The 245,945-nt window shown below is 37.8% G+C and overlaps 20 protein-coding genes and 1 long non-coding RNA gene across 44 annotated transcripts; 11 read left to right on the plus strand and 10 right to left on the minus strand.

Annotated features, from left to right (window-relative positions):
• The first annotated feature begins 364 nt into the window (after window positions 1–364).
• LOC124412363 (torso-like protein) lies at window positions 365–16,529 on the plus strand. Of its 3 annotated transcripts, none has more exons than XM_046892173.1 (3): window positions 365–424; window positions 14,971–15,615; window positions 16,043–16,529. In XM_046892173.1, the coding sequence occupies exons 2-3, from the start codon at window positions 14,989–14,991 to the stop codon at window positions 16,439–16,441; spliced, it is 1,026 nt and encodes a 341-aa protein (XP_046748129.1). In that variant the 5' UTR covers window positions 365–424; window positions 14,971–14,988; the 3' UTR covers window positions 16,442–16,529. The 3 variants fall into 3 exon arrangements, with proteins under 3 accessions (XP_046748129.1, XP_046748127.1, XP_046748128.1); XM_046892171.1 differs by lacking the exon at window positions 365–424 and adding an exon at window positions 605–805; XM_046892172.1 differs by lacking the exon at window positions 365–424 and adding an exon at window positions 1,166–1,793.
• A 2,356-nt stretch (window positions 16,530–18,885) lies between these two features.
• Window positions 18,886–21,826, minus strand: LOC124412364 (tetratricopeptide repeat protein 5-like). The gene is made up of 8 exons (XM_046892174.1): window positions 21,545–21,826; window positions 21,040–21,390; window positions 20,727–20,969; window positions 20,531–20,584; window positions 20,274–20,459; window positions 19,954–20,126; window positions 19,729–19,873; window positions 18,886–19,635 (listed from the first exon to the last, which is right to left on the minus strand). Exons 1-8 carry the CDS (start codon window positions 21,626–21,628, stop codon window positions 19,516–19,518), a joined length of 1,356 nt encoding a protein of 451 aa, XP_046748130.1. The 5' UTR covers window positions 21,629–21,826; the 3' UTR covers window positions 18,886–19,515.
• Window positions 21,827–23,259: 1,433 nt separating this feature from the next.
• On the plus strand, window positions 23,260–55,636 carry LOC124412598 (ubiquitin-like protein 3). 2 transcript variants are annotated; one of them, XM_046892610.1, is made up of 4 exons: window positions 23,260–23,664; window positions 47,316–47,424; window positions 47,759–47,923; window positions 49,321–49,464. In XM_046892610.1, the coding sequence occupies exons 1-4, from the start codon at window positions 23,635–23,637 to the stop codon at window positions 49,371–49,373; spliced, it is 357 nt and encodes a 118-aa protein (XP_046748566.1). In that variant the 5' UTR covers window positions 23,260–23,634; the 3' UTR covers window positions 49,374–49,464. The 2 variants fall into 2 exon arrangements, with proteins under 2 accessions (XP_046748566.1, XP_046748565.1); XM_046892609.1 differs by lacking the exon at window positions 49,321–49,464 and adding an exon at window positions 49,677–55,636 and having other exon boundaries at window positions 23,262–23,664.
• Window positions 55,637–59,502: 3,866 nt separating this feature from the next.
• Window positions 59,503–68,507, plus strand: LOC124412597 (cleavage and polyadenylation specificity factor subunit 6). Of its 5 annotated transcripts, none has more exons than XM_046892604.1 (11): window positions 59,503–59,644; window positions 59,883–60,107; window positions 62,225–62,452; window positions 62,694–63,185; window positions 63,303–63,429; window positions 63,504–63,617; window positions 64,057–64,358; window positions 65,232–65,529; window positions 65,642–65,906; window positions 67,063–67,143; window positions 67,554–68,507. In XM_046892604.1, the coding sequence occupies exons 1-11, from the start codon at window positions 59,588–59,590 to the stop codon at window positions 67,723–67,725; spliced, it is 2,361 nt and encodes a 786-aa protein (XP_046748560.1). In that variant the 5' UTR covers window positions 59,503–59,587; the 3' UTR covers window positions 67,726–68,507. The 5 variants fall into 5 exon arrangements, with proteins under 5 accessions (XP_046748560.1, XP_046748563.1, XP_046748562.1 ...); XM_046892607.1 differs by having other exon boundaries at window positions 67,575–68,507; XM_046892606.1 differs by having other exon boundaries at window positions 64,069–64,358.
• Window positions 68,508–74,362: 5,855 nt separating this feature from the next.
• On the minus strand, window positions 74,363–78,035 carry LOC124412306 (Hermansky-Pudlak syndrome 5 protein homolog). Of its 2 annotated transcripts, XM_046892064.1 has the most exons (6): window positions 77,870–78,035; window positions 77,651–77,761; window positions 77,295–77,534; window positions 75,342–77,212; window positions 75,141–75,264; window positions 74,363–74,958 (listed from the first exon to the last, which is right to left on the minus strand). In XM_046892064.1, exons 1-6 carry the CDS (start codon window positions 77,981–77,983, stop codon window positions 74,701–74,703), a joined length of 2,718 nt encoding a protein of 905 aa, XP_046748020.1. In that variant the 5' UTR covers window positions 77,984–78,035; the 3' UTR covers window positions 74,363–74,700. The 2 variants fall into 2 exon arrangements, with proteins under 2 accessions (XP_046748020.1, XP_046748021.1); XM_046892065.1 differs by lacking the exon at window positions 77,870–78,035 and having other exon boundaries at window positions 77,295–77,449; window positions 77,651–77,754.
• A 1,142-nt stretch (window positions 78,036–79,177) lies between these two features.
• Window positions 79,178–82,767, plus strand: LOC124412298 (probable cytochrome P450 301a1, mitochondrial). Of its 3 annotated transcripts, none has more exons than XM_046892053.1 (10): window positions 79,178–79,200; window positions 79,972–80,416; window positions 80,594–80,710; window positions 80,801–80,877; window positions 80,952–81,153; window positions 81,273–81,435; window positions 81,511–81,680; window positions 81,773–81,851; window positions 81,928–82,131; window positions 82,479–82,767. In XM_046892053.1, the coding sequence occupies exons 2-10, from the start codon at window positions 79,983–79,985 to the stop codon at window positions 82,584–82,586; spliced, it is 1,554 nt and encodes a 517-aa protein (XP_046748009.1). In that variant the 5' UTR covers window positions 79,178–79,200; window positions 79,972–79,982; the 3' UTR covers window positions 82,587–82,767. The 3 variants fall into 3 exon arrangements, with proteins under 3 accessions (XP_046748009.1, XP_046748008.1, XP_046748006.1); XM_046892052.1 differs by having other exon boundaries at window positions 79,188–79,286; XM_046892050.1 differs by lacking the exon at window positions 79,178–79,200 and adding an exon at window positions 79,213–79,356.
• Window positions 82,768–82,912: 145 nt separating this feature from the next.
• Window positions 82,913–88,788, minus strand: LOC124412297 (probable cytochrome P450 49a1). 3 transcript variants are annotated; one of them, XM_046892047.1, is made up of 11 exons: window positions 88,498–88,788; window positions 87,478–87,702; window positions 86,063–86,309; window positions 84,936–85,052; window positions 84,786–84,862; window positions 84,469–84,664; window positions 84,164–84,332; window positions 83,835–84,004; window positions 83,588–83,666; window positions 83,180–83,389; window positions 82,913–83,071 (listed from the first exon to the last, which is right to left on the minus strand). In XM_046892047.1, exons 1-11 carry the CDS (start codon window positions 88,523–88,525, stop codon window positions 82,964–82,966), a joined length of 1,626 nt encoding a protein of 541 aa, XP_046748003.1. In that variant the 5' UTR covers window positions 88,526–88,788; the 3' UTR covers window positions 82,913–82,963. The 3 variants fall into 3 exon arrangements, with proteins under 3 accessions (XP_046748003.1, XP_046748004.1, XP_046748005.1); XM_046892048.1 differs by lacking the exon at window positions 86,063–86,309 and having other exon boundaries at window positions 88,498–88,786; XM_046892049.1 differs by lacking the exons at window positions 87,478–87,702; window positions 88,498–88,788 and having other exon boundaries at window positions 86,063–86,164; window positions 86,253–86,309.
• A 2,419-nt stretch (window positions 88,789–91,207) lies between these two features.
• Window positions 91,208–94,739, minus strand: LOC124412373 (RNA-binding protein 28). The gene is made up of 11 exons (XM_046892194.1): window positions 94,576–94,739; window positions 94,320–94,471; window positions 94,064–94,232; window positions 93,683–93,936; window positions 93,225–93,592; window positions 92,806–93,163; window positions 92,559–92,727; window positions 92,232–92,449; window positions 92,003–92,152; window positions 91,483–91,941; window positions 91,208–91,371 (listed from the first exon to the last, which is right to left on the minus strand). The coding sequence occupies exons 1-11, from the start codon at window positions 94,592–94,594 to the stop codon at window positions 91,249–91,251; spliced, it is 2,439 nt and encodes an 812-aa protein (XP_046748150.1). The 5' UTR covers window positions 94,595–94,739; the 3' UTR covers window positions 91,208–91,248.
• A 135-nt stretch (window positions 94,740–94,874) lies between these two features.
• On the plus strand, window positions 94,875–105,464 carry LOC124412372. 2 transcript variants are annotated; one of them, XM_046892192.1, is made up of 7 exons: window positions 94,878–95,388; window positions 95,826–95,932; window positions 96,199–96,350; window positions 96,522–98,130; window positions 98,249–98,458; window positions 98,549–98,619; window positions 98,759–99,688. In XM_046892192.1, exons 1-7 carry the CDS (start codon window positions 95,261–95,263, stop codon window positions 98,954–98,956), a joined length of 2,475 nt encoding a protein of 824 aa, XP_046748148.1. In that variant the 5' UTR covers window positions 94,878–95,260; the 3' UTR covers window positions 98,957–99,688. The 2 variants fall into 2 exon arrangements, with proteins under 2 accessions (XP_046748149.1, XP_046748148.1); XM_046892193.1 differs by lacking the exons at window positions 98,549–98,619; window positions 98,759–99,688 and adding an exon at window positions 105,345–105,464 and having other exon boundaries at window positions 94,875–95,388.
• Window positions 103,502–106,634, minus strand: LOC124412376 (protein king tubby 1). 3 transcript variants are annotated; one of them, XM_046892201.1, is made up of 8 exons: window positions 106,438–106,634; window positions 105,925–106,060; window positions 105,611–105,703; window positions 105,349–105,524; window positions 105,062–105,229; window positions 104,636–104,981; window positions 104,371–104,523; window positions 103,502–104,202 (listed from the first exon to the last, which is right to left on the minus strand). In XM_046892201.1, the coding sequence occupies exons 1-8, from the start codon at window positions 106,477–106,479 to the stop codon at window positions 104,069–104,071; spliced, it is 1,248 nt and encodes a 415-aa protein (XP_046748157.1). In that variant the 5' UTR covers window positions 106,480–106,634; the 3' UTR covers window positions 103,502–104,068. The 3 variants fall into 3 exon arrangements, with proteins under 3 accessions (XP_046748157.1, XP_046748158.1, XP_046748159.1); XM_046892202.1 differs by lacking the exon at window positions 106,438–106,634 and adding an exon at window positions 106,232–106,310; XM_046892203.1 differs by lacking the exon at window positions 106,438–106,634 and having other exon boundaries at window positions 105,611–105,707; window positions 105,925–106,026.
• Window positions 106,635–107,023: 389 nt separating this feature from the next.
• LOC124412374 (FK506-binding protein 59) lies at window positions 107,024–110,551 on the plus strand. Of its 4 annotated transcripts, XM_046892197.1 has the most exons (7): window positions 107,024–107,127; window positions 107,213–107,220; window positions 107,592–107,928; window positions 108,020–108,140; window positions 108,285–108,532; window positions 108,647–109,159; window positions 109,310–110,551. In XM_046892197.1, the coding sequence occupies exons 3-7, from the start codon at window positions 107,593–107,595 to the stop codon at window positions 109,475–109,477; spliced, it is 1,386 nt and encodes a 461-aa protein (XP_046748153.1). In that variant the 5' UTR covers window positions 107,024–107,127; window positions 107,213–107,220; window position 107,592; the 3' UTR covers window positions 109,478–110,551. The 4 variants fall into 4 exon arrangements, with proteins under 4 accessions (XP_046748153.1, XP_046748154.1, XP_046748151.1 ...); XM_046892198.1 differs by lacking the exon at window positions 107,213–107,220; XM_046892195.1 differs by lacking the exon at window positions 107,213–107,220 and having other exon boundaries at window positions 107,030–107,171.
• Window positions 110,552–110,779: 228 nt separating this feature from the next.
• LOC124412375 (WD repeat-containing protein 55 homolog) lies at window positions 110,780–113,251 on the plus strand. The gene is made up of 8 exons (XM_046892200.1): window positions 110,780–110,982; window positions 111,131–111,289; window positions 111,369–111,561; window positions 111,674–111,856; window positions 111,956–112,029; window positions 112,119–112,285; window positions 112,398–112,615; window positions 112,742–113,251. Exons 1-8 carry the CDS (start codon window positions 110,955–110,957, stop codon window positions 113,001–113,003), a joined length of 1,284 nt encoding a protein of 427 aa, XP_046748156.1. The 5' UTR covers window positions 110,780–110,954; the 3' UTR covers window positions 113,004–113,251.
• Window positions 113,252–114,154: 903 nt separating this feature from the next.
• On the minus strand, window positions 114,155–120,972 carry LOC124412370 (cytoplasmic FMR1-interacting protein). Of its 2 annotated transcripts, XM_046892185.1 has the most exons (18): window positions 120,785–120,972; window positions 120,176–120,404; window positions 119,913–120,092; window positions 119,626–119,807; window positions 118,991–119,515; window positions 118,682–118,886; window positions 118,213–118,558; window positions 117,941–118,111; window positions 117,751–117,833; window positions 117,441–117,509; window positions 116,771–116,844; window positions 116,275–116,680; window positions 115,994–116,193; window positions 115,393–115,922; window positions 115,204–115,298; window positions 114,827–115,065; window positions 114,533–114,680; window positions 114,155–114,388 (listed from the first exon to the last, which is right to left on the minus strand). In XM_046892185.1, the coding sequence occupies exons 2-18, from the start codon at window positions 120,383–120,385 to the stop codon at window positions 114,176–114,178; spliced, it is 3,876 nt and encodes a 1,291-aa protein (XP_046748141.1). In that variant the 5' UTR covers window positions 120,386–120,404; window positions 120,785–120,972; the 3' UTR covers window positions 114,155–114,175. The 2 variants fall into 2 exon arrangements, with proteins under 2 accessions (XP_046748141.1, XP_046748142.1); XM_046892186.1 differs by lacking the exon at window positions 117,441–117,509.
• LOC124412378 lies at window positions 114,298–114,996 on the plus strand. The gene is made up of 3 exons (XR_006929789.1): window positions 114,298–114,418; window positions 114,514–114,717; window positions 114,808–114,996. It is a non-coding gene; the product is annotated as an uncharacterized LOC124412378 (long non-coding RNA).
• A 1,200-nt stretch (window positions 120,973–122,172) lies between the features above and the next one.
• On the minus strand, window positions 122,173–130,371 carry LOC124412371 (FHIP family protein AAEL005291-like). 4 transcript variants are annotated; one of them, XM_046892189.1, is made up of 12 exons: window positions 130,232–130,371; window positions 129,818–130,034; window positions 129,504–129,715; window positions 129,173–129,424; window positions 128,908–129,058; window positions 128,191–128,436; window positions 127,140–127,187; window positions 125,908–126,075; window positions 124,483–125,787; window positions 124,211–124,409; window positions 123,800–123,956; window positions 122,173–123,584 (listed from the first exon to the last, which is right to left on the minus strand). In XM_046892189.1, the coding sequence occupies exons 2-12, from the start codon at window positions 129,965–129,967 to the stop codon at window positions 123,422–123,424; spliced, it is 3,051 nt and encodes a 1,016-aa protein (XP_046748145.1). In that variant the 5' UTR covers window positions 129,968–130,034; window positions 130,232–130,371; the 3' UTR covers window positions 122,173–123,421. The 4 variants fall into 4 exon arrangements, with proteins under 4 accessions (XP_046748145.1, XP_046748144.1, XP_046748147.1 ...); XM_046892188.1 differs by having other exon boundaries at window positions 129,504–129,742; XM_046892191.1 differs by lacking the exon at window positions 127,140–127,187.
• A 157-nt stretch (window positions 130,372–130,528) lies between these two features.
• Window positions 130,529–132,740, plus strand: LOC124412377 (adenosine kinase). Of its 2 annotated transcripts, none has more exons than XM_046892205.1 (5): window positions 130,529–130,686; window positions 131,331–131,504; window positions 131,621–131,891; window positions 132,098–132,367; window positions 132,480–132,740. In XM_046892205.1, exons 1-5 carry the CDS (start codon window positions 130,529–130,531, stop codon window positions 132,678–132,680), a joined length of 1,074 nt encoding a protein of 357 aa, XP_046748161.1. In that variant the 3' UTR covers window positions 132,681–132,740. The 2 variants fall into 2 exon arrangements, with proteins under 2 accessions (XP_046748161.1, XP_046748160.1); XM_046892204.1 differs by lacking the exon at window positions 130,529–130,686 and adding an exon at window positions 130,730–131,065 and having other exon boundaries at window positions 132,480–132,735.
• A 208-nt stretch (window positions 132,741–132,948) lies between these two features.
• Window positions 132,949–134,190, plus strand: LOC124412102 (zinc finger matrin-type protein 2). The gene is made up of 5 exons (XM_046891713.1): window positions 132,949–133,052; window positions 133,272–133,492; window positions 133,579–133,652; window positions 133,788–133,933; window positions 133,993–134,190. Exons 1-5 carry the CDS (start codon window positions 133,041–133,043, stop codon window positions 134,134–134,136), a joined length of 597 nt encoding a protein of 198 aa, XP_046747669.1. The 5' UTR covers window positions 132,949–133,040; the 3' UTR covers window positions 134,137–134,190.
• An 11,113-nt stretch (window positions 134,191–145,303) lies between these two features.
• On the minus strand, window positions 145,304–146,027 carry LOC124412103. Its single transcript, XM_046891715.1, has 2 exons — window positions 145,838–146,027; window positions 145,304–145,767 (listed from the first exon to the last, which is right to left on the minus strand). Exons 1-2 carry the CDS (start codon window positions 145,918–145,920, stop codon window positions 145,338–145,340), a joined length of 513 nt encoding a protein of 170 aa, XP_046747671.1. The 5' UTR covers window positions 145,921–146,027; the 3' UTR covers window positions 145,304–145,337.
• Window positions 146,028–156,438: 10,411 nt separating this feature from the next.
• On the plus strand, window positions 156,439–179,238 carry LOC124412101 (proton channel OtopLc-like). The gene is made up of 8 exons (XM_046891712.1): window positions 156,439–157,661; window positions 167,919–168,141; window positions 170,429–170,543; window positions 175,762–175,984; window positions 176,055–176,432; window positions 176,849–177,011; window positions 177,118–177,987; window positions 178,077–179,238. Exons 1-7 carry the CDS (start codon window positions 156,635–156,637, stop codon window positions 177,950–177,952), a joined length of 2,964 nt encoding a protein of 987 aa, XP_046747668.1. The 5' UTR covers window positions 156,439–156,634; the 3' UTR covers window positions 177,953–177,987; window positions 178,077–179,238.
• LOC124412104 (protein quiver) lies at window positions 170,790–172,781 on the minus strand. Its single transcript, XM_046891716.1, has 3 exons — window positions 172,576–172,781; window positions 171,768–171,953; window positions 170,790–171,494 (listed from the first exon to the last, which is right to left on the minus strand). Exons 1-3 carry the CDS (start codon window positions 172,631–172,633, stop codon window positions 171,283–171,285), a joined length of 456 nt encoding a protein of 151 aa, XP_046747672.1. The 5' UTR covers window positions 172,634–172,781; the 3' UTR covers window positions 170,790–171,282.
• A 771-nt stretch (window positions 179,239–180,009) lies between the features above and the next one.
• Window positions 180,010–182,981, minus strand: LOC124412342 (arginine--tRNA ligase, cytoplasmic). Its single transcript, XM_046892129.1, has 8 exons — window positions 182,862–182,981; window positions 182,618–182,755; window positions 182,286–182,514; window positions 181,763–182,187; window positions 181,494–181,635; window positions 181,114–181,376; window positions 180,817–181,009; window positions 180,010–180,685 (listed from the first exon to the last, which is right to left on the minus strand). Exons 1-8 carry the CDS (start codon window positions 182,907–182,909, stop codon window positions 180,111–180,113), a joined length of 2,013 nt encoding a protein of 670 aa, XP_046748085.1. The 5' UTR covers window positions 182,910–182,981; the 3' UTR covers window positions 180,010–180,110.
• Between the last annotated feature and the right edge of the window lie 62,964 nt (window positions 182,982–245,945).

The following is a 245,945-nucleotide window of genomic DNA, read 5'->3' on the forward strand; positions in this document are numbered from 1 at the left end:
TAAAACCTAAACACCTAAAGTCGGCATGAGCCATGTGTGAGCAACGTTATACACGAAGGTACGACGGGATGTAGCCGGCATGCAACAACAATTCTTATCTCAAGTTCGAAAAAAGAACTCCCACGCGTTCGAAAAGCCGACAGACAGACACCCACCCACCCACCCACCCACCCCCACCACCACTACTACTCACCTACGGAAAACGATTCGACTGTGAGCTCACTCGCACGTATGCGTGTGCCGAGCAACACAAACGATCGCGACGTGTACGGATCGAGGTCCTCTCGTCGATTACATACAGCGTATAGGTACTTACACAAGCGTAGAGACACAGCACATTCACGTCAATGGCGAGTGGCGCGGGAGACTTCTTGTAGTTTCGAGTCGCTCGTGCTATGCAGTCGTAGCCGGTCTCGCCTGCTCGGTAAGTCGAAGTCGCGAACCCGCGGATACACCACACTGGATGGTTATATATCTACTATTGCCATTAGTCACCTCACGTGCAGTGTCAGTCGCTGATGTATGTTTGATTGCAAGTCTCTAGTCTCACTCTCGCTCTCTCTCTTTCTTTCTCTCTTTCTCTCGCCCTTGCTTCGACTAAGATTTATTTAAATTGAAAATTTTACTTTCATTTTATTCATTCTTACGATTACCGATCGTGATTAATCAATTTAATACAGTGAACAAAATAATTATGAGTGAGGTAATCGTGTGACACCGAAGAGAAGGAAAAGTAACCAACAACACAATTGGGAATTTGAAATCATCATGGCAAGAGGATAGCGTACGTCGAGTTTATTTTTCGGTAATGAAACAAAAACAGAATAAATAAATAAGCTCATCGCTATTAACGTTATGTCATTTCGCCGGCGGTGGATTACTTGTATTTAACAATATTTTTCGAACCTGGAACGAAGCGACGGTATGGATTGTATACCCTCGTGGCGACGATGCAGGTATACCACCATGTGCACGAACAGATGGATTTTCTTTCACAACTCGCGCCAGTAACTCGATCTCTGAATTTACGTAATATGCATGTATATGTATATATGTAAGAGGTAAATCGACGTAATACCGTGTGATCGTAATATTAGCTTATGAGAAAACAGAACTCGATCTTATTAGCGACAAAATTCGATAATTGGAATATACGCGAAAGGGTATAATACCGCTAATACCAAATCAATTAAATTGTACGAATAACGAATATTGGAAAGTCGAAATTTTCGCCATCCAAAAGATTACATCAGTTCACAGTGAAACCGCGAGATATTTTTTCGCAATTTGAAAAACTTTAAATGAGCGACTGATCGCGCAATATTATAATTCGTCCCATATGATCTGATCGATCAGCTGCGAGGGAACATTTCTATGATATACATATATATCTTATAAATTAAACTATGCCGTATCGTATTTTGTAACGCGTTTTAATATGCATATATACCTCATGTACGACGATAACCGCTACAGCAGCCAGACTGATATTTTGTGAAAGGAAACAGTAGTGCAGATTGCACAGAGAAACAAAAGTTTGTGTCGGTACACCGGTTGACTAACGGCAAATTCAATCTCACGCGTGATATTCTCTCTCTATCTCTCTCTCTTTCTCTCTTCCTTTCGCATTATCATCAAGGCGTCAGAGAATTCATATTTCGCATGATCAACACGCATATTATACAGCGTTATTATCTTGTAGACAAGAAATATGTAAATTCTGGGTCAGTAAGATAATAAATGCCCATTCAAAATACATTAGGATAGTTTATCGGTATGAGTAAACGTCTGCGGTAGAAATAAAAATCTTTTCGCCCTAAAGAAGTTCTATAATTTAGATTTGATTCTGTGAACCAAAGCAAATGGATAACTAACTAGAACTATAGAATTATAAATGTGTCAAGACGTTTGTGACGGTTGACGGAATGAAACCGCGATAGTGTAATCAAACTAGGAAAAGGGCAGTCGTGCTGCGTGAAGTGTAATATACGGTCGTAACATTGGCTCGAATAACGTTGCAGGCCACATTTCTCGAATCATTCAAAAGAAGCACAAGCTATAGTAAATTACTGTCCCATTATACCCAAGTAGGGAATAAAGTTGCAAGATTTTTCCTACAATTCGTAATCATTATACGTTTTTTCGTTTCGACGAAAAGAGTCGTTCAAAGTATCGAAACTGACAGCGACAAAACAACGTGCCAATAATATTGAATATTATTAATATCAACAGTAAAAACTGTCGCGAATAATAATTCTATTTTATCTTTTCAATTTTATATATACAATCGTAAGTTACAACTTTGTAATTCGCACCGGAGGCTATCAGATGAGAAACAACAAACGTCGAGAATAATTATGGATCCGCGATCTGAACGTACGAAGAGGATAAATAACCAAATTAGCAGGGATCAGAGTGCCAAACTACCCAAGAGATGAACTACGGCCGGCTGAAAGTTGGGTTGCGCACTACTCCGCAGCCTTGAGCTCATTGCGTTATTCCTAAGCCTGCAGAGGAGCCTCCGCGACCTGCAAATGGATAGTCGTTGCCAGTCCTGCGGACGACGGTATCACCTGCCGTCCATGCAGTGTGCCAGAGAAACCTTGGCGAATTATGCAAGTCCCTGCAGGATATCTCACGAGATGTCGGTGCTTTCGCGACTCTAACACCAACGAACAAGATACCTCTTATCTCGTTGGCAAATCTCACCGCGAACAGAAGTGTAATGTACCTATTCTAAACGAGTGCGAAGGACAGACAGGTTGAATAGCGATATTCAAACGCGTGAACAGATGATCGGAGTGTATAATCTTTTTCTTCCAATATTTAACATTATATTATGTCGTATTTTTCAATGCACGAAGGTACATGTCTCGAGTCCAATTACACGTGTGTCGTGAACACAGTACCGTCGTTTCACAATTCCAACGACTCAAGGGAAACGCGTATATTCGATGCGAAACGAATAAATGAAGTTGAAAAGATGATACATAGAAGAAAGACATAATGATAATACATGGATTGAAATTTGAATATCCGAATATTGCGGCAAATGACGTTCACTTTCAAAACTATTAACGATCGGTATACAGCAAGAATTAAGGCAAAGATTAACGAGCGTGGCACGTTAACTACCTGTACTGTGTAGCAACAGGTGGCCTTAAGTACCTGCAGCGTATTTATCGAACAGTAGGTACTTACAATTAGATATTTTCGACGGTAAAAATTCTAATTTACACAACGGTCACGCGCGTACGTAGTAAAACTTTCGCCCTGCATATACTGCAAGACTTGATGTACAGGCGTATATGGGTTCAGACATACCTACTCGTCGGTCTGTATATAAACGAAGCACCGATGTAATCGAAGGCGAAGATTTGGTCGCGCCTCGCGTTCTTCGACTTCGATCAGATTCAAATTTACCGTTAACCATTGCTCACGGAAACATTCGTTTGACCAATAAGCTTACCACAAGGTAAATTTTGAATTTGAGTTCTATATGTGACGGTTTATTCCCTTCTCTTCTCGTTGTTCTACCTACCCAAATTGTAGCTTAAGGGGCAACGTGAAGAATGAATGAAAAGAGGTAATAACGTACGCATGGAGCGAAGTGTAAATTCGATGCGTCTATCCTTACAAACGCTTAGCTGACGGATACGATACGGAAAGAAAACGGCTCTTTGACTAATTTACCTGCACCGACGTAACGTGTAGGATGTACGTGATGTGCGTAGAGCAGCACACCGGTTACGGCAATCGATACACGTGTTTGGTCCTCGTGCACCGCTGCAACAGGAGCAAAACGCACAGCACAGAAGCAGCAGCAGCAGCAGCAGCACCAGCGAGCAGGAAGACACAATGGAATTCCCCGAGTCTCGATGAGAGACGGCTTTAAAGTTAGCCTGGATTTTAACCGCCTGCATGGCTACTTGTAGGTACTGCAGTGTAGGATAGGTACTCCTATGGATTGTGCGCCGTCAGCACTTCAGGTTCAATGCCTCACGGTTCAAAACACATTTTCTTTAGCCTCCCGCGATAGCTGTGTAACGTATAAAGTGGGGCTTGAAAACTCTTCTGCATCGCTTCCGCGAATAACAATTTATCGTTTTATCACCTAAACGACGTCCTACGAAGGCTGTAGATAGATATTATGGTGGGCACTCAAGAGCTGACTAATTTTGACTACACATAGTCAACTATGAGTGAGTTCGAGTACTTTGAGATCCCGAATTCAATTACAATTCAAATCTATGTTTTGTATACTCGCACTATTCTACTTGTGCAATTCAGTGTTTTGTCGATTGCAGTATTGTAAACGAATCACCACGGCGGCATCGTGATGCTCGTGACGCGAAGGCTAGTTTCCCCCGATTAGTCTGATTTTCCGACAACGGTAATTAGCAGGCCTAAAAATTGGCGCAGCGGTACTTCGTAAACCAGGTCTTAGTAGGCGGTACGTAATCGCAGCATGCGGCTGAAGGCACGTTTAAAATGGATGATAGAATCTTCGTCGTGAGGAATAAGGCGATCTTCCTGTTCAAAATAAGGCAAGCATGGGAAAATCGACTGGCCTAAAAACAAAGTGGACATTATAAGACTTCCCGCTAATCTCGTTTTTTCGTCTTTGCGAAAACAAGAATTTTAGAATACAACGTTTTTAGAATTTTCGAAAAAGATTTAGCGATGCAGGTTCGGCCGATATTGCTCAACATCTGACTTATTCTTGTAAGATGAATGAAGCGAAAATAAAGCCTCAAGTTCTGAATCGGTTCATCAATTGTTTAATTATTTTACACGGGAATAACTAATTAATTTATCTCGACGAAAATCTAGTCAATTCTAAGTTCATGAAGAAGCGCGTCAATCGAGATCAGCATAATGAAAATCAGTTGATTGAAAAATTTCTTACATATACTGACAATCGAACATTCGTCTGGAAATGATCAGAAATTATTCTCCAGGTCTCAAAACTAATTAGATGCTTAGTAAAAGCTCTGAACTTTAGACGTTCGGAATGGTGATATTCTGGATGGAGGTCAAAACTTGGTGGAGGATCAATATTTGGAATGACCGATATATCAAAATTTCAAACATGCAAAATTAAAACAACTAATCAGTGAAACTTTAAAAAATCAAGATTTCAAACAATTCGTCTGTCGTTATTTTATTTTCGCATGTTTGAAGTCTCGATATATCGGTTATTCCAAATATTGATCCTCCACCAAGTTTTGACCACCACCCTATATTCTCGATGACTTCCCCTCTTCTCTACTGAATACAAAGATAATAATACTAAGTTGAAAACAACTGAAACGGTACCTTGTTATTACATATTTCTAGTAAATTAATCGTATCGTATCACGTGTACCATCTGCATATATATATATATATATATATATATATATATATATATATATATATATCGGTCATAACGATAGTTGAGTGATTACCCAACCAGCGAAGAAAGGCAAAATATCCAAGTTCGGCGGGCGATTTTCTTACATATTCTATACATTATTATTATATTATACCGTTGCAGGCGTAATGTGCATAAGAGAAAATCACATCTGAAACCGTTCAGGGCGTCATTAGAGACGCAGAGTAAGAAGTTACACGGTGTGCACTTGATGCTTACCTAACAAACGCACAAATGGATTGTACGTGTAGGTACCACCTTTCACAGTTCGCTTATATATCGCCTCCCGTATTTCGTCTATAGCTAGTGTTATTTTCAGGCGGGCCGCATTTATTACGCCGTCATATCCATCGTTGATTTGATATTTTTTTATTCGTTTAATATACTTGATACTTTCTGCCAGCTTACAATACACTGAAGCGCAATTTCATGTACTACATACGACTCGACGAGGAATCCACACGGCAGTTTAGTACCAGATCTATGATGGTTAATGTATAGAGAGAGACGAAGCGGTGAGACGAAATCGAGGAAATGTTACCGGACGAGTTCTTCCTTGATCGTGATCATTTTTCACGACATCTAACGCACTTCAGCGGACCGGCAACGACAGACGATAAACGGTTAGACTCCGACATTGCCAGACATAATATAAATATATAACACTAAATATAGTTTTTCAAATTTTTCAGTTTTTTTCTATCTGTCGTTTAGCATTTATTTCTGAATTGGTCGAAAATATAATTGTTTCAGAATTTTCTGGCAAACGCAAGTCACAGTTTTCGACGAACAACGTGAAAAAATCGAACTTCGTTCGTGAAAAATTTGAAACTCTTTTCTGGAATTTTCTTTGAGTGAAAAAGAAAACTTTTTTACATGTGAGGCAAAATGGGCCCAGCTGTCGTTCGAAAACTACGCTGCTTTTTGTGTATACATCAATGTGCGTCGTGTTATCGGACAAAAAATTGATGGGAGAAAATTAAGCTGTAAACACATGTACAAAAAAGTTTTCTTTTTAGTCATAGACAATTCAGAAGAAGTTTCAAATTTTACTAGAACGCAGTTTTTGGAGAAAGTCGATATTTGTGCGTTGTTCGTTGAAAACTGTGACTTACGATTTCCAGAAAATGTTGAAAAAATTATTTTCAATTAATTCAGAAAGAAACACAACTTTTCCCTCTTCGCAACTTTTTCCCAAACTTTTTCCCAGTTTTCGAGTTACGGAAATTGAGATCTGAAGTACCTACTCCTAAACGACAGGCGGAAAAAATCTAAATAATTTAAAAATGTATATTTAGTGGAGTAGAAGTAGGAAATAATTTGGACTACCCCATACACAGAGGAAAAAATTGTCCGCAGCCTTAACCGCGCGTTGTTATTACGGTTTACTCACGTAATTTCCCTGCATTGTACGACCTTACCACGCGAAAGAGTACAAAATAATCTTACCGTCAGATCACTTATCGCGACAAAAGCTGTCTAAATATTTTCGCATACGAAAATATACTGCAGCCGTGTATCCCACGCGAGGCGTGCAGATAAATAAATAACACCATGCAGTCGCAAAAAGAATACCATATCGTACCATAACTTGTGAGAAACGCTTAAAAACGAAACAAGTATAAGAAAGAGTTCAAGATCAGAGATCATTTATCGCGTCCTTTTAATTTCCTATAGATTTTCCATGTACGTAAGTATACCTTCAAGTTTAAATTTGTTCTTCAGCAGCTAGCTGTCACTTCAAAAAAGTTGGAGATAATGAGTCGTCAGCTCTGCGTATATATGCGGTGTTGAAAAGCCGAGCAATTCTTATCACGACGTGTTACTATCCTCTGTTAGATTTAAACTAACCGGCAATCTTTGAGTCAGTGACCTTTGCTCGACGGCACATACGCACGGCGTAATTATATGGGGGAGAAGATTCGAAGCGTTTTGTTTTGTACGCAGGGGGAACGTGATCGGTACTAAAACGGAAATGCAATGAAGTGGTGATTCCGGTACGGCGGGACTGCAGAGCCGACCGAAACTTTCTTTGAACTGGACGATCAATCGTTGGGGTCATTACTCGTCATTATTGGTCGGCGCGGTTCAAACAATCGTGCCTGATTCTTTCGATCGACGGATTAATTTTGCACAAGGCACTTACAAATTGGCGACACATGGCGGAAGTTTGCGTCACGACGCGAAGAAATATGTATACGGAAGTTGAAATCTGAGAGCGATGGCAGTTTGGACTAGAATTTCGTCCGACCTTTACCCTCGGAAACTCGAAGTCGTGATCCTCGCCATACGTGGACGAAATCCAGCGGCCACATCCTGTTTGTAAAAACGAAGTCAGAGCTAAATAAACTTGTTCCGCAGGGTGATGTGTATGTATATATCTATAATAGAGACGTGTATAATGTACACGAGAGTCGAGACGGCGGTAAAAGCTAACGTACGCGTGACTATAACACTTGTGTATACAAATTGTACGTAAATTCGTGAGCAAAAGACGTCACAGGCAGTAATTTCGTTAATATTATACGTAACGAATTTGCGTTTCTGATATGTATGTATGTACATAACGTGCGCATGTGCGAGCACGCTTAAGCCGAGTGTTTAAATTCGAACGATATCATCCTCGTATATTCAGCGAGAGATTTGCGGTCACGTATTATCCGCATTTTAGCGAACGTCGACGATCCTTATCCTGCGTTTGTAATCCGGGCAAGTAACTTGAAACTTTGGTATACAGATAATAATACGGATGAAAAGTGTAACGATAAAAATATTATTTTCTCTCAAAATTCCCAATTACATTATACAATTCTAAAATCACAATTTTTCACCGAATATCCGTGATTATGATTTCTTGCAAACCGATATAACGTATTAACCGTAAACACGTTATAATAAACTTATTTTGAACAAATAAATCACAAAGATTCTTGCTAAAAGCCTTGACCTTATTGACTAATGATGGAATGGTGTCGTGGAATGATAAGTTCTGAAATTATCTCCGTGGTGGGATGGGAGGAGAAGGAGGGAGAAAAAAAGTGTAGCAATGATTCTAAAATGAATATCGTTATACGAAGACTGCGCGGAGCTTCTGCAGCTGAGATGATCGAATTCAGTTTACTTTTCCGAAACCGCTGATATCTCGATTCGTTTCCATTAAAGTGTGGAACATCAGTGTCTGTCATACGTCTTCCAGCAGTTGTTCCACGGTCTTCCGGTTCTCGAAAGCTGACTGACATTTCCCGGGTGTATAAATTTAGCCCACTTCAACGGGGGATAAAAAAAGAACCCCATTTATGAGGGCAAAGAAGCTGATTGGGGGAATTTGAACGGTTAAAAAAACGGAGAAAACAGTAAAAATAAAAACAAGGAAACAACGGAATTTGTTATCGACTCCATAATGGATCAGCCGAGTTAAACGTCCCTTTTCAATCGGTCACTGGCACTGTGCTGAGCTTCTTGACGGCCGATTATCCCGACGACAATCTGACGGGGAATTGAAATAGGCATAATATAAATACATAATGATAGGTAATATGAAAAGCGGGTTTTGAATCTACGGCGTGGGTGATAAATCTAAGCAACGTACGTGTTACACATTATATTACACTGCACACCACGTGCCCAATCGTTCCGATTATTATAAAAGCTCTGAATCGCAATGGAGGCTGCGACCTTTGCTACTGCATGACACTGTCACAACAGTTCATAGACCGATAATGGAGCACTATGCGCCTTACGAGGGTTACACTTACTAGTACCACTAGGATATTCGTGTATCTACACACATGCGTTTGTACCGTGTAACAGGAATGTTAGGTGAGACAATTTCACGTATCATTATTACGGTATTAAGCGGCGGAACGTCATTCAACACATAAAACGCTGAGCATTTCATTTTTCCTGTATTAACTTATCTCGATTGTAGTTAATATTATTTATTATTATTATCATTAAGTCCAGAACGATGATATATTTAATATTACAAATATGTATACCACCTCTCTCTCACACTTATTGCACACAAGTTTTAAATCTACTTACTGTTAATCACCGGCAAGAAAAACGCTGGCATGGTGTTATTTTTTGGGGAGTATTTTTCCCCTCGAGGTTTTAGCCCTGAAGAAACACGGATGTTTATTGGCTTGGGGTAAAATTATTTTTAAAACTAGTTCTACGTCCCTCTGTACGTACGTTTGTCTTGCTGCCATGATTACGTGGCGTAGGGTGATAAGTTGTGATTATTTATTTTATGGAACTAAAGTTCATGATTCCGACTCTTCGTAATTCTTTGTAATAAAATTCAGCGAATTATTATTATTATCATTATCATAGTCATTATTATTATTGGTTTGCATAGCTTATGTCACTTAGTTATAGTTTGATATAATTGTTAATTTCAAGAACTGAAATCATTTCGGCAAAGCTGAAGCTTTTGATCGTGTTGGAACTTTTCTCGAAATTAATTACTCCGAAAAGCACGAATTCCCAGAAAATAATCACAACGTGACCGAATTTATATTTCCTCATTAGTCAAAGTTGACTCATGTTTCAGTTTGTTTAATAAGTACCGAAATGGCAGCACCGTCACCACCGGCACAAGTGTTAAAACACACTTTACTTACCTATCGATAATCGGTTTAGAGGTCGTTGCGCATTATAAAAAGTGAACGCTAAGGAAATAATCGACTAACGCAACTGTCACGGGATCGATCGTCGTTGAGAATCTACAGGGAAGAGTTTAACGAATCGACAAATAGTTATAGAATTTGCAACGAATGCGAAATAAGAAAAAAGGGAAGAACATAGACGTTAATTAACAAACTATTTAACACGTTTCATTTAGAATACGAAACTGAGTTGCTGACGCGTCGAGTTTAGTTTTTTTGTTTAACGCCTGCACGCGATTTATCCTAGAAAAGAATATTCTCCTTCGTCTCCACGAACCGTTCAACAAATTGTCATCAGGTACGTACGACGCATGCGGTATGGTCAGATCGCAAAACCACAGCTAATTGAGGAAATTGCAGGTTAGTCGAGGAATCGATACTTTTTCCTTAATTTTATTCAGCGTTTTTTGCATTTTGAGCATTTATTTAATTATCATATTCGTAGGATTTGACGTGTGAATTGTAAGCAATAACTTGTATAGTTACCGAATTTGCATTTCAGGTTGCTTAAAAATTAGAATACTCAGTTTCATTCCGCACCGGAGTATTTTATTTAAAAAACTATTTTTCGAAAACCCATCACGTTATTTTATTTTTTATTTTTACGATAATATTTTTAACTTATAATTCTTCACGATCGCATCGACGTTGACTTTGATAAAAAAAAAAATACGCGCAATGTTGAATTATTTATCGAGAAAAAAAAAATACGTTCTAAGCAAATTTTGTGAAAAATAACTTTTACAACCAAAACAATGCATCATCATGCAAAGTAAAATTGAGGGAATCAGCTAGACTTTTAACCATTTCGTGAAAGTGATTCGAAACCGATACGTATAGGCTCTAGTTTATAATTTTAGTTATACTATTCGTCTCGATTTTTTTTTTTTTTTGAAATCATAATACTCAGACTATACATATTCATCAGTTTAATGAACATTCAACGTACGACTTCATCTCGTAATGAAGTTGTCCAAAAGAATTCAGTTGGTATTCGAGCTTAAAAATTCTTCATCCATAACAAAATGTCAAGTAAAAATATAGAGAATTCGAATTCATTCACTGTTCAAATTTACAGCTGGTGAAATAACATCTGTAAACTTGTACAAAATGCGCGCGAATATCAGAGCCTAATTCGAGTATCGGCTTATAAGTAGTTGCAGGTTTATATCGTACAGTATCGAACATTCAACGTTGCGTAGTACGTACGCATTTACGTTACACGCATGCAGTGTACCTACGAAGGCACCCGCAGGCTACAATCCGAACTGAATGAAGCCGTTGCGTACGTCGCATTGCAGAGCTGGGAATAGATACACTTGTAAAAACCAATAGGCGAAAGTGGATTCCCGATCGTGCCGACCGCTTCCTTCATCGACGAACGGATTTAGTCAAATCATCTTTTTATCAAACTCTAGATCATTGCACATTTTCCGCGTCGGAAGAAATACGTGAGGTACCAACTGGTATAAGTTTCTTTTTCCCACCACTTTTGTACAAACATATATATGTATGTATGTACAATAGGGTGTTTCGAAAAAATAAAAAAATGTTTATCAAACAGGTTAAAGAGTTCTATTTAGGTATGAAAATGCGCCTGTAAAATTTGAATTCTTGATATTAATATTAAGAAGCTGGGAATCACATTTTTCTATTTTCCATAAGGATAACATGGGAAGAATGTTTTTTGCTTCTTCTAATTTTTACAACGAGCTAACGATGTGTCGTACAAAATATTCACAGACATATTTTTGAAGATAATTAAACGCTTTTGAAAAAAGGTCAGTTTTTTATTTTCTGATAAATACACTGATCCAAAAGTTATTTAAGGTAAAAAGTTATTCAAGGACTTTAAATAACATTTGAAAGATTAGATTTATCATAAAATGACACGAGACCGTTTTTTGTAGAGCGTTCAACTCTATGCAAAAATACGATTGCAAAACTGCGAGTTATAAAATTCCAAAGTTTGAAAAAAAAAAAAAAAAAAAAAAAAAAAAATTTCCCATGTTATTCAAATGGGAAATAGAACCTGACGATGAGGCACCTGCAACTATTAATATTAAGAACTGAAATTTATACAGAATGATATCGAAAAATATTTTCGACTTGAATCTTGAAAAAACAAATAATCGATTTTTTTTATTCAGTCTAATATACATTCAATTGGTGAATTCGTATAATCTCCAGTGAAGTAATGAAAAATCAGACCGTTCGGCCAGTCTTCTAAACGGCATGAAAATTCGACTTTGCAATATTGCTTGCGATTCAATCGGGGAGGGGATCCCGATTCTATTCTTCTCTAGGACAAAACGAGAACCGGTGTCACCGCAGCATCTTCATCGGCCGCCCGACACGGCGTGAAAGTATTGTGTACAATCAGCATCCCACTTTTGGAACGGTGTCGTAACCGCGTTTAACGTATCGGTGTTCGGTTATGTGTGACACCGATTGCACAACGGTGGCATACTCGGAATGCAAAGTAGTGATTCGGTGCGAAACGATTTAATCTGTTTATAATGTATCGGGGCTGCAGAACGTGCAGCTTAAATTTAGAGCACCGTATATAATATAATAATATATAATATTTCTAATCTCTAATATTTATCCACTCCGTTTCAATTCCCCAAAAACATAATGATTTTCCATTTTTCTTTCGTTGAGAAACTACGGTTATTAACATTCTGTCAATACTCCGCAAAGACGAATCGCAGAGTGAGAGAAAGTGCTGGTGATTGCAAATATCACCGCGATTATATCTATCGTAGATCGTTGAGCATAAATTATCATTTTTATTATTTATTGTATATTTTTCATCGACGATGGCAGTGTGTTTTCGATTTAGCTGGTAACAAAAGATTGTTGAGAAATTTTCTGACTAATGTAAAAGGCCAACATTTATTTTTCATTGATTTATTTATATAACAATCACAATTATATATATGTATGACACGTGTGTATCCCTCCGTTAATTTCGAGAGTGGGTACATATATAATTTTATGCTTACTGCTGTGTAAACACATATAACGAACACTAAAAATTCCACAAACACTTGTGAAAGAATTAAGCATTTCGCGTGTATGTATATATATATATATATTGTATATATATCTTTTATAAAGAACCTGTACACGATTTCAATTTAATTCAGGAAGTAAAACCGCAATTTCTCCACTTCCTACTTCTCAAGTGAAACCTGAAATCCATGTTAATTCACCCAAAGCGAGCTGGCAAGGCGTGATGTGGCGGTCGGCATTATAAATGATGACCGAATTCGAAAACCAATTCCGCGAGGAATTTCACACGCCAGTTAAAAGTTCCCTGTCTTTACGATTGCAGATAATTTTCTATCGCGTGGCAAAAAAGTGTGCAATATTAATTCCAGACTTTATAAGAAAATCATATTTATCGTTTTTGATAAGGCGACGATAACCGCGTCAAGAGTCACGACTCGAAGCCAACATTCTTCTCTATAATGACTGCAGAATTATATGTATGTATGTATATACATACCTCTGTATACATATACACACGACATGAAATCACGATTGCGGTGTAATTTGACTTGCACTTTGAAGACGTGCACTTATCTAGTATGTCACGTGCGCAATTCTTCATCAGCGATCTTGCAACCTGCGCACCAGGTATCATCGCCGAGTAGGCACAAAATGTTAAACAAAGGATGAGATTGCACCGCTGCAGACGATGAGAGGAACCCGAAAAGGTCAAGCGAGGATATACGTCGCGTGAGGGGTGCGTCCAGGAATGCAGGGATCGCCCTCGGGTCACTTAAGCAACCGAATAGCGGGAGTGCCAGAATCCTAGATTCCATTCGTGCCCTATTCCGTAAATTGTATTTTTTCTTTAACTTTAATCTTACGCGTTCAACCTCTCGTCTGCAACAACAGCATCAGCCACAATCATCACGTCTAGGCGTCTCTCTTATTGACAATCAATTATTCTCAACTTAATCATACATCTGCAAAAAGTTTGCAAATGTTTGCAAAAAGACTCCACGATTGTTTTAATTTTTCAGTCTGCGATAAAAAAAAAAATCGTAGAATAGATTCCACGCTGTTAAATATCCCGAGACGATTCTCTCAACTCATATCAAGTATGCCTGTATCTCGACAGTAGCACTGATCGTTTGTTTGTACCTATCGTCCCAAGGTTTTGGAGACGTCTAACGATCCACGATTTATGCTCACGGATTGAGCGATGAATGACGGTTTACGCGTTTCACGTTTGCATTTAGCACCGTGACCAGGATCGGGAATCTCGTATTCTATTACCTTAACGCATGTCTAGCGAATAGCGCATAGCGGGGCGAAGGCCATGCCACCTGCACACTAGGCCGTGATGTAAAGTATGTAAAGCATGTAAAGCATGTAAAGCATGTGGTTAAGTACAGAGACAGATGCGGTATCAAGAGCAGTAGCAGTGGACCGGTACCTAGACCCACATAAAAGGAATTCTCACAAACTATGCAAGCATTGCAGAGTCCGATCGACATATTGTAATACCAAGCAGTCTAAGAATTGCGTCTGAAGGAACAAATGGGTTTCGTCTCAAAGCAATCTCACAGTCAAGAACAATGTGTGAGAGAAGCAGATATATTTGGGATCAAAGTGCTCCTGTTAAAGTCTGAAGACTGACTGTTATTACAACAATATCGGTGAACGCATCAACTTAATTCATTTGCAGACGAGTCGTTAAGGGTATTTCGATACACGTAGATACACAGTAAAAAATAATTCGACGTGGACTTCCATGGAATATATTTTGGTGCCAACTTGACACTATTGTCATGTATTTCCACACCGATTACCGTCGTTCAACTTTAACACCGCTATTTTTTTACAATGTATGGAATATGCTTTCAGGTACCTTCCGCGTCCAGGATGCGAGAACTAGGACAATTGGTGGCGGTACTGGCGTGGGTGGTGTTCAGGACTCACCTGGTCTCGGCGCAGTCGCCGCACCTTGGAGGAGCTGTGAACGTCTTCAGCAGATACGGTTACCTAAGCATAAGCATGAGGGTGGTACCGAGGAACGACACGGAGAGTTGGATATTCCGGGAACCAACGTTGGACGTGTTCCTGAACCCGGTTGCGGCGCCGCCGCGTCCGCAGGACAAAAACGCGGTGCTTAAGGGCGACTTTCACATGGAGTTTTGCGACAACATAAGACAGCTGCTCCAGGCCTACTTCAGGGACTTTACGTTCGAGAGACTCGACAGACCCTGGCGAGCCTTCACCGCGAGTTGGTCGAGGACGGCGATCGCCAGACACCTTGGTATAAACGCGTCATTCGCGACCGGGGATCACTGCTACGTCCTCGTCCGCGTCGCCAGATTCAGGGAAAGCCAGCGGCTAAACGGACCCGTGGATTCGCTGATACTCGACGAGGCGATAGCGCGGGAAGTCGAGAACGTTACGATCGGGGATTACGGAAGCGTCATTAGATTCGTGAGAAACTTTGGATCGCACTACGTGTCGTCGTACGTGACGGGAAATTCGCTCTATCAGGCAAGTTGTGCATATTATATGTATATGGCGTTTCTCTTTTCTTCTGGAGTTTAAAAACACAATACCTAATAATAATGTACCAACCTACCAATAACAAGGAAGGTAAAACCAGTGACCGACCTTCGTGGTCTTCGCTTTTTGTTCTCAATTTTTTCGCGAATCAGTCACATGCTTTCATGATTTCCTAACATACATTTATCGCCGATCTGGGCCAAATCGCTTCACCCATACCAACGTAATCTATAGTCTAAGGTATAAGTACACGTGTATCTTAACGATCATGAAAGTACGTTGAACGCGTAAAATTCCTCAGCAATTATTCCACGACGTGTGTAACAAGACGCAAACATACAGAGACACGAGTGGTACAGACGTTACGAGAAATTATCGTTTCTATTGTCTCTAATTAAGGTCATGTGCATTGCAGGTGTTCGTATACACGCCGCAGGTGTATTTGCGTATAAAAGGAAGACTGAAGTCCCGTGGCGTTGGTGAACTCTCGACGTCCGAGCTGAACAATTTCTTTTCACCATGGTACGCGGAGCACATGGGTGCGATACAATCTGCAAGTGGGAACCGATCGGTGGAAGCGTGGGCGGTGGACAGACTGCGAGTACAATACTACATATTTACCTACGCGAGTTTGCTGAAACTTCACGGTGACGTGCCGCTGCTACGTCAGCTGGATTCGCTCCTCGGTAACGAGGCTCTGCTTCAGCTTCAGCTCCGAACCCTGGAGCCACTCTTCAAGAATCATCCGGCCCGACTCGCGTGGTTTCGCGAAATAATTGACAATTTTTTCAAACTTTGCGAAGTGAACGTGTGAATACCGAGCTTTTCTAGATCAATCAAATTACAACATATATAACAAAGGGAAGACAGTGATGTAACAATGTATGTACGATTGCACGGATCTAGAGTGGGGGGTTCTCCGCAAAAGATGATCCGTTCGAACGTTGGCGATATTGATACGTATAACATGAATATGTACAAAAATCGACATCAAGACCATCGAGTGCCTTTTGCGATGTTTCGTTATACACATATTATATTACACGATGTACTATACAGTTTCCATAAGAAATGATCGTTTTCTTTCTTCTTTTCTCGTTTTTCGAAAATCATTCGTTTTAACGACGCGATTGATCCGCAATTATCCGCATATATGTATATATGTATAATAACTTATATGCATACCATCTATGTCAGATTTACACGTACGTACATACATACGATTGATATGAATATGAGAAAAAGAAACGAGAAGAAAAAACAAACAACAACGTGTGCGTATGAATATATATGTATGTATATGTGTATATAGGTGCTCAAAATTGATCTTGAATTGACTATTTGCGTTAATAACCGCTGCGTAACGTTCCTCGCGATCGTCAGATCGTTCACATTTAAAAACAGACTGATTAATTATTTATACACACGCATTTGTCAGCCTAAGCGATGAGGTATATATGTATGTATATGAATACGTATGCATATGCATATACTGAAACACGAAATATAATCACTGTTATTGTTATAAATAAGTATTTATTATATAATAGTTAATACAAAAACATTTTATACAAACGTTTCTTTTTATTTTTTTAATTATCGTCTTTTTTTGCTCGTCATTTTTATGTATCTATGTCACCAGTATTATTCTCACTACTCTGTTAGCCTAGATTTACGGTGTGTGCTATTCGGTAACATTTGAACAAGATACCGATCGATATTATAGCGATGAAAAATTCAATTCGCGAATTTCTTTATCGTGACAAAAGTAACAGATATTAATAAAAATCAGAATCAGTCTACCGTAATCGTAACAGCTTGTCCTATTACAAAGTTTTTCCGATTTTTTTCAAATGACTTTTCATAATGAAATTCGATCTCGGAATAGAGTATATTGATACAATGTCAATACAAACAATAAAAAACGATTTGATAGTAATATTGACGATGAACAAATGCTGATCATTGGGGAAAATTAGTAATTGGAATATATATTTTTTCGTGGCTCTTGTTAGTCTTGTTTCACCAATAAACTCACCGTCTCCAGCCTGTTACCACTTAACGAGAACTTCAGTGCATTATTTGAATTATGATGCTACTTCATTCAATTACTATTCTGTTCACTGGTTGAGATTTGTTAAATCGTGATATTGCCATTGTCACTATTTATTTCTATTAACATTTTCTTTCTCAGTGTGGAGTTTTGCTCAATTGTGAGACTAACGATTTTACAACAGCAACAATAGAAACTTGACGCAATTACCAATCTTCAAAGTTTACGCCGAGGTTCAAACAGACGTTGGACCAAAGATTTGGCACATACGAAACTCGATTGTATACAATTTTTGAATGATGTTTAGCCAGGAAATTTTATTTAAGTGCCTGGCAAGCTTTATTTGTTTTGAAATTTGTCTTTATAGAAAAACTTGGACTCTCCAAATATCATTTTCATCCGTTTAGGCAAAATTGCTATATATATATTTTTTTTTATCCGTATATTTTCAGGTGCTCCATACAAATAGAATATTCTCACTATGAATTCGAGACAGCCAGAAAAATTGAGATAATTCCTATTTGGTTTGGAATTCTACTAAATATTTACACTTTCCTTGCTTTTCAAATTGATTGATAATAAAATTACAACAGGCAATGGTATAAATTTTCAGTACATTTCTAACAATAATATTGCTATTTTTCGGCGACGTAAGAATTAATCAGTCATGTCTATGCCAAGTATCCATAAATATCGTTATTGTCAAAAATTACCAATGATAGTCCCAGAACGTATTACGTATGTGTGCTATAAATATGAAAGCACAATTGATTTGCGCCTCAAATTCTCTCTACTACAGTATGATTCATTCAATTTAGTTTACGAGCTAAAATGATGAGTACATACATAGGTGACACGATGGAATATATTTCGGTTCGGAACACGGTGAGTATAAAAAAGAACGATGATGTAATGTTACTAGGTGAAAAAAAGTGAAAACAATGTTATACACTAATTGAGTATTAATTAGTAACCAAGCATAACGGTTGAAATAAACATCTCACTTCTATTAACAAATCAATACTTTCATCTATCGTATAATATTATGGCAGTAGGCTACAGCCAACGGTATGTTAGACATTCTGTGATGCAAACAACCGTACATCAAATTTACATACGAATGAAATTTTTATTTCTTTGGTCTGGAAACAATCAAGAGCGAACTAAATTTCTTCTACTTTGTTCCTAACTCCGTTCAACTTTTCTCAAGAATAATTTTATTCTTGGGTATAGTGGAACAGGCTTGATGTTTTAAAAGAAGTCGAGAAATGAGAACCCAATTTAAATAGCACGATCGGATTGTCCGAATTGATAGTAATTGAACTAGAATGCTGTAGGCAGTTCGGTCACAAAAATAACTGTTTCCAAATATCAGTAATGATTGTGTAACAGTAAATCCACGTGCTAAATGTGAGAATAGTAAAAAAACATGATCTACATTTCCACGTGAGCCTATGAAGCGATGTATAATATATATTAGAGGAAAATGGAAGTGAGATTGCAAATACATTTCAAAGATGCAAATAATTCGGTATGCTCATGGCATTTGGGTAAGAAAAAAATCCCGTTGACAATCTGGACAAAATTCATGTCAAGGATTTACATCGAAACAGTGACGAGTTACTGACTTGCAAACGATGTGGTAATATGGTAATTTATGAATAGATGTTTCAACGTATGAACGCATTTCTAACACGAAGAACCTCGACGTGATTGAATATCATGTATAAAGATAAAAGACATTCGCATTAGAAGTGGAGATTGCTTATTCAACGCAAACAAAAAGTGGAATGGAAATCTGCGCGTTTCCCTTTGATAAAAACTGAATGGCATACCTAATCCGTCTTCTTAAACGTTGATAATTTTGCGCTAGCTTGTTGATCACGGCCCAATTTCTTCCCATTGACGACTAATATGATAGGTGTTTCGACTCGTATTGATTTAAAATCGAAATTCTACAAGAACAGAGAAGGAAAGTTACATATTATCTAGTTATAGCCATCAATTCGGAAAAGATAATATTTCAATAAGTAGAGTGGATAACTAACGTTGTCACGAAAAGAGAAATTATGATGCGTCAAAAAGGGTTCCGGAATAACGACCGTATCGGCGACAGTAACTCCCCGTCCTCTTGCCAAATTGTATACGGTGACGGAATAACAGCTTTTGTCAGCATCCATCAAGCAAAACGTACTATTTGGAAAACAACATTTGGTTATGAAGAATGACATTCTTTACAATTACGCTAGTCAACCTGGTTACGCGTAACTCACAAAGGTACGCAGTCAGGATCTTGGATCCAGCAGACAACTTTTCCATAAACGACTTTTTCTACGTTCACACCAGGCGTCAGATCTTTCATCGAAACTAAATCTAGTTTCACTGATTTATCTCCTAAGGTATAGGAGCCACCCTTGTATGGTCCCAAATGTTTCGTATCCAGACCCTGAGCAATAAATACAAAGAGTTGAGTAGAAGCGATATCAGAGATCTTTCGGAAACACTGGTATAAACGACACTTGATCGATGTGATTTAATTGTTTTAGAATTGTTATTGAACACGTAATGTTTCAATTATGTAAGTGCTTTGTACCTGCACAAGCTGATGAAGTTTTTTGACTTTTAATCGGCCCTTGGTAGTAGTCAAGTCTTGTACATCCTTGAGATACTTCAAAAGTTGCTGCTGCTTAATACGAGGAGTTTCCCAAATTGGGTCTAACAGCATTGATTGATCGAACGCTTCCAAAGCTAGTTTATATTCCTCCTCGTACTTCAGAGCCTGATCAAAATGAGAGGGTTTTGAATAATCGGCTAAACTTTTTACAATTTAATTTGTATACTAATACTCACAATTGCTTTGTTGTAAAATAAATCAGGATTGCTTCTCGCAATAATATCTTTTTCCTGGAGAAAAAAAGTAAATCACCCAACAATCTTTTTTTATTCCCTGTCAAGGAGCCAAAATTCTATCAATCATAAAATAATGGAAATCAGAAAACTCAACAATCTCAACTCAAAGGTATCAAACAACAACGAGTTCACTTACGGCTTGCGAATAAGCAGACATACATTGCCGCAAAGTTTTTGGATTTTGATTAATTGCAAAGAAGGAAGAGAGGTGTGCATTCCCAAGAATCGCCCACGACGTTCCGTCCGAAGTATCTAAGCTAACGGCTTCTTTCGCATATTCCAAGCCTAGCTGTACGTTGTTTACTCTCTGATCATAACTGGAGGTCGGTTCTTGTCTTAGAACCATGGACAAATTGCGAAGCGATATTTTATTTCTTCCCTGTGAACGAATCGTTTATACTTCAACTTCATAATCCATTTTTATAATACTAAGTCGAGTTGAAACGCACATGAGGTAGAGCGCCGACGAAACAATTTTTAGCTTGTTGAATGTCATCATTTTTCCAATAGCACTCGCCAAGCTCGTTCCAAGCTTCAACTAACTTTGGCTCCAGTTTTACCGCTTTACTCAACAACTCTTCGGCCTGAGGCATAAAGCGATCTACCACATTCAGACATCGTCCTTTGAGGTAGTAATATTTGGCCCGTGCCCCGTCGATCTCATAACCTTTATAATCGTCAAACTTACTCAGAGTATTTCTCATCTCTTTTTCAACATCGCCACTCTTTTCAATGGCACGATCGATCGAGTTGTTAACGAAATAATGGTCTCTGAATAAGTAAAGCGATTGTACTCGTTCCTGGAGGAGAAGGAAAAACGACTTGTCAGAATTGGTAGTTGACGCGTTTGAATACAGATGATAAGTGCCAAGAGCTATATTGCGTATTCCGTTAACGAAAGCATCCCGGATACATGAGTGGATATTAAAGCGTAAAAATTTATGGGATATTTACTGTCAAAACGACGATGGGATCTTCCTTGACAGCAGCCGGACTTTTCGCCCCCGCAACGACTTTCTCATCGATTATTTCAGACATTATTTATTTTCATTTATTCATTCGTATAAATCAGGCAGCCCATGTCTTTCTGTATACTCAATAGTGGACACCAAACATTGAACTGGTTTCAGATTACTTCCTGCTGCTTAAAATCTACCAAATAATATCAATTCGAGGTTATGAATCGACATCAAAACTGGTACAACAAGAATGGAACTGTCAACGAGATCGATTTGTGAAAGTTAACCATGGATACAACAAATTTCAGAGGAAGGCGAGTCTACAAATATTCGAGAGTTCCGCGTTGTGGTCGTTTATCCTTGGAATAGAGAAGCAGCAAGTCCACGCGGAAAATGCGCGGTCAGGTTTGAAAAACGATATTGGCTGCGACGGTGTGGATGAGAAAAAATAATCACAACACTTATTTTGTAGTATAGCAAGCGCATGAAGGTGATGAGCAAAAGCCGCAATCTTTACCTTGACATCAAATATGTGTAGTAATTGTTTGAGATTCATTTTATTCGGGTCTCAGATTTCTGTGGCCACCTAAAGTACACACACAACTTCCGCTTTGCAACATCAACCGAGTCATTATTTACAAATCCAAATGGCAAATCGTTGGAAAAATGCTTAGCAATGAAGAGACTTACCCATAGCTGAATGCTTGCAGGATGCCAAGATGTTGATCATCGCAGTTTTGTTCTTAATTATGAACTGCGGCTTGCAGCAATGTGAAAATCATTTCATTACACTCTCCCATCTGAAAAATGAAAAAAGTCTGATTTACTGAGTGTTTTATTATGATTGAAGGGTTATTAATGCCAGAGGGTTATAATATTGTTTACTTTATGTCTTGAAAAAGCTGGTAAACATGCATTTAGAAGAAAAGGAGATATACTAATATATAAAATTAGAGACCTATATCACATTTAAATATATCATATCATATTTACGAAAGTAATAACGCGGCAAGCACGCAGCAAATATATTGAAAGCAAAAGAGTTTCCGCTCCTGACATCGAAGGATAACCCTAATAGGTCACCGGAGATGAACTTCACTCGAAATATTTTTTGAACTCTTCGTAGAGTCCCTCAGTTGTGGGAATGAGCCGCTTATAAAAATGCTATTTTCGACATTTTTGGCACTTCCATTAACTTTGGCGAGGTTTTACAATACATAAACAATGCATTCTGTTTGTGAAAACTGAGAGTTCTTTCTGCCAAATAAACTACTGACAAAAATGTTCAGATTTGAAAACTTGAACACGTCTAAACTCGTCTACCTCTGCTTCACTACATTCCGTAGCGATCACACGGTGAATTTGTAAAAGAATCGACATGTTCACAGTGTTCACTGCAGTTCACACAAGATGCAAAACTCGCGTGCAATGAAAATACGTAACGTTGATTGGTCGACCCACGCCCGACGAATGTAGTAAACTCCAGTGATCTTGGGCCATCGCGACAGTCGAACACGGCCCTTAGGCGATAGCGTCGTCTTTGTCAATATGCCTTAATCTCCCCGGTCGACTAAGGAGGGGGAAGGCAAGGAAGGAGGTGGAGGTGGGTTTGCGGGCGTGACGTCAAGGTGGCTGAGGAGTGTCGACGCCAAGCGGAGGTCAGCCAAACTAAACGAGGAGAGAGATCAGGGATCAAGTTTCCCAGAATGCAGTACGGGAATTGACATCGCCATTTTATGTGTTTGGCTCTGACACAGGTAGAGTGGAAGTGGTGCGTGGGGTGGTGAGAAAATCTGGCGAAGTATATAAAGTTATTCGCAAAATGTTGCTCAAATACTTAATCCCCGACATGAGTAAGTAACGTTAATCGAGAACGGGTTGCGCGGGTGGTGTAATCCGGGTATCATTATAATCTGGTCGAAATGGTGTAGTGGAGTTGTGCGTGCGTGTGTTTTCATCGAGTGTTTCCAACACTAGTTTTAACTGCTGTCACACGCTCAGTTATTTTGTGTTATCGAGTTATTGGTGTTGGCTCATATCACGCGCAGCCTCCGGATTTTATTTTCGATTTTCTCATCGGTTACAATGAGTTCGAGAAATATTCCCTCAGACAAGGTGAGTCCGAATTTTATTTCTTCACCCGACTTTCTTTCCGTTCCTCACCTTTCCTTTCCACCGCTTTCTCTCTCTTCCCTCTCTTTCCTCTCCCTCGCCTTCCTTTTTTTTTTTTTTTTTTTTTTTTTCTTTCCTCTACCCGTTCGTATTACATGTCTACCGCACCCTTCTTCGATTCCATCTCGCCTCCTTGTTTCCCCCGACCTAGTTAGCCACCCAGTCATCTTCACTTCTGTCGCTTCCCTTAATATTTTATCACCTTTATATACAATACTGTACGAGATGTCGTGCGAACTTGACATCCAGGTTCGTCGCTGGTATAACTTCGATTAATAATCATACCAAACCGTATTTGCTCCGCGTCATACTGTCGCAATTATCGCAAATAATTCATAACAATTATCAACTACACGCGATTGGTTCACACATACTCACTTAGCGACGAAGCGCCGATCTATACCCTTATAAATGATGTATTATAATAAAAATCTATTAAAAAATTGGACGATATACGTTGATGATTGTTTCATTGTCAAACAAAAATCAACGTGCGAAACGTTGTATCATACTCGATAGGAATCTGATTCATTTAAACCGCAGCAATCGGTCTTTGCTGGAAGTTGGCCTTTTCCATTTAAATCGAAGAGAGAAATCGCTTTAGGGAAAGGAGCGACGCAAAATATAGATCAAGAGAAAAACATCGCAACATTCTTTCGTCAACGAATTCCAGATATGTATTTGATATCCTATTTTATTCACGACCTTCTTCTCAGGGAGGTTTTTTCCGCGTTTTTTCGCGTACATGTGTTCGAAGGTAAATAAGTAGTACAAGCAACGGTTACTCGTGAAACTGTGCTTAGTGAAACAAAAAAAAAAAAGAATAAAAAAAAATGATGAATCCATATATTCGGTGAAAGTTATCGAGGAATTATAATTAAATATTAAGATACGTCGCTGTGAACCGATATAATCGGTCCTTACAAGGAAAAAAAGAAAAATAATGAAATTTTTTCGCTGCGTGATAGGTGGTAGAGAAACCACGAGTAGATATGTTTTTTCTTTTTCTCTGGCATTTTTTTTTTCTTTTTCCTTCTTTTTTGTATATATTATTATTATTTTGCTATATGGTATTACACGAATATAAAATAGAAAGCTGCTGAAATCCCGCAGCTATCTACTGCTATAATTAGTTACAGGTTGAATCTTGTGTATATACTTGCGCTGTTGAAAACAAATTCGATGTGAATATAGACGAGCAGGTAGTTTTAATTCTTAATTAACGTTATTACAACGATGTACGTTTTTGGGAAAATCGTACGAACGTACATCCGGTTTATTTTCATTGTCGTATATTCATCAAGTTACGATCGGAGTTGAATGGTATAAAAACAAATTCGGAAAACCACATCGATAATGAATTATTCATATAGCTTGTTCAAAAGTACGTGCTGTTATTCGATTGAAAAGAATGCTGCCGTATAGAGAATAATTTGTTGACCGGATGAAGTCTGCGAGAAAAAATGTAAATCCTATACCTTCGAAATAAAGAATGCGGATTCCTTCTCTCTTTATTTCCATATCGCCGTTGTACTGAATTGTTTGTCTTCTTACGGATAAGTTTAAATTATGTATACATTGAAGCAGTACCCTTTTCCTTTTTCCCACCATACAGTCAATTATTCTAACACGTAGACAATTTTTATTTCGCGTTTTTATAACGTAATATTGTCGTTGCCAAAAACGAGCAGAAAACATTTCCGCAATGTTGTTAAAAATATGAGAATAGAATAGAATATCTTTTATTATTATACAATGATTTGGAGATGTGCCAAAGGGCAACGAGAGGGAGGGAGGGAGGAAGAGACGGAGAGAGCGGCACGTAAGGAAAGCATTCAAGTATCAGTCCAAGTCTATGAAAGTATCAGACGGATCATAAAAATGTCAAAGCATACCAGCAAAAACAGGAAGGAGAAAGAGTATGATATAACAAAATAAAATAATAAAAAGTAAGTAAAAAGAAATAAACAGAGCACAGTACAATGCAAGTTAGCAGAAACCGGGAAAACAGATCGTACGAAGTGGTGAAGGCTAAGGAATCTGGAAAGCGAAGTTTCCAACCTTGATATTTCCACGGATTTATATTTATCGATGGCATAATAAAGCAGAGAGTCAGCAGGGTTCTGTGAAATATTTTGCAACAAATTTCTTCCAATTGGAATTGAAAGTGGACCGTCGCGTTTATTATCGGAATTTTAATCGTAGATTCATGCTGCAAGGGTCAGAGAGGCCTTGGACTCGCCGTGTAATTTTCTCCTCTCCTCGTCTAATCACGATGCCAATTTCAATTATACATCAAGGCGGAATTTTTATCGGTGTTTCAAAGATCCGTGCAATTTCTCAAATCTCGATCAATCGGCAATCCAACTGGCTTACGTAGTCGGTGGCTGCTGCCCCGCTAAACTATATCTTACGCAATATCCCCGCTCAATTTATACCTCATAGACCGCGATGCCGTCCAGGTACTTTTGTGTGCAGTGGGTATATAAATGTTCGTAATTACGAAAGCATAGTTAATTCAGCAACAAAAGTCTCGCAATTTGAAAAAGCCGTGCACGTTGTATAACAACGACGACGACGAACGAATTGAAGGAACGTTTTGCGGCACAATTTCAATGGTAGACCTTCATTATCATCGTCGTCGTCATCATCAGTGGCGATAAATCGATCGAGTTGCGTCCCGTTTAACATGCCACTCCAAAATCAGAGCTCGTTATTCCGCAGTTTGCGTCATCGGATGATTCATCTGTACGACTATTAATAATTAATCGAGGATAAAAATTATCACGAAAAAAGGCAAAAGAGATTGGAATAAATATTTGATCGCAGTATTTAAATCCTCCCCGATTTTATTACACTTTTATATATTCTTTCCCCACCAAGTATATGTATAGCGTAGGTATATACATATATATATACAAGGTTACACCCAGAGGCGAGCGATCTGCAGGTAACCGAAATTAAGGAAATGAAAGAAGTTAATCTTCATTTCCGCCAGCAGCGACTTCTTCCTTTTTCGTATGTACGCAGGAGAGGCGATAAATTTCCGCGGTGCGGCTCGCAGGGAAAGCGGAGAATTATTTGATCGGTGACACTCGATACTCGATACCTCGCATCGGTTCATCCAACGACGTGTGCTAATCCGCGTAGCCTTTTACAAAGCCGAATAAAATTCAGGGAGCGGTTTCTTTGCAGGTCAGATCGGGCGGTTAATTTCAGGAGCAATCATTCCGCGATTAAAAGTCGACCGTCGAACAGCCTGAGCTAAGCTTCGTTGAAGCGAGTCTCGGGGCTTCAAGGCAATTGAAGAAAAAAGACCGAGTTAAAAAAAAAAAGAAGGTTTTCGCATCGATCGCTTCCGGGTCGGGGAAATGATTTTTAAATTCATACGATGGGAATAACAAATCTTACTTCGCTTACTTTCAACTAAATTCTATTTGAATAAAAATTATTTAGATCTTTACTTGGATTTTGGATTGTATGAAACGAAAAATGATTTCCTAACTGGGTTAAGAATATTTGAATTGGTCTAATGGAGTGAATTATTATATATATATATATATATATATTCATTACGGCCTGTCAATTAAATATTGAGTCCGTTTTACCTTGCTATATTATTGTACGTTAAATTCGCAGAATTATATAATTCACCTAGTTTCAACAAACGTTCATTGTTTCAAGTAAATTACATTTCGTTCCACTAAATTTACGATTCATTTCCTATGAAAAATGTTACGCTAACAAAATGCAATTATAATTCGTTTCTCAATTCTTTCATTCTCAATTGTAATAAATAATTTATTATTCCATAGTTAAGAGTGTGTAGGTATGAAAAACATACTATTTGTAAAATTAAATAAACGTGAAGTATATTTACTATTTCGTTATTGTAGGCTTAGTTCGAAGTCTGCTCTACTAAATTACATGAAATCAAGTAAAATAATAAATTTCAAATACTAACTATTTCTCGAAATCTAACGAACTTGTTTTCTCAGTGAAACAGCAACGATTCCAGCTTCGTTAACGGAGTTTATATTAACATCCGCAGTATCGCAGTGCTGTCTATAAGCCAGCTACAACAACAACGTGGGAGAAAGTCGGCTCTTATTTCCTCGCGGAGGCTAATCGTCGTCAGTTGTTGTTCTCTTCTTATTGTGAAATCTAAATTCACTTTTGGCGCCCGGTTGATTACACGATAAGTTTCAGGGGCCGGCCGGAAGTGACGAGTCTCTCGATTTATTATTCCACACGTGTACAGAGACACGCGTATATATATATATATATCTCTTTCTCTGCATACATCGTTTATACCACGGGCTTCCAGACACGTGAGGTCGAATTTGTGTAAAAATGAGAGCATTCAAGGGGAAAAAACCGTGTAGGTACCTTATTTCTCGACGACGGAGCGGCGTTCCCGTAAACAGAGACTCGTCGCCTTAATTTTCTTAATTGCGTGGCTTTGGGCCGAAACAAGAAACGCCGGCACCGGCTAGCCGAGTTCAAATGGGGAGACCCGAGGACTCCGGAGAAAGATAAAGAGAAAGAGAGAGGAGAAGAGACACTTGACTTATCCGCTAGCCTACAATTAGCTGCGTCTACTCTCGTTGCCTTTTACGTTTTTTGTTACTCGGTTATCTCGATGCTTTCTTTCCACATTTTTTTTTCTCGACTGCCGTGCAGTTTTTCTTCTTCGCATCGTTGCTGTTCTTGTGTTGTTTTTTCATCCTTAAATCCTATGCACGTACAAACGTATATCACTCTGAACAATATTATACGCAACAATTAAATATGTCAAGCTGCACCGCGAGATTAACAATTAAGTCGTATTACGAATTCATAGTCTGCATATGACGAGGACCAGTATAGCGGAATATATAATAAAAAACCAATAACCTTGGCCAGTGGTTTTTATTGAATCTATTATATATGCATCTTTGAAACCACGAATCGATTACGAGTTCCTTGTCTACAGTAAAATATTTCCAAGAGCGCTCGCGACGGTGTCAACTTTTCCACAGTCTGTATTATTATAATCACTTCTCATCCCATTAAAAAACAATTTTGGCCCCATTTTTCTTGTCAGATCTCTCTTAGCATTTACATGTATTTTCGATATATTCATACATATATATCTACGTATAATGATTGAAACTCGCAAACGAATAATAATAACAATAACAACAATAATAATAATAAATGCGTAAGACCAAAAAAACAAAAAGAAAAAAAAAAAAAAAAAAAATTCAACAGATGGGCGAGGCGTTAATTAATATTATTATTGTGTTAACTCGTTTCATTAAAGTTTCAATTATAAACTCTCCCCAGTTCTGCTGCAGGCGGCTATACGTAATTACGTGACACACGTCATAAACAAACTTGTTGAGCAGATCGTGTTAATACATGCGTATTGAATTACGTTCGCTCAATTCGAGGCAGCATATATACATGTACATATACATATATGTACACTATGTATGCCTATGTAGATGCGAATATATGTACGTACAATAAACACAATAACGAAATCCGCATCGACGGGAAAGAGGAGAAGAAGATCATCAATCTCTGTATGAGCTGCGCTACTGCTGCCCTCGTCGTAAAAATACTGTTCACGTATCCCCCGTGACATGTGTATTATACGATTAAGATCTATTGTTTCCCGTTAGAATCGGCAAAACAGCGTGAAATCGTTCGATTGTGATTCACTGAACGAAAAATGGGCGGATGGATAAGGCTTTTGAAACAAGGGCTACGCATATCACTTGGGGTGGGGGTAAATAAAAAAAAAATTGTTGTTTAGTATCATGTATAATGTAATATTTATGTACAATATATAGGTTGACAATACTTTCTTTATTCACCGTCGTTTCAGTCAATATTATATATATATATATTTACTCTATGCATCAGTAATTTTATTTACATCCGTTTTCTTGGTTGTTTCTTGCACACACACCGAAAACCGCGCTTCATTTTTCCCTCTTCCGCAGCTGCGATGATTTCTTTCGATATTTTTCCAATCCACGATAAATTTCATGCACTTCATTTTCCTGGTGATTTTCATGCGTTTTTTAGTACTGTAAAATGTTTTTTTTTTTCCCCGCATATGCGTGTAACGTACAACTTCTACTATGCGTGTTGTACCGACAGTGAGAGAACGAATAAAATTACGGTTACGAAATTTTCACCCGAGTCGACTGCTAATTAGATGTATGTATGTATACAAGAAGCGGGCACGATGGTTTTAATGCCATAAACTGAGAGTAGACTAAAAATGACCCTATATATACGCGGGCGTGATGAAATTTTCAACATCGCCTCGGACTGCGGTCCTTCCACCTCCACCTCCACCTCCACCTCCTCCTCCTCCTCGTGAGGCCTATCTCGGAAATCAGGATTGCGAAAACAGGGATCGTCTTCGCTGTTCGTTACAAATTTACACGCGCAAATGTATGTACATATAGGTATATAACAAAGCAGCAATTCCACGGTATGTCTGTAATAACACAACAACAATAGTAACAACGCCCAACGTAACGCAACGCAACGCGATTGACTCTCTCAGTATGTATGTAGACACATACATACATATATACAATCATACTAATAAACTGCAGGAAAACTTAAGACAATGGAACATTACCCTCCTTGCCTTTTACATCACGTATAACAAAAAGGGGAGAAACGCCTTATCCCGCAGACCGCATAGGATATCGCCAATGTACAAGGTTCACATCGATGATAATATCCATAAAAAAAGAAAAGAAAAAAAAAGACGGCACGATATTCTCAACGATTTCAAGGAGGCAAACCACTGCACGGAAAGTGCGATGAGGAATGCCAAGAAGATATATACGGAATCTTATTATACAGTTTTATTATTTATTATACATATGTGTGTAATAGGTACTTGCGTGGTGGATGTAATTATTTAATGATCGAACAAAGTTACACGTTCAAACTGTCGTAAAATGTCGATTTTTTGCAAGTGAATAGTAATATGTTAGAAGGTCGTACGTGCCCTGCAGCCGGATGGGGCTGACGTTGGTAACGTTAACGTAGCGAAACATTGGTCGAAGTTTACAAAATATGAATACGTTTTACAGCACTCAGTATGATTTACTGAATTTTAAACGTTTCTGAAATTGTGAAATAACGATTTTTCCGAAACGTTAATCATTACAATAACGCTACTAACTTCAGCATCATGCAACTAGTTAAACTTCTTTCAAATATCATGAGGCTGAAGGTGGTAACGTTATTGTGAAGATTAACATTTCTGACAAACCGTTATTTCACAATTGAAGTAATGTCTAAAATTCGGTCAATCGTAACGAGGCAGAAGATGTTTATTATACTTTGAAAACTTACGAGGTTGAAGTTGGTAAAGTTATCGGAACGAAACATTGGGGTGAAAATCACTATTTTTCTTACTTTACAATGATTTCGAAGGAACTAAGTTTTTTAAATACGAGTGTGATTTGTTTTCATTACGGTTTACCGAATTTCAGACAATTCCAAAATCCCAAAATAACGGTTTTTCCTCAGCGTGAATTGTTGCGATAACGTTACTAACTTCAATGTGATAAAAACTACTTCAAAGTCACTGCAAACTTGAAGAATAGTAGATTTTTTTTACGTTCACTTCACTAACTTCAGACTCGTGAAATATCGCTGGTTATATATATATATATATATATATATATATATATATATATATATATATATATATATATATATATATGTATATACCGGTTTAATATTATATAGATATAACACATCAACCTGCACTGCAGCATGCGTGTTTTGCGTTTGCTGACGAAGCTCCGCGACAGTACGGTGAAAGTTTTCAGTTTTAATATCACAGGCACACGATACGCGTCTACATACATATGCATATATACGTGAAACACACCTTGACTAGACTCGTCGTGTATAACTGTATACCTATGCTTACACTAGAGTGTCCCTCACTTAGGGTGTTGACTAATTTTTGCTGTCCCACCCCCAAATCAACTTCGAATAATTAAAAAACAATTACCTAATTTTTTCAGACTTTTACCTCAACTCTAAGATAGTCTGCTTTGTTGTCGAAGTTTCTTATGAAAATATCATGGGAAAAACTTTTTTCCTCGGTATATGTTTTATTGTAGGAGTAATAATGGTAAAAAAAATTTGCAACTGTGAGGTTTTAGTCGACATTAGTGCTACTGTCTGGGAAAAAATTCACATAATCGTATCACGCAATCTCGTCGAATTGCTGGTATCATGATGTAAATTTTTTTACAGATAGTAGCACTAATGCCCAGCAAAACCTCGCAGTTGCAGATTTTTTTTAATATTATTACTCTTGCATCAAAATATTTATCGAAGAAACAAGTTTTTCCCACGTCATTTCCATAAGAAACTTCGATCACAAAACGGACTATCCCAGAGTTGAGGTAGAAATCTGAAAAAATTAAGAAATTGTTGTCGAATTATTTGAAGTCGATTTGGGGGTTGGGGCAGCAAAAATTCGTCAACACCCTAAATAAGGGACACTTTAGCCTACACCTGTTTACGTATGTATATACGAAACGAACGCTAACGGCGTATGTATAACGACTGCATCGTTTAACTGTATAATATTATAAAAATTCTATTGTACGTATTCACATCATACATGCTTGAGGTGTTTCGAAACGGAAAATCGCGTAAGAAACCGCCGTCGCGTACGGCTCATAAACCTCGAAATGAATTTTGAATTGATATGCGTTAGATATGTGTCTACAAAATTCTGCGAGGTAACATTTTTCATAATCGCTTTATCACTTTTTCTCCCATGCCTTGAATTGAACAATCGTCTACATAAAAAAACGACATCAGTCGACAGTGTATCTCTTTCGTTTCGACACTTGCCTCGAGAAAAAATTTGGTTCGTTCATTCGAACAAAATTTATTCAATCGTGAATGAAATTTTCATTGAATTGGTAAGAAACAAAATAAAATAAAATAACTTCTCTCGATTATTCTGTGAGTGTTTTTCGAACGTTTACGCCAAAATCTTTCACGGATTCAAAAAGTAATTTTACAATGAATCCATACGCCTGTTTAGTTTTACTGTGTATTATTATAGATTCAATGACGAATGTGAGAAGAATAACAACCCCTAACCTATAACCTGAAAATTGTGGCTTCCGGTAAACCTCAGTGTGAATTTTACGAGCCGGCCGAGCAAGCGTGTACTACACAGACTTGCAGAGTACGTATAGATACTTTGTGTCCTTAAAAATAAAACGTCCCTGTATCCTGCGTAAGAAGGCAAAAATAAATTCCCCGATCTCTACCCTCAGCGATATTCGATTTCACCCTCCGTACCTATAACAATATTCCAAGATATAAAAACGTCTGTCGCTTCTCCGTGCAAGTCGAAAAGAAAACATCAAATTGTAAACGGGAAATAATAAATCGCCAATTTCTATCCTCCTCAGATCCCCGTCTCGAACGAGGTCCAAAATTCGGTTTCATCTCTCCGTCTCCGTGTATATATATATATAAGTCCTACAATCAAACAGATCCCCAAATCCCATAAAAAGGAAATCCCCGCTCGGAAGACTTGCTCTCATCGACAGGACAAAGGGCCGAGGACGGCTCCGGCGTCGAAAGGTGAGAAGTGAGGTAGAGTCGGATTCGGCATCGTCCTCCCCGTGCTGCCCTCTTCCTTTCTCTCTCCTCCCTTACCTCGTCATCGGCCGGGGACCGAATGGCAAATGACAAGGTAAGCCTCCTCGCCTCAGGACCAGCCCATCTCAGCCTCCGCGATCCGGAGTCTCGCTCTGCCTGCCTCTTCGGCCAGACAACGAACGAACGAACGAACGAACGAAGCGCACCGCATCGAGCACCGCATGCAGCCCAGAGAGAGAGAAAGAGAGTGAGAAAGAGAGAGCGAGTGAGTGGGTTAGAAGAGGGTGGAGAGGGGGGAGCAGCGAGTTGCTCCCCGTAGACCGATCGATCGATCCCTCGCCCTGTAGGACTCGAGAGAGTCCCGACTGTTCCCGGCACCCGCGCACTGAACGACGACACGACGCTCTCTACGTACATATATATAGATCTGCTACCTAACTACGTACATATTTATATTTGTGTGTGTGTGTACACACCCTGTAGCGGTGCTCCTCTCTCGCTGATAGATGCGAAAGCAAGGAAGAAGGACGGGGAGCCTGTGAGGGGCGTACCTACACCCGACCTCGAATCCTCCAACCTCCTACCCCCTCCTCCCGCCTACTGCCACGCCGAAACCCCCGCATATATCGCGTCTGCTGATGCATGTATGTGTACGCACGGGGCGTTAATGCCTGGGTGCACTGGATTAACGCCGGATTAACGGTTGTGTGCGTACGGATTACGTGCTTTGCATCCCCCCTCCCCCCCTACCCTGCTTCCCACTCTCGTGCAGTTTTGTAACGTTTTTTTTCTTTTTTTTTTTTTTTTTTTGTATTGCATATTTTCGTTACATCATCTTTTCAAATTTACACGTAATATCGCGAATCGTTTATATATATGTACATGAGATCAGTTTTGTTTTTTATTTTTAGAGATATACGTTATCGTATCTTTCGACGATATGTCAAGTAAATGATAAATGAGTAGGTTTTTGTGGAATGAGAACAAGTAATACTTTTGTTCTAAATTTCTTTGATTTCTGTTTTGGAATTAGATTTTGTATACCATACGTGTATAATGGACATACATTAGGGTGGTCCTTATTTAGGGTGTTTACGAATTTTTGCTGTCCTACCCCCCAAATTATCTTCAAATAATTCGAAAACAATTGCCTGTTTTTTTTCAAATTTTTACCTCAACTCTAAGATGGTCCGTTTTGTGCTCGAAGTTTCTAATAGAAATACCATGGGAAAAACTTTTTTTCTCAGTATATGTTTTATTGTAAAAGTAATGATGGTAAAAAAAATTTGGAACTGTGAGGTTTTAATCGACATAAGTGCTACTGTCTGGGAAAAAATTCACATAATCGCATCACGCAATCTCGACGAATTGCACACCCTAGAAATCTGATTTTTTTTTTTTTTTTTGTTTAGACGAAGTGCAATTCGTCTAGATTTGTTGGTATCGTGATGTAAATTTTTTTACAGATAGTAGTATTAATGTTCACCAAAACCTCGCAGTTACAGATTTTTTTTCAGTATTATTACTATTGCAACAAAATATTTACCGAGGAAACAAGTTTTTCCCATGTAATTTCCGTAAGAAACTTCGATCATTAAATTCAATTTCAACATTTAATTGTTATTTCTGGAACTGATGTATTCATGTGAGGTTATTAATTGGTAAAAATATTAACATTTCCACCGTATTGGTTGCATGAATACCAGGTAACATTGTTCAAACGCGTGTTTTCATTAAATTTCAGACAATTTTTCTCTCGCGGTTAAATTTTTTTCTTTTTCATCGGACGTATTGCGTTACATCTATTAATATAGTTTAAAATGTCAAAGCATTCCTTCCTTTCTGTCAATGTGATAAAATCACCAAAAAGTTATTTTGGCTTATATATATATTGTATGTTTGTCGTGAATTCTGGGCTGTAAAATCCAGAATTTTTATCGCTAAGTATATTTTATGTATATAGTAGAGCAGTAAATTGAAAAACATTTTCTCGGGGCAAACTTGGATAAAAAGAAGAAGAAGGAGAAGATAAAAAAAACCTTGACATCGTGATGTACATACAGTATAAAAGAACTTTTTCTCAAATTATTATGTTTTTGCTTGTTTTTTTTTTGTTCACCTCGTCTCAACAATTTTCCATACATTTATACGCTCCATTAGTTCGTTTTTAAAATTCGTCGGTGCTCATTTACTCGGAAACATTCTGCGCTCATTAATTTTTTTCTTTCCTTATCGCGTACACTCGAGCTTTTATATCTATGTAGAACATCGTCGTAATGAGGTATATTCTGAGAAAGTGAGCCTAAGTGCTTTGTAAAATGTATGATATATATATATATATACTATACATATATAGGCGGTATACATGTGTTGTAAACAATTTATATAAAAATGACGAATCTTCTTCAAATCTGTATTTATACGTGAATACACACACACGCAGGCACATTACGATGAATAATTTTTCTGGGAATATACAGCGTGCGAAAAGTTGGCTTGAAACGCGAATACGAGAGAGGAATAGAAGAAATGAAGGCGAGCTGCCAAATGAGCTTCTTCGTTAGCAAAGCAAACCACCGACCTTGAGGCGTGACGTAGGTGCACAGAAGTAATCTCTAATATTTGCGAGATCCGAAACTTTCTCTGGTATATTGTAATAATAAAGATAAAAATATAACGATAGATTTTCCCGTGAGATCGAGTGTCCTGTAATAATTTATACGAGAATTTATACCTATTTTCTTAGTGCGTGTGTTTTGGCATAATTACTCAAATACAATTATTTAGGAAAAAAAGGTCACAAAAGTAAAGTTCAACGTAGGTGGGTATAATATATTGGGAGTTGAAAAAATCAGATTTTTTTATATTTACTCGACTAGTTCTGCAACAATTGCTGCATTATAACGACGGAGGAAGTGTTTTATAATTTAAGGTTTGATATAACTTAACTCTGCACTATTTGTCGTTCGTCTACCTGCAGGCAGTGTTTCATGTGTATACATATATTATAACCTATTTCTACGGCATGTAGGTATACGATAAATTCCAACAGCGAACAACTCCTGCACTGCAGATCGTTCCTTGTAAAATATCACGTAACTATATATGCATTCAGATTACACATGCCGTACTCGATATGTGATGCAAATCTCTCGGGAGAATCGCTCGCTTGTTCGTTCATTCGTGCTCTTCTATTCCTCCGAACCGATAATCGAGGATTTAGAACAAAGTAGATATATAGCTACGGGAATTTAGTCGGTTGCTGGCGAAAGAAGAGGAGGGGAAGGGGGGGGGGGGGAGGGGGGATTCCGTTCAACTAGGTCAGCAAAGTGATTTCAGGAGCAGCAGCAAGCAGCAGCAGCAGCTTGCAGAGTTGCGGCTTGCAGTTTTTCCTTATATCACTCGCTTCAGATGCAGCAAGCAGCCTTGACCCTCGCTTCGTTGGACGAGCTTTTCTCTCTCTTCCACCCGACTAATATTGATTCGATATTTCGATGTGTAACGTGTACGTACGCCGATAAAAATCTTTGACGGAAATAATAATTTATCCTATACATCCTTTATTCGAAATCAATCTTCGTAGAATAAATCTGAAGTCAGTTGAAATCAGATATTTTTATATTTTGTTTTACTTTCCCAAAATTTTATATTTTAACTTATTTTCTTCCTCATTTTCTTTTACTTCTTCATTTTCCGATGCTTTTTATTCCTAATTAATTCAATTCAGCAAAGAGCCGAATTCACCGAGTCAGGTGGTTTAAAATGATCTCTTATAGTTTCTACAAATGTTTTTTGTTTTGTTTTACTCTCACGTAAAGAAAATTGTATTAATAATAAAACGTACTATATGTATCATCCCTGTTTTCGCAACGTATATCCAACACAAGTGATGTTACAAGACATTTGTAATCATATATTACTTACTATACATGCAACGGAATTTAATTTTCAAACTTTACTTAGCACGATCGTCGCTTATTACACATTCCTCTGCGTTTAATATAAATTCGATAAGAGATGAATGTACATTATGGTGTTTAGGAAGAAAATAATTTACCGAAAATATAATATTTATAATTATTTAAAAATAATTTTTATCGCTGTCAAAAGACGACGAGCGTTCTTCGTTATGTGGAAGATCGCACTGATTTGATTTCTCATTTTTTTTTCTTTTTTCTGTAATTCATTTAAAGTTATCAAAAAAAGGGTTATACATAGCATTTTGGAATATAGCAACGGAAATTCATATTAAATTATGACTGTTTTACGAGTTTGAATGATTAATGCAAAATTCGTTAAATAAATACACTTCTCAAATATCAATTGAAAACTTGATATTGCACGTGTGAATCTTCTTTGCGTCATAAATCGATATTTTGACAGATGCAAGCAAATGAAAAAAATAAAAAAAAGTCTCGATATTATTCTTCACAAATTCACAAAATGAGTAAAAAAAAAAAAAAAGTAAAATGAAACAAATTAGCACGATCTTCCACATAACGTATAACGCTCATCTTTTGACAGAATTTTTCTTTCAACTTAAACAAACTTGTTTTCAGTCGATGCCACGGTGAAAAATCGCAATTTATTTCTTTTCGAAACACCCCAACGTTGAACATTTAGACTCTGTACGCGTACATCAGAGTCTGTAAATTATATGTGTATCGGCCAATCCAATTAAACTATTAAATACAGGTCATATATTATCGAGTTCCGATGCACTTCCGTGGCTTCGACAGTGTACATATGTATATATGAAGTGCATGCGTACACCTATCTACCGCTGTGTATAATGATATCCATATACACTCGTGTTGCGTAAGCCTTTTCCTTTCTCCTGCATCTAGAGGCAAGTCATTTTTCTTTCAACCAGCAGATCATGTGTCGCCCATTTCCGACCAGCGCGAAAATAATCATCGAAAATATACGCGCTTATAAAGCGATCTTTTTATTCGTTATATATACGAAAGAAGAGGTAGAGGCTATAATCTCGTTCACACCTTTGCATACTCGAACGCGTTGTTTTTGTTTATTATTTTTTCATGTTTCATTAACGGGGTTGTTCTTATTATTATTATTTTCATTAGCATTTTCATTCCTTCCCATATTTTTTCACGCCGCTGTTGCGTGATTTGTTGTATTTCAACTTCTCGCACTTTGCGGTTTCACCACCACCCTAAATCATAATGTTTTATACCTACTTATATATTCGAATTTTAACGCAGCGAACGACAGGATCGAAAGTACATACGTATGCACTTGCATTATATATGCCAATCGAGAAGTACTCGTGCATATAACGTAGACGCGTGACTGTCGTCTTACGTATAATGTATGTACCTACATACATACATACATACATACATACATACATACAATACCTGCTTCTAATGTGTGAAACTTTAATTAATTCGGAATTTAATTATTCGAATCTCGTGCGTATTATACCGCGCCGGTATATAACGTACAAAGGGAAGAAATTCTCCAGTTTAATTTACATCGGAATACGACGACGTGGCTATTACTACCGGATACCCCAGGGCTGTGCCCCCCTCCCTCCTTGGAGCATGCACACTTACCTCCGTGCAAAAGTCTTTCTATTTTTCGAACAGCGACGACCGGTATTGAGCTTCCCCCCCCCCCCCCCCCCCCCCCACCCCCCCTCCTTATTTCTCCCCCGCATCCACACGATCGCTATGCTACACGGTCGAACATCCTGTCTGTAGATAAATCCTCCAGCAAATCTTTGTACTCGGAAGTCACGTTTTGCCGTCCGTCGCGTCGTCTTCTCTCGCCTTCTTCCAGCTTGTACAATGAAAATTCATATCGCGTATAGCGAAGCGCAGGAATCTGCCTACCTTGTGTATATACATATATATATTTATCGCATATGGGTATTTACTAATATCTGCAGGAAGTTGCGTTATACATAAATACATGTAACAAATACTCACGCATCGTGTGCATTTCATGCAGCGCAGTATGCGAACGTATACCTAGACTGAAAAATGTATAATTTTTTTTCATCTCTAGGTAAACGATTAATAGGACTATTGGCTGATTAATATTTTAATGTTTATATATGTATAATGCAGTAAATCAGATGTCAAATTCTTAAGGAATTTATGAAAACCATAATGAGAATTTATTAGATACCAATAAATTATGTTATATATATGTACTTACTGATGTACACAAAAGCGAGGGGGAAAATAACTCTATGAATTTACGTGTTAATTGGTTTGTGAATTAATTGAAATGCACCTGAATTAATGAGGGTTAATTAAATTGTGGAAAATTAAGTAAAGTTGATTTGAATTAGTTTTGGATTCCTGACGGAGTTATGTGTTGACAGAGGAAAAAAAAAATTGAAATAAGAAATTAAGTTGAATTAGTAGAAAATACAAAAGAATGAATTGAAATATTTTCTTCAAACACACTTTGAATTAGAGTGAATTATCGAGAAAAAATTAAAATTCATGAATTAAAATGAATTAAGTTGAATTAAAAAAAAACTGTTTGAAATAAAAAAATGAAGTTAAATTACATGAATTTGTTTAAATTAATTTAAATCAAAAAATTAATGTCTCACTCAAATCTCCAGTTATTTCCCCCTCGTACCAAAGTAACCGTTTACTTGAATCGAATAAATTTTCTTTTCTTTAGTTTATCGACACCCGTCTCATGTGGGCGGTTTAAACAAGCACTATATGTACATGTATATGTATGTATACATATATGTATGTACGTATGCCATAGGTATGCTTAACAGCATCAGGAGGAGGATGATAAAAAGAAGACATCTGCGGTATTTAACCCGCGGGGTCAGTTGATAATTGAACTAATTGTCACCACCGTCATTGCGACGACGTGCGGTCTTCAACTAAGATGAAAATTAATATCGTCAAGATACTCTGTCGAGACACGTCATTGTACCCCAGATGTGAATGCACTGTTGGAAACCTATTTATAGTGTATATATATATATATATGCGATTAGGCTTTTCTTTGTGCAAACTTAGCTGGAAAAATTAGAATACTGGGAAAAGTCAAGAATTTTTCAGGCAAATTTGGTGTATCTAATTTTTCCTCGAATTTTTCTCTATTTTGTCAGTATTACAAAAAGAATATCGGAACTCTAATACTCCACTATTTTCACTAAGCTTTCTCCTATTTCTTCTAAAATAAACTGGCATACGTAATATTGCCGTTAGATTCATTATACATTTTTGTTTTCGAACTTTGCAGGTCAAGTATTGTTTTACCTTCCTATATAGATTTCTATTCGTTATTAATATTTTCCCAGGTTTTATAAATATCTTTTGCAGCAATGATAACGATAGAAGCGTTAAACAAAATTCAACATTTTTACAGCAGGCCTCGACGCGGTAGAGTTACTGTTATTATTATTATTATTATTATTGTTTTTTTATATCGTTTATACGAACCTGCGACATATCAGTTTTACAAGCGATACAACAGGCGGTCATCAAATGTTACTGAACGCGCTGGATGTTCTCCCACCAAACGGAGGTGGAAACAGCTGAAATAACCTCTGGAGACTCGAGACGTAGGTACTCGACAAAAAATCTTGGAATTTCATTCAGCTGTACCTTCTGCGTTTCCCATTCAGGCGTGTGATATTCGAGTCATCGCTATACGGGAAATGAATCTCGTACACCGAGAGAAGGATTTATTTACAGTTGAAAACGTTGATATAAATATGGCAAAATATATAATTTATCAATAATTCGTCTATTATTTATTCAGTGTATATATGCATAACGCTTATCGACGTGTAATCTATAATCATAATAATAATAACAATAGTTTAGCGATGGATCATGGATTCCGCTCGTTTCGGTTCCTGAATTCGTTCCTTACGTTCAATGGACCGATCGAAACATGTCAAAACAAATCTCGAAGTAATGTGTCGTCGTATAGAGTTAATCATCGGAAAGTTCGAATTGAAAATACTGCCATGCGACAGTGTATCCGGTACATTAAAGTACGCTCGGTCAGTAAATTTTCACAGACAAATCTGACTAGAATAAATAAATGAATAAGCAAACTAAAAATAAGGTGTACATATTTCACATTGCATGATGTTCGGGGAAAACCGCGGCAGAATTTTCGTTGGCAAATAACCAACCTGCGTACCGAGTATTATCGAGTTTAAATAGTATAACGTAGGTGTTATATACATGTATACGAGTATATACTAATGTTTTTTCTTCTTTTTCTTCTTCTTCGGATATTTGACAATATTAGTAGTAAAAATGATTGAAATTTTTATTCTGTACATATATGTACATATATTAGGATAAAAGAAAAAAAAAAAAAATTAATAGTCGATTGCGCCCAATCTTCCACTCGACCAAAAATGCCCATCTTTCGCCAAAAAATTTTTGTTTCTATCTAAACTAACTGTTTCAGGTGTGGTCCGTTGGAAAATCGAAATCTTTTTCATTTTGAAACACTTAAGTATGGTATATATATATATATGATATATATGATATATATGTATGTAACAATGTACAAAGTGTAGTTTACGAATATCGCGTGGATTAAAGTTGATACACCTACTCATAGCTCCGTTACGTACATCAATAATAATTTTTTGACGTTTCGAAGAGGCCGGAATAACGTCACCGGTCAACTTGGGTGGTGGGTGGGTGTAATCGATCATACGCGTCATGCCATTTTCTTCCCTAGAGTAATAAGCCTGAATACAGACACGTACACATCCCGACCTGCACCACCACCACCACCACCACCACCCACGTTTCCACCACACACCGGTAATTGAAGTACACCTACATATAGATACAACTTATTGTTAGAGCCGCACTGCACGTAAGTGTAATATAGAACATACATACGTTGGCAGACCCCCCCCCCTTCCTCCCCCTTCCATCCATCCATCCATCCCTCTGGAAGGTATCGTGTAGACCCAATATGCCTGCAGAGTATTACGGAAACGTTGTAGGAAACAGAGGCAAAAACGCGGCGGCTAACAGGACTTGGGAATAGTGGAACGCCGTTCTCCGGTAATCTCTTGGGGTATGGGTATATAGTATGCCTATAAATGTTGGAAATTCTGCGGCTACTCCTGGGCATAAGACTCTGACTTTCCTAACTGCTGCCTATGCCGGCAAGAAGAACCGTATGAGAATTAAGAACCGTAAATAACTGGCGCAGGAATAGAAACGTATACCTACTACTGGCTTCTTCACTCGGCCGTAGCAGCCTGAGATCTATGGATCTTTGACATCATCGCGCGACTAACTATGTACGCATCTACTTCCTGGTAAAACATACACACCCTCCACATTCTCGAATTTTACTATGTTGGTATACAGAAACGCGTGTCTTTTTTCCTTTTGAGTATAGGGAAGAATTGAAATGGGGGGAGAAAGATGAGAAAGATCAGGAAACGGTACACGATATCGATCGATTGTATATCAAAGACACGAAGATTTTTATCTTCTTTATTGTTTTATACAAATTTTTAAAAGGTTCAGGAGGTCGAGGTAGGTGTAATGATAGAAGAGGCAATTTATTGAAGGTCTTCGTACAGGCATGGGTGAAAGTAAAAATGTGACGGCTAAGAAAATAGAAGAAGGGTCGTCGTGTAGTGTAGAGTTCTTAAAATGGAGAAAGTCGAAGTATGAAAAATTCAGACTGTAGAAAGGTCGGAGTATAGAAAGGCGTAGCATGGAAACGTCAGAATGACTTACAAAATGTAGTAGAATCTTGATGATTTTGTTTTCTTTTTCTCATATACTTTATTATGCCTTTTTACATTTTGTATTTTCTATATTTTGACAATCTTTCAATACTTTAGTTATACCTTTAGATATTTTATTCCTTCTATATGTTTCTACATTCTGTATTTCAAATATTCCACGTAAAACGAACTTTCGCGATCTTGTAAATTCGATATTGTGACCCTTCTGTTTCTTAATCTTTCTACTTTTTTATACCAACTGCATCCCTCCTCTCTTTCTCTCTTTATCTTTTTCCCCTCTCGCTTTGCTCGCTTCTGAACGACTTATTTATAAAAACACTCAAAATTCACGTGATTTTTTAATGGTTTCGTTTACTTTGCACTATTTTGTTTTTGTGTAATAAAACCGTTTTAATGAAACAATGGTTTCTTTTTGACGATGTGGACACGTACGATAGAATAAATAGAATTTTCCTTATTTCAAAATTCGACTTTATACGTTCTCTGTAACTCTTTTTTTTCCCCAAATACTATCCTCATCGGCAACTAATGGAGAAATGATTCCAGGGTTAAATATCTATACGTATGCATATACATATATGTATATAATACTGCGAGGTGACTCAAGCACCCCCAAATTACACATCGCTTGTGCTCTGAACACCCGCCAATTATCCGTCTAGGTGTACACTTCTCATAATGTTTAGTTTTTACGACCAAAGTTCTGTTGCCGTGAATAAGTTTTAGGACTACCTAATGAATGTACGCAGCTCACCAAACGAAAGTTAGATGCGAGATGCAGCCAAAGAGACTACTCGAATTATTTTCGACAATATTCTCATACTTACGATTAGTTGTTAAATCTATCAAAAATTCTACCGAGTTTACGAAATGATTCTTCGATTTTTTTAATCCAAGAATTTCATCGTTTTAAAACGATTTAAAACTAGTATCAAGTCGCTATTTTTAATTCTTCGAAAGATATCACCTGAAAAAATGTGGATCATTAATAAATTGTTGTATTTATTCAGCTGTCGATCCTACGATGTTTGGGCTGTATTTTTCGAAATTCTTTGAGTCAAATCAGTCGAGATAGGCGGCTACGAACCGATTCCGAGACAATAAGTTTTTGGATCGAAAAAAGAAGAAAAAAATGCCAGGAAATACTGATGCTAACCCCTTTTGTTTTTCGCCAAAATAATCCGAAGAAAAATTTGGCAAAACACTAGAATGTACTTTTACTTACGATGGATAACGTATTTTTTCGCCAACGAAAGAAAGAAAGAAAAACCTCTTTTCATCAAAAGCTGAAACGCGAGCAGTTAGATTTGTATATATATGATAAATTTTTGCTTTTAAAATCAAGTTTTAAGAGAACGATAAACTATACGTTACGCGTTGAAGAGTAGATACGTATACAAGTTCGAAGTCCATCTCGTTATCGTAACGAAACATTGAGAAAGAAAATGACTATTTTCTTAATTTTACAGTGATTTCAAATGAATAGAAATTTCAAAATATTAGTATCTTTTGTTTTATTACGATTTACTAAATTTCAAACAATTTCAATATCACGAAGTAACGGTTTTTCCTCGAGCGTTAATCTTTGCTGTAACGTTACTAACTTCAACATAGTCTATGGATGGATGAGGTTACAGTATGATATCTGCACTGCAGAACGACGGCGCCGAGCCAAGCTGGCCGTGCCGGTGGTCGAGCAAAAGGCATTATTATACACGTTGCGGCGAAGGAAGGACTGCAAAAAACAAAGTAAAAGAAAGAGAGACGAACAAGGTGAAAGAACGCGGGCGGGGTCCGCGATGAGGTGTTCTCAGTTTCTCGTCCGCCGCTTACCATCCGCTACCACACGAGTATCCAACAATGAAACTTGCAGGACTTCGGCAACGCAACTTGTGTGTTATTAGGTATATATATATATATATATATACCTAAAGCTGTATGGCAAAGAGAAGAAGCGAAGAAGCGAAGAAGCGAAGCGAAGCGTCCTGGAAAGGAAGAACCCCAAAAGTGCGATTTTGAATAGACGCCCTGCTCCCGGCTTCGTCTCCTCTTTTTCTATTCTCTATAATGCTCTCCTCTATACCTTTCGACCTCTCTTTCTTTATTTTTCTTCTCCCTACGTACCTGAGACCCGACTCACCGACGCCTCAGCTTCTATTCTCTCCTTTTTTGCTGCCTCGTTCAAATTACTCAGGAGCAACACTTTATGCACGTATAGCATATGGTCTGACACTATGTATATATGTATATATATATAAATGTGGGGTTATTAACATCACGGAACAATATCAAAGAAAAGAATATCGTTATTCCTATTTGTTTGAAATTATTGCTTGGTTTGAAAAGAGGTTTGAGTCGTCGGAACAGAACGAATTCATTTCGTGAGATCAAAGAATCTGCACGTTTATTAATAGTTGACGATACATATTGAAGAAATATTATTTTCATCGCGTACCCCCCCTCCCATCGCATATTGATAAAACGAAAGTGCTTCTCGGGATCGTTTCATTTCTTTGCGATTCTTCGTTATTTTTCTTTTTTTATACTATGGATCGCAGTTCCATAGCCACCTTGTATTTGCTGTACCGACAGATCTAAATATTCATACTTTGAGTCAAGTTGTGTTATAGCGACGATCAATTACGAGTACATATTACTTTCTGTTGATCGTGAAAGAGACTGTTTTACACGATGCACGCGTATCGACTGTAAATACACACGTCATAAAACTTTCAAACGTACATTATAACTGCATTACGATAGGTTACTATCGTAGCTGCAGACTAATAATTATTATCGCGATATGTGTATACATATAACAGTATAACGCGTCACTGTTCCAACGCAGGATTTATACAGCGTGTGATCATTTATACTGGGTATGGATCATTCTTCGCTCAACGCCATTCAACTTTGTAAGATACAAAGTTTGCCGCACCATTGCGAATTATCATTTTTCTTTAACTCTTATAATATAATGGTACGATTATAATATTATACGACACAAATAAATATCATGAGCTGATTGTTAATTTCTGCCCAAATATCGTAATTAATAATTATTGACGACGATTAAAAGATAATAAGAAAGAACGAGTTTCAGAAATCATCATGATTTTTTGTATCTTTGGAAGAAAATGTAGTAAAATAAAAAAAAAAATAAAAAATTTTGTTTTTTTTCCACTAATGAGCGAGATGAACGAACCCGTGTTTTTTAAATCATTTATCAAAGTTCACCCATTAACAATAAGTAGATTCAAATAATGTTAAGTGCGGCGGATAAACTGAATAATGCATATTAGATTTAATCGCGATTATGTACTACCGATGTCTCGTATTATTAGATTATACTTATACTATTAATAGGCACGCAGGCTCGCTCAACATAAATCGTTGAAACGCCGCGACGACGTTTCAATGTTAATTATAATTCCATCCTATAATAACGGGTTTTTTTCTCACAGCGGTGCAGTGCAAATCAGCGCTCGCTTCGCCAAAGTCGTCAATAAAAGTATAATATCGTTGCTGCCTCATGTTTAGAGAGGAGTGCGACAAGCGTTTAAACTTTCCAACGCACATGAGTACGTATATATATATGTATATTTACAAACTAACACCCAGCGACTGCATACGTTCATCTCTGACACGTGCATCTGTCTGCTGCATGCTCGCCTCGAAAATTCCGATATAGTAACTTTAACGTCATGCAGCGGTAAGACTATTGCTTCTGGCGGTGCAACGGCGCCCGATAATGATGATGATGATGATGATGATGATGATGATGACGACGACGACGATGATTATGCCAGAATATCTAGATGTGCCTTTGCCCGCTGTACGTACATACCTAGTTTGTCCTGGTTTATGCCCCGGTAACCTGGTTAGCTAGCTATACTATAGCAAGGCTATTTAGAGCACGTATTAGCGAAGTCAAGGTAAGAATCACTCGCTCTGGCGTCACAAGGTTCTCCGCGTAATATCTGACCGCTATCGTTGACCCTCTTTCTTGTTTTTTTTTTTTTTTTTTAACAATTTTCGAAATCACGGATCGGTGTAATAACGCAAAAACTCCGCCTACATACATATGCAAATTTCACACGTTTGTTCAACGTGTGCCTTGTATACACACTCACTGCAATCCTTTTTTATAATCTTTTCAATTTTCACTTTGTTACAGATAAATCTACGCCTAATACTTGTCAGCGGTAAAACAAAAGAGTTCCTATTTAGTCCGAGCGATTCTGCTGGAGACATAGCACACCATGTGTTTGAAAACTGGCCTGAAGGTGAGAAATTTTTATACGTTATACATGACACACATTCTAGCCCGCATGCTACAGATCGATGAATTTTTAGTATTTTCTCTCTCTCTCTCTCTCTCTCTCTCTCTCTCTCTCTCTCTCTCTCTCTCTCTCTCTCTCTCTCTCTCTCTCTGTCTGTGTATCTACACGCAAGAGGTTGAAGAAAAGTATCGGATAAAGAAAAAAAACGGTTGTCCGGAACGGTGAAAGCAATTTAAATCTGCAGTATAATTTTAATCAACGGTATACCGTGTCAAAGTGCTAGTTGTAGTAGTAATAAAGGTAAAATGGAAAGAAATTGGCAATTGATTAATTTCAGATTGGGCGGAAGAAGCGGTCGCGAAGGCGGAAATTTTACGACTAATTTACCAGGGTCGTTTTCTACACAGCAACGTTACTTTAGGTGCGCTCGGCCTCCCCTTCGGTAAAACAATAGTAATGCATCTTGTCCCACGCGAGAATCTCCCCGAGCCTAATTCTCAAGGTAAGTCCAATCGATGGATGGATTTAATTATATTATCCATTATCCATATTCAATATTTTTCATTACAATACGTGTGCAGAAGAGAGAATTGTTTATCATATTATGCTTACGTAAGGTGAGTGTACACCAGTTATCGACATTTCTTCGTTTCATACGTTTGATCCTTGGGTTTGAAATGACCGAGAAATGAATTTGTAGAGTCTAACCCTCCAGCAATTCGTTACAGTCAGAGATATTCATCATTTCTCCCGTTATTTTATAGAATTTTGAAAAACAAAAGTTCAATAAGTGGTAGTACACTTGCCTTGTAAGGTATACTTTATAAAATTAATTTCTGAACATATACGTATAAGTTATGAAAGATATAATAATATCATATGAACCTATAATAATCAATTCAACCGAGAATATTTTGTTTCTTTTAAAATTCACGGTCGTTCGCGGTTTGCGATGCTGTCGCTCCTGTTGGTCATGCTCCGATGATCAATGCTCAATGATTGCGTAATTTAGTCCGAATGCCTCCGTAGATCATGTCTAGGACAATGTCTTATTTTATTTAATTGACAATTGTGCAAAATACGTGAATGTCATGATCGTTTCCTACCCCCATTCCCTTCTCCCTCCTTTCAGGCATTCTTCCTAACGGCGAATACATGTTCGTACAACAAGACGATGTTGATATAAGCTATAACGAAGATAGATAACCAAGTTCCTATCGCGCTATAAGCAAAAGTAAGTTCTCTTCAATTCTTTGCTTCTCTCGACTCTTTATTTGTATATTTTCTCCTCTCCTTTTTCCATTTCATTTTTAATCGCGTATTTAAAATCTAGCAAACCTTAGCAGCATGACCAATAGCGGTAACAGGATGCAGGGATTAAAAATTCACTCTTAACTCACGTAATTGCATCAATTTATACCGTCCGATGCAGCGATAAGATGTTACAAATATTAATTATAAATTATACTGGCAACGAAATTGACGAAATATTTCAAAAATTTCAAACTACATGCTGACACAATATATACTCGTTATTTCGGCTTCCTATTACACACTCTGAATATCGCGATATTGTACAATTGCATAGATATCGTTATCCTTGATAATAATTCTTCGCTGTATAATTAATGTGTTAATATGGAAATTTCCAAGTGTTTCCACACTTGTAATTATCATCGTACATATGATAAATATTGTCAGTAATTGATGATTCTAAACTTTCACTCTCCTGTAGTCCAACAACGTCTATTACTTCGCAAACATACGCACATATATATGTATATATGTATATACATACATGTAGATTTTTTTCTTTCCTTCTCATCAAGCGTAATTCTCGGTGCAACTAATCATTTCCACATATCACGTGCTGCTTGACCCTACTCAATGTATTCGTAGGTCTTCAGCCACATCGAACAGCGGACAACCCGCTGTTATATACGCGGCCATGAAATCTCGAGTTATACAAATTAATCTGTTGTAATGCCTGTAACGTACAATAATCTATTTCTAAGCGAGGACAGACTCTCTGTTTTCATTATATTATTATCAATTCACGATTTGTATTCCTTTATCCCTTCGATAATAAAAAAAAGGCCTCCCCCCCCCCCCCCCCCCCCCAAGTTTATATGAATTTTGGTTATTGCTAGATCGTTGAACTGCGTTTAAACGTAAAGTTAAACACAGATTCTTAATACTATTTTATGCATAAATTACATTCCACGCAGTGCTTGAATAAAATGCTTCTGTTACAGACCAGAGACAAAAGAGTAAAGGCGGCGGAAGCAGTTGCTGCTCAGCCTCGTGTTGCATACTTTAAATATTGGCTACCCTGGATATATAAGGGCTGCTTGAAGCGAGCCGACGCTACGTCCAGGCTGGGCCATGGTTTCTAAGGTTTTATGCTGATGTATAATTGTTAGTGGCTGAGTTCGCAAGCAGCGTAGTGTAGTAAGAATGGTTACACTAAACGATTGTTAATGATTTTAATGAAATGTAATCAACCTTTTATTTACCGCTATAAGGAAAGAAAGAGAAAGAAAACAACAACAACACATACGGTATTTGTGTATATTACAATTTGGTATTATTGTTTCATTTCAGTTTCTTAACAGTCTCAATTGTGTAACTGGATCAAGGCGATCTTCGCTATGAATTTTCTCACACTCGCCAGTATCGCTACGTGTAAAATAAAATTTACCAGCCAGAGTTAGAGCCGAACCGTAATCTGTGCCGACTAAATTTTACCATTTATATGTATAAGCCAGAGAGGGTGGGCTTAACAATTGCTTTAACAACCCAACCCCGAGTCAAGATTCTATAAAGTATTTTGAGCCGACACTACCGTGCTTCGAAGCTCAACCACTATCTTACACCACCGCAGCGTTTAAGTTTCATAGATGGAGAACAAGTGTGCGAATGATATAAAATGATTAACTTGAGTGACTGTTTATGTTTGAGCGAATGCGAAAAGGAGTAAAAATTTATGTTGTGATAACGCAGGTAGTGAATATATTATTATATATACATACTATTATTAAAATTATATATTATATATACATATATATTTAATATGTTCTCATGTATTTGTGTATGTATATATATATATTATATACACGCGTGTGAGAGCAAGGTGAAAAAGAGAAATATATATGTACATAAATATATGTATACGTATGAAAAACAGTATGAGAAGAGTTGACCCAAAGTTGAAAACTCTCGTACCATAGACTTTATTATCATAAATTTAAAATAATAATAATAATAATAATAATAATAATAATAATATTAATAATAATAACGATGATGATAATATTATTACGACGCCACTTTGAGAGTTTAGTATCCACAATTTAAGATTACGAGGCAACCTTGGATCTCTAATTAACGGTAGTTTTGGCGAAACGGGATAACGAAGTGAAAAAAGAATGATGAAAAAATAAACCGGAAAACAAGAATGAAAATTGTGAAAACCAAAATCAAATATATTCTCTGTTAGCTCCTGCTCTTATACGAAGATCGCTGGAGAACCCTTAGCTTTACTCATAGATCCGATGACCCAGTGCTACGGGTTTAAACCCACGCATAAATAGAATAATTATTATAGTTAGGTCCAACGAAACCGTAATAATATGTTGTAGCCCTATTCTATACATACTCTACCTATACTAACTGTACTGTACTGTATTACGACTCTTAAACGATGCATAACGATGTGTATATATATATATTGTCTTCTTGTGTAGTGAGAAAAGAAAGAAAGAAGGAAAGAAAGAAAGAAAACAGAAAAAAAGTATATATATTATACGACACAAAAGAAAATTCATAAAAATTTCACGATTATCGACAGCATTGTTTCATATCAAAACTCAGTCCTATCGTCATCCTTTATTTAAATTCATACAGACGCCGTAATCGTATATTACACCCTATAATAATTAGTACCTGTCACTTTTTAAAAACTATCGACACTGCACCATGACCTATCTATTGATTTACATTAAACGCTCAACACTAATCGCTCATAATTTTATGAAATTTAATTATGTAAAGAGAAATTCAAGTAAACTCCAGCTTTACATAAGAAAAATATGTAAATCGAAAATTTGAAATATCGATATTCTTCATCACATGTATACGTTGTGAATGAAAATTAAATTTGTGTATTAAAAAAAAAAGAGGAGAAAAGTAAAAAAAAAAAAAAAAAAAAAACAACAACAACAACATTAAAGAAATGAAATAAAATTAATCAACAAAATTTAACAATCTCATCGCATATGAAATAAGTAACAGAGTTTGTAACCGAAATACTGTATAACCTTGTTAAAGTGTCGTAGTATTTAATTAACGAGTTATCTTAATTACCTGACTAATCAGTTATTGATCAGTTTGTTAGTCAAATATCTTACGGATCGTATCCATTCCCCAAATGTTCAGATCGAAACGCTTTCCTATAATACTGTAATCAACGTTACATGTGTAATTGTTTGAAAAATGGAATCCTTTGAAAGGATTCGATTAGTTTTCGCTTCAATCACGACGGTCCAGTGCAGTTCTTCGTAGAGCACAATCGTGCAGTTATCAATTGTTTTTTTTTTTTTGTTTTTTTGTTTTTTTCATTAAATTTCATGATTGTGACTTATGAACGACTCGGCTACAAACCCTGGCTAAAATTATTACATTGGTTGACAAGACTCGTAGAGTAGTCTGACACAAGCGTGGTCACCACACTGTGTTCATGACAGTTATTTATTATTTAGCCTGATTTTCATTCGTTTTGTTATTATAATGAATTTTTCTTCTACTTTGTTCTCGTTTTTATAGTTTCTTCCTATTAAAATTTTAATAATCACAGCTGCTCAAGAATCAGATCAATTGATGCTCATTGTATTTTATTTATTCCGTATAATTTCTTTGATGCTCAAAGTAATCTTTGCCAATTCTGTAACAGATATTTGATATAAATTAAATATAATTTTTTTTTTTTTTCATTTTTGTCGTGTCGCTTTACTTAAAACACCTGTATAATTCAATTCTCCGATAAATTACCTAAGCACGTGTGCAATTGGTGATTCGGTTCACTTCATTTTCTCACCTGACTTACAAAGTGTTTATATCAGAATCAATATGTGGCAGGGAAAAACGCGAAATATGCTCATAAATTTGCTAGTAAACTCAAATCGTTAACTAATTCGATACGTCATTGTCTTTCATACCTTAGCCCTAATTTTAGCGGAATCAACAAATCTTAAATGTTGCTATTCTGGCTCATTTTGAATGTTAATGAAACTAATGATACTGCAAGAAGAATACCTGAATTACTTAAAATTGTTTTTCGAGTTAATTTCAAATATTTAACTTGTACTGAAAATTATTATACATGCATATTCGAATTTAGTTGTCTGTTCTGGATGCAAGTACGTCGATGATGATTGTTATTATTATTATTTTTTTTGTTAACAGACGTCGATAGACGATCGTTGAGCTTATTATGTCCAGACTGTGCGACGCAGTTGAAATGTTTTATTTTCTTTTGTTCGTTTTTATTTAACTTGACGTAGCATAATAACCATTCAAGAGAGCAACAATATTTGACATAGTACGAGCACAGTTCCGCTACTTACTCTGGTTGTAAAATATGTTTAATTAACTTCGAAGACATTGAATGTTTGATTATATTATTTGAATAATTAAATTAATGTTACGTACGAATAAATAATAGCCTTAATCGATTTCTTGTACAACTTTTCTTTTCCTCTTTGGATTTTTCTTTTTTATATATATATTCTTTAATTTTTTTTTCTTTCGACGTATTATTATAATTTAAGGTCGTTCACGAATTGAACACGCGAAAATAGAAATTCAATGTTTAATCTAATTAAGACCAACAACGATTACAAAGGTTCAAGACGAATCTTGACATTCTGCAGAAGCCATGTGATTTCGTTGACTAGCAACTATCGTATAAAGAATTAGGCAAAAAGTGCCGAGAGACTCTCGATAACTGCAACTACTACACGGAGCATAAATAATCATTCGTTATATTAGCAAGATAAGTGACTCTGAAGTGAAATGATATAAATATATATATCGGGATTGCGAAACACGTCGTAATGGCAAGCTTATTCATTCCACGCTATTTGAACTTATGTCAGTAATGGTGCTAGCGTAGAATGACGTTTGAGCTTTAAGAATTCTGTAATATAAAATATTGTACCCTTTCATGAATCATTCGACGAGTCAGTTACCAATACTTAAATTAATGTCAAATCATTTCTGCGTGTACAGCTAAGTTGTGCTTGATCTTATTGTACAATAAAATAGAAATAAAATATCGGTTCCTTTTTTATTTTTCTTCATTATCTTCTCCATTCTATGTTCTCTTTTTTTCTAAAAACAAAATTTTGTGAACGACCTATATCGATGCCCAGAAACGCCGAACGATCTTGTAAATAGCTCAAAATTTTTGGCAAAAGTAACGCGACTACATATCAATTGGATTGTAGAGCATTTAAATGTTTAAATGCTAACGAATATGAATACCAAAAAATATCTTACGTAGTCTCAGATTTTTTCAGATGGTACCGAATATGGCAAAAGGTGCGTTACTACGCCTTGGCTTGTTCCAAATTTTGCAGTTATTCGAAATGACACGCTTACCTCAGAAATAATATTGAAATCATTTAAACAAGTTGATTCAGTTGGAATGTTGATGTAAATTATTGAATAGCAAAATTTTGTGCATTGATCTTGAGCATTTACCAAGATAATAGATAAAAGTATACATATATATATATATATATATATGTATATGAATTACAGATGAAAGATAAGCATATTTTAGAAAAGCCTAATTATTATTATTATTATTATCATCGTTCGAAAGAAGGTTTTTTTTAAATATGATTTTATAAAAATTTGTAGCATGGCCTACATTCTAGCCATTTTAAGTACAGACTTAGATACCATTATATCGCATGTGTGTAGAAAAAAATAATTAATGTATCATGAAACTATACAATACTATGAACTACTCGAGGCGTAATTAAAAATACACAAGAATAAAAATTGTCCATGGTGAAAATAGTTATTCGATGAAGAGATTATAAAATAATGAATATTGTATCAGATTATATGAATATATATTGTTAGGTGATTGTGCATAGGTATGAATAATTTTTTAAAATTATCTTCTTTGGAAACGCGTTAGTAAAATTTTAAAAATTTTAAAAGTAAAAAAAAATATTAAGAATAATAATAATGATAATAACTAATAAATCCACTACGAAAATTATTCTGCTTTCATATTACATTATTTTGTTTAGAATAATATGAAATCATTAATAATTTCTATGAAAAAAATATATGTTTCTTAATTCCTACAATATACATACATATATTATGTTTATCAATGCTACTAGATTATAGATAATATTCATCTGTAAATAGAACAATTGATATTTCAAGTAATACTAAATGTTTTAGAATATTTTCATCAAAACCATCCATTCGAAAATAACAATAAACCAATTTGTTTGTTATTATTTTCAAGACGGTATGCAAGAAAATGAAATTAGTTTATTGCAAATAGGAACAGAAGAGGTGATAACTAGGTTTTGCTAGTCCATCAATCTGGCTCCGATTGCTAAATACATTTAACAAGTAATTGAGGCCATTGAGGTTTGCTTACCAAACTCGTGCACGGTTTCTTATACTTTACATTTTGTCGTTTATATGGGGTACACGTTTTGTTGAATGACGAAATATGTGAAACTACAGTTTGTTAAGTTATCTTTGAAATGTTCTCTTATTTATAAAGAGACTAGTGGATTGTTACCATTGCCTGAAATTGTATAGTAAATACTCGTTGATAAATTCGAGGTAATCGCAGGGTAACTAATAGTTGCTAGTTCGTTTACTCTTACAATGCCGAATAGATAACAGTCGACATTAACTTTGTCTGCCTATCAGTAATTACAGTGATAATAGATTTCCTTGAACTATTGCTGCATTTCACTGCCACTGGCCTAGTGTTTACTAAATAAAAATGGGTGTACAGCAATACGTATTCTACACTCTTAGCATTGATTTTCGAGCCCCTTTTTGAAACGTCATTCGACCCTGTGGACGAAGGATTTCAACAATAAGGTTCACCTAACATAAGCTATTTTTCGCTAAACCTGAATACCTAATCTATAATGTCACCAGGCTAGCATAAAAAAAATGTAATATTTAAATGACATGCCTCTTCTGTACGTATTTGCAATTAACATCCAGCAACTGATTTTAGCAGATTTACGATTAAGCTTATGTTACACACCTAATTTGTAAATATTAGATCATATTTTTGTCTTTAATGTAAAATCAACGAGGAGCTCTTAGACTAAAGAAAATAAAGTTGAAAACGTAATGGGAAAACTTTTTGTACGTTATTCTACTTCCGTCCCGTGAACAATTTTACACTAATAAAATTGTTAATCATCCAACGTAAACGAGTATCAGCAGTGAAATTTAAATAAAACTAGCTAGACTCTGAATTAGGCTGCGAAACTAATTGAAGAAAATTTCAATCCTCGCTGTACCCTAGATCCGTTTTATAACTATCAAATTGCTTTCGAACTCATGTGAATGTAATTTATCATCATTTTCAGTCAATTGGATTGGCGTGGCCAAATTATATATACATATTCCATTAAAATACTATCTGTTCTTATCAAATGGGTCACCCTACGAGTAGTACATCCAGTAATTCGCAGCACGTGAATACAGGTGGGTAGGCAATACAAATTGGAAGGTTTCGAACATTCGAAACTGTCTCTATAAATTAATCATATTCAGCATGAATCAATATGGAGATTAACTACTTTTTCATTGCTAATGTTTTAGTAGTGTCTCAATTTTGCTGCTCCATCCGTTTCATGAAAATTAAACGTGATTCTACATTTTTAATAAAATTGCATACGACTACGCGAATAAATGATTGGAGAAAAGAGAAAATCACTTAATTCAGCTTGGCGTTGGCTTGAAATTTTTAATAATATTATGTCCTTAATTAATACTTTTAATTAAAATTTTTTCTAACTCATTTTTCATATACAAACAATTCACCAACAAACCCGTTACGATAGAATTGTGAATATAGTTGCCTACACTTAGGCGGATTATACGTACAGTTATAGTGTTGTAATTCGCAATTCTGTGCGTTTTGTAAGTAATTGTATTGAATTTTGCCAATTAGAACATAACAAGTTAGGTACCAAGCTACTTTCCATCAGATCTTACGTTCGTTATGAATATTATGTTGATTAATATCATGTTTATTGACTATATAATAGTCAGGTTCATCTGACAATAAGTTTTCAATATATTACGTTATTATATTGTCATAACTGATCAAATTGAGCAATTCCACTGAATCATCCAAAGAATATTATATTACGACATCTGATATCCTTTGTTTTAAACTATTAGGCTCGTTTGGTCTATCCTTCGGGCGACTTATATTGAACTGAAATCGTTTGGCTATCAATCAATAACAAATACGACATTGAAAGATAATCATCATTCAGAGGGTGCATCAGTGATCTTACATGGCAGTCTTGAAATTTGAATCCACTGGAGCGAATAAATCGACGACGTTACCATGCGTTTTCGTGGATGCGCACCAGCAGACTCTTATTCACAGGCAATTCAGAGTACAAGTCCACTCTGAAAAGCTCCGAATTTCGCATCAGGTGGAAGCACCTCATCATTTCGCAAAATACTGGAACTAGGCAGAAAAATATTGCGGCAGCAGTTTGCTGTCCATAAACATCAAATGAATAGCGGAGTTGCCCTGACTGGACTTCACCATGCGCATCCATGAAAACTCCTGGTCTAAAGAATGGGGAAATGAAATTCTCTATGCCCATGATCGTGATGCCAGGATTACGAATTGAGAGAGTAATGAGGCACGTTGGGTCGTGGATTTCAGTGGGAATTTAAAAAATCGTCATAGGAATATGTTACTTCACAAAATTAAGCAACCATTTCAGGCTAATTTGGAAAGCAGAGTGGGCAAATCACTATATAAAGTAAATTTTTCAATTATCGCGCCTCTCCCAGTTGCATATTTATTTTCGCATACACCTTCAATACTTGGCATAAAATTGTGAGAAAATAATTATTTTCAATCCTTTACACTTCCTGCTTCTATGAATGATTCAAGTTACTCTTAAATTATTGTTGATAATTTAAAATCCTGGAGAATAAGAGTGTTTTTACTATATCTATCACAATCTTTTTTCAACGCATCACGAAGTAGAAAGATGAGAGAGTGTATAGAGTCGGTATGTCAGTGACGGCGTCGTCGGTACTGCCAAATCCATACTAATTGGCTCTTCGTACTAACGTCGGTAACTCGCTATTTAATTTTTCTAACAAGCGTTATGTATGGGCGACCGTTGAAATTATCGAAAATCGCATAGACCATACAATGGCCTGCTAGGGCAAAATGGATAATGGATTTTCGATTGGTGCGTTCCGAAATTAATTGGCAGCGCTAGAAATTCCCTAGGACAGAGACAGAGCTGGTCACGAACTTGGCAGCTCAACAGAGATGAAAGATTGTTGATAGTACTAGGAACCAATTTATATATTTCAAACTTCAGCAAAACTCAAACAAAGTGTGAACGCATGAGGCTGAAATTTGATAGCGAGATATCTATTATCATAACATTTTAATTGCTTTAACGAATCGTCAATTTTACCTGTTTCAATATCTGAAATAAAATCGATTTTTTCCGAATAATCAGCGAATCCTAGCTTAACTTAGCGAAAAAAGCCTAAAAACGCTTTAAGACAAGAAAGAAAAATAATTAACATAAATTTGATATTTTTTCATGTGGTCCATTCTTCCCCGGATTTTTTAGGAAAAAGCAAAAAAATACAAATATTGTAATTCGTAAACTCTAAGAGCATATTACCTTAGGCGGTCCATTTTGCCGCGGGCTCCTGTAATTCAAAATTATGCGACTTCCACCAGTACTGCATCGTGACGATCAGCTCAGCGTCGACATCCGGTAGACCGTAGAAATCCATTTCGAAATCACTGATTAAACTTTACCCGAGTGTCTTACGAGACGAAAATTCAACCGACGAATTTTGTTCGTTCAAACGCCTTCGCGATCTCACTTCACCTTCACTTCGAATTACACATCGCGTCAATCCCGCTATACGTAACGAATTAGAGATATAAAACAAACATCCGCGATTACTTCGCACATTTATCTTACTTGAAAATTGACTAACAGAGTAATGAAACGATGAACAGCACGCAACGATTTGACCGTTACATTAGCAGTCAACTGTTTAGAGGCGTCTCGATTATTTGTTGATTGTCGATTGTTTTTATACTTACGCCGCTACTCACCCATCCCGCCAAAATCAGTTAGCAAAAAGTTCACGATGAATTGCTACCAACTGTTTCAGATAAAAATTCATTTAAAAACTCGTCAAGACAGTTTGCAGACCCGATTCATATATTAAACTAATAAATACACATTTACACATTAATTATTATGCCGCTGGCGGAGAATTGCCATGCGACGCAATTAGAGCATCGTGATTATTACCTCAATTTCATTGAGTTGCATTTGCCAAACGTCCTTAGCCGCCGATTTGACTTCGTGCCTCTGTATGATAGCCAACTTCTGATTGCTGCTAACGTCATGCCGATCACTTATTATTGTCACTTCATTATAGAATTGAATTTGCACTTACACATGAGTAATGATTAAAAGAAACCACTTGAAACTTGCTCTACTAATTGCTAAAACGGTTCTTTAATCGCTAAATCCAGCAAAATCGAACCCTTGAACATTAATAACTTGCGCGGTCGAGTCGAAGTATCGAACATGCGATGCGTAAACCGGAACACGAACTATGGTATATCGAACATGGTAACACCTGAACGCTTCCGGCGTATATGCATTGCGCTTGTATATAGGTATATATCAGTGATTGCGCTGCTCACTAGCGCCATCAAGTCCAGATTCCGCAAAACGGAACTACACTTCACTACAGTCATAGCGTCAATAATGGCGGATAGTCGGCTATCTACGGTATATTAGTCGGAAAGTTGGCGTGGGTCCTGTGTCGGCCGAAGCGAGCGTCGGTGTTCTGTAAAATGGCTGACGGTGACATTGATTTGTACGCCGACGATCTCGAGCAAGATTTCGCACAGGTAAGTCGAATTATTATGAAAATCCCTGGCCGTCGACCCCCGCGTAAGTGTTTTACCTAAATTTCTCGAAAACTCGATATCTGGGCTAGTATTTAGCCAGGAGAATGTTCTGTTCGCTTCCGGCGTCATGGTCCGGATAACGATCGCATATTATTCAATACCGAAGCGCTATCAAATTATCTATAGATTTACGCCAATTCATGTGTAAACTACTATCCATACTCTTTTTACAATTCAGGACGAATTTGCTGGAGAAGGTGTCGACCTGTATGACGACGTGATCGCAGCACCTCCAGGTGGAAATAGTGGAGGGGCTAATTCTGGTGGCGGAGCAGGCGATGGCGATACAACCTCACCTAACGAGGAGACTAACGGCAGCGCTCCTTATCATCAATTGGGCAACAACATTCAGCCCAACCAAATTGGAAGACGCCACCAACTTTACGTTGGAAACTTGACCTGGGTAAAGCACAATTATTACAATTATTTGTCCGAGCCTTTCTTCGTTCATCTATGCTGATTGTAGTACGAGTCCAATTCTTTGAGTTAGCTTTGCATGGTGATTGAATTGATGATGACAAATTGCTTCCTTACCATAAGGCTCAATGTAAGCTTGAATCCATCTCCAGCTTTAGCTTACGATCAAGTTTGAAAGGTAGCATGACAAAGTTTTTAGTGCTTTGGCAATTCGTGTTGCACATTTGTTCTCATCATTCTTTTTAGATTTATATAAGTTCAATGTATTACAAAATTGTCTAAACTATGAAAACTTGAATAGTTCCAACTAATCACTAATGCCTTCCCAAAAGTTATATGTTAGGTGGTTAATTCTAAAAATTGTCGGTCATTTTAAATATTAAATATTACACTAACGATAGAATTCAGCATTCATGGGAAATTTATCAGAGGTTTACTTGACCACTTGCAAGGAGATAGTAGGGTAGTCGGGTCTCAGAATATCTCCATACTTGTCGTAGGAGAAGGTTAGCTCTTGACTATTAAGTGCACAAAGCCAAATTGGGCTAGATAGCGAAGAATACCTGAGAAAAATATCTTCCTAAAATATAAAGTGACTTATAATAAGACTGAGTAGCCTAAACTGTAGAAAAAAATTGACCATTTTTTTTTAATCAAGTCGAAAATATTGTTCCAAATGACGAAAAAAAGATGCCCTCCATGTTTTGGCTCTTAATATTATTATTTAGAGGTGCCTCATCGCGATTTTCCATTTCCCATTTAAATAACGTCTGAAATTTTTCTATTAACTTTGGAATTTCATAACTCGGTAACGCGTTAGTAGACTGATAAGAACAGGAAGTATTTTTGTAGGGAATTCTAGGCTCTACGAAAAAGGCCTGATATCATTTCATGATAAATCTACTCTATCAAAAGTGATTTATGGTCCTTTTTTTGACCTTTTACCTTAAACAACTTTTGAAGTAGCATATTTATCATGAAATGATGATAAAGCCTTTGTAGAGCCTTCAATTCCCTACAAAAAAACCTTTCTGGTCTTATTAGCACATTAATGTATTGACGAATTATAAAATTCCGAAGATGGCAACAAATTTTTCCCATGTTATTTAAAAGGGAAATAGAAAATCGGTACAGGGCACCTCTAAATCTTAATATTAAGAGCTGAAACTTGGACAGCAGCTTTTTTTCGTCGTTTGGAACAATATTTTCAACTTGAATTTAAAAAAAAATAGTTGATTTTTTTATACAGTCTAGGCTACTCAGTCTTATTGTAAGTCACTTTATATTTTAGGAAGAGCTTTTGCTCGGGTATTCTTTGCTATCTAGCCCAATGGCTTTGTGCACTTAATAGTCAAGAAGTAACTTTCCCCCACGACAAGTATGGAGATATTCTGAGACCCAACTACCCTACGTCTCCTTGTTAGCTCACTTACGGAAGTCAACTGTCATTTTTCACAAACTATTTATTTACAACTTCTGTTCTTAGTGTTTCATTACAGATAACATATGAATCAATTCTTCGCTGTTAGTACATTTCTTTCTCAGTCCCCCCACAATAAATGTCATAGACTGCGTTATGCTTTGCTGTAACGTCGCAAACATCCATTTACTTGATGTGCTCAGAATATCCTTGTCATGTGGGAAAAAAGTGGTGACTAGTTATTTTGAATAAGTTTTTAGTATCTCTGAAATAAATTAGTAAGGGTTCAAAAAGAAAAACGAGTTAGCAATTTCTATACTTCCACTCATATGGTTTTCATATTTCCAGGGAATGATTTCTTTTTCCGTGCTTCAGTAGCATACACAATTGAAACACTGAATGTGTAATCATACGGAGCATATTGACTTGTCGTTATAAATTTAAAATTACACTTCACATAATACATAAACCAATATAATTAATTCATATATGAGTAATAATATGCATAACAAAGAAATACTCAAGTTTTGGGAATTTTCTGTTGCTTGGTACTAATTAACATGATTGGATTTTGTTTGGATAATGTTACAACGAAGCCATTCAAGGAGATTTTTCAACTGTCTTTTACAGAATTAATGAGGAACTGCATAAATATTAATTTATCGACTCATGTTATTTTCTAGTGGACGAGTGATCAGGATATAACTGATGCAGTTCAAAGTATCGGCGTTCCTGATTTTGTCGAAGTGAAATTTTTTGAAAATCGTGCTAACGGACAGTCAAAAGGTTTCTGTGTCATATCCCTCGGTTCTGAACAAAGTATGAGAATATGCATGGAACGGCTTCCTAAGAAAGAACTGCATGGACAGAGCCCAGTTGTGACATTTCCAACCAAGCAGGCACTTAATCAGGTAACACATTATTATGATGATAATAAAATTAATGGTAATTATTTCGGCCTTGAGACTTCTAAAATTTCAGTTCACCGAGGCAACAACCGTTATCAACCTATCCGTACTGATATTTACATACATCTTTGAATTTTGTTGGCATAGAAATTTCTTGAAATATGTATGATTGGAATGTTTTTGATTTTCTGACTGCGACACATGTTGAAATTTTCATCAGTTAAGTAACGGTATTTGTTCTTAGTTTGAGTCTCAATGTAAGACTCGACCAGCTCCAGCTCCTCAACAAAGTCAAAATCAACGCCCACACAATCCACATCAACATCAAACATCCTTACCTCCTCATCAACAACATCCCCAGCATTCTCCACATCCCCAACACCCTCAACACCCGCAACAAAACCACGGCCCCAGAATGATGATGGGACCGCCGCAAGGCGTGCGAAATCAACGCATGCCCTTGCCTGGTATGGGACCTCCTGGGCCTGGAGGACCTGGACAACAGGGCCCTCCAAGAATGCACGGGCCACCCATGGGCCCTGGTGGACCTCACCATCCTTTACCTGGTCATCCTAATCAGGGTCCACCACCACCAGGCTATCAGCAAGGTCCTTGGAACGGACCTAGACCCAATGGTCCGCCTGGACCACCACGAGGGCCTGGTGGACCTGGTGGCCCTCCACAACAAGGACCACCAGGACCAGGACCTGGACCACAACATAGACCACCCGGAATGGTAAGTGCATGTACTTGGACAAATTCTCATATAAATTTTTATTCTACGCTGTCTCAATTTTACGTAAATTTTTATCTTATAAACCATGTATATAACTTCCTCACTTGTGTGATTCAGCAATTTCACGGCGGACCACCTGGACCTCCGGGACAAGGGCCACCTCGTGGGCCACCTGGACATCCTGGAGGACCGCCCGGCGATCCTAGAGGAGCCCCACCTCGTCCGGACTGGAATAGACCTCCGGGTAAGTGTTGATTTGCATTGTTCTTCTCCCTTTCTGTCAATATGCCTACTAAGAAGAGTATTCATGGTACATAGGGATGCATCATGGACCTCAGGGACCACCAGGTTTCCCTCAACATCAACACATGCAAGGCCCGCAACCTGGTCAAGGCCCCCCGCAAAGAGGACCTCCTCCAGGTTCTATGGGTGGTGAGAGTTTTAATACATTGATAAGCATCGCATTTTTGCAAACATAAAAATGTGTGTGTGTGTTTTTTTTTTTCTATTAGCAATTTAGGTACTTTGATTTATAATTGCTCAATAAAACGTTCACAGCAAGTATTTCTTCACAAATTTGACTATAGGCAAATGTAATTTTTATGGGAATATGAAGCTAAATAAGATTTATTGCAAAGCTAGATTTTTTTCAGTTGATAACTACTCCAGCTGACTGTATAATTCTGACAAAAACTGTGACTAGACTGTTCGACTCAAGACAGATAGGAGAATCCTCAAAACATGGCCAGTAATTGCAAAATCTATTCAATTAGAAAATATGTCTTGATAATAATGCTTCTACTATTGGGATCTACACAAACTACCAGACCCCAAATTTGACTATGCGTATCCTAATGTGAAAAATGATCAGCAATGTTACCAGGTCCAGGTGGACCTCCACCAGGACATGGTGGGCCACCTCAAGGTCCACCACAAGGTCCACCAGGGGGACCCGCTCCTCATGTGAATCCAGCATTCTTCCCACAAGGTCCGCCGCATCAACATCCTGGACAGCATCCTGGTGGGCCACCGGGACCTCCTGGTCCGCCGCATGGGCCACCTCACGGACCCCCGCACGGGCCTCCTCATGGCCCACCTCATGGTCCACCGCATAATCAACCACATGGACCCCCACATGTACCTCCGCATCCTTATGGACCACCTGCTGTCCAGGTACATTATTTAAAAAGTCTTTTATTTCAAAGCTCAATACCATCTCAAGTTTTTTGTTGCGAATTCATTACTTTCATGATTTTTGCTACTTTCTATTGAATATCAAAGCTTCATCGATTATTCTGTGAAGGATGCATCGCAATTTATACCTTACAGTGAAGATTGTTTACGAGTTTCATGTCAGGAATTTCCCATGTAAGCAAACATATAAATTCTCTGTGATGACTAATGATTGAATCTGGATAAATGTCAAATCTCTTAGCTACTAATTTTCTTTTTATTGTAAGTACTCAGTTTCTTTATCCCAACAGGTTGAATTTTATATGAAATGTTTTTTTCGTATATGAGCAACTTATAATACCAACTTCAAAGGATTTTTTATAATTTTGAATAAACATACTACCCCATATACATTATTGCACGCAACGTCAAGCTTAATATTGCACACTCAAATTCTAAATGTTGACAAATCATTCACTGAGAATCGGTGAAAATGTGAGCGTTAGGATAGACAATATTTTATGCTCACAGGGTGAAATGTTCCTTGGCTTTCCTTTCCTGTAAGTCGTAATTTTTCGAAAACTGGTTATTCTTAGGTTCACAAAACAAAGGTATCTCTTTAGTGTGTGCATACTCGTGTTAATACAGTTTTTAACCAAACTATACACTGTGTATTCCTCCCTGCTTATTATAGGGTGTTGTGACAATTCAATAGCTTTTACAAATTAATTACCCACAGCCAGGTAGTTGGATGTTGTTGTAATTATTTTATGGAGCAGCACCGAAATGGGTTTATATAAATTTTTTTCTACTTAACACCAAGGGAAATAGCTACTTGTTCTCATATTGCAATAAATTACAATTTTTTTTCAGCCTCCTTATGGAGCTCCTGGTCCGGATCACAGGCCGGAAGGACCCCCACCACTCACTGAACAGGAATTCGAAGAAATCATGGGTCGAAATCGCACAGTATCATCGTCGGCGATAGCTCGTGCTGTGTCAGATGCAGCTGCAGGGGAATATGCTAGTGCCATTGAAACCTTGGTTACAGCTATATCTCTTATAAAACAATCAAAAGTAGCAGCCGATGATCGTTGCAAGATTTTGATAAGTTCACTGCAAGACACTCTACGTGGGGTGGAGACGAAAAGCTATGGATCCGCACGCAGAGGTGAATAATTAATTTCTACATGAATATCTCGTGATCTGTTTGGTACACCAACATGTATCAACGCATGGCACTTTTCAAAAGCTTTTTCCGAAAAATGATCATTTTCTTCCAGAACGTTCACGCTCGCGTGACCGCGAAAGGAGCCATCGAAGGCGAAGAGATCGTTCAAGGAGTCGTGATAGAGAATATAGAGAGCGCAGCAGGGATAGAGACCGCGACAGAGATAGGGAACGTGACCGCGAAAGGGAACGCGATCGTGATCGTGACAGGGAACGCTACTACAGCGAACCTTATCCTAGAGAGAGATCACGCAGCAGAGAGAGAGAGCGCGAACGTGAACGAGAGCGCGAATACAGGGAACGTAGCAGAGAAGAAAGGTGAGCTGAATATTAATTTCTTGCATGAAGCTGGTTTGCTGTAATTACGCAACTTGAAATCAGAATTTGGGAAAAAAAAAAATATTCATGTTTCACAGTTTTACTTTGAAGTGATAAACAGTTTTTGATTGTCAAATGTTGACCAAATCAAGAAATACAGATAAAGAATTGGGAGATTAAAATGTTCATGAAATTGCCCTCAATGATCGCATCGACTCATTGTAAATTTTAGGCACAAGCATGCACGTGCACTACACATTGGTATTTTTTACTTGTTATATAATTATTCAAAATTGGATCAGCATTTTATTGGTATTTTTTATTCTGTATTTATCGCGATCTATCAACTCAATATTGTGTAATAACACATGTTCAAGATGGTTAGGCTGATTCTAAGATTACGCTGTATTCTTATGTTTAAATTTGGGAAATATTAATACCACATTAATGTGCAACTTTGTCATGTAAATATCCAATGTATCTGTGTACAGACGTATTTCATAGTTAGATGGTATCTTTTCAAATAGGGGATAAGTGATTGGTAGTTTTATTGCGCAATAGCCAACAGTCTCATGTTGAAGAAGAAATGAAAATTTTTTCTGCAATGGTTGATCAACGTTATAGTAAAGTAATTAAATGAAAGTACAGATCAGTTCTAGGAGCTTCAGTTGGTGCATCGGAATTCAATCATGAATCAGTGACAAGTAATTAGGGCACATGTATAATTTGTACTATTAGGCATGCATTAACAGGATTAATGTATAGTTGTTTCATGTATCAACTGAAATTTAGAAACCAAAACATGCGAAATTGGCTGGCACATACCTAACAAAATTGAATGGAAATGAGGGATTAAGAGAAAGTAGGAATATAATTTGTAACAAATTTTAGCACATTTATTTTTGCTGCTGCATTTGTATATTGGCTGCCAATATTTTTCCAGAATCTATATACATTTAAACTTTGTTAATAAACATAATTGAGTCCCGTTGAACTATCTTTTAGATTCTATGTTTTCAATTAGTTTTGCGCGAACTGCTTATAAATTCGGATAAAAGAAAACAGACCTGGTCCTAAAGAAATGATTTGTATATCTAATTAACTTGGAAGTGTTAAAACCCGTCAGTCATGTAACAATCCGTCCATTTTTCATTAGTACAACACGTCAGGCAGCCAGGCCGCGAGTTAAAGAAGAACCTCCAGAGGCGGCGCCTGTACCATCATCCAAGTCGTCTAGGTAATTTACTTTTTTACATTATAAGCAAACGTGAGTAGATGGAACAGGGTTGTGATCAGGACTTTGATTGGTCAGTCTATTCATTTATGTTACATGCGAACGAGTCTAAACCGAATGCATCAATTACTACTTATGTAAGATGTCACTATATTGTTCTTATATATTTATATAATGATGAATTTTTACTAAGATGAAATGAAACTAATTGATTAATAAGTACAATGTGAAATATTTTTGTTGTATACACTAGGTACAACTTAAATCGGTTTCTGAAATTAAGAAACCTTGTAAAATACGCATATCACTGATAATTTGAATTAGTTTGTTCAGAATCTAGCAATCGCGGTTAAATTCATTATGCGTTTAAATTCATATCAAAGTGAGACAATTGGCTGATATCTACTGCGTAGGTATTATGACGATCGCTACAGAGAACGTGGTGAACGTGAAAGGGAGCGAGAACGAGAATCGAGCAGAAGACCGGCGGAGCGTGAACGAGAGCCAGAACGTGAACGCGAGAGAGAACGGGAACGGGATCGCCGCGACGAGAGAGGAGACTCTTCACACCGTTCGAGACATTGAATTACCTCGGGACACTCCAATTCATCAGATTAACATCCGCAACACTACGTAGGCCCTCGTCATCCAGTTTGTCTTCTTCTTCGAGTTGATGCTTATCATTGTCATGGACATACTTCCTTTTACTCTCCATAGGACTTTATGACCGGGTGTTTAACATAAAGAATAATTATAGATGCAATCGAGTGATAAAGTTGTGGCAGATTGATGCATTTTTTTTATTTTTTTTTTATTTTTTTTCCAGCTGTCAATCGATTCTTATAAATGGTAGATAACGGGACAGAAAAAATGTTGATAGAATACACTCTTTCATGCTCGTTGGTTTTATAATGTAAACACATTCTATAGAGTTAACTAACATTTCCACATTTCAATGTTTCCTAACGTATAAATATTGTGTAACGATAGCATAGGTATATTCATACACATATGTAACAGCATAATCGTAATTAAGAAGATTTTACTTCAGTTTGAATATGCTGACACTTAGAGAGTAGGCACAAATGTTAGTTTCTAAAATAATGTTCATGTAAAACGACACACTGTTTTCGACTTGTGCTGTAACTAATAGTAAATAAGACAGAAATATGACGAAGAAACGAATATGGATTAAATACTTGAAGAATATTGAAAACGAACAATCAATAACGGATGTTACAACGTATTCAAGAGGAATGAAGACATCTATACAAAATTCAACAATCATCATACCTCCACAACGATGCCAAGATTGTATCTTAATCTAATACAAATATTCGCTTTCAAAATATACATGTAAAACATGATTTTACTTTATTCATCTGTGCAACACAATATCCTTGAATTGTTAATTTACTTTAGATATGAAATTTTATTTCATTCAGTCAATCGATTAGTATTAATTAATAATTTAGTCCCAATATTTAGTAAAGTGAATTCATCTTCACTTTAATCATTGAATAATTCCAAAAATTATGTCTAGAGCTAAACATTTTTCCTAATGTTACTATCATTGTTCACTGTAATATTGCATTTTAATTGGAATTCACATGGCGATACACGTGCCTGTCCACAAAGTGTTTCTATGTACTCTGAAATGACCTCAAACTGTTGTTTTCATCAAAGTTTTGATCAAAGTTCGAGTTATCACCTATTTGCAAACAGTAAATCGCGCAATCGAAAACAAAATTTTTCCTCTTGGCTAATCTTGTTTTATGTACGTTTGATTGTAGGTATGAAATGTTGTTCACATTGACCAAAAATTTTGATGAAGTAACAGTAAACAAGCACATGATTGAAATAATTTTGAAAACAATTTTTAAACCAGATCTTAGTTCAATTTTGTATGAATGAATTATTCTTTCCAAAAGTTGATGCCTCGGAAAGAATTAACTGGTGGAAAAAAAATAATGTAATGAACTTGAGGTTTAAAAAGTATCCATTTTTTTTTTTTTTTTTTCTCTTCTTTTCTACAAAATGAAATCGCAGTGCACCAACCAAACAATTCTCTAATATGACTTTAAAACTCGCCAGCTGGAAGCTAGCCAGCAATAACCACTTAAAGTCAATTTTGGTGTTCCAGAAGTTGAATCGTGTGTAAAATCATATTGAGAGATGAGCTTTGAGCTGCGTAAAGTACTTTATCCTTTAATTTATTCTCATTATTCTGAAATTCATATCTAATACGTTTCTAATTAAAATCCATATACATGTTTTGATTTGATTTACTCCGAATTGGGAATATTTTTATTTGAATATATTAACGTAGCATTATTATGCATATCCTGAAATGGTATAAGAATACTATCGTAAATCCCAAGCTTTAGTTTTACTCAATAATTCTCCCTTGCAAGATTTAACTACATCTGTACTTTACAGAGTAATCCTTTAGAATCTCCAAAATACCTTGACGCTTATATTTTATGTTTAATTTAAGTGTAAATTATTGATTGCATGATAGTTCTATGTTTACATACAAATTTCGCCATGAAATTACTGATTTATAAGTACTTAAAGAAATATCCCGGTGTTCTCTGAATCGTACTTACTTTCAGTTATGATACTCTGTTACAAGACACGAGTTATCTTCAGAGTAACACAATTCGTGGTTTACGAAATGTAAAAACGTTCAAAGTGTGATTCATTATTCAAAAGACAAAAAAGTGGCAAGTGCATGAAAATATTTTTATCGCGCTTGCGTATTGCAGTTATCGTTCTATTCCAATGTCTCAGTTCACCAGATACTTGCTCAATGTACTTCACAGTTGACTTCCGATAACAATACATATGCATGAATAGCTTCTATTGTTATTGTACACTGTCAAAAGATATTCATCAGCACAATTGTAGGCTACAAGCATATAACTTCAAAATTCCTACTCAGTTTTTATATGAATTATATGACTTTCTGTAAAAACGTATTATCAAACAAATTGGTTACCTTTTTAGCTGTAAGACATATATTACCGTCTAACAGCATATTTCGTACCATATATGTATGAATTATGGATATGCTAATCATTGAAATATGCTACAAATATCTCAGTTTGAGGTGAATGTGGTCCATTTTTTAAATTATTTTGGGAGAGCATCAGAGAAATAATTTCTTTAATGACATAGTGACACGAATAGAAAGCAGTTTATCTCTGATTGTAAATAATTTTACCTTCAATGTGGTATCTGTTTTTTAAACAGTTGTATATTTCAAGTACCTGATAGAATTTTTGTGAATGTCATATTTCATATTTTCATTACCTTATCTTAGCATTCAACGCTCACCAATCTAATTATTAGACTGTCATAATGACAGTGACCCAAATATCACAAGTTGATTGAGAATATTATTATAAGTTTTTTTTGTACATCGACGATAGGGTTTGAATCAACTTAAATTCAACAACGTAAGGTACAGAATTCATGAGTATACCAAAGTTACAGTAAACTTATTTGTTGCAAACTCGTGATTTCTCGACTTTTTCAGTTGATGTGAAACTGAAGATATTATTTAAGCCAAAGTTATCTTAGTGTTTAGATTTCTTCCAAGTGCCACCAATGCGACAAGCCCCTTGTTATTTCAAGAAATTAATTAGCAGTGCAACAAGTTAGCACAAATGAAAACTAATGAATTAGCACATTGATCCAAAAAAAATATAAGTCACGGTTTTTGCTACTGGTTATGAGAGGTGGTATTATTTGTAAATACAAATTATTTGTGCAATCATCGCCTCCTCTAATACACCATTTTAACGGCAAACTAAAAATTAATTATAAGAGAGTTCGCAGAATCATTATACTGGCGTAAATTATTTAGAAAAAAATTATTACTTATTTAACTTAGGATGAAGATTTTACAGAGTATATAAACATTTTACTTTATAGGTGGTGATGTTTTGTATGAGTGAATGAATATTGCTAGTCAGTGATTTCGTCTTTGAAACTATTTTCAAAGATTCGTTGACTTTTATTTTAATTTTACGACTGATAGAAATCGTAATTTTATTCGTATCATAAGGTTTTACAAATAACTAACTTCGGCGGAAGAACACGAGTTAAAATTTTAAGAAATCTTCAACAAAACAGCGTTCTTTTATAGTAGTCGTAACAACTATTATTATTATTATTTTTTTTATTATTATTTAACATTTTTTTTTTATTTTTTTTTTTATCTTATTTGGCGTATGGTTTATTACTTTATAAGTTATCCATAATTTTAAAGGAATCTTAATTTATTTGATTTATCTTGCGCCATACGTATTACCTGATAACTGAAGTATTGCGCAAACTATGTCTTGGACATAATCATGTGATTTTACAGGGTAAGTGTTCATAATACACAGCTATATTTACATGTATAGCAGTAATGTACTTTTATGGTAGTTTGTAAACGATGTGAATAGGTAATCGGCCAAATAATCAATTTACATGTTATTGTAAATTATTATTTGTAATAATTTACGTAAAAAACTAAGCCTACAGTGCCAAAGAATTGAATTGAAATAGTAATAATGCGAATAATTTTGCTCGAATGTTGTTCTTTTTCATGCAGCTGATTTTAAAATTAACATTCGCATGTAAATATCAATAAGAAATTGCAGTTATTCTTTACAGTATCAAAAATACTGAAATATTTTTTTAAAATATGGTATTTGCTACTATAATTTGTGCATTTGACGAGAAAAAATTTGTTGGACATATCAATTACATTGCAAATATTATCAATATTTAACGTTGTGTGAAATGTCAACATTATATGTCGTCTCAGTATGCATGTTTATCGCACGGATTCTCACACCTGTAAACAATTATTTAATTCAATATGCAGAAATCTATATGAAATTCGAACTTATTTATGAAATTATTGATTTTTCTCTTTTTACGATGTGGCTAAAGCATTTAAAACTTAAACGTACAAAAGTGTTCACTTAAATTAAATAGGTAGTCATTAATCTTTTCACTTCAATTTTTGTTTATTATACACTTCCATGAAAAATCATGAACCCCATCAAATGAGATAGAAATTTTTGACTGCGAACAATTAACATATGCAATAATTACGTGTACAAGTTCTTAAAAAACATTTGTTTAACTATACCAAAGTTAAACCACGAATTATGCGTATTTCAAAACAGTAACAACAACAATGGGAACATGTGTTTTGTAATACAATTTATATTGTTGTATGAATTTGAAACATTCCAGCCTTAAGCCTGGGGATACAAAAGTACAAATTTGATTCATATTCCCAGCATATTAATGAAACTGTGACTGTTATTCTACTTATGTAAGCTTGCATGCTGCTCATCTCATGTTTTCTAGTTCCTTCTTTGAGCCGTATTTTTTTTAAAAGTATTTCATTAGATAAGTTTTGTAGTGGCCATACCACACCAAATTTCTATTGCTTATTGTTCGGCTTTCTTTTGTATTACATTTAAAAATGAGGCTATTTACTTGCAGAATTTCTCTTTTTACTATAAATGTTACAATTTATCAGTCTTCTACAACATTAAATCTGAAAATGTACTAAGAGAGGTGCTAAACTATAAAACTAATTTGGCAACAGAATTGAAATTTTCATTTTTAGCTTAAACTGAGCTATACAATATTAGGCTGCAATCTTGCCTGCCAATATAGAATTTCATTATACCGTTAAGTATTGTAAAAATATTTTATGTCATTAAACCTAATGCAAGCTCTGTCTATTCGAAAATATCCTTTAGCTACTATCAAAAGTAAAAAAGTTTTGCCAAACAGCGCTTGATCTGTGATAGTAATTTTAAGACTACTTTGAGGCGTACTATTCAAACGATTTTAATGTTTTGAATATAGAGGGTAAGGGACTAACAACAACCTTTTAGTTTTTCGTCAATTTTTCTTACTTTCATATTTTTACTGTCATAAACTTGATCATTAGGATTTTATCAATCTTAGATCTGAAACTGTTACAATATAATGTGCATGGTGTAAGGTGAGTGTGAGTATGTTAAGCCATTGTAATCAAATTGCAGCTACATTCCTGCATATGTACCAAATCAGCGTATCACACATCTCCGTGTAAGATAATTTAGTAAGAAACTAGCGAGAAATAATTCTTGTAAGATTCCACAAACAAGTTTACTTGCGTTGCACCATACTAGAAAAATGTGATAACTATAAACTCTCATTTACCCTGGGTCTGAAATATGCTTGTTAAATCTAATTTATTTTACATAAAATCGCGGGTAACATCGTCTAATGTACTTGAAGTAACTCAATTGTATTATTTTAAAGATATTCATCTTATTTCGAAATCTCCAAGCTCACTAGTGGATTCACGAGGCTATAAAATGAACACATCAAATACATACATAAATAGCTGCATGTTATAATTGAAAACAAGTTCATATACAAGTAACCTATCGATATAGGTATTCGCAAAAACTAAATCATCCATTGCCAAACCTTAATTGTACACACGTACCACACGCTGCCAGTTTTTTTAAATATTGGAACCGACAGATGATTTTTACTCCACTAGCCCTAATGTGCTACTCTAAGAAGATTGTCTCGTATTGGATTTCATTCTTACAGAGACTTTCAATCCTACTCATAAGAAAGAATTTAAAACATTTTCTGCAATATTGACCATAGTTGCTAATTCATCTATTTTTCGCCAATGTCGTAGCATCATAGAATATTTTATTTTTATGCCGCGAAATATTCATGCTAATTTCGCATGTATAATTTTCTAACACAACTACTAAGATTCATAAAAGGGAATATCGCTCTTCTTTTTCTTTTCCATTTCATTTCAACACTATTCTATGTGATATTCATTAGCCATAAAGTTTTTACATGCACATCATACTTGCAACTTTCGAAATGGAAACTATACTGATGAACTTGCTTGCTCTGTAATTAGGACCTGTAATTTTTTAATTAGTATATAATTTCTTTCAAACTATTATTACGATTCAGTTCTTATTTATGAATTTTAAATAGGGAAGCTTTTTTTGAAAGCAATCAATTTCTAGAAATTTTACAGTCTGGGAGATTAAAACCATATAATATTCCGATTTCCATTACTCTGATAAAATTGAAGAGAAGATAAAAAATGTGAAAGCAGTTAGTGTATTCCCTTTTGTAAATCTTGAGGTAAGGAGAAGAAATGAAAACGAATCATCTCTATATTAAGTAAATTTTTTTTTACTCTTTCAAAATGCTCAAACACTTGAAAACTAGCTGTGATAAAACTATTGTAAAATTCATAATAAATATGTTAATTAAAGATGTTCAATATACATTATTAACAAAGGTATTCGTTTACAGATTAAAGCCTATCTATAAATCTGATCAGCAAATTTTTATCTTACAATTAGTGAATATCCGCGAAGTGGTCGTTCTCATATAATATCAAAACATTTTCCTTATATCTTTCGTTCAACATTGTTCTTTTGAGGATTTTTAGTGTAATTCAATTTAAAAAAAAAAAAAATAATTGACGTTACTTAATCTTCACAGTAATCAATTATTATGCAAATTACATTTCAGGACTCTCTTTTGTATTAAACAGTTGACGTGATACGAATGACCACATGGAAACAGCGATAGGCCGTTATTCTCTAGAAGTATTGACGTTTTTAAAGGCAAGGTACAGCAGGGACATATTGATTTAGCTGGCTCATGTTGCATTCCCCAGTGATGAGCCTGATTTCCGAACACGTGCGCATTCATTGGCCTCTTGAGGTCCTTCTGGAGAGTATGTAGTAATTGCGTTTGGATCTAAACAAAATGAAATTCATCCTAGCATTTAAAATTACGAATCGTACCTGCAAACCAGTTATAATTTAAATAAAGGGTAATCAGTAATGAAAATTACAGCTCTTCTCACAGCACTGAAGATTTTTCATGATGCTCGAAACTTAAATAATGTAAAAATACCAACAGATCAATACTACATTTACCTTCGGACAACATAGTAAACTATATGAGTCATAAGGGGTTCGATTGAGTATCTGATTGAAGTCCACAGGCTGTTCAAATTCATGATGGTGCAAAATTTTCGTAAAGATGAGAGATTGAAATAAACTGCAAACGGAGAAATAAAATTAGTTATCAACTATTTTTATCTTCTCTCTGAATACGTGAGGATTAACTTTTCATACCTTCTATCGAACGAGACAGATGGTAAAATTGTTGCTATTGTTGTCATGAAATTAACAGTGATGTCAGGTCCTTCTCTCTTCATTATTTCATTAGCTATGTTATTCCAATTTATAGATGAATCATTCTGCGTGTCTCTTGCACTAATAGGCCGATTGCAACTGAGGCACTTTTTTAATTTCAGATTACTGATAGCTTTCATTGCAAACTTCCATTGTTCTCCATTTAGTGATAGTAATATAAACGAAAGAATTATATCATCTCGGGTTTGTAAACAATGAACAAATGTTGTTTCTTCGAAAAAACCCTCTTCCTTGGAATATATGTTCACGTAAGGCCGCCACATATACGGCACCTTTTTGCATAAATTAATGCAAGTATCTTTGCTGATCTCTGAGTATTTTTGCAAAATAGCAATTCCTATCTCAAAAAATTTTGGCTCTTCTGGCTTTTTAGTCGGGTATGGAAAGCCACACTCACATTCTACCTGCTCTACTACATTAATTTCTAAGAAGGAACTCATCGCTTCATTTAGTATATTTTCATTTTTAGTCTCAATTAATTGGTCTTTGTTCAGTCTTGATAAAAAAAATTGTCTATAATACTGCTCAGCTGTGTTAATTGCTTTGAATACACTTGGTTTTGGTTCCGTTGACTTCTCGCACGATTCCTTTACACCTTTTATAGTTTCTCGTACTGCGCATAAAATCTTATCAATTTCATCATCAGACATTGTGCTCTCTAAACTGTTTACTAGTGAGTAAATAATTTGCACGTCACCTATCAAATTTCTAATTTCATCTTTGGTAGCTCCTAGATTTTCTTCTATATTCGTTGTTTCTTCGACTCCTACATTATTCTGTGACGGACCCTTTTCGAGGTCCTTATCGGTATCTAAGTACCCTGTACTTAGCCTTAATATGTTGTTAAATTCATTCTTTTCATCTTCTTTCGTAGTGCATGTCATGAGATTCTGACTATTCAAAACTTTTACTTCACATTTGTTCAACTCCTTCCTAAACTCAACTGGCAGTTTATTACTGCTATCACATTTCGTCTCTACTTCAGATATTTCTTCATTTTTTATGTATTTCTGACGCTCAGAGTTTTTATTATTAACAACTACTATACCCGAGTTTAATTTGCTGCACCTTACAATTTGATTTGACTTGGATGAATCAGTTGGCGTAAGTTTTAGGCAGTGAAAATCACCAGAATTTATCATGACATAAATCTGATCATCGAGTACATTTGCTGCAGCGATGTCTGTGTACTCATTGCACCATAAAATAACCACTGAATTTACAGGGTCGAAAATATAGAGAGCATTCGAATTATATGTGAGTAAATATTTACTAGCTACAATATGCAGAGGTGAGAATTTCAGTGATTGAGGTGACCAATCACAGTTGTCCAATTCTACACAAGTTGTCTTTGATCCAAACGATTTGTGTACACTAGATGGCGGGATGGCTAAGGCCTCTTTGAAGTTATGAGTTTTAACAATCTTTCCATTTGGCTCTGCTTCCCACAACCTAGAGCCAGGTCTAGCGCAATAAATTCTTGGATACTGTTGATTGTTTTTGTCAGTTTTCGTGCTTTTGAAATCCTCATCGGTGGAAGGCGAATATTTTTGTTGCGTTGCTGAAGCATCCACTTCTCTTATGGCACGTGGATTATAAAAACAAGCACCGAATTCTCCTTGTCTTGTTCTCAATCCAACTTTCTCATACTGTCCTTCAACTGTGTCGCATAGGTAGCAGTTTGATATCGTCGATATGAGAAGAAGTGGCGAACAAAAGTCCATTTGAACAATTTTATAATCCAATCCCATAATGGGACAAGCAGGATCCTGGAAGATTCCTCTCTTGACCTATTCGTACAGTTTAAAGCAAGTGTTGAAATAAAATTTATATCTTTGTAGAGAGCGTAAACTTTGTTAGTATATTCCTTACAGTAAACATAGATAGACCCATAACATGAATCGTCCCATTTTCATCCCCGATGTACAACTCAGTGCTGTTGTCGTTCCAACATAAAGCCGTAACACATTCACCATTACGCTCACTTTTTGTTGATATCATAGCCTCTTTCACAGTGGGTTTGATAACTATAAGGCAGACGTTTCCATCCACAGTTGATAACGCTACCACCTTTTCATCTGGCGATATTAGGATTCGCTCCACGGCTCCGTTCTGTTTTTATTTGTATAAAGATAAAGTTTAACATTTATTTCTGATGTGAAACTTAGTTTTGGAACTTGTTGATATTATTTTTTCTGTACATATTCAGAGAGTGCAGAAACACGTACCGAGAGTGGTATGAGCTGCTGAAAAACGCAGGTGTCTCTGGCAAACAAGTATATGCTTCCGCTGGTCGAACCAAGCGCAACATAATTTGATGAAACGTCAAAGCATGTGTACTGTAATTAATGACAGCAGGAATTAATAGTGAGATAATTTTCAAAAATTTATCAAATAGTATTGGGCATGCCTACAATTAAAAGTTTAACCTTTTTTTTTTTATATACCTTTATACGTCTCTTATCCTTGATGGGTTTTTGTAAGAGCGTAGTGATTTCTTTATATTCGGAAAGCATCAGATCCTTGGCTTCAGTCATAACCCAAGTTACGTCTTGAGCCATGTTTTAGTTCGAATCGCTTTCACACTTTCTTAGATTTTGTAACTCATTCCCTCTGTCATTTGGGTCTTTAACGTTCAAACAGTGGTTTAAACGTATTCTCTGAAAACAATTTTCCGAATCTTCATTATATGTATACACGATAACAAGCCAACAATAACAATAAATAACTGCGCCGAAGCTGCTGACCGTGATTTGATTACAAGGTTAGGGGGCGGTAGCGTGGACATTGACTCCAATGTATATGTAAATCTTCAGTCAACGGTAAATCGAACTGTATGTTTCAAAAGAATACACATGACTGACATGATCCACGTCTTCAGTGATCTTCATGTCAACGCTTTATCCATCGATAAACTTGAAGTGGACCTCGTGGTGCGCATCCACGAAGACGCGCGTTATATGAATCATGAGTGTGATTATCAAATATTAAGAGAACAGACGTATCTATCAAAGAGGATCTCCCTTTGGGTAGATGGATCCTCCGATTGTTAAGAGCGTTCGTACACGAAATTGAGTACTAATGTATATCATTTTCTATCTTTGCTATCCATAATTTCGCATTCCACGCGGTGTGAATTCCGCCGAGATGACGTTTCGCGGAATCACATCTGCGTGTCGAATTTTTATATAAAATCAACCGTAGCCAGGTTGATTTTTGCAGAGCTGTTTTTGTTATTTTTACGTGACCCTAACGTTTGGGAATAATTCAATAGAAAGAAACTGACACGAATGTAATTGAAACATTGATTCTTCTATTTTGAAAACAATGTATACCACAATAACTAATCATTATGTAACAACACTGGATTAAAATTTTTTTTACATTCAGGGGTCGAAGAGTATAATATATTTGCGCTGAAATCGAAAAATATGTCAACAATTCGAGAATGTCAGGATTTTGGTTTGAGAGAAATTCATTCCGAGGAAAAATTATTCTTTTACTAATGGCAATCTTCAAAGTAGAAGATTCAAAAACCGAAAGATGCAGATCGAGTTCCTCGAGCTACTAGCTGCGTGATCGATCAATTGATCCTGTGTACGCAGAGTTTTGCAGGCCGTGATACGAGTACTAATATTTACATTTGACTATATATACGGTCGGTTTCGCGTAATGTGAAGAGTGTACGTGTTAATGGAGGTGGAAGACATTCCTTGCCGCGAGTAGCTAACCGTGCTACTTCCGTTGAGGCTCGAGTTTGAGACCAACCACGAAACAGGTGAGAGCTTAATCGTGGAGCTTAAACACGTAGTTCGTAGCCTGTTAGTTCGTGGTGCCAGTTTAAAATCCAGTGTGTCTGCTTAGGTCAGTGTATTTCGTTAAAACGTTTCATCCGCGAATTATAGCAGTAAATTATCAACCGAATGAGGATTAGGTAAAGTTGACTTGATTGCTATCCATTCTTCTAAGTTATTATTATCCGCTGATCTTTGAAATAACTGCGTGAAATTACGGGTATAGAATTCTAATGACTTTGGTACAGAAACCACACCTCTCGCTTAGTTTCATGATGTCATAGTACAATTGCGTGAGTTATTTTGTGTGTACCCAGCAGAGCACATCTCATTTGACGGAAATTGTGAGAGGAAAGTCCCGTAACGAGATCGTCACAGTCAAGTGTCTATCTGAAGTGAAAGTAGCTCGACGATCATTCCGCGCAAGCCGACGCAACCGTTGACATAGTTAGGGTTGTTAAGATTAAACCGGCTCATTTTGAGCACTGATCACATGTCTCATTTTCATGTCACTTCACAGTTTATATGGAATTCGTGCTCTTTTGATAATTCTTATAATTTGCAAGTAACATGTTGCTATAGATCACAATAATTCATGACATGAAATTTATCGAATTGTCGAATATTTACTCATCCACAGCGCTGTATGGTGCAATATATACTTTCACTCAGTCCCCAACCTGGTCCATCATATTTCTCTTTAAATCCAATATACAATGAACAGTGCACAGTGATCAGTTTTCATTTTTTGTTAGCCGCATTCGCTATGGGAAGACTCTTCAGATGGAAGTCGGTGGTTCGTCGGACGTTATGCACCGACGCAACCAGCATTAACAAAAATGTTGCAGCATCCCAATCTCCAGATATAAACGGGGCTTTACCCTACGAGACAATCCCGGGACCCAAGCCACTGCCGATACTCGGAAACACATGGAGACTCTTGCCAGTTATCGGTCAGTACAAGATATCCGACGTTGCGAAAATTTCGGAATTATTTCATCAACATTACGGAAAGATCGTGAGGCTCACTGGCCTCATTGGGAGACCAGACCTTCTTTTCGTCTATGATGCTGACGAGATAGAAAAAGTCTATCGCCACGAGGGACCGACTCCCTTCAGACCCTCCATGCCCTGTCTCGTCCACTATAAGGGCACCGTACGCAAGGAATTCTTTGGTGACTTACCAGGAGTCGTCGGGGTGTAAGAAACAGTTTTCTTGAATTACACGCACTTATATTGCCACAATTAAACTTGTATTCCTTCGTCATCGACATTCGTTTACGGACAAATTTTGGTATGAATTAGACTCGAGTGTAAAAAATCGTGGGAAAAATTTCAGATTGTAAAATAAAGAGATTTTTATTCTGGGTATTAAAGGCATGGTGAACCTTGGAGAGAATTTCGCACACGAGTTCAGAAGCCAGTTTTACAACCCGTGACGGTCAGAAAGTACATTCAACCCATTGGAGTGGTGACTGATGACTTCATCCAGAGGTAGAGGGTGATATGTGCTGTACAATACAGTTGACGAAATTGAAGTCTATAGAAAGCAAGAGTGGTAATCTAATCACGCTTATATTTCAGAATGGATGAAATCAAGAGAGAGGATGGAGAATTACCAGCTGATTTCGATAATGAAATTCACAAATGGGCTCTTGAGTGTAGGTATACTTCTCAAAAGAATATCACCAATTTGTTCAGCTCTCTAAATACTGCATTTCTTCGTCTATCTTAGGCATAGGGAGAGTTGCCCTTGACGTAAGGTTGGGCTGCCTTGGAGAAAATTTAGCGCCTGATTCCGAGCCTCAAAAAATAATTGACGCAGCTAAATACGCGCTGAGGAACGTGGCTGTCTTGGAGTTGAAGGCACCCTTCTGGAGGTACATTCCAACTCCGCTCTGGACTCGCTATGTTCGTAACATGGACTATTTTATCAAGTAAGCATTGTCGCAAACTGTCCATAATCTTTAACCGATACCGTATTGGTACGTAAGAATATAAATGAATCACACTATAGTAACCATGAAAGTAACGGAAAGTCTTTTCGACTCATCAGGATATGCATGAAGCACATCGACGAAGCAATGGAAAGGCTGAAAACGAAAAAATCTGTTAGCGAAACCGACTTGTCACTAGTGGAAAGAATCTTGGCCAAAGAAACTGATCCGAAAATGGCGTATATTCTTGCCTTGGATCTTATTCTAGTCGGCATTGATACAGTAAGTTCGTGAACATAACGTATGGAAACAACGCTTGACTGATTTTGAAATACCATGAGATTTTTCATACTTCAGATCTCGATGGCAGTTTGCTCGATTCTCTATCAACTAGCGACGAGACCTGAAGCACAGGAAAAAATGTACCAAGAACTGTTAAAGATCCTTCCGGATCCTAATGTGCCGATCACTACTCAACATCTGGACCAGGCTGTCTACATGAAGGCATTCATCCGTGAAGTGTTTCGGTGAGTTAAAGATCAACAACAAGAATATGAAAATGTACCCATTTTTACGATTTAAGAAATCATATGCAAGCTTGTCGGCTTCCTTGTTACAGAGTTTATTCTACAGTGATTGGTAACGGAAGAACACTCCAAAACGATACTGTGATCTGCGGTTACAAAGTACCCAAAGGGGTGAGTTCTGTCTCCAAAAATTTTTTAACAAAAAAGGTAAACTATTCGGAAATATTTTTCCCTGTTCCTCGTCCAGGTCCAAGTAGTATTTCCCACTCTGGTCACGGGCAACATGGAGGAATATGTGGCTGACGCAAAATCGTTCAAGCCCGAAAGATGGCTGAAGGAATCCGCTAATGAAAAACTCCATCCATTCGCGTCGCTTCCTTACGGTTACGGGGCTCGAATGTGTCTCGGAAGAAGATTTGCCGACTTGGAAATGCAAGTTCTTCTAACGAAGGTATGTTACATCCGCCAATCAAACGTCTCTCGTTTTCTAGGAACTTTCGGCAGATGTTACGTGGAAACGTCTATACATATTAGAATACGTAAATTGGCGAGATCATTGCCACGAGAGGCCACAAAATACTTTTCAGATTTTCAGAGAAACATCAGGATTGTTCGCGGTGATTATCACAACATATTATGTGTCCTGTCATTATTTTTATAATACGAGAAACTTGGTGAAAATTTTTTACGGACATATCCATGTTTATTGTTGTACACGGATAATTGAAACCCAACCGAAAAATGGTTACAGCATAAACATATGTGAACTTAACACTTAGTACTCATTTTATCTTCTAGCTTATTCGCTCTTATAAATTAGAGTATCATCACGAGCCTTTGAAGTACAAAGTGACGTTTATGTACGCACCTGACGGTGAACTGAAGTTCAAGATGCTGAAGAGATGAAACGCTGCGGGAGATTGAAAGGGATGGACCGAATCCCTTTCAAAGTCAAATAAATTCCGAGTACTCATAGGCCAAATTAATATTTTATATTTAATTTGTACATATAAATAACGAGATTATTATCTATCTCGACGATTGTCTAAACGTTGTACCAGTAAAGAATTATTTCTATTTAATCTCACTTTATTTTCCACTGCAGTGAACATCCTTAAACTACAACTTGTAAATTAAATAATTAAATGTATTCGAAATACAATAGCTTTAGTCTTTGTTCAATTGTTAATCAAAAAGAAATTTCAACCTTCTGAATATAGCTGCACTGTTTCCGTTCAAAGTAGGTTGAATGCGAGCTACTTGGTGCAGGTATAATTTTTTGATTACCTGTCGATCATCTTAATTCTAAGCGGTCCCTTCGGTGTGTACATTGGATCAATGTGATAATCTAGTTTATCGTAGTGGTATTCAAGTTTGAATGATTGGATGACCTTGAAGAAAAGAATTGATTTCAATCAATACATGAATGCCAAAGTGTCATTCGAGCATTCTAACTATATTTCCCATTAATTATTGAGAACCGAAACTTTTTTACGCACCTTAGCAAGAACAATAATCATTTCCAACTCGGCAAATCGTCTTCCCAAACACATTCGACGTCCGTAACCAAACGGCAAAGAAGCGAAGGCGTGTTTTACTCCATGATTGAAATCACGTCCGGTCATCCATCTCTCCGGAAGAAATTCTTCACTTCCGGGAAAGTATTTATCTTGATTGCTAATCACGTAATGTTGGAATACTATTTGGACCTGGAAGTATATCAATATGGTAACTATCGAGTCTGGGATGTTGGGAAACAGTTTATTTGATTAATGTTACATACAAACTTCGGATTGGAATAATGACGGACAGATATTAAGGATCGATATCAATCTTACGCATTCATGGAATACCAGATATATATCCGAATTGGATCGAGACCATAAATACAGAACTTGGATACTTACACCTTCTGGTATTTGGTAACCCCCGATGACGGTATCTTTCGTCATGCACCGTCCATTCCCGATAACAACTGGATACATTCTGCAGAAAAAACATCGTGAAAAATAGTATTACGATTATTTAGATCCTTTGCGAGATTATGAGTACAATTCTACATCCATTAGTAAGATCCGTGTAAAACCTATTGGGGATTTCTAATCCTTAAAAAAAAATTACGACACGATTATTTCTTATATCACATGCATATACCTCAGGGTTTCTTTGATGCAGGCTTTCAGGTATTTCATGTCTTCCACGTGTTTAGCCTCAATTGGAGTTCCCGGGGGAGGCATAACCGCTGAAACTTCTTCATAAAGTTTTCTCTGCTTCTCCGGGTGTAATGCGAGCTGGTAAATAACGGATGCGACCGCGTTTGAAGTCTGCGAAGAAACGTCAAGTGATCATTAGCGTTTCTCATTATGGTTACGATGTATGATTAAATTTTTTTTCTAATTAACGGTATAAAAATTACTGGTTAGCCAAAGTAATTTACTACTAGACTCCGACTTCACGACTACTTTATGATTGAAACCACTCACTGTGTCTATTCCCACTAAGAATAGATCGAGAGCTAAAATGGTCGCGATTTTAACCCCTGTATCCATGGCCAGTATCCTTTCCAGCAATGAAGGATCAGTTTTCGCATCCCCCGTAATTTCTTTCGTTTTCGTTCTGGTCAGCGCCGCGTTGGTGTGCTTCGAGGTGATTCTGCAGCATGGAAACATGATAAATTTTAGAAGGATTGAAAAAATGAATTTATATTTGTGTCAAACAAGGGTAGCTCAGTGTAAAATTTTTTTCGAGTGAGGAAGAAAAACCGAATGGGGATGTTAATGATTCGCACTCGACTATCGTATCCAGGGCTTTTACGTATTTCAGCCAGGTTGGAGTGTTGAACAGTCTCCAAAATGGGACCTTCAGCTCGAGGACACCAACGTTTTTGAAAAATACATTCACCGCGTCGATCAGCTCCTGCGTCTCCAGGGGTGCGTCATCGTCGAGGCACCCCAATCTTACGTCCAAAGCCACACGAGCTATAGCTGTAACGAATAAGGTCGTTGTACCGACCTCTTCGAACATTAGAATTTGGAAAAACTCACGCCAATGAATATACATCAGCATACATAACGCATGAAAGTTATAATAATTCAATATACTCACACTCCAAAGACCATTTGTGAATTTCGTTGAGAAAATGGTCGGGTGTTTCATCCTTGTAATTTCGTACTTTTTTCACTCTGAAAGGAGAGACAAAATATGATTGATCATTCCTTGATACCGTTAGAATTATTGCTATGATCGGGGTTGAACCTTTGAACGAAAGCTTCGCTTGCTTCTTGGACTGCACCGATGTAAAGTTTAGCAGTTCGCGGCTGTAGCATCACCTGCTGTACTTTGCTTCGAAAATTATACCAGCTCTCGCCGTGCCTGAAACGTAACGGATACATTAATTCTCGAATTTGTTAATTTAGGTCATAATTTGCAACGTACGTAAATCAGTCATCCTGATTTGGCCGAGCGACTTAGCGGGCGAATCGTGCAGGCCGTTTAAATATATTCGAATGTTTCTAAAATCTTTCCTACGTCTGCAATTAATTTGAATTGATTAAATTCGTAGTCACAGTGTAACAAATCTTACCTAGCTGTATATCATTATGAATACGAATACGTAATGCAGACTTTCGAATGATACGTGTAATCGGAAACATGATAAAATCGTAAATTGAGCTATAAAACTTTCTACTCATTCGAGATGATTGTATGCGCGAAGGAGAATTGAAAATACCGTTGGCAAATTGTTCGGGTCTAAAGTTCGTTGAAACAACCGCTGAAGATTCAACCGCGGATTGTGTCTAATTTCAAAAGACACAGACAAGAGTTTCTACATCGATGGGTTAGCTTCTAGTCGTGCACTCTCTCCGTAAAGAACGTCACAAGAACCCGTTATAATTATATGTATCAGTAACAATCTCGAGCACATATATGACTGCACTAATTTTTAGCTGAGAAAGTACGTGTGGTAACTGCGGTGTCAAAAACCACAGTGAACCGGGTGCTCTAGAATAATTTCAAAGCTTTTATATTACCTCAGATACATAATCGATGAAATACGCAATTTTTCCACATTTCACCCCCAATCTTCTCTAATCTTCTACTGTCTAGAATTGCACGCTTCAAATCGATTCATTGTCAGTAATTTTCCGTTTCTACTGCATGCAGGACACGCGTGATAAAATGACATTGAAAGTAGAACAAAAGATCAGAGAAACCACCGTCCACTTATCTTGAGCGTCGTCGCTGCGAAATCATTAGTTGCGGTTGGGAGGAGTCTAATTAATGTCCGCGAAGCGGAAAGTGCTTCGCGTTATTGCATCGGACCTTAGAGTACAGGTGAAATGACACTCTCGAGTACACTCGGAGGAAAGTTTCATGCTCACACTGCAATGACCCCGGCATCTTCGCCGAAGAAATCCTTGCGCAAGACGTGTTTGTAGTAGTTTAAGGAAGGCATGGATGGCCGATGAGGCATTTTTTCCTCGCTGCGAAAGACCCGCTCAATTTCATCAGCGTCGTACAGAAAAACCATATCCGGACGACCCAGAAGACCCGCAATTTTTACAACACTACCGTATTTTTTGTGCAGCCGTTTCGAAACCTTGTCGACCTCCTCAATTTTGAAATCGCCTGCGGGACCAAAGAAGAAAAAAAAAATTCGTTATTAATGATTTTGCGATTCTACCTAGTCGAAAAATGCACTCTACTGCGGGAGTGAAAGTAGGCAACTATCGAGTTATTCTGAATTTGTATACAAATTTCAGTGCATCATTATTTTACCCTAATCTGGGTAAAGTATTGAGCGAACTTTCTTTTCGATTCCAAGAATCTCGAATAACATTTTCAAAAATTTATTCAAGAGTATAAACTAATTTGTGAATATTCCGTGAACTGTGCATTATAACTCGGTATCAAGAGCGATTTAAAAAACTTTCATTCTGATGTAAAAAATTCGGGAACAAAAACAGTCAAAAGCAGCATTTCTCCCACATCCGGTGATTCCTCGCCGTTTCTTTACCCATTTTTTCGGTTTCCGTGCTTCACAATCGGTGTACGACTGTCCGTAAAAGATGATAAAAGTGCATGGCCGATCATATTGCTCCATTCACATTTAACCCAATCTCTGATTTTATTCTGCAGCTGATTGCATTTCTTTTGTGTTGGGTATAGCGAGGTGCGGAGTAACACACGATACATGCAGATATTAAAAGGACTAGAAGATGAACCGATCATTTCCTCCGACCAATATATTGATATATCATTTACTGTTGAATGAAATTAACAAACGCTATTTACGTAAGAAAGCAACGTCATTTTACCGTAGTCAGCGATTCTCAATAATATAACATAAATATTATTTTATTATTGTCAATCATACGCTGACGGTAGAGACACGACAGGTAATAATTTATTGTTAACATTGATTAAGCTGTGAAACACAGAACGGATATATATCGGATATATATACGTGGTGGTCACTGGTCAAGCAAAAGTCAGAGAATTTTGTGGCGGTAGAGAAAGAAAAAGTACAAATCTTCCCTCGCGAAACGGCAAAGTTTTAAGAAAAATTTATATCCAAGTCCTCGGTTCCATAACCATCAAATAGATGATAAGCGTATTTTTGAATACAGATATCGATTCGGAGTTTTATTTATTAGGTTCTCGAATTAACACTAATAATCTTGATACAGGTGGATCATGCACTCGCTTAATCGTACAGCTCGTCAACTTCCATCGTGATCTAAAACGACTTTCCAAAATTAATTCTCATATTCAACGTAGCTCCACCATGACTCACCTACGTAGGGTAAAAATCGCCATGTATTGCCAAGGAACGGCAAAGGCTTTGGCCCAGGAACTTCCGTATAAGGCTTGGCCTCGTTCCATTCGAAGTCCAGCGCAACATCCGCAGACTTGTCTAACGATCTGGTAACGTTTTGGGTTGTGTCTGTCGAAAATGTACATCGAAGTTTCGACACACCAAATATTCCGCGATGCCTCAAGTGTGCCATCGCAGTTTCACCTTCCACAAAAAATATCGATCAACCTGTAGCATCGGTATACAGATGATGCATAACAGTTTTACGTTGTACTGTACAGAGTATCAATTGATCCAGAAAAATTTCACCTCTGAATTTATTTTGCGGCATTCAATTAGGCAGAGAGAGGATGCTCAGCGTATAATTTCCGTATGTACCCTAATCTCCAGGTGTTCTGTACTCGGTGCTTTATCTTTTTTACATATTGTCCCATGTAACGCACTGTTTAGCGACATAATGTCAACGTAATTTATAGTGGACAGGAAATGAGATTCGTTATTATGAAAAGCAAGTGATGAAATGCCTATTGTACAAACTCACACGGGATGAATTTAGTCCAGAGAGTTATGATCACAATTTTTTATCCGTTCGTTGAACATTTGAGTTTGTATTTCTGAAAAATGATGAAGCTGTATCTAAAGCTCATAATGTCAGGACTTAATGATTTTATCTCCCCGTCCTTAGCGATTTGAATCGAAATAATATCGACGGTTCACTTCATATGAAAAGGCGAAAGTTATAGAGAGTCATAAATTAGTCTATGGGTATACCTACAGGCTGCAGGCGAAACTTGGTGAATCGGAGATTAGGGAACGGCTTCGGATACAATTTAGGACTCGTAACCCACTTATCCCTGCGGGCACGTGTGTGTTTCTATTCTCTCGCATCCCACGCATCTCAAAATTATTACAATACCATCCCATATGATTTATTACTATGATTTTAGAAGTTGCGAAATGATTATAAAGGTGTGAAAAATTGAATGGTGAAATATTTACCCAAAGTTGTGCTGTATAAATCAAGCATTCATCATCAAGCAAGGATTTAACTTTTTTTTCCACAAAAACTGTAGACCGAAAAATAACCTGGTAATAAATAACACCGTTACTGCGGAAAGTAGGATTCAATCACCAGATTTTTTCCGAAAGTACTTCACTTCACTGTTTCAATTTTTCAAATCAAGTTACAAATAAAATACTTGAAAATTGGGTATTTTATCGCGGTAGGAATAATGAAAAGGTTTCTTCTTGTCAGCGCGATTCTGTTTCGTATCCACACAGACAGTACACTGAATGCGATATTAGGCAGGAGTTGTACTCGAGACCCTCGATCGCGACCGAGGAAGCGACATGGGGATAGCGATAGAAGGGGTTTTGGAACTCGGGACCACTTTTATAAAACATACGCCGCCACCGAGCGCAGCTTTAGAATTTTATAGCGACCCTTAGGTTACTTTCGTAGTGTATCGGTTGCGCAGAAATATGTGGTTATAAGATATTTGATTTTTTAGAACATAAAATTTGTGCAAGTAATATATATGCATTTGCTGATAATTTCAACTGAATTTGAAAAATATCGTATTAAATTTTATAATCACAGTCATTTGTTAAAAGACTTTCGTAGTTTTCTGTTGAAGACTGCTGCTCTTTCTCGCTGCACACGTATTTGTATTCAATTCGACATTTTGCATCTGTAATCTATGTAATTAACGGCTATCAGAGATGATTATTAAAATCAAAATCAAATATCAATTGACTATGCTCACTTACTCTTCTAGTCACATATATACTCACACCGACTGGTCAGAATCATGAATAATAAAATAGGTCACGAAGATGTATAATCATATTGTACTAAGCAAATCGAAAAAGCAAAAGATCAAGATTTTACCCCCCTTAATTTTTTTTACAAAGTTTCGAACTAATTTATCAGATACAGTATTACACTATAATTACAAACTTTTAGTTATAATTTTATTCATTTTTCGATTCAAACATTTTCATACGTAGTACCATGTTCATCGTGTAAACACAAAGCCATTCAACTTTTCACGTCGCAAAAGGTCTTATATTAACGCTCGTAATTAGAACGCTCCAATTTCTCAGATACGGGCCCATTTTCCCTATACATATAACTGCGAAAAGTGTGACCCAATACTTAAGTGGATTAGAAAGAAAGAAGAGAAAAAGAAGATAGTGCATAAAATTGTCACTTTTTATTATTTCATTGTTGCACAATAAGTTGGTGAGGCAATTTAGCAACCTCGCAAGCCGCTCAACCTGTGCAGCGCCCACGCTATACAAGCGCAGAAACTAGTTCTGTGATTTTTGCAACCGATCCTCTTGTTATTCGCATCTCCGTCGGTCCTGGTTAGTTTGGTAAATCCATGCCATTTGGCGCATCAGTGTTATCCGAGCGCTCGGCGTCGTCTTATATGCCGATTCCTATAACCGGGCGATCGTTTTAATTGCGGTGTCTCTTGTCGAGTTTTACATTAATACTGACCGAAGTAAGTAAACTATTCGGCGTGGCTCTTTCCACTACCAAATATACTACTATGCAAATATACGTATTCTCACATCCGCTACATTTTATTATTATACCGGTTATTGACGTAACCACCTGTACGTACAATCTCTCGCGTGTTTGACTATTGACCTTTGAAACTGGTGCTCCTTGACGACTAAAACGGCCGCGGCTTCATGGCACAAAACGTGTGAATTTTATTCCGGATTTTGGACGTGACCGCAGAAAGCGGCAACACTATCACAGCCGTCAGATAAACCAACTTTCGGAATTCATCTGGCCAGAGCCGCATTCCGTCTTATCTGACCCCCCTTTCTGCGCTCCCTCTTTCTCAAGACTAGACATTTTTTCACCAATAATTTCCTCACTGCCAATCAAGTTTAAAGTATTCGCATGCATACTTCCAATTAAGATCACCTCTGCCACAGGGCCTGTGGTTATTCGAAACCCCTTTCTCGACTCTCAAACTGGATGTCCTAATTCTCCTAACCAGTTACAACGCAACAGTATTCTGAATCCGGATGGCGAATGAATATTTGACCTTTCACCCAAATTTCTTTATTTCGATTTTACTGGTTCAGTTATAAATACTGTTAATGTAACGTTCGAAAATTTTTTTCGTTCGTTTCTTAATTATGACTTCTTAAACAATGGTGTCACTATAGTATCCGTAATGAAGGGCCTTACGCAGCTGCGAATTCAGATGTCATACAATTAAAAGGCTCACGATAATGTTCGCTTTTCAACATATAAAAATTTGAATAAGTAAATACTGGTACGTGGACATCAAATATTATAATGGTTTGAATTTCTCGCAATGTCTTAGGGAAACTTTTGAACACAGCAAATTCAAACCAGCGCCGTAAACGTGAAAAACGAAATGTAAGTTGCCCATTATAAGGCGTACTGGATCATAAATGATTCGGGAAAGAAATTTTCACAAAAATTTCAAACTGGAACTCTACATGATAAAAAACGAGATGTCGAGACAATTGGATTATTGTACATAAATAGGCGGTATTATAGATCTATATAATTGTTGTTGGCGTAATAATTTCGTAAGCACAATACATTTTCGTGAAACAAAAGCCTTTAATGTTCATTGATTGATAGTTATAATTACCTAATTTACAATTCAGTCTCACAAAAAAAAAAAATGTATATATATTTTATTTATATGGCATTACAACGAAAATATATCCTAATTTTTGAAAAATAAATTATCACGTTTCGTACCACTTGGATTTTTCCTTAGGCGTTGCCATTAATTTATTTTTATAATTGTTTACCAATTTGCTGAAGTTTATATCTTCTTTGTTCGCTTTTCTCTTTGAACCCTGCTTCGGCTGTTGATAAAATAAACAAAATTAAAATTAACCAATGATCAATTTAATAAGGTCATTTAAAAAACAGAGGCACAAATTCCATGTGAATGGGGAGGTATAATTCAGACTTACCCTTATTTCTTTTTGAGAAATCCGTTGTTCTTTTTTCGTCTGCTGAATTTTCGCTTTAGACTTTTTATTTTTTAATTCTCTTTTCAAATTTTGATTATGTAAAATAGCTTGAGACTTGAGATTGAATCTTGATCGCATTTTTCTCTCTCCTGGTTTACTTGCTATGCCAGAATATGGCTGAACATCACCCTCGTTATTACCATTTTCTAATCTAGCGTGCTTCGCAGGCCGACGATCCTTGTTTCTATTATTGACAGTCGGCCTATCAGTAATATTAGTTTTCTTGTTATCCGAAGGTTTTTCATCTTCGTATTTTCTCTTGTTTGTCATGGGCCGGTCATTCTTAGTTTTCAGTTTACTTCCTGTCCACAGAGGATTGCGCTCTCGACTTTTTTCGACTCGTTTTTTAATAGCATTAACCATCACTCTGTTTTCGATTGAAAATGCAACGATAGGCCTCTGAAAATGAGATGTTTGGATAATTATTTATTCGAGATCTTGTTAGATATAAATTAATTACCTTGGTAGGGCCGAAGATTTTTGGATTGTTATTTATACTTCTCAACGCTTTCAGCGCATCTTCGTGGCTTGTAAAGGCAACAAAACCGTATTCTTTAGACCTGCCAATCCCATTGGCCTCAATGTTTCGTAAATCACGCATCACTCGGGCCTGAAAAAAATAAAATCAACATGAATATGAGTCATAAGTAAATCGGGACGTTTAGAATGAGTTCTCGATTGGTTATTACTTCTCTTATAACTGCTTTTGGCCCAGAATGGTTCTGGAAAATTTCTCGCAGCTTTTTGTCATCCACTGAAATCGGTAAATTATGCACAACCAGACGAACCCTTGAAACGAACATATTTAAATTTCGCAGCATTTGCGATTTCCATTGTTCTAACTGTAAACGACGAGCCATGTCCCCTGCAGATACTCCTACTGCAGCTGGACTACTAGCCAGTATCACTATAAACAATTAATCCATAGTTCACATGTTGTTACGCACAAACTAAATAACAAATGAATGGGGTTGCTGCTCAATAATCTAATCCATATAAATTTCATATTATCTTACCTCCTTCTTTGACAAGATACAAGTTTCTAGAATCAGTTACTTTTTGTTTTTTCAGCTCTGATTTATCCTGTACTTCATTTCTGTTCAGTGCCTTGTGAGGATCTAGAGTTTGATCGTGTATACGTAACTCGGTTCCAGCAGATAAACATTTCTCAGCATCCTCCATGTGCTGTAAATGGTATTAAACCGGTTTCTTTATGAACATCAATTTTAATCATTTAATAAAATATTACAGTATAGAACTTACTTGGAATTTAACAAACGCTGTTCCTTTTGAATGCTCCGTAAGGGGGTCCATACAAACAAGAGCGTAGTAGACTGGACCAAACTGCTCCATGCATTTCCTAAGATCATCATTGGTCGCGGAGAAGGGAACATTTTTGAGAAAGACTGTTTTTCCCTCATTAACGTCATTAGAAATTCGGCGTGGTCGAGAAGCTTCGTCCTCTTCAAATTTTTCATCATTCACTTCATCTAGTGAGATCTTAACTTCCACTTTATCCTCATCTTCATCTTCATCTTCATCTTCATCATCGTCTTCATCTTCTTTGACAACTATTTCATCCTCTATACTTGAATTAATAGGTTTTTCATCCTCACTCTCCCTGCAAAAAAAAAGATATGATTAATATAATTTGGCCATAATTAATAAAAGCTAGAACTTACCCGTCGTTAGATTGATCTGCTTCCAGTTTTGAAAATCTATCACTTTGGTCTGGGTCTTTATCCAAACCTGAATCATCCTCGTCGGGTTCTTCCTTTTTTATTTCAACTTCTTCTATTGCCGCTTCATTTGAATCCTTCTGTTCATTAGCCTTACCAAACTTTGTTTTTGGTACAGCCCAATCAACCACTATTGGTCGACCCAACAGCGGTTTTAAATTTAAATGATGTATCGCTTTAGCGGCACTCTGTACATTACTGTATTGAACAAATCCACAACCGACAAGTTTTCCATCTGGTCTAGTCAGGATCTTGACTTCTTCTACGTTGCCAAACGGCGCAAAGTGTTCTTTCAATGAATCATCAGTTATCTAAAATCATCAATTATTATTTGGAGTCAATACGAAAATGTCTTCCCTTAAGAATCATTAGAATCAATAAGAGTATAGTCTAATCCTCACATTAAATGACAAATTTCGAACTATAATCCTTGCTCGTTTCTGAACGTTTTTCAGTTTATCTTTGTCTCTCTTTTTCTTCTTCAGATTTTTCTTCAATTGAGTTTTCGACAGAGAAGTAGACTCTTCATTTTGAGTATTCGCTTCTGTGTTACTTTCTGTTTTATCAGTTACATCCTCAGTTTTGTCAACATCGTCCTTAATACCTTCGGCAAATTTGTATTTTGGTATTGCCCAATCTGAAGCGATGATTCTTCCTAAAATTTTATTAAAAGCAATGTAGATGTACGATTCATATTCATTGATAGTGCACTTGGTTGGAGGGCTAATATTTACTAAACGATAAAATCAGAAAAATATTGTCCTTTTTTCGTTCAGTCTTACCAAGCAATTCTTTTTTATTTGTGTTGAATATCGCCTTTGAAGCTTGCTCGACTTTTTTAAATTGCACAAAACCACAACCCACCAGTTTACCACCTGGATGACGTAGTAGATTTATTTCCTCAATTTCACCATACGGTGCATAATGTTTTTTAATGTCATCCTCGGTAACCTGAAAATATCAAATCAGTGATAAATTATTACGTGTTGATGATTTTTTGATCCTAAATTAAAGAAAGGTTACAAAAGAGAGTTTTACCTTGAACGGAAGATTGCGAAGCACAATTCGAGCCTTTTTATTTTGGACCTGTACGTTTGTAGTATCTTCAGGAGCCTCTTCAACACGTTTGTTTTTCAAAATTCTTTTTTTATTCCGATAAGCCCAGGATAATTTTTTCTCTCGTCCTTTACCTGAAGTTGACAGATCGATTTTTATCAATATTAGCCGAGGCGATTTGGTTGATTTTAATCAACTAACATACGAAATATGAATTTATTTAACAACAATTCCTCACCACCATCTGATTTCTGCATAGTGATTGAAGTAATTGTCCAATTATAATAGAAACAGCTGAATTAAATATATGTCAATAAAATCAAAGACCTTGATCTCAGAAATAATCTCAATTTGCAATATCTCTAAGACGTACACATTCTTTCATACAACTGTTTATATTTTGAGGTTAGACTGCAGCGTGTCCGACACTCACGTAAAAAAAACGTGATTATTGTGGCGGCTGAGAACCACTTTGAGAACTGAATTTCAATACTTCCCCGTATAGCCTGCAGATGTCGTTGCTACGAATGATCCTTGTGTACTTTCTGAATGGATCCGCGAAGTAAATAGATTGGCATCACTGGTTAAGATTTCCAATTTCACGTTGGTCAGTTTTCTTTATTTACTTAACAGGGTGCAAGTTTCTGTTCTGTTGGCGGAAATATTTCTTTACAACCCGCCCGTGGTTATGTTTTTTGTCCTTCCAACTGTTTCCTCGGAATCTCTATTCAAAGGCATCAAAGACTTTATTAATAAACCGATAATAATTGTTAATTGAAAATTTTGTTGATAATTTTGTGCGTGAGTGCCTGTAGACACATTCCATTCGGGGCTTCACACCATCCGACGTATCGCTTATGTATCATTTACAACGGTAGAATGAGGTGCCTTGTATCTACATATTATTAATACGTTACATACACATGTCGGAGCGACGGATAAATACGGCAGAAAATATGTCAAATACTTATTGTTTTGATGAAGTGCAACCCCTTGATGTAAGCGATATCATCGATGTTTCGGCCTTTGACTTCTCGGACGACGAGAGATGGTAAGTTAAATAATTCTTGTTGTTGTTAACAACTTTGTGGTCTTTCAACATCATATCTCGTTTATAAAAACCTAACAAAATACATCAGCATCATTGTCAAACTAAGCGGAGAAACAGGTTATTCCATCTTTCGCCTTTACGAAACACAACGTGTATATGTGTATATACTAGTTGGATCACCTCATCAATGATGGGTATACTCATTTCTGTCAATGACTCACACCCTGTGTATTATTGTATATTTACTGTTTACACAAGTTTGAAAATCAATGACATCGTATGCCTAACTAAAGTACAGTTGTTTAAACAAAAGAGTTTTTTTCATTAGAAACTGATTATAACTGTCTCAGTGTTTTACTATTATAACAAAAAATTTACGAAGTTTTGTAAGTTTTATCCTTTTTGTTACGGATACTATAAATACCACCTTGTTTCAGGCTTCATGTGTGTGCAAATTGTTCACCGGAGGGCAATGTCCAGGATCTAAACAGCTGGTTAAGAGATGGACCAGAATTAGATTTAGAGGAAAATGAAGCTCTTAATGGTTTGTCTTTTTTCATACTCATACCTATACTCGCACACACAGTGCCCGGTTAAATCTGATAGCAGGAAAGATGATCTCATTTTATGAAGTGAAGCAATGTAAATGTCTTTTGATATGTAACCATTTATGGATTTCCTAATATAGTCTGACAAATAAAACACTAGTCTGACTTATACCGGTGTTCTCAATTGTTAAATAATGTAAATTATCATCTTTTACTTTTTTTGGAACCTTTATCATTTAACTTGCTGTTTATGTTCTTTCAGGCACAAGACGCTCTATCGACACGAGAACGTTCACAAGACCTAAAAAGCGTAACAACAGAATGAGTTTTGAATCTATAATAGAAGCATTGTCGCCACCAGCTTCAAATGTATGGAAGAGATCGTCTCCAGCAGTAGCAGGCACTAATCTGGATGTAAGTATTCTTTGAAAACAAACTTAAATAGACTTGACACAAATTTCAACGAGTTTCTCCTTGAACCAGTCACTAGTATTAATGCTACGTTAACACCGAGCTATTGCTATTCTAAAACTGTGAACTAATGAAAGTTATTGACACCTAAAATATCATTAAATTTCGAAATAGCTGGACAAAGAAATCAGTTTGACAAATAGCGCAAAGGAATCCGTACCAGCTATGTTAAATCCAACATCAAGCCAAGTTAGATCTGGTATCCTTGGATCATCTGGACAAGAAAGTATGGAAGCATTCTTGAATTTATCAAAAGCTAAAGGAATTGATTCGTTCATAAATTTGACCGAACCAGAGTTTGCCGATCCATTGATGAATGTGTCGCAGCCTTCTGAATTGGGCTGTTCCCTGATGAACACGTCGAAAGAATCTCTATCACATGAACAAAGTATTGTAGACTCACAGATTCTAACGAATTCAATGATGAAGACAAGCATGTTTGGCGACATATCGGATATAAATGATTTTAATGATGAGACATTTTTAAAGGAATTTGAAAACAATATCACGATAAAAAACCGTAATGCATGTGGGGACAATACTTTTACAACCAACTACCAATCAATGGAAAAAGAAAACGTGAACAGTTTATTCAACACATGTACACCAAGATCTGCAACATCGTTACCTAGGCATTCGTTACCTATAGAAATAAACAAACAGACAACAAATACAATTTTCACATCATCACCCGTTGAGAAGATTGATTTGGATGAAACGTTGACCACCATTCAGAGTAATGATAGTAAATTACCAAATGGATTGAACAGTACTTTTTTGTCGCAAAAACAAACTTTAGAAACTGTTAATATTACCCTTAATTTAAACCATGATTTTACTAATCATACGTCTAATGGAGATCAAGATTTAAGGAGTAATTTTTCGTCGGAAGAAAATGTCTATTGCAACAGAACATTATCTCTGGGAACAATAAATTCAACATTTAATGGACCAACTGATTTAAGAAGAGAACTATTAGAACAAGTTCAACGTAGTACTGAGCAGAATTTAGATTCTACATACAACCACATCACAGAAGTACCTAGCAAAGATATATGTGCTATTAATCATAACAACACTTATAGAAAGAAATCTCCTAAACTCCATGTAAACCAAAACGAATCAGCAAGTCCAGATATACCGACTCGCCAAAATAGTGACAAAAAATATTACACCTTCACTAAAAAGACGAATATGGCTGATTTAAAAGCAAAAATCGAAAATGAACCATCCCTTGAAAGGTTGGACAGTACATTTGCTAAACCTCCAATTTCAAATATCCAAAAAAAATTGCAAGCTCCTCGAGTCTTATCAAAACTACCACAATTGTTTCAAAAATCAAATCCAAACTTGGCTACAAATGGTTTGAGAACTTTTGATATACATAGATATTCTAATGTACCGAATTCAAAGTATGCAAGAACATGTCAACCAGGTATTCCAAGAAATGTCGAGGGTTCTTTGGTAAATAAATTAATGCCTTTGGGTCGATTGAAAAGCGGATCAGAACAGAGATTACTGGAAGTAGGTGGAAATGCAAAGGAATTCCGAAACAAAGGTGCTTCCGGCTCCACTGAAAGCATCGAGAGTACGCAAAGTGCACACAGCGCTCCTGATCTTGATGACCGGCTGAGCATCTGCTCTGATAGCAGTCATACTTCGTATAATTCGCAGCTCATAAATTCTGCGCAATTACATTACATTGCTGGGCTGCAAGAGCAAAGTAAGTAATCTGATATTGAAAGTGCTTATGATTAGCCTTTAGAATGAAATCTCAAATAAATACTGTTCAGTTTCATTCATTCCTGAATTGCTTCAAATAAAGCGCATGATTTTTCTAGGCTTAAAGCAAATTTCAACACCAAAACCGAACAGAAGAGTACTGGAAAATAATTGGATGGATGCGGAAAAGGACTTGCCTTCTCCAATACTAAAAGCTACATCTCAAGAAAATGAGCATAGCTCTTCACAAACCGTAACTTGTGCCGTTAAGACTATTTCCCCATTTTTGGAGCCTGTTGGTCCATCACTCGAAGCAATAGGCGCAAGTGGTGAGTTTAATGCGTGTAAACTGGTAGGGATTTTTAGAGGTGCTTGCTTTCCATGTTTTGCTCACTCGTTTTCTGTCCTGCTTTCCTCAGAAAATCATATCAACGATGTACCATGTGTTACAACATATCAAGGACAAAATAATGTGTCAAAAAAACCAGAGGTGAGCCATAATATTCACTTAGTATAATTTAGGTTTTTATTCCGAGATGTTGACACGGAATATACTTTACATTGAAAATTAGGTCTTCCAGCTTCTAAATGTGTAACTATCGGCAAATCAATTTATAATCCCATTTCAGATGCTGGTTAGGCCAATGAAAAATGCAGCAATAGAAAATAAAACAAGGTTAAGAGCCCCAACTAATTGGGGTGCTCCTAACAGAACATCTGGCGTTGGAAGTGGAATACCACGTCCAGCATCACGTATTCCAGCGCCAAGATTTTCTCGACCGAGTTATGCAAATAATCAGACAGAGTGGAAGAAAGGATGTTCGTAGAGTTATTTGATGCTAAACAATATTACAATGCACTTGTGTTGTGAATACAATATTGTAATAAACTTCCGCTAGACAGAGGTGACTTAATCTCCATGCTTGATAGTTATTTTATGTTATACTACGTAATATGTATATACAATTCTTGCTGCAGTTCTCATCAGTATCAGATTGCTATAACTTGGATTATGAGTCAGTATTGAAAATTTTTCTGAAACACACCTATATGCTCGTTACAGCAACGAAGCACGTTTGCTCATTTATTCATTATTCGCAGTAAATATTATCCGTATTTTTTTTTCTGCTTAATGAACACTGTGTCTCAAGAAAATTAATTAGTCTAATTTCATATAAATTTCTACTTCTGAATATATGTATTCGAAACTAATGAGAACTTATTGGATCTGAAATTATTGTAAATAAATTGGAATTAGGTATTGTCATATCGATAATGCATCGCTAATATATTAGAATTTGACATGTAGTTTTGAGATATTCAATTAAATTATTTAGTGGTCACAACCAACCGATAAAAGAGTATAACCCTAGTGGTCTAGAGACCATCATTTCTTTGCTATTTTAAAAGCATTCGAATACAGGAGAAAAAATCTCTGGCAGATCTTTCTCTATAGTTCAAATATTGTATTTTACCATGAAGTTATTTACAGGTAGACTAGATTCGAATGCTGTACAAAATTGTTGATATGTATCTTTCCTACAAACTAAATTCAATGTGAGTTTCGAAATAGTTCGGCAAACAATAATATCACTGGAAAATAATTATGAATTAAGGTAATTCTTTACAAGTAATTTTCATAGAAAAAAATTACAAGAATAATTTCGAAGCTTTTGCACTAGTACGTGAACAACAATGAAAAGATAGACTGCAATTATCTCTGAAATTTTTAAATCTTAAACAAAGACCTTTTCTAGACTCAAAGCAAATTATATAAAACGAAACTTGTGAATCCGAAACTATACGTGTCAAAATAAAAAGACTGAAACCATAATAACGGTGGTATTTAAAAAATAAAAGCAATGTCTTTGCTTATTTATATATCAATTGTGATGTCATATTTATGTGTCCGTCCGTTTGTGGCGTCATCCCGAAATCACACCAAGCATACGCATCATCAAAACGTTCAGTAAAAAGCTTATTAAATGCCTCATAACTTATAATTCGTGAAGTTTAAATTTAAATGATGATATAAATATCGTGTTGGGTTGTGTAAACTATAAAAAATAATTTTAGATATACCGGTTCTTTGTGTTAATATTGAACAGTAAAAAATTGTTCATCAGAGCTTTAAATACTGGGATTCTGAGAATGAAATAAATAAAATGAGCTAATATTGAAATAATCGCGTGATTTTTTAAATAACGAGGGAAAAGCAACGTTGTTGAATCGGTATTACTATGAAGGATTTTGAGTTTGATTTCAATATGCTTTACTTTTAGTCATAATCGAAATATAAATATTTCAATTAGTACGTGTTATAAAACGTGCTCTTCTAGAGTACCAGTAAAAAGAGATCCAGATTTTACTTTTTCCATTGAATAATTGTCGTCATTTGCAGGAAAATGAACGCATTCTTGTTACTGTATGTTATTTAGAGAATATTTAATATGTTATTCATATAAAACTGCTGTTATTCATAATTTTGTACTCCTTCAAATTATAGGTGGATGGATTTGTACGTACGTTTAGTTCAATAGATGTAACACTCATTTGAGGTGAAACTTTTTATACACCGTTTGCTAATACTATTGTACTACGCTCTTTACCTTGAGTGCCTTCAGCTATATTTCATCAAGAGTTACTCCTAGGTATATAATTATTATCGAGAATGGTGTATTTATATAATTATGTGTACACTACTAACTACTGCCATCTATTGTGCGAAAAATATTGTTTCAATATACACATATTATAATTATATATAAATTATTATCATGATTTCTTCTGACTGATTAATCACCATCACTATTTTCAAGCGTCTTGCAATTCAAATACATATCTGCTTCATATTCCTAATGATGGGATAATGAAAATGCTGAATAAATCGCAAATCACATGACAATGATAAATTACAAATCACTATTGCAAGTATTTTTCTGCCTTCAGCTATAGCGATGGTAAAATAATATATTTGTGATACATCGAAGACTACACACATCTGAGTAGCTCTGTAAGTTTTAAATGAAATCAATTACTGTGCCAAAAATTGAAAAAAAAAGTAAATGAACGATTTTAATTCATTCTTGATGTCAAGACATACGTAACGAAAATATTCTCCAATACAAATTTTTTATTTTTTACTTAGAGTATAAGGTCGATACATTGACATTTCCAGTCACTATAGTGAACATGAAAAGTAACATGACGATAGACTAGATATTATTCTTTATGGAAAGTAAGTATATTTGAAATAATCGCTTTGAAAACTTTATGTTAAGTTGTGGAGTGTAAAATGAAATATACTTATATTCACAAGTGATCAAACAGCCTGTTTTATGTTTCTATACTGTTTATTTATAAATTAAAATATACAGAAAAATCAGCTTCTCAACGGTAGAATTAGTTTGACACATGCAGGGTCATTTATACATTCCTGAATAAGAGTGTGGCTGACGCAACCTTTTGACCCAGCTCCTGCTTACGCGGATCTCCCTTGCTCGAGTCTCGCGCTCAGCAACGGATAAACGACTAGGTCAACTGCTTAGGAAATTTTGGTATACAGTTATTTCTCATAAATGTTTTAGCAATCAAAACACTTTAGCTCAAGCAATAGTATAACAAATATAAGTAATAATAATCACATTGTTTAAATAATTGTTCACTCAGTGAAGAATTTATTGACAAAGAAAGTGATGCATACGATATTACTTTTATTAATTGTTATTTCAACAGGTACAAAGTTATTGATACCTCATTTACGATAAATGTTATTTCAGCATGTAACAATGATTTAGGTTTAGAATCTTGGAATTTAGTTCGGCGGAAATTCACAATCCACGCGAGGTATTTGTAGTCTGTTCGCATTGCATCTCACATTTATTACCATACTCATAATATCCACTTTTCTAATGTTGGCACAAAAAGTAGATAATTTGTTATTATCGTCTATCCCGAAAGAAACATTTTATGAAAAATATTCAGTTAAGGATTACCTGCAACGAATACATATCTCATGTGTAAGGAAATCATGTGCATGACACATTACTTAATACAGACATAGAATCATTGAGATAGTACATATATATTTTTCGATTACCTATAATGATTTAAAAAAAAAGAACAAAAGTATATCTTAGTTTTCAAGTTGAATTATGGTGTAAACGTTATCCTAAAGCACCCTTGATTTGATTATTATGAGGTATACTACAGCATACATGCAGAACTTGAGTGCATACAATAGAAATAGATCTACAATAAATTATACTTAGATAGAAAATCCTATACGCCTGTATAACTTGGTGAAATACAATAAAAACATACACACATATACATATAAATATATATATTGGATTGTCACGGCATAGTAACAAATATATCGTGGAATCTTCAGTTATGAGAAAAATTAGCCTCTTAAAACAGGTTCATCAAGATAATTATACAAGTCACCAATGTTATGAATATTCAAATGTTTAATACAAAGTACATGAAAGTCCTTCACAAAGGCACATGTTGAAACCATCTAGAGACACGGATCATAGTGCAATCTTGGATTCAAAGAATTCATACAATTAATAGAAATTCATCAGGATCCCTTATCAAGATTCCAACTATTCTTCCAGAAAAATTTTAGGTCACTTTATCCCACAGTATATCAGGGCAAGTAAGTTTCACTTGTTTTTTTCTTACCAGTATTAGTGAACATACTGCATAGCCGTAACAAATATGTCGAACCTTATATTTCATACTATAATTACCTACAAAAAATCAGTCCAGAAATTGATGGCTAGATTTTGGTGCAAGTATAAAATGTGAAAACTAAAGTAATTGTTTAAAAATTAAGAAATGTTACATTAACTCTATAAGAATGGTAGTAAAATAATACAACTAAAAATCTATCCTAAACGATCATAATAACTTTATCTTTCGAACACCTTTCTTTCAACTGAAATTCTATACAACTCTGCAAACTATTATACGGGCAGTTTTTCGATAAATCTTTATTCAGACCCTGTTTTAATCTATGCTAACATTATTTTGACTTTTATACAATAAGTTACTCGCTTCCTTATAATATAATATGCGCACCAATAAGTGCAATATAATAATTAATAGTCTCTCGTGAGAATAATTTCAATCATTAAATAGATCGATACACGCTGAAAAATATGTACAATGGGTCCCTATAATTCCAACTGTGATCAAGAATTGGCTGTTCAGATAATGAAAACAGTGTAAAATTTAGGTAACGAAACACTAACAAGTGTTTTCATTATCTTTTTCGTACGGAATTCACAATCTCTTTTCTTTTGTCACATTACATGCGTACGATACTTAACACACTCTGATATGAGTGTTATTCTTTTCTTTCCTATACATATGGTTGTAGCTGCGATTTTATCTCGTACCATATAACATGAAAGTCCAATCCAAAATCTGACGTGCAATTACTAGTTCAAACTTGACAAATTTGATGAATGTTATCAATTTTATAATTGTATCAAAATGCATTCTACAATAATCTAAAAATTATCATTCAACGTGGTACTATGTGTTTGACTGCAGTAACATCCAGCTAGCATTTGTTTTTGAAAACTTTATCAAATTTGGTGGAGCACTCGGATTGAAAGTTAAATAATTGACTTTTACAGAATGTTAGATGAGTCTGAAACTTATTTGTCTCAGCTGCCTACAAGTTTAAACCAAAGATAGGAATTATGTAAATATTATCTATATTGGAATGTGAACACATATTATTATAGTTATTATTGTGGATCTAAGGTTTTACGAGAGTGAATATTCTAAAAATTCTCATCTCATTATTCAGTAAATCGTTTTATACTTAAAATGGAATTGATTGTCCGTTTCCTAGCCTTTTGATTATATGTGAGCAGTGTCATTGCAATATACAGTTTCTATAATTTATACATACAAACAAATCACTCACAGGCTAATTTGTTATCAAAACTGCTTAATGCAATAGCAAAAGCTTGGAGTGCGCATAGTGGAAAACGGTAATCCATTGTGAAAACATCCTCAGCTACACGACCAAATTGCATCACAACGTAATCCACTGCAATAAATAAACAATAAAATGAATTATTAATTCGACAATTTGAGTCCTGTGAAAACGGTAACCTTGTCTAAAATCGTTTCATCGTAAAATCAAAAAAATTGCAAACAAAAAGACTTTGGATTTTTGATATACAATAATGTCATTATATATGTAAATTGTAATTACCATCACTGTCGTGAACAACTTGAAAATTTTTTACTGACGCCTGTGTAACACGTCCATGGAAATTTAGTACATAAGACTGTGTGTCATCGTTCCAAGCTGGTGTTTTGTTATGCAATTCTATCAAATTATCCATATTTTTCATTTTCCAACACTCTGTAATTCAGACCTTACATTAAATTACAGAAAACGCATTATTCATTAAAAAAAATATCACATTTACAAGGGATAACTGGAGAATCAAAAAATCAAATACTAGTTTACAAACCTAACAATGTTTCTGTATCATCTCGAGGACAAATCTGTACTCTTTGCTGATCTGTAGTCATTCCAGGTATGATTACAGTCATTTTTCGTGGCCCCTTGAAACCCAAAACATTGGTATCATAAACAACTGCGGCTAGTTCTTGCCTGGGATTAGTACGCTCCTCTCTCTTTTCACTTTTCATCAAAGAATATCCATTATCATATACGGTAAACTGAGTTCCCAATAAATTAGATCGTAATTTTCCAACATAAGATTCGGCTCCTCTTGAAAGATCAGTCGGGTCAGACGAAATTAAATAATTACTCGTGGTGCTCTTCTTGCGTTTCCGTCCGGCTAGTAAAAAAACCTTTCCAAATAGGAAACTGATTATTATCAACTGAATAGTTAGAAAGAGATCCGAGTTCAACTACGAGAATGTGAGCATACCTTTTTTCCATAGTCGCGTTCTAGATGCAGAAAGTAAGTTGGATATAAACCACGATCCATGCCTTTTCTATCACGGGTTATTCTACACTTATAATGCATTTTTTTATTGGCTGGTTGCAGAACAAATTGTTCTATATTACCCTCAACATTTCCCTCCAATTCCGGGCTCTGCAAATAAATTATGATCAGTAACTTATTTGCAGTATCAAGCGAATGTAGCTAATTCTTGAACTTGAAACAATTGAGTATCATCTATACATTTAAATGTTTACTCAAATTACAGTTACCGAGGAATGATTTTCGCCATTGATCGCATTAATTGACCCATCAACAGGAGCTACTCTAAGAGGTGATTGGCTGTGAAGAGCTTCAGATGGTGATCTCAAATCCACCGGGGATGATTCTTCATCTGCACCATCACAACGTTCCGTCCCATCATAAAATCCACTCTCTGTCCTGATATCTGAAAGAAAAATGACCACATGTATCAACGAGATTCATTCATAATGGAAACACATCGCATTTGAGGTCTGTAGAATTTCTGGTTACCTGTTACTTCTGACTCCATAGTTTTATTTTCCTGTAATACTCCCATGTCAGGATTACTGGGTGACATTGTGAACTGCATAGGTCCGTCGTAGCCTACCTCAGAATTAAAGCAATAGTGAAGAAACTTTATTGAACTAAAAGTTGATTGAACAGAAATAATTAAATCTGAAATCTAAGAACAATATTCTAATATTTGAGAATAATGTGTGAACTTCAATAAAAGAGTTCGAGATATTTTATGGCCGATTGACTATGAAGTTATTAATTATATTATATTAGATGATAAGAATGTAGAGGCAGTTGGGCCATTTTACCATGAAGCTCTCTATTTGGATTTAACCATTTAGTAGAGTGGCTGCTATATTGTGAACTAGAGATATTTGATGCCTGTACCATACCGCCAGCGCCGCTCTGTCGTTTCTGTTTCATTTTCTGCGCTATTATTTGCCTCTGGAATATTAGATGATATACGTATGATGAATTACTGAAGCGTTAGGAGCAAATATTTGATTGGGAAATAATGTTGAACCTACCCATCATGGGTTGAGAAGATATAAGATACAGAAAAAACAGTTTAGTTCATGCAATTAATCTAAATTCTAATTTAAAAAGAGTGAATAACTATAATTACATGTAACATGAACTCGTCGCGCAATGATAGTGTAAGATAAGTATCAACACGTGTATTCAGGGAGCCTACGCTGACATATGAAACGAATTAAGTATTAAAAGATCCGATAATTAAAAAGGTTAGACTCAACTCAACGTTCAACGCCCAAACGTTCATTTTCGATAATATACAATAAATAATTGTTGTACTTGCTAACCTGTTGCTCGAGTTTCTGCTGTCTCAGATCCAAGGATGTCATTTTTAATGTATTTACTTTTATTTATTATGAGAACGACTGACCGTGGCTGTCAAATTATTGCAAAATGGGTTTGTTTACATCACGTACAAATTCCCCGTTGCCTGGGCTGCCTAGGCAACCGTTTTGCGCTTTCGTAATAGGGATGTGGAGGCGACGTCTACTTGCTTTTATCATTGCCAGTACAAATTCCCTAGAAAAAAAAGTTAGAGGGATTCGAGGAACGCGCTTATCGAAAACTTGGTATGTAACGGATACGTTGACTGATATTGCACTTCGGTCAATCCTTGCAAATTGAATTAAATTTTTAAATTTAATGCACAAATTTCGTTAAGACGGTTGAATTGAACTTACAGGAAACGTTCATCAAGTGCTAGAGATTATAGATCGCAAAAGACACGACAGCACTTGTCCATCTAGGTATAAGTTTTTTTATGCCCGAAGTTCTTGGTTAAAATCGTTGAAATCTTCGTGATTTAATGCATATCTATATTAGTGTATAGACTAAGTCCGTGGTATAGACGGTATAGACTGTGCCGCTACTGCCTTGCACACTTTTTTGGACGCTGGCTGCGAAACGTTCTAGCAAATTCCACGGAATCGATTGAAATCAGAGTAGTTATAAAAGGAATACTCGACGTATAAGCGAAAGTTAGTGCATTCAGCTCTCGAAACGGTCTATAACATTTCGACGGGTAATTTTCTTTTTTAATTCAACGTTATAATCCATTTATAGGTACCGATGTAAGTTCCAATAACCTATAATGATCGGCGGATATTTGAATTGTTCATTTAATCTGTCAGGACTAACGTATATTTTTACGGTTATTTTTTCATTACAATTCGAAAATAATTGCATATACGTTTTGTTACTTTTATCACTGGTAAAAACTCCAAATCAAATTCATAAATCGTTATATCATTCCAATTTAATATATTCTCAATATATACGTTTTTTTAATTCGCATACAAACTGCATTTCATTTCGTCTTAGGTACGTTTTCTACACTTGCCAACAGCTAGTCACATTAACGAGATAGATCAGGGCAACGTTAATTGCATTAAAATGCTTAATATTTTCCCTCATTGGTATAACGCTTTATTTTCCTATCAAGAATGGCTGCAGTAGATATTTCCCCAAAGAAGGATGGTGGAGTGTTGAAAGAGATCATCAAAGAAGGTATTGGTGAGGAAACTCCAGCTGCGGGATGCAAAGTCACCGTACATTATACCGGGACTCTTATGGATGGCACAAAGTTCGACTCAAGCAAAGATCGAAATGAGCCATTTGAGTTTGATTTGGGTAAAAAGAGTGTTATCAAGGCTTGGGACATTGGTGTCGCTACCATGAAGCGAGGAGAGGTTGCTATTTTGACTTGTGCACCTGATTATGCCTATCGTGCTGCTGGTAGCCCTCCCACGATCCCTCCTAACGCCACTTTAAAATTTGAGGTAAAGCGCTTAACTACTGTACTTACTTTCCTTATCATACAATATTTGGTTTATAAAATGCAACGATAATCAGAACATTCTTTACTATTAGATTGAAATGATTGACTGGAAAGGGGCAGATTTAAGCCCAGAACAAGACAATAGCATTGAGAAATTCCAAATAGTAACTGGATCGGGGTATATTGTTCCAAATGAAGGAGCTCTGGTTGATGGTAAGTGCTGCATATTCAGATAGTAGTGGAAAATAATTTTTTAGGAATTGTTCCCGTTCCTCTAATCGTTAAAAAATATCTGTTACAATCGAACAAACTCCATTTGTTGTTGTGTATGTAAAATTTGTTTGTGTTTTATTTCAGTACATCTTGTTGGCTCTTATGATGGTAAAGTATTTGAAGAAAAGGATGTTCAGTTCAATTTAGGCGAAGGAGAAGATGTGGGTATTATTGATGGAGTAGAAATAGCTTTGAGAACCTTCAAAATGGGTGAAAAATCAAGATTGAAAATAAAGAGTAAATATGCATACAAAACCATTGGTGAACCGAAATTCGGAATTCCACCAAATGCGGACCTGGAATATACCATCGAGTTGAAGAACTTTGAGAAGGTATATCATTAAATTTTTCTGATCATTGTATTTTTAAATGTTATTTCCACATTGTAATTGCCTGAATTGCATATACAAAGTTGATTATATGTAACTATTGTATTTGGCTTATAGGCTTCTGAAAGCTGGATGATACCTGGTCCGGAACAGATAAAGCAGTTGACACTGTTTAAAGAAAAGGGAACTGCCTACTTTAAAGAAGGGAAATTTGGACTTGCCACAAAATTGTACCAAAAGATTATTACTGCTTTTAAAGACTCTCCCAGCAGTGATGAGGAAGAAGAGCAACCGGAGGCAAAAGATCTCCGTTTGTCAGCGAACTTGAATCTTGCTTTGTGCTATCTAAAATTGAACAAAAGTATAGAAGCCAGAGATGCTTGCACAGAAGCGCTAGTGATTAGTCCAAATAATGAAAAGGCACTGTTTAGAAGAGGTCAAGCAAACATTTTGCTTGCTGCTCCTGAACTTGCACTGAAAGACTTTGAAGAAGTTCTGAAAATCAATCCAAAGAATACAGCTGCTGCCAATCAAATAATCGCATGTAAGAAACTGCACAAAGAACAACTAGCCAAGGAGAAGAAAATTTATGCAAATATGTTTGACAAGTTTGCTCTACAAGACAAGCAGGTTAGTAAGAAATTATGCACAGGCAATGCAGCTGTTACTTCCTAAAGTGTCGCACATAATAAACTTTTTATGGTGAAGTCAGGCAATAACATTCAAAACCTGAAAGAATAACACCTTACTTTTGACCTTAAACTGTTAGTAATGTTGCAGAAGGAAGAAGAGAAGCTGCGTGGGCAACCCGACGTGATGCGCGGCGTTCTAGGAGAGTGGGGTCAAGAAGAGAGACCTGGTGGTAGGGACCCAACAGCGTTTGAGAAAGAAAATCCAAATATTCTAATGCTTAATGCGAATGGCACCGGTGAATTTAAAAATATGTGAAATGTTCTACTTGTCAATGAATCTTTTTTTACGACACCGCTGGTATTGGTGCAATAAATTTTCAGATCACAGTGATACAAAATTCACCTTAATACGACACTCAGGCAAATCTCATAGCCATTTATGATAAAAATGACGGTTCTGAATTCCTCTACGTTGAGTCTGATTATTACGAATGGGTTTGACATGATTAATACTGTTGTTTGAATGAACAATGAAAGTCTTTTACCTTTATAAGGCAGATAAAAGGAAAGTAATTGTTTTTAACATGGCAGTGGTGATCCTAATTTCTAGTTAGAGTTTTATTCTAAGTCTTATGATAGCCTCAGGTTGTACTGTGATACTTTTAACTCTTGAAATCTTATAATAAATTCTTAGTATCGTCTGTACTAAAATCTTACAGATCTATAAGAGAATTGAGCCCAATAGTATATTTGTACAAGAGTTACATCAGCTGTAAATCACCACTGCAATTATAACAATGAATTATTGTTACAATAGCTTCATCGAAATATTAATCCTGTTGAATTCTGCTGAATCAATATATTGACTGCCATAAACATCTCATTAACATATATGCATGTAAATTTAATGACTATATATAGATTTTTAGTAATCATCAGCCACTTATTATATTATATCAACCAACCTGAATGTGTTTAGCCTACTTTTCTTATTCAAATGCTTGAACTTGATTTAAATTCTCCAAAGAACAAGCGAATTCAAATTCAGAATTTTATCTACAATTTTGATACTCTATTCTCCATGTGTCAACTTCAATCATTCATTTACAAGAGACCTAAGCAAAGGATCACGAGATTATCTTCGTCTGGTTGCCCGCTACTTTATTTGACTTATTATTCCAATTCTAGATGTATCATTCTTATGCTGAACATATGAAATAATTGTATTTAGTGATAAATAATTGATTATTTGATTATGTTTCCGTGGCATATGTAATAAACTTAATTGCTTTATTTATAAACATTATAAGTATCATTCACTTTCTTAATCATTCCATATTTTCATTATTGATCGGTGTATTTTTCAAACAATTTTTAAATAAAGTCTAGCCTTCGTTTTAAATTTACCTCACACATTTTACTCGTCTTCCGATTTGTCGCACAGAACTGTCGCATTTGGTTTGTTCGTGCATGCTACACTTTCGACACCTTCACAATATACACTGATAGTATCCTCACACGAAGGTATCAGAAATGTTTAAAGTGTAGCTAGCACGAACCGCGCGAACAAACCCATTGATGTCGCAGGCTAATTCACACTTCAGAACATATTCGAGACTTGCGGGCAAGCCATTCTTGCATTCGCCAATCTTAATCGAATCGAATCGAATCGTCTTTGGTCTTTGGTTATGTTGAGGTCATGTGCGGACTCGTGGATAGCATCAGAATAACCGACAGAACCTGGATTTACAGTAAACTTTTTACGAAAACTCAGAAGTAACTAATTTCGAAGTATGATTTTCAAAATGGGCCGACTTAAGGGTGAGTGAAATGTTGAATTTGTGACACAATAGTGAGAAATTATAGTTTCGAGGTTATGATTTCTAACCTCATGTGAAAAATAATAGTAGAGCGTGCTCAATCCTCTAAAGTGTCTAACCAAGAATCTGACTTCTTGTATTTTACGCAGATGATTTTCTCGGTGATGATGAGAGCAACAGCGACGACAGTGATAGTAGCCTCAGCGAGATGGATGATAGCAGTGACAACAGTGGGTTTGATCTCTACGATTCCGATTCAAACGACGAAGCTAACAATGCGGGGCCAAGTGCATCCGTTAATGTACCTGGTAAAGGAAATACATATAATGAGTGGGATATTTAGTAATACTTATCTAGAACAAAAGAGTACAACACTACTTCTTACAGGTGGGAGCGGAGATGTCCTGGAATTGAACGAGGATGAGGAAGAAGATGAAGTTGTCAAAGCTATATTAAGATCTAGACAACCAAATAAAGATCATCCTCCAGACATTAAGCTGGAGGATTTCATTGCGGACATATCTTTTCACCCTGCAAACAACTTGATTGCATTAGCTTGCATGTCGGGAGATGTACTTCTGTTCGTAATTTACTTGAATATTTACGAATTTTCAGATTTTTAGTAAGGAAAAATTTAGGTTTTACCACTTCATTGTCATATTTAAACTTACAGCTTTCTGTCTGATTTTTAGATACAAATATACCAATGAATCTACTGATCTAGTCTCTACATTGGAATTACATATAAAGGCTTGCCGAGATGTTGAGTTCAGTGAGGACGGTAAAATTCTCCTTTCTACTGCAAAAGACAAATCTATCCTTCTCACAGATGTAGAAACTGAAAAACTTACCAGGCTTTACGAAAATAGCCACGAGTATGTTGATTTGAAACTTTTTACCTTAGTTATTCATTCGTAACTGTAATTTAATTGTATATCACACGATTCTGATAATGGAGCTGACTTTTATTCTAGGGATCCCGTGTCTACATTGACTGTGATTGATGAGAATCTATTTGCCACTGGTGACGATAATGGGACAGTAAAATGTAGATATAACTATTTATTCATTTATATGAAACTTATCATTTTTTTTGTACTTATATAATTTGCTTGTTTACCTAACCCGATTTTCAAGTATGGGATATGAGGCAAAAAGGAGATTCGCCATTATTTTCCTTGAAGGAAATGGAAGATTACGTCAGCTCCATGGTTACAACTAGCGAAAAGAAGTATCTTGCTTGTGCTAGCGGAGATGGTTCCCTGACGACACTGAATATGACTGCTAGGAGAATGCATGTTCAGGTACAGAAAATGTCGAAATTTATTTCAAATTTACCTAAAATTTTGTTTGAATTAATATCTATTGCATAGTTACATAAAGTTAAATTTAACATCACAATGCTTTTGATTTTAGTCCGAAGAGTATGAGCAGGAGCTAACATGTCTTGGTCTGTTTAAATCAGAGACTAAGTTACTGGCTGGCGATAGTAAAGGCAAAATGTATGTCTTCAAGTGGGGTGAGTTTGGACTACATTCAGACGAGTTTCCTAGCGTGACTAAAAAGTCAATGAACTGCATGGTTCCGTTAACTGAAAACATTGTTGTTACTGCTGGTGAAGATGGAATACTCAGGTAAATAAGGTTGAAGAGTAATAAAAATTCCAAAATTGAAAATATAATGATGGATGCTTACAATTATTAGGAATATAATTAATCTACTGATTATGCGATTTACATTATTTATTGTTCAATTGCTAGAGCAACGAATCTGTTTCCTTATCATCATTTGGGAATTGTTGGACAACACAGTATGTCTGTGGAGGGAACAGATATAAGTAACGATGGAACACTTATCGCATCTACCTCGTATGACAACGACGTAAAGTTTTGGAATGTCGAGTACTTCGAAACATTGAATAATGAAATGTCAAAGAAAGGCAGTGGAAAAAAGCAATTAAAGCATAATTTGCCAAGCAGTAAAGTCAATAATGCATCAGACTTTTTTTCCGGCTTGTGTTAAACCAGGTCTACCCTGTTAATATCAACAGATATTCAAAAAAAGGTATTTGATGATTTTTCCTTCACATATCTCTTAAATGAAAAGTAGACAAAATATATTCTTATGACCATTTTATTATATACTTGTGTATACACTTATAATATTGTAAAAATTTTTACCAACATACTATGGTTTTCAATATAATGGGCTACTTTTTTTATTAAAAATTTTTGATATCCTAATTATTTGAAATTACAATTTTATAAAAATATTTAAAACTCAAATACGTAATCAACATGAGTTATTTTCTTTAATTGTCAGTTCAGATAGCATCAAAGTCGTCTGTAATATTTTCAAAAATCTGCATGACTTAATGTACAGAAGCATAAATGCAAATTTGAACGTGTTTAAACTCTAATATAAATAAATATAAATGACAAGATATCGGAAACATACTTTATACGATTATTTCAATGCAATTATCCTAACATAATCGGAACTCGACATTTTACCGGTCTTTTCAAGATATTGAATTAGCGACAATTGACAACTAACCTATCAAACATCCAAGTATTTGCAACATAAAGTAAATCAGCTATAATCAATGTACCAATTTGTTTTTGGACTTATATAATAGTCCAGTATGCTAACTTAACTAGTTTTTCCGTCAGTAATTTTTATTACATTTCGAAAATATTTCTCTAACATTACCATCAAGTCTTGTAACTAATTGTAAGATTTAGGGTACTCGCACGAATGACCTGATTGACCAGATGCATTTGTGCGGAATACATTAGAATAAGCATGAACCTTCGACCTTTCTTGATTCTGCGCTGAGTAAACTAACGCAGACAATTCTATGCCAATCGAATATTCCAGATATCTAAAAAATTATCCATCTGCTATTTATTGATTATTATAACTGAACTGCTTTGTAATGGTCTGTATAGTGGGTTAAATTCATCTTAAATTATAACGTGACATCGTAATAATCTGCTATTTGACGAGTTATGTAATCTTTGTAATTTTTTCTTTGTACATCAACTGTGGTTGATGATAGTTTAGCTAATGGAATTGATTTTCTAAACCAGTAATACTAAATTAAAATATTTTAGAATAGATATATGATATTACCATATCTAGATAAAAGAAGATTTTTGTGGATGATTTTCTTATATCATTCAGACGTTATATTACTGGTGATTCATCTGGCGTAAATATTCTGGGGCATGATAATGTTGCTGGGTATGTGCAAGGGATGGATGTATCGGTGGTGGAAAGCATCGGACATGTTCTACACTGGTTGCATCGCTATCACCACTCTTAAGGTACTTATTTAGCACTGCAAAAATTTGGGAGTTCAATACTTGAAACCGTCTTATTCGATCCACCATTCTCTTCAAGTGCTGCAAGAGACAATCGTTGTTAATACCATGGTAAAATACACGCGTTTTTATAATCTAATTCGATTGTCAATGTAATATTGGATTTAGAGTGTGCAGAAGTTTCACCTTTCACTTCAAAGTTACAGATATAGAAAAAATACTCACAATGCCCTTGACATTTTCATCCTTCCCATCTACACGCTGAACTCGTAAAATATGGTAGCAGAAATCTAAAGCTTCAAATCTTCTTTGTTGACCCAGAAGGACTATCATAGCACATCCAGCCCAGTGTAAACCTTCCCCGAAGAGTTCTCTGCGCAATTAATCATTTATCAATTTGGATAATTGAGGTGGGCCTAGCTATTTAAAATTTGCAAATATCTCTGTCTACTAAAATTCTGTCAAACAAATAGATTTTTGAATTCTTTGCATATTTTTAGCTTTTCAGCTGATACCTACTCCACTGTAAATTCTGTTTCTCCAACTGGAATGCAGTACACAAACTGTAAGGCACTCCAGAGTCTATGGAATTCAGTACATTCGTCTACATTCATCACTCCGTTTGCTGGTGGAGGTCCTACCCAAATAGGATCATCCAGAAAGCTGCGTAGTCGACTAAGTACCACTTCGAAAATTGACAAACCGCAACAGAGTCGCTCCCTTGTTAGTAAATCCCCTTCTTTTGCAATCATTGCTTGCTGTAATATTAAAAGATAGAGTTACTTATCATGCATAGTCTGCAGATGCATGTTGAAGTAAGCCACTTGAAATACTAGTTTTCTATCTGCTATATGTGAACTTATGTTTCTTTACTGAAGATATTAGTATGTTTGAACCTTAGCAGTTCCAAGCTCTTCAACGTTAGGGACAATTTGTAGAGCTGCATACTTTGCTTCCAAACGTTTTTGTTTAGTTTCTGGTTTCTCACCATCTAAAATAATGTGAGAAAAAATCAGACAGTTTTATTAAATCTACAAATTATTCTTAGTCCTTAAAAATCGGATTTTCAAGCGTATATACTCTACCTTTGCAATATGGACGAGGTAATATGTTTTGAAATGGTGCCGCATGGAGCAAGTCGCAAACTTCTTCTTGTGACAAAGCTTGCTCCATTAATAGACAGAATAATATGGTGTTGCCAAATTCGCGGAAGTTGTGAAACAGTTCAGTCTTTGCATCAGGATACTGAACAATATCGTTCAACTGGGCATGGTAGTAGCCTAAAACACCTGGAGATCCGTAATCATATCTTGGGAGTTTACACACTTTTGGCATTGCTTCCATTAATGTCTTTGTAAACTGCAGCAGGTTTCCTTGGATGAGAGATTTCACAATTTTTAATAATTCCTCCATGACTACAGCGATCCCTTGATATCCAAGAAGTTTGCACATCGTACGAAAGTGGTATGAACCAACAAAGCCCGTGTATTGTCCATACTGAGTGCTATACGCAAGATTTAATTGTTTACTTCCCCATAAGTAATGGTAAGACATCATAGGTGGCTTATCTCTGTGCACTGGTTGTGCAAATTGAAGACCTCGACATTTGACAAATCTGTTGCATAAAATACAAAACAATGACAACTTGTTCATAAGGTAATATTCGCAACATTGATATGAACATACCTATTTGTGGCAGCATTGTAACAGTAATTTGGCAAGAAGTCATAATTTAACTCCCAGAATACGTGAAGAGTAATTCTACCATATGGCGCAAGAACGTTGTGATTAGCTTCTCTGAACATTGCATCATATTCATCCAATGCCAACCATTTGCTCAAAAGTTTATGAGTGAGGCGGTTGACTTGTAGCAAACCTTCTAATTCCTATATGATAAAAAGTTTGGTATTCAGAACAGTCAATCACCTAGAAAAATGTGATAATGCACTGGAGAGTCTTCAGCTTACCACAACACCTGTAATATCACCAGATTCGAATTTGCTAACAGCCAAATCTAAAGATTTTTGCATATCAGCATTGATTCGTTGAGTGATCAATTTATTTAGATCGATGCTTCTTCCCAACAGTTGTACATGCCGTTGTTTCAATAATGTTTCATATCTGTTTGCTCGAGGATATGGCAGCAAGTAAGCCCCGAGAGCAACGCATTCAACGCGAAATCTCTTGTCAAGTAAAATGCTGGCCGCCAATTGTTTGTAATGAGCGAAAATCTGTTCACTTAGCTTATAGACGAATTGGTCAAAGCATAAGTTCACTTCTGCCTCAACTTCATCATAAAGGAATTGCTTTCGGAATATTGTTAACGCGTACAATGCACTGTCGTTGTACAGATCTAAAGGGTACAATACGAACCTGGAATTTAAAAATATGAGCAGTTGATGCAGGTTAATGATTAATTTCAAAGATAAAATCTCATGGAAATTTTATAGTTAGCTCACTCACTCCATCATTGAAGGCTCTTTGCTTCTAAGAATATGGTCAGTCAGGATCCATGGCATTGACATTTCAATCGGGAACTGGAACATAAAAATTAATTTAATTTAACTTTAAATGGTGTTTCTAAGCCAATGTTAGTAACATTGTGCACACAAAATAAAAGAAAGATTAATTTGTAGTGGCAAAGACAGCACAGCAACCAACACGAAATGATGCAAGCTAAAAAATCAAGATCTACGCCCAAGAATTATTGTGTAGAGCCTTGGTACAGTACGTATTATCATTTCATTTCAGATCACTGTACATTATAATATTTAACGTATATATACGGAGTTGCAGTTGAGTATTCAAATTAATCAATTTTTAAAATCCTCCACTTCGATATACCTACTATTACATCAAAGAGCAGAACAATAATATTACTTGTTTAGAATATTGTTTTTGCAGTAACCTTTTACTAACAGAAATCGTGAGCGCATGTACGAAGCAGACAATTTGGTCAAGCAATCACCCATTTTCAGTCAGAGGTATACTAATTGGTGTATTCAAAGTAAATTACTATTACTTATGGTATTTCCCAGTGAGGCGTGCAATTCCAACAAAAAACATTACTAAAAAACGAACGTAACAATAGTAACAACGTAGCTACAACAGATGGTGGTTACTTGGTGTGTACCTGAATGCGTTTCTCCATGGTGATCAAGTCGCTGCATTCTTCATTATGCTGATGACGCACTTGGCATTTCTATTCATAAAATCAATTACACACGGTTCTTTTTTTCTGATATTGCGAAGGTAATGAACATCTACTAACATGGAACATATTTTGTAGGTCTAGTGACTCGATGCCAGTATTTTATCAATTATAATTAAACAGCATGGTGACTGACTCGTTAGAAATAGTTAATTATGGTACGTCGGCTTTCGAAACGCGTGATTAATTATTAGCTCTTCTTATATACTAGATTTTTACTATTTAGCTTTACCTGAATCCTCCGGCCCATGGTCATCTCAAGGTAGAATTCACGGTACCAAAGTTGTGATAGATCACAGCAGTTCTGCAACGACTCTGGAATAAATGTTAATAGTTGATAGTCAAAAGGTAAAATGATAATAACATGCGTTTCATAGTTTGAAATATGAAATGAAACAGCATTGTATATGAGAGTGACTTACCGCTAAAACTAAGCAAGTAATTCCAGTAAAAACTAGTTTTATGGAATTGATCAATCTGCACAAGATATTGCCCATCTATATCCTTTCTCAGTGTTCTCTTACCACCGCTCTTATCTGCTATTAGAGATTCTAACATCGTACGTACCATGTACAATTGAGTCGATGATGGACCTTCAAACAATTTGGAATAAATCTCATTAGTTGTACAATGACCACAAATCAATATGCTATTGATATTTATAATTGCAGAAAAGTTTGTAAACCAAACTTACCAACATTTCTCCTTGGAACTTTAATGACAAAACCATTGTCTGGATCTTTTTTGCCTTTCAAAGCTGGGTCTGCTACAGGTTCGACACCTTTTTGCCAATCTGCACAAGTCTCCCGGACCGATACAATTATACTTCGAATCAAATCTTTTTTATTTTTGGTAGCTTTTCTGAGCGGTTCTCTTAAAATCAATTGTACAAAGTCCTGTAGTTCAGCATAAATATTTCTGCGTATAGCATCAATAAAGACAGTTTCCATACGAGCCATCAGAACTTGCAGGCCCTTGATCATGGCTATAACTTCAATCAGAGCAAACTTTTCTTCATCTGTGTAATTGTATCGGGTTGCCTATAATAATCAAACTCATTATTCATTGCTCTTGCTTGGATTGCAGGTAGTCGATTAATTATTAGCAGCACGGTTGGCTAAGTATAAATCATGTTATTAATTTAATTTTAGAACTTTACCAACCCGTTCATACTCTTCAGCTTCTTGTGGACATTCTTTATTCATGTGATGGTCCGTGGGATGAAGTAATTTCCAGCTATACAGTTCTGTGACAACGCTGGTCCACTGTGATAGCAGTTGTAATCCTCGCAATGCCAATTCAGCTGTTTCTCTGTTTTCCCCATCACTTCCACACTCCTTATACGTTGTTGTTACTTCGTTACTGTACCTGAAAAGAAAGTTGGATATATTATTATAAATACTAACGTAATTGGAAAGACTTTCCAAAATTAAATAATCGTATATGTCCAGTGTTCATATTATAAGTATCACCTGGCCAATTCGCTGATATATTTGACGTGATCTTCTCTGATTTGAGGAAGATGTACCATAAGATCTGCTTGCGGGCTCATACTATTAGAAGAAGACGAAAGTGGCCATTTTGAAGAGTCAAAGTGTTTCGACCGTTTGATGTAATTGAAGGGAGCAATTTGCATATCTCCAAAAAGTGGTACAACCTCCAGGTTTTTAAATATTCTATCAATCCTGTCTAGTTTCAATTTCTTTTTTTGATCCAACTTATTAATGTTACACAAGTCACTGTCCATCAGAAATAACCCAAAGCCCATGACCTTAACAAGCATGTGCTTCTCATTTGGTGTTAAATACATCTTCGTTTCGAACATGTGAACACAAATATTGACTACATCTGCTAGAAGCTCTTCATACCCAGCAATTTTCTCTAGATTTTCTTTGACCGTGTCACGAATTTTATTTTGCGTTGCCAGAAACAATGACAAATTCTGAGACTCTTGAAGAGTTTGTGAATCAGTCATTACTTTCAAAAACTGAGCAGCTCTGAAATGAAATAATGCAGTTGATGACAAAAATAAATTATTAATATTGATTTTAAATTGTACACAATTTTTAACGGTTTACTTTCCCTTAAAAAGTATATGTACCCATACCTTCGGTATGTCGAATAATCATTCTTAACACTCGATTTCATATTTTTTAATTCATCAAGAACAGCAAACATATTGATGAATTTTCCAAGAGTTAGTAAGTACGCTTCAGAGACAAAATCCTTTCGTTTCTCATGGTGACACAAGCGCTTAACTTCAGCAGAAAACCTCTCAATAGCTTTTCTCTGATTTAACAAAGAGAAATATTATTGTAACTATTTTCCATTTTCATTTATGATGAATATTAAATTTGTAGTTTCTGCATTTTACTTAGGAAAAAAATCACTCACTTGAAAATACATGAAGTTCAACAACTTGTTAACTTCGGGTGCTAAGACCTCAACTGTTTTCTCATATATTTCAACACGATTTGGCTGCTCATTGGATTTTGGTTGAGGAATTGCTCGAGAACAACATCTCCAGGTATATAACATTACCGCATGTTCTAGACCTTCTTCGAGGAGTTCGTTCTGTAGGGAGAAAACAAATGAAAATAACAGTAATTATCAAACAATTATGATGGTTGATCATAATGTGAGCTGAATAAATTTACCAAACTAGCATGTACAGTTGCCTCTTCAATATACTTGGCAATACCAGTGACGAATCCATTTCTGTCTTCGAAATTTGTATCAAAATTAGCTTGATAAACAACAGAGCAGGGTTGGGCTTCAATGCAAGGCTGCTCATCAGGCAGGGTAAATTCGTCGAGTACATCGACGTTTGATAAAGCATCAGCCAATGTTACCTTGTCGGTAGCCATTGCTGGTTTTTGTTATAGTCTAAAATTTAATTGTAAAATAGCTGTAAAATGTCTAATTAAAGGATTTAATATGTGTGATGGTCGTAGGTAAGGATTGCAAATATACAATTTCGAAAATTAAAGACTATCTAAAATTATACGTAGAAAGTAGTGAGTATTATATTTTTTAATAGCAAGTTTTAAATACACTCGAATTGTTTAATAGACGAGTTCTGTTTAATTCTAGCAGGATCAGTAAATGTCCTCTTTGTTGCCGAGGTTATGTTTATATGATGAGCAATCAAACGAGGAAATAAAAGCTAGGAACAATCATTTGGCTATCGTGATCAAAGACAAGCTAGTGTCAGGTATGTAAAATTTTCAAATAAATATTTCACGAATTTTATTCATAAGACATACCTTCACAATAATTTGTCACAGCTGAAAAAATTGACAACAAACGTCACTCGACAACTCCCAACAACTCCACCCCGACGTAGAAAGGCTTCTGGGAAAAGTCATTGTTCCATGGGAATTTACCATTGTTACCAAACCCCGAGAAAAAAAGACCCACGCGTAGCTGCATGGTGGAATGTAATTTAAACAGATCAACTTGAAGAGTGGACCGTTCGTGAATATAACGTGAGTATTGAGATACGATAACTAATGATAAATAATGTACGAGAAAGAGGAAATGGTTAATTAAGAGCCTGGAGTTGGGTAAATTTTAAAATTTATTCGAAAGTCTTTTAGACGGATAATTAGATCTATATGTATAATAATAAACCTCTATTCTATATTACAAATAATTTACAATATGGATGACAATATAATTTTACAATTTTCAAAAAATTGCACATATTTTTTTCCATTTTATTACCTGGCTCGGTTTCGATAGAGAATTCTATTGACTATTCATTCATTCTCGCGCACCAACATATTAAATAGCAATAACAATCACGTTAAAATATAATATAAAAGAAAAGTTGAAATTAATAGAATCTACAATGTTCGGGGATATCTCTATATTTGTTATCTACAACTCGCTATATAAATATATATAAATATATATATATATATATATGTGTGTGTGTGTTTGTGTGTTACTATAGTTATCAAATTAATATGAAATTGTGTGCGCATATTGAATGATGAGGTAAATGAAAAAGTAAGAATATTTTCTAATAGCGCGGAAATCAAAAGAATCAAAACAAATAAATTACGAGTAGATAAAATTAGACATAAACGTATATTCAAATCAATAATGAATGTATTCATTAATTAATTACTATTAAAATGTGCAACCTTAATAATATCACATTGAGAAACGTTACATGTATGTATTTATAATAATAAAATGCGAGAGATAAAAGCGTTCCAAAAATATGGCTTTGATATTATCAAAGTAAATTTAAAACAAAGAACATGTTTTTCAAGTTTCACACACCATAGGTAATGACGCGCATAGACTCATGAATTGCACAATCAATATTGTAGATATATCATCCCTACAATTTTCAGGTATCTAAAAAAAGCATTGAATCTCTAATTGCTACAAACCTGACGACTAAGTCTCATTTTTAGGATCTATTAGATTATCTTGGCCACTCGTGTTTATTCTTGCTTTAATAAATATAGCTTTCTTGTTTGGTTTTCAACTACTCAACGAACATTGTTACACAATCACCAACCGGTTCACAGATTGAATCAAAATTTCACCCATGTACCATGTGTAGCTCTACTGCTGGTGTCTCCAAATTAATACCTACACGATGAACTTTTTTTTTTTTTTTTTTTTTTTTTTTTACAAAACTAGCATGATCAGTAGTGCAAAAGATGAATTATACAGACGCGCGTTCATGTTTTAAACTTTCGTAATTAATTACAGTCATCGTGGTTGTCATATAGTTCGATCAATTGCACTTTTGGATATTTTTTCTATACTGTCTAGTGCTAATAACTGTTTATAATGCGTACCATCGGCCTCTATTCACACATCACACAATTAATGGCTAAGAAACTATTATTACCAGATACAGGCAAAATCTAGTACACTCAGCAAACTATAAGTACAAATATTTGAATAACAACAGACCGTGTTGGAACAATATATCTCAAGCCTTTACACGTACGTGGAAACAAAATAAACAAAACAAAACGAACCAGCAGCATAATTTCAGAATTCTACATATTATCTTCTATAAGTGTACATAGACAGATCATTGTTAATTAGGTTCTGAATGATTTTCATTGCAATGCACAACAAAAAATTTTCCCGGAAAATTTCTACGGAGTCAAAATAAACAAAAGTATTCTATATTTGAGTTAAATTCTCTAAATATGGTCGAAAAAAATCGCGATAAATGGCAAGAATCGTTAATAGGTACATCAAAGTTGATTTTTTAGTAACGATCACACTGTCACTACTGAGAACTGTAATATTATAAACTTTGTTCTGCTTAGGTGATATGGTTTTCGACTAAAAATATTAGATATAGTGGCTTGAATTTGGCTCTTTAATTTTATGAATTCTCTGTTGTGATCTGTTCATAGGTAAAATATACAAAAAAAAGTTTTACTGTAATTTCCAGAAAATTGTTCCAAGTGAAACAAATTAGTGTTTGTATTTTTCGAGTGAATTTCTTTACTAAATAATTCCATGAGTTTATCTATAAAAAATTCTCCGAAGCTGTGATTCATGCAATGTATCAGTCGCATCCACATTTGGCTGAACAAATCGTAACAGGAAATTCATTTATTCTATTATGTATCTTACGTGCTTACTTTCTACAGGGAAAACTATTAAATATATGATTTGGAGCATTTCCGATACTTAGGAATCGGAGCAATAAGCTGTACACCCACACCTTAAAGTAACGCGATTATGTCCAACTTGAAAATCCGATCATAAATTACTTTTGAATAATCGGTGCGTCACATACATACAAGTATACCGTAACCCTGTTTATGTGAAGAAAAAATATATGTAATGAGCATGTGTCATTATTGCATCGTTATCAGAATATGGAGCTTGTGTTATAGTTCAAGTTATTCATTTCATAGCCTGAACTCTGGACCATTGGTTAAAGAAGCTATTGCATGCTCCTGAGTAATTGCCGCTAACTCTTTTACCCACTCATCCAATACCACTGCACACAGAACGATATTCTGTACTGGACTTATGTCTTTCGGTGACTCCCATGATATCTTTGTATGGTATCTGTAGAGATAAGAATAATAAATTTCACACTTCCAATTGTGTCAGTAAATTTAAAAAATTTCAGATTTACAGCAAGTGGATTTAGCGTGACTTTTTTTATACCTTTGATACATAAATCATAGAGCGGATTTTATTGATTTGAATACTTAGAGTCACCATATATATATATATACATGTATATATATATTAAATATTATGATAATCCAATAAAATACCTGGGCCCACAGTTGTCACCAGCAATTTCCCATTGGTCCTCTGAAATGCTAGACGGCTGACTAATAGAACCAGATAAACTGCTCGGACCAGAATAACCACCCGAACGTTTGAATATTTGTGACAAGGATGAGGTCAGACTCCTTCTTTTTGGTTCACCTTTTGAATATACGTAAGTCAAATATTTATTTCTTATCCTATTATTCAATATAGATATGCGCGGTTACATTTTTATTATCAATCATGACCTGATGCTTCAGTAAAGCTTGCAGGGATATTATGCAAACTATTTTATGTATGTACATTTGAAGACGTCCCAGTGACAATACAAAATGATTTATAGAAAATTAATAACATGCAAAATCGAAACTGATTATTTCCGAAATGCAGATGGAATGTTTGAAAAATCTTACCTCTTGTGAATGGTTCACTTGCAGAGGAGTATCGTCTAGGAGTAGGAGCCTGGGCAGAGGCTTCCAACGCATTCTTTCGAGCATTCACTAATCTGTCTTCTCGCCCAATTAAAAATGTTCGAGCTTGCTCAACCAATTGGTGAATGTCATGGTGGCGAGAAAGAAACTGGTCAATTTTATGTTTCAGTGATGCAAGAACCTGCAATTTGAAATGCTGTTACAGTTTTCTGAGGAATATTAATAGGTACATCAAAATGAAACTCGTCACAAACCTGTAATAATGATCGAATACTAGGCTGGAATACAAGGGAGTGATTCAGTAGGAAAGACCGTAACAATGGCTGTGGATATATTGCGAGCCTGCTCAGAAGCCCAGTTAAATGTAAATTTACGTATACACTGTTATTCGTCATGCATTCTAGTTTTCGTAAAACAACGTCCAAGAATATTCCAACATTCGGTTGTCCGTTAAAAATATCCTGGTGATATGTTGAGCTATCCTTACTTTGTCTGTTTGAAATTGATCCCTCATTAGTTACATTGATTACATTTGTTATGCCGTGCAGCTGTATAGAAGGTTCTATGCTCAATGTGGTTTCTGCTTCTTCGTGTTCACTTATCCTATCTTCACTGGGTTCATTGTCTGGTGTTGATTCTGAGGAACCTTTAAATGCAAAGCTTTCGTATCCACTACTTTCTCCTAACGATAAAAGTGAGTTCATTGCGGTGTTCGACTCATCAATTCCACTATCCGAACCTTTTTTGTCCAACTGTAATGTATCGTCAGTATGTTGTTCGGTCGTTCCAATATCCTCATTCAATAACTCGGCAATATCAGCATCCAGTTTAGCTTGTTCTTCAAAAGAAAGTGTTCCAAGAACATTATCGGTTTTTTCTTCAGTCGTAGGTTTACTAATATCTTCTTTGCATACAGTGACGTCCTCTCCGGTTAGCAGTGATTCAATATTATCCAAAATAATTTGAACTGAAGGATCTTTGCATATGTTGCTTTGTACTCTCGTGTCCTCAACTGACTCCGCTGGAAATTCCTGATTACTTTCAATTCGTTGAACTGTTCGTTCGATGAGAGTGTTTTCTTCGGGTAAAATTGTTGCAATACTGGAATTAGTCTCATTCAAAGTTTCTCCATCATATTGCGACGACCAATTAGAACATGCTCTCTGACAATTGGCTATTTTTTGTCTGGCATCACATAAATAAGCGTGATAGTTTCCATATAAGCTCTCTGACAATCTTGCTCCATAATTAATTGGTATTGGCAAAGATTTAAAACTCTCTGCACCAAAGGTTGAATTATTTAAGTGAGAAATTCCTGGTACATTGGGTAAGGAATTTGGAGACATAGATATAGTGCTACCTGTGGCACAACAATTTGGAGTGAGACTTAGAAATTTTTCTGCTGCTCGACCAAACGGATCAATATCTCGCAATCTTCTTCGTTGTGATATCATTATGTGAGAACATGGCGTTAACGCTCCAAGGCACAATTCTAGCATAACATCTTCGCAATTCAGCTCAACCAAAGTTTCAAATAGAGCCAAAGTTACTATGCACAGCTGTAAAATAGAAATGACATGTATAAAATAGTTTTTTTTTTTGCAATTACAGTATACACAAGTGAACAAAATTCGTTCCAACAGTGGCATTGTTTAAACGTTACTGATTGCAACTCCTACCCGTGATCTTGAAGATATCCTTTGAATCAGACTATCCAGTATTCGACATTCGTCATAATTATCTTCCAGCAAAAACCTGATCAGAGATCGCAGCAAACCTGGTTCTGTGACTGACCGTAAAAATAAATCAAAGTAAGCTGTTGCGGCAACCAGTTCATCCACAGCAGTCTATAAAAATACCATTTTACATTTACATGTAGAGTAATTTTTCTTCGACAATCTTGACAGTAAATTTCGATAATAGTTGAAAGTTTCGGGAACTTTACAATGAACCTCAGTAACAATATGAATGTACTCGACAATCCACTCATAAGTTTGTGCTTTGGAAACTGGTATGAAAAAAGACGATTCTAAGCATTTTTATTTTCAAAAAAACTTTCGAATTTATGTGGTAAAAGAAGGGTTGCGAAGAGCTCACTTACAAAACCTAATAGAAAATTCTGATCGTTGATATGGTTATCACACAATAACTCTTATAGGGTACACGAATTGTAAGGGCGTTAGCACAAACAGCATTATGACAAATAACAGGGAAACATTGTTGTGATGCTAAAGCTCTGAAATTATGATACAAAAGTAGTTTTTTATGAGTGTATGAAATGAATATACTAGAAACGCGTGTGTTATTAACTAGAACTAAAGGAATAAATAAGTGAATGAATGGATTTAAATATGAAGCTAAATTTAGCAGCTGGGATTGGCATTCAAATATGAAAAACTTCTTTGCAATAGGAAGTATAGTTGTATAATGTATACAGTACAGTTTCAATTCTATGATTCAGTAAAAGTATTAGCTTCTCGCAACCGATATTTCACAAAATCTTGATCATTGGGCTCCACGGTTTCAGTTGTATCAACATTAGCACATGAAGCTGCCGAGTCTCGCATCTAACTTCCATTACGCAAATAAAATTAACTAACCTTACTGTAAATATTCTACTTACAAGCCGCTTAGTAAGAAAAATGAAAGTGAGATTTTTTAAAATTTGATTACATTGATTATATATGGTAAATACATCACATAAAAGATCGTGGAAGAATTCATAGTGTAGAAGCAAAGCATGTGATACATCAAGTGTTAATAATTGAGTAAAGTTACGGCTGTAATATCTTTGAACAAATCAATGTGCTGTATCAGGCACATGTGATTGCGGATTGTAAGTTTACTCACACGTACTTAAGGGCAAAAAGCATAAATGTTTTAGTGTTTGAAGTGAGTTGTTGGTACTAACCCAGTGTTGCGGTGCATCTAGCTGTTCTATGGTCAAGCCGAGAGATTCCTACGAGCACCAAGATAAGAGTCACCAGATAGCCACCGACAATCACAAGCCAATACATAAATTAATTCACCATTCTAAGCATTTATTAAAGGTACCGTCCAATATTTACTATTTACAACGCACGTACCGCCACCACCACAATCACTATTATGTTTGGCGACTGATTCAATATCACAAAATTCTCCGCATATTTATTTTCATTTCTGTTGGATGAATATATACATATATATATATATATATATATATATATACATATGAATTTTTCACACACTTGAAAGTCCTCGTAGCTGACATGAACCACAAAGTAGTTTGAAAGCACTACTGTACTGTTGTATGTTGTTATTTATTTATATATATGATATATGATATATATATATATATATATATATATATATTCATATGTATATATATATACATATATATATGAATATATATATATATATATACATATATATATGAATATATATATTCATATGTATATATATATACATATATATATGAATATATATATATATATATACATATATATATGAATATATATATATATATATATATATCATATATCATATATATAAATAAATAACAACATACAACAGTACAGTAGTGCTTTCAAACTACTTTGTGGTTCATGTCAGCTACGAGGACTTTCAAGTGTGTGAAAAAATGCCAGGTTTCATTGCAATGCGATTTTAATATCATACAAGCTTCGATATTCGTAATTGCCTTCTTTTACCACAAACATTGCCCACTGTTCTTCAATGCAAAGAATTTACAGTTACTGTAATAATGTTAGAAAGCATTATCAAAATATATTTATAAAGATTGTAATATCTGAAACCAGTTAGTTCAGCTTTGAAGTCCTCTATGGATCTAATGACTGCAATCCACATAAATTTTACTGATACGATTGCAAATATTTGAGCACAATGATTAATGTTGTGCACGTAGAATTTACAGAACAGATTCCTTTTTTCATCTTGGAAACACACTATTAACCGCATACCTGCAGTAACGCTGGGCCCATTACAGGCAGAAGGAATCCTTGGTAAAGGAATTCAAGTATTTGTTTCTGTACTACGGGGTGCGCTACTTGTGCGACAGCATTGCAAAATTCTAACGAATTCATCAGCTGTGTCAATGCTGGCATATCATTAACATCGTCTGGTGTTAGTCTGTGCCAATCTTCAGTCTCGATATCCAATTTTCTGGGTAACAATGAATATAAGCCACTTAATCCTGTGGCTAGTACCTGTAAAATTGAAAATGTAACAGTATTAGCAGAAATTGATCGTTCATAATGTTACAGCAAAAAAATTTTTTTTATAGTACGTAGATTTATTTAGGTCAAGAAAATATTTCCGTTCAACGTTGCCTTTTATTTTCCCATGGCCTTGGATGATAATTGTCATGAGGTTAGGGCTTGAACACATATTTTATGTAACACCCGTATTATTTTTGCATCTGTATCTCTTAAACCTGGCGACATGGTCTCAGATAACTGCATTACAAAGATAAGTGCAAGCGACCACCTGTTACCTCGACAAATGACAATGAGTTGTATTTGTAATTTATGCCCAGTAATGGTGTCAACTACATGTATCATAGTTACTGTTTGTTAATACCAAGGACAATTATCATATCTAATGGTTGTGCACAATTGTAGTGAAAAATTTTATGCTGTTGTTATTGCAAAGTTATTACAGTTTGTCAAACAACTCACAGGACAGACGTTAGAGTGATCAGCAATGTAGAATCCTACTTCATCATTCTTCTTGGAAAGAGACATACAAAGTAACATTGCATCTCTTGCTTGTTGCCCAACACCACCCTCCTTATGAATGTGTGGGATCAGTAGTGTAAAAATGATGAATCTAAAAATTGAAGTTGATGCATTGAATACATTATATAGCTTAATTTGTTCTAATGATTAACGGAGTCTAAAATCAATAATAATGAAATACAATTTTTTCAAGTTTCTTACTCACTTGCTCTTTCCATTGGAAGTTGGATGAAAGAAAAGATCTAATAAAGCCATATTTTGCATTAGGGCTACGCATAATTGGTTCAATAATACTACTAATTTTTTTTCTACTTCCGGCAGCATTACATCATCTGCACATTGTTCCAACAATCGTAATAATGGTCTTGCCACAGGCTCGTGTGCCAAAAGAGCCCCGCTGTGCGATACCAGTAGCTCGTATAGCTTAAGTTGCTCTAGCCAAACTGCATTGTTGAATCTAACGAAGAAAACCAAAGTAACAAAAAGATAGAGGTAACAAATTTATAGTTCCATCAATCTCCCATAAATATATCTACCTTCCTGTGTGCAAACTCCACTCGTAAAGCTTGTCAAGCAAGTTTTCGTTCAGCAGATGTTCAAGGCATGGCGAATGTGTAGGAGTAGCTGTGCGTCTGTGTTCGTTAGGCGGAGTAGCATTCCGAAGTTCAAGGAGCAAAAGTGTGACCATTTGATCGACATGATTGACAACTCCGCGAACATCATCGTGACTCGGGATTCCAGTAGGTGGCTGCAAAACGAAACATGATCTAACTAACTAAAACAAAGAGAGGGAGTTGTTAAATTTTCACAGATCTATACTACGATTGTTCCAATCTTATTCGTGGATTACCTTTGTTTGTAAAATTATGTCATGTGTCTGTTGCCAGTGTTTGCGAAAACTGTCGTAACAAGCTGTAGGATCAGCATCTTTTGGGGGAGAATCCCTTGATCGTTGCCTGCTGAAGTTAGTCCTTAGCGGACTGTTTCTCAACCAACTCATCACGCCGATTAAATTCCCATTTCAACTCAGGAGCATGACAGCTGGGTTTCAGACCTCTAAGTGCTGCCTGAAGTGGGATATATAAACTTGACGTGAGACTTGCATACTTTGTTGGTTAAATAATTGATGGATTTTTGTACTGACTATGGTTGTCCTACTTACGAAACTACGGAAATATGCATAAATATCTACGTATGCACATGTAGACAGACATACGTAAGTGATACAAAAAAAAAAAAGGTGGGACGATAAAATGATACTCACATATCCGTTTTACACGCAATATCTTCGACTCTGTACACCTATACAGGTTTCGGTACATTTAAACTTTCGAACTCTCGAATCCTTCGTCCGATTATAATTTTATGTGGAAATAATGGATTGTCGTATCGCCTCTGCGTCTGGCAACTATTTTTACGAATCCGCCATGATTGTTTCTTGTATTGAGAATTTTTTAATCCTCGTCATTCATATCATCGTCGATTCTTGTCTATCTCCTACTCGCTTACACCGATCACATTCATTCATTCCTCTGTCTTCTTGCGATTCTTTTCTTTCACGATGGGCGAAAAATACTCTATTTGTTATCCTGAAAGCAACCGCTTGAACAATATACAGGAACTGATGAATGGTCGGTACAAACGTCAAGTATCATCGTACGGTTATCGCAGGAAACCAGGAATATCATTTCTATTTGCACACACAGTCACGTCAGTTAGGTAAAGCTAGGTTAGATACAGCCAATAGTCAGGTTGGGCTGCACTGACTGCTGAATCCACTGAACCGCTCAAGAAGTATCATTGGACCTAACCTCACCCTAGCAATCCTAATCGCATTACGTGTCCTGATTGCAGTGTATCCGTTGATTTACTGTAAATTATTGCAAATGAGTGACGAACTATTATTGGCTGAGGCCATTCGATCTTTGAAAACCCCGGCTATCGCAGGCTTCGGCAATCCGTTGCTCGACATATTTGTAACATTGAACAGCGATCTCGACAGCGATGATATGTTGAATAAATATGGCCTAAAAGTCGACGGAGAGGCAGAACTACCCGCAGACAAAATAGAACAACTTATCAATGAACTTCCTCCAGAGTTAATGACTATCTCAATAAGAAATAAGCGAAAAAGAAACAGACACATTCAGCATCTGCACTCAATTTCTTTCATTTTCATTACTCATATCATATAATTTTTCACCCTATAATAGAACGAATACTCGCGATCTCTTAGTTTTCAAGGTCAAAACAGTGCAATGAGTGCGAATTGAAGTATATTTCAATCGTTCGATGTAATGTCTAACATTCTCAGCACTTAAATGAAATAATCACAGAAGTAACCATTCAAATATTCATTACAGATCAGAGCAAAATGTCAGTCCTGGAGGCTGTGCTCAGAATACAATCAGAGTTATACAATGGTTGTGCGGCGGACAGAGTGGACCACAACTGGGATTGTTCTGTGGAGGACTTGGAAATGATTCTCGGGGAAAAATACTCCAAGACATGGTTCGAGAAATAGGAATTGATGCTCGGTATTTTTTTTAAATTTTTTTGCATATGAACCGAATTAAATTTATGAATTGCAGAATGCATCTAACAGTCTGATTTATACTAAGTTTCTAATGCCTGATTCTTCATTTTCTCCTAGCTATGCAATTCATCCTGATCTATCAACTGGCGTTTGCGTATCAATGATAAAGAGACCATGGCGTAGCCTCGTAGCAAATTTAGGTGCTGCTAGTGTGTATACTTTGGATAATCTGGCACAGCATGATTTGCCATTAAATTCACTGAAAATAATTTATATCGAAGGATTCTTTATAACGCATAGTTTCGACGTTGCTTTGGAGTTGGTGAAATTGGCTCGAGATAAGGGTATTACTGTAGCATTCAATATCAGTGGCGAATATATCTTCCAGGTTACGTTTCTATACTTGACTAATGTGAAAAATTCTATTAATTTCTTTACTAACCTACTAACGATGCGTTTTATTCCGTTGGAAATCTTTTCCATGAAGCCTAAATTAAAGTGGAACTTGCTGTAAAGAGTTTTGTACTGATATAAAATTACAAGAAATATAGTATACACTATTCTTGAGACATTCGAACTTCTATATTCTTTCAGGAGCATCAAGTTGCCATTTGTGACATGGTTGGTTTGTCTGGAATTGTATTTGGTAATGCTAGAGAGATGACAGCTTTGGCTCAAGTATTAAATCTGCAGTACAACAATGTCCAGGAGATCCCATTCCTCCTAAACAATTTGAAACGGGTCACAGTTGGTGCGTCTAGTAAGAATGACGGCAACTGGTTGTCAGATGAGGGTGTCATCGTAATGACTCAAGGTGGAAAATCTCCTGCCATCGTAGTTTGGGGAGAGGGTGAATCTGCTCAGGTATAAATTGAGAGTTTAGATTGTGGATAATAATCAAACGAATTTGGAAATAGCAATGTAACAAATTTGAAGCTTGGAATAGTGAAATTACAGGTAAATGATAACGTTTCAGGTTCTACCCGAAGTTCCTGAAAACCCTGTACTGGATACAACAGGTGCGGGTGACTCATTGGTGGCTGGTTTTCTGCTAGGTGCTTTAGTTGGACGTAGTCCAAAGGCGTGCTTGAAATTGGGTTGTAAAGTAGCAAGCATGATCGTTACTAGAGTCGGCGTAAACTTTCCAGATTCAATACCGGCCCATTTATTACAATAAATATGTACATATATATATATATATATATTGAAAACTGAAATCTCTATCTCAAAGCTCTCCGAACTTTCATCTAACAAAATAAATAAACATAGTTAAATAAAAAATTTGTGACCTCACATTTAAATTGACCGCCCATGTGTCAGTCGGTAATGATTCCGTGGTACATAGCTCGTGCTCCAGGGGTACATACATCACTGGTTCTTTTCCTCTTATCGACGCAGTTGTGAGTTCATCTCTGGTTTTGTAGAGGGCGTTAAACTAAGTTAGCCTTAGCTATGCTAGTGAAAACATCAAACAAGAGTTTGGTTAACAGCTTGGTCTTGCAAATTTATTTACTTACGTTCGGAACTTATTATCACAATGTCCTCTGCGGTAAGTAAAATACAAAAATTTAAATATGAAACGCAAAGAATTATTCGTACTCACATTCTTTATGATATTCTCTTACAATGAAGGATCGTAACCTCAAAATGCAACAAACAACCTAAGGGCGAATTTATATCTGTATGATAGTTTTGTAAAATTGTGAATTTTACTGTATTTTGATGTAATATATCGCTTCATTAAATGCACCATTATTTTTTATCTCAGCGTCCTGATGATCATCGTCGGAAGTGGAATAGGGAGGAATATGAACGCATAGCACTGCAAAGGCTTCAAGATGAGATTGCCGAAGAGGACTTGGGTATTCCTAAACAGCCAGCGGTTAAAAGAGAGCTGCTCAAACAGCGTGATTACAAAGTTGATCTTGAATCAAAACTTGGAAAAAGCGTCGTCATCAATAAAAATACACCATCATCGCAGACTGGAGGGTGAGTTCTTCGATTCTATTTAAAAAATTTTAGTCTTTTATTGCAGTAAATCATTTGGTTTTTAACATACTTTATCCTTTTTATAGATATTATTGTAATGTTTGCGACTGTGTCGTCAAAGACTCGATCAACTTTTTGGATCACATTAATGGCACGAAACGTAAGTTTAGATATTCTCACTTATTATGATAAAAAAAATTTCTCGTTTCTCGATCTGCTTTTTAATCAACTTATGCGCATTTTTGCATCTTTTTTCCTGTACATGTGTTACTAATAATGTTATTCCCACTTCCAGATCAACGTAACTTGGGAATGTCCATGAAAATTGAACGCTCATCATTGGATCAAGTTAAAGCGAGGTTTGCTCACAACAAAAAAAAAATGGAAGAGAAAAAGAAGGATTATGATCTTGAACAGAGAGTAAAGGAATTGAAAGAAGAGGTAAATTATTGTTTTGGAAAAATCGCTTTCGGTCAATAACTGATTGTGTTTGTTCTCAGGAAGAAAAAATCAAGGAATATCGAAAAGAGAAGAGGAAAGATCGCAAGCGAAAGCTGGAGGAGGCCAATGAGGACGACGCAGGACCGTCTGATGAAATGGCTGCTGTTATGGGATTCTCTGGCTTTGGCTCAAAAAAAAAGTGAGATAAAATTAGTGTATTTGATATGTTTCATTCTCTACTTGACGTGCGTGTAATGTACATGTTGAAAAAGTGGACACAGAAGACTAAGATGAGTTTGACATCCTCAAGTGCAATTGTGAGAACTCAATTGTCAAGATTCTGCTGGATATGCATAGGATGATAATCTGAGTTTGTTTGACAAGGTACATTACCTGAATTATAAACTATAATTTCTCATGTCGTGAATTATTCGTATTCTTAATAATTAAGAAATTAAATAACAGATATATGAATAATTGCACATCGTATATTTTCGGAAGTATGGATTGCTAGCAACAAGCACCATTTATTAAATGTACATATTACAATTTTCTTTGCAGTGAACATTGTTGATAACAAAATAATTAATAAAACATGTTTCACTAAAACATATACCGTACAGTTGAGATACAGAAGAATAATTATAAATTAATAATATTTACGAAATGAAAATAATTGGATAATAATTTTACGTGAATAAGTTAACCTGTTATAAAGTAATCAAAGATATAAAAAAGTCTAAGTTTTAAATTTTTATTGAATATCAAACAGCGATATCTACTGCCACATTAGTTTCAATTGGGATGGAAAGCTTTCGTCTTATAGGTTTCATCATATTCACAAGAATAATTGGATAACATTTCTTCTGGGTCTAAAGTCGTGCAATGCTCTATATATTTTGTACTGTTTAAATCGTGACGTCTACGTTTTCGTGGTATCTCATTGGTGCCAAATAGTCGTCCCAAATAATCGTTGCCAGTGGAAGCTTCTATTTTGTCCTGATCATCTAACCATTCTTTCACAAAAGTTTGTACATTTTTCGAAATACTTGAAAAACTGTCGGTGGTGGAACATCTGCTTGTACTGAAGTCTGAAATATTCGAGCTATGGTTGCTTGTTCCAGGAAGTGAGTCTATCGATAAATGCTCGATTTTTGGAAAACTATTTTCAGGTATGTTAATAGTTGTAGATACTTGGCAGTTCTCTTGAAATGTGTTACAAGCCTTGCCCACTTTTGTGTCGATATAATCGTGATTTTGATCAAAAACATTGCGTCGCTTCAGTTGTTCCTTTTTTGAGCTGAATGTAGTCTTTTTTAACGTGTGAATGTCCGAAAAATCAACATCTTCAAGCATCGTAGGTTGCTTCGACAAGTAAAAATTTCCTAGGTGTTTTTCTTCACCGACAAAACTTTCATATTTGTACTCAGGACTGAAGGTAAAGTTCAACTTAACAGGTGACCTGTTTTCTAGTACTGATTTTTGCTCTTCTTTTATAACCGAATTGTATATCCTGGATGACAACTTCCTTTTGTTTCTATCTTTTTTCTTAATTAAGGAAAGCTTTCGGCGTTGCAAATACATGGCCTGTGAGATTTTAAAACTAGAGTCCTTAACTTTCATGTCAGGCTGACTTTCCTGTTCAAAACTCATGGAATATTCAGATGATTGGCGATCAAATTCGATAGGGGAAAGTGAGATAGAACTGATGTTAGACAGCTGGGACCCGATGTGTTCTGAGTCAGTGTTTAACAATTCATTAGGGGGTTTGTACAGGTGAAAACTTGTACAACTGACATTATCCACCTGTGCAGGTTTGATAATAGAATTTTCCTCGATATTCTTGAATAAATCAGAAAGTTTGAGATTCTCATCTTCATTTTGATTTATTTTAGCACTTTTATAAAAGACCGATCTATGATCAGTCAGACTTGGCATTAAACCAGCCGCATTTTCTATCAATTTAGTTTTAGTTTTATTTTTCTCCACACGTGCAGTTTCACGTTTTATCAATGCTGGTACAATGCTGGTTTCTTTCTTTGTTCGATTATCATTAGTGCATTCTGACAGAGCAACCTTCGCAGAAGAAGGTAATGAATAGTTTCCGAGTTTAGGCAACTCAGTAAAATGGCTTAATTCGTGTGTAGAATCTTCTGAGTCACTTAGCCCATCTGAAAACATTCTTGAAATTGCATTACTGTAATCATTCGGCTTGTTGTCCATCTTCTTACTTTTCTCGTTTTTTGAAAACAACCACATCGAATTTTCATTACAAGTAGTTTTTTGTGCCTGCGACTTTTTCAGTGCAATTAAGGACGATGATGTTGACCCTGAATTTGCAGTATTTGATGATAACAAACTACTTTGAGAGGGCAGACTAGAATTTTTCATGGCTTTGCCACAGAACATTTGCGAACTCTTGTTTATGCCTTTATAACTGCTACCCATTTCCAATCTATTGATACTGCCTCCAAACTGTTTACTTAAATTATCTTTTACAGTTGATGATGCAGTCTTCTTTTTCTTACTCTCAAATGTCTTGGGCATTTTTTTAAATATCCTTTCTTTCCATATATTTTGTTGCTGATACCATTCAGTATTGTGGGATGATTTATATCTGTCGACATAAGACGTATGTAAAAAATTAATCATATTCGCTTTTACACTGCAAATTTAGTATGTGGTTAGAATGTTGTTTCGGTTCCTTTCAATCTTACTTCACAATTGATAATAATAAAATTTATTGACGTTTGAATTTATTTTGCATATATATTCTAAATTCTTATACATTTATGAGATATGCGGCGTTAGAAATTCCGAAAACAAAATAAAATTTCCATAATTGTGCACATATAATTAATGTTCATCGTCGTTCCCGGATATTCAATACGGCATGCGAGATTTACGTCACGTGGTATGCATTTGTATCAATAAGTAATGGTATGTATAGAAATAAAAATGTTAATATATATACTATTAAGAGAGTTTAGTCACCGACAACCGATTTTTTAAAGAGAAGTTACATTTCTTGAAATAGCGATCCTTTACCATACCCCGCAGCTCATGTGCCTATCTAGTTGATAGTAATATAATTACTTACTTGCTAAATAGATATCGTTAGTTGAAGTCTTGACCGCAACGTAGATCAATGATTGATCGATTATATCATCAGTTCTTGAAGAGCTTTCAGCTATTAACCTAAGCAACGCGAAGTTGGCTTCGAATTCGATGTGTAAGTTTAACTATGTGAGTAATTCAAAATCTGAGAGTTCTACTTCCCGATATTAATCTATTAAAACGGTGCGGCAGTAAAAACTGCTCATCAGCATCTGAAATTTGATTACCAAAAAAAAAAAGAATACTCTTATTTCGAATTTCGAATTGGCCCTACTTTTACGTATACGTTCGCGAGGGTGCAGGTAGACAGCGTAGGAATACATATTTTCTGGAACGAAAAAACAATTGCAGAATGATACACGCTTCGCGATTGTTACTCCATAGATTTTAACGACATTTTAAATTGATCCGAAACCGGAAGTCAGACTTCTCTATCTCTAGTCGCCCACGAAAGTAATATCCCTCAATTATTACCCACTTTGCACGCGAAGTGGTGAAGTTTTATTAATACGGCAGTTAAAATCGGAATTATCGTGATGAAACGAAAGTGTTTGCGCTTCGGTGTGTCTGCGCGGGAGATAGGAGGGTGAGAGCTGAGGATATATCGCATCTAGTTGCAGGATATACGCTCGCGAAGCGCGACTAAGATCGCCGTCTAGCCGAGCTCAGAGAGCTCAGAGAGCTCAGAGCCGTTTCTCCCGCGTTTGCTGCCTCCTTCGTCCCGACGACGTCGTCGCCCGTGTTCCCCTATTCGACCTGACCTGCGAGGCAGGTTCATCGAGAGCCTGCGATCTTAGATCCCAGCTCATCGTCAGTCGGTTAGGATCCGCCGTGCGCAGGTGTTCTGAATCGTCGACGGACCGTTTGGGCGACAGCATATTCGTTTGAGAAAGTTGCAGGCAGTGAACATCGCAGAAAACATATCTGCAATCATATCGAAACTATACGCGTGCAGGGTGGGAACAAAAGACGATGGCATGCGATAGGAAACACGCAACACGGTTGATCGAACATTTCGCGGACGATAATTGAGCGTGGACAATAACAACTGAGTGGTGTGTGCGGTATTTATCGTCGCCTCAGAGGTTCGGTGAGTGAAAAACATCGCATTGAGTATTTTGACGCGACTTCGGCTGATTCTTCTCCAACTTCGTTGAAACGTTAGCCGAGGGTTAATCCAGTGTGAAGTTGCGCGCGTACCGTGCTTGAGGAGATAGTCTATTCTCCGCGCTCACTTGTTTCCTAGTATTACATTAACACGCTGTCAGTGTATGTGTGTGTTGTGTGTTGTTTGATTGAGGAACAGATGTGTTTACTCGCAACAACAAAGCTGTTGTATTATATATATTACGTGTCTGAAACTGGTGAATGAAATACGTCACGTGAGTTTTCTCTCGTGTTAATCCTACATCAATTAACTGACTTTTCCGACCATAATCTTTTCGACAACCTTGACGATCCGCCGAACGAAAAGAACATGCCAAGGACATCGAACCTCCAGCCCATCGCGGAATCGAATACTTTGAAACCGAGTGAGTATCTATTACAATTTAACATAGCGCATATATTTTACCACGAATCGTATTAGATCGAAATTGAAAATGAAGATGAAGTGAAAACTTCTTCGGCATCGAATTATACGGGAGTTGATTCTGCTCCAGAAAATTACACCCTGTGTCACAGACATTGCACTTTTATTTTCATTAGAAAATTTCGTCCGTTTTCGGTTCCGCCGATGATTTTTCAAGCGTATAATCAGCTGCGTAGATCCGAGCATTCGCGCTTCTTGAATAGAAAATAAAAGAAAAAATCTATAACTAACTATCGATGTAATGATGTAGTGGCATTCATCATTAATCACGAGTAAGCTTGACGTTGACTGACGATTAGTTTTTGTCTACTAACAACAGTAACAACATGGTGGAACAACCGGGAGATGTTGTTTCGGTAATTTGCATTTATTTCTAATTAAAAACTCATCTATAATTGTACAATCTGACGATGCTCATTGTAACTGAATTCGTTTCAAGCGTTAAACGAAGGGTTAATTAGCGTTTGGAGATAAAAAAAAATGAAATATTCATAACGCAATGTGGGATATTAGGAAAAAACCTTTTTTACGACCTATAATTCATCGTCTATAAATCGAATGGCATTCACACGAATATAACCGTATTCCAGTCTAATATCTAACGCCTCTCTCTCTCTCTCTGTCTCCACATAACCGGAGATCACCCGCTGATTTCTCAACTGTACGAGTATACTTAAAAAGAAACAAAGAAAAAAAAATTTTATAGTCGTCAGAAAACCATGTTCAATGTCCATATTATATATTAAGCCTCTCGTTCACTGAATGAATATCATGTGCATCCTAGTACAGGGTACAGCCTGTACCTGCACTTCTCAAGGAAACATTATAATCCTATTAGTTTCTAGTCGGAAGTACGTCTGTTCATAGCATAGTCAATTTTTTCCACACCTTGTCGACGTTTTTTCATTTTATTCGTAACACAGACTCGCTTATTATTCTGATATTACTATACATATTACTATTATTATACTATAGATTCTTTCGAACTTTCGAACAAAGAATTATATATGTGTAATATATGTAAGACCGAAGTGAAATTTAAGTATTAAACTTACGGTATCGCTGAAATATACGATCAATATTATTTAGAAGATACTATACGTGAAAGGATCTTTTTTTAGCAACGATTTTATATTTTCGTAAATCACCGATAGTCCTGGCCAAAGTCGTTTCAAAGATTTATTAGAATGGCCTGCAAATTTCACGTGGGATCAATCTAGGTATATAAACCGTAAGTTTTAAAATTCTTAATCTCATCGCATGTCTCCGCTAATGGCATTCACTCGATTTCAAGTCTTCGCGTTATTAAGCTCAGTCTGCGCATGCATGCATTTCTTTTTTATTCACGGTCGTTCGTCAAACACTTGGCGCCGTTTGTGTATTCAATAATTATAATTCTTACCTGTACCTAATATAAAACAGTATTGCGACTATTTAACGGGGTGTCGAGATTTCCCTTCTTTCTCTTTGGGTCAGTGTGTTAGATTTTTTCGATCCTTTCGACTTGACTGTAATTCAATCACATCAATTCTATAAAATGTAAAAAAAAAAAAAAAACGTACGAAGATTTCTATGATTTCTTGGTATATACCAAAATGCAACTTTCTTTCACAATTAACCTCATCGTTGTAACGTTCTATATATATACACATATATTGGTTGTTAATTTATTTACATCCGGAAGAAGTTGTTTTTGTTCAACCTAACTGACCCCAAGTTTTCTAATGCAGGGTAATAGAAAAAATATGTAGGTAGTTCCAACATTTCGTTATAGTCAGACGACGCGAATATTATAGAAATAAGTGTTATACACTGATTTAGCGACAGAGATATTATATATAAATTAATGTCACCTTCTGTATCTATTTATGTGTATATGTATAGATGTATTTTTTTTTTCAATCACGTTTCTCGACTAACAGGTGACCGACTGATCTTTTGAAAGCCTATTTAAAGCTAAGCTAGTCGACCTGAGCGGTTTTTTTTTGACATTTCTCGCATACTCGCTGCCATTAGATGAAAGTACCTAATTAGGTGTTTATAGTGGTACTCGTCGCCTTTTTTTTTATCTCTATCCATTTGTTAGAAACTGAAGATCGATGCTGATTCCTGTCGATCGTTTGTACCAGAATCCACAGCATTTTGATACGTGGATGTGGATGCGGTCTGAGATCATAATTATTCGGTCGATATATATATCGACTCTTTCGATGACCTGTCGTTATTCAAAAATTGAAAAAGCTTCGTTGCCTGTTCCTGAGTTGGAATGAATTTATCACATCATCATCCATCTCTGACTCCTTTCACTGCTTTTCGTCTTATGGTCTTAACTGCGTGCTAAAGTTTCTTTTCTTTTTCTGCACATATCATAGCGGGATTCGATTCTGACTTTCTACAAAGGTTATTTCATTTTATTATCATTATTCATACCGCCTTTGCATTATTATGCACTACGAATCTGAAAATTTCGCCAACCTTTGTTTTTTCCTATCCTTTCTCACAAAAATAAAATAATATCATTCGTGCGAAAGTCGAAAGTTTATAATAATAGGCATCAATTATACAGCTAATCGGCGCTCCATCATTATCAATTGCGGACGGTTCAACAACTCGCGCTTTCGCTTTTATTTATATACATAGATACATTGTACTTACATATAGATATATATTATAGGAAGATACTACTATAGGTACCTACTATATAATATATTCACTTCCGCACAATTTTATAATCAATTATCATACCGTCGACTGTGCACCATTTATATCCTCGTCTCGGATATCGTAATTACACAGAGAGAGAGAGAGAGAGAGAGAAAAAAAGAGATTCAATTATGTCAGAGTTTATCTCTATGCTCCTGATGTAAAATAAACTTTCGGACTTACGGCAGAAATTCAGCGCCGCGATCTGTAATCGTGATTGCAATATATGTAAGGTCGTTACAGTATTTTTGGAGAGCATTTTTTGCATTTCGGTGTGCATATACAAATATACACACTTCACTTTTTGCAGCTGGAGAAACGGCGTGATTTCTTAATCGTTCGTTATATCGCGGTAAGAAATTACGGATAAGAAATCCACTTACATGGGAATTCCGAAGGAAATTTCAATGCCGATTCTCTTGCTCTGGACTCGAGCTTGCAAGTTGAAAATATACGTGCCTCTTACTATCTTTACGGGGCTAATGCAGCCAAAGATTTACACGATGAACACGAAGATAAGATCAGAGTTTCTCTTTAAAATTCAAAATAATTATCTTAAGACTCGATGATTCTGATATTCCGTTCGATTTGACACGAGATAGTATCAACGCGTTCTTTCTTTTCTTCTCTCTCTCTCTCTCTCTCTCTCTCTCTCTCTCTCTCTCTCTCTCTCTCTCTCTCTCTCTCTCTCCCTCTCTTGTATAACGCGTAGAAAAACCACGTTGCGTTGTAGCGACAATAAATCTTTCCGGAGATAGCTTGTCCATTCATTCATTCATTCACGCGCAGTGTGTGTGTGTGCGTGTGTGCAGCGACGACGAAACCTCGCACGATAAATTATTCGAGCCATGCTTCATGATGCAGCAGGTTTCTCGATCTCTCCGTGTATCCCCATTTGAACTGTGCAAATATATTATGATCCTAAGTGAAAATACAACGTGAGAAATGAAGAAATTCGCGAAGGGGGTGAGATCGAGATGCGGTGGATTGTAAAAACTTGCCGCATCGCGAATTCGACGCGGAATACGTACGCGCGATGACGTTCGTTTTATAGCACCGGTCGGCGTGTATGTACATACGTGCAGTGTTAACCTGGATTGGCGTTCTTATGCCTATACGAGCACGGAGAAACGGATGCAGAACTTCTGCAACGGATTCCCGCGTTGGGGATCTTTTGCTTTTTCTTGCTTTTATGCCGTTTCACGCGAGGATCATGCCAGAGTATTTTTTTCATTTTAACATCGAAAATCGCATCATTGCAATTGCTTAGACATGGCATAAAATAGTTCGGAGCTGTTTTGGATCGCTTAAAACCATTTTCAGTACATTTGGAATTACTTGAAAATGGTTTGAAACCATTCCTGATCATTTTGAAATTATTTAAGAATTGTTTGAAACTTGTTGAAATCGGTTTGAAGGATTTTAGAATAATTTTGAAACCGTTTGAAACCATTTGAAATGCTTTGAAACCGTTTTAAATTGATTGTTATTTTATCTGTGGGCGAACAATCGCTGGAATAAAATTCATCAAACGTTTCGACGACGCAACCAAAAGAGAGAGAGAGAGAGAGAAACTTACCCCAATTATTTTATGTAAAGTTATTCTTCTAGACATACGAGTATACATGTTTCATAAATAAATTATGTTTTTGGGATGTCTGATTACGAATCTAAAATCAGATTTAAAAAATTTAAGATGGCGGATCCAATATCGTGGACGAAAATTTAAAATTCGATCGAATCCGTAGAAAAAACTCTGTCCAGGGATTTTGAGACCGTTGATTACGAATATGAAATCAGATTTTGAAGCCTCTGCATACAGTTTTTTGACCGTATTCGATTAAATTTGAAATTTTAATCCACCACATTGAATCCGCCGCCATGAATTTTTGAAATCTACATTGAGTTTCGTAATCAGCGACGAAAAGTTAACTCAACAAAATAATGTGTGACGCAAGGGGCTAATATCCAGGGTCAATCGTTTCTTGAAAGATCCGCGATACCGTTTTTGCATGTTTGTATAACAACGTCTTAATTTCGCTAGACGAAATAGCGCACAAGTAGCTTTCTTTGCTTTCTTGTTTGTTCATTTGCCTCTTCGTCCTGAAATTCCTCTCCTTTCGCATTTATATATATGTAGAATACAAGTTGGTTGGCACATTATCGTTTTACCGATATATTCCAAGCGTTTCTATATAATGTACGTTAGTTTCCCTGCCACCAATTTATTTGCTTGTGTGTGTTTGTGTTTGTGTTTGTATCTAGACGCGATTCATTTACGCGCGAAAACCGGTGCTTAGTGTATACGCGCCGGTCATGTGAGAGCTTTCTACTTTCGAAGAAACGTGTGATTCGAGCTAAGTTTTTACTCATTTTTACGACTTTCGCATGATTTACGCGGACCTCGATGATTTTTAAAGAAAATGAGTAAATCTCGTCTGCGTCAATATTATACATACAGTGTGTCGGAAGTTTCCAAAATATACACTTATTTACACTTTAATGCGGCGTGTAAAGGCTTCTCGTGATAAATTAATTACGAGAAAAAAATTTATTCAAGCCTACTCTCAATATGCTCTTCAAATAAATCTGTATTATTGCTACGATGTATACCTATAGCTATACGAATTGCTGCTTGCAGACGCGGGACGAATTCTTAACGCGATAAGCTACACGCTTTGATGCTGTGAAATTGATCGATGCAGCTTATAGCTGCTCGACTATCCTTTCCGTAGGTATCCTCATCTTGCGCGATCTCTGCTGCTGTGAAATCCGTATAAAAAAAATGTTATTCAAAAATATCCCATTCATTTTTCTCATCGTCATTGAGTGAGGCGTGATATTTCCGCAAGCTAGCTTAACGGGGTGAAAAGACGGAGTTCCAAGCAGGTTAAACAAGGACGCCTTTCGTCCTTAAGTGTTCGCTGTCCACTTTTAAATATCAGTTTTTATGTCCAACGATTGAAGCTTGTCCGCGGCGTTTTTTCATGTTCTTCATTGTACCTGCACGTCTTTCCGCATCATATATAATAAATACTCACCTTCCTCGCTATGTGCCAGCTATGCAATTATCTAATCTTGGATGCCGCTGCGCTCAAGTGCAGAGGAGAATAAGCCTCATACTCGTGTATGTGAGCGTGATGCAGAATTTTTTTTTTAACATGACATCGCTGCGTTAGTTACAACCGAGCGCAATGCGCTCCGTTCTGCATACGCTTTGTGCGGTGGTTCTTACGTTGGTCATAATCTTTTGGGTTTACAATTTTCACCGAACGTGTTAATCGTAATCGTATAGGATAGTATCAACGGATTTGGATAATTGAGGAAATGGTTAGTGAGTTAGGTTGCTTTCGTATACTGTGATCGTGATTTTCGTAATTAGGGACACTGATGTATATAGGTATGTATAACGGTTTGAGTTATTATTGTAGGCTAGTAACTAGGGCGAAATATTATTCAAACTAGGTCAACTTCTAATTTTTATTCCTTTGATACAGCGTATTATTTTATTTCCCAAATACTTGCATATACGTATAGAAAGTAAAATGAGTAAGCCTCCTTAATATTATGATTCACTTTTTCTCGCCTATGATTGGGAGGAAATTCCGTTTTCTGTATAGAGAAAAGAGGAAAAGACGTAACTGGTCAGATTAGCAGATCCGGTTACGGGATAACTAACGCGATAATTATTGTTCAAATAGTATAATTAGTAGTCGATAAAAACCACTATTGTGAATAATTAGGCTTTTTACTAAATAGAAAGTACAATCCTCCGTCGATAATATGCAAAAACTTTTATTACCGAAGCATAACGTGCTTAATATCACCTCAATTATATAGACCAGGTATAATACAGAAAAATGGGTTTTTTTAAATTAAAGAGTGAAGACACAAAAATATACGTTAACTAAATAAATAATAAATTAATAGATCAATATCGACAAGCACCATGGATCTGATACATCTTACGCTATATAAATGTAATAATAAAAATCACAGGTTTTCATCGATTTTGTTAGAATTTTCTCCATCTTTTTGTAATATTTGTTCGGTCCAATTCCTGATTTCGTTCATGACAATCACGGTTGACAAAGTCTTTGCCGAATTGCCTTTGACGATGAAACTTGGCTCGATCTTGTACGATTCGATCAAGACTTGCAACTGGTCTTGAGTTCCATTTTCGCTCGTGTATTTTATCACCACCCATTTCTGGCCAATTCCGCCTTTCTCCACCCTGACGAATCCCTTCATCGTAGACGCCGTCGCTATGATGTAATTTATCGTCATGCCGTTTTTCGTACTGTAGAAGATTTGAGCCGCAGTCGATACCGGCCAGCTCTTATTGTATCTCTCTACTTTCATATTCATCACCCTCTGTTCACCCTCCGTTATATCATGACCCAGCGCTAGCCACCTTACACCCCTACGTAGATTACGGCATTAGAAATTTCATTATTAAGAAAGAAAAGAAGAAATGAAATGATTGCACGTACCGTTCGTTTGACATGACGGAACACGAGAGGCTAAATATCGCCGCGATGAAAATGGACCAAGTCAATCCGTCGCTGATCGACATATCGACCACCGACTGTTGCGCGACGTAAACCGGTCTGTATGTTATACAGCTGTGACATGTGTAGCTGGTTAGTCCGTCGTTAACCAAGCCGCTTATCTTGCAATTAACTGACGTGAAAATCATGTTCCAAGATGCCAGTCTGTGCCTAGATATTTATATTATTCATGCGTTGTGAACTTTGGATCTTGACCTACGTGTCAATGCCGCAATATCATATATATATACATATATATATATATATGATTATTTCGTTGGAACACGAATTTATCCAACACTTATAAACGGGGTTAGTTTTTTAGTTGTTTTTTTTTTTCTCAAATAATTATTCGATCTGTACATGATTTGCTTGTTTGACCTTTTTTTGTAATGATTTTAATGGTTTTTTTATTTACTTTTTCTCTCTTTCTTTTTAAAACCGAACCAAGCACCTGTAATCTTGAATTATTAATACAGTTTACAGGTGAAATTTAATTATAATAGTAAAGTGTTCGATTAGCTGTTTGTCGATCAATTGACTAACGACACATGGATTTTTAATATCATTCGAATAACGTGGAACCGGTTACAGCTGGTTTGCAACTAATAGTTGATACTGAAGGTAAATTTTGTGCTGTAATTATAAAATAAGCCAATTAACGAATGCTGCGGCAAAATCGTGGTGAAGAAAAAAATTCACAGACTCAATTACCAATCATTTAAGAATTCACCGATTGCTTCTGTCGGCATACGATTTGGGTCAAATGAATATTCAAGATCAAGTGATACTATTATTGTATGATTTTAATCGTTACAACTTGAGTCATGAGTCATTTATTTCTCAACGCATCTTTCTCTCTCTCTCTCTCTCTCTCTCTCTCTCTATAATGTACACGTTATAAATTTTATCTATTTATCTAATGACGAAGGCAAAAATATTGTTTCATTGACGTTGATTTTTTTTTTCAATCACTGTCAGACGGATATAACATATTTACATACGTTTATAACGGTATATTAGAATATTGTAGAAGTAAAGCGGTACAACGCGGATATAAAAATGAAGCTGCTGTGCGTCGGGAGAGGAAGAACGGTAAAGAAAATTGGCTCTTTTGTGCCTTGGTACAATATATATATATATATATATTTACCTAACAAAGATAGCGAAAAAAATGTCGGTCTGTCAACGTCGGCCGATGCGCGTTGTCTCACTTATCGTTCGTAGAAATCTGATAATATATACCTTCAAGAATGAAATATCTTTGTACGTACTTTAGCTCGGTTTCGCACTGCACAATGGGCAAACGTAAGTGCAAAAAATATGGTAATGCATACGCACAGCCGCGAGGGATAATATTTTCATCTGACAAAGGTATAATGTAGTCTTTATCCCGTTCACGGAAGTAATGCATAATACATAATATTTCTTGAATCAGCTAGAATTGTGAGCTTAGATAAGTAGAAACGATGATCCATCGTTCGCCTAAGGAATCTCGTTATGTGTATGCGGAATCTCGTGTGGAATGGCGGGAGAAAAAGTGGTGAAAACTGGAATTTTTAACGAAACAAATGAAAGAAACAAATAAAGAGAACACTTGAACTATAACCGTACCAATTAAGAAAGACTAAGAATTCAGAGATCTCGGTCAAATTTCATGCGTATTTATAAAGGCATTGTTTCAACATGTTAATATCGTATTTTTACGCAAAAATCAGAGCCTCAGTGTCATGAAATTCTACAATGCGGTTGTTATACTTCACGGTTAAGGCGATGTAATAAAAACGAAGTTATACCCAACTATTCGTCAGAACACGTATAATTATCACTTACGTTAAAAACGGGGAAAAAAAGAAAGTAAAGTAGAAAAAAAAAAAAAAACCTAATTGTGCAGCCGTATACTTTATACCTACCTCGGTTTTATCTTTCATAGCTCCGCTACAAATATTATCTACGATAAAAATTTCAAAGCATGTGAAATATGACGAAAATTAAGCGATCTGCTTGAGATAAGTAGGCTAATGATGCATGTCATTAAAAACTATCATACGTATATATATATATATATACGTCTCGGAGATTACTTTTATGTGTGTATATAGATATTGATTTCAGTATATCCGCGTTACACGTAAAACGAGGGCAAGCTTAGGGATTTCCTAAAATTTCCCCTCTTCTACAGATTCAAATAATGATAATAATAATATGTTTTTTAAACTCGACCATTCTGGTGTAATTTCCTTATTTTCGTTGTATTTTCAGCGATCAACATTCCGCTCTGATATCAATCGGTCTCGGTAAATAGATCGGCCTGCATAATACCGTTAATTGGCCTATTAAATATTCAACCTGTTTCATGCGTGTTGCTCTTGAGTAGCTTCATGGTGTGTATTAGACGGATGCTCTGTAAGTATAGATCATTTGCTTCATCTCGTAGGTACAGGCTGAATGCCGATGCACGGTAAATTTGGCACTTTGGAATCATTACCCAGTACCGTTTAAATTGAAAAGACATAAAGTCGACCCGTTAGAGGTATCTCTGTGAGACTCTAACGATAAACGTAGTTTTGCGTGGGTTACAGGGAAGCTTAGTACGATATGATATACAACGTGTGGTAACTATTAACTGTTGAGATCATTATTCACGTTGCGAGGCTTATTTTTATTTCATATTTCAATTTTCAGTTTTATCACGTCAATATAATACTTAAAAATAACAACAACAACAACAACAATAATGATAAATATAATAAGGTATGAATATGTTGAAAAAAATTCATCGTCTGACTGATTGATATAAAGAAATTGTGTCAAATTCACACATTTAACTTTTGGGTATGCCCGAAAGTTATGGCGCGAAAAAATAAAACAATAAAAAAAATAAACTAACGGAGAAGCATTGAATGCGTAGGATTGAAATCACCGGATACCTTGCGAATATCAAATAGAAATCAAGCCGTGTCGATGCGCACGTATGCACCTTATATATCTATATATATCTACATGCCTATATATACCTATGTGTATATTATATGTACCTACCGATGTACCGTGTCATTCGGAAAGCGGATATGTAGTAAAAAAGTCTTGAATCTCATTTCAATCATAGACGAGCAAACTTACAGTTTACATACACCTATAACACATGTATTTAGAATTAATGTCTGCACACAGACTTCTTAACTACTAGAGTTCTCCGTTTGTACATCTGCTGGTTGAATGTGAAAGAACAACAAAAAGACAAAAAAACGAGAAAAAAAACAAGGAAAAAAAAATACAAAAATTAAAATGAGGAAAAAGAAAAAACTTCGATTTATCGAGCACACGATATGTTATACAGCAGAGAAAAATAAACGAGATTCCGACACGATAACCTATATATGAGTCCGTCAATAGTCCAAGTGTAGAGAAATCATACTGTTATTAGCAATGACGCTAATTGTATAATGTAAAAATAGAAATCGTACGTCACGACGATCCCTGCTCAGCACATTTGACATCCATTAAAACGATTCAAACTCGAAAGTGTCAATAGCTGTCCGAGATTCACACTCAATGTGAATTTGTGTTAACAGCTGGTGCGAGTAGGATTGTGTTATACGGTTAGCCCATTATACATGATATACTTTATTATTATAGACGAGTTTGAAAATGTGTAACGTCATTCGTATGCCGGGCACATTCTTCAGTCTTCTCTTGCCAGCCTAAGTGGGGTTACATACGTATTTTTTATTAAGTATTCATTTATCTTTTTTTTTTTATTCTCTGTTCAATCATTAACGCGATTCATTCAATTTCAATACATTTTCATTTATTACATGAGAATCTAGTTTTTGCGTACGAATATTAAGTCACAATGGTTATATCACGTATAGTAGTGAAATAGTTTGCTTTGTTCTGTTTTTCCGTTCTTCAAATCATGCGAAAGTAAATCAGTCTGAAATTGGACTGTGCCAGTTAAATATTTTTTCCTCGATCTCTCCACAATCATAATTACCAATAGTCTCGAGGTATCCTCGTGCAACACAATTGGAGTAATTTTCTGCACTTTGCAGTAGTAGATTCTGAGCGTAGAATATCGAGATCGAGTTACGAACCCCGGTACACAGTTGTATATATGTATATATATATATATATATATATATATATATATATTTTAAGAAATAAATTGTATTTCACGGTGTAACAACCCTTGTAAAATATCGCTGTCATCTTAGCCGTCGTTACATGGATGCTGACGTTTTTTTTGTTCACTAATTTCGTAAATACTTGAGCCCGTATCTCAGGGATTCGAAAAGCACTGCTCGCTGCTCTTCTGCTACAGTATAGGTATAGGTATGCGTAAGGAGATGAAACTGAGATGTATTTGCATCCACTTCGAATCTCTGGAGCTGGTAGTTGTCCGCGCATACCTACCACGGACAACATGTTGGAATTTACGGTATAATTGCAGACTGGGTAGAATATTTCTACGTGTAACTTGTGCAGTGTGTTCCTTATTCTCGTACACTTCATTGCACTTCTTGAGAGGCTTCGGGATTCCACAGCCGATGTAAGTATAGTAGAGGGCCACTATTGCTTCAGTTACGGTCAACTTACAACTCACAATCGGTCGGGTTCCACGTATTATATAAATATGCTGGGTGTAATATGTATGCACAATGATTAAGCCGCAGCAGGGCGCTATTTTTTTTCTAATCGGCCATTCATTCTTCTTACGATTAGTCAAAGAATTGTTTATGTTATTCCAGGGGAGAGTATGTACGAAAAAACTGTAACGTATGTACACCATTGCACAATTTGGCTTTTTTTTGTTTCTTTCAGCATAGATAATCTAATAGCTTCTTACGTTCTTTCTACCTTTCCTTATGTTATTGATTCGCGGTATGTAATGACGAGTGTGATTATGGTGTTTCATAACGTTTAAGATAACGGAAAGACTGAAATAGGAGGATAACTGTATGAAGTTGATTAATAGATTTTTAATGCTGGTATAGTAGCTGTTGTTGATGTAATTATTTCAGGTGAATAAAATTTCATAGATAAATGAGGAAAAAATAGCGATTCCAATCTCCCGAGTGGTAAAATATACGAGATTCCAAGGTAGGCGTTGGATATGTGCATCTTTTACATCTTGGAAAATTATTACGGTCATTCTTACACGTGAACTTAATATCGCGGCCCGACAATTTGTTTGTTATAACATCGAAACTGCAGCAGTAGTTTCAACGATCCTCGTATATATTATTCCTGTTACCCCCTTGCTAGTCACATTGCGTTCGCATATTTAAAAATTTACGTATGTATTTACCTAATTACTGACAGCAACGGCGGGAGTTAGTAAAAAACCGGGAAAGCTTTTAAGTTCGGTATACTTTGTGCTTGAGATTCCGATCTGTATCCGAATATAGTATAATTAAATGTAGTTGAACGTGATATTTGCGGGATACTTTTACTTTTAACAATCGTGGCGTAGTTGCAATTTTCTTTCAACTCAGTACGGCGCAGCGTTGTTATAAGCGTCCGTGATTCAAACCAGATCTCTTATGGGTGGTTTCAAAGAAATAACCGTCTACACGTACACATTTAATTCCATACAAACCCATGCAGCTGCGGCGAATGACGTGCCGTTATAATAGAGGTATGTTACTCCGACAATCTTCCTTCAGGCTTGTTCAGTAGGTATATACGTTTGTTAGATGCTGGTTTAACACGCGGCGATGTTTTGCTACCAATTAGTTGTTTTCCATACAAGTACGTTGCAACGACATCCACGACGCTCACGCAACGCGGTTAATTGCAACCGAGTATATGAAGTAATCTACTAATCGTTTCAATCGACGAAAAAAAATTTCATCGAAAGCACAATCTACTTAGGTTGGTGTAGTATATTGAAGCATAGTCGCATACCTCTCGTACCTAAGATTACTCAGTAGAGTATACATATTATAGCGATAGTACAAACGGTGAATCACATTACCTAAACGCAGATGATCCTGTCTGATGAATAAAACTGAATAATAAATTTCGAAAATTCGTGTAATGTTCGAGATGTACAGTTGTAGCAACGGAATTGGTTAGGGGGGGGGAGGAAAATTCGTAATAAAAAAGTAATTCTCTCGTTTCACCGTTATTCGTTGCACATTTGCAATTTGATATTGCATCGTGTACGATCAGCTTATATATGCAGGTTGAATCGTATACAAATTTTCATACGAATTTTGCTTGTTTGAATTGTTTTTTTTTTGTTTTTCATCATGAACAACAACCGCTTGCAATCGGATGCAGCCCGTGAGTAGGTACTAAAGTAACACTGAAAAAATATAAGCGAAACACATCTGTCGATGATCTTCATTAGTGGTTGTAAAACGATATAATGGGGATAGCTTATCGGTCGTTTATTGCATGATCGTTAGAGCATTGCTCGATGCTATTCTAGGCACTTAACTTGGCAATCATAGGTATTATTGATTATTGAGAAAATTAACCTTTGACCGTGTGAAATTTCATACTACCTCGTGCGCGCGCGTTTTTCGTCTGCTATTGGCTAACGTTCGTTGTCTAGCACGTGGCGTTCGTGTGTGTGTTTTATTAAATTTACCGTAAATGGACGTACGATCAAATGATTAGGTGTAGATGCATTTATCCGCAGTTTTTTCACCACGTCAAGTTGATTGCTCACTCATTCATTATTGCTGCTTCGAGAGTTGTGTAATACAGATGAGATTTGATCCGATCACTTGGATTCATTGACATTGAGTGTCGTTTCTACGGATGATGTACCGAAGAATTTTTGCGTTATTTCTACGATAACGAATTTTTACAGAAATTTTCACATTTCGTAGTTGTTTCGTACAAAATTGTAAATCTGAATAGTTTTTTTTCACATGGAAATGTTCATTTTCGTACAAAATTGTGGTGTATTATGTATTTTTTTTTTAATGAAAAAATATAAACTTTCGTGAAAAACTGAAAGTTTTTATGAGATGTTATGCAGAAAATTTTTTTTTTCTATAAAATGGTGAATATTGACAATTGATCATGAAAATTTATATTTTTGCAGTAAAAAATTAACAAGACACTACAATTTTGCGCGATAGCAATTTGTTGTAAAAAACTTTGCAAAATCTTCAAATTTCTCTAAAAATTCGTAGAAAATCGTAGAAATCGTATTCACCGCAGTAACTTGTAACTACAAAATTTGCCATCTTTTTTCTCCGCAGCCAGCAGAGTCGCAAAGTAATGACAAGGTATATACGTATGTAATGAGTGGTTGCCATGGTAAGGATAAAAGAGGATAGTAACGATACGATATACTTTTTATTGCCAATATAATATCTATATAGTAATCCCTGTAGTGATTCACGTCTATATTGAGAGTATGGCTTTTAAAAGAACGTCAACTTAATATTCCAGCCGTCACATTAGACTCGCGTTTGAATTCAGGACAACGGCAGGTAATATTGTAGGACAGATGTACCGAGTCACCTGCATACTTGGGACCTTGCAATATAACGTACGCAAGGTGTAAACTCGCGTTTATCACCTACCGGGATTTTTACTTTCTAACGGAAAGAAAGAAATTGTCCGTTTAAAAAAAAGTCAAGTATGCTGCAATCGGCAATTGGAATTGTCTGACGTAAATCTTACCTCACGACAACGCTACGTTATTATTGTAACACTATATACGCATAAAAAAAAACTCCGTATTAGTTACGTATCTCAAATGCTGACCAAAATCGTAAAAAAAAATATATATACAAAAGTTCAGGCGTAGTAGCAACGAATTATTATCGGCGTAGCGTTTCGATTGATACACAGCATAAGGTTTATGCGCTATCATAACGACATTTGTTTCGACGTCAAAAGCGACGTAAAAACTAACGGATGATCTTTTGATTTCTTGTTTCTTTCCGTCATCATTTCGTTGAACGACGCGCATCCCCGGGTCGAAGCTTCCACCTGTTACCGACTCCGCTTCACCCACCTGTCGGCGCTTATTCTCGCTCATCCTTTACGGCGGCGCCATATGATGATCCTACGGGGACCATCCCGCGTCAGAGATGAACCTAACTAACCTCGCCTAGCAATTAAGAATGCCGCATATAACCGACACTAAAAATTGACCAGTAAGGATAGGCGTCCGACCTGCAGGTTTGCGGGATGCTTAAGGCTTAAGGCATGCAACACGCATTATATGGGTATGCGACTCTCGTGAATAGCTTGGGAATCTCTTCAATCTTGACTGCAGTAGACAATTTTAGATTCAGCGTAACTATTGTAAACCGTGTAATGCGGAACAGAGGATAAATGATTTGTAAAATTGCACCGGCGTCTCGTGCAGTCTGCAGACTTGAGGCTTTATTATGGGGAGCACTCGTCACGTAGCGACTTCCATTTCTCAAATGGTAGGCCTTCCATTGTCCACTGTTTATCTCCGCGTATCAGTCGCGTGAACGCTGTAACATGCTGAATATACCTTTTACAAGTATACGACGGTTTTTTATCTATTACGGCTGTATTACGTTATGTAGGTATAGGGTTTCTCGACATTCTCAATTAATATGGGAACACGTTTCCCGGTGTCAAAGGTCAGAATAACGGTCAATTGTTGACGTTTCGGCACTTTGAGGAAGCCCCTCTGCAGAAATGTTTATTTACAAGAACATAAATGAGATTATTCATGACGACGCAATAACTAATACAGTAAAAACTATAAAGAAACAATAAAGAAAGGAAAAGGTGAAGTCGAAATTTTACTTACAATTATGTGAATGCATAAGAGAAGCGTGCGAAAAGTCGTCACAATATGAGTAATTCATAATTTAAATTAAGTATCTAAAGAAATAATAATTATATCCAAATAAGCAATTCGTATCCTTCAGCGGTCAAAGTCGTTATCTAGAATGATGGTTAGGCGATTCAATCACAGCGACATTTGTTGATTTAGATAATGAAACCGTTTGAACTTATCACCAAAAGAGCCAGGAGACCCAAGTTCTCATTTGTTTGGCTCTTTGGGGGCCATAATAAAGAAATAGAAACCCTTTTTTAGTCGAAAATTGAAGTGATGCGAGATCAAGCTCATCGCTGATCGCGAGAGGAAGACAGGAAAGAGATGGATCATCGATCGATTGACAAGAGAAAGGCTACACGCAAATGAAATATTTTTGGACGAAATGGCGCCAACTATCGAGACGCCAACATTTCTAACTATTTATCTATTTATCATGTTATACCGTTTGGAGATTTTAGTTGGGTAAATATCCGTCGAATTTACTATGAAACAGGTGACTGAAAAACACTAAGTCTATTGACAAAAATATGTCAGTCAATATCGATTGGTTCGCTGTGATTGGAGTAAGTCAGTTCTTTGCGTGCCTTTTTAATGCTCAACGAAGCACTTTGCCAAAAATGTAATCTCTCGAAATTCCCAGTCCAGAATAAATCTTTCGAAGACAAAATTTCACGACGGTCAAGAGTTTCGGTTATAGCTCAGTCAGCTTGCTCTTGGTAATCAAACTTGACTCGAGACTCTCCTCGAGTACATAATATTTGTATATATATATATATATATGTATATATCTTGATATGCTAATTGAGTATTCAAGCGTGTCCGATGACCCATGAACAGGTAGGGAATGTCACGTTAAATGGTCATAACTCTTCCTCACATAGAGGAACGACGCATGGTTGTGCGTTGGATACAACATCATCATGAATAATTTCGATTCTAATTTACTCTTCTCGGATTCGGGTGATGCAGGATTATAGTCGGCTTGCATTCTGCCATTGTGCGAGATACGATCATCTGCAGAAGTTCATACTGCAGATGTTTGAGGGAAACGCGATTCCCACATGCGACTGCGGGGGGGGGGGGGGGGGGGGGGGTCTTGAAAAACGCATTGAATAATAATTGATGGGAAGGCGGAAGGCTTGGCGTTGTGAAGGAATGTGAAACTCGGTATCTTTGTCAAGCTAGTCACGGGTGAGCTAGATCCATCCCATCGACCTGTGCCCACCTCCAACCGCTAAACCAACCACTCTTGCAGGATATACAACAAAACCGTTTGTGCGCAAAAGGTTTTTCGACGTCATTTACCATTTGTGGATCATCGAGTTTGGTTCGGGAAGACGGTTGAAGTGTGTAGCAATATGCGGCTGATCGTTTCGCGGGTCATTGGAATTGGATCCAGATTCTCACCAGTCGTTTGAATATTTGATCGAAAGATAACGAAAAAACAAGTACAATAATCTGCGAATGTTGGACTTGAATCGGGTTTTTGACTGCTAGAAAAAAGGAAGAAATAAAAACGGGTAACGTTGTTTACTCTGACTGCCGGTACCGTTTCGCGATCACATTAGCTTATATATTACGACTGCCTCTTCTGACTTGGTTCACCGGTTTTTCTGCCGTTCTCCGAACCCCCGGCAATCCCGGTTGTCACATAATATCCGCGATTTTATCCACGTAGGTACTTCACGAATTTTATCGCGGCTCTGCTGCTGGTTCTTCTGGTTCTCGACGCGGTGTAGATTAGAGTGGTGGTGAGCCAAAAGAAGCGCTACTGTAACCCCCACGTGACATCCAGGCAGAGGAATTCGGCGATAACGCGACACTGGTACGTGAAAATATCCGGCGTATCCGGACCTCGACATGTTCGGATTGGCCAAGGCGTGACTTCCGGCCGCCTAACACCGTAAACCAAATAGCCGTTGTGCCTCTGACCGGGAATTAATATGGTGGCCGAACTATCCGGCATTTCTGCCGCGATCACGGAGCAGAAAAGTGCGGGTACCAGCAACGGCAGAAGGCCAAGACCCCGGTGGATACAAACGGCGACCCGTGAACCAGTCTACAGCGTTTTGGACAGCAATACGGACTCCGTCACACCGGCAACATCGCCACCATCAACACTCAACGAAAATGCAGTTCAGGTTGTGATCAGCGCGGTTAACGGAGCCGTTAAGGGTAGGAAGATTTCCGACGCTACCAGCGTTCACCAGAAAGAATCTCCCTACGTCTGGTTACCCAACGAGACCGCGGAGATAGTCGAACCCCTGGAAGAAGTGGAGGAAGCCATCTACAGCGTCGTCAGGAAACCGCCGAAGATACGACAGCAGGAGGAGGACTCCGAGGTCCTGAACCGACAGCAGGAGCTCAATCGGTGGCTTCAGACAGCCTCTAGGCAGACGGGACCAAACCCTGAAATGTACTCGACGGACGGTGAACCCAAGTTCGATTACGACTGGCAGAGGGATGTGGGAACAAGAGCTAATCCTCCGGTGACCGGAATTCCGAGGGGTATCGTGGGCCTCGTTGGGCCCTACAGGGTTTATCCAGACCCCAATGAACGCAGGGAGTACATCCTCAGGGAGGAGGAACTCGTCGAGGACGTCGTTGACTCGGTGAGCGAAATCGCGGCTAAGGAAGACGCGAGATCAGTCAAAAACGAACCCCATCAAAGGGCCAAGTGGAGGATAAGGGACGACGACGAGGAGACCCTTGTTCCCGATCTTCCTGATCCGGACGCTTGGAAGGACTCCGAGGATGTCGTCGATGAGTCCAAACATATCGATGGACATTCTCGAGATGCTGGATGGAAGGAGAGGGAATCCTCGCCGCCTGCTTCTCCTGGCAAGGAGAACTGGAAACTTCGAGAAAGTGATCCCGCAGCCAACAAGATATCCATGATATTGCCGGGGAACCAGGAACGGGCCGTTGACGTACCTGACGGCGCGTCCACTGTTTCTGCACCCGTCAAAGGTCAGATTGGTTAATTATGTACCGTCGTTCTTACCTTTCCGGTAATTATATTTCGACAATCTGAAAGGGCAAATTTTTTTGCTACTGGTTCGTGCCTACTTTGTACAGCTGCGATCCAAAACATTCATTTTATTCAAGATTATTGAGAATTTGTGAGAATTTTTTTGGATTATAGTCACACAGAGAATATCCTGCATGAATTTTTCTACAAAAATTTTATCATACAGAGTACGATTCTATACCGAAAGAAAATTCTACAGAAAGTGATCCTGTAGAGTTCGCTTCTACAAAGAGTGAAGACTTACTTATTCCAGCTATTGAGGTTTTGGATTATAATTCTAACATTCAAGGTGCCACGAATCACTTGAATTCGGTTTCCGGACGAGTAGTTCTCAATTTACTTAGATACTTTCTCTGTAGAAACTAACTCTGTAGGATTCCCGTTCTTTGCTTTATAGGCTCGCATTCTGTAAAATAGATTCTGCAGAACCGGTTCATCCCCTCTTCAATTTGGCAATTTCTATTTGAGGCGATAAAATAAATTGGCACGACAAAATTAAAGATTGAATATAAATCAAGGTCGAAATATCTATCATCACGACTTGATTTATCGTATAAATCTGAATAACGGAGCAACGGACGAGACCAGCTTCCAAAAACCATTATACCAAGGTATACCGACAAAGGTTGATTAATTGGATCTAGTCACGGTGCGAACACGATCAGTATTACAGCTACTGTTTAACCGCCGCGTTGCGTGTCGATTAACAGCAATTAATTAGATACTATCAAAATTCTACGCAAGTCTATTGCACTCGCATTACGCACCTACCTATTATAGCGCATTCTTTGAGGTCAAACGTGCGTTTCAGTCTATTCGTTGGGGGTTTGAAAATAAATTACACGTGAGTACGTTCATGGTTCTCACTCTGTGGGAACGATTTTGACAAGAACTGGGTGCTTCAACGATACTTTAAAACATTAGTATATGTATAGGTATATGTATACTAGAGAAAGTAGATTTTCGCGTTGAAGGTGTTCATTTATAAACCCCCCCCCCCGTACTTTTTTTTTTACAAATTTACTTCCTCCTACTGTCCGCTGATCATTTAACAAGCGAGATGACACAACGACGGGAGCAGTCGTATACTCGTACACGCATCTGTATAAAAGCTACGAGTACACAACGTAGAATGGAAGGAAAATTGAATTGTACTAGAAGGTAGAATCATCACAATACTCCAGAGCCGAAACTGTTGAAGAGAAGAAAGTATTTTGGCAATGGTCGGCAGGTATGTAGGCCGTTCTCCGATCGGACGCGGATAGCTGGGATAGTCTGCTTCATCCGTAATGTTTGTACAAAGATAGTATCTGCAGTCGGCGTGAACAATGATTAAAGTAAACCGTGAACTCTCCTTTTTCGCTCCACAGGCGCAGGTATTTACTTGCTGCATTCGGCACGTTATGAAATGACCGAGAAATTTAGCGGAAGTGTTTTACTCGCGTGATTATCATCCTGACTTTTCTACGCAAACGTGTCTCATGTGTCCCATTTCGTCGTACCTTCCAAAGCATGATTTGTCATTGAACAGAACGAATGCTGGATACCTGACACTCGGTTTGATTGGTTTTTGCTTCGGCTGATTGACTTTTGGTATGATTTTTACTTGTCTCACTTTATCGAATCTCCCGCACGAGATTGGTGAAATAATGTGCAAATACAGGTATATCACACACTCGAAATGTTTGCGGTATATACATATGTGTAAAAAGGTCTGTATGTGACTGGTAGCCATTTCCTCGCTGAGCTGTTCTGCATTCGAAGTAGTCTTCCTCGGCCGTTCGTTTCAGGCATTAGCCGACTTGAACTTGACTCTACTCCGAGTCTCGAGAGTACGTCATGAAGTAGGTATGAACGAGTGTAGGTTACACAGCTCGACGTTCCTATCAGTGATTCGCTGTTACTGTCAGCAGCGAGCGGTTTCCGACTCTCTTACCTTTTACTCACTTATCTTATGTGCCTGCATCACGTTCCTTACTTACTAATCCTTATCTGAAATCCTTTTCTTTGCTTCTTTATCTGACGGACACATGCTGTCATCGTTACCACAAACGCGGTAACATTCCAATGTCTATTGATAATCGGGAATCGTGATTTTTTAGTTACTTTCTAAAAATTTATTGTCATGTTGTTTTCCGAATCAAAAAAATATACAATCATACATTTAAGAAAAATTTACCCGGATTTCTCGACGCAGATTTACTGCTACCTCCGCACTTGAGTAGCAAAGTTCTCTTTTTTTTCCTTTTAATCATATTCAGTGATGAAAAGTGACTAGTCATACGTTTACCATCGTGTAGACCGATGTGAACGTAAAAAATCGATGAATTTACATCGATGTTGTGATTTTTATCTTGGATTATTTTCTAATTCTTCTCTTTACACTCGCTTGATATATATATCTATACAACGCACAGTTACGTGTGAAGAACTACTAAGCTAGGATGGCTCGACAAAGATTAATCGATTTTTGTACTCGAAAAGTAGCCGAGCCGTTGATGGAAGGTAATTGAATGCATAATTCAGATTGCGGTATAATACCTACTGTAGTCAAATATTATATTGAATCTCAGTTTTAATATTAACGAGCATCCGGCGCGCGAGCCGGCGTGTAATTAAGTTGTATACGTAGACCCATTTATGCAGGAGTTCCACTGTATAAACTTTCGTTAGTTGCGGTCTTCCAGTCTTTCCGTTCAGCCGAATGCCCCGCATCGTGCACTTGAATCCTGCCTTGTACTTTAAATAAACGACGCGTATAGGTACTCCATATCCATGAAGTGAAATGTTATTCACTCTGTAGTAAAATTGAAGAATGATCGAGAAGAATAATTCGGAATTTGATGGGAATCCGACTGATCGATCAGCAGCGAGACTGGATCGGCGATATCGATCGCGTCAGAAACTATCACGACTCAATTCCAGCGTCTTCGTCACTGTAATTAATCGAATAGCCCCAAACTTGTATATAACGTGTTGGAGAATTCCGCATCGATCGAAACCCGGATTCTCTGCAAATTTATTTGACACGAGTCTATATAAAAACGATGCCAACGAACGATCAACGGCATTAGAATATATAGATCTTGACCTGCCTTCGCGTGCTGCGAAGATCTGTAATTGGCGGAGACATTGATCCGAAGATGGTGTGGTGAGCCATCTTGAAAATCGTAAGGCCTGAATTCTGGGCCGCTAGTAGAGAAGCTGAAAAATGGAATTGAGGCTAAGCGCGGTGATGCTCCTCCACCACCACCACCACCGCCATTGCCACCACCGTAAAACTCGGTGGTCGTCTTACCTGTTGCGATGATCATCGTGACGAGATGATCAGAGTATCTCCGCGGCAACTCGAGTAGCTCGCATCGCATCGCGGCACGGCACGGCATTCCGTTTCGCAGCATTGTTAATCGCGGATCTCTCCATCTCGGCGCTAGATTAAAATCGCGCGTTTCTGTGTGCCGTGGATACACATCTCAAAGCGGGATCAACAATAATCCTCTTCTCTGGTCAGGAGGAAGACCATCCACTCCACGCGTAATTGGGCGATCCATAGACCTTGCTTTGTCGCTTGACCCCCTTATGAATTTCGTGTTTACATACCGGTGTGCACAAGCTCTAGCTTTTTTTCTTGGTTCTTTTTTTTTCTTCTTTCTTTCTCGACTCTCTTCAAACATATCTACGCGCACTTCTTAAGCCGGTATTAACGAGACAAGCGAGAGAGACGGAGTTCGTTCCGTTTCAAGACCATGGATATACATACGGTAGTCGTGATATACGTGGCGTCATAGAATCACGGTAGTGGTTTCTTTCTCGTGTAAGCAGTACCTGCGGTAGTGAATTTCTGATAGCCTTCATACCAGTTCTACTCATCGTAAACAGTCGCCAAGACTCCTTGCACAAGCGTCGATATCTTCCAGGCGTATTAGTTTTCTCTTATCCATACGCGCGCTGCTTCAACGTACCAGTGAACGTTGGTTATATTCACCATATTCTATACTCGACTGTTTGATATACATATTTACATATTTGCTCAAGAATCCCGTGTACTCAGCTGACAGCAACTGTCAGATTTTTATGAAATCAAAAGAAGCTGAGTAAAATTGTTGGTTCTTGTACACTACGAGTCGAGAGGCACTTGGAGCCTTCGCGTAAAGGCGTAGTATTTGAGAATCGAATTCCTTTCCTTCTAACTCGTATTGTGGATTATATACATATATATATATATATATAAAAAGTATACCACAAGAGAAACACGGTGCGATTTACAGTTTAGTTTGTAATAATTAAACGTGAGGTTGAAAAGCCGAGATCCATACAGAGGGAAAATCACCGTCTTCGACCCCCTCAAGACGCGCTAAGGTGCGCAGATTTTATCACCGCATCACTGCGAATTGTAGATTTACCACGGCGAGACGCCAAGCGATTGCTTATGGATTTACCGTCGACAGTCTCTACGAACCAGGTAAAATTTTCTCAAATAATTTAGGGCTATCGTACGTGTGGTCCGTAAGGTTGTAACACTGTAACCGGTAATTTTCACCAACTTCACGAGAGTACAACGTACGTGTACCTCTTGGTTCTTATACTCTTTTTTTTTGTTGTTGTTGAATAACCGCAAATTACGCGCATACGGGACGAACTGAAATTCGGGAATGATTATCCGTCATCAGTTCGCCTTTTAACTCGGAATTTACAAGCTCAGTTTTTTGCTCTTGGGACTCGTGACATATAGCGATCGAAAGACCATCGCACTTCAGGCTGGATCGGTAACCGCGGTGAAATTAATTTCAGTTTGGTATACTGGACGTAATGCATAATGGATTTTTAACGCTTTTTCCCTCTCAATTGGACCTGCACGTGACACTTTTTGCCGATGACGGGACCTGGTTGCATTCCAGCAACCCGGGGATTGTATGCGATACAGGATGCCAATGGAACGATCATCGACACCGCTGATGTGGTTCGGTACAAAGATGGTATGAGCACAGAGACTCCGGTTTGTTCCGATCGCCGCAAGATAACGGCGCTGTACGGTGCCATGTGGGTTTATTGCTCGTTCGTGATTGGCCTGTTAAAGATTCGATTTACCAAGCTGCACGCGGTTATACGCGCTTCTCTAATTGTATCGCTGACCTTCTCGTTCCGCCGATATTTTGCAACAATTCATATTAAATTGGCACCTTTCACTGGTAAACGTGTTTTGTCTGCTTTTTTCATTTGCATAAATGTTTTTTCATCGTGTGTAAAGTTGTAAAAGGAAGAATTCGGGAGAAGAAGGGGAAGAAGAAGAAGAATTAATTGAATATTATTTATGATGTTCGACTTTGAGATGCATTTTTGAGAAAATTGGTCGTCTGAGAAGCTTCGTTTAGAGACATTTAAAGATGAGTAACGGTTGGAATTGGCTCAATCATTGTCTAAATTTTATACCTCTTGATGTCTCATCTTCTTGGTGACATTTTTGAACAGTTTGCAATTTGCATACAAGTTTCAATGCAGTTTCAAGGTGCTAATTCTTCGTACGAAAGTAGGTGCTCCAATCAATTTTATGTGCACCTGAACTATTGTTCCTTTAAATTCTTTCATGCGCAAAATAGCTCGAAACACATTCGTTCGGGAAATTAGAACGACTAAATGACAGTTCCTTTCTTATTCTCCATATGAATTTTGAACTCTTCATTAATCTAATTAAGTAAAAGTTATCAATCCTTCGATAAAAATCCAGGAAATTGTCTTTATTGCTTTTCTCGAAGCCAATTAGCCATCATATCGTACATAACGACTAATTACGCGCAGTCAGTGTCTACCAAATCAGTTTCAATTCTTCGGCAGAATAATCTGCCTTGCATCATTTTGTACCCGAAATAAAGTTGTGAATGTGAACCGTTCTTTTGTGAATCGTGACTGTCACAATTTTACTCTTTGCGATCGTTATTCATTCTCTCATGACTCGACATTCGCATACAATCTAGCTATCGCTTGGTCGAGATGCTCACGTGGCGTACCTTTTTCACTTATTACATATTACCGGGCAAACGTATTTCAGCGATTTACAATTCGACTCTAGACCTGCTTACCGCACCTTCTTCGAAGTGATAAGCCGAAGCTTTTGCTAATTGTAACGTTTCTTATTTCACGGTTTGATTACCACCGCCATCATCATCATCCTGCAATCTCAATATTTTTATATCGCAAACGTTACTTTCGTTACTATCTGTATTACAAACTCGGTTTTTGGCGCATGCGATAGACGTACATGAAGGTCTACTTCACAATTCACATCCTCACAATGAGAATGAATTATATGAACAAACTTGTGTATCTCGTATCTAAACTTTCCACTGAAAACTGAGCTACGGGAGTTGGTATTGAGAGTTTTTACATTCTTTACATGCAAGTCGATCGGGTCTTCCTTCTTCGCTACTCGTTTTCCCCCTCGTCGTCAAGTGAAAAAATATTTTATGACGATGCAAATTACCTTGCCCACAACTTTATCGCTCTTCGCTTTACAAGGGATCAGTTCAAACCGGCGATGATCTTACCAGGAAATCAGTCGTTAACCGTATAATTTATGAATTTGAAAGTCCGTTCACACTTCCTTGTATACTTGCAGTATATTTCGCGTGACTATACGAAAGAAAAAATGATCCAACCGACCGAATAATTTTCACATCGTCTGCACGATCAAGCGGTTACTGCAATTTGTCACGATTTTGACACTCGGGATAAGCCCCAACATCAGCTGTAGTGATTTATGGGATGCTGCCGATGCTCCAGCCCGATACTTGATTAACATTCTGAGAGCAGTCGAGGCGGTCGCTTCTGAAGAAGCATATACCAAACGTAATACTCCAGACAATATTTGATCTTAGCAAATGATTCGTCGGTTAACTTTTTTCTCTAAGTATACTATACTGGCCGTTATAGGTCAAAAGATCCGCAGATATAATATTTGTACCGGTGTCTATATACAAAGATTTAAACAAATATTAGGATGGATCAAAAAAATGGAATACTTTTTTTTTTTATATCAAGTACAAAATATTGTTTCAAATGACGAAAAAACAATGCTGTCGAATTTTAAAATCTTAATATTAATATTTTGAGGTGCGTCATCGCAATGTTCTATTTTCCATTTCAATAACACGGGAATTTGTTTTTTGTTTTTTAAACTTTGGAATTTTATAACTCGTCAATGCATTAGTGTACTGATAAGACCAGAAGGTATTTTTGTAGGGAATTGAAAGTTGTAGAAAAATTGTCTGTTATCATTTTATGATAAGTATACTTTTTCAAAATTTATTGAAGTCCTTTGTTCACCTTTAATCTTCAATAACTTTTGAAAGCGAAAAAAAATTTACATACATATATATATATATATATGTGTAAAAAATTGTTATATGCAAATATTCTATGCAGTGTGAATAACACCTAACTTGGAATTCTTTATGCAAAATTATACCGCGAAGAAACGTACTTTTGATCCTATTGGAAAGTTGAAGATTCACTTCCTCCTTTCTCAGGCAGCATCGTTATTATATCTATGTTTATAAGTTATAGTGTACAGTGAAACAATAAATTTAATCTCCAAACACTTTTTCTTATGACACTGCGGTTCAATTCAAATGTTATAACGCCCATATCATTGACAAGTCTTTACAACCCGGAAAGTTTCCAATATTATACATATTTCTGACAGCTTGTGTGTTATTTTTGAAATGAAAAGCAAACGATATTTTTACATTTACCGAGGAAGTGTAAGAAAATTTAGTACACCGTTTCATCTTGTAATATACGAAGACTACTAACTCGCATCTTTGTTTTTCATGTGATAAAATTTTTCATTTGTATAAAATTGCCGATCATTTGAAAAATCCGTATCACTTTTTGTTTTATCGTCGTACGAATATCATCAAACCTTTTTAGATCCCATAAACGTCACGCGGTTATTTGACAGATCCGAAAAAATTGAATCGCGTTTAAACGATGAATGATGAACAAGAATTTGCACGCGGTATGGTATTTGAAAAGTTTATAATTATTCGTCGACTCATTCGGCTCCGAATATCATGCACATATAACTGAGCGTTTCGTGTGTCTAGTAACCGTTAGAATTCGTTGAAACAACTTGTGGGGGCCTGCGCGAGCGGAAGAAGCAGCGTAATTTCTAAGCGCCCGTAATGCCTACCAGCCATCAGACGAGAACGAAAAAAATTTTCTGAACTCGTATCGCACGGGAAACTTAAATGTGAGGTGCACGAAGTACTGACATACTTCAATTTCACCTTCGAACAAGTTAAGTTGTGCCATTGCTCTGTGTGCCCGCAATATATGAAAAGAAAAGAGGTTTTTCATTCATTTGATTAAAAAAAATTTATTTTTAATTGTCCCCTTCATTTCTTGCTTCAACTTGTTAACTGAATTAAAAATACTCATCTTTGTTAAATAATTTGCCAAATTGAAATTTAAACAGACAGCAGTATTATCACAGATACTTTTTTATTTTCACCGTGTACATTATATCCGATACTGATAAGCTATTTTTTTTTAGTTAAATAAAATGTGAGCAATTTGACAAACTGGAAATCGGATTATTATGAGTTCTCTGAATAATATACGTGTTATATTTGTACAGATTATATCAACGCTTATTAATCATCTGAAAATTAATTGGTACGCGTATAAATTGTAAATTTTGTTTTCCCATCTCAGTCGGTAGCTCTCGTCGAATTTTATAGAAACGTTTCTGTCTTTAATTGCTTAATACAATCGACAGTATCAACAAAAATACATTGGCGACGATACCGTTCTTTGCCACTCGTCACGTCGAATTATGTCCTCATGACTATGAATGGCCATCAATCCGTATCTTTGTAACTGTCGAGGAACACAGTCGCGCTATTTTACGACATTTTTTTTCACAGTTTTCGCAGAACTTAGTACTTGTATTTTAAATTTTGTCAAAAATGGAAGAAAACGGTTTGGAATTTCACGTGACAAGCGCACGCCGTGTGAAAAGATGTTGAATAAATACATCAGCAATAAGATTAATTAAGTGGTGTAAAATTTAGTGGCTGAAAGTGAACCAGCGCAGGTCGATGAAATATCGTCTCTTTGGCTAAATCTCGTGTTTCTTTCGGACTACACAAATCAATTAGCATCAACCCGCTACAGTGAATCAAGACTTTTTATCTTTAATCTTATACAGAGGTATCTGCTAATTCGACGATACATTCGAAATCGAGAAATTAAATTTATTTTTCTTCGCCGCGCCGTCGTCGTCCCAAATTACAATGTTGTTTTGATAAAACACACTTCGGGGTGACCTGCAAACCGCAACTTGATTTTGATTTGAAGTAGCAATTTGCAATTCTATTGTTGTACTACTGGATCAGCGAAACGTATTTAATTTTACCGATGTAAATTCCCCGCAAATGCGAAAATACGGATTTCCATGCGAACTCGACCAACGTTTGATCCTCACCATTTTTTATTTTAATCAAATTTTTTTCTGCACTCGTCCCAACTCTGGAACAGTACCCTGAACTTTTTCAGATTTTTCATTCAACCGGTCAATTATTTATAAATTTTTTTTAGCTCTTTTAATTACTTTGATTAACCAAAAAATTGTTCAAACGGTCGGGCACAATTCCTAAAAAATTCTCGTAACTTTTATGTTTCGAATCACTCCATGATGGTACTGGACTAGAAATATTCGCAGTGGAAAATAAAAGTTTGGAGAATTTTTTGGGAATTGTGTCAGACCGTTCAAACAATTTTTTAAATTTGCTCATACATTTGCCGTTGAAATGTCGAGAATAGAAAATACAGTTTTTGACAATTTTGTTGAGAATTTAAAAAATGATCGATTTCAAAATCACTTCCAATACTTATAAATAAATAACCGATTGAATAAAAACAAACTCAGCGTAACGTTTCAGAATAGGGACAATTGGATAAAAAATTTGAACAAAATAAAAAGTCCTGAGAGTCAGACATTCGTCCGACTTGCATGGAATTCCCCATACATATAAGTATAGGTATTATACATCAATGTAACGTGAAAAAATATTTTCAGGTACCGATAGAAAAAAAACAAAAGTTAAAGTAACAATTAAATGGTGCAAAAAATGGAAAGCTAATTTCCCCACAAATATGTATGATAATAAAAAATTTCTCTCCGCTTTTTGTTTCAGTGAACAATGAACACCAGGACAAGGATAGCCTGAACGAGGCGGCGAGCAACGCGGGGGGCGCCGTGGAGGGGCATCCGAGTGGCAATCCTTCGGGAGGGGGCGGGAAGCGCGATGGTCTTTCGCAATCCGCCACTTCCGCCTTGCCGCCCCCCAGGTCCTTGGTGTCGCGAATTTTGGCGGGAGCTCGATCGCACCACGACCTTCTGGACCACGCCGAACCCTTGTGAGTCCCAACACATTTGCTTATTAATATCTCGCTACTCTCTTATCCTGCATTGGTTCTAAACTTGTAATTTGAGAGTCGATTTCTTTGCCGCCTGTGAATATATTTTAATTCAGGGTATTTGAAAAAACAAACGAAAAAAAAAAACTAAAAAAACTCCCTACCATTAAACAAATGACGAATATAAAATGTCAATGCGTGACCTCTGAAAAATATTGCACGGCCTTTTCATTTCCGGCGGTTCAATATTACGCTATTAACTATAATATAGTTTCATTGAGTCGTTGATAGAAAAAAAATGTAGCTTTTTTTTACCAACAGATAGGGATAACCTATACTTACATCCATATATGAATATAATCGCGAGAAAATTTTCATTGCGTTGCACACATGCACGTATTTCTTGTTATAATACCTGCGGGATCGGGACGTTGTTATTATTTTATGCTCGGACACGCCGCGTATAATATCGCGTGTGCTAGCAATGGAAGTGAAACTCGCTTTGAGCATCATCTTTTTAGTACGCATACGTATGCTGCATGCAGCTCTATTCTCGATTCAGGAGCATTGACCATTGGAAATGATCACTGTTTATGTCGTTACGGACACTTTGTTTCTTATTGCTGCATGCGCTTCGATGCGGTTATGGTGCACCATGTACATTACACGTCTTCATCTTGGGTTTATCTGCAGTCTGATGAGGCCAGACGATCTATAGTTTATTATTGCTATTATTAAACATTATTTACAGAGGTCTTACTTCCTATATGGAGCCTTGCAAAAAACCGAGAATGATTTATTCAATGCGTGTCATTCTCGGTGTCTGCGAGTTTTGATGACTATAGTGTGAGATGGTGTAGAAAAAATCTACTCTAATTGAGTAAACATCTGTTTGAATAATTCTGTAAGGTATTAATATCTATGCTTATGGCGTGAGTAAATATTATCTCATGGCAAATTAATTATATAATCACTTTAATTAATGTAATTCAGTGAGTATTAAATATTTGACATTTTTTACACGATTGTTGAAATACAAGTTTCTCGTGACGTCATTGTTATCTTTTTGTTATTCTTGGAATAGGAAAAGGCGACTTTGGCATTTTACATTTTTGTTTGTAATGTCAGTATCAACAGCGAATGTATTCGACGCGGAAATTTCACTTGCGATTAGGATTTACAACGTCTCGCGGGCGGCGGTAAACTGTTGTACGAACGACGCAAAGTGCGAAACCCGTTAAGTATCGTCGGAAAAAGCGTATGTAACATCCTCAGAAACTAGTTCTACTTGTTTTTCTTTTTTACATTTCCGTAAAGGTCAGCACCGCGTTTTCTACATAAACGACTTTGCTGTATTTGTAAAACTAACAAGGTTTCGAATAATATTATGTAATATATAAAGGGCGTTCCGTGCCGAATCGACCAGGGTCTAACCCACGACCTCTTGGATTTCGTTCGAAACTTATTATATTGTTGTTCCAACTCCAAAAAGCACACAAATTTTTTACAAATTTTTCGGGTCAAGTCTTATTTATGATTTTTGAAAACCAAAAATTATCAAAAATCTGGACTTTCAAACTTGCTATGTATGCCACTTTCTTCATTCTGTTTCACTGCAGTATGTTGCGCAGTAATTTTTGCAAACCATACGGTAGGCGAACAGTTTAAAAGGAAAAAAAATGCATAAATAACTGCAGGTCAGCAGTTTGCGTTATAAAAAATCTATCTAAAAAGCATACGATATCCCTCGACAATGATCACATCTATGCTTATGATTAACAGTATACCTCACACTAGATGACGTGTATTCACAAATCAGAAAGAGATATTTACACGTATATCCATATTTTCTGTATTTTACATACCAGTTTATTTATGTAGCATCTCGCTGTTGGATAGGCTCTGTGTAGGAAAATTCTAAGCGGTAATATACTTCAGAATTTATTTTTCTAGAAACCATGCATATTACAGAATATGTAATTATATATTATACTTGTTTATTATTATTGTACATACAGTAATGTCTTCTCCCGGATGTTTGGAATAAATTCTGAGGGAATAAATTGTAATTTACGTACCAACGTTAAATTCCAACGTATATTTTCGTTTTTGTTATTCACACAACTTCAATAGATCGTAATACTGACGTAGAATTGCAGTGAATATCGATGTGTTCGCAGTATCGGTTGTTTTCAAATGAATCACCGCAAATTATTAAATAAAACTTTTACAGGGAATAAAATTTTCAAAAACATTGTTTAATAAAAAATTCTTATTTACGTTTCAGCTCTCAATTATGGGTTGTTTTATCCAACGTTTATGGAGAGTTGGTCGTGGTGATCATGCTGGCTTTTTGTTTGGCCGAGGTGATGGACACGCCGGTCCCTTTGCACAGCTTGCAGGTGAGTTTTCAAAATTGTTCTACATATAAAAATCTATTCGATGCCTCGTTTTACGGTGAAAATTTACGGAAAAACAATATACAAGACTGTAAAACGCTGTGGGTAAGTTTCGTGTAAACATATGTAAATATAATGCGAGGATACTTTTTGCGTTAGAAACGTTTATTTACAAAACTATGATCTAGGTATAAAGAATTATACGATAGGAATCGAGCGTATTTATTTATTTTTCTCTTAGAAGATTGTGTATATATAAATATATGATTTTCATGTGTCTTTTTTTTCACCATATTTTCGTGGACGGAATACGTTACAATACTGATCAAAATATAATATGTGTAAGTGGGAAATAAGAAATATATTATTTGTAATATTAAATTAAAGACATATACCATGAAGGTAAATATAGAGGTATAAATTTCATTTTTCATCTGATCTAAGATCATAAATTAGATAAATAGACATTTAATGCCGATAAAAGAATAGCTATGCTCAGGTCCTTTTAATATAAACAGTTAAAATCTTATACTTACGTATCTATGCAATATAAAAATTTGAAAAAAAAAAACTCTCTGTACTCGTAAGATGTCATTGGACGGAATGTGGATAGTATCTATCATTACATACGAGGTAATTATACGTAAAAAATACTATCACTAAAAGGTAAAAAGCGCTAAAGGTACATAATAAGCAAATCGAGTTAAAGATTTAAAGTATACGTTCGAATATACCCCAAATTCTATTTCAAAATGAAGATCAATGCTATTACGGTGACTCCAAGAATCGCAGCTGATATTTGTACGTTTGGTGCCGAGTTGCACGAATCTTCGGAGCAATAACATTCTTCCCAATAAATTCCATTCTCGTAAACCCCCCAATTGCACACACCTGTTACACCTGTACTCGAGATCGATGCGCAACGTCGAATCACTTGACGCCATCTTCCATCCCCTGAAAATTAATCGTGAATAAAAATTCGATTCTTTCGTCATCAATTTTTTTTTTACGTTAACAATGCATTACCGTTTACTTCATCTATAAATTATTTGGACAAGTTTGCTATTGCGGTTCTAAATCTTGGGTTCAGATTACTTATAAAGTAAGACCAAATATAATGGGAACAAAATTGATTGATTCTGTGCGTTATAATTTATACGATTATTTCTAAATTATTTCAAAGGATAGTTTTTTCTTTCTGCTTGTCAAATTTTGAATTTCTCTCACATATGAAACCCTTTGGCGACTGCTGTACTAATTTGACACAAAATGAACCAGGCATGTGCGATTCCTCGCTATTGCATTCGATGGCGATGTTTTGTTCGGTGTTAAATGTTTTGTAAGCCCCGCAGTTGTCCTCCCCCTTGCCATCCTGATCAGAGCTACATTGATAGCATCGAACAGCTTCGGAACCTGAAAATAAACGTCAAGTTTCAGTTTTAAAACTGTCTATTCAGCATTTGATTCTACGTTAACATAAACGCGATCTAATTTGGAGAATTCTTTGCGCATAAGTAACACGGGAACGCCTTTGCGACAACAAACGGCATTACGAAAATGAAACCTGAGTTGCCTACAGCCAGGCGGAATACACCCCGTCTTACTCATCCACAAATATTTCGACGTTTCGCGCATAAATTTGAAACGACCAACGAAAGACCCGCCCGATCTACCCAGGATGCAACGGTATATCACGTGATATAAAATGACGGCCAGCACAACATACACACGTCGACTTTCGAATGGCATACTTCGCGAATCATTCTAGGTTATGTACGACAGTTGCATCAAAATAAATGAACATCTAGCTACTTTCATTTTTTGGCCCGATGTTTGTCGGATCGATTTTATCAACCGCGTTTACGCCCCGCGATATTAACGGAATCTTTTCGTTTTTCGTTCGAACCCATAGGCGTAGCGACGGTTCCCTTTCTCAGAATCATCGCAATACGTAAACGCCCGTTAATAACGTTACTCGTTCGCGTTTCACGTCAATTTTACACCAGTTTGATTTATTAACGTTTTTAGCACTCACCCCTCGCCACAAACAGTAACGTCACAAACGCGGCTATAAACGCGTTACAACTTGCCATTTTTTTTTTTTTTTTTTTTTTCAAAACACAGTTAAATTGCAAACAAACTTTGTAAACTCGCGCTAAGAACGCATGGTTAACGCCCCGACTGAGGCGCTCGCTCGGTCGCAACTCAGTTCTGCTGTGTTTCTCTCTATAGTTTGTCTATAGTTGCGTATTGTGTACAGTGTTCGGTCGGTTCGAGAACTCGCCACTCACCTGACGTCATCCTCTGGGCGTCGACGACCAGCTCCGCAATACTCGATTCTCCCACTCTCTCAGAGTTAACGTACCGTATAACGTAAAACGCACACTACCCTGCATGCCTACTCTGCGTAATCCCGTCACACAAACTCATCCTGCCATTCATACGATCTATGCTTTTGAACATGCGCAGGTATACCGTATTTTGAAAATATTCAAAGATCGAGATGATTTTTTATTGTTGAGGTAAACTTGTTCAACGTTAAAAATTTCGTGACAACCGTCTTCTGCAAACGTTACTCTAATAAATAAATTTCCTTCTAAGATGTTGAAATTATTCTTTATACGAAAATCATTGACTCTAAATTGGTAGAAAATATATGCATTTATTTGCATATTTTTTATTTATTTTTTTAAACATCTATTACGACGATGATCAATTTATATTATTAATATTTCAAGTTTTAAAACTTGGTTACAATCAAGTGTTCCATCCATGCGGAAACATGTACGCTTCTTCTACAACAACTTATGAGATGGTTGATTATTATATTTACTCCTCGTCGAACTGCACTTTCACCAAGTGGGGAATGTTACTTTGCATTCTTTCGTGATCGTTTGCCCGTAGAGGCACAATTTTTCATCGAACTCTTCCATGTCTAGTCTGTACAGTTCAGGTCCTTGACCCTGAGAACTACACAGTCTTATTTGGAAGGGCCCCGCTCCAACCTGCAGCTTGACTGATCGCGAACTCGATCGCCGAGGAACAGCATGAACTGTATTCATAGGTAGAGGAAGAAGAAGTAGGTATCTTGATGGGAAATACGGTCTTGATACAGAAGATGTTATTATTCACCGCAATAGTCACGGCTCATCTATAACGATAGAATTCCGACGATGCGATTGAAATATACGTATGAATGCCATCGGATAATAACGTGAAATGACTATAGAAGGAATGATTCTTCTATGCTTTGCTGCAATAAGTCAATTGCGTTTCAGGTGATCTCGTCCGGGTATCCGGAACTCTGGCGGGCACAAAATGCTGTCCGTATATCAAACTCAAAATCAGACACGAATGAGTGATAGAATTTCCCGTTGGCTATATATAATGTATAGTTTACATTTTATATTCCCTATTCCAAAAGTATAAAAGAGTATAAGTGAAATCGTTGACACTTGCATTGTACAACTTAGTTGAATGCTTTTTATTTTCTTACTCGCATCAAAAGTAACAGGAGTATCGCATGTTGGCTGGTGGAAGGAAAAGTGAGTCTCTAGGTTTCTTGCTACCGTCGGAATCATCGAAGCGCGTCACACGTGGAGAGCCGAAGAGCTCACAATGATGGCAATAAAAGTTGAGAATAAATTCAGTATCAAAGTCACGAAATTCAAGTCACGAATATATTTCATGTGGAGCGTATACGCGCACGTGCGTACCTGTATAATACAGATTGTCCGATTAATACTCCCCTTCATTTATCTTCTTCATGTACGATGAGGCAATTTATTTAACTGTAAGCGTGAATCATGATTCTAATGCGATTGACGTTAACCGCTGCAATGTGTTTTCAACTTCTCTTCTGATTGAGTATCAATTTCAACTGTGTCCGTTTAAAATAATATGATTAATACTTTTTATTTCATGTAATTTATGATAGCGCAGCTAGAAACCCGTACTCTCAGGTTTTGTTATTAATTTGGGTGATATGCTTTATCGTTAGCCTCCTGGGGTTATTGTAGGTACAATCAATCTGTGCAGTGCGTAACATCAGACGAGTGTCAGAAACTTTCGCATCCGTCAAAATCAAAATGAAATTGCTTAGAACGGGATAACTATTTGTTTTTCGCTTGATTTACCCGCCGCTTCGTTACGAGTTAACGTTTTCATCGATTATCGTTTATTGATTATTCATTATTCTTCTACGGAACTGTTCATAGTAGTATCATCAATTTTTTTAAATTACCAATTTAAGACATACCTGATCAAAACTCTGTCTTCTTAATCTTACGTTCACATGTAACTTAGGTATCGTATACGTAAAACGCTTGTACCTAATAAATTCAATTGCAGGATTAACCTAAGGAGGGTGATCAATCAAAACGATGTGAACCTCGGCTGTAATATCCTCCAAATTAAATGCACATATATTTATAAGACCAGCGTCACGCTGTTCTAGAATTGTACCGTATATATATACATATATAATATGTATAGACCAGCTACTACACTATATATATCGAGAAAGCAAATTGAGTAAATTATATCGTACCTAACTCATTATTACGAGTAAACCTATAAGTGGATATACAATACGTTGTCGTTCAGAAAACGTCCCGGTATATTTAACGGTTCATTTGTTTACGACTGGGTTGAACGGTATTAGTTTTATGCATGGGGAAAATGCACGGACTGTCATGAAACCGACTGCAATTGGGTACCCAACTTTTAGTTGGTTACTTACTACATTATGCTGTATACATATATCTGTATAATGTCTGAAATGAAATGATGAATTAAATTTGCGATTTGAAAATACCTTCGATGACCACTTCCTTATGGATCGTTTTAACGTTTGGCACGCACTGTATTCGATTATTGGAATGTTCTTGATATCAGGTAAATAAAAATACACACGTGCTGATCGTAGAACTGCATCACCATTCATTTTGGACCAAATTATCTTCACCAAAAATAGACTACGGGTTATTGCCGATCCGCGACCTTACTATAGATTAGACGGTTTTACGCATCTCGGGCGGCTATAATTCGATATCTTCATTATAACCTGCAGAACTCTAGAGAATATGCAAACGACAATTTCGTTAAACCTTGAGTGTTTTATGAATTGATTATTGTTTTTCCTGAATCTTATTCAGACGAGAACCCAGCGGTCAATATAAGTATGAAATGCAGATTAAAATGAAAATTCCTTCTCTTCCAGGGAGTTTTTCTGATGTACCTCTACGTGGGCAGCATCGCGGTGATCATTAGTATTTACCTCTGGGTCCTTATCGACAGCTGCAGCAGTATGGGGAGCGGAGGTGGCGTCGATGACGCAGAATTAGGAGGTGCTTCTTTAACGAGATTTGGTTCGCTGAAGCGAGCGCATATTTCTCGGACGAGAACCGCACCAACTAGTTTCTACATCCGGGTTGGGGCTCTGCGTAAGTCTCGCGCGATTTTTTATCGTTTCATAGCTCTGATCAAAATGACTAATATCGTTTCATTTTACAGTTTTCGGACTTGCAACGCTTGTCTTCAACGGTCTGGAAATGGCGATGCATTCGATGATGCAGGGGGATAAATGCCACAACGAAATCGTCTTCGTACATCCCGTTCTCCACGGCCTCTTCACCTTTCTTCAGATGCACTTTCTCTTCGTCAACTCTCAGGTCTTAGTCGAACGCTTTGGCCTAGCCGCAAGATTTGGATTCACTCATCTTGCAGCTACTAACATCGCTGTTTGGGCAAGGCTCGTCATTTGGGATTCTGCTCAAGAATGGACTTACCTAGTTCATCTTGCCCAGCAGGGACCCGAAGCCGAAACGTCACCCCTAAATCTTCGTGGATTTCCTGGATCAATCACTAGACACGTTCGCGATTTACTGCAGGGTAAGCAACTATTGTAATCATATTTCACTCTCGTGTTAGATGCACACTATATTTCTCCAACGTGATTCTGAACCATTGCATTCTCAATCCCTTTTATTGTACATGTATAACGTATGTTTCTTCATGATAAGATAGATTATTTTGTATAATTATGCAAGTGATTCGACTGGATCAAATGGAATTCCGTCAAATTCACTGCTAATTTCGATGGTAAACTCTACTGTTATTTTTCATCATCACACATTTGCATAATACCCAGAGATTATAGCAATTTGCTGTGATTAATAGTAGGGATCTCATTCTATAACAAATGGTACCTATAAGTTGTAAACAGAGTTTATAGGTACGAGGATACATATGAATATGGTCTGTAATTGAAGTTTTAACAGCGTAAAATTTATTTTAACTTCTTGCAGATGAATCAGTGCCAAGCAACGCTATCCTGAACCCGTACCAGCCTATTTCTGACGAACAAATATCCCAGGTCGTAGATCTCCACGATTGTCTGAATACAAACACACTGGGTCGTCTCTGGACATCAAGCGTGCCTTTTCTGTACCCGTTCATCGTGCAATTCAGGTATTAACACGAACCTTATGCCTCCAGGGCGAAGTGCATGGTTGAAAACTACTAAAAAATAATTATACATGCATGACCATTCTCGTCTTGAATTCTCAAATTTCAGCCTTATTGCTGCGGCCGTAACGTACGTGATGGGTCAGAACGTTGGCCGTAACCGTCTCTCGCACAAGCAGAAATTCCACGTGAGCAAGGATCTGACCAGCGACACGAGGATCGGATGTGACGGTTCGAGCAAGGGCCTATTTCTCGGTATCCTCTGCATGGTCGCCGGCATAGTCGTGATAATAATATTCCTCGTCGTTAAAGACGACAAAAATTTCCCAACGGAGACTCTGGCCTGGCTAACCTGCGGCACTCCGATCGGGATATTAGCGTTGAGTGGGCTCATGACCGCCAGCGGCCTCGTTCAGGTCAGACAAATGTCTGTGGTTACTAGAGCTCCGGCTGCTCTTGACGGACTTCTGTCAACCGTAGCCTTGTTCGGGGTCCAGATCTACTCTGTATTCACGATGGTTGTGGCCGCGTGCTCGTTGGCGACGATGGACGAAAAGTCCGAGAACCCCAAGGGCAGATACGTCGTCCTCTTGGGGGTCTCGATCCTACAGCTGGTCCAGTGCTGCGCCCAGAGCACCCTGATCGCTGAGGCGTCGAAGAGATCGTGTATAACTCGTTTTCAGATGATGGCTAAACCTGCGAGGCAGGTGATCACCTTCCTGTTGTTCAGTAATGCGGTTTTGTGGGCTTTTGACACTGTCGTCACTCAGAGCTGGCTGTCGCAGGAACTTCAACTTAGATTCTTTGGGGTTCTGGCGTGGGGTGTTATTTCGAGAATTGGACTACCTCTTCTTGTATTTTACCGGTTTCACAGCTGCGTTTTACTGCTCGAAGCCTGGAATAAGTGCTACAGAATACCGAGGGGTGAACATCCCCTCAACTGACAGCATAGGACCACTCACCACGTCCTGCGCACCGGGTTAGTAATCGCGTTTGGTTTTTTGCTCCGATTACCTGGTGGGAGGAGTTCATTTGTTTCAATCGAACTAGATGATTTTTTCTTTTCAGAAAGCATGCTCGCTCGCATCACCCGTACTGTCGGAGAAGAGTGACCCTCGACCTCGAGAGGCGGGGTGAAGATTCGGCATCGAAGGTATGGTCGAAGGGATGCAAGAGGTCCGAACCTCCAATTGAATCAGGGGTTGTTGAATCTGCGGCCTATTTACGGCCGTACATTGATAGCGCAAGCTGGTTGTACCTGGACTCGACACCTGTGCTCCACTTAACCTCCCCTGTGATGCACCCTCAAAATTTAGAGTACGCGATGCCTCCACCCCGGAGAAAATCTACCCATCATCATCATCACCATCATCATCACCAGCAGCAGCAGCAAGAACAACAACAGCGTTCACATCACCGTCACAGAACGCATCGAAGAGTTGTTAGTGATCCGGGTATCAGAGCGTGGAGCAGTGGCCTTCATCATGAGTGGAAACGCCGACGTGTTTTTAGCTTCAATAATGAGGTGACTGGGATAGGGTCTTCAGTGAACGGAGCGATACACGAGGCCAGTGAAGAGAATCCGTCGCCAGATGAAGTGCCGAGATCTACTTTTAGAAAAGTGCCATGGCACCCGAACTTACATATGCTCAAGATCAGACGTACCTGAGTATTTCCAAGTTTAGAGGTGTTTCGTATCAATTGCGAAAGATTTACTATGGTGTATTCAAGGTGAAGCCATCGCATCACCTATTTCAGATAACTATTATGTATACACGAATAATTTAATATAATATAGTATATAGGATCGAGATATAGATATCATTATTATTAAATGTATAATTAACCGTTAACTTATGAGAATTGTTTTACCCAATGTTCGTCGTATTAAATAATTTATAACGATTTGTTTATATGTATAGGTGTCCGAGTGATAGATTAATAAAATTGCACGTATTCTTTGAGAATTTAATTACAGCCGCTTTACGTAAACCGATTGTAAAGTGCTAAGAAAAAAAAATATCAGGGACCAATTCGTATGTAGGTCGACTATTATGTATGTTGCTAGTATTAGGTGTTCTGCTAGCTCTTCTTTTTATTACACAGCGCTTAGGGTTCCCAATGTTTACAGGAAGCATACTCGGGTTACGGAATTCTGATCATTTCTTAAATGAGACCCTTCTCAATGGTCGGAATCCGGCAACCTTTGTATACCTATATTACATACTTCCAGAATGTTTTTTTGGAATTCAGCTGTCTAGAGTTCGAATATTACCGTGATGAAAAATGTATTGAAAATTTAATAATCTTTATTTTACCAGGCGACATTAAGGGGCGATTTCGATGAAATTTTTATGATATCGGGTTTTTGTTTTTCATACGATTAGAAAAGATGTGATCAAAAATTCCTCCCAACAAAACTTAGATTATGGTAGTATATGTCCTGAAAAAAAAATTTCAATCTTCTGCGATGAAAGTGTATGCGCAAGGAACTGCGGGCAGAAAATATCCAGCGTACCGCCCCCAAAAGTTCCCTACACATACACTTTCATTGCAGGAGATTGAAAGTTTTTTTCAGGACACATATTACCATAATCTAAATTTCGTTGGGAGGAATTTTTGATCACATTTTTTTTAGTCGTTTTGAAAATAAAAAACTCGATATTATAAAAATTTCACTGTAGTCCCCCCTTAAAACTTCTTCGCAATCAAATCATCCATATTGTTATATTCGTTTCTACTGCCAAGTTTACCTTATATGATCTGATTATGGTGATCTAGGTAAACCTCTGAATTCTTGAAAATGACGACTATAAAGTTGCACCACTTAATGATCTGCGAAAATGTGGTTTGAATAAAAATTGTGAATTTTTTTTTGTGAGTTTTTCTTTTTTTTCCTGGTATACTACGTTTATCAGTCTTGCTGTAAATTGATGAAGATTTTTTTCACCAACTTATCAACTCAGTAACGAATTCATAATAGTAATACACCAAATAAATATTTAAAATTCATATACTCAAGTTCTTCATTGTTAGTTACACATTAGCTTAACTATTTGTTATATTTATAACTCTTGAAGCAAATAACTTAATGTAGTTCCGTTACATTTTTGAAACTGGCTTTAAACCGAGCAAAAGAAAAATTTGTTCCATGATGATGGCAGTCGCTTCTGTTAATAGCAATCTATCAATGTTGACTTTCACTATTTCACCAAATCGATTTTTTTCAACGCACCAACAGTTGTCGTAAAATTCTGAAAATGCAGTCGAAATCTCGTAGCACAATTCGCATAATTGATGAAGGCACAGATCTTTCGTAATCCTCAACAAAACGTCCGGAAACCTGAGTAAGACTTTTGCTAGCTTCCATTCCTTCTCGTGTGCTAATGATACGGAAGTGGTTTCAGCTGCTATTCGCAGTTGTTCTCGACTAACATTCGCGTTCCTAGCGATCGATCGTATTCTTGTTAAAGCGTAAAGGAGGTAAACGGCTGTATTTCCCTTATCTTCCAACATTTTATCAAACGAAAATACGTATTCGTGATTTCGATTATGTGAGAGATCTGCATACTTGATGCACCCGTAGGCTATAGACTCTTGTGCAATGAGTAATTCTTCTTCAGTCAGTATCTTATCACGTTCTTTTTCCTTCAGTTTGTCTAAAGCCCGTTTCAGCCCTAGAATTATACAAAACGGTTTTGATACAATGGCTTAGGAATATGCAGGTTGATTCATGCAATAAAGTATCACTTAAATAAACATTATGATTTAAAATGAAGAATCCTAGCCAATCTAGCCAAGTTATTACCTTCGTCTAATAACTCAGTGAGTTTAACGGTATCGCCAGACCTTGTTTTGAATTTTTTCTTATCCTCTCCAAGCACTACACCAAAACCAACGTGATCCATTCTATGTCTGTCAGTTAGGATTTCAGCCCGCCTTGCACACTTTTCGATTGTTTGAAAGTGGACGGCTTGGCCAGCGTCAGTCACATAAATCAACTAAAGGTGTTCAAACATTAAATAGAATTAAGTATTATCCTAGTCGCTACACAGAAATCATATATACTAGTATTGTTTGTCACAAATTCAAGAAAATACAATACCCAATCAGCTTTTTCCTCTTCAATGCGTTGCTTTATAGCAGCCATATCTGACGTGTCATAAGTAAATCCTCCATCAGATTTAACTATTGTTAATGGGATACCATTGCCGGGTTCACTACCCCACATGATTTTTCTACCGTCGTCTTCATCGAGGTATCCTTGAGCTTGTAGCTCCTTGACTATCTTTTCCATTCGGGACTGATAAAAGGACTCACCTCTTTCAATCAGTTTTATATCCAATCGATCATAAATCTGCTGAATTTCTGTCAAGAATAAGACACATATATTGAATAAGAGAATGTTGGCGGAGGGTTTCAAATATTGACGTAGTAAGAAAATTCTCAAGAGTTAATGTATTGCAAAAAATATGAAAAGATAACCTTTTCTTGATACATCACAAATCATCTCCCAAGCTTTGGTGACCTCGGGGTGAAATGATTGGAGCTTTACAACGCACTCATACGCTCGTTTTTTAAATTCTGCATCCTTGTCAAATCTTTCTTTCGATTCTTTATAGAATTCCTGATAACAACAGATCAAAGTAATGTCATAATTGTGGCATCAACTTCACAAAATTTTAATTACACTTTTACAACAGAGTTTGAAATTTAGAATCATGCAATAAATTAAAATTACTCTGTTAATATACCTGAAGATCTGAAATTGGTGGGGACACACTCAAGTAATCAGGGAATCTGTCTTGCAAATGTGCTACTAGCATCCCAAACTGTGTTCCCCAGTCGCCAACATGATTCAATCTAAGTACATCATGGCCCAAGTATTCTAGCAGCCTGCTGATACTGTCGCCAATAATAGTTGATCTCAGATGACCAACATGCATTTCCTTGGCAATATTTGGGCTTGAAAAATCAACAACAACTCTCTGTCTCTTTGTACTAGGTGGTGCGACATGCCCCGTCGTCAGTAAAGTTGTCAGAGTAGAAATGGCAAAGTCACGTTTTAGGAAAATGTTTATAAATCCAGCTCCTGCAACTTCGAGCTTTTCCACTAATTGGCTTTGCCCTATATTAGAGACTATTTTATTGGCAATGTCCCGTGGATTAGTTTTGACTCCTGCAAAGAAATGTTGGAACAAAGTTACGGGGCGATAAATTGCAAATGGTATTAGGTTGGAAAGCAAGAACTTATGAAACACAATCCTTTTTAAATACCTCGTTCTCTCAGCTGTTTTGCAAGTGGCAACGCACTGTTGCACTGATAGTCTCCGAACTTAGGGTCGTTGGCACACAAAACTATATCTACTGGGGGATTCACTAGATCAGGATAAGCCTTGCCAATGGCTTTTTCAAATAGGCTGTACAGTGTTTCAATAATACTCAACATAGCGGTAGAGTCTTGAGTTGAGTTACCACATGCAATAGATTTTTCAATTTCAACAGCCTGGAAACAATAAAAACAATATAAATTTGTAATCTACATTTCAATATTCTAACTGGCGAATGTAAAGTCGGAAATAGGTTAAGTTAGGTTAGATTGAACAAACCCGTTTCAAAATGGCAAGACGATGTTTCAACTTCACGTTTTCGGTCTGTAACTTCTCCAATTCCTCGTTATCAATGTTCAAATTAGCCAATCCTTGTAATAACTTAATCTCTTCTTTTAACTTGACAATTTCCAGCTCCTAGCGAAAAAAATCACATATATCATTATGGAAATAGAAAATTTCGCATCAAAATTCAGAGCAATTTGACAATATTAAATTGAGACAGATCAAGCATTTATATTACCGCAGCAGCAGCTCTCTGCTGAAATGCTTCTAAATTTGATCCAGGCATTTTAGGCGATTATAATGCAATAAACAAAACGTGCACGAACATGTGCCGTGCCGGATACAGGATTGTGTCAATTATACCAAGAGAGAGCAGGAGGGAGGCTCCGCAATACGCACGTTGGCGCACGTAAAACGTTGAAATTAATTAAGCACTGTTTCAATGTAGCGACGAACAGAATCGAGCTCTCACATTTATTCGAAAGGACCTTTCTGGTGGGTCAGGTAAGGCTGGTATTTCGGCCAAGTTCTTTACGTTGTAGCACGGACTTAGCCGTGCGTGTAGTCATCTGTCGACGGTGTAGAAAGCCCGCGACAGCCCGGAGCGCCACCACAGGCCGCCCGCAAACGATTTGAATTTTGTATTGTTGGGTTCTGTTACATGCTGACATAGAATTGGGCCCGTTTTGCGGCAATCACAGTCCCAAATGATTCACAACACTTTTCGAAATGGTCGAAATTTTCGCCAAAAATCCCGAGGGGTTAGCCTTACTTTTCAAGTCATTTTCAGGGGCAAGAATTTTTCGTCGGAGAGTCGATTTCTATGAGCATCGCTAGATTATATGGACCCCCCTAAACTCAGAAAACGCATCAAAAGAAGCGTAGGACTAGCAGGAAAAAAATTACGTCGAAGACGCTGAGTTTTTCGGCCGTAACTGTTCAGCTATCGCTCGCAGCGTATTGGGACTGGGCTGAATCGATTTCTCTCGCGAAATTACGTCGGAATGATGCCTGAAAATATTTATTGCAGCACATTTCAGAATCGTCGGAATTTTCGCAAGAAATCCAAAGGGGTGAGCCTTACTTTTTTGCGATTTTTGGAGCCGAGAATTTCTGGTCCTCGAATTGATTTGTATGACAGTTTCTTGGCTAATTGGAACCCCAAGAACTCAAAAATCACATTGAAAAAAGCGTAAAAAACACAGCAGAGAAATGACGATAAAAATCTGCAGTTTTTTGGCTGTAACTTTCGATCCGTTGCTCGCAGCGTATTAGGACTGCACTCAATCGATTTCTCCCGCAAAATTACGTCGTAATAGTGCCCTCAAGAATTAATTGCAGCACTTTTCGAAGTCGTCGAAAATTTCGCCAAAAATCCAAAGGGTTTAGCCTTACTTTTTTCGCGATTTTTGGAGCCGAAAATTTCTGGTCCACGAATAGATTTCTTTGACCGTTTCTTGGCTAATTGGAACGCCAGGAACTCCAAAAACACATTAAAAAAAGCGTAGGAACAACAGCAGAGAAATGACGATGGAAATCTGTAGTTTTTTGGCTGTAACTTTCGATCCGTTGCTCGCAGCGTATTGGGACTGCGCTTAATCGATTTCTCTCGCAAAATTACGTCGGAATAGTGCCCTACAGAATTAATTGCAGCACTTTTCAAAGTCGTCGAAATTTTCACCAAAAATGCAAAGGGGTTAGCCTTGGATTTTTTTTGGCCGAAAAATCTTTTGTCTGGGAATCGATTCGTATGACGTTTTCTAGACTCATTCGACGCCCAGGAACTCAGAAAACACATCAAAAATAGCGTAGGACCAGCAGCAGAGAAATGACGACGAAAATCATGAGTTTTTCGGCTGTAACTTTACAGGTGTTGCTCGCAGCGTATTGGGACTGCGTTTAATCGATTTCTCTCGCAAAATTACGTCGGAATAGTGCCCTACAGAATTAATTGCAGCACTTTTCAAAGTCGTCGAAATTTTCACCAAAAATGCAAAGGGGTTAGCCTTGGATTTTTTTTGGCCGAAAAATCTTTTGTCTGGGAATCGATTCGTATGACGTTTTCTAGACTAATTCGACGCCCAGGAACTCAGAAAACACATCAAAAATAGCGTAGGACCAGCAGCAGAGAAATGACGACGAAAATCATGAGTTTTTCGGCTGTAACTTTACAGGTCTTGCTCGCAGCGTATTGGGACTGCGTTTAATCGATTTCTCTCGTAAAATTACGTCGGAATAGTGCCCTACAGAATTAATTGCAGCACTTTTCAGAGTCGTCGAAATTTTCACCAAAAATGCAAAGGGGTTAGCCTTGGATTTTTTTTGGCGGAAAAATCTTTTGTCTTGGAATCGATTTGTATGACCCTTTCCGGAGTAAATCGACCCCCAGGAACTCAAAAAACACACGAAAAAGAGCGTAGGACCAACAGCAGAGAAATGAGGACGAAAATAAGCAGTTTTTCGCCTGTAACTTTTGATCCGTTGCTCGCAGCGTATTGGGACTGCGCTTAATCGATTCCTCTCGCAAAATTACGTCGGAATAGTGCCTGAAAGAATTAATTGCAGCACTTTTCAAAGTCGTCGAAATTTTCACCAAAAATGCAAAGGGGTTAGCCTTGGATTTTTCTTGGCCGAAAAATCTTTTGTCTTGGAATCGATTTGTATGACCCTTTCCGGAGTAAATCGACCCCCAGGAACTCAAAAAACACACGAAAAAGAGCGTAGGTCCAACAGCAGAGAAATGAGGACGAAAATAAGCAGTTTTTCGCCTTTAACTTTTGATCCGTTGCTCGCAGCGTATTGGGACTGCGCTTAATCGATTCCTCTCGCAGAATTACGTCGGAATAGTGCCTGAAAGAATTATTTGCAGCACTTTTCAAAGTCGTCGAAATTTTTACCAAAAATGCAAAGGGGTTAGCCTTGGATTTTTTTTGGCCGAAAAATCTTTTGTCTTGGAATCGATTTGTATGACCCTTTCCGGAGTAAATCGACCCCCAGGAACTCAAAAAACACACGAAAAAGAGCGTAGGACCGAAAGCAGAAAAATGAGGACGAAAATAAGCAGTTTTTCGCCTGTAACTTTTGATCCGTTGCTCGCAGCGTATTGGGACTGCGCTTAATCGATTCCTCTCGCAAAATTACGTCGGAATAGTGCCTGAAAGAATTAATTGCAGCACTTTTCAAAGTCGTCGAAATTTTCACCAAAAATGCAAAGGGGTTAGCCTTGGATTTTTTTTGGCCGAAAAATCTTTTGTCTTGGAATCGATTTGTATGACCCTTTCCGGAGTAAATCGACCCCCAGGAACTCAAAAAACACACGAAAAAGAGCGTAGGACCAACAGCAGAGAAATGAGGACGAAAATAAGCAGTTTTTCGCCTGTAACTTTTGATCCGTTGCTCGCAGCGTATTGGGACTGCGCTTAATCGATTCCTCTCGCAAAATTACGTCGGAATAGTGCCTGAAAGAATTAATTGCAGCACTTTTCGAAGTCGTCGAAATTTTCACCAAAAATGCAAAGGGGTTAGCCTTGGATTTTTTTTGGCCGAAAAATCTTTTGTCTGGGAATCGATTCGTATGACGTTTTCTAGACTAATTCGACGCCCAGGAACTCAGAAAACACATCAAAAATAGCGTAGGACCAGCAGCAGAGAAATGACGACGAAAATCATGAGTTTTTCGGCTGTAACTTTACAGGTGTTGCTCGCAGCGTATTGGGACTGCGTTTAATCGATTTCTCTCGCAAAATTACGTCGGAATAGTGCCCTACAGAATTAATTGCAGCACTTTTCAAAGTCGTCGAAATTTTCACCAAAAATGCAAAGGGGTTAGCCTTGGATTTTTTTTGGCCGAAAAATCTTTTGTCTGGGAATCGATTCGTATGACGTTTTCTAGACTAATTCGACGCCCAGGAACTCAGAAAACACATCAAAAATAGCGTAGGACCAGCAGCAGAGAAATGACGACGAAAATCATGAGTTTTTCGGCTGTAACTTTACAGGTGTTGCTCGCAGCGTATTGGGACTGCGTTTAATCGATTTCTCTCGCAAAATTACGTCGGAATAGTAACCTACAGAATTAATTGCAGCACTTTTCAAAGTCGTCGAAATTTTCACCAAAAATGCAAAGGGGTTAGCCTTGGATTTTTTTTGGCCGAAAAATCTTTTGTCTGGGAATCGATTCGTATGACGTTTTCTAGACTAATTCGACGCCCAGGAACTCAGAAAACACATCAAAAATAGCGTAGGACCAGCAGCAGAGAAATGACGACGAAAATCATGAGTTTTTCGGCTGTAACTTTACAGGTGTTGCTCGCAGCGTATTGGGACTGCGTTTAATCGATTTCTCTCGCAAAATTACGTCGGAATAGTGCCCTACAGAATTAATTGCAGCACTTTTCAAAGTCGTCGAAATTTTCACCAAAAATGCAAAGGGGTTAGCCTTGGATTTTTTTTGGCCGAAAAATCTTTCGTCTGGGAATCGATTCGTATGACGTTTCCTAGACTAATTCGACGCCCAGGAACTCAGAAAACACATCAAAAATAGCGTAGGACCAGCAGCAGAGAAATGACGACGAAAATCATGAGTTTTTCGGCTGTAACTTTACAGGTGTTGCTCGCAGCGTATTGGGACTGCGTTTAATCGATTTCTCTCGCAAAATTACGTCGGAATAGTGCCCTACAGAATCAATTGCAGCACTTTTCAAAGTCGTCGAAATTTTCACCAAAAATGCAAAGGGGTTAGCCTTGGATTTTTTTTGGCCGAAAAATCTTTTGTCTTGGAATCGATTTGTATGACCCTTTCCGGAGTAAATCGACCCCCAGGAACTCAAAAAACACACGAAAAAGAGCGTAGGACCAACAGCAGAGAAATGAGGACGAAAATAAGCAGTTTTTCGCCTGTAACTTTTGATCCGTTGCTCGCAGCGTATTGGGACTGCGCTTAATCGATTCCTCTCGCAAAATTACGTCGGAATAGTGCCTGAAATAATTAATTGCAGCACGTTTCAAAGTCGTCGAAATTTTTACCAAAAATGCAAAGGGGTTAGCCTTGGATTTTTTTTGGGCGAAAAATCTTTTGTCTTGGAATCGATTTGTATGACCCTTTCCGGAGTAAATCGACCCCCAGGAACTCAAGAAACACACGAAAAAGAGCGTAGGACCAACAGCAGAGAAATGAGGACGAAAATAAGCAGTTTTTCGCCTGTAACTTTTGATCCGTTGCTCGCAGCGTATTGGGACTGCGCTTAATCGATTTCTCTCGCAAAATTACGTCGGAATAGTGCCTGAAATAATTAATTGCAGCACTTTTCAAAGTCGTCGAAATTTTCACCAAAAATGCAAAGGGGTTAGCCTTGGATTTTTTTTGGCCGAAAAATCTTTTGTCTGGGAATCGATTCGTATGACGTTTCCCAGACTAATTCGACGCCCAGGAACTCAGAAAACACATCAAAAATAGCGTAGGACCAGCAGCAGAGAAATGACGACGAAAATCATGAGTTTTTCGGCTGTAACTTTACAGGTGTTGCTCGCAGCGTATTGGGACTGCGCTTAATCGATTCCTATCGCAAAATTACGTCGGAATAGTGCCTGAAATAAATAATTGCAGCACTTTTCAAAGTCGTCGAAATTTTTACCAAAAATGCAAAGGGGTTAGCCTTGGTTTTTTTTTGGCCGAAAAATCTTTTGTCTTGAAATCGATTTGTATGACCCTTTTCGAAGTAAATCGACCCCCAGGAACTCAAAGAACACACGAAAAAGAGCGTAGGACCAACAGCAGAGAAATGAGGACGAAAATAAGCAGTTTTTCGCCTGTAACTTTTAATCCGTTGCTCGCAGCGTATTAAGACTGCGCTTAATCGATTCCTCTCGCGAAATTACGTCGGAATAGTGCCTGAAAGAATTAATTGCAGCACTTTTCAAAGTCGTCGAAATTTTTACCAAAAATGCAAAGGGGTTAGCCTTGGATTTTTTTTGGCCGAAAAATCTTTTGTCTGGAAATCGATTCGTATGACGTTTCCCAGACTAATTCGACGCCCAGGAACTCAGAAAACACATCAAAAATAGCGTAGGACCAGCAGCAGAGAAATGACGACGAAAATCATGAGTTTTTCGGCTGTAACTTTACAGGTGTTGCTCGCAGCGTATTGGGACTGCGTTTAATCGATTTCTCTCGCAAAATTACGTCGGAATAGTGCCCTACAGAATTAATTGCAGCACTTTTCAAAGTCGTCGAAATTTTCACCAAAAATGCAAAGGGGTTAGCCTTGGATTTTTTTTGGCCGAAAAATCTTTTGTCTTGGAATCGATTTGTATGACCCTTTCCGGAGTAAATCGACCCCCAGGAACTCAAAAAACACACGAAAAAGAGCGTAGGTCCAACAGCAGAGAAATGAGGACGAAAATAAGCAGTTTTTCGCCTTTAACTTTTGATCCGTTGCTCGCAGCGTATTGGGACTGCGCTTAATCGATTCCTTTCGCAAAATTACGTCGGAATAGTGCCTGAAAGAATTATTTGCAGCACTTTTCAAAGTCGTCGAAATTTTTACCAAAAATGCAAAGGGGTTAGCCTTGGATTTTTTTTGGCCGAAAAATCTTTTGTCTTGGAATCGATTTGTATGACCCTTTCCGGAGTAAATCGACCCCCAGGAACTCAAAAAACACACGAAAAAGAGCGTAGGTCCAACAGCAGAGAAATGAGGACGAAAATAAGCAGTTTTTCGCCTTTAACTTTTGATCCGTTGCTCGCAGCGTATTGGGACTGCGCTTAATCGATTCCTTTCGCAAAATTACGTCGGAATAGTGCCTGAAAGAATTATTTGCAGCACTTTTCAAAGTCGTCGAAATTTTTACCAAAAATGCAAAGGGGTTAGCCTTGGATTTTTTTTGGCCGAAAAATCTTTTGTCTTGGAATCGATTTGTATGACCCTTTCCGGAGTAAATCGACCCCCAGGAACTCAAAAAACACACGAAAAAGAGCGTAGGTCCAACAGCAGAGAAATGAGGACGAAAATAAGCAGTTTTTCGCCTGTAACTTTTGATCCGTTGCTCGCAGCGTATTGGGACTGCGCTTAATCGATTCCTGTCGCAAAATTACGTCGAAATAGTGCCTGAAATAATTAATTGCAGCACTTTTCAAAGTCGTCGAAATTTTTACCAAAAATGCAAAGGGGTTAGCCTTGGATTTTTTTTGGCCGAAAAATCTTTTGTCTGGGAATCGATTCGTATGACGTTTTCTAGACTAATTCGACGCCCAGGAACTCAGAAAACACATCAAAAATAGCGTAGGACCAGCAGCAGAGAAATGACGACGAAAATCATGAGTTTTTCGGCTGTAACTTTACAGGTGTTGCTCGCAGCGTATTGGGACTGCGTTTAATCGATTTCTCTCGCAAAATTACGTCGGAATAGTGCCCTACAGAATTAATTGCAGCACTTTTCAAAGTCGTCGAAATTTTCACCAAAAATGCAAAGGGGTTAGCCTTGGATTTTTTTTGGCCGAAAAATCTTTTGTCTTGGAATCGATTTGTATGACCCTTTCCGGAGTAAATCGACCCCCAGGAACTCAAAAAACACACGAAAAAGAGCGTAGGTCCAACAGCAGAGAAATGAGGACGAAAATAAGCAGTTTTTCGCCTTTAACTTTTGATCCGTTGCTCGCAGCGTATTGGGACTGCGCTTAATCGATTCCTTTCGCAAAATTACGTCGGAATAGTGCCTGAAAGAATTATTTGCAGCACTTTTCAAAGTCGTCGAAATTTTTACCAAAAATGCAAAGGGGTTAGCCTTGGATTTTTTTTGGCCGAAAAATCTTTTGTCTGGGAATCGATTCGTATGACGTTTTCTAGACTAATTCGACGCCCAGGAACTCAGAAAACACATCAAAAATAGCGTAGGACCAGCAGCAGAGAAATGACGACGAAAATCATGAGTTTTTCGGCTGTAACTTTACAGGTGTTGCTCGCAGCGTATTGGGACTGCGTTTAATCGATTTCTCTCGCAAAATTACGTCGGAATAGTGCCCTACAGAATTAATTGCAGCACTTTTCAAAGTCGTCGAAATTTTCACCAAAAATGCAAAGGGGTTAGCCTTGGATTTTTTTTGCCCGAAAAATCTTTTGTCTGGGAATCGATTCGTATGACGTTTCCTAGACTAATTCGACGCCCAGGAACTCAGAAAACACATCAAAAATAGCGTAGGACCAGCAGCAGAGAAATGACGACGAAAATCATGAGTTTTTCGGCTGTAACTTTACAGGTGTTGCTCGCAGCGTATTGGGACTGCGTTTAATCGATTTCTCTCGCAAAATTACGTCGGAATAGTGCCCTACAGAATTAATTGCAGCACTTTTCAAAGTCGTCGAAATTTTCACCAAAAATGCAAAGGGGTTAGCCTTGGATTTTTTTTGCCCGAAAAATCTTTTGTCTTGGAATCGATTTGTATGACCCTTTCCGGAGTAAATCGACCCCCAGGAACTCAAAAAACACACGAAAAAGAGCGTAGGTCCAACAGCAGAGAAATAGGGACGAAAATAAGCAGTTTTTCGCCTTTAACTTTTGATCCGTTGCTCGCAGCGTATTGGGACTGCGCTTAATCGATTCCTCTCGCAAAATTACGTCGGAATAGTGCCTGAAAGAATTAATTGCAGCACTTTTCAAAGTCGTCGAAATTTTTACCAAAAATGCAAAGGGGTTAGCCTTGGTTTTTTTTTGGCCGAAAAATCTTTTGTCTTGGAATCGATTTGTATGACCCTTTTCGAAGTAAATCGACCCCCAGGAACTCAAAGAACACACGAAAAAGAGCGTAGGACCAACAGCAGAGAAATGAGGACGAAAATAAGCAGTTTTTCGCCTGTAACTTTTAATCCGTTGCTCGCAGCGTATTAAGACTGCGCTTAATCGATTCCTCTCGCGAAATTGTGTCGGATTAGTGCCTGAAAGAATTAATTGCAGCACTTTTCAAAGTCGTCGAAATTTTTACCAAAAATGCAAAGGGGTTAGCCTTGGATTTTTTTTGGCCGAAAAATCTTTTGTCTTGGAATCGATTTGTATGACCCTTTCCGGAGTAAATCGACCCCCAGGAACTCAAAAAACACACGAAAAAGAGCGTAGGACCAACAGCAGAGAAATGAGGACGAAAATAAGCAGTTTTTCGCCTGTAACTTTTGATCCGTTGCTCGCAGCGTATTGGGACTGCGCTTAATCGATTCCTCTTGCAAAATTACGTCGGAATAGTGCCTGAAAGAATTAATTGCAGCACTTTTCAAAGTCGTCGAAATTTTCACCAAAAATGCAAAGGGGTTAGCCTTGGATTTTTTTTGGCCGAAAAATCTTTTGTCTGGGAATCGATTCGTATGACGTTTTCTAGACTAATTCGACGCCCAGGAACTCAGAAAACACATCAAAAATAGCGTAGGACCAGCAGCAGAGAAATGACGACGAAAATCATGAGTTTTTCGGCTGTAACTTTACAGGTGTTGCTCGCAGCGTATTGGGACTGCGTTTAATCGATTTCTCTCGCAAAATTACGTCGGAATAGTGCCCTACAGAATTAATTGCAGCACTTTTCAAAGTCGTCGAAATTTTCACCAAAAATGCAAAGGGGTTAGCCTTGGATTTTTTTTGGCCGAAAAATCTTTTGTCTGGGAATCGATTCGTATGACGTTTTCTAGACTAATTCGACGCCCAGGAACTCAGAAAACACATCAAAAATAGCGTAGGACCAGCAGCAGAGAAATGACGACGAAAATCATGAGTTTTTCGGCTGTAACTTTACAGGTGTTGCTCGCAGCGTATTGGGACTGCGTTTAATCGATTTCTCTCGCAAAATTACGTCGGAATAGTGCCCTACAGAATTAATTGCAGCACTTTTCAAAGTCGTCGAAATTTTCACCAAAAATGCAAAGGGGTTAGCCTTGGATTTTTTTTGGCCGAAAAATCTTTTGTCTGGGAATCGATTCGTATGACGTTTTCTAGACTAATTCGACGCCCAGGAACTCAGAAAACACATCAAAAATAGCGTAGGACCAGCAGCAGAGAAATGACGACGAAAATCATGAGTTTTTCGGCTGTAACTTTACAGGTGTTGCTTGCAGCGTATTGGGACTGCGTTTAATCGATTTCTCTCGCAAAATTACGTCGGAATAGTGCCCTACAGAATTAATTGCAGCACTTTTCAAAGTCGTCGAAATTTTCACCAAAAATGCAAAGGGGTTAGCCTTGGATTTTTTTTGGCCGAAAAATCTTTTGTCTGGGAATCGATTCGTATGACGTTTTCTAGACTAATTCGACGCCCAGGAACTCAGAAAACACATCAAAAATAGCGTAGGACCAGCAGCAGAGAAATGACGACGAAAATCATGAGTTTTTCGGCTGTAACTTTACAGGTGTTGCTCGCAGCGTATTGGGACTGCGTTTAATCGATTTCTCTCGCAAAATTACGTCGGAATAGTGCCCTACAGAATTAATTGCAGCACTTTTCAAAGTCGTCGAAATTTTCACCAAAAATGCAAAGGGGTTAGCCTTGGATTTTTTTTGGCCGAAAAATCTTTTGTCTGGGAATCGATTCGTATGACGTTTTCTAGACTAATTCGACGCCCAGGAACTCAGAAAACACATCAAAAATAGCGTAGGACCAGCAGCAGAGAAATGACGACGAAAATCATGAGTTTTTCGGCTGTAACTTTACAGGTGTTGCTCGCAGCGTATTGGGACTGCGTTTAATCGATTTCTCTCGCAAAATTACGTCGGAATAGTGCCCTACAGAATTAATTGCAGCACTTTTCAAAGTCGTCGAAATTTTCACCAAAAATGCAAAGGGGTTAGCCTTGGATTTTTTTTGGCCGAAAAATCTTTTGTCTGGGAATCGATTCGTATGACGTTTTCTAGACTAATTCGACGCCCAGGAACTCAGAAAACACATCAAAAATAGCGTAGGACCAGCAGCAGAGAAATGACGACGAAAATCATGAGTTTTTCGGCTGTAACTTTACAGGTGTTGCTCGCAGCGTATTGGGACTGCGTTTAATCGATTTCTCTCGCAAAATTACGTCGGAATAGTGCCCTACAGAATTAATTGCAGCACTTTTCAAAGTCGTCGAAATTTTCACCAAAAATGCAAAGGGGTTAGCCTTGGATTTTTTTTGGCCGAAAAATCTTTTGTCTGGGAATCGATTCGTATGACGTTTTCTAGACTAATTCGACGCCCAGGAACTCAGAAAACACATCAAAAATAGCGTAGGACCAGCAGCAGAGAAATGACGACGAAAATCATGAGTTTTTCGGCTGAAACTTTACAGGTGTTGCTCGCAGCGTATTGGGACTGCGTTTAATCGATTTCTCTCGCAAAATTACGTCGGAATAGTGCCCTACAGAATTAATTGCAGCACTTTTCAAAGTCGTCGAAATTTCCACCAAAAATGCAAAGGGGTTAGCCTTGGATTTTTTTTGGCCGAAAAATCTTTTGTCTGGGAATCGATTCGTATGACGTTTTCTAGACTAATTCGACGCCCAGGAACTCAGAAAACACATCAAAAATAGCGTAGGACCAGCAGCAGAGAAATGACGACGAAAATCATGAGTTTTTCGGCTGTAACTTTACAGGTGTTGCTCGCAGCGTATTGGGACTGCGTTTAATCGATTTCTCTCGCAAAATTACGTCGGAATAGTGCCCTACAGAATTAATTGCAGCACTTTTCAAAGTCGTCGAAATTTTCACCAAAAATGCAAAGGGGTTAGCCTTGGATTTTTTTTGGCCGAAAAATCTTTTGTCTGGGAATCGATTCGTATGACGTTTTCTAGACTAATTCGACGCCCAGGAACTCAGAAAACACATCAAAAATAGCGTAGGACCAGCAGCAGAGAAATGACGACGAAAATCATGAGTTTTTCGGCTGTAACTTTACAGGTGTTGCTCGCAGCGTATTGGGACTGCGTTTAATCGATTTCTCTCGCAAAATTACGTCGGAATAGTGCCCTACAGAATTAATTGCAGCACTTTTCAAAGTCGTCGAAATTTTCACCAAAAATGCAAAGGGGTTAGCCTTGGATTTTTTTTGGCCGAAAAATCTTTTGTCTGGGAATCGATTCGTATGACGTTTTCTAGACTAATTCGACGCCCAGGAACTCAGAAAACACATCAAAAATAGCGTAGGACCAGCAGCAGAGAAATGACGACGAAAATCATGAGTTTTTCGGCTGTAACTTTACAGGTGTTGCTCGCAGCGTATTGGGACTGCGTTTAATCGATTTCTCTCGCAAAATTACGTCGGAATAGTGCCCTACAGAATTAATTGCAGCACTTTTCAAAGTCGTCGAAATTTTCACCAAAAATGCAAAGGGGTTAGCCTTGGATTTTTTTTGGCCGAAAAATCTTTTGTCTGGGAATCGATTCGTATGACGTTTTCTAGACTAATTCGACGCCCAGGAACTCAGAAAACACATCAAAAATAGCGTAGGACCAGCAGCAGAGAAATGACGACGAAAATCATGAGTTTTTCGGCTGTAACTTTACAGGTGTTGCTCGCAGCGTATTGGGACTGCGTTTAATCGATTTCTCTCGCAAAATTACGTCGGAATAGTGCCCTACAGAATTAATTGCAGCACTTTTCAAAGTCGTCGAAATTTTCACCAAAAATGCAAAGGGGTTAGCCTTGGATTTTTTTTGGCCGAAAAATCTTATGTCTTGGAATCGATTTGTATGACCCTTTCCGGAGTAAATCGACCCCCAGGAACTCAAAAAACACAAAAAAAATCCGTTGCTCGCAGCGTATTGGGACTGCGCTTAATCGATTCCTCTCGCAAAATTACGTCGGAATAGTGCCTGAAAGAATTAATTGCAGCACTTTTCAAAGTCGTCGAAATTTTTACCAAAAATGCAAAGGGGTTAGCCTTGGTTTTTTTTTGGCCGAAAAATCTTTTGTCTTGGAATCGATTTGTATGACCCTTTTCGAAGTAAATCGACCCCCAGGAACTCAAAGAACACACGAAAAAGAGCGTAGGACCAACAGCAGAGAAATGAGGACGAAAATAAGCAGTTTTTCGCCTGTAACTTTTAATCCGTTGCTCGCAGCGTATTAAGACTGCGCTTAATCGATTTCTCTCGCAAAATTACGTCGGAATAGTGCCCTACAGAATTAATTGCAGCACTTTTCAAAGTCGTCGAAATTTTCACCAAAAATGCAAAGGGGTTAGCCTTGGATTTTTTTTGCCCGAAAAATCTTTTGTCTTGGAATCGATTTGTATGACCCTTTCCGGAGTAAATCGACCCCCAGGAACTCAAAAAACACACGAAAAAGAGCGTAGGTCCAACAGCAGAGAAATGAGGACGAAAATAAGCAGTTTTTCGCCTTTAACTTTTGATCCGTTGCTCGCAGCGTATTGGGACTGCGCTTAATCGATTCCTCTCGCAAAATTACGTCGGAATAGTGCCTGAAAGAATTAATTGCAGCACTTTTCAAAGTCGTCGAAATTTTTACCAAAAATGCAAAGGGGTTAGCCTTGGTTTTTTTTTGGCCGAAAAATCTTTTGTCTTGGAATCGATTTGTATGACCCTTTTCGAAGTAAATCGACCCCCAGGAACTCAAAGAACACACGAAAAAGAGCGTAGGACCAACAGCAGAGAAATGAGGACGAAAATAAGCAGTTTTTCGCCTGTAACTTTTAATCCGTTGCTCGCAGCGTATTAAGACTGCGCTTAATCGATTCCTCTCGCGAAATTACGTCGGAATAGTGCCTGAAAGAATTAATTGCAGCACTTTTCAAAGTCGTCGAAATTTTTACCAAAAATGCAAAGGGGTTAGCCTTGGATTTTTTTTGGCCGAAAAATCTTTTGTCTTGGAATCGATTTGTATGACCCTTTTCGAAGTAAATCGACCCCCAGGAACTCAAAGAACACACGAAAAAGAGCGTAGGACCAACAGCAGAGAAATGAGGACGAAAATAAGCAGTTTTTCGCCTGTAACTTTCAATCCGTTGCTCGCAGCGTATTAAGACTGCGCTTAATCGATTCCTCTCGCGAAATTGTGTCGGATTAGTGCCTGAAAGAATTAATTGCAGCACTTTTCAAAGTCGTCGAAATTTTTACCAAAAATGCAAAGGGGTTAGCCTTGGATTTTTTTTGGCCGAAAAATCTTTTGTCTTGGAATCGATTTGTATGACCCTTTCCGGAGTAAATCGACCCCCAGGAACTCAAAAAACACACGAAAAAGAGCGTAGGACCAACAGCAGAGAAATGAGGACGAAAATAAGCAGTTTTTCGCCTGTAACTTTTGATCCGTTGCTCGCAGCGTATTGGGACTGCGCTTAATCGATTCCTCTTGCAAAATTACGTCGGAATAGTGCCTGAAAGAATTAATTGCAGCACTTTTCAAAGTCGTCGAAATTTTCACCAAAAATGCAAAGGGGTTAGCCTTGGATTTTTTTTGGCCGAAAAATCTTTTGTCTGGGAATCGATTCGTATGACGTTTTCTAGACTAATTCGACGCCCAGGAACTCAGAAAACACATCAAAAATAGCGTAGGACCAGCAGCAGAGAAATGACGACGAAAATCATGAGTTTTTCGGCTGTAACTTTACAGGTGTTGCTCGCAGCGTATTGGGACTGCGTTTAATCGATTTCTCTCGCAAAATTACGTCGGAATAGTGCCCTACAGAATTAATTGCAGCACTTTTCAAAGTCGTCGAAATTTTCACCAAAAATGCAAAGGGGTTAGCCTTGGATTTTTTTTGGCCGAAAAATCTTTTGTCTGGGAATCGATTCGTATGACGTTTTCTAGACTAATTCGACGCCCAGGAACTCAGAAAACACATCAAAAATAGCGTAGGACCAGCAGCAGAGAAATGACGACGAAAATCATGAGTTTTTCGGCTGTAACTTTACAGGTGTTGCTCGCAGCGTATTGGGACTGCGTTTAATCGATTTCTCTCGCAAAATTACGTCGGAATAGTGCCCTACAGAATTAATTGCAGCACTTTTCAAAGTCGTCGAAATTTTCACCAAAAATGCAAAGGGGTTAGCCTTGGATTTTTTTTGGCCGAAAAATCTTATGTCTTGGAATCGATTTGTATGACCCTTTCCGGAGTAAATCGACCCCCAGGAACTCAAAAAACACACGAAAAAGAGCGTAGGTCCAACAGCAGAGAAATGAGGACGAAAATAAGCAGTTTTTCGCCTGTAACTTTTAATCCGTTGCTCGCAGCGTATTGGGACTGCGCTTAATCGATTCCTCTCGCAAAATTACGTCGGAATAGTGCCTGAAAGAATTAATTGCAGCACTTTTCAAAGTCGTCGAAATTTTTACCAAAAATGCAAAGGGGTTAGCCTTGGTTTTTTTTTGGCCGAAAAATCTTTTGTCTTGGAATCGATTTGTATGACCCTTTTCGAAGTAAATCGACCCCCAGGAACTCAAAGAACACACGAAAAAGAGCGTAGGACCAACAGCAGAGAAATGAGGACGAAAATAAGCAGTTTTTCGCCTGTAACTTTTAATCCGTTGCTCGCAGCGTATTAAGACTGCGCTTAATCGATTCCTCTCGCGAAATTACGTCGGAATAGTGCCTGAAAGAATTAAGTGCAGCACTTTTCAAAGTCGTCGAAATTTTTACCAAAAATGCAAAGGGGTTAGCCTTGGATTTTTTTTGGCCGAAAAATCTTTTGTCTTGGAATCGATTTGTATGACCCTTTCCGGAGTAAATCGACCCCCAGGAACTCAAAAAACACACGAAAAAGAGCGTAGGACCAACAGCAGAGAAATGAGGACGAAAATAAGCAGTTTTTCGCCTGTAACTTTTGATCCGTTGCTCGCAGCGTATTGGGACTGCGCTTAATCGATTCCTCTTGCAAAATTACGTCGGAATAGTGCCTGAAAGAATTAATTGCAGCACTTTTCAAAGTCGTCGAAATTTTCACCAAAAATGCAAAGGGGTTAGCCTTGGATTTTTTTTGGCCGAAAAATCTTTTGTCTGGGAATCGATTCGTATGACGTTTTCTAGACTAATTCGACGCCCAGGAACTCAGAAAACACATCAAAAATAGCGTAGGACCAGCAGCAGAGAAATGACGACGAAAATCATGAGTTTTTCGGCTGTAACTTTACAGGTGTTGCTCGCAGCGTATTGGGACTGCGTTTAATCGATTTCTCTCGCAAAATTACGTCGGAATAGTGCCCTACAGAATTAATTGCAGCACTTTTCAAAGTCGTCGAAATTTTCACCAAAAATGCAAAGGGGTTAGCCTTGGATTTTTTTTGGCCGAAAAATCTTATGTCTTGGAATCGATTTGTATGACCCTTTCCGGAGTAAATCGACCCCCAGGAACTCAAAAAACACAAAAAAAATCCGTTGCTCGCAGCGTATTGGGACTGCGCTTAATCGATTCCTCTCGCAAAATTACGTCGGAATAGTGCCTGAAAGAATTAATTGCAGCACTTTTCAAAGTCGTCGAAATTTTTACCAAAAATGCAAAGGGGTTAGCCTTGGTTTTTTTTTGGCCGAAAAATCTTTTGTCTTGGAATCGATTTGTATGACCCTTTTCGAAGTAAATCGACCCCCAGGAACTCAAAGAACACACGAAAAAGAGCGTAGGACCAACAGCAGAGAAATGAGGACGAAAATAAGCAGTTTTTCGCCTGTAACTTTTAATCCGTTGCTCGCAGCGTATTAAGACTGCGCTTAATCGATTTCTCTCGCAAAATTACGTCGGAATAGTGCCCTACAGAATTAATTGCAGCACTTTTCAAAGTCGTCGAAATTTTCACCAAAAATGCAAAGGGGTTAGCCTTGGATTTTTTTTGCCCGAAAAATCTTTTGTCTTGGAATCGATTTGTATGACCCTTTCCGGAGTAAATCGACCCCCAGGAACTCAAAAAACACACGAAAAAGAGCGTAGGTCCAACAGCAGAGAAATGAGGACGAAAATAAGCAGTTTTTCGCCTTTAACTTTTGATCCGTTGCTCGCAGCGTATTGGGACTGCGCTTAATCGATTCCTCTCGCAAAATTACGTCGGAATAGTGCCTGAAAGAATTAATTGCAGCACTTTTCAAAGTCGTCGAAATTTTTACCAAAAATGCAAAGGGGTTAGCCTTGGTTTTTTTTTGGCCGAAAAATCTTTTGTCTTGGAATCGATTTGTATGACCCTTTTCGAAGTAAATCGACCCCCAGGAACTCAAAGAACACACGAAAAAGAGCGTAGGACCAACAGCAGAGAAATGAGGACGAAAATAAGCAGTTTTTCGCCTGTAACTTTCAATCCGTTGCTCGCAGCGTATTAAGACTGCGCTTAATCGATTCCTCTCGCGAAATTGTGTCGGATTAGTGCCTGAAAGAATTAATTGCAGCACTTTTCAAAGTCGTCGAAATTTTTACCAAAAATGCAAAGGGGTTAGCCTTGGATTTTTTTTGGCCGAAAAATCTTTTGTCTTGGAATCGATTTGTATGACCCTTTCCGGAGTAAATCGACCCCCAGGAACTCAAAAAACACACGAAAAAGAGCGTAGGACCAACAGCAGAGAAATGAGGACGAAAATAAGCAGTTTTTCGCCTGTAACTTTTGATCCGTTGCTCGCAGCGTATTGGGACTGCGCTTAATCGATTCCTCTTGCAAAATTACGTCGGAATAGTGCCTGAAAGAATTAATTGCAGCACTTTTCAAAGTCGTCGAAATTTTCACCAAAAATGCAAAGGGGTTAGCCTTGGATTTTTTTTGGCCGAAAAATCTTTTGTCTGGGAATCGATTCGTATGACGTTTTCTAGACTAATTCGACGCCCAGGAACTCAGAAAACACATCAAAAATAGCGTAGGACCAGCAGCAGAGAAATGACGACGAAAATCATGAGTTTTTCGGCTGTAACTTTACAGGTGTTGCTCGCAGCGTATTGGGACTGCGTTTAATCGATTTCTCTCGCAAAATTACGTCGGAATAGTGCCCTACAGAATTAATTGCAGCACTTTTCAAAGTCGTCGAAATTTTCACCAAAAATGCAAAGGGGTTAGCCTTGGATTTTTTTTGGCCGAAAAATCTTTTGTCTGGGAATCGATTCGTATGACGTTTTCTAGACTAATTCGACGCCCAGGAACTCAGAAAACACATCAAAAATAGCGTAGGACCAGCAGCAGAGAAATGACGACGAAAATCATGAGTTTTTCGGCTGTAACTTTACAGGTGTTGCTCGCAGCGTATTGGGACTGCGTTTAATCGATTTCTCTCGCAAAATTACGTCGGAATAGTGCCCTACAGAATTAATTGCAGCACTTTTCAAAGTCGTCGAAATTTTCACCAAAAATGCAAAGGGGTTAGCCTTGGATTTTTTTTGGCCGAAAAATCTTATGTCTTGGAATCGATTTGTATGACCCTTTCCGGAGTAAATCGACCCCCAGGAACTCAAAAAACACACGAAAAAGAGCGTAGGTCCAACAGCAGAGAAATGAGGACGAAAATAAGCAGTTTTTCGCCTGTAACTTTTAATCCGTTGCTCGCAGCGTATTGGGACTGCGCTTAATCGATTCCTCTCGCAAAATTACGTCGGAATAGTGCCTGAAAGAATTAATTGCAGCACTTTTCAAAGTCGTCGAAATTTTTACCAAAAATGCAAAGGGGTTAGCCTTGGTTTTTTTTTGGCCGAAAAATCTTTTGTCTTGGAATCGATTTGTATGACCCTTTTCGAAGTAAATCGACCCCCAGGAACTCAAAGAACACACGAAAAAGAGCGTAGGACCAACAGCAGAGAAATGAGGACGAAAATAAGCAGTTTTTCGCCTGTAACTTTTAATCCGTTGCTCGCAGCGTATTAAGACTGCGCTTAATCGATTCCTCTCGCGAAATTACGTCGGAATAGTGCCTGAAAGAATTAAGTGCAGCACTTTTCAAAGTCGTCGAAATTTTTACCAAAAATGCAAAGGGGTTAGCCTTGGATTTTTTTTGGCCGAAAAATCTTTTGTCTTGGAATCGATTTGTATGACCCTTTCCGGAGTAAATCGACCCCCAGGAACTCAAAAAACACACGAAAAAGAGCGTAGGACCAACAGCAGAGAAATGAGGACGAAAATAAGCAGTTTTTCGCCTGTAACTTTTGATCCGTTGCTCGCAGCGTATTGGGACTGCGCTTAATCGATTCCTCTTGCAAAATTACGTCGGAATAGTGCCTGAAAGAATTAATTGCAGCACTTTTCAAAGTCGTCGAAATTTTCACCAAAAATGCAAAGGGGTTAGCCTTGGATTTTTTTTGGCCGAAAAATCTTTTGTCTGGGAATCGATTCGTATGACGTTTTCTAGACTAATTCGACGCCCAGGAACTCAGAAAACACATCAAAAATAGCGTAGGACCAGCAGCAGAGAAATGACGACGAAAATCATGAGTTTTTCGGCTGTAACTTTACAGGTGTTGCTCGCAGCGTATTGGGACTGCGTTTAATCGATTTCTCTCGCAAAATTACGTCGGAATAGTGCCCTACAGAATTAATTGCAGCACTTTTCAAAGTCGTCGAAATTTTCACCAAAAATGCAAAGGGGTTAGCCTTGGATTTTTTTTGGCCGAAAAATCTTTTGTCTGGGAATCGATTCGTATGACGTTTTCTAGACTAATTCGACGCCCAGGAACTCAGAAAACACATCAAAAATAGCGTAGGACCAGCAGCAGAGAAATGACGACGAAAATCATGAGTTTTTCGGCTGTAACTTTACAGGTGTTGCTCGCAGCGTATTGGGACTGCGTTTAATCGATTTCTCTCGCAAAATTACGTCGGAATAGTGCCCTACAGAATTAATTGCAGCACTTTTCAAAGTCGTCGAAATTTTCACCAAAAATGCAAAGGGGTTAGCCTTGGATTTTTTTTGGCCGAAAAATCTTTTGTCTGGGAATCGATTCGTATGACGTTTTCTAGACTAATTCGACGCCCAGGAACTCAGAAAACACATCAAAAATAGCGTAGGACCAGCAGCAGAGAAATGACGACGAAAATCATGAGTTTTTCGGCTGTAACTTTACAGGTGTTGCTCGCAGCGTATTGGGACTGCGTTTAATCGATTTCTCTCGCAAAATTACGTCGGAATAGTGCCCTACAGAATTAATTGCAGCACTTTTCAAAGTCGTCGAAATTTTCACCAAAAATGCAAAGGGGTTAGCCTTGGATTTTTTTTGGCCGAAAAATCTTATGTCTTGGAATCGATTTGTATGACCCTTTCCGGAGTAAATCGACCCCCAGGAACTCAAAAAACACACGAAAAAGAGCGTAGGTCCAACAGCAGAGAAATGAGGACGAAAATAAGCAGTTTTTCGCCTGTAACTTTTAATCCGTTGCTCGCAGCGTATTGGGACTGCGCTTAATCGATTCCTCTCGCAAAATTACGTCGGAATAGTGCCTGAAAGAATTAATTGCAGCACTTTTCAAAGTCGTCGAAATTTTTACCAAAAATGCAAAGGGGTTAGCCTTGGTTTTTTTTTGGCCGAAAAATCTTTTGTCTTGGAATCGATTTGTATGACCCTTTTCGAAGTAAATCGACCCCCAGGAACTCAAAGAACACACGAAAAAGAGCGTAGGACCAACAGCAGAGAAATGAGGACGAAAATAAGCAGTTTTTCGCCTGTAACTTTTAATCCGTTGCTCGCAGCGTATTAAGACTGCGCTTAATCGATTCCTCTCGCGAAATTACGTCGGAATAGTGCCTGAAAGAATTAAGTGCAGCACTTTTCAAAGTCGTCGAAATTTTTACCAAAAATGCAAAGGGGTTAGCCTTGGATTTTTTTTGGCCGAAAAATCTTTTGTCTTGGAATCGATTTGTATGACCCTTTCCGGAGTAAATCGACCCCCAGGAACTCAAAAAACACACGAAAAAGAGCGTAGGACCAACAGCAGAGAAATGAGGACGAAAATAAGCAGTTTTTCGCCTGTAACTTTTGATCCGTTGCTCGCAGCGTATTGGGACTGCGCTTAATCGATTCCTCTTGCAAAATTACGTCGGAATAGTGCCTGAAAGAATTAATTGCAGCACTTTTCAAAGTCGTCGAAATTTTCACCAAAAATGCAAAGGGGTTAGCCTTGGATTTTTTTTGGCCGAAAAATCTTTTGTCTGGGAATCGATTCGTATGACGTTTTCTAGACTAATTCGACGCCCAGGAACTCAGAAAACACATCAAAAATAGCGTAGGACCAGCAGCAGAGAAATGACGACGAAAATCATGAGTTTTTCGGCTGTAACTTTACAGGTGTTGCTCGCAGCGTATTGGGACTGCGTTTAATCGATTTCTCTCGCAAAATTACGTCGGAATAGTGCCCTACAGAATTAATTGCAGCACTTTTCAAAGTCGTCGAAATTTTCACCAAAAATGCAAAGGGGTTAGCCTTGGATTTTTTTTGGCCGAAAAATCTTTTGTCTGGGAATCGATTCGTATGACGTTTTCTAGACTAATTCGACGCCCAGGAACTCAGAAAACACATCAAAAATAGCGTAGGACCAGCAGCAGAGAAATGACGACGAAAATCATGAGTTTTTCGGCTGTAACTTTACAGGTGTTGCTCGCAGCGTATTGGGACTGCGTTTAATCGATTTCTCTCGCAAAATTACGTCGGAATAGTGCCCTACAGAATTAATTGCAGCACTTTTCAAAGTCGTCGAAATTTTCACCAAAAATGCAAAGGGGTTAGCCTTGGATTTTTTTTGGCCGAAAAATCTTTTGTCTGGGAATCGATTCGTATGACGTTTTCTAGACTAATTCGACGCCCAGGAACTCAGAAAACACATCAAAAATAGCGTAGGACCAGCAGCAGAGAAATGACGACGAAAATCATGAGTTTTTCGGCTGTAACTTTACAGGTGTTGCTCGCAGCGTATTGGGACTGCGTTTAATCGATTTCTCTCGCAAAATTACGTCGGAATAGTGCCCTACAGAATTAATTGCAGCACTTTTCAAAGTCGTCGAAATTTTCACCAAAAATGCAAAGGGGTTAGCCTTGGATTTTTTTTGGCCGAAAAATCTTATGTCTTGGAATCGATTTGTATGACCCTTTCCGGAGTAAATCGACCCCCAGGAACTCAAAAAACACACGAAAAAGAGCGTAGGTCCAACAGCAGAGAAATGAGGACGAAAATAAGCAGTTTTTCGCCTGTAACTTTTAATCCGTTGCTCGCAGCGTATTGGGACTGCGCTTAATCGATTCCTCTCGCAAAATTACGTCGGAATAGTGCCTGAAAGAATTAATTGCAGCACTTTTCAAAGTCGTCGAAATTTTTACCAAAAATGCAAAGGGGTTAGCCTTGGTTTTTTTTTGGCCGAAAAATCTTTTGTCTTGGAATCGATTTGTATGACCCTTTTCGAAGTAAATCGACCCCCAGGAACTCAAAGAACACACGAAAAAGAGCGTAGGACCAACAGCAGAGAAATGAGGACGAAAATAAGCAGTTTTTCGCCTGTAACTTTTAATCCGTTGCTCGCAGCGTATTAAGACTGCGCTTAATCGATTCCTCTCGCGAAATTACGTCGGAATAGTGCCTGAAAGAATTAAGTGCAGCACTTTTCAAAGTCGTCGAAATTTTTACCAAAAATGCAAAGGGGTTAGCCTTGGATTTTTTTTGGCCGAAAAATCTTTTGTCTTGGAATCGATTTGTATGACCCTTTCCGGAGTAAATCGACCCCCAGGAACTCAAAAAACACACGAAAAAGAGCGTAGGACCAACAGCAGAGAAATGAGGACGAAAATAAGCAGTTTTTCGCCTGTAACTTTTGATCCGTTGCTCGCAGCGTATTGGGACTGCGCTTAATCGATTCCTCTTGCAAAATTACGTCGGAATAGTGCCTGAAAGAATTAATTGCAGCACTTTTCAAAGTCGTCGAAATTTTCACCAAAAATGCAAAGGGGTTAGCCTTGGATTTTTTTTGGCCGAAAAATCTTTTGTCTGGGAATCGATTCGTATGACGTTTTCTAGACTAATTCGACGCCCAGGAACTCAGAAAACACATCAAAAATAGCGTAGGACCAGCAGCAGAGAAATGACGACGAAAATCATGAGTTTTTCGGCTGTAACTTTACAGGTGTTGCTCGCAGCGTATTGGGACTGCGTTTAATCGATTTCTCTCGCAAAATTACGTCGGAATAGTGCCCTACAGAATTAATTGCAGCACTTTTCAAAGTCGTCGAAATTTTCACCAAAAATGCAAAGGGGTTAGCCTTGGATTTTTTTTGGCCGAAAAATCTTTTGTCTGGGAATCGATTCGTATGACGTTTTCTAGACTAATTCGACGCCCAGGAACTCAGAAAACACATCAAAAATAGCGTAGGACCAGCAGCAGAGAAATGACGACGAAAATCATGAGTTTTTCGGCTGTAACTTTACAGGTGTTGCTCGCAGCGTATTGGGACTGCGTTTAATCGATTTCTCTCGCAAAATTACGTCGGAATAGTGCCCTACAGAATTAATTGCAGCACTTTTCAAAGTCGTCGAAATTTTCACCAAAAATGCAAAGGGGTTAGCCTTGGATTTTTTTTGGCCGAAAAATCTTTTGTCTGGGAATCGATTCGTATGACGTTTTCTAGACTAATTCGACGCCCAGGAACTCAGAAAACACATCAAAAATAGCGTAGGACCAGCAGCAGAGAAATGACGACGAAAATCATGAGTTTTTCGGCTGTAACTTTACAGGTGTTGCTCGCAGCGTATTGGGACTGCGTTTAATCGATTTCTCTCGCAAAATTACGTCGGAATAGTGCCCTACAGAATTAATTGCAGCACTTTTCAAAGTCGTCGAAATTTTCACCAAAAATGCAAAGGGGTTAGCCTTGGATTTTTTTTGGCCGAAAAATCTTTTGTCTGGGAATCGATTCGTATGACGTTTTCTAGACTAATTCGACGCCCAGGAACTCAGAAAACACATCAAAAATAGCGTAGGACCAGCAGCAGAGAAATGACGACGAAAATCATGAGTTTTTCGGCTGTAACTTTACAGGTGTTGCCCGCAGCGTATTGGGACTGCGTTTAATCGATTTCTCTCGCAAAATTACGTCGGAATAGTGCCTGAAATAATAAATTGCAGCACTTTTCAAAGTCGTCGAAATTTTCACCAAAAATGCAAAGGGGTTAGCCTTGGATTTTTTTTGGCCGAAAAATCTTTTGTCTGGAAATCGATTCGTATGACGTTTCCCAGACTAATTCGACGCCCAGGAACTCAGAAAACACATCAAAAATAGCGTAGGACCAGCAGCAGAGAAATGACGACGAAAATCATGAGTTTTTCGGCTGTAACTTTACAGGTGTTGCTCGCAGCGTATTGGGACTGCGTTTAATCGATTTCTCTCGCAAAATTACGTCGGAATAGTGCCCTACAGAATTAATTGCAGCACTTTTCAAAGTCGTCGAAATTTTCACCAAAAATGCAAAGGGGTTAGCCTTGGATTTTTTTTGGCCGAAAAATCTTTTGTCTTGGAATCGATTTGTATGACCCTTTCCGGAGTAAATCGACCCCCAGGAACTCAAAAAACACACGAAAAAGAGCGTAGGACCAACAGCAGAGAAATGAGGACGAAAATAAGCAGTTTTTCGCCTGTAACTTTTGATCCGTTGCTCGCAGCGTATTGGGACTGCGCTTAATCGATTCCTCTTGCAAAATTACGTCGGAATAGTGCCTGAAAGAATTAATTGCAGCACTTTTCAAAGTCGTCGAAATTTTCACCAAAAATGCAAAGGGGTTAGCCTTGGATTTTTTTTGGCCGAAAAATCTTTTGTCTGGGAATCGATTCGTATGACGTTTTCTAGACTAATTCGACGCCCAGGAACTCAGAAAACACATCAAAAATAGCGTAGGACCAGCAGCAGAGAAATGACGACGAAAATCATGAGTTTTTCGGCTGTAACTTTACAGGTGTTGCTCGCAGCGTATTGGGACTGCGTTTAATCGATTTCTCTCGCAAAATTACGTCGGAATAGTGCCCTACAGAATTAATTGCAGCACTTTTCAAAGTCGTCGAAATTTTCACCAAAAATGCAAAGGGGTTAGCCTTGGATTTTTTTTGCCCGAAAAATCTTTTGTCTGGGAATCGATTCGTATGACGTTTCCTAGACTAATTCGACGCCCAGGAACTCAGAAAACACATCAAAAATAGCGTAGGACCAGCAGCAGAGAAATGACGACGAAAATCATGAGTTTTTCGGCTGTAACTTTACAGGTGTTGCTCGCAGCGTATTGGGACTGCGTTTAATCGATTTCTCTCGCAAAATTACGTCGGAATAGTGCCCTACAGAATTAATTGCAGCACTTTTCAAAGTCGTCGAAATTTTCACCAAAAATGCAAAGGGGTTAGCCTTGGATTTTTTTTGGCCGAAAAATCTTTTGTCTGGGAATCGATTCGTATGACGTTTTCTAGACTAATTCGACGCCCAGGAACTCAGAAAACACATCAAAAATAGCGTAGGACCAGCAGCAGAGAAATGACGACGAAAATCATGAGTTTTTCGGCTGTAACTTTACAGGTGTTGCTCGCAGCGTATTGGGACTGCGTTTAATCGATTTCTCTCGCAAAATTACGTCGGAATAGTGCCCTACAGAATTAATTGCAGCACTTTTCAAAGTCGTCGAAATTTTCACCAAAAATGCAAAGGGGTTAGCCTTGGATTTTTTTTGGCCGAAAAATCTTTTGTCTGGGAATCGATTCGTATGACGTTTTCTAGACTAATTCGACGCCCAGGAACTCAGAAAACACATCAAAAATAGCGTAGGACCAGCAGCAGAGAAATGACGACGAAAATCATGAGTTTTTCGGCTGTAACTTTACAGGTGTTGCTCGCAGCGTATTGGGACTGCGTTTAATCGATTTCTCTCGCAAAATTACGTCGGAATAGTGCCCTACAGAATTAATTGCAGCACTTTTCAAAGTCGTCGAAATTTTCACCAAAAATGCAAAGGGGTTAGCCTTGGATTTTTTTTGCCCGAAAAATCTTTTGTCTGGGAATCGATTCGTATGACGTTTCCTAGACTAATTCGACGCCCAGGAACTCAGAAAACACATCAAAAATAGCGTAGGACCAGCAGCAGAGAAATGACGACGAAAATCATGAGTTTTTCGGCTGTAACTTTACAGGTGTTGCTCGCAGCGTATTGGGACTGCGTTTAATCGATTTCTCTCGCAAAATTACGTCGGAATAGTGCCCTACAGAATTAATTGCAGCACTTTTCAAAGTCGTCGAAATTTTCACCAAAAATGCAAAGGGGTTAGCCTTGGATTTTTTTTGCCCGAAAAATCTTTTGTCTTGGAATCGATTTGTATGACCCTTTCCGGAGTAAATCGACCCCCAGGAACTCAAAAAACACACGAAAAAGAGCGTAGGTCCAACAGCAGAGAAATGAGGACGAAAATAAGCAGTTTTTCGCCTGTAACTTTTAATCCGTTGCTCGCAGCGTATTAAGACTGCGCTTAATCGATTCCTCTCGCGAAATTACGTCGGAATAGTGCCTGAAAGAATTAATTGCAGCACTTTTCAAAGTCGTCGAAATTTTTACCAAAAATGCAAAGGGGTTAGCCTTGGATTTTTTTTGGCCGAAAAATCTTTTGTCTTGGAATCGATTTGTATGACCCTTTTCGAAGTAAATCGACCCCCAGGAACTCAAAGAACACACGAAAAAGAGCGTAGGACCAACAGCAGAGAAATGAGGACGAAAATAAGCAGTTTTTCGCCTGTAACTTTCAATCCGTTGCTCGCAGCGTATTAAGACTGCGCTTAATCGATTCCTCTCGCGAAATTGTGTCGGATTAGTGCCTGAAAGAATTAATTGCAGCACTTTTCAAAGTCGTCGAAATTTTTACCAAAAAAGCAAAGGGGTTAGCCTTGGATTTTTTTTGGCCGAAAAATCTTTTGTCTTGGAATCGATTTGTATGACCCTTTCCGGAGTAAATCGACCCCCAGGAACTCAAAAAACACACGAAAAAGAGCGTAGGACCAACAGCAGAGAAATGAGGACGAAAATAAGCAGTTTTTCGCCTGTAACTTTTGATCCGTTGCTCGCAGCGTATTGGGACTGCGCTTAATCGATTCCTCTTGCAAAATTACGTCGGAATAGTGCCTGAAAGAATTAATTGCAGCACTTTTCAAAGTCGTCGAAATTTTCACCAAAAATGCAAAGGGGTTAGCCTTGGATTTTTTTTGGCCGAAAAATCTTTTGTCTGGGAATCGATTCGTATGACGTTTTCTAGACTAATTCGACGCCCAGGAACTCAGAAAACACATCAAAAATAGCGTAGGACCAGCAGCAGAGAAATGACGACGAAAATCATGAGTTTTTCGGCTGTAACTTTACAGGTGTTGCTCGCAGCGTATTGGGACTGCGTTTAATCGATTTCTCTCGCAAAATTACGTCGGAATAGTGCCCTACAGAATTAATTGCAGCACTTTTCAAAGTCGTCGAAATTTTCACCAAAAATGCAAAGGGGTTAGCCTTGGATTTTTTTTGGCCGAAAAATCTTTTGTCTGGGAATCGATTCGTATGAAGTTTTCTAGACTAATTCGACGCCCAGGAACTCAGAAAACACATCAAAAATAGCGTAGGACCAGCAGCAGAGAAATGACGACGAAAATCATGAGTTTTTCGGCTGTAACTTTACAGGTGTTGCTCGCAGCGTATTGGGACTGCGTTTAATCGATTTCTCTCGCAAAATTACGTCGAAATAGTGCCCTACAGAATTAATTGCAGCACTTTTCAAAGTCGTCGAAATTTTCACCAAAAATGCAAAGGGGTTAGCCTTGGATTTTTTTTGGCCGAAAAATCTTTTGTCTGGGAATCGATTCGTATGACGTTTTCTAGACTAATTCGACGCCCAGGAACTCAGAAAACACATCAAAAATAGCGTAGGACCAGCAGCAGAGAAATGACGACGAAAATCATGAGTTTTTCGGCTGTAACTTTACAGGTGTTGCTCGCAGCGTATTGGGACTGCGTTTAATCGATTTCTCTCGCAAAATTACGTCGGAATAGTGCCCTACAGAATTAATTGCAGCACTTTTCAAAGTCGTCGAAATTTTCACCAAAAATGCAAAGGGGTTAGCCTTGGATTTTTTTTGGCCGAAAAATCTTTTGTCCGGGAATCGATTCGTATGACGTTTTCTAGACTAATTCGACGCCCAGGAACTCAGAAAACACATCAAAAATAGCGTAGGACCAGCAGCAGAGAAATGACGACGAAAATCATGAGTTTTTCGGCTGTAACTTTACAGGTGTTGCTCGCAGCGTATTGGGACTGCGTTTAATCGATTTCTCTCGCAAAATTACGTCGGAATAGTGCCCTACAGAATTAATTGCAGCACTTTTCAAAGTCGTCGAAATTTTCACCAAAAATGCAAAGGGGTTAGCCTTGGATTTTTTTTGGCCGAAAAATCTTTTGTCTGGGAATCGATTCGTATGACGTTTTCTAGACTAATTCGACGCCCAGGAACTCAGAAAACACATCAAAAATAGCGTAGGACCAGCAGCAGAGAAATGACGACGAAAATCATGAGTTTTTCGGCTGTAACTTTACAGGTGTTGCTCGCAGCGTATTGGGACTGCGTTTAATCGATTTCTCTCGCAAAATTACGTCGGAATAGTGCCCTACAGAATTAATTGCAGCACTTTTCAAAGTCGTCGAAATTTTCACCAAAAATGCAAAGGGGTTAGCCTTGGATTTTTTATGGCCGAAAAATCTTTTGTCTGGGAATCTATTCGTATGACGTTTTCTAGACTAATTCGACGCCCAGGAACTCAGAAAACACATCAAAAATAGCGTAGGACCAGCAGCAGAGAAATGACGACGAAAATCATGAGTTTTTCGGCTGTAACTTCACAGGTGTTGCCCGCAGCGTATTGGGACTGCGTTTAATCGATTTCTCTCGCAAAATTACGTCGGAATAGTGCCCTACAGAATTAATTGCAGCACTTTTCAAAGTCGTCGAAATTTTCACCAAAAATGCAAAGGGGTTAGCCTTGGATTTTTTTTGGCCGAAAAATCTTTTGTCTGGGAATCGATTCGTATGACGTTTTCTAGACTAATTCGACGCCCAGGAACTCAGAAAACACATCAAAAATAGCGTAGGACCAGCAGCAGAGAAATGACGACGAAAATCATGAGTTTTTCGGCTGTAACTTTACAGGTGTTGCTCGCAGCGTATTGGGACTGCGTTTAATCGATTTCTCTCGCAAAATTACGTCGGAATAGTGCCCTACAGAATTAATTGCAGCACTTTTCAAAGTCGTCGAAATTTTCACCAAAAATGCAAAGGGGTTAGCCTTGGATTTTTTTTGGCCGAAAAATCTTTTGTCTTGGAATCGATTTGTATGACCCTTTCCGGAGTGAATCGACCCCCAGGAACTCAAAAAACACACGAAAAAGAGCGTAGGACCAACAGCAGAGAAATGAGGACGAAAATAAGCAGTTTTTCGCCTGTAACTTTTGATCCGTTGCTCGCAGCGTATTGGGACTGCGCTTAATCGATTCCTCTTGCAAAATTACGTCGGAATAGTGCCTGAAAGAATTAATTGCAGCACTTTTTAAAGTCGTCGAAATTTTTACCAAAAATGCAAAGGGGTTAGCCTTGGATTTTTTTTGCCCGAAAAATCTTTTGTCTTGGAATCGATTCGTATGACCTTTTCCGGAGTGAATCGACCCCCAGGAACTCAAAGAACACACGAAAAAGAGCGTAGGACCAACAGCAGAGAAATGAGGACGAAAATAAGCAGTTTTTCGCCTGTAACTTTTAATCCGTTGCTCGCAGCGTATTAAGACTGCGCTTAATCGATTCCTCTCGCGAAATTACGTCGGAATAGTGCCTGAAAGAATTAATTGCAGCACTTTTCAAAGTCGTCAAAATTTTCACCAAAAATGCAAAGGGGTTAGCCTTGGATTTTTTTTGGCCGAAAAATCTTTTGTCTGGGAATCGATTCGTATGACGTTTCCCAGACTAATTCGACGCCCAGGAACTCAGAAAACACATCAAAAATAGCGTAGGACCAGCAGCAGAGAAATGACGACGAAAATCATGAGTTTTTCGGCTGTAACTTTACAGGTGTTGCTCGCAGCGTATTGGGACTGCGTTTAATCGATTTCTCTCGCAAAATTACGTCGGAATAGTGCCCTACAGAATTAATTGCAGCACTTTTCAAAGTCGTCGAAATTTTCACCAAAAATGCAAAGGGGTTAGCCTTGGATTTTTTTTGGCCGAAAAATCTTTTGTCTGGGAATCGATTCGTATGACGTTTTCTAGACTAATTCGACGCCCAGGAACTCAGAAAACACATCAAAAATAGCGTAGGACCAGCAGCAGAGAAATGACGACGAAAATCATGAGTTTTTCGGCTGTAACTTTACAGGTGTTGCTCGCAGCGTATTGGGACTGCGTTTAATCGATTTCTCTCGCAAAATTACGTCGGAATAGTGCCCTACAGAATTAATTGCAGCACTTTTCAAAGTCGTCGAAATTTTCACCAAAAATGCAAAGGGGTTAGCCTTGGATTTTTTTTGGCCGAAAAATCTTTTGTCTTGGAATCGATTTGTATGACCCTTTCCGGAGTAAATCGACCCCCAGGAACTCAAAAAACACACGAAAAAGAGCGTAGGACCAACAGCAGAGAAATGAGGACGAAAATAAGCAGTTTTTCGCCTGTAACTTTTGATCCGTTGCTCGCAGCGTATTGGGACTGCGCTTAATCGATTCCTCTTGCAAAATTACGTCGGAATAGTGCCTGAAAGAATTAATTGCAGCACTTTTTAAAGTCGTCGAAATTTTTACCAAAAATGCAAAGGGGTTAGCCTTGGATTTTTTTTGCCCGAAAAATCTTTTGTCTTGGAATCGATTCGTATGACCTTTTCCGGAGTGAATCGACCCCCAGGAACTCAAAGAACACACGAAAAAGAGCGTAGGACCAACAGCAGAGAAATGAGGACGAAAATAAGCAGTTTTTCGCCTGTAACTTTTAATCCGTTGCTCGCAGCGTATTAAGACTGCGCTTAATCGATTCCTCTCGCGAAATTACGTCGGAATAGTGCCTGAAAGAATTAATTGCAGCACTTTTCAAAGTCGTCGAAATTTTTACCAAAAATGCAAAGGGGTTAGCCTTGGATTTTTTTTGGCCGAAAAATCTTTTGTCTTGGAATCGATTTGTATGACCCTTTCCGGAGTAAATCGACCCCCAGGAACTCAAAAAACACACGAAAAAGAGCGTAGGACCAACAGCAGAGAAATGAGGACGAAAATAAGCAGTTTTTCGCCTGTAACTTTTGATCCGTTGCTCGCAGCGTATTGGGACTGCGCTTAATCGATTCCTCTCGCAAAATTACGTCGAAATAGTGCCTGAAAGAATTAATTGCAGCACTTTTCAAAGTCGTCGAAATTTTCACCAAAAATGCAAAGGGGTTAGCCTTGGATTTTTTTTGGCCGAAAAATCTTTTGTCTTGGAATCGATTTGTATGACCCTTTCCGGAGTAAATCGACCCCCAGGAACTCGAAAAACACACGAAAAAGAGCGTAGGTCCAACAGCAGAGAAATGAGGACGAAAATAAGCAGTTTTTCGCCTTTAACTTTTGATCCGTTGCTCGCAGCGTATTGGGACTGCGTTTAATCGATTTCTCTCGCAAAATTACGTCGGAATAGTGCCCTACAGAATTAATTGCAGCACTTTTCAAAGTCGTCGAAATTTTCACCAAAAATGCAAAGGGGTTAGCCTTGGATTTTTCTTGGCCGAAAAATCTTTTGTCTGGGAATCGATTCGTATGACGTTTTCTAGACTAATTCGACGCCCAGGAACTCAGAAAACACATCAAAAATAGCGTAGGACCAGCAGCAGAGAAATGACGACGAAAATCATGAGTTTTTCGGCTGTAACTTTACAGGTGTTGCTCGCAGCGTATTGGGACTGCGTTTAATCGATTTCTCTCGCAAAATTACGTCGGAATAGTGCCCTACAGAATTAATTGCAGCACTTTTCAAAGTCGTCGAAATTTTCACCAAAAATGCAAAGGGGTTAGCCTTGGATTTTTTTTGGCCGAAAAATCTTTTGTCTGGGAATCTATTCGTATGACGTTTTCTAGACTAATTCGACGCCCAGGAACTCAGAAAACACATCAAAAATAGCGTAGGACCAGCAGCAGAGAAATGACGACGAAAATCATGAGTTTTTCGGCTGTAACTTTACAGGTGTTGCCCGCAGCGTATTGGGACTGCGTTTAATCGATTTCTCTCGCAAAATTACGTCGGAATAGTGCCTGAAATAATTAATTGCAGCACTTTTCAAAGTCGTCGAAATTTTCACCAAAAATGCAAAGGGGTTAGCCTTGGATTTTTTTTGGCCGAAAAATCTTTTGTCTGGAAATCGATTCGTATGACGTTTCCCAGACTAATTCGACGCCCAGGAACTCAGAAAACACATCAAAAATAGCGTAGGACCAGCAGCAGAGAAATGACGACGAAAATCATGAGTTTTTCGGCTGTAACTTTACAGGTGTTGCTCGCAGCGTATTGGGACTGCGTTTAATCGATTTCTCTCGCAAAATTACGTCGGAATAGTGCCCTACAGAATTAATTGCAGCACTTTTCAAAGTCGTCGAAATTTTCACCAAAAATGCAAAGGGGTTAGCCTTGGATTTTTTTTGGCCGAAAAATCTTTTGTCTTGGAATCGATTTGTATGACCCTTTCCGGAGTAAATCGACCCCCAGGAACTCAAAAAACACACGAAAAAGAGCGTAGGACCAACAGCAGAGAAATGAGGACGAAAATAAGCAGTTTTTCGCCTGTAACTTTTGATCCGTTGCTCGCAGCGTATTGGGACTGCGCTTAATCGATTCCTCTTGCAAAATTACGTCGGAATAGTGCCTGAAAGAATCAATTGCAGCACTTTTCAAAGTCGTCGAAATTTTTACCAAAAATGCAAAGGGGTTAGCCTTGGATTTTTTTTGGCCGAAAAATCTTTTGTCTTGGAATCGATTTGTATGACCCTTTCCGGAGTAAATCGACCCCCAGGAACTCAAAAAACACACGAAAAAGAGCGTAGGACCAACAGCAGAGAAATGAGGACGAAAATAAGCAGTTTTTCGCCTGTAACTTTTGATCCGTTGCTCGCAGCGTATTGGGACTGCGCTTAATCGATTCCTCTCGCAAAATTACGTCGGAATAGTGCCTGAAATAATTAATTGCAGCACTTTTCAAAGTCGTCAAAATTTTCACCAAAAATGCAAAGGGGTTAGCCTTGGATTTTTTTTGGCCGAAAAATCTTTTGTCTGGGAATCGATTCGTATGACGTTTCCCAGACTAATTCGACGCCCAGGAACTCAGAAAACACATCAAAAATAGCGTAGGACCAGCAGCAGAGAAATGACGACGAAAATCATGAGTTTTCCGGCTGTAACTTTACAGGTGTTGCTCGCAGCGTATTGGGACTGCGTTTAATCGATTTCTCTCGCAAAATTACGTCGGAATAGTGCCCTACAGAATTAATTGCAGCACTTTTCAAAGTCGTCGAAATTTTCACCAAAAATGCAAAGGGGTTAGCCTTGGATTTTTTTTGGCCGAAAAATCTTTTGTCTGGGAATCGATTCGTATGACGTTTTCTAGACTAATTCGACGCCCAGGAACTCAGAAAACACATCAAAAATAGCGTAGGACCAGCAGCAGAGAAATGACGACGAAAATCATGAGTTTTTCGGCTGTAACTTTACAGGTGTTGCTCGCAGCGTATTGGGACTGCGTTTAATCGATTTCTCTCGCAAAATTACGTCGGAATAGTGCCCTACAGAATTAATTGCAGCACTTTTCAAAGTCGTCGAAATTTTCACCAAAAATGCAAAGGGGTTAGCCTTGGATTTTTTTTGGCCGAAAAATCTTTTGTCTTGGAATCGATTTGTATGACCCTTTCCGGAGTAAATCGACCCCCAGGAACTCAAAAAACACACGAAAAAGAGCGTAGGACCAACAGCAGAGAAATGAGGACGAAAATAAGCAGTTTTTCGCCTGTAACTTTTGATCCGTTGCTCGCAGCGTATTGGGACTGCGCTTAATCGATTCCTCTTGCAAAATTACGTCGGAATAGTGCCTGAAAGAATTAATTGCAGCACTTTTTAAAGTCGTCGAAATTTTTACCAAAAATGCAAAGGGGTTAGCCTTGGATTTTTTTTGCCCGAAAAATCTTTTGTCTTGGAATCGATTCGTATGACCTTTTCCGGAGTGAATCGACCCCCAGGAACTCAAAGAACACACGAAAAAGAGCGTAGGACCAACAGCAGAGAAATGAGGACGAAAATAAGCAGTTTTTCGCCTGTAACTTTTAATCCGTTGCTCGCAGCGTATTAAGACTGCGCTTAATCGATTCCTCTCGCGAAATTACGTCGGAATAGTGCCTGAAAGAATTAATTGCAGCACTTTTCAAAGTCGTCGAAATTTTTACCAAAAATGCAAAGGGGTTAGCCTTGGATTTTTTTTGGCCGAAAAATCTTTTGTCTTGGAATCGATTTGTATGACCCTTTCCGGAGTAAATCGACCCCCAGGAACTCAAAAAACACACGAAAAAGAGCGTAGGACCAACAGCAGAGAAATGAGGACGAAAATAAGCAGTTTTTCGCCTGTAACTTTTGATCCGTTGCTCGCAGCGTATTGGGACTGCGCTTAATCGATTCCTCTCGCAAAATTACGTCGAAATAGTGCCTGAAAGAATTAATTGCAGCACTTTTCAAAGTCGTCGAAATTTTCACCAAAAATGCAAAGGGGTTAGCCTTGGATTTTTTTTGGCCGAAAAATCTTTTGTCTTGGAATCGATTTGTATGACCCTTTCCGGAGTAAATCGACCCCCAGGAACTCAAAAAACACACGAAAAAGAGCGTAGGTCCAACAGCAGAGAAATGAGGACGAAAATAAGCAGTTTTTCGCCTGTAACTTTTGATCCGTTGCTCGCAGCGTATTGGGACTGCGCTTAATCGATTCCTCTCGCAAAATTACGTCGAAATAGTGCCTGAAAGAATTAATTGCAGCACTTTTCAAAGTCGTCGAAATTTTCACCAAAAATGCAAAGGGGTTAGCCTTGGATTTTTTTTGGCCGAAAAATCTTTTGTCTTGGAATCGATTTGTATGACCCTTTCCGGAGTAAATCGACCCCCGGGAACTCGAAAAACACACGAAAAAGAGCGTAGGTCCAACAGCAGAGAAATGAGGACGAAAATAAGCAGTTTTTCGCCTTTAACTTTTGATCCGTTGCTCGCAGCGTATTGGGACTGCGCTTAATCGATTCCTCTCGCAAAATTACGTCGGAATAGTGCCTGAAAGAATTAATTGCAGCACTTTTCAAAGTCGTCGAAATTTTTACCAAAAATGCAAAGGGGTTAGCCTTGGATTTTTTTTGGCCGAAAAATCTTTTGTCTTGGAATCGATTTGTATGACCCTTTCCGGAGTAAATCGACCCCCAGGAACTCATAAAACACACGAAAAAGAGCGTAGGACCAACAGCAGAGAAATGAGGACGAAAATAAGCAGTTTTTCGCCTGTAACTTTTGATCCGTTGCTCGCAGCGTATTGGGACTGCGCTTAATCGATTCCTCTCGCAAAATTACGTCGGAATAGTGCCTGAAAGAATTAATTGCAGCACTTTTCAAAGTCGTCGAAATTTTTACCAAAAATGCAAAGGGGTTAGCCTTGGATTTTTTTTGCCCGAAAAATCTTTTGTCTTGGAATCGATTTGTATGACCCTTTCCGGAGTAAATCGACACCCAGGAACTCAAAAAACACACGAAAAAGAGCGTAGGTCCAACAGCAGAGATATGAGGACGAAAATAAGCAGTTTTTCGCCTGTAACTTTTGATCCGTTGCTCGCAGCGTATTGGGACTGCGCTTAATCGATTCCTCTCGCAAAATTACGTCGGAATAGTGCCTGAAAGAATTAATTGCAGCACTTTTCAAAGTCGTCGAAATTTTTACCAAAAATGCAAAGGGGTTAGCCTTGGTTTTTTTTTGGCCGAAAAATCTTTTGTCTTGGAATCGATTTGTATGACCCTTTTCGAAGTAAATCGACCCCCAGGAACTCAAAGAACACACGAAAAAGAGCGTAGGACCAACAGCAGAGAAATGAGGACAAAAATAAGCAGTTTTTCGCCTGTAACTTTTGATCTGTTGCTCGCAGCGTATTGGGACTGCGCTTAATCGATTCCTCTCGCAAAATTACGTCGAAATAGTGCCTGAAAGAATTAATTGCAGCACTTTTCAAAGTCGTCGTAATTTTCACCAAAAATGCAAAGGGGTTAGCCTTGGATTTTTCTTGGCCGAAAAATCTTTTGTCTTGGAATCGATTTGTATGACCCTTTCCGGAGTAAATCGACCCCCAGGAACTCAAAAAACACACGAAAAAGAGCGTAGGACCAACAGCAGAGAAATGAGGACGAAAATAAGCAGTTTTTCGCCTGTAACTTTTGATCCGTTGCTCGCAGCGTATTGGGACTGCGCTTAATCGATTCCTCTTGCAAAATTACGTCGGAATAGTGCCTGAAAGAATTAATTGCAGCACTTTTCAAAGTCGTCGAAATTTTCACCAAAAATGCAAAGGGGTTAGCCTTGGATTTTTTTTGGCCGAAAAATCTTTTGTCTGGGAATCGATTCGTATGACGTTTTCTAGACTAATTCGACGCCCAGGAACTCAGAAAACACATCAAAAATAGCGTAGGACCAGCAGCAGAGAAATGACGACGAAAATCATGAGTTTTTCGGCTGTAACTTTACAGGTGTTGCTCGCAGCGTATTGGGACTGCGTTTAATCGATTTCTCTCGCAAAATTACGTCGGAATAGTGCCCTACAGAATTAATTGCAGCACTTTTCAAAGTCGTCGAAATTTTCACCAAAAATGCAAAGGGGTTAGCCTTGGATTTTTTTTGGCCGAAAAATCTTTTGTCTGGGAATCGATTCGTATGACGTTTTCTAGACTAATTCGACGCCCAGGAACTCAGAAAACACATCAAAAATAGCGTAGGACCAGCAGCAGAGAAATGACGACGAAAATCATGAGTTTTTCGGCTGTAACTTTACAGGTGTTGCTCGCAGCGTATTGGGACTGCGTTTAATCGATTTCTCTCGCAAAATTACGTCGGAATAGTGCCCTACAGAATTAATTGCAGCACTTTTCAAAGTCGTCGAAATTTTCACCAAAAATGCAAAGGGGTTAGCCTTGGATTTTTTTTGGCCGAAAAATCTTTTGTCTGGGAATCGATTCGTATGACGTTTTCTAGACTAATTCGACGCCCAGGAACTCAGAAAACACATCAAAAATAGCGTAGGACCAGCAGCAGAGAAATGACGACGAAAATCATGAGTTTTTCGGCTGTAACTTTACAGGTGTTGCTTGCAGCGTATTGGGACTGCGTTTAATCGATTTCTCTCGCAAAATTACGTCGGAATAGTGCCCTACAGAATTAATTGCAGCACTTTTCAAAGTCGTCGAAATTTTCACCAAAAATGCAAAGGGGTTAGCCTTGGATTTTTTTTGGCCGAAAAATCTTTTGTCTGGGAATCGATTCGTATGACGTTTTCTAGACTAATTCGACGCCCAGGAACTCAGAAAACACATCAAAAATAGCGTAGGACCAGCAGCAGAGAAATGACGACGAAAATCATGAGTTTTTCGGCTGTAACTTTACAGGTGTTGCTCGCAGCGTATTGGGACTGCGTTTAATCGATTTCTCTCGCAAAATTACGTCGGAATAGTGCCCTACAGAATTAATTGCAGCACTTTTCAAAGTCGTCGAAATTTTCACCAAAAATGCAAAGGGGTTAGCCTTGGATTTTTTTTGGCCGAAAAATCTTTTGTCTGGGAATCGATTCGTATGACGTTTTCTAGACTAATTCGACGCCCAGGAACTCAGAAAACACATCAAAAATAGCGTAGGACCAGCAGCAGAGAAATGACGACGAAAATCATGAGTTTTTCGGCTGTAACTTTACAGGTGTTGCTCGCAGCGTATTGGGACTGCGTTTAATCGATTTCTCTCGCAAAATTACGTCGGAATAGTGCCCTACAGAATTAATTGCAGCACTTTTCAAAGTCGTCGAAATTTTCACCAAAAATGCAAAGGGGTTAGCCTTGGATTTTTTTTGGCCGAAAAATCTTTTGTCTGGGAATCGATTCGTATGACGTTTTCTAGACTAATTCGACGCCCAGGAACTCAGAAAACACATCAAAAATAGCGTAGGACCAGCAGCAGAGAAATGACGACGAAAATCATGAGTTTTTCGGCTGTAACTTTACAGGTGTTGCTCGCAGCGTATTGGGACTGCGTTTAATCGATTTCTCTCGCAAAATTACGTCGGAATAGTGCCCTACAGAATTAATTGCAGCACTTTTCAAAGTCGTCGAAATTTTCACCAAAAATGCAAAGGGGTTAGCCTTGGATTTTTTTTGGCCGAAAAATCTTTTGTCTGGGAATCGATTCGTATGACGTTTTCTAGACTAATTCGACGCCCAGGAACTCAGAAAACACATCAAAAATAGCGTAGGACCAGCAGCAGAGAAATGACGACGAAAATCATGAGTTTTTCGGCTGTAACTTTACAGGTGTTGCTCGCAGCGTATTGGGACTGCGTTTAATCGATTTCTCTCGCAAAATTACGTCGGAATAGTGCCCTACAGAATTAATTGCAGCACTTTTCAAAGTCGTCGAAATTTTCACCAAAAATGCAAAGGGGTTAGCCTTGGATTTTTTTTGGCCGAAAAATCTTTTGTCTGGGAATCGATTCGTATGACGTTTTCTAGACTAATTCGACGCCCAGGAACTCAGAAAACACATCAAAAATAGCGTAGGACCAGCAGCAGAGAAATGACGACGAAAATCATGAGTTTTTCGGCTGTAACTTTACAGGTGTTGCCCGCAGCGTATTGGGACTGCGTTTAATCGATTTCTCTCGCAAAATTACGTCGGAATAGTGCCTGAAATAATAAATTGCAGCACTTTTCAAAGTCGTCGAAATTTTCACCAAAAATGCAAAGGGGTTAGCCTTGGATTTTTTTTGGCCGAAAAATCTTTTGTCTGGAAATCGATTCGTATGACGTTTCCCAGACTAATTCGACGCCCAGGAACTCAGAAAACACATCAAAAATAGCGTAGGACCAGCAGCAGAGAAATGACGACGAAAATCATGAGTTTTTCGGCTGTAACTTTACAGGTGTTGCTCGCAGCGTATTGGGACTGCGTTTAATCGATTTCTCTCGCAAAATTACGTCGAAATAGTGCCCTACAGAATTAATTGCAGCACTTTTCAAAGTCGTCGAAATTTTCACCAAAAATGCAAAGGGGTTAGCCTTGGATTTTTTTTGGCCGAAAAATCTTTTGTCTTGGAATCGATTTGTATGACCCTTTCCGGAGTAAATCGACCCCCAGGAACTCAAAAAACACACGAAAAAGAGCGTAGGACCAACAGCAGAGAAATGAGGACGAAAATAAGCAGTTTTTCGCCTGTAACTTTTGATCCGTTGCTCGCAGCGTATTGGGACTGCGCTTAATCGATTCCTCTTGCAAAATTACGTCGGAATAGTGCCTGAAAGAATTAATTGCAGCACTTTTCAAAGTCGTCGAAATTTTCACCAAAAATGCAAAGGGGTTAGCCTTGGATTTTTTTTGGCCGAAAAATCTTTTGTCTGGGAATCGATTCGTATGACGTTTTCTAGACTAATTCGACGCCCAGGAACTCAGAAAACACATCAAAAATAGCGTAGGACCAGCAGCAGAGAAATGACGACGAAAATCATGAGTTTTTCGGCTGTAACTTTACAGGTGTTGCTCGCAGCGTATTGGGACTGCGTTTAATCGATTTCTCTCGCAAAATTACGTCGGAATAGTGCCCTACAGAATTAATTGCAGCACTTTTCAAAGTCGTCGAAATTTTCACCAAAAATGCAAAGGGGTTAGCCTTGGATTTTTTTTGCCCGAAAAATCTTTTGTCTGGGAATCGATTCGTATGACGTTTCCTAGACTAATTCGACGCCCAGGAACTCAGAAAACACATCAAAAATAGCGTAGGACCAGCAGCAGAGAAATGACGACGAAAATCATGAGTTTTTCGGCTGTAACTTTACAGGTGTTGCTCGCAGCGTATTGGGACTGCGTTTAATCGATTTCTCTCGCAAAATTACGTCGGAATAGTGCCCTACAGAATTAATTGCAGCACTTTTCAAAGTCGTCGAAATTTTCACCAAAAATGCAAAGGGGTTAGCCTTGGATTTTTTTTGGCCGAAAAATCTTTTGTCTGGGAATCGATTCGTATGACGTTTTCTAGACTAATTCGACGCCCAGGAACTCAGAAAACACATCAAAAATAGCGTAGGACCAGCAGCAGAGAAATGACGACGAAAATCATGAGTTTTTCGGCTGTAACTTTACAGGTGTTGCTCGCAGCGTATTGGGACTGCGTTTAATCGATTTCTCTCGCAAAATTACGTCGGAATAGTGCCCTACAGAATTAATTGCAGCACTTTTCAAAGTCGTCGAAATTTTCACCAAAAATGCAAAGGGGTTAGCCTTGGATTTTTTTTGGCCGAAAAATCTTTTGTCTGGGAATCGATTCGTATGACGTTTTCTAGACTAATTCGACGCCCAGGAACTCAGAAAACACATCAAAAATAGCGTAGGACCAGCAGCAGAGAAATGACGACGAAAATCATGAGTTTTTCGGCTGTAACTTTACAGGTGTTGCTCGCAGCGTATTGGGACTGCGTTTAATCGATTTCTCTCGCAAAATTACGTCGGAATAGTGCCCTACAGAATTAATTGCAGCACTTTTCAAAGTCGTCGAAATTTTCACCAAAAATGCAAAGGGGTTAGCCTTGGATTTTTTTTGGCCGAAAAATCTTTTGTCTGGGAATCGATTCGTATGACGTTTTCTAGACTAATTCGACGCCCAGGAACTCAGAAAACACACGAAAAAGAGCGTAGGACCAACAGCAGAGAAATGAGGACGAAAATAAGCAGTTTTTCGCCTGTAACTTTTGATCCGTTGCTCGCAGCGTATTGGGACTGCGCTTAATCGATTCCTCTTGCAAAATTACGTCGGAATAGTGCCTGAAAGAATTAATTGCAGCACTTTTCAAAGTCGTCGAAATTTTCACCAAAAATGCAAAGGGGTTAGCCTTGGATTTTTTTTGGCCGAAAAATCTTTTGTCTGGGAATCGATTCGTATGACGTTTTCTAGACTAATTCGACGCCCAGGAACTCAGAAAACACATCAAAAATAGCGTAGGACCAGCAGCAGAGAAATGACGACGAAAATCATGAGTTTTTCGGCTGTAACTTTACAGGTGTTGCTCGCAGCGTATTGGGACTGCGTTTAATCGATTTCTCTCGCAAAATTACGTCGGAATAGTGCCCTACAGAATTAATTGCAGCACTTTTCAAAGTCGTCGAAATTTTCACCAAAAATGCAAAGGGGTTAGCCTTGGATTTTTTTTGGCCGAAAAATCTTTTGTCTGGGAATCGATTCGTATGACGTTTTCTAGACTAATTCGACGCCCAGGAACTCAGAAAACACATCAAAAATAGCGTAGGACCAGCAGCAGAGAAATGACGACGAAAATCATGAGTTTTTCGGCTGTAACTTTACAGGTGTTGCTCGCAGCGTATTGGGACTGCGTTTAATCGATTTCTCTCGCAAAATTACGTCGGAATAGTGCCCTACAGAATTAATTGCAGCACTTTTCAAAGTCGTCGAAATTTTCACCAAAAATGCAAAGGGGTTAGCCTTGGATTTTTTTTGGCCGAAAAATCTTATGTCTTGGAATCGATTTGTATGACCCTTTCCGGAGTAAATCGACCCCCAGGAACTCAAAAAACACACGAAAAAGAGCGTAGGTCCAACAGCAGAGAAATGAGGACGAAAATAAGCAGTTTTTCGCCTGTAACTTTTAATCCGTTGCTCGCAGCGTATTGGGACTGCGCTTAATCGATTCCTCTCGCAAAATTACGTCGGAATAGTGCCTGAAAGAATTAATTGCAGCACTTTTCAAAGTCGTCGAAATTTTTACCAAAAATGCAAAGGGGTTAGCCTTGGTTTTTTTTTGGCCGACAAATCTTTTGTCTTGGAATCGATTTGTATGACCCTTTTCGAAGTAAATCGACCCCCAGGAACTCAAAGAACACACGAAAAAGAGCGTAGGACCAACAGCAGAGAAATGAGGACGAAAATAAGCAGTTTTTCGCCTGTAACTTTTAATCCGTTGCTCGCAGCGTATTAAGACTGCGCTTAATCGATTTCTCTCGCAAAATTACGTCGGAATAGTGCCCTACAGAATTAATTGCAGCACTTTTCAAAGTCGTCGAAATTTTCACCAAAAATGCAAAGGGGTTAGCCTTGGATTTTTTTTGCCCGAAAAATCTTTTGTCTTGGAATCGATTTGTATGACCCTTTCCGGAGTAAATCGACCCCCAGGAACTCAAAAAACACACGAAAAAGAGCGTAGGTCCAACAGCAGAGAAATGAGGACGAAAATAAGCAGTTTTTCGCCTTTAACTTTTGATCCGTTGCTCGCAGCGTATTGGGACTGCGCTTAATCGATTCCTCTCGCAAAATTACGTCGGAATAGTGCCTGAAAGAATTAATTGCAGCACTTTTCAAAGTCGTCGAAATTTTTACCAAAAATGCAAAGGGGTTAGCCTTGGTTTTTTTTTGGCCGAAAAATCTTTTGTCTTGGAATCGATTTGTATGACCCTTTTCGAAGTAAATCGACCCCCAGGAACTCAAAGAACACACGAAAAAGAGCGTAGGACCAACAGCAGAGAAATGAGGACGAAAATAAGCAGTTTTTCGCCTGTAACTTTTAATCCGTTGCTCGCAGCGTATTAAGACTGCGCTTAATCGATTCCTCTCGCGAAATTACGTCGGAATAGTGCCTGAAAGAATTAATTGCAGCACTTTTCAAAGTCGTCGAAATTTTTACCAAAAATGCAAAGGGGTTAGCCTTGGATTTTTTTTGGCCGAAAAATCTTTTGTCTTGGAATCGATTTGTATGACCCTTTTCGAAGTAAATCGACCCCCAGGAACTCAAAGAACACACGAAAAAGAGCGTAGGACCAACAGCAGAGAAATGAGGACAAAAATAAGCAGTTTTTCGCCTGTAACTTTCAATCCGTTGCTCGCAGCGTATTAAGACTGCGCTTAATCGATTCCTCTCGCGAAATTGTGTCGGATTAGTGCCTGAAAGAATTAATTGCAGCACTTTTCAAAGTCGTCGAAATTTTTACCAAAAATGCAAAGGGGTTAGCCTTGGATTTTTTTTGGCCGAAAAATCTTTTGTCTTGGAATCGATTTGTATGACCCTTTCCGGAGTAAATCGACCCCCAGGAACTCAAAAAACACACGAAAAAGAGCGTAGGACCAACAGCAGAGAAATGAGGACGAAAATAAGCAGTTTTTCGCCTGTAACTTTTGATCCGTTGCTCGCAGCGTATTGGGACTGCGCTTAATCGATTCCTCTTGCAAAATTACGTCGGAATAGTGCCTGAAAGAATTAATTGCAGCACTTTTCAAAGTCGTCGAAATTTTCACCAAAAATGCAAAGGGGTTAGCCTTGGATTTTTTTTGGCCGAAAAATCTTTTGTCTGGGAATCGATTCGTATGACGTTTTCTAGACTAATTCGACGCCCAGGAACTCAGAAAACACATCAAAAATAGCGTAGGACCAGCAGCAGAGAAATGACGACGAAAATCATGAGTTTTTCGGCTGTAACTTTACAGGTGTTGCTCGCAGCGTATTGGGACTGCGTTTAATCGATTTCTCTCGCAAAATTACGTCGGAATAGTGCCCTACAGAATTAATTGCAGCACTTTTCAAAGTCGTCGAAATTTTCACCAAAAATGCAAAGGGGTTAGCCTTGGATTTTTTTTGGCCGAAAAATCTTTTGTCTGGGAATCGATTCGTATGACGTTTTCTAGACTAATTCGACGCCCAGGAACTCAGAAAACACATCAAAAATAGCGTAGGACCAGCAGCAGAGAAATGACGACGAAAATCATGAGTTTTTCGGCTGTAACTTTACAGGTGTTGCTCGCAGCGTATTGGGACTGCGTTTAATCGATTTCTCTCGCAAAATTACGTCGGAATAGTGCCCTACAGAATTAATTGCAGCACTTTTCAAAGTCGTCGAAATTTTCACCAAAAATGCAAAGGGGTTAGCCTTGGATTTTTTTTGGCCGAAAAATCTTATGTCTTGGAATCGATTTGTATGACCCTTTCCGGAGTAAATCGACCCCCAGGAACTTAAAAAACACACGAAAAAGAGCGTAGGTCCAACAGCAGAGAAATGAGGACGAAAATAAGCAGTTTTTTGCCAGTAACTTTTAATCCGTTGCTCGCAGCGTATTGGGACTGCGCTTAATCGATTCCTCTCGCAAAATTACGTCGGAATAGTGCCTGAAAGAATTAATTGCAGCACTTTTCAAAGTCGTCGAAATTTTTACCAAAAATGCAAAGGGGTTAGCCTTGGTTTTTTTTTGGCCGAAAAATCTTTTGTCTTGGAATCGATTTGTATGACCCTTTTCGAAGTAAATCGACCCCCAGGAACTCAAAGAACACACGAAAAAGAGCGTAGGACCAACAGCAGAGAAATGAGGACGAAAATAAGCAGTTTTTCGCCTGTAACTTTTAATCCGTTGCTCGCAGCGTATTAAGACTGCGCTTAATCGATTCCTCTCGCGAAATTACGTCGGAATAGTGCCTGAAAGAATTAAGTGCAGCACTTTTCAAAGTCGTCGAAATTTTTACCAAAAATGCAAAGGGGTTAGCCTTGGATTTTTTTTGGCCGAAAAATCTTTTGTCTTGGAATCGATTTGTATGACCCTTTTCGAAGTAAATCGACCCCCAGGAACTCAAAGAACACACGAAAAAGAGCGTAGGACCAACAGCAGAGAAATGAGGACGAAAATAAGCAGTTTTTCGCCTGTAACTTTCAATCCGTTGCTCGCAGCGTATTAAGACTGCGCTTAATCGATTTCTCTCGCAAAATTACGTCGGAATAGTGCCCTACAGAATTAATTGCAGCACTTTTCAAAGTCGTCGAAATTTTCACCAAAAATGCAAAGGGGTTAGCCTTGGATTTTTTTTGGCCGAAAAATCTTTTGTCTGGGAATCGATTCGTATGACGTTTTCTAGACTAATTCGACGCCCAGGAACTCAGAAAACACATCAAAAATAGCGTAGGACCAGCAGCAGAGAAATGACGACGAAAATCATGAGTTTTTCGGCTGAAACTTTACAGGTGTTGCTCGCAGCGTATTGGGACTGCGTTTAATCGATTTCTCTCGCAAAATTACGTCGGAATAGTGCCCTACAGAATTAATTGCAGCACTTTTCAAAGTCGTCGAAATTTCCACCAAAAATGCAAAGGGGTTAGCCTTGGATTTTTTTTGGCCGAAAAATCTTTTGTCTGGGAATCGATTCGTATGACGTTTTCTAGACTAATTCGACGCCCAGGAACTCAGAAAACACATCAAAAATAGCGTAGGACCAGCAGCAGAGAAATGACGACGAAAATCATGAGTTTTTCGGCTGTAACTTTACAGGTGTTGCTCGCAGCGTATTGGGACTGCGTTTAATCGATTTCTCTCGCAAAATTACGTCGGAATAGTGCCCTACAGAATTAATTGCAGCACTTTTCAAAGTCGTCGAAATTTTCACCAAAAATGCAAAGGGGTTAGCCTTGGATTTTTTTTGGCCGAAAAATCTTTTGTCTGGGAATCGATTCGTATGACGTTTTCTAGACTAATTCGACGCCCAGGAACTCAGAAAACACATCAAAAATAGCGTAGGACCAGCAGCAGAGAAATGACGACGAAAATCATGAGTTTTTCGGCTGTAACTTTACAGGTGTTGCTCGCAGCGTATTGGGACTGCGTTTAATCGATTTCTCTCGCAAAATTACGTCGGAATAGTGCCCTACAGAATTAATTGCAGCACTTTTCAAAGTCGTCGAAATTTTCACCAAAAATGCAAAGGGGTTAGCCTTGGATTTTTTTTGGCCGAAAAATCTTTTGTCTGGGAATCGATTCGTATGACGTTTTCTAGACTAATTCGACGCCCAGGAACTCAGAAAACACATCAAAAATAGCGTAGGACCAGCAGCAGAGAAATGACGACGAAAATCATGAGTTTTTCGGCTGTAACTTTACAGGTGTTGCTCGCAGCGTATTGGGACTGCGTTTAATCGATTTCTCTCGCAAAATTACGTCGGAATAGTGCCCTACAGAATTAATTGCAGCACTTTTCAAAGTCGTCGAAATTTTCACCAAAAATGCAAAGGGGTTAGCCTTGGATTTTTTTTGGCCGAAAAATCTTTTGTCTGGGAATCGATTCGTATGACGTTTTCTAGACTAATTCGACGCCCAGGAACTCAGAAAACACATCAAAAATAGCGTAGGACCAGCAGCAGAGAAATGACGACGAAAATCATGAGTTTTTCGGCTGTAACTTTACAGGTGTTGCTCGCAGCGTATTGGGACTGCGTTTAATCGATTTCTCTCGCAAAATTACGTCGGAATAGTGCCCTACAGAATTAATTGCAGCACTTTTCAAAGTCGTCGAAATTTTCACCAAAAATGCAAAGGGGTTAGCCTTGGATTTTTTTTGGCCGAAAAATCTTATGTCTTGGAATCGATTTGTATGACCCTTTCCGGAGTAAATCGACCCCCAGGAACTCAAAAAACACAAAAAAAATCCGTTGCTCGCAGCGTATTGGGACTGCGCTTAATCGATTCCTCTCGCAAAATTACGTCGGAATAGTGCCTGAAAGAATTAATTGCAGCACTTTTCAAAGTCGTCGAAATTTTTACCAAAAATGCAAAGGGGTTAGCCTTGGTTTTTTTTTGGCCGAAAAATCTTTTGTCTTGGAATCGATTTGTATGACCCTTTTCGAAGTAAATCGACCCCCAGGAACTCAAAGAACACACGAAAAAGAGCGTAGGACCAACAGCAGAGAAATGAGGACGAAAATAAGCAGTTTTTCGCCTGTAACTTTTAATCCGTTGCTCGCAGCGTATTAAGACTGCGCTTAATCGATTTCTCTCGCAAAATTACGTCGGAATAGTGCCCTACAGAATTAATTGCAGCACTTTTCAAAGTCGTCGAAATTTTCACCAAAAATGCAAAGGGGTTAGCCTTGGATTTTTTTTGCCCGAAAAATCTTTTGTCTTGGAATCGATTTGTATGACCCTTTCCGGAGTAAATCGACCCCCAGGAACTCAAAAAACACACGAAAAAGAGCGTAGGTCCAACAGCAGAGAAATGAGGACGAAAATAAGCAGTTTTTCGCCTTTAACTTTTGATCCGTTGCTCGCAGCGTATTGGGACTGCGCTTAATCGATTCCTCTCGCAAAATTACGTCGGAATAGTGCCTGAAAGAATTAATTGCAGCACTTTTCAAAGTCGTCGAAATTTTTACCAAAAATGCAAAGGGGTTAGCCTTGGTTTTTTTTTGGCCGAAAAATCTTTTGTCTTGGAATCGATTTGTATGACCCTTTTCGAAGTAAATCGACCCCCAGGAACTCAAAGAACACACGAAAAAGAGCGTAGGACCAACAGCAGAGAAATGAGGACGAAAATAAGCAGTTTTTCGCCTGTAACTTTTAATCCGTTGCTCGCAGCGTATTAAGACTGCGCTTAATCGATTCCTCTCGCGAAATTACGTCGGAATAGTGCCTGAAAGAATTAATTGCAGCACTTTTCAAAGTCGTCGAAATTTTTACCAAAAATGCAAAGGGGTTAGCCTTGGATTTTTTTTGGCCGAAAAATCTTTTGTCTTGGAATCGATTTGTATGACCCTTTTCGAAGTAAATCGACCCCCAGGAACTCAAAGAACACACGAAAAAGAGCGTAGGACCAACAGCAGAGAAATGAGGACGAAAATAAGCAGTTTTTCGCCTGTAACTTTCAATCCGTTGCTCGCAGCGTATTAAGACTGCGCTTAATCGATTCCTCTCGCGAAATTGTGTCGGATTAGTGCCTGAAAGAATTAATTGCAGCACTTTTCAAAGTCGTCGAAATTTTTACCAAAAATGCAAAGGGGTTAGCCTTGGATTTTTTTTGGCCGAAAAATCTTTTGTCTTGGAATCGATTTGTATGACCCTTTCCGGAGTAAATCGACCCCCAGGAACTCAAAAAACACACGAAAAAGAGCGTAGGACCAACAGCAGAGAAATGAGGACGAAAATAAGCAGTTTTTCGCCTGTAACTTTTGATCCGTTGCTCGCAGCGTATTGGGACTGCGCTTAATCGATTCCTCTTGCAAAATTACGTCGGAATAGTGCCTGAAAGAATTAATTGCAGCACTTTTCAAAGTCGTCGAAATTTTCACCAAAAATGCAAAGGGGTTAGCCTTGGATTTTTTTTGGCCGAAAAATCTTTTGTCTGGGAATCGATTCGTATGACGTTTTCTAGACTAATTCGACGCCCAGGAACTCAGAAAACACATCAAAAATAGCGTAGGACCAGCAGCAGAGAAATGACGACGAAAATCATGAGTTTTTCGGCTGTAACTTTACAGGTGTTGCTCGCAGCGTATTGGGACTGCGTTTAATCGATTTCTCTCGCAAAATTACGTCGGAATAGTGCCCTACAGAATTAATTGCAGCACTTTTCAAAGTCGTCGAAATTTTCACCAAAAATGCAAAGGGGTTAGCCTTGGATTTTTTTTGGCCGAAAAATCTTTTGTCTGGGAATCGATTCGTATGACGTTTTCTAGACTAATTCGACGCCCAGGAACTCAGAAAACACATCAAAAATAGCGTAGGACCAGCAGCAGAGAAATGACGACGAAAATCATGAGTTTTTCGGCTGTAACTTTACAGGTGTTGCTCGCAGCGTATTGGGACTGCGTTTAATCGATTTCTCTCGCAAAATTACGTCGGAATAGTGCCCTACAGAATTAATTGCAGCACTTTTCAAAGTCGTCGAAATTTTCACCAAAAATGCAAAGGGGTTAGCCTTGGATTTTTTTTGGCCGAAAAATCTTATGTCTTGGAATCGATTTGTATGACCCTTTCCGGAGTAAATCGACCCCCAGGAACTCAAAAAACACACGAAAAAGAGCGTAGGTCCAACAGCAGAGAAATGAGGACGAAAATAAGCAGTTTTTCGCCTGTAACTTTTGATCCGTTGCTCGCAGCGTATTGGGACTGCGCTTAATCGATTCCTCTCGCAAAATTACGTCGGAATAGTGCCTGAAAGAATTAATTGCAGCACTTTTCAAAGTCGTCGAAATTTTTACCAAAAATGCAAAGGGGTTAGCCTTGGTTTTTTTTTGGCCGAAAAATCTTTTGTCTTGGAATCGATTTGTATGACCCTTTTCGAAGTAAATCGACCCCCAGGAACTCAAAGAACACACGAAAAAGAGCGTAGGACCAACAGCAGAGAAATGAGGACGAAAATAAGCAGTTTTTCGCCTGTAACTTTTAATCCGTTGCTCGCAGCGTATTAAGACTGCGCTTAATCGATTCCTCTCGCGAAATTACGTCGGAATAGTGCCTGAAAGAATTAAGTGCAGCACTTTTCAAAGTCGTCGAAATTTTTACCAAAAATGCAAAGGGGTTAGCCTTGGATTTTTTTTGGCCGAAAAATCTTTTGTCTTGGAATCGATTTGTATGACCCTTTCCGGAGTAAATCGACCCCCAGGAACTCAAAAAACACACGAAAAAGAGCGTAGGACCAACAGCAGAGAAATGAGGACGAAAATAAGCAGTTTTTCGCCTGTAACTTTTGATCCGTTGCTCGCAGCGTATTGGGACTGCGCTTAATCGATTCCTCTTGCAAAATTACGTCGGAATAGTGCCTGAAAGAATTAATTGCAGCACTTTTCAAAGTCGTCGAAATTTTCACCAAAAATGCAAAGGGGTTAGCCTTGGATTTTTTTTGGCCGAAAAATCTTTTGTCTGGGAATCGATTCGTATGACGTTTTCTAGACTAATTCGACGCCCAGGAACTCAGAAAACACATCAAAAATAGCGTAGGACCAGCAGCAGAGAAATGACGACGAAAATCATGAGTTTTTCGGCTGTAACTTTACAGGTGTTGCTCGCAGCGTATTGGGACTGCGTTTAATCGATTTCTCTCGCAAAATTACGTCGGAATAGTGCCCTACAGAATTAATTGCAGCACTTTTCAAAGTCGTCGAAATTTTCACCAAAAATGCAAAGGGGTTAGCCTTGGATTTTTTTTGGCCGAAAAATCTTTTGTCTGGGAATCGATTCGTATGACGTTTTCTAGACTAATTCGACGCCCAGGAACTCAGAAAACACATCAAAAATAGCGTAGGACCAGCAGCAGAGAAATGACGACGAAAATCATGAGTTTTTCGGCTGTAACTTTACAGGTGTTGCTCGCAGCGTATTGGGACTGCGTTTAATCGATTTCTCTCGCAAAATTACGTCGGAATAGTGCCCTACAGAATTAATTGCAGCACTTTTCAAAGTCGTCGAAATTTTCACCAAAAATGCAAAGGGGTTAGCCTTGGATTTTTTTTGGCCGAAAAATCTTTTGTCTGGGAATCGATTCGTATGACGTTTTCTAGACTAATTCGACGCCCAGGAACTCAGAAAACACATCAAAAATAGCGTAGGACCAGCAGCAGAGAAATGACGACGAAAATCATGAGTTTTTCGGCTGTAACTTTACAGGTGTTGCTCGCAGCGTATTGGGACTGCGTTTAATCGATTTCTCTCGCAAAATTACGTCGGAATAGTGCCCTACAGAATTAATTGCAGCACTTTTCAAAGTCGTCGAAATTTTCACCAAAAATGCAAAGGGGTTAGCCTTAGATTTTTTTTGGCCGAAAAATCTTTTGTCTGGGAATCGATTCGTATGACGTTTTCTAGACTAATTCGACGCCCAGGAACTCAGAAAACACATCAAAAATAGCGTAGGACCAGCAGCAGAGAAATGACGACGAAAATCATGAGTTTTTCGGCTGTAACTTTACAGGTGTTGCCCGCAGCGTATTGGGACTGCGTTTAATCGATTTCTCTCGCAAAATTACGTCGGAATAGTGCCTGAAATAATAAATTGCAGCACTTTTCAAAGTCGTCGAAATTTTCACCAAAAATGCAAAGGGGTTAGCCTTGGATTTTTTTTGGCCGAAAAATCTTTTGTCTGGAAATCGATTCGTATGACGTTTCCCAGACTAATTCGACGCCCAGGAACTCAGAAAACATATCAAAAATAGCGTAGGACCAGCAGCAGAGAAATGACGACGAAAATCATGAGTTTTTCGGCTGTAACTTTACAGGTGTTGCTCGCAGCGTATTGGGACTGCGTTTAATCGATTTCTCTCGCAAAATTACGTCGGAATAGTGCCCTACAGAATTAATTGCAGCACTTTTCAAAGTCGTCGAAATTTTCACCAAAAATGCAAAGGGGTTAGCCTTGGATTTTTTTTGGCCGAAAAATCTTTTGTCTTGGAATCGATTTGTATGACCCTTTCCGGAGTAAATCGACCCCCAGGAACTCAAAAAACACACGAAAAAGAGCGTAGGACCAACAGCAGAGAAATGAGGACGAAAATAAGCAGTTTTTCGCCTGTAACTTTTGATCCGTTGCTCGCAGCGTATTGGGACTGCGCTTAATCGATTCCTCTTGCAAAATTACGTCGGAATAGTGCCTGAAAGAATTAATTGCAGCACTTTTCAAAGTCGTCGAAATTTTCACCAAAAATGCAAAGGGGTTAGCCTTGGATTTTTTTTGGCCGAAAAATCTTTTGTCTGGGAATCGATTCGTATGACGTTTTCTAGACTAATTCGACGCCCAGGAACTCAGAAAACACATCAAAAATAGCGTAGGACCAGCAGCAGAGAAATGACGACGAAAATCATGAGTTTTTCGGCTGTAACTTTACAGGTGTTGCTCGCAGCGTATTGGGACTGCGTTTAATCGATTTCTCTCGCAAAATTACGTCGGAATAGTGCCCTACAGAATTAATTGCAGCACTTTTCAAAGTCGTCGAAATTTTCACCAAAAATGCAAAGGGGTTAGCCTTGGATTTTTTTTGCCCGAAAAATCTTTTGTCTGGGAATCGATTCGTATGACGTTTCCTAGACTAATTCGACGCCCAGGAACTCAGAAAACACATCAAAAATAGCGTAGGACCAGCAGCAGAGAAATGACGACGAAAATCATGAGTTTTTCGGCTGTAACTTTACAGGTGTTGCTCGCAGCGTATTGGGACTGCGTTTAATCGATTTCTCTCGCAAAATTACGTCGGAATAGTGCCCTACAGAATTAATTGCAGCACTTTTCAAAGTCGTCGAAATTTTCACCAAAAATGCAAAGGGGTTAGCCTTGGATTTTTTTTGGCCGAAAAATCTTTTGTCTGGGAATCGATTCGTATGACGTTTTCTAGACTAATTCGACGCCCAGGAACTCAGAAAACACATCAAAAATAGCGTAGGACCAGCAGCAGAGAAATGACGACGAAAATCATGAGTTTTTCGGCTGTAACTTTACAGGTGTTGCTCGCAGCGTATTGGGACTGCGTTTAATCGATTTCTCTCGCAAAATTACGTCGGAATAGTGCCCTACAGAATTAATTGCAGCACTTTTCAAAGTCGTCGAAATTTTCACCAAAAATGCAAAGGGGTTAGCCTTGGATTTTTTTTGGCCGAAAAATCTTTTGTCTGGGAATCGATTCGTATGACGTTTTCTAGACTAATTCGACGCCCAGGAACTCAGAAAACACATCAAAAATAGCGTAGGACCAGCAGCAGAGAAATGACGACGAAAATCATGAGTTTTTCGGCTGCAACTTTACAGGTGTTGCTCGCAGCGTATTGGGACTGCGTTTAATCGATTTCTCTCGCAAAATTACGTCGGAATAGTGCCCTACAGAATTAATTGCAGCACTTTTCAAAGTCGTCGAAATTTTCACCAAAAATGCAAAGGGGTTAGCCTTGGATTTTTTTTGCCCGAAAAATCTTTTGTCTGGGAATCGATTCGTATGACGTTTCCTAGACTAATTCGACGCCCAGGAACTCAGAAAACACATCAAAAATAGCGTAGGACCAGCAGCAGAGAAATGACGACGAAAATCATGAGTTTTTCGGCTGTAACTTTACAGGTGTTGCTCGCAGCGTATTGGGACTGCGTTTAATCGATTTCTCTCGCAAAATTACGTCGGAATAGTGCCCTACAGAATTAATTGCAGCACTTTTCAAAGTCGTCGAAATTTTCACCAAAAATGCAAAGGGGTTAGCCTTGGATTTTTTTTGCCCGAAAAATCTTTTGTCTTGGAATCGATTTGTATGACCCTTTCCGGAGTAAATCGACCCCCAGGAACTCAAAAAACACACGAAAAAGAGCGTAGGTCCAACAGCAGAGAAATGAGGACGAAAATAAGCAGTTTTTCGCCTTTAACTTCTGATCCGTTGCTCGCAGCGTATTGGGACTGCGCTTAATCGATTCCTCTCGCAAAATTACGTCGGAATAGTGCCTGAAAGAATTAATTGCAGCACTTTTCAAAGTCGTCGAAATTTTTACCAAAAATGCAAAGGGGTTAGCCTTGGTTTTTTTTTGGCCGAAAAATCTTTTGTCTTGGAATCGATTTGTATGACCCTTTTCGAAGTAAATCGACCCCCAGGAACTCAAAGAACACACGAAAAAGAGCGTAGGACCAACAGCAGAGAAATGAGGACGAAAATAAGCAGTTTTTCGCCTGTAACTTTTAATCCGTTGCTCGCAGCGTATTAAGACTGCGCTTAATCGATTCCTCTCGCGAAATTACGTCGGAATAGTGCCTGAAAGAATTAATTGCAGCACTTTTCAAAGTCGTCGAAATTTTTACCAAAAATGCAAAGGGGTTAGCCTTGGATTTTTTTTGGCCGAAAAATCTTTTGTCTTGGAATCGATTTGTATGACCCTTTTCGAAGTAAATCGACCCCCAGGAACTCAAAGAACACACGAAAAAGAGCGTAGGACCAACAGCAGAGAAATGAGGACGAAAATAAGCAGTTTTTCGCCTGTAACTTTCAATCCGTTGCTCGCAGCGTATTAAGACTGCGCTTAATCGATTCCTCTCGCGAAATTGTGTCGGATTAGTGCCTGAAAGAATTAATTGCAGCACTTTTCAAAGTCGTCGAAATTTTTACCAAAAAAGCAAAGGGGTTAGCCTTGGATTTTTTTTGGCCGAAAAATCTTTTGTCTTGGAATCGATTTGTATGACCCTTTCCGGAGTAAATCGACCCCCAGGAACTCAAAAAACACACGAAAAAGAGCGTAGGACCAACAGCAGAGAAATGAGGACGAAAATAAGCAGTTTTTCGCCTGTAACTTTTGATCCGTTGCTCGCAGCGTATTGGGACTGCGCTTAATCGATTCCTCTTGCAAAATTACGTCGGAATAGTGCCTGAAAGAATTAATTGCAGCACTTTTCAAAGTCGTCGAAATTTTCACCAAAAATGCAAAGGGGTTAGCCTTGGATTTTTTTTGGCCGAAAAATCTTTTGTCTGGGAATCGATTCGTATGACGTTTTCTAGACTAATTCGACGCCCAGGAACTCAGAAAACACATCAAAAATAGCGTAGGACCAGCAGCAGAGAAATGACGACGAAAATCATGAGTTTTTCGGCTGTAACTTTACAGGTGTTGCTCGCAGCGTATTGGGACTGCGTTTAATCGATTTCTCTCGCAAAATTACGTCGGAATAGTGCCCTACAGAATTAATTGCAGCACTTTTCAAAGTCGTCGAAATTTTCACCAAAAATGCAAAGGGGTTAGCCTTGGATTTTTTTTGCCCGAAAAATCTTTTGTCTGGGAATCGATTCGTATGACGTTTCCTAGACTAATTCGACGCCCAGGAACTCAGAAAACACATCAAAAATAGCGTAGGACCAGCAGCAGAGAAATGACGACGAAAATCATGAGTTTTTCGGCTGTAACTTTACAGGTGTTGCTCGCAGCGTATTGGGACTGCGTTTAATCGATTTCTCTCGCAAAATTACGTCGGAATAGTGCCCTACAGAATTAATTGCAGCACTTTTCAAAGTCGTCGAAATTTTCACCAAAAATGCAAAGGGGTTAGCCTTGGATTTTTTTTGGCCGAAAAATCTTTTGTCTGGGAATCGATTCGTATGACGTTTTCTAGACTAATTCGACGCCCAGGAACTCAGAAAACACATCAAAAATAGCGTAGGACCAGCAGCAGAGAAATGACGACGAAAATCATGAGTTTTTCGGCTGTAACTTTACAGGTGTTGCTCGCAGCGTATTGGGACTGCGTTTAATCGATTTCTCTCGCAAAATTACGTCGGAATAGTGCCCTACAGAATTAATTGCAGCACTTTTCAAAGTCGTCGAAATTTTCACCAAAAATGCAAAGGGGTTAGCCTTGGATTTTTTTTGGCCGAAAAATCTTTTGTCTGGGAATCGATTCGTATGACGTTTTCTAGACTAATTCGACGCCCAGGAACTCAGAAAACACATCAAAAATAGCGTAGGACCAGCAGCAGAGAAATGACGACGAAAATCATGAGTTTTTCGGCTGCAACTTTACAGGTGTTGCTCGCAGCGTATTGGGACTGCGTTTAATCGATTTCTCTCGCAAAATTACGTCGGAATAGTGCCCTACAGAATTAATTGCAGCACTTTTCAAAGTCGTCGAAATTTTCACCAAAAATGCAAAGGGGTTAGCCTTGGATTTTTTTTGCCCGAAAAATCTTTTGTCTGGGAATCGATTCGTATGACGTTTCCTAGACTAATTCGACGCCCAGGAACTCAGAAAACACATCAAAAATAGCGTAGGACCAGCAGCAGAGAAATGACGACGAAAATCATGAGTTTTTCGGCTGTAACTTTACAGGTGTTGCTCGCAGCGTATTGGGACTGCGTTTAATCGATTTCTCTCGCAAAATTACGTCGGAATAGTGCCCTACAGAATTAATTGCAGCACTTTTCAAAGTCGTCGAAATTTTCACCAAAAATGCAAAGGGGTTAGCCTTGGATTTTTTTTGCCCGAAAAATCTTTTGTCTTGGAATCGATTTGTATGACCCTTTCCGGAGTAAATCGACCCCCAGGAACTCAAAAAACACACGAAAAAGAGCGTAGGTCCAACAGCAGAGAAATGAGGACGAAAATAAGCAGTTTTTCGCCTTTAACTTCTGATCCGTTGCTCGCAGCGTATTGGGACTGCGCTTAATCGATTCCTCTCGCAAAATTACGTCGGAATAGTGCCTGAAAGAATTAATTGCAGCACTTTTCAAAGTCGTCGAAATTTTTACCAAAAATGCAAAGGGGTTAGCCTTGGTTTTTTTTTGGCCGAAAAATCTTTTGTCTTGGAATCGATTTGTATGACCCTTTTCGAAGTAAATCGACCCCCAGGAACTCAAAGAACACACGAAAAAGAGCGTAGGACCAACAGCAGAGAAATGAGGACGAAAATAAGCAGTTTTTCGCCTGTAACTTTTAATCCGTTGCTCGCAGCGTATTAAGACTGCGCTTAATCGATTCCTCTCGCGAAATTACGTCGGAATAGTGCCTGAAAGAATTAATTGCAGCACTTTTCAAAGTCGTCGAAATTTTTACCAAAAATGCAAAGGGGTTAGCCTTGGATTTTTTTTGGCCGAAAAATCTTTTGTCTTGGAATCGATTTGTATGACCCTTTTCGAAGTAAATCGACCCCCAGGAACTCAAAGAACACACGAAAAAGAGCGTAGGACCAACAGCAGAGAAATGAGGACGAAAATAAGCAGTTTTTCGCCTGTAACTTTCAATCCGTTGCTCGCAGCGTATTAAGACTGCGCTTAATCGATTCCTCTCGCGAAATTGTGTCGGATTAGTGCCTGAAAGAATTAATTGCAGCACTTTTCAAAGTCGTCGAAATTTTTACCAAAAAAGCAAAGGGGTTAGCCTTGGATTTTTTTTGGCCGAAAAATCTTTTGTCTTGGAATCGATTTGTATGACCCTTTCCGGAGTAAATCGACCCCCAGGAACTCAAAAAACACACGAAAAAGAGCGTAGGACCAACAGCAGAGAAATGAGGACGAAAATAAGCAGTTTTTCGCCTGTAACTTTTGATCCGTTGCTCGCAGCGTATTGGGACTGCGCTTAATCGATTCCTCTTGCAAAATTACGTCGGAATAGTGCCTGAAAGAATTAATTGCAGCACTTTTCAAAGTCGTCGAAATTTTCACCAAAAATGCAAAGGGGTTAGCCTTGGATTTTTTTTGGCCGAAAAATCTTTTGTCTGGGAATCGATTCGTATGACGTTTTCTAGACTAATTCGACGCCCAGGAACTCAGAAAACACATCAAAAATAGCGTAGGACCAGCAGCAGAGAAATGACGACGAAAATCATGAGTTTTTCGGCTGTAACTTTACAGGTGTTGCTCGCAGCGTATTGGGACTGCGTTTAATCGATTTCTCTCGCAAAATTACGTCGGAATAGTGCCCTACAGAATTAATTGCAGCACTTTTCAAAGTCGTCGAAATTTTCACCAAAAATGCAAAGGGGTTAGCCTTGGATTTTTTTTGGCCGAAAAATCTTTTGTCTGGGAATCGATTCGTATGAAGTTTTCTAGACTAATTCGACGCCCAGGAACTCAGAAAACACATCAAAAATAGCGTAGGACCAGCAGCAGAGAAATGACGACGAAAATCATGAGTTTTTCGGCTGTAACTTTACAGGTGTTGCTCGCAGCGTATTGGGACTGCGTTTAATCGATTTCTCTCGCAAAATTACGTCGAAATAGTGCCCTACAGAATTAATTGCAGCACTTTTCAAAGTCGTCGAAATTTTCACCAAAAATGCAAAGGGGTTAGCCTTGGATTTTTTTTGGCCGAAAAATCTTTTGTCTGGGAATCGATTCGTATGACGTTTTCTAGACTAATTCGACGCCCAGGAACTCAGAAAACACATCAAAAATAGCGTAGGACCAGCAGCAGAGAAATGACGACGAAAATCATGAGTTTTTCGGCTGTAACTTTACAGGTGTTGCTCGCAGCGTATTGGGACTGCGTTTAATCGATTTCTCTCGCAAAATTACGTCGGAATAGTGCCCTACAGAATTAATTGCAGCACTTTTCAAAGTCGTCGAAATTTTCACCAAAAATGCAAAGGGGTTAGCCTTGGATTTTTTTTGGCCGAAAAATCTTTTGTCCGGGAATCGATTCGTATGACGTTTTCTAGACTAATTCGACGCCCAGGAACTCAGAAAACACATCAAAAATAGCGTAGGACCAGCAGCAGAGAAATGACGACGAAAATCATGAGTTTTTCGGCTGTAACTTTACAGGTGTTGCTCGCAGCGTATTGGGACTGCGTTTAATCGATTTCTCTCGCAAAATTACGTCGGAATAGTGCCCTACAGAATTAATTGCAGCACTTTTCAAAGTCGTCGAAATTTTCACCAAAAATGCAAAGGGGTTAGCCTTGGATTTTTTTTGGCCGAAAAATCTTTTGTCTGGGAATCGATTCGTATGACGTTTTCTAGACTAATTCGACGCCCAGGAACTCAGAAAACACATCAAAAATAGCGTAGGACCAGCAGCAGAGAAATGACGACGAAAATCATGAGTTTTTCGGCTGTAACTTTACAGGTGTTGCTCGCAGCGTATTGGGACTGCGTTTAATCGATTTCTCTCGCAAAATTACGTCGGAATAGTGCCCTACAGAATTAATTGCAGCACTTTTCAAAGTCGTCGAAATTTTCACCAAAAATGCAAAGGGGTTAGCCTTGGATTTTTTATGGCCGAAAAATCTTTTGTCTGGGAATCTATTCGTATGACGTTTTCTAGACTAATTCGACGCCCAGGAACTCAGAAAACACATCAAAAATAGCGTAGGACCAGCAGCAGAGAAATGACGACGAAAATCATGAGTTTTTCGGCTGTAACTTCACAGGTGTTGCCCGCAGCGTATTGGGACTGCGTTTAATCGATTTCTCTCGCAAAATTACGTCGGAATAGTGCCTGAAATAATTAATTGCAGCACTTTTCAAAGTCGTCGAAATTTTCACCAAAAATGCAAAGGGGTTAGCCTTGGATTTTTTTTGGCCGAAAAATCTTTTGTCTGGAAATCGATTCGTATGACGTTTCCCAGACTAATTCGACGCCCAGGAACTCAGAAAACACATCAAAAATAGCGTAGGACCAGCAGCAGAGAAATGACGACGAAAATCATGAGTTTTTCGGCTGTAACTTTACAGGTGTTGCTCGCAGCGTATTGGGACTGCGTTTAATCGATTTCTCTCGCAAAATTACGTCGGAATAGTGCCCTACAGAATTAATTGCAGCACTTTTCAAAGTCGTCGAAATTTTCACCAAAAATGCAAAGGGGTTAGCCTTGGATTTTTTTTGGCCGAAAAATCTCTTGTCTTGGAATCGATTTGTATGACCCTTTCCGGAGTAAATCGACCCCCAGGAACTCAAAAAACACACGAAAAAGAGCGTAGGACCAACAGCAGAGAAATGAGGACGAAAATAAGCAGTTTTTCGCCTGTAACTTTCGATCCGTTGCTCGCAGCGTATTGGGACTGCGCTTAATCGATTCCTCTTGCAAAATTACGTCGGAATAGTGCCTGAAAGAATTAATTGCAGCACTTTTCAAAGTCGTCGAAATTTTTACCAAAAATGCAAAGGGGTTAGCCTTGGATTTTTTTTGGCCGAAAAATCTTTTGTCTTGGAATCGATTTGTATGACCCTTTCCGGAGTAAATCGACCCCCAGGAACTCAAAAAACACACGAAAAAGAGCGTAGGACCAACAGCAGAGAAATGAGGACGAAAATAAGCAGTTTTTCGCCTGTAACTTTTGATCCGTTGCTCGCAGCGTATTGGGACTGCGCTTAATCGATTCCTCTCGCAAAATTACGTCGGAATAGTGCCTGAAATAATTAATTGCAGCACTTTTCAAAGTCGTCAAAATTTTCACCAAAAATGCAAAGGGGTTAGCCTTGGATTTTTTTTGGCCGAAAAATCTTTTGTCTGGGAATCGATTCGTATGACGTTTCCCAGACTAATTCGACGCCCAGGAACTCAGAAAACACATCAAAAATAGCGTAGGACCAGCAGCAGAGAAATGACGACGAAAATCATGAGTTTTTCGGCTGTAACTTTACAGGTGTTGCTCGCAGCGTATTGGGACTGCGTTTAATCGATTTCTCTCGCAAAATTACGTCGGAATAGTGCCCTACAGAATTAATTGCAGCACTTTTCAAAGTCGTCGAAATTTTCACCAAAAATGCAAAGGGGTTAGCCTTGGATTTTTTTTGGCCGAAAAATCTTTTGTCTGGGAATCGATTCGTATGACGTTTTCTAGACTAATTCGACGCCCAGGAACTCAGAAAACACATCAAAAATAGCGTAGGACCAGCAGCAGAGAAATGACGACGAAAATCATGAGTTTTTCGGCTGTAACTTTACAGGTGTTGCTCGCAGCGTATTGGGACTGCGTTTAATCGATTTCTCTCGCAAAATTACGTCGGAATAGTGCCCTACAGAATTAATTGCAGCACTTTTCAAAGTCGTCGAAATTTTCACCAAAAATGCAAAGGGGTTAGCCTTGGATTTTTTTTGGCCGAAAAATCTTTTGTCTTGGAATCGATTTGTATGACCCTTTTCGGAGTAAATCGACCCCCAGGAACTCAAAAAACACACGAAAAAGAGCGTAGGACCAACAGCAGAGAAATGAGGACGAAAATAAGCAGTTTTTCGCCTGTAACTTTTGATCCGTTGCTCGCAGCGTATTGGGACTGCGCTTAATCGATTCCTCTTGCAAAATTACGTCGGAATAGTGCCTGAAAGAATTAATTGCAGCACTTTTTAAAGTCGTCGAAATTTTTACCAAAAATGCAAAGGGGTTAGCCTTGGATTTTTTTTGCCCGAAAAATCTTTTGTCTTGGAATCGATTCGTATGACCTTTTCCGGAGTGAATCGACCCCCAGGAACTCAAAGAACACACGAAAAAGAGCGTAGGACCAACAGCAGAGAAATGAGGACGAAAATAAGCAGTTTTTCGCCTGTAACTTTTAATCCGTTGCTCGCAGCGTATTAAGACTGCGCTTAATCGATTCCTCTCGCGAAATTACGTCGGAATAGTGCCTGAAAGAATTAATTGCAGCACTTTTCAAAGTCGTCGAAATTTTTACCAAAAATGCAAAGGGGTTAGCCTTGGATTTTTTTTGGCCGAAAAATCTTTTGTCTTGGAATCGATTTGTATGACCCTTTCCGGAGTAAATCGACCCCCAGGAACTCAAAAAACACACGAAAAAGAGCGTAGGACCAACAGCAGAGAAATGAGGACGAAAATAAGCAGTTTTTCGCCTGTAACTTTTGATCCGTTGCTCGCAGCGTATTGGGACTGCGCTTAATCGATTCCTCTCGCAAAATTACGTCGAAATAGTGCCTGAAAGAATTAATTGCAGCACTTTTCAAAGTCGTCGAAATTTTCACCAAAAATGCAAAGGGGTTAGCCTTGGATTTTTTTTGGCCGAAAAATCTTTTGTCTTGGAATCGATTTGTATGACCCTTTCCGGAGTAAATCGACCCCCAGGAACTCGAAAAACACACGAAAAAGAGCGTAGGTCCAACAGCAGAGAAATGAGGACGAAAATAAGCAGTTTTTCGCCTTTAACTTTTGATCCGTTGCTCGCAGCGTATTGGGACTGCGTTTAATCGATTTCTCTCGCAAAATTACGTCGGAATAGTGCCCTACAGAATTAATTGCAGCACTTTTCAAAGTCGTCGAAATTTTCACCAAAAATGCAAAGGGGTTAGCCTTGGATTTTTTTTGGCCGAAAAATCTTTTGTCTGGGAATCGATTCGTATGACGTTTTCTAGACTAATTCGACGCCCAGGAACTCAGAAAACACATCAAAAATAGCGTAGGACCAGCAGCAGAGAAATGACGACGAAAATCATGAGTTTTTCGGCTGTAACTTTACAGGTGTTGCTCGCAGCGTATTGGGACTGCGTTTAATCGATTTCTCTCGCAAAATTACGTCGGAATAGTGCCCTACAGAATTAATTGCAGCACTTTTCAAAGTCGTCGAAATTTTCACCAAAAATGCAAAGGGGTTAGCCTTGGATTTTTTTTGGCCGAAAAATCTTTTGTCTTGGAATCGATTTGTATGACCCTTTCCGGAGTGAATCGACCCCCAGGAACTCAAAAAACACACGAAAAAGAGCGTAGGACCAACAGCAGAGAAATGAGGACGAAAATAAGCAGTTTTTCGCCTGTAACTTTTGATCCGTTGCTCGCAGCGTATTGGGACTGCGCTTAATCGATTCCTCTCGCAAAATTACGTCGGAATAGTGCCTGAAATAATTAATTGCAGCACTTTTCAAAGTCGTCAAAATTTTCACCAAAAATGCAAAGGGGTTAGCCTTGGATTTTTTTTGGCCGAAAAATCTTTTGTCTGGGAATCGATTCGTATGACGTTTCCCAGACTAATTCGACGCCCAGGAACTCAGAAAACACATCAAAAATAGCGTAGGACCAGCAGCAGAGAAATGACGACGAAAATCATGAGTTTTTCGGCTGTAACTTTACAGGTGTTGCTCGCAGCGTATTGGGACTGCGTTTAATCGATTTCTCTCGCAAAATTACGTCGGAATAGTGCCCTACAGAATTAATTGCAGCACTTTTCAAAGTCGTCGAAATTTTCACCAAAAATGCAAAGGGGTTAGCCTTGGATTTTTTTTGGCCGAAAAATCTTTTGTCTGGGAATCGATTCGTATGACGTTTTCTAGACTAATTCGACGCCCAGGAACTCAGAAAACACATCAAAAATAGCGTAGGACCAGCAGCAGAGAAATGACGACGAAAATCATGAGTTTTTCGGCTGTAACTTTACAGGTGTTGCTCGCAGCGTATTGGGACTGCGTTTAATCGATTTCTCTCGCAAAATTACGTCGGAATAGTGCCCTACAGAATTAATTGCAGCACTTTTCAAAGTCGTCGAAATTTTCACCAAAAATGCAAAGGGGTTAGCCTTGGATTTTTTTTGGCCGAAAAATCTTTTGTCTGGGAATCGATTCGTATGACGTTTTCTAGACTAATTCGACGCCCAGGAACTCAGAAAACACATCAAAAATAGCGTAGGACCAGCAGCAGAGAAATGACGACGAAAATCATGAGTTTTTCGGCTGTAACTTTACAGGTGTTGCTCGCAGCGTATTGGGACTGCGTTTAATCGATTTCTCTCGCAAAATTACGTCGGAATAGTGCCCTACAGAATTAATTGCAGCACTTTTCAAAGTCGTCGAAATTTTCACCAAAAATGCAAAGGGGTTAGCCTTGGATTTTTTTTGGCCGAAAAATCTTTTGTCTTGGAATCGATTTGTATGACCCTTTCCGGAGTAAATCGACCCCCAGGAACTCGAAAAACACACGAAAAAG

Source organism: Diprion similis, chromosome 11, assembly GCF_021155765.1.
Source record: "Diprion similis isolate iyDipSimi1 chromosome 11, iyDipSimi1.1, whole genome shotgun sequence".
In the NCBI taxonomy this organism is placed as follows: domain Eukaryota; kingdom Metazoa; phylum Arthropoda; class Insecta; order Hymenoptera; family Diprionidae; genus Diprion; species Diprion similis.

Bases quoted from the DNA above. Each gene is read 5' to 3' on its own strand.
- LOC124412102 (XM_046891713.1), top strand. The intron at 133,653-133,787 runs GTAAGTTTAGAT...TCCCACTTCCAG, and splicing joins TCACATTAATGGCACGAAAC to ATCAACGTAACTTGGGAATG. The intron at 133,934-133,992 runs GTAAATTATTGT...GTTTGTTCTCAG, and splicing joins TAAAGGAATTGAAAGAAGAG to GAAGAAAAAATCAAGGAATA.
- LOC124412370 (XM_046892185.1), bottom strand. From the start codon at position 120,385: ATGGCTACCGACAAGGTAACATTGGCTGATGCTTTATCAAACGTCGAT. The intron at 120,093-120,175 runs GTAAATTTATTC...TTCTCCCTACAG, and splicing joins CAACTGTACATGCTAGTTTG to AACGAACTCCTCGAAGAAGG. The intron at 116,194-116,274 runs GTAAGCTGAAGA...TTTATCATATAG, and splicing joins GTGATATTACAGGTGTTGTG to GAATTAGAAGGTTTGCTACA.
- LOC124412371 (XM_046892188.1), bottom strand. From the start codon at position 129,967: ATGAGTTGGTTGAGAAACAGTCCGCTAAGGACTAACTTCAGCAGGCAA. The intron at 129,425-129,503 runs GTAGATATATTT...TTTCTTCGTTAG, and splicing joins TGGAGTTTGCACACAGGAAG to ATTCAACAATGCAGTTTGGC. The intron at 124,410-124,482 runs GTTTGTGACGAG...TTCAAATTGCAG, and splicing joins GTATTCGATCATTATTACAG to GTTCTTGCATCACTGAAACA.
- LOC124412373 (XM_046892194.1), bottom strand. The intron at 93,937-94,063 runs GTAAGACTGAAC...ATAAAATTTTAG, and splicing joins AAATAAAAAAGAATTGCTTG to GAAGAATCATCGCTTCAGAT. The intron at 91,372-91,482 runs GTAAGTCTGAAT...TTTTATCAACAG, and splicing joins TTTCTCAAAAAGAAATAAGG to CCGAAGCAGGGTTCAAAGAG.
- LOC124412298 (XM_046892053.1), top strand. From the start codon at position 79,983: ATGGGAAGACTCTTCAGATGGAAGTCGGTGGTTCGTCGGACGTTATGC. The intron at 81,154-81,272 runs GTAAGCATTGTC...TCGACTCATCAG, and splicing joins AACATGGACTATTTTATCAA to GATATGCATGAAGCACATCG. The intron at 82,132-82,478 runs GTATGTTACATC...TTTATCTTCTAG, and splicing joins TGCAAGTTCTTCTAACGAAG to CTTATTCGCTCTTATAAATT.
- LOC124412364 (XM_046892174.1), bottom strand. From the start codon at position 21,628: ATGTCTGAAATAATCGATGAGAAAGTCGTTGCGGGGGCGAAAAGTCCG. The intron at 19,874-19,953 runs GTGAGTTACGCG...TTTTCCAAATAG, and splicing joins GATCCTGACTGCGTACCTTT to TACGTTTTGCTTGATGGATG. The intron at 19,636-19,728 runs GTTAGTTATCCA...CTGTTCTTGTAG, and splicing joins ATTTCTCTTTTCGTGACAAC to AATTTCGATTTTAAATCAAT.
- LOC124412372 (XM_046892192.1), top strand. From the start codon at position 95,261: ATGTCGGAGCGACGGATAAATACGGCAGAAAATATGTCAAATACTTAT. The intron at 96,351-96,521 runs GTAAGTATTCTT...ATTTCGAAATAG, and splicing joins TAGCAGGCACTAATCTGGAT to CTGGACAAAGAAATCAGTTT. The intron at 98,459-98,548 runs GTGAGTTTAATG...TGCTTTCCTCAG, and splicing joins CGAAGCAATAGGCGCAAGTG to AAAATCATATCAACGATGTA.
- LOC124412297 (XM_046892047.1), bottom strand. From the start codon at position 88,525: ATGCTTGATTTATACAGCACAACTTTGG. The intron at 87,703-88,497 runs GTAAATATTTCA...TTTTTGTGGAAG, and splicing joins TTTATACAGCACAACTTTGG to GTGAAACTGCGATGGCACAC. The intron at 86,310-87,477 runs GTGAGTCATGGT...TTGGTCCCGCAG, and splicing joins GCGATTTTTACCCTACGTAG to GCGATTTCAAAATTGAGGAG.
- LOC124412597 (XM_046892603.1), top strand. From the start codon at position 59,588: ATGGCTGACGGTGACATTGATTTGTACGCCGACGATCTCGAGCAAGAT. The intron at 62,453-62,693 runs GTAACACATTAT...ATTTGTTCTTAG, and splicing joins CCAAGCAGGCACTTAATCAG to TTTGAGTCTCAATGTAAGAC. The intron at 63,618-64,056 runs GTGAGAGTTTTA...AAAAATGATCAG, and splicing joins TCCTCCAGGTTCTATGGGTG to CAATGTTACCAGGTCCAGGT.
- LOC124412377 (XM_046892204.1), top strand. From the start codon at position 130,854: ATGAGTGACGAACTATTATTGGCTGAGGCCATTCGATCTTTGAAAACC. The intron at 131,066-131,330 runs GTTAATGACTAT...TATTCATTACAG, and splicing joins ATCAATGAACTTCCTCCAGA to ATCAGAGCAAAATGTCAGTC. The intron at 131,505-131,620 runs GTATTTTTTTTA...ATTTTCTCCTAG, and splicing joins GAAATAGGAATTGATGCTCG to CTATGCAATTCATCCTGATC.
- LOC124412598 (XM_046892609.1), top strand. From the start codon at position 23,635: ATGAGTTCGAGAAATATTCCCTCAGACAAG. The intron at 23,665-47,315 runs GTGAGTCCGAAT...ACTTTGTTACAG, and splicing joins GAAATATTCCCTCAGACAAG to ATAAATCTACGCCTAATACT. The intron at 47,425-47,758 runs GTGAGAAATTTT...GATTAATTTCAG, and splicing joins GTTTGAAAACTGGCCTGAAG to ATTGGGCGGAAGAAGCGGTC.
- LOC124412363 (XM_046892173.1), top strand. From the start codon at position 14,989: ATGCGAGAACTAGGACAATTGGTGGCGGTACTGGCGTGGGTGGTGTTC. The intron at 15,616-16,042 runs GCAAGTTGTGCA...TGTGCATTGCAG, and splicing joins CGGGAAATTCGCTCTATCAG to GTGTTCGTATACACGCCGCA.
- LOC124412104 (XM_046891716.1), bottom strand. From the start codon at position 172,633: ATGGCAAGTTGTAACGCGTTTATAGCCGCGTTTGTGACGTTACTGTTT. The intron at 171,954-172,575 runs GTGAGTGCTAAA...GTTTATTTTCAG, and splicing joins GTTACTGTTTGTGGCGAGGG to GTTCCGAAGCTGTTCGATGC. The intron at 171,495-171,767 runs GTGAGAGAAATT...ATTAATTTTCAG, and splicing joins GTCGCCAAAGGGTTTCATAT to GGGATGGAAGATGGCGTCAA.
- LOC124412375 (XM_046892200.1), top strand. From the start codon at position 110,955: ATGATTTTCAAAATGGGCCGACTTAAGG. The intron at 110,983-111,130 runs GTGAGTGAAATG...TATTTTACGCAG, and splicing joins CAAAATGGGCCGACTTAAGG to ATGATTTTCTCGGTGATGAT. The intron at 111,562-111,673 runs GTTCGTAATTTA...TCTGATTTTTAG, and splicing joins ATGTCGGGAGATGTACTTCT to ATACAAATATACCAATGAAT.
- LOC124412306 (XM_046892064.1), bottom strand. From the start codon at position 77,983: ATGGCTCAAGACGTAACTTGGGTTATGACTGAAGCCAAGGATCTGATG. The intron at 75,265-75,341 runs GTATGAAAAGTT...CTCCGTTTGCAG, and splicing joins TCTGTCTCGTTCGATAGAAG to TTTATTTCAATCTCTCATCT. The intron at 74,959-75,140 runs GTAAATGTAGTA...CATTTTGTTTAG, and splicing joins GTTTACTATGTTGTCCGAAG to ATCCAAACGCAATTACTACA.
- LOC124412103 (XM_046891715.1), bottom strand. From the start codon at position 145,920: ATGTCGATCAGCGACGGATTGACTTGGTCCATTTTCATCGCGGCGATA. The intron at 145,768-145,837 runs GTACGTGCAATC...TAATCTACGTAG, and splicing joins TCCGTCATGTCAAACGAACG to GGGTGTAAGGTGGCTAGCGC.
- LOC124412342 (XM_046892129.1), bottom strand. From the start codon at position 182,909: ATGCCTGGATCAAATTTAGAAGCATTTCAGCAGAGAGCTGCTGCTGCG. The intron at 182,756-182,861 runs GTAATATAAATG...TTTTTTCGCTAG, and splicing joins AGCAGAGAGCTGCTGCTGCG to GAGCTGGAAATTGTCAAGTT. The intron at 181,636-181,762 runs GTATATTAACAG...TGTTGTTATCAG, and splicing joins CACCAATTTCAGATCTTCAG to GAATTCTATAAAGAATCGAA.
- LOC124412101 (XM_046891712.1), top strand. From the start codon at position 156,635: ATGGTGGCCGAACTATCCGGCATTTCTGCCGCGATCACGGAGCAGAAA. The intron at 168,142-170,428 runs GTGAGTCCCAAC...TTTACGTTTCAG, and splicing joins CTGGACCACGCCGAACCCTT to CTCTCAATTATGGGTTGTTT. The intron at 176,433-176,848 runs GTAAGCAACTAT...AACTTCTTGCAG, and splicing joins CGTTCGCGATTTACTGCAGG to ATGAATCAGTGCCAAGCAAC.
- LOC124412374 (XM_046892197.1), top strand. From the start codon at position 107,593: ATGGCTGCAGTAGATATTTCCCCAAAGAAGGATGGTGGAGTGTTGAAA. The intron at 107,929-108,019 runs GTAAAGCGCTTA...CTTTACTATTAG, and splicing joins ACGCCACTTTAAAATTTGAG to ATTGAAATGATTGACTGGAA. The intron at 108,533-108,646 runs GTATATCATTAA...TTTGGCTTATAG, and splicing joins AGTTGAAGAACTTTGAGAAG to GCTTCTGAAAGCTGGATGAT.
- LOC124412376 (XM_046892201.1), bottom strand. From the start codon at position 106,479: ATGACATCCTTGGATCTGAGACAGCAGAAACTCGAGCAACAG. The intron at 105,525-105,610 runs GTAACCAGAAAT...TTTTTCTTTCAG, and splicing joins TATGGAGTCAGAAGTAACAG to ATATCAGGACAGAGAGTGGA. The intron at 104,982-105,061 runs GTATGCTCACAT...CTATTTGGAAAG, and splicing joins AACGCGACTATGGAAAAAAG to GTTTTTTTACTAGCCGGACG.